This window comes from Vipera berus, assembly GCF_964194415.1.
Source record: "Vipera berus genome assembly, chromosome: 4".
Lineage (NCBI taxonomy): Eukaryota > Metazoa > Chordata > Lepidosauria > Squamata > Viperidae > Vipera > Vipera berus.
Genome location: NC_138206.1, coordinates 100,313,835 through 100,602,192, shown reverse-complemented (window position 1 = coordinate 100,602,192; position 288,358 = coordinate 100,313,835). Strand labels below are relative to the sequence as shown.

The following is a 288,358-nucleotide window of genomic DNA, read 5'->3' as shown; positions in this document are numbered from 1 at the left end:
TTAAATTATTATTGTCATCCTTCCTGTATTTACTCTTCATTTCTGTCTTGTGTTGTTTCTTCTTGTTTTTAAGATTTTAAACAATTTGTAAACTACCCAGAGTTGAATGGCATATAAATAAAGGTATTAGTGTTTCTCTTACAATTGCTATTAGTGTCGGTATTATTTTCAAATGTTTCAAGCATTATTTTTCTTGAAATAAAGTTTATTCCATATAAGTAAAAGAGTAAAGTAAAGTAAAATAGCACAAATTATTTAATTTTTTTACACTTCTTTTTTTTAAAAAAAATCATCCTACAATAGCAGGACTGAAGGCACTGTGCAATAAAAACAGAACTGAAAATACACAGAAGTAATAAAACAATAAAACACATGCTAAAATCATTAGAATCACAGCAAAAGTACAGAAGATTAAAATCTGGGGACAGCAGAATTCTTAAAATTCTTTGGCCACAATATTTGAAGAAATTTATAGATCAGCATTTGCAGTTGGAAGAGATCCTACAAATGAATTAGGAATCAGTAAAGATCACATTATACTCACCTTATATGTTTGTCGTGCCCAGTACCAGCATTATGGGCACAGAGGTTTATACTGATAGAAGCTTTCTGACCCAGCTAGTGCCCTGTACCCAGCTGCTAAGTTTTACTTTACTTTTATTATATTTTATATATTTCCTCACCATCTAGTCAGAGCTGAAGAAGCTTTTTGGATGAGAAGCAAAACACCTTCAAAGAAAAACAAGAAAGTCCAGTTGCCTCCTGAAAAAGCACTTTGGGGGATAAAAGTGAGATGATTGGTTATATAAATCAAATGAATAAATAAATAATTTCTAGAACAGGTTTGTGTTGGCTGAGGAATTCTGGGAGTTGAATTCCATATATCTTAAGGTTGTCAAGTTTGAGAAACACTGTTATAAAGTGTGCAGTGATATGAAAGAGAGATTAGAACATAGAGCATAGAATAATAAGGTGGGAAGGGTCTTGGAGTCTTGGAGTCTAATCCCCTGCTCAAGTAGGGGACCATATACCATTCCAGACAAATGGCTGTCCAGTCTCTTCTTCAAAACCTCTATGATAGAACACTCACAACTTCTGGAGGTAAGCCATTTCACTGATCAATTGTTTTCATTGTCTGGAAATTTCTCTTGAGTTCCAAGTTGGATCTGTCTTGAATGATCTTTCACCCATGACTTCTTGTCCTGCTTTGGAGGATAGGTTGACCCCTTCTTCTCTGTGATAGCCCCTCAAGTACTGGAAAGCTGCTATCATATTACCCAGTAGTCCTTCACTTTGTTAGACTAGATGTGCCTAGTTCCCTTAATGGTTCCTCATATAATTTATTCTGCAGACCCCTTATCTTCTTGGTTGCTCTTCTCTGCACTCTTTCTGGGATCTCAGCATCTTTTTTGTATCTCAGTAACTGGGACTGGACACAGTATTTCAAGTGTGGTCTCACCAGTGCAGTATAAAAAGGTATAGTCACTTCATACGATCTTGACACTATCCTTCTATTAATGCAACTTAAGACTGCAGTCATGCAGGCCACATGACCATGGAAGCATCTTTGGACAATGTTGGCTCTCTTAGCTGGGACATAGAGATGAGCACTGCCCCCTAGAGCTGGACACAATTGGACAGAGGAAACCTTTATCTTTTTTTAAGGACCGCATTAGCTTTTTTGGCAGTGCAGCAGCAAGCACACTGATTGGCTCCTACTATGATTCCATGATGATTAAAGAATTTCACAACAGCACCAGCAGACAGATAAGGCTACCAGAGAATTTGAATATTATTTTGATGTATGATTTATTTATTTATTTATTATTTTATTTAATTTAATTTGTATACCGCCCTTCTCCCAAAGGACTCAGGGCGGTGAACAGGGCAATAAATACTAAAATACAGAAATACAAAAATTAAGAAGAGATTAAACCATAATGCCCAATAAAACAGATAAATTACATAAAAACATGATAAAATCCCAAAACCCATCAGACCAGGCCGGCTTGTTCAAACAAATAGGTCTTTAGATCACGTCAGAATTGATTGATTGATCTATTGTTAAAGTTAGCAAGAAGGACTTTCTAGACAAACTCTGAGCACAGAATTTATTGGAGAATTCAAGGCTACCAAACATACCATAGGAAGAAAAACATTTTTGTTGTTCAGACCTCTGATGGCCTTGGTTTTTTGTTACCTGACAGGGATGGCAGAAAGTAAGCTTTCCATATCTCTTTGTTATCATCTAATGGATTTTCTGAATTTCTGCAGAATAGGTCTATTGAAAGACAACAAATCAGCAATGAATGATTAATCTTGAAAGTTTGTGCGTAGTTTCTTCCAATCAACATCATTGATCTGAACAATTAAATTGTTCTTTCTTCCATTGCTTTTTTTTAAAAAAAAAAACTTGATATCTTGTTCTATTTTGCCATTTTGGAAAGGCTGGGATATTATCAGATTTGCAAGCCAAAAGGAAAGAGCCCGAGTTCAGATTTTCCTCCAATCTTTTAGAAGGGCAGAGAAGACAGCTGTATTCTTAAAAACTTCAGACATTCTAAATAATGGCTAGAATTACAAGATCAGGAAAAGGCATCTTATAATCTTTAAGATGAAATTTAAATGGATCTGAGAACAGCTTCAAATGAAACCAACCACTCCTTGAAAACTGTTCAGATTTCAGTGGCTATTTGTTATAGTAATATTATAAGGTATAATATAGAAGGGACGCGGTGGCTCAGTGGGTTAGGACTTGTCGATCAGAAGGTCGGCAGTTTGGCAGGTCGAATCCCGAGTGCCGTGTAGCAGAGTGAGCGCCTGTTACTCATCCCAGCTTCTGCCAACCTAGCAGTTCGAAAGCACGTAAAAATGCAAGTAGAAAAATAGGGACCACTCCGGTGGGAAGGTAACAGCATTCTGTGCGCCTTTGGCATCTAGTCATGCCAACCACATGACCACGGAGATGTCCTCAGACAAGCGCTGCCTCTTTGGCTTTGAAACGGAGATGAGCACTGGCCCCTAGAGTTGGAAACATGCTATATGTGCTATAATATAATATGGTAATATTATAAGATTTTAAAGAGCAGAGATTTTACATTTGGAAAATAAGGTATATCTACAACAGATTTGCAGAGTTTATTGTAACTGTAGAAAAAACTGAAATAACAGACAGTGATATCCAGAACTTCCTAAATAGGGTTGCCTACCTATGGGATGCATGAAAAAAATGTGTAAGGACACTGACAAATACTGGCTGTTTTAAGGTTAACTCCTTGCCCTATCCTATCCTGCCTGGCAAGTCTGGCTAAGCAGCACCATTTATCATGCCGTTATCACTTTGGACTGCTTTTTATTCTAATGTAATTTCTGCCACCAACCTATTTACAGAGACTAAAAGGTCACCCTGTGTAAGGCATGCTGAACTGGCCCCAAAACAAACATTAAATAAATAAACAAACAAACAACTCTGGAGGAAAAGTTGTAATAACACATAATTCAGTTTTCCTGTTTTTCCAATAATCAAAACAGGAAGAAAGATCAAACAAGTACACTTATCAAGTGTACATGTAGCCATCCTGTTGGTGTAAACTTTTAGCAACCTACTTAGATGGATTTTACCCAGAAACAAATAAGCAAACAAATAAATAAATAATCAAAAGCCATTTTAAAATTGCAAAGGTCAGCTCAGCTCTTCTTGACTGATCAAGCTGCTGGACTGGAGATTTCCACCTGGAGAAGACCTGATTACAAATCCCCTCTTATCCTTTAGGCCATGACTGCAGTAGAATAATAACTTGCGACACATTGTCAGAGTCAGCTCTACAAAACTGAGCCATTTTAGGTACCAACTAAGATTTAATTTTTTAAAAAAATGACAACTTTGTGAACCCCGTGTTGAACTTAGTTTAGAATTCCTTGTCTTCTGAAACTGAAGCCTAAGTCTCGCATCCTGCAATGCAGACCTTATTTTGATCCTTTCTAAGGCTCTCATTAAATAAGTAGATTGCATTCCCTTTTTATGTTGTAAACTCATGGACTCCTAGTAATTGTGAAGAGACTGATTAGGACATTCCAACTCCCTGCTCAGTGCACGAATCCAGGCTAAGGATTTGCTAACAGGTGAATGTACTGGTATTCCTTGGGTTAAGAAGGCAATTGGGACTGGTTTTCCCACTGCTAAGCAATGTGACCAAAAAACATAACATCACAAAGCTGCATTGCTTATCAATGGCAATCCCAGCAGTCCCAATTGCCATTGTAATTCTGGAATCATGTAAAGTCATTAAGTGGTAATGGACCAGAGTCCCAGACAAGGAGGGTAGGAGTACCATTTAAAGTGTGGTGGGAGTTGCTACAAGGGGTTGAATGCCATGGTCTGGCACATGGGTTGGGGAGGGCAGGGGAGGGCAGGGGAGGGGGGGACTGCTATAGGTGTGCATACACTACAAAGAGCAGGTTGATGAGGGCTGCTATGGAGCATACTTCATAATGGAGTCCCCGGGGGGAGGGGGGAAATAGTAGAAACAACTTAATGGAGCAACTTACAACCTTCTTTGCTGGCTTACCGATTGAATTTACTTGTGAGAAGCCAGGAGGGAAGTTCACGAATGGTGATCATATATGACTGCAGCTCACTGCAGCTTCATAATTGTGAGTCCAATACCCAAGAGCCCGGATCACAATTATGTGACCACAGCCCTGTAACTTTGAACAGTCACTGAACAAATGGATATAAGTTGAGGACTACCTATGCTGAAATATATGCAGTAAGTGGGAGTCCATCACTTCTCTCAGTAATTATTTCTCCTGACAAACTGCTGTTATGATTAAAATTCTCCTCCTAACATTCAGTCCTGAAGGTAGATACGTTATTCCTCTGTTTGGAATGACAAGGGACCACAGTTTGATAAATATGTCCAGGTCTTCAACCTTAATCCATAGTTTCTATATCAGACCACTATTTTTCTCTAAACCTCTTCTAGTTTATCTGAATCATTCAGAATAAAATGCAGTACCCAGAACTGGACATATTAGTCAAGGTGGATGTGACTGAAACATCTTGTTCATCTTCATTTTAAAAAAAAGTCATGAGAAAAAGCAACAGTTGTAGAATACTAATATATTTTAGATATGAATCCAAAATTGCTTCAGAAATTGGAGCAATGGAATTTGTGCTGAATGAACCACAAAAATATTCCCTTTCACACTGAAGTAGGTAAACCCAGAAATTATATTAAACATGATTAAAGGCCTGGAGACTACAATATATGAAGAACAGTTGCAAGATTTGGGTGTGGCTAGTCTAGAGAAAAGAAGGACTAGATGGGGGCATGATAGCAGTATTCTAGTATTTGAGGGGCTGCCACAAAGAAGAGGGGGGTCAACTTATTTTCCAAAGCACCAGGGGGCAGGACAACAAACAATGGATGGAAACTAATCAAGGAGAGAATCAACCTGGAATTGAGGAGAAACTTCCTAACAGTGAGGACAATTAACCAGTGGATCAGCTTGCCATCAGAAGTTGTAGGTGCTTCCTCACTGGAGATTTTTAAGAAGAGACTGGACAGTTACTTGTCTGAAATGGTATAAGCTCTCCTGCTTGAGCAGGGGGGGTTGGACAGAAGACCTCCAAGGTCCCTTCCAGTTCTATTCTGATTCTGATATCTCTGATATTAACAAAATGTCTACTTTAGATAATAGCACCCTTATTTTAGTACTGTACTGCACAGGTACTTCTTCCTCATATTCAGGGATTACCCAAATGGGTACTAACCAGAAGCTTTTCTAACATTTGTGATAAACGCAGACGGTTACATGTGCCCACAGCTGTAATGACTCCCTTTTCTTCTTTGTCTTATCTACTGTGCTTTAGTGCCATCACTACCATTCTCTCTTTCATCGTGACAACCTCGCCATACAATTAACTTCAATCCCATAAGATAAAAATAGGCTGGAAACCAGTGTTTGAGCAAATCCCACTAAGTTCCTTTGTTTGTGAAATATCCATGCCATCTCCCTTCTAAAACCTTGGATTCCCTAAGGCTATCAATGCTTTGCTTTGTCTGTCTTTTTTAAGACTCACACCCGGCAGTTGGTTATATTGATGCTTGTGTGCTTTTACATTGATCAAGAGCCATTCGTTTTGCGGCATCCCACTTTGATTTACTGATACCCTTTTGCAGATGTTTATAAGGATAATTCACCTTCACTTGAAATGTTTGCTGGGTGTCTCCAGCTTTCTCTCCTCTCCTCAGCCTCATTACTTTACTTCACTGGGAATTCATGCCTTCCCATGGTTTGCGACCATAGGATAGGAGTATATTTTGAAGAACAGCTTTACTGGGTTTTGTTTTTGTTTTTGGTAGATTCTTTTTTAAGAATTAAGAGCTCTGATGGCCATTTGGTGCCATAGTTGAAAGACATATATTCCGGCCTCCAATTTGCTCCTTTCTCCAACTCTCCCTGCCTCTGCCCGTCTGCTGCTTGACTCCCAGGCAGAAAATGAATTTCAAACATCAGGGCTGGGAGACAGGGAAGCTGCAGCTGCTGAGTTGGTGTCCCTTCTGCAGCCCTGGCCAATAGCTCTGACATCCCTGCACAAAGTAATCACAGATCACAGCATTTAATCACTGAAAACAAGCACTCCAGAGGACAGCAGTGTCAATATCCTACTCTCTCATTATCTGTTTGGATTGCACATCCACACTGTCAGATAAACAGAGTGGAAAATTAAGATTAAAAATATGGTAATTTCATTTCAGGCAGCAGGCACCACTCACTGCCCCTATTATGCTATTGATTACCTCTGAATTCAATTTTTCTTTCAATGCAAACTTTAATCTGTTTGCTACCCAGCAATTCAACTCCCCAAGGGCTATTTGAGAGTAAGTAACCATTTAATCTGATGCTAACTGAAAAATCACCGTCCTTAATGAATTGTGTAAATCATTCAGCTCTGAAGCACCTTTGACTTCCATTTCATTTTTTATTTTCTGCTCGATATAGGAAGGGATCCACGTGTGAATAATTACAAAGTAGCAAGTATTTTTAAATAGAGCAAATATGATAAAAACCCTATTATAGTGGGGCATGTGTAATGAACAGTACTTTTTAATTTCAAAATAGCTATTCATTAAAAAAAGAATGGAAGATTAAAAAGAGAGGCTCAAAGCTCAAGGTAGAAGTTGATAGACATTGTAATTACATGGTTAATTTCAAAGATTTATATGCTGTTATGATTTAAAAGGAATTTTTATGACCTGACATTTTCATTTGAGAGATTTTTTTATTTAAAATTAATCTTCTAGCTCCTATTCTTAATTATTTCTTGGCAAGGGATAAATGGGAATACAAAAAAAATGCCCCATATCGTATTTTAAGCATAAATGAATGTGGATTTGTGAACAGCAGTAAAGTGTCTCTCCTCACTCAGCTGGAATCATTCTGCATCAAAATCTGACTTAAAAATGAAAGAAAGGAAAAGAGGCTGGCACATTTCAGCTGCAGCTCGGCTTGCCAAACCTCATCATATACATTTTATATATCATTTTATAAGATGTGTAGCCTCCCAACTGAACTGGAATTACCTCTCCCATTTTCCTGCCCTTGCTGCTAACAATTAATCTTAGCAGCGTTGGGTCCCATCTTATAATGTTTTTAAAATGCGTGTTACCAAGCTGGCATTTGGGAAGGGCTTAAAAATTTAAGCAAATCTCTGGTGCCTACAGGAAGTTTAAATGTGAATCAAGCCGAAGGAATGCTCAAGTGGTTATTTACAATTAAGATTCTATATGAAGATTCCCGTCATGCGTATGCATTATGTATGCCAGCCAAACAGCAAGGCCTAGAGGCTTGTTAACAAACTCTCACGTGAAGAGAATCTCTTTCTTTTTCAAGCCCAAATACAGGTTATTTAGTTTGCTCTCCAGCGCAGACATTTTGCACTTCAGGCTGATGAAGACATTAACATTTATTATGACTGCACCTGAGCAGAGGGGAAGGCTGTTATTACAGCAGCCCGAGACCTCTCTAATTATCCTGTAATGGGTACCTGGGCAGAGCACGGCAACAGCCAAGGTGGCCCCGCTGCCAGGCCCTCACTGCCATCCAAGATTTGCTGAAGCCCAGGCATTCCTAAGAAACTCCCCGTGGTGCTTATTCAGCAGAGGGAGGGATGAGTAGCTGGTGAAGCTCTTATTAGTGGTGGAGGGAGGGAGGGAGGGAAGGAGGGACAGGGTGGGAAAAACAGGCTGCTGGATTCTTCTTTCATTCGCATCTGGCACCTTGTTTACAAGAACTTGCATTTCTCTTCTCCTGGACCTTCCAGCTGTATTTTATGAACTTAGGGATGAGGATGCCAGGATTTGCCTTTTATGTATGCCAGCCAGGGGAGCCAGTGAGGTGCAGGATTAGGGGATTGGACCTGGTCTGGAGAGACTCAGCCTCGGTCAAAGAGGTTCAACCACGTATTTTCTCACAGCCCAGCTAACCTCAAGGGGTTGATGCTGCGGGGGTAAAAGAAAGAAAGAGCCCCCATGTAAAGTTAACAAATAAACCACAAATTCAGTTCTCCAATTAGAGCTAAATGGGAGGGCTGCTTTAATTAAAACCCCAAACTCTGGCTTGCATTCTAGGGGTAGAGAGTTTGTTTCCCTCTTACATTACCACTGTCTATGGATTGATGGGAATTGGGGTTCCAAACCATTGTGGTGCACCATCTTGTTCACTTCTGCTTTAACCAATCCATGCGGTTAGGCAGCATTAAAAACCAGAAGCTAAGAGGCTATTGTCACAAATTAAACTTGTGACGTTCTATGTTCAAAACTTGATTTTGTCAGATTTTCTTTTACTCTCTTTATTCTCACCACTACAAGCTGATGGTAACCAGGTGGTTTAGAGAGGAAGTGTGGGAAATTGGAGAGGCTGGAAAAAAAATAGAAGAAATATTAGAAACAACTAAGGAATTATCTCATGAACAGGTAACATAGTCCAGGTAACGAGAAACCTGAGAAGAAACTATTCACATCATTCTGAAATCTCCACTTTAATGTACTAGCAAATAGATAAGAGTGGGTAATTCCTTTTGCAGTTTCCAAACATCTATATTTACCTCTAATACTAAAATTACAGACTAAAGTCTTGTAGTCCTTGCTTTCTTAAACTTATCCATCTGGGTATGGCTTGGCAGGTAGTTCTTTAAATTTTAAAAAATTACATTTGTAACTATTTTTTTAAAAGCACAAAGTCACAGCATATACACAACTACATACAGATAGTCCTTAACTTGCAATCATAATTCTTGGAAACGCTTTTGGACTTTGTGCTTGAAGTGGAAAAAAAGTGAAACTTTGATTTTGGGTTTTGCTGATTTAGATAGGCTTGTTGTTATAGAAAGGGCTAGTTTGTATTATTATATAAAAGTAAAAGGTTATGGTTAGAGCCTATTATCTTATTCTACTGCACCAAAAGGAGTTGGAAATAAACACTTTTTCTTTCTTTTTTCCCTTTGCCCTATGCTTTTCCCTTCCTTATTTTCCTATTGTTTTCTTTTGTATTTTTGTATTTTATGTTAATAAAATGTTGATTTTTTTTTAAAAAAAACACTTACAACCATAATTGAGTTCAGTATTACAGTTCTAAGTCATGGCATCACATGGCGGGATTTGAACAACTATTTGTTATGATGGTTGTTAAGCAAACACAGTGGTTTTTAAATGAATCCATTTTCCCCAGTGGGTGTTTTTTGCCAGAAACCAGAGGTAAATGCCAAAAGGCAAAAAAAAATGCACATCATGTTCACATGACTGCTAGATGCTACAAATGGTGGACCGGTTGCCAAACACCCACAATGCAATCACATAACTGCAGGAATGTGTGCTGCTGTCATAACTCTGAAAAGAGGTCTTAAGTAGCTCTGTGGAGAACTGTCATAATTTCAAAGGGTTGTTAAACAACCAGTCATAAATTGAGGACTTCTGCATTTTGCAGATAAAAACACACTCTCTGTGCTATCACATTGTCATTACTAAAGCATCCCTGGGTCCTTTACATGAATGGAGGGACAGTAAAGAAGTTACTCTTACCAGATCCTGCTCATTCTCACTGTATTTATTTGTCGTTGGGATGGTGCATTCAGCCCAATGTGGCAGTGTTCCTCCCCTCTTTTTTGTTGAACAGTGCCAGGCATCTGGCAGTCCTGTGCCCATTGCCACTTAGACTTCTTCCTGGGCTCTGGCTGTACAATACAATACAACACAAGAGGATACTAAAGATGGTGTGCACACTTCTTTTCCAACTATTACATGATTCAATAGGTTTATACTTGAATGCAGATGATGTCATCGGCAATCAAATTAAGAAACCGTCAGGCTTCCCAGGCAGACGAGACAGGAAACCCAACCAGATGAGCTAATTGTACTTGATTGTAAGGCTACGTTAGCAATATCTTGCAAGTCTGACCAGTACCAATCTCCCGCTGTCTCCTTTACATCCGACAACTGGGGAATGGTCCCTTCTGAGCTTTCTTCTTCACCTATTATGCAGCTGCAACCAGGCCCTCTCTTATCTGACGGTTCCCTAGGAAGCATCTTTCATCCCCATCTTCCAATGTTTATGTCTATGGAGCTTCTCAGTCATCCAGGTCATGGATGTCCCAAAGGTGCTTTTTCAAGAGGCAACTGGACTTCTTTGTTTTTCTTTGAAGACGTTTCGCTTCTCATCCAAGAAGCTTCTTCAGCTCTGCAGAAGAAAGTCCAGTTGTCTCTTGAAAAATCACCTTTGGGATCTTCCAAGGTTATTCCTACATGCCATTATAGAAATCAAGCTATATTCCAACTAGCACATATGCACAAGATGTCCTAGATTTCCACACACACACATACACACATATAGAAACACAGTATTGCAGCCATTCTCCATGCACTTTTTGTCCTTGTGGGCTGGTTTGGAGAATTTGCTCCAAGCCACATGTGAAACATTTTGTACACACACCTGGCATATAGAGAGATTCAAAGCAATATTTTTGCTGCAGTGTGTCTGCTATGCCTTTTTTTTTTGGTAATGCTACTTGTTTGATCAGATAACAGCTCATCAAATCTTTGTCATACTCTGTGTAAAATCTGGAAGTACAGCAGACAACTTATCAGCAGTATCAATTTTTTTCCAAATCATCTACACATTCAATTTTATATTATGAAGTCCTTAGGAGACCAAAATCAAAGTAAGGCTTATCAGGACTGAAGATAGGAACTATTTCTGCTGAACTCACTTTGAAGAAGAGAAGTTGAGTCTGATTTTCCTTTGCTATCTAGGGAGACATATAGCCATAAACCCCTTTCCATCAACAGATACATTTTTCTGAGTGGGCAGTGGACTTTATAGATTGGCAAATCAAATCAAATCAAGCCAAATCCCAGAAGATTGGGTGATGGTCTCAATTGATAAAACTTTTCCCACATTTCAGATATATATTATTCTTGTTTTAGGGAATGCAGTTGAGTGTTTTCAAGATACAAACTCTTTCTGTGGAAAGGAGATAAATATTTATTCCCTGTAAATGTTAGAATTGCTTGAGAATCAGCAATTCTAACATTTTTTACTATCACTTTATTGGGGTTTTATTAATGTATTTATTGTTGGGCATGTATTTAATTACTTTTTAATTTTTGTAGCTTTGTGTTTTATTCTTGCCCTGTACACCGCCCTGAGTCCTTCGGGAGAAGGGCGGTATACAAATATTAATAAAATTAAAAAAAAATTAAAAAATTAAATTGCCTTGAAAAACCCCACCAAAATACATTTCTGGTTTTTTTAAAAGCTAAAAGATATAGTCTTGCGTGTGTGTGTGTGTGTGTGTGTGTACATATGCTAAATATATATCTATATTTATAATATGTGATATATATGTATCACTTATAATCTTTTGAAATTGTAATTCCAACAATTCCACTGATATTTCATATGGATCATCTTTTTTTCTTGCAGGATATTATTGTATTATTGAAGTAAAAAAGATTATGTGGAAAATAAAAGTTACTGAAGTGTGACTGTATTTACTCACGTTGATAACATCAGCCTTATAGAAAGCCATTTATCATTGCATTTACATATTTTAAAAAGTACATAATTGTACAGTATAAAACAATTCATTGCTACTCCAAGTATATTCAAAATACACAAAAATCTATATACAATTGTTGCTTTATATATAAGGTGTCAGAAATAATTTCCTTTGAATTAAGTACTTATATGCAGATAAGTTAGTACATTCTTGGAGCCTTAAAGAATTGATGTTAATGCCTCTATATATTAATAATCATTACAACTTCAAGTACAGTATACTTAGCAATTATAAAATCACTCAGTATTTCAGTTCAGGTACTGTATAATATGGATTTACACAGCACTTTTTTATTATTGAAGAACAAAGTTACTTAAACTGGGATCTAAGTAAATATGATGGCTTATTTTTATATGAACTGGCTAGAGAAATAATTTTCATGTGATTTCAGGGTGTTATTTTGACAATTAACAATATTTTTTTGAATCAATTTAAATGTAAAATAATTACAGGAAACATGTGCACAATTATCCAAAAACTATATATGGGTAGGGATATAACCACCACCCCTACACAGACTTATTCTAGCTAAACACGAATGCCTATAAATATTGTGCTGCCCAAACAGCTTCCTTTGTAGTAGTTTTATGGTTGCATATATCCATTCACAAAATATATATTTACCTATGTAAGCTACATGCATTATGAGTTGTGCTATCAGAAAAAAATAAATTATCTGAGCGGTAAATGAAACTCTTCCCTTTTGTGCATTTAATGCTATCCAATAATACAGAAAGCAGCCTATTCTGTTTGGAGGAAGGTGAGCTTTTTAATCAGGTCTCCCAGCCTGCAAAGAACCTGCTTTGCTGGGTGGAAGGAACAGGTTGCTGACCAATTTCTGCAAACTAATTGTCTTCTGAATTCAGAGTGCGTAGCAAATGCTGCTTAGAAAAATGGGATTTTCCTGCCAGCAATATTTGCTTCTTTGTCACTTTGATTTCATGCTTCTTTCATCAGACTCCCTTCTTACCTATCCTCCTGCTACTTCAGTTTTGAACAGCCCCCAAATAATGTTTGATTTGTGCTTTCTGTACGTATTTGCCTATTCACCCCTTTGACTCTCCAAAGCTCAGCAGCAAAACCTCTGAGAAAAGCAAATTGGGCTGGATTCACTGCCGCATTCTATGCCTGCACAACAGCAGCAAAGGCTGACCTAGAAGCTATTAGAGGCCACCGGCTCCCTCAACGTGCCTTAGATGTGTAACATCTAACAAGTTGTGTTCAAATGGAATTTTCCATCCCACCATCTTCTCCATTTAAGATCATTTTTTTTAAAAAATGGTTACTTATACAGTACACAAAACATTAAATTCAATAGAATTAAATGTTCCTAAACATAGAATTTGCACAGAGGATTTCATGGGCAGAAAATGGCAGGATTAATGATTTCTATATGCTTGAAAAGGTTCAAATGACTCTGAAAATATAAGTGGCACATAAAAATAAATACAGTAATATATACAGAAGCCCAGAAGCAAGAGGTCTTACTCACTACAGTACTGAAGTTTTTATTGTAAATTGTTAACTATTGTTTGAATTATCTGGGTACAGCAAAACCTCATTTCAACGCACTAATTTTGATTTCTAAAAATCTAAAAGTACATAATTGTGGCAATATTATTTGCATCATTTAAAAATAGGTTTACTTAATGATTATAATTACATTGTTGTACAAATAATATAAGTCACAACCTGACTGGGGCCTTTGCCTGCAAAGCCATGTCTGCATTATGATCTGGAAAATTGAGGTGTCTCTGCATGGCAAAACCACACTATTGAATGTTAGTGTCATATTTCAGTTTTTTTTCTTTTTAATAAATTTACATACATTTCTAAAATTCTATTTTTACTTTGTTATTATGGGGTAGATTAATGAGAGAAAAAAGGAATTTCAACAACTGCAGAATCAGGCTGCAGGATAACGAAATTGACAAAAGTGAAGGGGGTCTGGATACTTTCTGAATGCACTGTATATTGATATGGGTCAATATAAAAGGAAAAAAGAATGACATTGCCATAGGTGTATAACTACAGGCCACCCAATTGAGCAGAAGAAATAGATGAATTTTTTGCTAACCAGTTAACAAATGTACGTAGGAAACACGCCATAGTAGTAATGGGAGAGAAACTCTGCATCAAGTGTGGGATCGAACAGGTTCCTGACCACCCAAGCAGACAACATTGTCATCCCAAAGGTAGAGGAGGGAACTAGAGAGAAAGTTATACTGGATCTAATTTTTAGTAACAGAAGAAGTGATAGAGGGGTTGAAGTTGCCAGAAATTTGGCGGTGAGTGACCATATCATACTGAAATTTAATATAATGCAAACACAAACAATAGAAGATAATCAAACCAGTGTTTTAGACTTTTAAAAAATCTGATTGCAACAAACTTAGAGAAAATTTGGGAAGGATTCCATGGATGAAAATCTTAAAGGGGAAAACAAGTCAAGAACCTTGGGAAACTCTGAAAAATGTGCTTATAAAATCCCAGTCCAGCTCAATGCCACTGAAAGCGAAAAGAAGAAATCCAAGAAACCAGCATGCTTACACAAAGAACTTGCTGATAAACTGAAAGACAAAAATAATAAGTACAAAAAGTGGAAAGAAGGACACATAACTAAGGTAGAATACCAACCGATATCCCAAACTTGCAAAGATGAAGTCAGTAAAACCAAGGCTCCGAATGAAGTAAGACTTGCAACAAATATGAATAATAATAATAATAATAAAGTTTCTTTCAACATATAAAAAAACAAGAAAAAAGTCATATCAACAACTGGTCCACTAATGAGAGAAAATAGTAAGGAAGTAACAGGCAGTAGAGAGAAAGAAGAACTGTTTAACTCATTCTTTGCATCTGTCTTCAAGCAAAAAAGATAATACAGCCCAACTTGCCAAAAACACAGCGGTAAAAGACAGGCTGGAAATGCAAATTAAAATAAGCAAAAATAAGGTAAGAGAACACCTGTCTGCTCTAGATAAGTTCAAATCACTGAGTTTTGAAGTTGCTGGTAGATGTGATCTCGGAATCATTGAACCATATCTTTCAAAGATCCTGGAACACCAGTTAACTGCCAGATGACTGGAAATGAACTGATATGGCTCCCATCTGCAAAAAGAAAAAAAACAGATCCAGAAAACTACAGACCAATTAGCCTGTCATCAATACCAGGGAAGATGCTCAAAAAGATAATCAAGCAACAGATCTACGAACAACTTGAAGCAAGCAAAGTTATAACCAGAAGCCAACATGGCTTTGTCAAAAACAAATCATACCAAACAAACCTTTGTTCATTCTTTGACAAAGTGACTAAATTAGTGGACCAGTGAAATGCTGTGGACATAGTATACTTGGATTTCAATAAGGCATTTGAAAAAGTAGCCTACAACCTACTTCTGGTGAGTTAAAAACTCTCACAACACTTTCCTCTCACCATAGTGGACCCCTTCGCAACCTCCACAACTTGCACAGTGCATCTCTGTGGACCTCACAAACCCTCCCTAACCCACATGGCACCTCTCACATGCCCCCTTGCAAGCCCTTGCAATCCCCAAGACATACATCTCTGATCACAGTGCAACCCTTCTCGTGCATCTCTGTGCACACCTGCATGTTCTCCTTGATGGAGAAAGCACATGCCTGAGAAAGGCTTTGGGGTATGCACCATGCAGTTCAGGGAGGTCATGCAGGGGTGCAGCGTGGGTTAGGAAAGGTGCATGGGGTCCACAAGAGACCAACATAACATGAACACAGAGGTACTAAGGAGGTTGTGTGGTGGTAGAGGGATTTACCAAGATGGCAGGGAGAATGAACAATCATGAAGTTGTCAAAGAGCATTCAAAATTATGATCACGTGAGCAAAAGAGTGGAGAGTTCAAATCACCAGGACCAGATGGATTACACCCCAAGGTTCTCAAGGAACTGGCAGACGTGATCTCAAAACCACTGAAATATATTTTTCAAAGATCCTGGAACACTGGGGAACTACCAGAGGACTGGAAGAGAGCTGATGTAGTTCCCATATTCAAAAAAGGGAAAAAATAGATCCAGAAAACTACAGACCTATCAGCCTGACCTCAATACCTGGGAAGATTCTGGAAAAGATAATCAAACAACAAATCAGCGAACACCTTGATGCGAACAAAGTTATCACTAAAAGCCAACATGGGTTTGTCAAAAACAGATCATGCCAGACAAACCTTATTGCATTCTTTGACCAAGTGACAAAACTAGTGGACCATAGGAATGCTGTAGATATAATTTACTTGGACTTCAGTAAGGCATTTGATAAAGTAGATCACAACCTACTACTTGATAAGATAGGAAAATGTGGGTTAGATAGCATCACCACCAGATGGATTCGTAGCTGGCTGACAGGCCGTACTCAGCGTGTGGTCCTCAATGGAACTGCATCTACATGGAAGGAAGTGTGTAGTGGGGTGCCCCAGGGCTCTGTTCTGGGCCCAGTGCTCTTCAACATCTTCATCAACGATTTGGATGAGGGGATAGATGGGGAACTCATCAAATTTGCAGATGACACCAAGCTGGCAGGAATAGCCAATAGTCCAGAAGATAGGCTTAAGATACAGGAGGATCTGGACAGACTTGAACACTGGGCACTATCTAACAAAATGAAATTCAATGGTGAAAAAAGTAAGGTTCTACATTTAGGCAGGAAAAATCAAATGCACAGGTATAATATAGGTGGTACCTTGCTCGATAGTAGTAACTGTGAGAGAGATCTCGGAGTCCTAGCGGACAATCACTTAAATTTGAGCCAGCAGTGTGCTGCAGCTGTCAAAAAAGCCAACACAGTGCTAGGCTGCATTAACAGAGGGATAGAATCAAGATCACGTGAAGTGTTAATACCACTTTAGAATGTCTTGGTAAGGCTACACTTGGAATACTGCATCCAGTTTTGGTCACCACGATGTAAAAAAGATGTTGAGACTCTAGAAAGAGTACAGAGAAGAGCGACAAAGATGATCAGGGGACTGGAGGCTAAAACATATAAGGAACGGTTGCTGGAATTCGGTATGTGTAGTCTAATGAAGAGAAGGATGAGGGAGGATGTTAAGTCCGGAATGACGAGCGTAGACAGCGAGGTTGAACAAGAGAATGTTTATTGAATGCACATGGGTCAACTGGCTAGCAGCCGTTGAACCCTATCTTATATACTAAGGTGCCTTTAAACATAACCAATCCCCGGCCCAGAATCTCCCGCCGAGAATGCAACAACCAATAACTGCACCAGGTTTTCCCGCCTAGGGGAGACCACTCCCATTAACTATGGACACAACACCCCTTCCCCCCCAGATAAAAGTTATTACTTGACAAAGTCTTTTAGATAACTTGGTGGCTTATGATTCCTGGCTGGGTATCTGCTAGCCGTGCTGACAACTGGGGTGCCTACTGTTTCGCTATTTGTTTCTGCCTCAGGGCCTGTTGTTTGTGGCACTGACTCAGGCAATGCCTCACTTGTGGGTTGTTGGGGTTCAATGGACTGTCCAGGGGACTCTGTTGGGCTGCCTGGGGAAAATAGTTCAATTTCTGCTGTGCTGCTCTGGGGAACTGCTTCTGCTACCCTGGTTTGTATTCCAATCCCCTCACCCCCTGATGCTGCGGCAAACTGGTCATGACTGAATGCATTGTCTGGTGTAGTGATGCTCCTGTCATTGTTGGCCTGTACTATTTCAGGGGACCTTTTCCTTAGCTGATCTATGTGTCTCCTGATCAGCTGATTCCCTTCCCCCTCAATTAAGTAAGATAACGGTCCAGTTTTGTCAATGACTACCCCTTGTGACCATTTGTCCCCCTGTCCGTAGTTCCTTGCCCAGACTGTGTCACCAATATTTAGAGACCGGGTCGGAATGTCCAGTTCAGGTTCCACCGGTAGCCTGTCAGGGTGTAGTCTGTCCAATTTGGTAGTTAAACGTCTGCCCCACCTCATTTCAGCTGGGCTTTTCCCTGTGGCCGTGCAAGGTGTCGTATGTTGGGCCAACAGGAACTGAGCCAGTCTCTGGTGCCAATTGCCATGGATGATCCTTCTTAGGGCGTCTTTGGTTGTCCTGACGTTTCATTCAGCCAATCCGTTGGAGGAGGGGTGAAAGGGTGCCGATGTCACGTGCCTAATCCAGTTGGCCTTGAGGAAGTCCTGAAATTCATTGGATGTGAATTGGGGCCCATTGTCAGAAACAATCACGTCAGGTAACCCATGGGTGGCAAAGAGTCCCCGCAAGACCTGTATGGTTTTGGCTGAAGTCATGGCCTTTACAGGCACGACCTCCAACCACCGGGAGTAGCTATCCACAACAACTAGGAATGTGAGGCCCTGGAATGGGCCTGCAAAATCAATATGGATGCGAGACCACGGGTTCCTAGCCACTTCCCACTTGTGTACTGGTGTGTGTGCTTGTTCTGGCCTAGACCGTTGACACTGATAGCACCCGGCTACTCTGTCCTCGATTGCTGTGTCTAACCCCGGCCACCATAAGTGACTCCTCGCTAGGGCTTTCATACAAACAATCCCAGGGTGCCCCTCATGTAGTTCCCCAATCACTGCGTTCCTATGACCCTCTGGAATGACAACCCTATTTCCCCACAATATGCATCCCAGGTGTGATGACAATTCGTCCTTCCTTCTGAAGTAAGGCGTGAATTTGGGGTCAGGATTTTTGTTAGGCCACCCCCCTTGTACCCACGCTGCTATTCTGCTAAGGATGTGGTCTTTTTTGGTAGCTGCTGCAATGTCCTTGGCTGTCAGTGGGCATTCTGAGAGTTCCTGTAGAGACAGGATTTGGCCCACAGGTGCTGGGTCAATGCCAGTGTCTGCTAGGGGTAATCTGCTAAGGGCATCTGCATGCCCCATCTCTTTGCCAGGTCTGTGTTTGATAAAGAACGTGTATGCTGAAAGGAAAATTGACCATCTCAGCATCCTAGGGGACATGATTTGGGGTGTCTGTTTGTCTGTGGTGAATAACCCCAGCAGGGGTTTATGGTCTGTGTATATAGTAAAGTTCCTACCATACAGATAATCGTGGAACTTTTTTACGCCTGCCACGATTGCCAACGCTTCCCTGTCTATTTGTGCATAATTCCATTCTGCTTTAGTTAAGGTCCTGGAATAATATGCAATAGGCCTCTGTTGACCCTGGTCGTCCATGTGGCTTATGACTGCCCCTACTCCATAAGGAGAGGCGTCGCATGCTAGGAAGATTGGTTTGTTTTCAATGAAGTGGGTGACTGTGGAGGTGCTAGACAAAATGTCCTTTAATGTTTGGAAACTGATTCTGTGCTTTTCCTGCCATTGCCAAGGGGTCTTCCTATCTAACAGCCTGTGTAAAAGTTCAGCAATAGCTGCTTTGTGAGGCAAGAAGGTATGGTAGAAATTTATTAATCCTAGGAAAGCTTGTAGTTCCGCCTTATTTTTGGGTTCAGGTGCTAATTTGATTGCCTTAATTTTCCCTTCAGTAGGGTGTATACCCTGTGCATCAATTCTGAATCCTAAAAATTCAGTTGATTTTACACCTATGCAACACTTGTCCTTCTTTAGTTTAAGCCCTGCATCCCTGAATTTCCCCAGCACCTGTTCCAGCCTGTCTGCTAAGATGTCCTCAGTTTTTCCAGCGATTAGGACATCATCGAAGTAAGGGCATACACCTGGAATGCCCTTCAAGGTCCTCTCCATCACCTCCTGGAAGATGCCTGGAGCTGCTGCTATGCCAAATTGAAGTCTGTGAACGCGGAACGCCCCCTTGTGGGTAACTATTGTTTGAGCCTCGGCGGCTTCCTTAGACACAGTGAGTTGCAAGTACGCCTGCGCCAAGTCGAGCTTGGCGAAAATGGCGCCGTCCTGGATCGTCGCGAGGACCTGCTTCACCGTCGGGACCGGGTAAGCGTGTTTTTTCATCGCTAAATTTAGGGTAGCTTTATAGTCGGCACAAATCCTCACATCCCCGTTCGGTTTAAGGGGTGTGACGATTGGTGTCTCCCAGAGGCCTCCCTCTACGGGTTCTAGGACGCCCTGGTCTACTAGCTTATCTAGTTCGGCCTCGATTTTTTGTTTAAGGGCGAAAGGCACCCTCCGGGCCTTAAGCCTGATGGGCCTAACAGCAGGGTCTAAATTAAAAGTAATGGGGGGTCCTTTGTATCTCCCTAGCGACCCATCGAACACGTCTGCGAAGTTATCGCAGACAGACTTAAGGGTCTTACTATTGATTGTGTTAATTCCCCCTATCCAGATTCCCAGGGCCGGGAACCAATTGAGGCCTACTAGGCTGGTTCTCTGGCCCTCGGTGACTAAGAGGTCTAAAAACCCATTAAACCCCTTATATTTTACCTTAATAGTGGCCTCGCCTTTTAGTTCTATGGGGTTTTTTTGAAAATCGGCTAACTGTAGTTTAGTGGGTTTTAGGGGAATTCTACGGCCGCTTTTATTCTCAATGTACCTAAGGGTGTCACCGGAAATTATAGATACTGAGGCCCCCGAGTCCACTTCCATCTTGCAGGGGATGCCCTGCAGTTGGACTCCAATTTTTAATTTAGGCCTCAGAATGTGATTAATTCTAGGGGTGTGATTAATTCTAGGGGTTCCCACGTGGTTGACCCCCGCCCCACGGTTGGAAGTGCATGCCTTAGGTCTTGGGGTCTCTCCGCCACTCCCTTCGGGGGTTACCTCACCTGAGGCCCATGCGTCGAGCTCGTGGAGACGGTTGTCGCGCGGTCGGCTACGGCAAATGGCCTGGATGTGGCCCGTCTTTCCGCACCCTCAGCATTTCGCGGTTCGGAACCTGCATGTTGCTCGGAGGTGGTTTCCGCCGCAGCTGCCGCACCTCACTTCAGGGTCGCGCGGCCTGGTTTGGTTGTCCCTCTGGGGTCATTGTGGTGCTGGAGGCTGCTGTCTTCTCCCTTGGTCGGGTCCGTCGGAGCGTGAGGGTCTCGCCGCCATCTTCCTGAACCTTCGGGCAATTTCTGCAACGTCGGCTTCCCACTGGTAGTCCATCTCTCCACCGTCCACATGGCTCTCGAGGTTGATTTCAGCCGAGGCAGCCATGCTGTTGTAGGGGGGGTCGCGTCTGCCTGTAGACTCGTACGTGAGTAGCTCGTCTAAAACTTCTTGCAGTGTACCCGTGGGCTTTGCGATTATCCGGTTTTGTAAGTGTTCATCTCGCAGCCCCAAAACTACTCGGTCCCTGATTCGAATTTCGAGGTTATCATATTTGCAACGCAGGGCTGCTTCTCTGACTGCCACCACAAACTGCGTGATTGACTCGCCTGGCTGTTGGTTCCGTTTTTCGAATATTCTCCACCAAAACAGTTCGGACCTCTTTGGAGTAAAGTGGACCTTTAGCTTGGCCAACAGGTCGGCGTACGACACGCTGGAGACCAGCAAGGGCTGGCACAGGCCGACGGCAACCCGGTAAACCGGCGTGCCGCTAATGGTGAGAAGAGCCGCCGCTTTCTTCCGGTCCTCCGTTATTCTGTTGACCAGCATGAACCCCTCGACTTGGCCAACGTACTTCTCCCAGTCTTCGGGGTAGTTCGGGTCGAACTCCTTCAGGGATCCGACTTGTGCCATTCTGTGAGTCAGTTGCGGCAGTAGTTCGGTTGACTGCGATTCAAATTTCCCACTTTTCGCTCAGCTGGCTTCCGTGGCTCCTTCGCTGTTCCGCCGTCGATCCCACCTTCGTCGCCACTGTTATGTCCGGAATGACGAGCGTAGACAGCGACGTTGAACAAGAGAACGTTTATTGAATGCACATGGGTCAACTGGCTAGCAGCCGTTGAACCCTATCTTATATACTAAGGTGCCTTTAAACATAACCAATCCCCGGCCCAGAATCTCCCGCCGAGAATGCAACAACCAATAACTGCACCAGGTTTTCCCGCCTAGGGGAGACCACTCCCATTAACTATGGACACAACAGAGGACATGATAGCAGTGTTCCAATATCTCAGGGGCTGCCACAAAGAAGAGGGAGTCAAGCTATTCTCCAAAGCACCTGAAAGCAGGACAAGAAGCAACGGATGAAAACTAGTCAAGGAGAACTAAGGAGAAACTTCCTGACAGTTAGAACAACTAACCAGTGGAACAACCTGCCTCCAGAAGTGGTGAATGCTCCAACACTGGAAGTTTTTAAGAAGAGACTGGACAGCCATTTGTCTGAAATGGTATAAGGTTTCCTGCCTTAGCAGGGGGTTGGGCTAGATGACCTCCAAGGTCCCTTCCAACTTATTATTATTATTATTATTATTATTATTATTATTATTATTATTATTATTATTATTATTATTATTATTATTATTATTATTATTATTATTATGAGGGTCAGCAAACACCAGGGAAAGGTAGCTACCAGGGACTGCCGAGATGCTAATGCAGCTGCAGCAAGATGCTGCTAAAGTGGCCACTATTTCCCCAAATTTCATTCCCATGGGAGTAATGGGTCCCAGCATTCTGCAAGTTAGCACATTTGAGGTACCACAGTTCAAACCTTTCTTGCCCTCTGATGCACCATTTTAATACTATATAAAACTACTATGTAGTCTTGCCTCTTTTCAAAGTTCCATTCAGGTTTCCAGTGAAATGCAAAAATAACTCCTTACTTTGAAGAAACCTACATGGAATTTCCCAACTAAACAAACTGAATTATTCAGGAATTGGGCCATTGTGTATTTACTCTTGGGCATGCTGAAGATTAAGAACCATGCATTTTAATTCTATTAATATATTCTTCCCTTAAAAAGCAGCCTCACTGTTCAAAACATAGGGAAGAATTTGGAAGGCAGCCATGAATTGTGTTTCCCACTCTTTTTATTGCAATACTTTTTATTGTTTTTCTCTACCCTGTTCAAGGGACGTGGTGGCTCAGTGGGTTAGGATGCTGAGCTTGTCGATCAGAAGGCCGGCAGTTTGGCGGGTCGAATCCCGAGTGCCGCGTAACAGAGTGAGCGCCTGTTACTCGTCCCAGCTTCTGCCAACCTAGCAGTTCGAAAGCACGTAAAAATGCAAGTAGAAAAATAGGGACCACTATGGTGGGAAGGTAACAACGTTCTGTGCGCCTTTGGCGTCTAGACATGCCAGCCACATGACCACAGAGACGTCCTCAGACAAACGCTGGCTCTTCGGCTTTGAAACGGAGATGAGCACCAGCCCCTAGAGTCGGAAACGACTAGCACGCATGTGCGGGGGAACCTTTACCTTTACCCTGTTCAAAACTAACAACAACTTAGCTAAAGCTGATCCACTCTGTAGGAATTTCTCAGCTGGTAGAGGTTATGCTTAGAACGTCTTGTACCGGAGACTTAGCACCCTCATTTTGTAGCCCACAGTACTATTCCTTGGGAATGAAGCGTTTTATGCATCAATAATCAATTTGATGTCATAATCACTGCAGCTACTGACAAGTTTATGGGGATGCCATCTGGTTACAGAATCAGTGTCAGTCATTGCAGCCAGTTCACTTCAAAAGTGAACAAGATGCATATTTTAGATTCTAACCCATTATTGGCTGCTAAAAACTAGCAGAGTAGTCTAAAATCCTGAAATAACTTAGCTTCACATCCTTAAATATCTTCAGTATTTCAGTTTACCCATTAAGATCAGCTTGGCAGGCTCTGCTTGGGGTCCTACAGGTTTCTCTGTGATTGAGCCTCAGTTTTGGCATTCTCTCTGACCAGTGCTGCCTTCTTTTAGAAAACAGCTACTGTATAGGGACGTGCTGCCTCAGTGGGTTAGGACGCTGAGCTTGTTGATCAGAAGGTCAGCAGTTTGGTGGGTCGAATCCCGAGTGCCGCGTAACAGAGTGAGCGCCTGTTACTCGTCCCAGCTTCTGCCAACCTAGCAGTTCGAAAGCACGTAAAAATGCAAGTAGAAAAATAGGGACCACTATGGTGGGAAGGTAACAACGTTCTGTGCGCCTTTGGCGTCTAGACATGCCAGCCACATGACCACAGAGACGTCCTCAGACAAGCGCTGGCTCTTCGGCTTTGAAACGGAGATGAGCACCAGCCCCTAGAGTCGGAAACGACTAGCACGCATGTGCGGGGGAACCTTTACCTTTACCCTGTTCAAAACTAACAACAACTTAGCTAAAGCTGATCCACTCTGTAGGAATTTCTCAGCTGGTAGAGGTTATGCTTAGAACGTCTTGTACCGGAGACTTAGCACCCTCATTTTGTAGCCCACAGTACTATTCCTTGGGAATGAAGCGTTTTATGCATCAATAATCAATTTGATGTCATAATCACTGCAGCTACTGACAAGTTTATGGGGATGCCATCTGGTTACAGAATCAGTGTCAGTCATTGCAGCCAGTTCACTTCAAAAGTGAACAAGATGCATATTTTAGATTCTAACCCATTATTGGCTGCTAAAAACTAGCAGAGTAGTCTAAAATCCTGAAATAACTTAGCTTCACATCCTTAAATATCTTCAGTATTTCAGTTTACCCATTAAGATCAGCTTGGCAGGCTCTGCTTGGGGTCCTACAGGTTTCTCTGTGATTGAGCCTCAGTTTTGGCATTCTCTCTGACCAGTGCTGCCTTCTTTTAGAAAACAGCTACTGTATAGGGACGTGCTGCCTCAGTGGGTTAGGACGCTGAGCTTGTTGATCAGAAGGTCAGCAGTTTGGTGGGTCGAATCCCGAGTGCCGCGTAACAGAGTGAGCGCCTGTTACTCGTCCCAGCTTCTGCCAACCTAGCAGTTCGAAAGCATGTAAAAATGCAAGTAGAAAAATAGGGACCACTACGGTGGGAAGGTAACAGCGTTCTGTGCGCCTTTGGTGTCTAGTCATGCCGGCCACATGACCACAGAGACGTCCTCGGACAAGCACTGGGTCCTCAGCTTTGAAACGGAGATGAGCACCGGCCCCTAGAGTTGGAAACGACTAGCATGCATGTGCGGGGGAACCTTTACCTTTACCTTTACTGTATAGGGTTACCTCTTCATCCATATACTTACAGGATAATCTCAAGCCCAGGAACTAATCAACTTTTAAACTGTATATCAGATTAGATTTACTAGATTTATTTCTTAAAATGTGCCTTGTTTACATGTTTTTATTTTTTCCCCAGGGCTTTTTCTTTTTTTTATTAAAAAGTTTTATATATATTTTTATTAAAAAGTTTTATATATATTTTTATTAAAAAGTTTTATATATTTTTTTATTAAAAAGTTTTATAAGTCCCAGGGCTTTTTCAAGGCCTTTGTTTTGTTAAGTTTTTCATCAACTCTGTGAATTTTGTAAAGCACTCCATATACTGTTGTATATTATATCCCTACTAAGGACCACCCAGATATTTTACAGAGATTTGAGTCAAGTTTTAGACTCTTTGATAGATTGCAACACTATTCTGATTAATTTTAATGCTCATGTATGGACAAGTGTTACAAGTTCATACATTCGAGTTTAAAGCAGTGCTACAGTATCTATGGTGGGTTTTCATTCCACTACAAGAATATGCTCCCTCTTCCCCACAATTCTATATCAGACTTGATCCTGTGTTTATTATTTGTGAGTACTGTTTTTTAATCTGTTATTCTAGTCTTGTGATAATATTCAATAAATCAATGTTTCTCAGCCATGACATGGCTGGTTGGGGAATTTTGTGAGTTGAAGTCCACACATCCTAAAAGTTGTTAAGGTTGAGAAACACTAACTACATAAATCATGATTCAGACAATGTATCAAATTATTCCTGTATTTTCATATAGTCCAAAATATGTTTAATGTTTTACAGCAAGCACAGGTTAAAGAAAATGGACTCACAGATGCAGTGGAAATGCATGTGAAGTTCTTGTCAATTCAGTGAAGATGGTGGTTGTAGGAAAAGATGAGATAATGGGTAGATTTCAAGAAATGTAAAGGACAAGAAAAGCAAATTTCTACTTTAGTTGCAGCAGAGAGCTGTTCATCCTTGCTACATAATAACAAGTTCCCAAGCTATCTTGTACAAGTAGAACACTGCAGAATCTCTATAGCCAGGACTCCATCCATGTTTGACTAAGTACTGAATTTTAGGATTTTAGCAGCTGCCATGTGGTTTATTACAGCCATTACCATACACGGGAAAATTGTGCCAGGTAGATAGATTAGAAGGTTGGAAGTGACTAGCACTTGGCAAAAAACACTTTAGTCCATTGGATAGATAAATATAATACTGCACAATATAGGTCAATTGTAGTATCCAGTTTTGCTTCACTAATGCAACAAATTATTATAAGAATTATTCATTTTTTTCTCCAAGTTGGTACTTAAGTATTGTTTATTTTTAAATAACTTATTTTTATTATAAAAAAAGAAACAAGAATTGGAAGTTGTTTTTAAAAAATTAACAAACATTTAGAAAATGTTAAACTGCAATACACTCTGGTTTTAATACATATAAGACTTCTCCCCAACGATACAGTGATTAAAGCCACATAGGCAGGATTTCAAGGACACAGACCTTGAGAAGCTAGGCTAATTGCAAGAATTAGAAAATGAATTAATGGAAAACTCAGCCAATAACTAATCAGTGAGGTAGCTGTCAGATCTGATCTATTTTTCCCGTGTGTGGAAACTAGGACCTTCCCACTTTAGAATGGGAGGCATTGTTTTCACTTGAGTCTTACTATTGTCATATAAATAAACCATCCAATCCCAGATTGTTTGCTTTCTGGCCTTGCCCTAGCCACCTCACACATAAAGTAAAGCTAAATTATAATGTAACTCTTTATACTCTTGCTACAAAATACAGGTGGGCCTTGATTTATATCCACAATTGGAAAATTCATCATTAAGCATCATGGTCATTAAGTGGAGCATTGTCCCTTGATTTTATGACCCTTTTTGCAACAATTGCTAAACAAATCCCTGCGGCTGTTAAGCAAGACATCACATGATCACAATTTGCAGCTTTACTTGCCAGCTTCAATATTGACTTTACTTGTCAGAAGCTGGCTGGAAAGGTCACCAATCATCACCATCAAGTAATCTCAGGATGCTGCAGTCAAATGGGAGCTGGTGTCAAAATCACAATCATGTGACTATGGGGTGATGTGATGGTTGTAACTTTATGGATGAGTCATAAATCATTTTTTGAACCATCATACTTTCAAGCCATCATTGAACAAAAAGTCATACATCAAGGCCTACCCTTTGCATAAAACAAAGATATTAGTGACAAGGGAAGAGATTATAAATTATTTGCTTTTCAATAGAAGCAGCAACCATAGAGGAAAGTTAATTGGACTAATCAGGTATATAATTGTTACAATTTAATACATTAACCTTCTTTAATTTGTAATATTCAGCCTTAAAATATTGGGCAAAAAGATATGGAGAAAAAAACAATATAGCTCTTCAGCAATTGCACATAGCTAAGCTTTTTATTTAGCTGCACCATTACTTCAGGAAACTATCAATATTATTTCCTGGTCCTAATAATGTAGTTATGTTATTGAGAGGCAGGGGGCCTTTGTTCTTATGTTATTGGAGAATTATATTGATGTTATTGGAGAATTATATTGATGTTATCTGACATGAGTTTTACAACTTCTTTCAATGTGGCTTATATAACAGATCTTGAAGGAAGATAAAGATTCAAGTAGTTTGCCCAATTCCCCATTAAATGATGATGCTAACATTTTCACGCTGACTTATATTACCTTTGTAAATTCTGTTCATTCTACTTTCATAAAAAGGCAAGAATATTAAATTCCCAAAGGATGCTTTAAATATACAGTCAGGAAAATGGCAATAGTAGCTTCACTAATTCAGAAAAGGCCTTTGATATAGTGAAATTGACATGTTTGACATGTTGGGGGAATTATAGATTTTCTTTACATATTGAAATAATTATCCCAATAAAATATTCTGCTTGTAGATTTAAACATTTCAAACAGTTTATTTCAGCTTAATAATGGTGCAAATTGTTTAATATCTTCATGAGTTTATGGGAAGACATGGAACTTGTAGAAATGAATACTAGTTCAAGATTCATATTTCTACTTAGGGGAATTCCATTTAAGGTATTTCAAATGGATTTAACAATTATTAACAAACTTTATGAAAAGGACAAATCCCTATTTTTTCTCTCTAACTGTAATTTAGTTGTGTAATGACAAGGATTTTAATTTCCTGATTTTCAGTTTTATTACATTTGGTTTTTATTTCTCTATGGAATCCAATTGATCAAAACCAAACACCAGTACAGGCAAAATTTAAAAATGTATATGTCACTTCTGACATTAGGATATAGATTTATCTATCTATCTATCTATCTATCTATCTATCTATCTATCTATCTATCTATCTATTTATCTATCTATCTATCTATCAAAATTCCACTGTATTTCCAACGTTACGTTCTACAAGAAAGATATTAAGGTGACAACATACTCTTGAGCCGTGATTACTTGGCTTGCTTTCAAGATACCTAGACTTCCTTAGCTAATGATTATGACTAATTACATACTGTATTATAGGTAATGTTCTAGCAGTCATTCTGCAGTATCGCTATTTTGAATTCTAGGCTAATCTCACACCAAATACTCTGTACTGTTAAGGCATTTTAGAATTATATTAGGATGCTTTCTTTTTAGAAGAAGGGCAGCTGAGGGCATTTCTCCAGGAACTATGCTCCTGGTGGACTCTGTGGTATGTATGTATGTATGTATGTATGTATGTATGTATGTATTTTGGCAGTTCCGTACTTTGGGGCGTCACAACATCATTTCAGGATGACATTGCTTCCTTCGTTCATCTCTTGAATAAGGAGAATTTGCTCATAACTATAGATCTACAGGGTTAATAAGCTATCTATGGTACTCTATTATTGCTTCTTTCTCCATTTTAAATTTTACGCGTTCATTTACCAATTTTGTATTTTGCAAAAATAGAAAAGACTTTTCTTTAGCCAACAGTTTTTTTAAAAAAAATATCATGCTGAACTACCTTTTTATATTACATTTTTATATTAACCAAGCTCTTCTGCTGCTCCAATGTTGCACTTCTACAACAGTTATGAAAGTCTACCTGTTCTCTCCCCAAGTTATGTATCTGTGAATTGTAACTTCTCTTTTAAATACCCAGGTTTTTGTAAATAACCCAAGCAGTGGCTCCGTTGACCATTGTCAGCCTTCAACCAAGCTGACGGATTTTCGTAGAGTTGCAGCCCAATATTAATGGAAATAACAGATAGAAGAATAGAATAGAATAGAATAGGATAGGATAGGATAGGATAGGATAGGATAGGATAGGATAGGATAGGATAGGATAGGATAGGATAGGATAGGATAGGATAGGATAGGACAGGACAGGACAGGACAGGACAGGACAGGACAGGACAGGATAGGATAGGATAGGATAGGATAGGACAGGACAGGACAGGATAGGATAGGATAGGAACTTTATTGTCACTTTAAATGTACTCTAATCAGCATACATTAAAATGAAAGTCTGTTGCATTCAGCTCTCAAAAAAATACCATTATGCATGTACCAACATACAAACACATATATAACACATAGAGACATCACACTCAAAATTCGAATGTATACATATACATGGCGGGAAAAAAGAATCCTGCAAGTTTACAAGATGAATGGCATAAGGTACAAAGCCCTTACAGAATCTAATAGTTTTGCTATAAATACTTTGAAGGGGAGCAACAGGAACAGACCGTGAAGTGGGTGTGTGGGGTCTCTAACAATCCTTCAAGCTCTAAGCACATAGCACTTATAAGCAGTATCCTGAATAACAGGAAGCTGGCTTACTATGATCTTCTCAGCTGTCTTTACCATTCTCTCTATGGACCTTCTGTCTGAGACACTGCTGCCACCAAACCAAACAGTAATGCAGTTTGTTAAAATGCTCTCAATCATGCCTCCATAAAAAGTGGCCAGGACAGAAGGAGAAAGATGTGCGGGTCCTCATCTGATGGAAGAAATGCAAATGCTGGTTTGCACACTTCACTAAAGATAATGTATGAAGAGACCAAGTCACATTGTTGATTATCTGCATCCCCAGGTACTTAATGCTATTGACCCACCTCCACAGCTGCAGCCTTGATACAAAGTGGAGTATAACTATGCCGGCTCTTTCTAAAAATGAGATGGGGGACATCTGAAAGCTTCAATGTGAACAAAAAAGGAACTGGTAATACAATAAGTAAGGATTTCAACTGTGTTTAATGCATTAGGTGATGTAATGCATTGCTATACCTAATCTATTAAAGGTATTAGATAAAGCTCTTAATCCGTGGTAACAAAGCATTTGCTGTATCCCACAATTTTGAACAGAGAACTTTGAGCAAGAACTTCTAGCTTTTCCAGTTGGGTTTATTGACCAAGTTTTCCCAAAGGAAAAGTGGGTTCAAAAAGCAGTATTTTTTTTCCCTCCTCAACGGACTTCTGTAAGTAGGTACTATGTTTGCACTTGCCAACAACGTCACAGCCTTAGGCATAGGATGGAGGCTACTTCAGAACAGCTGGCAGTCCTTTGTAAGCTTGGCACCTTTTGTGTTGGCTATAAGAAATGAAAAGGTACACAACTTCAGGTGTTTTTCTAAACACTCAAGATGATTTGATGCCTAGTACTTTTTGAATAATAGGTCTGAAACATGTAATTCCCAACAAGTCATCCTTGTGAAGGCTGGCTTCACAAGTGAAATGGTCAGGCTTTATTATGGTTGTAGAATTCAAGTGAACAATGATTTCCATCACCCACATTAGAGATGTCTACTGCTCTCTTCTGCAGCAATTTTGGCAGAAGAACAGACCCTCCTTTAGTCCCATGCTTAATGGCAAGACACCACAGGCATTATCTTTTTCTTTTATGGGAAGAGCTGGTCCTTTTATGATTCTAATTGAGGTTAGCATTTTTAAGTTGAATCAGGACCTCAGGCAGCTTCATCAACTGAATGGGTTTCATAATCTAATAGCTGGAGGCTCATATATGAAATTCCTTTAGGCTTATTTTCATATAGCCCTGTAACACCCATCTTCACTGACCTCTGAAGGTCACATCAAAAGAAGCTTGGATCACTAAGGGTTGGTTGAAAAATGACTTTGAATAATTAGGCTTATTTCAGAAGGTAAGATAAGATAACCTTTATTGTCATTTTTTTTACTGTGGGCACAAGAGCACACATCAAAAATGAAATTTAGTTGCCCGCTCTCAAAGTGGAACACATACATGACGCACAACAAATCATACTATACACACATATGCACTTCTGGGACCAACCTTCCTATTTAGATGACCATGAGTATAAGTTGCTTATAGTGTTAAATTACCAGGAATGTCTGAACTTGGTTTGTGTTCCACTGAACTGTTAACAATAGAGAATAACATAAGTATTCAGTTCATTTTGATAACAGGGTTTAGATATTACATGGGCCTCAAATCATATTTATGATGCTAGTCTTTTTCTACATGCAGGATGTCAACAACAATCTCTCTCAGCTTGGCCTGGACTGTGGCTAGTAAGAGTATGACCTGCTCAGTGGTCCTTCCCCCCAAGGTGGAGAATTATAACCCTAAATAAAGATATCCCATACCATTTAGTTCCAGGTGACAACTCAAATCATATATATTTCCAGACATTTGCTGGGTAAAGTAATTCTAGGACTAAATCGTTATGATCTCAAACTGGTTTTAAAGAAAAAAATATACTGAATTTTTAAACTTCTTTTCCTCTGTATATTTTAATTTAATTAATTTACATTAATGGAACTCACTTATGAAGAGTCTCTATTTTTTTTTTAAAAAAATGATATTTTGCCAACAAACGAGTTCACACACCTCTGACTTTAGGAGTAAAGGTAAAAAAACCTGTATAGCCTAAGGCCCCTTCAAATCAAAACAGATACATATCAACTTTGTCTTCCAAAATTACAGCATATTGAGGTTAAACTAGTTTTCTGAATAGAGGAAATCCCATAGTTTGAGGCTTGATAAAGTAGTGAACAGTCTTCTCATTTCCAGGAGCTGATCAAGAGAAAAGGGTTTTTCCCAAATACTCCCTCATCCAAGATAGAGGGCTTACAGGAATGAAGTCATTCTGGAATTTCCTGCTATTTTAGGAGATGTCCTTTCATAAAATGAGAAGAAATAAATCACTTAACAAAACATGTAAAAACCAAACAAGCTGCCTTCAGTCATGCAAAACTGAGTTAATAACAAACAACTTTGACTCAAGAGTTTAATGTCCTCTCTGACTTTCTCTCTCTCTCATTCCCTCACTCACTCACTCCCCCCCCTCTCCCCCCCTCCCCCCCTCTCTCTCTTGTTTCATAAATACTTTCTCAGCCATGGCTCTAGGGGAATTACAGATAGTCTCTACTCTTATAACAAGTGGCAAGATTATTCCCAGGCAAGTTGGATCATAGGAAAATCCTAACTATGCAGTCGCAAGATTCAACTACTTCATCCAGAGATACTGCACATTCACCATTCATACACATCTATAAGTGGACTTCCTGTAAGAATAGTATTGTAACAAAACACCAGCAAAAGTAGTCAACCACATTATAGCTTACAGAGTTCAAAATATTCTAGGCCATTGTTCTCCAATCTAGCATCTCACAAAGCGAAATGGGACAACTCGTCACAGCCAATTCACTGTGACCAACTCACCATGGGACAACTCGCCATGGGACAATTAACAGTTCAACTTAATTATTTAAAATAAAGTTAAATATTTTAATTTTTATCCTTCACATTTCATTCTGTTCCTCCTTTTGTGTCCTTTCTTGAAATGATTCTGTTCTACCATTTCTTTTATATTAGTGTAACTCTTGTCCTGCAGCAAGTTGGCCATAGCAAGTTGTCCCATGGTGAGTTGGCCACAATGAGTTGGCTGTGGCAAGTTGGCTGTGGCAAGTTGACCGTGGTGAGTTGACCGTGGTGAGTTGACCATGGCAAATTGTCATAAACCACCCACAGGTTTGGGATAGCAACCTGCCATGAAGTTGAAATTCTGTCACGTTTTCAAGACGCTAGATTGGAAATACTATTTTAGGATTAGATCACAAGTGGAATTCATAACTGAAAGGATCCAATAAAGGACTGCATAATTTTTATATGAAGGGCAGCATTATAAGACCTTGGCAGTGCACTGATGAAAACAATCAAAAAACCCCATGAAGGAACTTTATATCTCAGCCACCAACTTATTTGGGCAGATTTAAGTAAATCTTTCTTTTTTACAATGCAATTATATATATTGCCTGTTCATAAATAAGAATCATTAGAATGAATGGGGCTTGATCTTTAAAAAAAAAAGGATGGGTGGAGGATTGCGGTGTTCATCTTGGTTGCTCAACTTCCAATGTAGGAAGCTGACTTATCAGTCTTTAGGTTTATTAGAATAGTTGTATTTAGCAGAAAAGAAGGAATTCTAAGTATACTGTAGGTTTTTAGTAGTTGAGGCATATACAGTAAGTCTTTCAGAAATTGAACATTAGTCAGAAAATAATACATTAATTACCCTTCATTGACCAATAATTAAATATTCATATTTGGCAATTTTTACTTTTTATTAGGAAATACCTAAACTTTATTTTAAATGGTAATGAATGTTGTATGTTGAGGAAGACTTGGTAATGATTTGTATTTCATTTTAATATATTATAAAATATAGCTAATAAAAACAGTTGGGTTTTATTGACAGGTCCTCAAAGGTCCTGCCTCCAACTCTGAATTGTGGGTGCCACAGGGTTTGGTACTTTCTCTACTACACCTACATCAAGCTACTGATGTCATTTGTAGCCATGTTATATAGTGACATAAACAATGCTGTCAATATCCTGTCATGGTATCTGAAAACTGTAGGGTTTTGGATGATGAACAACAGGCTTCAGCTCAATTCTGGCAAGACTGAGTGGCTTTGGGTTTTGGGGTCACCTTGATTTACAAATTGATCTTCCTTGGTTCTGGATGGGATTTCACTTCCCCAGATAGATTCAGTAGACAATCTGAGGGTCCCTCTGGACTCTGCTCAAAGAGCAGGTGGCAGTGTACTAGGCCCTTTGCACAACTTTGAATGTACATAAGTCATGCCCATTCCTGAAGGGTGCGAAGCTTCATTTGTGCATGCATGGGAGCCAGGTTGTGTATGCAAAACCATCCCTTCCCCCTCCCCTGCTATGCTGTCATTGCTGCTGCCGGTCCATAGAGCCAGAAAGGTTGGGGACCACTGCTTTAATGCACTCTACTACATAGGACTGTCCTTGAAGGTATTCCTAAGCTTCAATAGCTGCTAAATACAGTGGTGTGTAGAGTTAGGTGAATACCTAGATATGCGTGCTTTACACCTCTGCTCCGAAAGAGCTGCCTTGATTACCAACTTGCTTCCAGATCCTATTGAAGGTGCTGCTGGTAATGTATGAAGACCTACATGACGTGGTCCCAGCTTATGTGAGGGACTGCCTCTCTCCCGTAACATCTACCTGTCCTATCAGGTTCAGCAGCTTGTTGCAGGTTCCACCCACTAGATACTATTGTCTAATGAACCAGGAGCAAGGCTTTTTCTGCTGCTTCACCAGTTCTATGGAACATCATTCACCTCAAGGTCAGGTTGGCCCCAACCTTGATGGCCTTCTGGAAGGTCCTGAAGACCACGCTTTGCCATCTGATCTGAGGACCACAGAATGGTGTGAAGCAGATAGAATGAATATGTTCTCCTGGTGACTGAAGCGTATGGTTTTTGTTTTTGTTTTAATGTTTATATTGTACAGTTGCTTTATTTTTTGTTTTTTTATATATTGTATCACCAATGTGAAATGTTACATATGGCTCTAATGATCAAAAGACTGCTCATCTCAACCATAAACAATATTTTATCCAAGTATGGGGGAAAAACAGGGTCTCATCTGGATTTTTTTTAATTTTTTTTTAAAAAGAAGCTCAGAGGATTACTGAGACAACTGCTGATAAAGTAATGCAGACAGGTGACATTTCAATTATGTAATGACCAGTTCTCTGATTTTTAATTTCTGAGCAATTTGTTTAAATAAGACTGGCACAACGAAGGCTTCAAAATGCATTCAGAAAGTGCTACTTAAATACACATAGAGAAAACAATAGTTATTAGGTTGCCCAATATTATAGTCAGCCAACACTTTTTAAACTATGGTAGAATGCAAAGAAACAAGCTTAAATGTGTGTGTGTGTTTGTGTTTGTGTGTGTGTGTTTGTGTGTGTGTGTGAAAGAAGCTTTGAAAGAAAACAAAAACAATATATAGCACCATCGCTATATATTTGAAAGGTAGAAATCTAAATCAAATGTGGAAACATAATTTTACTGTATTGGAGATAAACCAGTAACTTCTCAAAGTTGTAAGCAATCCTTTTAAAGCAACCATACTATCTAATTATTGTCTAACAATGTGCCATTACTGATTAATACTGAAAAGTAATGGTGATTCTGACATATGGTATTTTTTATTAAAACCCACTGGATTGGATTCAAACCCTTGCTTGGCAAAAGCAAAATCCACCCTTAAAAGAACTTAACAGAATAGAGAATAATAGAATTGGAAGGTACCTTGGAGATCTTCTAGTACAACCTCCTGTTCAAGCAGGAGATCCTACACCATTTCAGTCAAGTGGCTGTCCAGCCGCTTCATAAAAGCTCCAATGATGAAGAACCCACATCTTCTGAAGGCAAGCTGTTCCACTGGTTAATTGCTCTTATCGTTAGGAAGTTTCTCCTTAATTCTAGGTTGCTTCTCTCCTTGATTAGTTTCCATCCATTGTTTCTTGTCTTGCCTTCTGGTTCTTTGGAAAATAGGTTGACCCCCACTTCTTTGTGGCACCCCGTCATATATTGGAACACTGCTATCATGTCACACCTAGTCCTTCTTTTCTCAAGACTAGCCACATGCAATTTGTTGTGGCGGTTTGGGAATCAGAGAGACTCAGACTTCAGGCGTACAAAGACTTTATTAGGAGGAAGCATGGTCCAGGACTGGGGAACAAAGGTTACCTGCCTTATTTTATACCTGACCAGGTGAATGCCTGGCCAATAGGTTTAAACTCAGGTTTCCTGCCGGCTGGGCAGCCAATCCCTTTAAATCTGGCTTTCCCGCCAAACGCTGTTCCTGCACTGAGCTGTGCAGCTCCGCGCCTTCTATTTCACCTGTCACACGTGTATGCTATGCCAGCATACACTACACCCCTTCCCCCATAAGCAAGGACCATACTTTTTTTCAATTTCCAACTTCCCTCCCCCCAACATAACTATATACACTTAATTCCCACACAGGCTTCCCCTGCCGCCCTCAAGTTCGCACATACTCTGAGAGGTAAGCAGGAGGCCTGTGGGATCAGCCAGAACGTCTCAGGGGTTCCCCCCATTCAGGCCTGGTGTTGCTTTTTGAGTTGTTTGACCTGGGGTTGTGGTGTGCCCCAGGTGCAGGTGATGATGTTTCAGGTGAGGGAAGGTACCTGTCCTCATTGGACCTGGAGTTATGGGGACTCCCTGGGCATGTACAAGATGTTGTAGCCCCGTTACTCTGGTCCAGATGTTGGTGGGGTCTGACTTGTTCCAAAACCCAAGGATTGGGAAATGTTTCTCTGTTTACTAAGTCTCTTTGGTCCCTCTGAGAAGGTTCAGGTCTGGGTACGGCCTCCTGATTATTGCTGGCTGGCACTTTTCCAGGTGGCACTTTTTCAGGTGCTCGACGCCTGAGCTGGTCAACATGTCTCCTCCATTGGAGGCCCCCCTCCACCCTTACGATGTATGACAACGGGCCTGTTCTCTCAACCACTTCCCCCTGCACCCATGCTTCCCCGGAACTCTAGTTCCTTGCCCAAATGGAGTCCCCTTTTGAAAATTCCCTGGGGGCTTTTGGGTGTTCCACGTCTGCTGCCACTCTGTCTGGGTGTAGTCTGTCAAGAGTAGTTATGAGACGCCTTCCCCAACGAAGTTTGGCTGGGCTTTTTCTGGTAGCGGTGCAGGGTGTGGTGTGTTGGTGCAGTAAAAACTTGGCCAAGCGTTGTTTCCAGTCTCCTTGGATGATGCGCTTCAATGCGTCCTTTGTGGTGCGCACCATGCGTTCAGCCAAGCCATTAGTCGAAGGATGGAAGGGAGCAGAGGTGACGTGTCTAATCCCACTGGTCTTCAAATGGACAGGATTATGGGGAGGCTGAGCTCTACCACCTGTTTATTGGACCCATGCCCCTCCTGGCTGGTTTATTCAGCTCGGGAGGAGACACGAGGCTGGTTCCAGGCAGTGATATCCGCTTCTTTGAGTGAGGGTGTCTTTCCTGCCGCCTTGAAGGAGGCGGTGGTGAGACCCCTTCTCAAGAAGCCTGCCCTGGACCCAGCCATTTTGAATAACTATCATCCGGTCTCCAACCTCCGCTTTTTGGCAAAGGTTGTTGAGAGTGTGGTAGCGCATCAGCTTCCTCTGTTCCTGGAGGAAACTGATTATCTGGACCCGTACCAATTGGGTTTCAGGCCCGGGTATAGCACGGAGAAGGCATTGGTCGCGCTGATGAATGATCTCTGGCGGGCTCGGGACAGGGGTTGTTCCTCTGTCCTAGTCCTATTAGATCTCTCAGCGGCTTTTGATACCATTGACCATGGTATCCTGCTGCGACGTCTCAGGAGGTTGGGAGTGGGGGGCACTGTTTTACGGTGGCTCTCCTCCTACCTCCTGGGCCGTTCGCAGTTGGTGTTGACGGGAGGGCAGAGGTCCACCCCAAGGCCTCTCGTTTGTGGAGTTCCTCAGAGGTCGGTCCTCTCTCCCCTCCTGTTCAACATCTATATGAAGCCGCTGGGTGAGATCATTCATGGTTTTGGGGTGGGGTATCATCAGTACGCTGATGATACCCAACTTTTTTTTTCCACCCCGAACCAACTCAGTGATGCCCTTGACATGATGGCCCATTGCCTGGAGGCGGTTTGGGTTTGGATGGGGAGAAACAGGCTCTGACTCAATCCTGCCAAGACTGAGTGGCTGTGCGTATTGGCATCTCGAGTGAACCACTCTTCTCCATCTTTAATGATGGGGGTGAGGTGTTACCCCCCCGTCGATAGGGCTCGTAACTTGGGCGTCCTCCTGGATTCACGGCTCAGTTTGGAAGATCATATAGGAGCCGTGACCAGGGGGGCTTTTGCCCAGGTTTGCCTGGTGTGCCAGTTACTGCCATATCTGGACCAGGATGCCCTACGTACAGTCACTCATGCGCTCGTGACCTCCCGGTTAGACTACTGCAATGCTCTCTACATGGGGCTGCCCTTGAGGACCACTCGGAGGCTTCAGCTGGTGCAGAATGCAGCCGCGCGAGTAGTAATGGGAGTGTCCCGATACTCTCATGTAACACCTCTTCTCCGTGAGCTGCATTGGCTTCCAGTTGCCCTCCGGGTGAGATTCAAGGTGCTGGTGATGATCTATAAAGCCCTAAATGGCATGGGTCCGGATTATCTTAGGGAGCACCTGCTACCAGCATCAGTTTCCAATCGTCCTGTGCGCGCCCACAGGGAGGGCCTCCTTAGGGTTCTGCCGGTTAGAGATTGCTGGCGGGTGATTCCCAGGGGGAGGGCGTTCTCTGTGGGTGCGCCTGCCCTTTGGAATGAACTGCCGATGGAGCTTCGGACTGCCCCCGACCTTCGCTCTTTTCGCCGGGACTTAAAAACCTGGTTGTTCGAACTGTCTGGCCTGGACTGAGGGATTTTAAATTTTAAAGTATTTAATTAAATTATATTAAATTAATTTTAAAATTTTAATTTTATTTTTATTAGGAATTGTGGGCTTTACTAATTTAATTCTATTTTATTGTTTTTGTACTGTTTTAATTGCCCTGTGAACCGCCTTGAGTCCTTTGGGAATAGGGCGGTATATAAATTCAACAAATAAAATAAATAAAAATAAATAAATAAAAACTCCTGGAATTCCGAGGAGGTAAATTGTGGACCGTTATCAGAGACCAATACATCAGGAAGGCCATGAGTGGCAAAGAGTCACATGAGCACTTGGACAGTCCCTGTTGTGGTCATGCAACTCACAGGTACCACCTCCAACCATTTGGAGTGGCTGTCCACCACTACCAAGAATGATTGGTTGTGCAATGGCCCTGCATAGTCAATGTGTATTCTGGACCAGGGTGTGTGTGTTTCTTCCCACTTGTGGACTGGGGCGTGTGGCTGTGGTGGCCGAGATCTTTGGCAGGTGTAGCAACCAGCTACCTGTTCCTCAATGTCCTTGTCAAGGCCCGGCCACCACAGATAACTTCTTGCCAACGCTTTCATCCATACCACCCCTGGGTGACCCTCGTGTAGTGAGTGAATGACCCTGTCTCTCAATGTTTGTGGTATGATGACCCGGCATCCCCACAATAGGCAGCCCTTGTGTGAGGACAACTCGTGCCTCCTGGTGAAGAATGCTGTGAATTCAGGCCCTGGGGATTTCTCTTGCCACCCCGTGTTCACCCACGTCTGTACCCTACTCAAAATCTTGTCTGTAGGTGTTTCAGCTGCAATGTCCCTGGCACTGAGAGGACATTCTGGCAGATCTTGAATGGCCAATATTTGGGCTGCAGGTGCTGGATCTGGTTCAGCATTGTCTAAAGGAAGTCTGCTTAGGCCATCAGCATGGCCCATTTCCTTGCCCGGCTTGTGCACTAATTTACAGGAGTAAGCTGAAAGGAAAATGGACCACCGGAGCATTCTGGGAGACATAATCTGTGGGGTCTGCTTGTCTGTGGTAAACAGACCTAATAAAGGTTTATGATCTGTAAAATAGTGAAATTCCTCCCATACAAATAGTCATGGAATTTCTTTACTCCAGCGACTATTGCCAGGGCCTCCTTGTCTATCTGTGCATAGTTCCTTTCAAGCTGCTGACAATGTCCTGGAGTAATATGCAATAGGGACTTGTCTGCCATCATCCTCTAGGTGGCTCAACACAGCCCCCACCCCATAAGGGGATGCATCACAAGCAATGCAAATTGGCTTGTTCTCTATAAAATGGGTAATTGTGGCATTGCTTGCCAAAAGGTTTTTTAAGGACTGGAAATTGGAGTCATGTGTCTTGGTCCAGTTCCACGTGGAGTGCTTGTCCAATAATCTGTGCAAAGGTTCAGCAATAGATGCTTTGTGGGGTAAAAAAGTGTGATAAAAGTTAAGTAACCCCAGGAAAGCTTGCAGCTCCGACTTATTTTTGGGTGTGGGAGCCTCTTTGATTGTTTGCACCTTAGATGCTGTGGGGTGAACCCCCTGAGCATCAATTCTAAACCCCAAAAATTCTGTCTCTGGCACCACAATGCTGCACTTATCCCTCTTGAGCTTAAGGCCAGCAGCACGGAATCTACCCAAAACTGCCTGCAGGCATTCTGCCAGAACCTCCTCTGAGTCCCCTGCTATAAGAACATCGTCAAAGTACGGGCAGACTCCCGGTATACCCTTTAGCGTACGCTCCATCACCTCTTGAAAGATGCCTGGAGCTACACTACCTCTGAACTGCAACCGGTCTACCCGGAATGCCCCCTTGTGGGTGACTATCGTTTGTGCAGCAGCAGTCTCTGGGTTGACCGGGAGCTTCAAGTAAGCCTGAGCAAGATCCAGTTTGGCGAAGATCGCGCCTCCCTGGAGTGATGCAAGGATGCTGCTGACTGTAGGCACCGGGTATGCGTGTGGGTTTAACACTTTATTGATTGTGCATTTATAATCAGCGCAAATTCTGATGTCACCATTTGCCTTGAGAGGCGTGACAATGGGGGTTTCCCACTCTGCTCCCTCGACTGGATGCAGCACCCCCTGCGCCACGAGCTTGTCGAGTTCCCGCTCTATTTTGTGTTTTAATACGAACGGTACCCTCCGTGGCTTTATTTTGATGGATTGTATGTTGGGGTTCAATTTGAATGCAATTGGTGGACCTGTGTATTTTCCCAGCATTCCATTGAACACGTCTGCAAAAGCCTTGCACACGGATTCAATGCTGTGCACTTGGGACTGTGTCTGGTGAATTCCGATAATGCGAATTCCCAGCGCTTTGAACCAGCTCAACCCCAGCAAGCTAGTCCTTTGTCCCTTGACCACTAGGACGTCCAAGGGCCCCTGGAACTCCCTGTACCTCACAGGAAAGGTAGCCTCCCCCCAGACTTGTATTGGGGAATTCTGAAAATCGGTGAGGGTGATGCTAGATGGTCTTGGGGAACCCGCTGGCCGCTCCGGCTGCAAATTATCTTATAGGTCTCATACAAAATGACTGAAACAGCGGAGCCGTAGTCCAGCGATATTTTACAGGGAACCCCTTGGAGCTGCACCACTAGCTTAATTTTGGGGGTGAGTGGTTGACAAGCCCCCGTATTACACACCGCCCCTCTGCTCTCTGTGTGGCTGATGGACATGATGCGTTTCGGAGCCCCAGTACCTGACGCCAGGTGAGCTTCAGCATCCACCTCGTGCAGTGTGTCCCAGCTCCGGCTCCGGCAAACGGACGTGATGTGTCCCATCTTGCCGCACGCTCGACATTTGGATGTTCTGAACTTGCAGGTGGAACGATGATGGTTTCCCCCACAGCCGGCACATTTCTGCTTGGTCGAGCCGCACTTGCAACCGCAACACTTCCTGTCCTGGCCGTTGGCTGTAGCTGTGGTCCGTTGACCCCTTGGGCTATCGCGCTGTCCCATCAGGTGGGAGGCTATGAGCTGTAGTGCATCCACCTCCGACTCCAGACCGTCCATGCTGCTTCCTCTGGCCCCGTGCGTCTGATGGACAGTGATACCCTGGTTGCCTCGGTTGGTCTCAGTCAGCTCTGGCTTCTCAGCTAACTCCCAGGCCAGTACATCTTCCTGTACTTGCTTGAGGGTCAGCCCTAGTCTGGCCAGTAGCTTCTGCCTCAGTTTTTGGTCCCTGAGGCTGAAGATGATTCTGTCCCGCAACCTCCTTTCTAAGTTGTCGAAGTTGCAGAGGCGAGCCGCCTGTCGGACTGCCACCATGAATGCTGACCCCGACTCACCTGGCAGCTAGTTCCTCTTTACAAACTCAAACGTCCATGCCATTTCCGACATGTGCGGGTTAAAGTGCTGATTCAGTTTGTCAATGAGGTCATCGTATTTCACCTCCCCGATGGCCGTGGGTGAACACAGACCCACTGCCAGTTTATAAATGTCCTTTCCGCATGTGCTGAGTAGGGCTGCCACCTTTATCCTGTCCTCAGTAATGCGGTTTACTATGAAGTAAAACTCTAGCTGCCCCACGAACGCTTCCCAATCTTCGGGCTGGGCGCTATTGAAAATGGGAGCTAACCCGACCGGCGCCAAGGGAGCTTGACCAACCTGAGCTGTGGGAGCCTGACCGTCCTGAGACATCTCGAGCGATCCGATCAATCCTGTTCTGATTCAGACGACGATTCCCCTGCCAGACGGGGTGTCCTACTGCCCTTCAGAACAGGATCCCACCTTCGTCGCCAATTGTTGTGGCGGTTCGGGAATCAGAGAGACTCAGACTTCAGGTGTGCAAAGACTTTATTAGGAGGAAGCGTGGTCCAGGACTGGGGAACAAAGGTTACCTGCCTTATTTTATACCTGACCAGGTGAATGCCTGGCCAATAGGTTTAAACTCAGGTTTCCTGCCGGCTGGCAGCCAATCCCTTTAAATCCGGCTTTCCCGCTGAACGCTGTTCCTGCACAGAGCTGTCCAGCTCTGTGCCTCCTATTTCAGTTGTCACACATGTATGCTATGCCAGCATACACTACACAATTCCTCCAACTGTTCTTCATATGCTTTAGTTTCCAGGCCATTAATCATCTTAGTTGCTCTTCTCTGCACCCTTTCCAAAGTCTCAACACCTTTTTTATAATATGGTGACCAAAACTGGATGCAGTATTCAAGATGTGGTCTTACTAAGATTTTATATACCAGTTCTAATACTTCACATGATCTGGACTCTATCCCTCTATTTATGCAACCAAGCATTTCATTAGCTTTTTTAAGCTGCTAGTTCATATTTAACTGATTGTCCACTAGGATTCCAAGATCCCTCTCACATTTACTGCTTTTGAGGCAGGTTTCATCTAATCTGTATTTGTATATTTGGTTTTTCCTGCCTAAGTATGAAACCTTACTTTTCTCTACATTAAATTTCATTTTGTTGGATAGAGCTCAGTGCTCAAGTCTGTCAAGATCCATTTGGATCCTGAGCCTATCATCTGGACTTTGTCGAATGCCTTACTGCAATCCAAATATACCATGTCCACAGCATTTTGCTGGTCCACTAATTTAGTCACTTTGTCAAAGAATGAAATAAGATTTATTTGGGATGATCTGTTTTTGATAAACTCATGTTGGCTTCTGGTTAAAACTTTGCTTGCTTCTAGGTGTTCACAGATTTGTTGCTTGATAGCTTTTCCAGGATCTTCCCTAATATTGATGTCAGTCTGATTGATCTGTAGTTTCCTGGATCTGTTTTTTCCCTTAAATAGAAAGAAGAAAAAGTAATAAAAATGTACAATTTAAAGCACTAAGAAATGTTGTTAGCACAAATATCATTTGTGGGTAGTCTCCATTTATCTCTCAATGTTTTTCATTTTGGTATGTTACATTGGTATCATTGGTATCTTTTTTTGAAGATGGGAACCACATCAGCTCTTTTCCAGTCCTCAGGTAGTTCCCCAGTACTCCAGGATCTTTGAAAGTTCAATTTTTCTGAAATAACATCTGCCAGCTCCTTTGGGATGTAATCTGTCAAGTCCTGTTGATGTGAACTCATCTAGATCAGACAAGTGTTCCCTTGATTTGTTATCTTGCAAACGTTTCATTTACCCAAAGGAGGTAACATCATCAGTGCTAATTTGGGTAATACAACATCTGCAAGAAAACAACCAAGCTCAGGGACCACGAAGACCCTTAAAATCCATCCTGTTTGATTGTGGACATTTGTGTTACCAATTACTTGCCTGCTCTAGATTCACAACCCTCTTGTGAAGTTTCACAATGTCATGAAATTACTAAGAATATCAGCAACTTCAGTTGTCAGCCAGGAGTTTGGATCTAAGCCATAGCTGTCACATTCCTTAAAAAGAAAGAAGAAAAAGTAATAAAAATGTAAAATTTAAAGCACTAAGAAATGTTGTTAGCACAAATATCATTTGTGGGTAGTCTCCATTTATCTCTCAATGTTTTTAATTTTGGTATGTTACATTGGTATCAGTTGCATAAAGCCACAATTATCCTGTCAAAACATGTTGAAACAGCACATTCAGCATTTTCATAGATACTTTACATATTTGTTAGCATTCTATAGGCTACAATATTAAATTGAGTCAGGTAAGCCAAAAACTCTAATTTTTATAACCTGATATAGTTAAGTTTAACTGTCATGACAGGAGGAAAGGTACTGAAGGCAATCACTCCCATTTTTTCCTTCCCGGAGTAGCAAATTTACCAGTCTGAAGTACAAATGTTTATATTAAATATCAATAAACCACAACATGCAAATGTCCATATTGTTGAAAAATATTTGGGAACAGTCTCAAAGATGGAGTATTATTATTGATCAATGATACACTTTTTAATAAAATATGCAGATGAAATTATTTATAAATTCTTTAATAAATCTGATCTTACGTGAATATTTGCAAAGCAAAACTGAAGTGATCCAAATAAAGTGAGATAAAGACAGCCCCGCCAAAGAATTGACAATTTGCTTCCTATATTTTCTTCCAATTTTATAATCGCAATTAAAATTAATAATTATGAATTTCACATGGATTTTCCCATAAAATAAAATATTAGCCTTTATTGTCTAAAATTAAGAGTTCTATTTTCTCTGTTCAATTAATTTTTTATTTACGGAAACTGATACTTAAATTTATAAGAGGAAGAGTATCAAGCAACCATTATGATTAGATATAATTGTCATCTTCTCTAGACTATAGTAATGTCTTACTATTTCCAATTACAGCAAAATAGTTTACATAACTTAGTGCTCCTTGCTATGTTTAATTCATATCTCCACAACTTGTGATCCACTAACAACTTAAGTTGGAAGACTCAATAGAACATTTGAAATTTCATCTGAGCAAGTGAAAAAAAGAGCAAAAATAAGATGTATAGAAGCACGGAGAAACAAAAGAACATCAAGTAATAACTCTTTCATTTGAAGACCCAGATCAAAATAAATAATTCTTCATTTACTGGAAGATTAATTAATAGATTACATATTTCCCGGCAGATCATAAACTGTGCAGACCTGACACAAGTATCAATCACAGATTAAGCCACACATCCTCTGGGAAACTAAATAAATTTGTTAATCTGATTACAGCTGGGCAATATATATCCTGCCCATGGCATATTCCATTTTGTTGTTAAAAACAGTATCTTATGACTTTGTAAATACACGGTACAAAACCTTTTGACATCTTAAAGACTAATGCATTTATTTTGGTGTTGGGTTTCTATGGACTAGTTCTCTCCAATTCACCAAATCCAGTCAGCCCACATATATAACACGTCAGATCCTGTACAACAACAATAACAACAACGATGACGATGATGATGATGATGATGATGGAAGGGACCTTGGAGTCTTCTAGTCCAACCCCCTGCTCAAGCAGGAAACCCTATGCCATTTCAGACCAATGGTTGTCCAGTCTCTTCTTTAAAACTTCCAGTTTTTAAGTTTTTAAAACTTCCATTTACTAGCCTAATGTGAACACTCAACTATCAGTTAACAGATAAATGCCCTATAGCTCTAGTTGCAAATTGGCTTGTCATTCTAATGGATGTGACCCAAAGAACAGTGCAGTGTAGCAGTACTCCTGTATTACTTTAGTACTATTCTAGGGTACTAGATTATTAGTGTCTGTGCAATTTGTATTTCATTTGTGTAAAGAATATAGAATTCACCCTAAAGAATTCTACATGCTATAAAAGTAGCACAGGGTGGTTTTGTTTGTTGAAAAACTATTTTTTGCTGTACACATTCTCATTGTTTCCATTCTGTGATGTGTCCTCCTTCCATGATTCCCTATCAAAATAGAAGGAAATGCTGGTCCTAGGATAGGGAATATTGGTGTAAATAGTTCATTGGCAATAGCTTGCAGCTGTATATAATACACTTTAAATAAAGCAAACTCACAAGGTGGCTTTAAATTAATGTATTTTCAATACATTTGGCTTGAGATTCAGTAAGGCACAATAAATGTATACAGTGTACTGATGACAGTATATTCAGACTTGAACTTTTAACACATTTCAGTTGGCAAAATATACAAAGAGAAATGCTACTGAAAGGAAATACTTGTGAAGCATTGCCCTGATTTACAGACAGATACTGCCACACTTTCTTTGTTTCTTCACATTTTTCTTCTGCTGGGATTTATTCTCTGGAAGTATTCGTTCAACCAGTAGAAGTGAACTACTGTTGACACCAGTGCTTTGCGTCTGGTAGCATTTTACTGCCTATATTACAACTATTAAAATTTAGAAAACTGAAATTGCCAGATATAAAATAGCTAGTGGTACTGAGATTATTTCCCAATTAAAGGTAAAATATTATTTGTAAAACATTGCCGTGAAGGAAGTAACTCTTTTCCTGTAATAGCCAAGTTGGAAGGCACTAATTTAAGCATAACTGCACACGGAGTTAAGGATTTACATACTGTATACACGTCTTAAGCAGTGGTGTCATGCAAATATGTGAACAACTGGTTCTCTGTGTGGATGCCACTTCCGGAAGTCCATTCTGGGCCTGGGCAACAAAAAATTAGCTACCAGTTCTGCTGAAGTGGTGCGAACCGGCTGAATCCCACCACTGGTCTTAAGGCAGCTGCCTCCAACACTGTGGGCACCAGGAACTGGTTCCGTGGAAGGAGGATTTTCTGCACACCAGAGAGGATGTGGTTTTGCATGCTGCCTGCATCCCACAGATGGGGCTTCAATTGTTTGTGTGGCCCAGTTTCTGGCATGCCACAGCCCGGTGCCAGTCCATGGACCGGGCATTGGGGAACCCTGTCTTAAGGTACCATGATCTTGCTTTTTCCCTACTTGTTTTTATGTGCAAAACTAGAAAACTACATTTCCCCCACCTGAGAATGAGGTGTCCAGCACCAGGGGTTTCAATGTGTCAAGGGGAGCACAGCTGTGAATAAAAATATGTACCTGATTGTGTTATTTCTTTAGAACAGGACTATTCCATGTTTGATCTCTAAATGAAATACAGCTCACTGGCTAACAATGTGCAGTAGAGAGAGGGGATCAAAAACAGGACAGGTATTATATGAGTCTGGGTGGTAGTGTTCAATGTTAAAACATTACAATTTATTCCTTTAAAGAGAGCTTCTAGAATACAGCAGATTTGGCTTTAAGGATTCTCACTCAGGAAGCATATTCTGGTGAAAGGTTGTACTGATGCAAAAACAGAAATTAATTGCACAACTATATGCATACATTTCTCTGCCTCTGCATAACAAAGCCACACTATATAAAGGACATAAATACAAAACAGCCCATGAATGATTTATCAGCAGCACGTTCAGGAATCCTACAGTGGAATGTCTCTCTGCTCTGGCATTATTAAATGAGGAAGTTGCGAGTTCCTGAGCAAATTTATCCTTCGTAGAACAAGGCTTCAGATTTTGTGGGGCGAGCTTCTTTTTGCTAAATCCACAAAATTAGGCACTTTAAGAAATACAATTCTTAAAAAAAATCTGAACTACAGTATATTGTATGTAAATATAAGGAGCAAGGACTATTTTTTAAAAAAATCTATTTTTCTTCAGTATGACAATTAATATTCCAGCCAAAAAACAGTTTGAATGAATTGGAAGACTTCTCTATGTTTTGATAGGGTTACATTCTGTTAAAGGACAAGAAAAGAGAACCTGCCCCCTCCCAATGATTTCATAAGATCATAGCGCAGTCTCAAAAATTATTAGTCCTTGAGATTCAGATATTGATGAATTGGTGACTGCTTGATCACTTGGAGTAACTTCTGGATAATTCTTCTTAAAATAAACCTAAGAAGGAAAATATTGTATGTTAGATTTATGGTAGCTTATTCTGAAGCCTGTCACTTAAGGATATATATCAAAGGTAAAATACACATTTAAAATCCTTTTATTTCTTTTTTTAAAAAAAATATAAACCTGCCTTCATTTTCAGCAAAGCATACATATTTCAACATATATGGTAGTTATCCTACTAAAAGTGCTAATAATTCTGATCAACAGATAACTATCATTTGACATTAAACTGATAAATAAAATCCTTTTACTGGCTCAGAAATGGAGATAAAAACAGGGTGACAAAGCTGCTTCAAAATCTAGTGTCTGTGCAAGGGCTTTTCATTTTCACACATAAAAATAAGCACAATAGATTTGGATGTGAATATCAAGGTTGTAATCCCTGCATTTTACAAACTATGATTGACAAGCATTGAAAGTTCAGGATAGATGTATGAAATATCCCAGCATTTAATTTGCAATGTGGCAGAGTCACAGAGCTTTACAGAAATATGATCTAGGGAAAGGGTGCCACAATAATGAAAGAGAAAGGCAAAACAGGAACAATGGCTCTAGCAAGCAACTTCTCTAAAATGTAAGATGATACCAAATAATAGAATAGTTCTTTGCTGAGCTTTTGAGTTCTTGAATTCTACCAATTTCGTGCTGAACTGCCAGAGATACAGGTTTCCTGATAAATGTATAATCAGAACATAAAGGAAATGAAATCCTGTCAAGTTTCACTGTTCCACAATCATCAGTTTTTAGTAGTTGTATCATATCTCTGCTCCCTGACAGATGTGGGTAACAAAATGAAATAATGTCAAGACTTGTGTGCTCTTATCGGAAAATGTGTTTGGGTGAAAAGGGGCTTCAAAATGTATTTTTCCCAGAAAGGAGAATGTCAAAAAGTTTTATTTAAAACATATAAAATGCACTATCTTCCACATAGCTGACATATGTCATGAGTCATGCCTAATATTTATGCTTTCTGGTAAACAGTGCAGTGTTTGTTTGTAATTTATATCACTGGGTGATGCTCCAGGCAAAGTTATAAATAAATTGTTCTTCTCATATAAAGAGATGGGTGACGGTCTAATAAAAATTTTACATGTATTTGACAGACATGTATGATATGCGGTTTCACTGTTCTTATTAGTCACCTTTCCACATCTTTATGATAAAGACTGCATTTAAATTCAATCTAGCTTGCCAACTTTTAGGGGGGGGGTTCAGGATCTTATACTTGGTAGAATTACGGGAAAGGCAGAACTCTTCTCATCACTAGATTTCTATGGTGCAATAAGATTTATTGCTGAAATGCCATTTCCAGAACAGTTCTTTTAGGCAAGGGCCCTGTTCTATAATAATTGGTAAGTCCAATTGCAAAACCTTCTTAAAAATCTCTAAATCCAGAACCTATTTTGATGTTCTGAGACCTTGACAACTGGTATGTCCCTCAGAAATATTAACACTAGGTTTTTGTATTTCTCATATATTTGATTTATGAGAAAGAGGTTCCTAACTCTTTAAAAGAAATAAGAATGCCGTAAATTGATGACGACAGTAATTAACTGAATGTGAGGGGTTTTTTTTTGAAGAAGTTCTTACTGAATTTGAAATTTAAACCTTTCCTTTACAGAATTGTTTGGAATCTAAGTTGGTGGGAGTGGAAAATTTATTTCAAATATCCAGCACTTGGACCAAACATCTCTTGTTCTACCCAGATGTTTGTATTTCAGATATTATTAATTTCACAGCGTGTCCAGAAGAATTATTATAGTTTATTTTATTTTTATTTTATACTTATATTTATATTTATTCTATTCTTCCTCTTGGAAGAGCCCAATTATTCCATTTTTAAATTATACTCAATTTGCTCTCTGTTCATTGGACTTTTCCTGGAATAGTGATCAAAGTTCTCTTCTTATCAAATTGCTTGAAGGGAATAAATGAATAACTCAGTACTCTTTACTCAGCTAGATTGATGAATACTATTAGAAAGAGATGAAGCAATTGATAAATGCTTCCGGGTTCCTTAATGTGGTAACATCAGATTTTGGAGGGAGAAAAAATCAGACCTTCTCTAGAACTTCTAGTCTAAGGAAAATTCTACAATTGATGGTGATTTAATCCCCAGCTTCATTGGATGAAAGTAATAAATGATTTCTTTACAATCTGAGTTTATGCTGGATTTTTGGATTTGATTTGATTTTCCCTTCCTGATAATTCCAGAAGTGCATATCAGAGGAAGATTAGTTTTGTGGCCCTCATTGTCCCCATTTTTTTCTATCTATGCAGCTCCAGGGAAAAGTCATAAAGAATTTCTGGATTAGAATCAGAAGGATCATCATTATGGTAATAGTAACAGTGCTGAGGCTATTGCTTTTAGTTTCTTTATCAATTAGTACCAACGAGTCTATGGATATCTTAAACTGTTTCCTGAGCTGAAGTGATAGACTAGATATTGAGGCTTAGTTAAGATGGAGGTATGGTCGATTTATTTGGGATTAGGAGTCCAGTTCTATTCTGAATAAGATTACACTTGCTTCTGAAACATATTTTTGCTTCATTATACTCAAGAATCAAGTAGTCTTATTTTCTGTTGGTATGCTGTGTTAGTTTTTTTCAGATGGATTAAAAGGCCAGGAAAGGAAAAAAGTCTAGGAAGCCTAGGTGGGTAGATTATAAAAGGGAGTGGAAAGTGATATTAGAGGGATATTGGTTTTATCTCAAAGGAGTATTTTGTTGGAGTAAAATAGTGTGGCTTCAAAAGAATATGTGTTTTTCTTTTTGCTTCCTAAATTTGTCTTTCTAAGCAACCATCATCATCACCTCCACCCCTGCACTTTCCTTCCCCCCCCCAGGAATAAAGCTGATAATTGCCTATCCCTTGTGTCTGATTTTTTTTTGTTATGATCTCAACCATTCTCTTAAAATCATATGCCCCAATGATTGAAGGTTCATAAAGTTTATTTAGAGCCAGTTCTAGCCTATAAAGGCTAGAAAGCAGGAGACTGTGAATCCTAGTTCTGCCTTGAGCATGAAATCAGCTAGGTGACCTTGGGCCAGTCACTTTCTCTGAGCCCTAGGAAGGAGACAATGGCAAAGCATTTCTAAAGAACCTTGCCAAGAAAACTACAAGGACTTATCCAGGCACTCTCCAAGAATCAGACACAGAGGGCAGGTAGTCCTCAACTTATAACAGTCCATTCAAAGCTACAACTGCACTCAAAAAAGTGACTTAAGACCATTTTTCACACTTACAACCATTGCAGCATCCCCTAATCATGTGATCAAAATTTGGAAGTTTGACATCTCATTCATATTTATGACGGTTGCAGTGTCCCAGGCTCAAGTGACCATCTTTTACCACCGTCTGACAAGTAAAGTCAATGGGGAAGCCAGATTCACTTAACAACCATGTCACTAACTTAAAAACTGCAATGATTTACTTAACAACTGTAGCAAGAAAAGTCGTAAAACGGAGCAAAACTCACTTAACAAATGTTTCACTTAGCAACATAATTTTTTGGCTCAATTGTGATCATGAGTCAAGGACTACCTGTCGTAAGAAACTACTAAAACTAAAATTAGACAATTACACACACACACACACACACAAACACACACACACACACACACAATATAATATTCACAACCAGTAAGAATTTTTCCTCTAGTTTTCTCTGTCCATGTACAAAACTGCAAATTTATTCATCATATTTGATTTTATTCATAAATTTTTCCTCCACTCATGTACAAAACTGCAGTTTTATTTATCAAAAGCAAGGGAATTTGATGCAGCTTCACTATAATCCTGGATTTACTGAGTGGGAAGAGTAAATGAGTCCAGCACCACACTGTATATCATCTTCTACACAAGCACAAAAACAATCCCAATCATAGCTCTTTTCTGCAATGGGAGCATATGATTTTCCACTCTGGGTATATATTATTCCAAATCCCAGTAATAAAGAATGAAAAAAAGGCTTTATAATTGAAAAGCTACAAGAGCTTTAACTATAGTGGAGAAGATGGGATTTTCTGAAGCCCTGAATATGCTACGTTGTGTGGAAAGTCAATCATTGAGACAAACTTAATTACAACATTTTGTAAAGGAAAAATGGGGCAGGGGGGGGGAGTGGAGAAAGAGACATGCCTTACCTGTTTGGCTGTTTCTAGGATGGAGAGAGCTTCAGCCTTACCCAGTTGTTGAACCATCTTGTAAAACAGGCTCTCCTGTTCTTGCAGCAAAATGTATGGCTCATCATATTCTTTCAGGCGTCCCAAATCTAAGACCTGATGAGTTGGCAGAAACAAGTTGCTTAATAAAGGTGAATTTTGGCAGCAGCCAACAGGCGTCTTCATCCCACTTCATATCCTACTCTAGCGCATATTTACATGGACTCTGTGGATGCTTAAGCTACAATTAATAGGGGAAGTAAAGAAATAAAGATTCTCAATTTTTTAATTATATTTGTACAGTGGCCAGCCTGCTTTAAATTCTGTATAAGAGTGAGGTTGCTGGAAAGGAGAATGAAGGCCAAAATCTTAACCAAAAAAGTTTTGACTAGAAAGCGGAGCTTAAGGAAATACCACCAAGGTTTTTTGACAATACACAAAGACTCGTTCCACAGAATGAGACAGGACACCCAGCCAATTTTTGAGGGGACTCAAATGGCAATCACAGGGATGCGGTGGCTCAATGGGTTAGGATGCTGAGCTTGTCGATCATAAGGTCGGCAGTTTGGCGGGTCGAATCCTGAGTGCCGTGCAGCAGAGTGAGCGCCTGTTACTCGTCCCAGCTTCTGCCAACCTAGCAGTTTGAAAGCACGTAAAATGCAAGTAGAAAAATAGGGACCACTACGGTGGGAAGGTAACAGCGTTCCGTGCGCCTTTGGCGTCTAGTCATGCCAGCCACATGACCACGGAGATGTCCTCGGACAAGCGCTGGCTCTTCGGCTTTGAAACGGAGATGAGCACCGGCCCCTAGAGTTGGAAATGACTAGCACGCATGTGTGGGGGAACCTTTACCTTTTTAAATGGCAATCACACAATAGCTTGCAGCAAAAGTTCACTCTTTATTTTTTCAGATGTACCAAACAGTTCTGACTTTCAAGCATACAAACAATGAACAAGGAAGCATTGCATCTCAGATGTGTAGGACTATCCCCATCAGCCACAACTTACACGATTAAATACAAGAGTTTTTGAAACTATCCACAATTATGGTTCTGCTGCACAGATTCTGGGCATCTTCTCAGATAACCTTCCAGCTCTTGGGATACCATCTAAAACTCATTTTCTTTCTTTTTTTTGCTATGGCCTATGGAGTATAACTTCTTTAGTCAAAAATCCTCTACTGTCATTGAATCAAGATAATGCTGATTTGCTTGCCTGCTTTGCATGAAAATCTACAGCATAAAAGTCTGTGAGGAGCAGTGGATCAAACCAAAATTACAGACATTTTAAAAATTAGCCTATTTGTTTAGAGATACCTGGCACAGGTAGTGGTCGACTTACAAGGTACTAGTAATGGTACTAGTATTCAAGGTACTAGTAATGGTGTTTAAAGCCCTACATGGCAGGGGTCCGGAGTACCTTAGGGAACACCTGCTGCCGGCGTCAACTTCCCTCCGCCCTGTGCGTTCCCACAGAGAGGGACTCCTCAGGGTGCCACCAGTCAGAGAATGTAGATTGGTGGCCCCCAGGGGGAGATCTTTCTCTGTGGGCGCCCCGGAGCTATGGAACCAGTTACCGGTTGAGCTCCGGACGGCGCCCGATCTTCGCTCCTTTCGCCGCGATCTGAAAACATACCTGTTCGAACAAGCCGGCCTGGCCTGAGGGGGGATTGGTGGGGTTTTTTACTATCATTTTATTGGGGGTTTTATTAATGTACCAACTGTTTTTATGGGCATGTATTTAATTATCTTTTAATTTTTGTAACTCTGTGTTTTATTCTTGCCCTGTACACCGCCCTGAGTCCTTCGGGAGAAGGGCGGTATAGAAATATTAATAAATTAAATTAAATTAAAATTACAACCATAATTGAGCCCAAAATTTCTGTTGTTAAGTGAGACATTTGTTAAGTGAATTTTGCCCAATTTTACAACCTTTTTTGCCTTAGTTGTTAAGTGAAACACTGCAGTTGATAAGTTAGTAACCTGGTTTTTAAGCGAATATGGCTTCCCCACTGATTTTGCTTGTCACAAAAGGAGATCACATGACCCCGGGACACGGCGACGATCATAAATATAAATCAGTTGCCAAGTGTCTGAATTTTGATCACATGACCATATAGATGCTGCAGTTGTCATAAATGTGAAGAATGGTCATAAGTCACATTTTTCAGTGCCTGTGTACCGTAGTTTCCGGCGTATAAGATGACTTTTTAACCCATGAAAATCTTCTCAAAAGTCAGGGGTCGTCTTATACGCTGGGTGCTGAAACTTTAGGGACAGGGCTGGCTGGAAAACCTGGAGCGGATCTTCCATTTAGTCTGCGCAGGGAAAGCGGGACCAATTGGAGTAGAAGCTGCAGTCTGTGATTTTTTACAGGCTGGGGTCTGGGCGTCTTTCCTTCTAAAGTTGAAGAGCAGCTGTAGGCAGGTGGGGAATGCAAGAGCAACTTGAAAGGCAGGTGGGGAATGCCGTAGCCAGAGCAGCTGCTTAGCTCTAAGGACACATTTGACTCAGGAACTGGGCGGGCTGGCGGATCTCCCATTTGGTCTTTTTTTAAAAAATCGCATTTATATCCCGCCCTTCTCCGAAGACTCAGGGCGGCTTACAATTTAAAGCACAAATCAATGTGCTTAGCCTTCATTCTATGTATATGCCTGCTTATTAGAGCTTTCACCCCCCCCCCACAAGCAGCATTATTACAAAGTCAGCTTATTGCTCCCAACAATCTGAGTCCTCATTTTACCTACCTCGGAAGGATGGAAGGCTGACTCAACCTTGAGCCTGGTGGGATAAGAACCTGCACTAATTGCAGGCAGCTGGTGTTACTTAAGGCTCTGCGCAGGGAAAGCTTTAGAGTGAATTAGGAAAAGTGAAAAAGTGAATTAGGAAAATAGGAAATGGTTGCTGGAATTGGGTATGTGTAGTTTAACGAAGAGAAGGGTGAGGGGTGACATGATAGCAGTGATCCAATATCTCAGGGGCTGCCACAAAGAAGAGGGAGCCAAGCTATTCTCCAAAGCACCTGAAAGCAGGACAAGAAGCAATGGATGGAAACTAGTCAAGGAGAGAAGCAACCTAGAACTAAGGAGAAACTTCCTGACAGTTAGAACAATTAACCAGTGGAACAACCTGCCTCCAGAAGTGGTGAATGCTCTAACACTGGAAGTTTTTAAGAAGAGCCATTTGTCTGAAATGGTATAGGGTTTCCTGCCTTAGCAGGGGGTTGGACTAGATGACCTCCAAGGTCCCTTCCAACTTATTATTATTATTATTATTATTATTATTATTATTATTATTATTATTATTATTATTATTATTATTATTAATCCACTTGCACTGTTTTATGTTTACATGTTTGATGACAGCCTTATGTTTATAAGTGACAGTTTTCCTACTAAGTACCTGCATGTCATAAGCATTTGAATTAAAATTACCATATTAAAATCAAATCTGATGTTTTTTAATTTTTATTTGGTGTGCGTTGGAAGAGGGGTAGTCTTATACGGCGAGTATAGCCCAAACCCTATAATTTAACAGGAAATGTAGGGGGTCGTCTTATACGCCCAGTCGTCTTATACGCCGGAAAATACGGTAAATTTGAATAAGTTGTTGTAAGTCGAGGACTATCTGTATTTGCTCCTTTTGGAGGGTGTCTTCATAGCTAACTTTCCCTATGAAACCTCCCATGGAAAACATTAGTCTCATTCATCAACTGGCAATGTTTCTAGACACCATTGTGAAGGAGTGGAAATGTTAGGAAATTCAAGGTCAGGAAACAAACACTTCAAGATCAGGAAAAAAACAATCTAAAAGTGCTACAAAAATGTTCAGCGGTATAATAACAGAACCTTGAATTCTGTCAAAGTTTCCATCTGCCCCATCTTTTAACCAACAGAATCAAGGCAGTTGTTTCTCATGCTTTTCATTTTCTTAGGACTGAGTTACTGTTTCTCCTTCTTTAACAATTCATCCATTCCTTCCCTAAACTGCACTCTACACTGACAACAGTCAACTTGTTGAAAGGTATATTTAACGACTGCCCTGTTTAGTGACTTAGCAGCTGCTCTGTTAAGCAACTGCTCAAAGTTACAACAGTGCTGAAAAAATATGACCAATCATCATTTGACTCTTGCAGGGTCCCTGCATCCAAGTAGTACAGATTTGGGTGCTTTGAAACCAGCAGGCATCTACCTTCATTGCAGCATCCAATGGTCACATACTGTAATCACCATTTGTGTGTTTCACAACTGGCTTCCGACAAGCAGAGTCAATGAAGAAGCTGGCAGCCAAATCGCAACTTGTGGTCACGTGATGTCTCAAAGAACCATGATGACTTGCTTAATGACTGAATGGAAAGTAATAGCGTAAGGCTGTGTGTTCACGTGATGTTTCATTTACCGACCACATTGCTTAGTGATGGAGTAAGCAATTGTGGTTGGTAAGTGTGGTTGGTAAGTGAAGACTACCTGCTTCAGCCCTATTTTCCCTGCAGCTCCTTCATGGAAAGCTCGCTCACGCTGAACAGAGCTACACTGAGGAAGATTAATTTGCCAGGATAAATGTGTAGCTTTGCCCCTATGATTTAGAAAATACGTTACACAATTTGCTTTTCCCCAACGAAAATAAATTGCTTGCAAATTTTTTTTTTTAAAAGGATGACTTTCTGAAGACATATGAATGGAGTTATGGTCATAAAAATTTAGCAGCTTGACACCTCTTTTTCAAAAAAGTTTTTTTTTAAAAAAAAAAAAGCCACTGAAAGACCAAAAAGTCCATTGGAAATAACAATCCCCACACACCTCACAAGAATACTGTAAAATCCAAACAATCCTATGTACTGTATGCTTATCTGAAGTAATTCCCATTGTTTCACCTGGCAAGTGTGCTTTGAATCACGATCTAATTAAGGTTACTCATTTAGCTTTCCATTTTAATATTATATGACACTGCAAATATTCTTGTAATCTCAGAGCTACTATTCTCGACACAGATTTAAATTCCTTCTCTTTATTCTGTTTTATTTACACATACAAGAACACATTACAAATCTTAAATTCATTGCACCCTCATTGACTATGTTTAATTATAATTAAAATCACCTTTCTGAAGGGTTTAAAGATAACTGAATCTTTCATCTACAGAGCACCAGCATAACAATCAAGATGTCCTATAATTTTGCAAGCCAATTTAGATGCCTTGAATGTGTAATTTAAAAAGCAAAGCCCTTTATTGAATAACCACTCCCTTAGAAATGAAAGGGGGAAAATCCAGGCTGTAAATATAGGCTTCGTCTTCCCAAAAGAGTGAAACGTTTTCACTTTGCATTAAATAGAGCATATCCTGCTTTGTATGAAAATGAGCCTCTGTGTGGCCGTAGTGGCCACCAGTTTCTATCTACATCTTTCTTAAGCTGCACTTCAAAGAAAACCTGTCCAATTATTTTTTGTCTGTTGTGCTTTCAGCAACAAAAGAGCAATGCTATTAATTACTTAGTACATGGCCATATGAAAGCCTCCAAAATTGCAATAAAACAGAAAGGAAAAATATTAAATGCATAGTAATCACAGGATCACCCAAAGCCCAGATCACTTTAGTGACATGGCAAAGGCCATTTATATGGTGTGGAAGAAGGCGATGTTAAACACTCCTGTATTTTTTCCAAGAAAATCACATGGACAGACACTACTAAATGATTGACAATATAGTGCCAGATAATGAGCACCTCAAGTCAGATGCCATTCAACATGATACAGATAATCCTCAGTTCACGACCAGTTGTTCAAAAACTGATCGAAATTATGAGGGGGTGGAATGAGGGGGATTTACAACCAGTCCTTGGGAATTCTGGCCACTACAGCATCCTTGCACTTAATGACTGCAGTCTGGGTGCTCAGCCATACATCTTCCAAGGTTGGGAAACACTATTATAGATGCAAAAGTTGGATTTAAAAAAAAAAGCAGAATGGAAGTAGCATTGATCCTTTTGAGCTTTGGTGTTATAAAAATAGAGAGTACCACAGACAGTCGGGGAAACATGCAAATGAATGATAAAATAAAACCATCATGGTCCTCACACAGGACTCAAAGAACCAGACTCAAATAATTATATTTTGGACACTGTATGCAAATATCCAGCTCCCTTGAGAAGTACATAATACTTGAGAAAGCTGAAGGAAGTAGGTGGACTGACGGCAAACTGGATGGACTGATTACAACAGCAATGAATATACTGCTGAGAGACCTAAAAGACTATTCTAGAAAAGATCTATCTTTGTGGTTGCTAAGAATCGATACTGACTTGATAGTATCTATCAATCAATCATCTACTTCTGTGCATTTGATTTGTCTTGCCCAAGTGTAAGACCTTACTTTTGTCCCGACTTAATTGTATTTTGTTGGATAAGAACCAGTGTTCAAGTCTGTCAAGATTCTTTTGGAACTTGAGTTTATCTTCTAAAGCGTTGGCTATTCTCCTCTGCTTGGAGTCACCTGCAAAGTTGATGAGTTTCCCATCTACAGCAATATACTCTGCCTTGTTTTGAAGATCACTATACAAATCTTAAGCAAACAATGAAATAATTATGCTCCAGAGTAAGGGAATCTGTATTGAACAGTGTACCATATTTCAGTTTGTTCATGGTGCATATTTTACTTTGCTTCAAAAATTTAGACTCAACAGTATACAGGAAAGCTTGCTAAAATTTGAAATAGATAGCAGCAAACATGCAAATCCTAGCAAAGAATATGGCTCCTAGTGAAAACTGCACTGTTCCTTCAAAGTGTTATCAACAGACACAATCCAAAGCACTCTTGGACTTCAGTTCTGAAGAACTGCACAGCCCGACTCAAGCAATTTGTGGTCCACCAAACCTAATGCAGCTCAGAACTACAATTCAGGATGTTTCCAGTGCTCGTGAGACATTCACTTCCCAACCAGCATAAAAAACAGGATTTATCATGTAAAATTCCTGGCTTTTCCAATTTTGCATCATTCATAATTGTGGGTCGGGTTTTATTTTATTTTTTACAGCCATTCCACATGAAACATGAACAAAATAAAATCTACTGTGATGAGACAAAAGCCAAGGAGATCATGGGATTTTCTTCAATGTATCTACATAAACATAAAGTTCAGCAGAAATTTTCATCCTCTGAGAATGTCTGAGGTCCGCATATCTTTGAAAAACAACTTGCTGGAATGAAACGGTTAAAGAGAAGAAGGTGGGAGCAGGCAGGCAGTATGAGCAACCTATGTGAGGTCACATCACAGATGTTGAAGAAGAGCCTTCGGCAAGGGTTAGGTACTTCTATTCCAACAAATGCATATATAAATTATAATCAAAAGCTTAAACATCAGCCAAGTTTCTGACATTCTTGCTTAGTCTGAGAAAAAACTTAGTTTCAGGAACTGAAGCCATGAGAATGAAGGAAACCTACTTATAACAACTGTTGTAAAGTGGAAAAAAAATGGGGCAGAATCCAACCACTAACTATTTGTATTTAATTTTGTCATCAAATTACACCTAGATGGGAGGGCTCATCATACCTTCTCACAACTTATTTTTTTTGTTCTAGTTACTATCACAGAATGCAAAATCTGTTACATTCATCATACAAATCAGACAGTTCCTGAGATATAAGACGAGGCAAAATAATCTGAAATGATAGAAAGGCAGTAATATTCTAGCACAGAAGCTAAACCAGAGAACATGATTTGAATACCGGATTTCACATAAATGAATTGGTGTGACCTTTTCCTGAGATATCGATTAGGTTATTCACCAAATATTAACAAATGAGTCGCAATCATGAAAGCCTCTCTCTTGCTGCTGCTACCTTGGCCCTTATTTTTGGCTTCTTGTTGCACATAGTAAAAGAGCTTAGTCAAACCTTAAAACAGTATCATCAGAAAGGGTGATTTGGGGAGCAAAGATGAGGTAAACAGATGGTGATTCCCCTCCATACCCATTACGTATGAAATGAAATTTGTCTTATAGTTATTGTACATTTGTCAAGAATTATGAACTCAGTGAGGGTGAAAAAAATCTACTACCCTGAACTCATAGAAATTCTTATCCTGGCAAGAATTTTAAATGATCTACCAGACCAAACATATCTATAATTTTATAGATAATATTTACAGAGATGAGAGCTCAGAGCAATGTTTCTTCTTCCCAGACCAGCATAGGCCAATATTCAAGAAATTCTAAACTCCTTCAGCAGCATAAATGGTTAAGCAGTTAAAATCAATTCTTATGACAGAAGTAGCTGGTACAACTTGATAGTCACAAGCTAAGCTGTACCCTGGCAGGAAGGTTTTTCTATAAATCATAGGCAACTTCTTGCTGCATTGAAAAAAAAAAGTAAATATATTTTTTCTTCCGAGATGACTATTTTTTTTTTACCCCAGCAAAGTTTAATGTACCTATTTTAGAGCAATAAACTTCACTACTTCTTTCTAGCTACATAAGAAACAGAATTTTTGAAAGCTGTAATTTTCTTAGGTAGTCAGACATTCAATTTTTGTAAAAAAAAAATGGTGGTACCTCTGGTGTATTACGGTGTGAATGTGATAAATTATGAAATAGAATGAAGAAAAGTACATGTTTTTGTCTATTTTGTGCCAATGAGCTGTTACTCATTACAAAACTATAAGGATGGCTTTCTTTAACAGGCTTGTTATTTATAAATACACAATTGATGAAAGTAATGTAGAGCCTTGATTTCAAACAATCTGAAGTTATTTTGTCATGCAAATAGATCTTTGGAATGTTCACATAAAATTCAGGTGTCTGTTTACTATTCTAGAGTTTTGTGTGTATTATTTTATATTCAATCTTCTATAACACGGGTGTCAAACTCGCCGCATCACGTAACGTGTCGCGATGAATTGTGATATTTTTTTTACATTGCTGGACCTGGGACGGGCGTGGTGTCCATATGATGCAACCAGCCTGTGGGCTGGCAGTTTGACACCCCTGTTCTATAAGTATATCTTTCATATCATTTTTCTACATACTTCCAAACTGTAGGTATGTTGAAATAAATTTAAGGGTAGTATTTTTAATGCAATTATTTGAATGGAATTGGATCTGCTTACACATGGGATGATCTATGATTATTAGAACAGCTTTCTGACTTCAGTCCAAGTAATCTCCAAACTACCCTCACAGGATTCAAAAGAAACTGCTTCGAAAAATAACAACTGAATTAGATTATCAGCCTGTGGACTTTCAACCCAATTTCTAATACTGTATCTCTAAGATATCAGTATAACTGTTTGGTCAGAAGATTTAATCTGGAATTAAAAGAGCAGGTATAGTTGCTCTCACACCAAGGATAGTAAGACCTTAGAGTTGGATTTTTTTTTTAAAAGTATGCATATGCTATGCCTTCAATTTAAAACAAAATGCCTTTCCTATTTTGAAATTCCATTGAAATTTGTTTAATATTAGCAACTGCTGTGGAGACTAAAGCAAGATTGGGATATACCTTGGTGATTGCTACAATTGCTGCAATCCTAGAGGTTTCTTTCTGTTAGGTAAAATGTTGAGGAAGAAATTCTCTGCTGAGATAACCAGCAAAAAACCTAACACAGATTCACCACACAAATTATTTTCTTCTAGCCAGGAGATGTTATCAAAACTAGGGTAACTCCTGGGTACACCCTTCACAGTATCTGTAAACCACTTCTAAGACTTCTAATTCACATTCTGTACTTATTTAGAGATTTCCTTCAAATGTTACAATGTGGTTAAACTCTAGAATTTTCCTCCTTAAAGAAAAAATGAAATGAGATAGGGTGGGGGTTTTTTGTTTTGTTTTTGTCATAGCACAAAGTAACAAACTTATAACAAAATTAGTTCTGATTAAGCAACCTATCAGCCCAGCAAATAAATAATAATGATCCTTGATAATACCACCAAGCTAAAATGGTGAGGGAATCAAAGAGCATCCAACCCACCAAGGCATTCCAAAATTTTGATACAAAAAGATATGGCTCGACTTGGCATCTAAAACTATAATGAAATGATATTTAGTTGGCTTCAGCAAAATACATTCCCAAGTGTAGGCATTTCCCCACAAGGCACCTTGCTTCAGAAACAGGAAATCAAATTTGCCATGTGTGCAAATGAGTCTAAACCTCTGGGCAAAAGAAGAAAATTCAGATCAGAAGAGACACTCTCCAAGTATTTAACAGATATTTACAAGAAACTGAAACCATGAGTCAAGAAATCAGATTGCCAGTGCAACCGGACCAAAACTGGAACAAAACAGCTGCTATGAATGTATAACTGGGCAGTCCTTTTCAACCTGATTCCCATCTACCCCAGACTGTGAAAAAATAAAGATCTTAATGGTCCCATCTGCGTTGATTCCATAACATTTACTATCACTCAGATCAGCCATGTGACCAAAACCTAAACAAGTAATAAGTGTTGTCTGGAAGGTATCCCATTCTTTTACCCAACTGCCTATAAGCCAATGCGGGTAATCAGATACTCCAGTGGCTCTGCCCTCTGAAATCAGTTCCTTTTCCTCTTGCACAACTTGGCATTATATGCATGTACTGGTTCTGGGCTTTGCAGATTGCAATACATAGGCAAGGGGAGGGAGCATTGCTAACAACATCAATGTACAACAACATAAAAACAATAGGGGTTCTGGAGGCTAAATCATATGATGAATGGTTGAGAGAGCTAGATATGTCTAGCCTATTGAAGAGAAGGATTAGGGGTGGCATGATAACTGACTTCCAGCATTTGACAGGCTGTCACAGAGAAAAGGGGATTGATTTATTCTCCAAAACACCAGAGGGCAGGACAAGAAGTAATGTTGTTAAAGACAGATCCAACCTAGAAGTAAGGGAGAAACTTCCTGACTGAGATAAAAATTAATCAATCAAATAGCTTGCCTCTTGGAGTTGTGGGTGCTCCATTGCTGGAAGTTTTCAAAAATAGACTGGACAACCATTTGATTGTAATGGTATAAGATCTCCTGCCTTGAGTAGCGGGTTGGACTAGAAGACCTCCAAGGTCCCAGTTGAATGATTCTATGTATTAGCATGCAAACAATAAATAGTATACCCAGACTCTCAGGAAAGCGCTTGTATCTTGTTGAACAGCCTTGAGCAAAAGTAAAATTACTGCTTATATACCCTTGGCCTAGTATATTATAAAAGTGTAACATTGCATTGTTGTAGATAAATGCATGTGGATGATTTACTTATTTTTCCCTTCCTACTAGGTTGGCATGTTAAGTAGCCTGAGGCTGCATCCCCTATTTAGTTTAGATATTTTAATTGCAAATAGCATGCTAAAATCACGCTGGCATATTCAGGCAGGGAAAAAAATGTGTAGTGGATTTCTCTGGACACTTTAAAAAAAATTGATGTCCTCCATGATCTGAAGAGCAAGCTATAGGATCGACAATGATACAGGAATTTCCTAAGAAAGGACACAGAATATTAAGTTGGAGAGATCTCCTTTTCTCTCAAAACTTATTAAGAATAGTTTAAGATGATGTACTCAAAACAGCAATAAAGAAAAACCAATTAAATGAAAGAAAAATATTCCAGTAATATCAAAAATGTGAATTTATTAGTTGTTTCAAATTAAGTCAATAACAGAGCATGTACTTTGCAGGCATTTCTATGAAGGGCTGGAAAATAATTGTACTGTAAACTTTTGGGAGATGAGTTCCATGTGTCTAAATCCATATATAAAATCAGGGTTTATAAAATAGCTTTATAAAATATAAAATAGCAGCCTAAGCTGTTAAAAACACAGTAGGTAAGGACAACTCCAAAAGTCTGATCATAAATATCTGAATCAAGGAATGACCCATAATAATGGGCTTTTCAAAACAATTGTCTCGCTAGCAAAACAGAACATTTTAACATCTTAATCTGACCACTTGCACATTCTAGCAGTTTGTAAACACTACTTTGAAAAGTGAACAACATACTAACTTAATGAGGTAATGCATCAAATCAGAAAGATACATAATTTGTTCTAGGAACTTTTGGAAGATACTGATTATATAAACCCACATCAGCAAGTGTTCAGATTAAACATCTGTGTCTGAAGTTTTTTAAAACAACAACAAGAAGAAGAAGAAGAACTCTAGACCTCTTATCAAATGTTGAAACAATTGTCTAGCAAGTTCAGTGGAATCACATCATGAAAGAGTGGCTGGGTAGTGGGGCATTGTTTTGCAGTTATGCCATTCTGAATGTTGGTACTGTAGAAAGATACAACGGCTTTGGCTCCACGTTCCTTGAGATCCAACTTTGCCCTCAATATCCTTGAATCAGATAACTGATCCATACACTGACAATGTCTCACTAATGTGACAACTTCTTTTGCGTCAAATTCAATTGAAGAGTGCCCATGTATAAATTAAAAAGACTAATAAACAGAAATTCATTCAGAGAAATCAAACTCTTGAATGCGGCCTTCCAGCTGCCACAGAAGTGATGCTGGAAATGCTCCTCAACTTGATATTAAAATTCAGTGAGCAGCAGCTATTAAAAAATGTTTATATTTTTAGATAGTGAACTAACTGCATTCCTCCTAGAAATCTAGTTACTAACATTTTTTCAGGACATTTTTGGATTAGATTATAGTATGGATTCTCCAGGTCTACCCATGATAACTATTCAGACTTAAATGAAAAAAAATTACATCCTCCACTATGGCAGACTCAAAATACATTTCAGATGAATTGTAGTGGTGCATTAAACACCCTCAAATCAAAGGAAACGAATGTCATTGTTCTCTTCAGTGACCTAATTCTGATATGCATTAGTAAATGACTTCTCTGTTCCTCTATCCATATTTTGTTGCAGTAAAATATGGGAGTAGATCAGGGGTCTTCAAACTTGGCCCTTTTATGACTTGTGGACTTCAACTCCCAGACTTCCTCAGCCAGCATGCCTGGCTGAGGAATTCTGGGAGCTGAAGTCCACAAGTCATAAAAGGGCCAGGTTTGAAGACCCCTGGAGTAGATCTTACAGTAGATGAAATCTACTTGCAAATGAAGATGTCCTCACTTCAAAAGTCCTTTGTCAAATAATTATATAATGTGGTACAGGTTTGTTTTGCTGAGATTACTATTTTGTGACTTAATAATAATTTAACATAAACAAAATTGAAGGGAAAAAGGAAACGGAAAGGAAATGAAAACCAGGTTATAGTTGGATAAATAGGGAATATGTAAGCGGCACATAAAGTTTTTATTTATTTAATTGATTAGATCTAAATGAGTATATATGATATTGCTTTTAAAATCTAACACTTAGAATTAAGCGCAACACAGAATATAAATATCAGAAACAAACAGATGGAATCATACACAACTGAAATATTAAGAAAGAAGCGCAAATGTTGAATGTGGTACAAATCCATATATGAAAGTATAACCTTGAAGTAGTTTCCATTCAAATTAAAATTCTTTGTCAAATTTACTTTTCATATACAAAATTATTCTGGATTTCAAAGCATACCTCCACAACTTTAGCCAATCTTTCAATGGCCATTCTTCTATCTATAGAGTAGACAAAATGTCTTTTCCAATGAGAAACAGATGCAGATCTCATTCAGAAAACTTTGTGGGAATATATGGCTTAGTAAATTTTAATAAAAATAATATTTTCTCTCACAATATGGTATGTTCCATTCATTGTATGCTGCATTTTATTACTATATTCAGGTTTTTTCCTAGATAGACTGTTATAGAGTATTTTACTCTTTTGAAAGACTAATTTAATATTTCTGTTTGGCAAATGTATTCATTAATAAATATTTTTTATCACAAGTACTTTCAGACAGGCAAATAAAATCACAGATGAGATGGGTGGTGTTGAAACATGATGAATAAATAAAAATAAAAACTAAAGCAATGCAATCATGAATTTGTAGAAAATGAGCATTTATTCTGCAACATAAAGCAATAAAAACTTAGGTAGAGGTAAAGGTTCCCCCACACATGCATGCTAGTCATTTCCCACTCTAGGGGCCGGTGCTCATCTCCGTTTCAAAGCCGAAGAGCCAGCGCTTGTCCGAGGACGTCTCCATGGTCATATGGCCGGCATGACTAGATGCCAAAGGCACACGGAACGCTGTTACCTTCCCACCGTAGTGGTCCCTATTTTTCTACTTCCATTTTTACATGCTTTCGAACTGCTAGGTTGGCAGAAGCTGGGACACGTTACAGGCACTCACTCTGTTACGTGGCACTCGGGATGCGACCCGCCAAACTGCCGACCTTCTGATCGACAAGCTCAGTGTTCTAACCCACTGAGCCACCGCGTCCCTTATAATAAAAACTTAGTATATAATAAAAGCACTGTTCTTGAAGCACTAAGTCTTTCTAGAAGTTATGTTATTAAACTGCAGTCAGGCAGGAGTCAGTGGCCAACTTTGACAAAAGCTGTGTGCAGAGTAAGACCTGAATATCCCAAGCTGTATATTAGACTGGGAAGAATGCAGTGGTGAACTACTTCAGAACTACTGCCAAGAAAATTACAAGCTTGTCAAGTTCAACAGAAAAAAAATGTTTGTTTTCCATATTGCCATCTTTACAGGCATAGCCCATTTAATTACTCTGTATTAAACTTTTTCAAGAGATCGGAAAGATTACCCCCAGAGTCTTCTTATTAATCAAGAGTATTACAATCTATCTTGTACAGATGAACATATGAAATAGACAATGCCAAAAAATTATCCAATCTTTGTTGTTAGCCACTAAATATATTCTAGCAAAACAATGAAATAATAAAATACCGTATATACTTGAGTATAAGCCGAATTTTTCAGCCCACTTTTTGGGCTGAAAAAATCCACTTCGGCTTATACTCCAGTGAACAAAAAAAAAGAACTTACCGAGGACTTGCGCGCGGCCGAGGCTTCGGTGCTTCCGGGATCGCGCGCACCTCTCCCAAGCCGCCGCCGTCCGGAGACCTGCCGAAGTTTGGGGAGGTTTGGGGAGGTGCGCGCGCACCTCCCCAAACCTCCCCAAATGTCGGCAGGTCTCCGGACCTCCGCGCCCTGCCTGCCTGTTTCTTTCCGCTGCCTGGCTGCCCTACGATGTAACCCGCTTCATGATAGAGTGCGACGCCTGCAAGGACTGGTTTCACGGCAGGTAACACAAAGCGGTCATTCTCACCTTTCCCTCCCCCCCTCGCCCGCCCACTCGCTTTTTTTTTCCTCTCAAGCATCACTGGACTGGGCCAGGGAAATCAGAGAGAAGCTGGGCGTGCAGCGTCACGGCGACGGCTGGAAGCCTCGCCCAGCTAGAGACAGAGAGGAGGGAGGGAGGGCGCGTGCAGGCAGAGAGGGTTTGGTCAGGGTGGCGGCGGCGGCAGACGCGGGGAGCTGAGGCGCCGTCCGGTAGGTAGAGGCCGTTATGGGAAGGAGGCGGGAGAAGGGACGTGTGGGGGAAGTACGGGGGCCGTGTAAACGGAGTACGTGCAACGCCGCGCGGGTCTGATAGAACTGGGCCGGCAACGGGTGCTTGTGAAGCGGCTGAGGGCTGGCTAGGAAGGGGGCGGCGGCGGACGCGGGGAGCTGAGGTGCCGTCCGGTAGGTAGAGGCCGTTATGGGAAGGAGGCGGGAGAAGGGACGTGTGGGGGAAGTACGGGGGCCGTGTAAACGGAGTACGTGTGGCGCCGCGCGGGTCTGATAGAACTGGGCCGGCAACGGGTGCTTGTGAAGCGGCTGAGGGCTGGCTAGGAAGGGGGCGGCGGCGCTGGCGCTTTGCGGGTGGGACAAGGCTCTCGAGAGAGAACATGGCGGAGGCGGAACCGACCCCGCCGTTCCCTGCAGGGGAGAGAAGCCGGGCAAGCGCTGCTCCAGTCCTCACTCTTCTTCCCTCTCCCGATTTTGCCTTCCTCTCCAAGATAAGTTCGAGCGGTAGGGGAAAGTTAGAGCCCCTTTCCGAGGCCGCCCCTTACTTGGGATTGTTGGGCGAGAAGGCGACGTGGGCACGGAGGAGGAAGTAAGTCGCGCTTTACTCGTCGCTGCGGGGCGGGGAGAAAAAAGTTCTTGCCGGCCGGACTTGGATGGCGGCAGCGGCCTCAGCTGGGAGCCGCAGCCCCGCCTAGTCCGGCTGAGCTGAACCAGCTCAACACAAAGCGATCGGGCCTTTCCTCCCCCCCTTTCCCTCCCCCCTCCCGCTCTAGGGCAGAGATCCCCTTCCTATCGCTCGGGGTCTTTCGTCTCTTTGGCTCGCCAGGGCTGGAGCGGCGAGAGCGAGCGGCAGAGGAGAGATGGTGGGCTCCTGGCTGCCGCTTCTGCTCTGTGCAGTTTTCCAACAGGCCTTTTTGGAGAAGAGGAGGCAGAGGCTTGCGGAGCGCGGATCCAGCCTCCGCCGGCGGCAGAGGCTTGCGGAGCACGGATCCAGCCTCCGCCGGCGGCAGAGGCTTGCGGAGCGCGGATCCAGCCGGCGGCAGAGGCTTGCGGAGCGCGGATCCAGCCGGCGGCAGAGGCTTGCGGAGCGCGGATCCAGCCTCCGCCGGCGGCAGAGGCTTGCGGAGCGCGGATCCAGCCGGCGGCAGAGGCTTGCGGAGCGCGGATCCAGCCTCCGCCAGCGGCAGAGGCTTGCGGAGCGCGGATCCAGCCGGCGGCAGAGGCTTGCGGAGCGCGGATCCAGCCTCCGCCAGCGGCAGAGGCTTGCGGAGCGCGGATCCAGCCGGTGGCAGAGGCTTGCGGAGCGCGGATCCAGCCTCCGCCGGTGGCAGAGGCTTGCGGAGCGCGGATCCAGCCTCCGCCGGCGGCAGAGGCTTGCGGAGCGCGGATCCAGCCTCCGCCGGCGGCAGAGGCTTGCGGAGCGCAGATCCAGCCTCCACCGCCGACAGAGGCTCGATCCGCCGTTCTGCAAGCCTCCGCCGCCGGTTAATACCCTGTATTCAGCTCTGGGAAGTGGGGGGAAGGGGGAGAGAGGGGGAGTTTGGGAGGAGGGGGAGGGGGAGCTCCACGGTGCAAAAATAAAGCCCTGCCGCTCTTCGCGTTGCTTGCCCGACTGGCTGTCACGGGACCGCACGGATCGCCTCGCTCCCACCGGCAGCTGATTCCTTCGAGTTTGGTCTCGAGCGATTTTGCATTTTCTCCAGTGCTGAAAGCCACTCGGGGAACTTGAGTTACCGGCTCCCCGATCGCTCCACCCTCATCTTCTCTTCGTTCCCGCTTCCCCTTCCGAAGGTTCCTCTCGCCGTCCGTGACTAAAGTCCCACTCCCACCCCCCGCAGCAGGTTGGATCCCCCCAACTATCTTGAGTACCTCCTAGAACCCCGCGCTGCCCTCCCCCAGGCCACCGCAGCCGGAGAGGACGGCTCTGAAGTTAGATATTCCGCCCGTAAGTCGCAGAGGGACCCCGGGTGTTCATAATTGATCCATAAAAACCTAATACCGAATAAAAGTACGATACATCAATAAAAAGATCCAATTTGATTTTTTTCCCCCGCCACACACACACACACAGGTTGGAGACCCTCCGACGTGGCTTGGGCACCCAGAGGCTCCCGCTGCCCCCTTTTCTCCACCGGGCGATAGAGGCAAAACGTGCACCGGCCCTGCCCCCATCCACCTCCAGTATGGATGGCTCTGCCAAAAGAAAAGCAGCCGAAGCAAGCCTCCCATTGAGAGAATGGGGCAGTGGAGGCTTGCAGAACGGCGGATCGAGCCGAGGCTTGCAGAACGGCGGATCCCAGCCTCGGCTTATACTTGAGTCAAGAACTTTTTCCAGTTTTGGGGGGTAAAATTAGGGGTCTCGGCTTATACTCGAGTCGGCTTATACTCAAGTATATATGGTACATCTTTCTTAAGATTAAAGGTACTAGAAGTGTAAAAAATTCCTTTGCCTGAAAAATTAATTGAAGAATCATTTAATCCCTAATAGTTGACTATCACAGATGATTAAAATGCTGTATTTATGAACTTTCTCTCACTAGTGAGGGAATACAACCACTGATAGGAGGGGGAAATCTCTTTAGAAGATTTTTAGGCTTTAAGAGTATCCATATTCATTTAGAAGTACTAACAGTGTGCTTATTTATGTTCAGGTACTGGAACGTATTAGCCATCTTGTTGGCCTATACAGTCTGTATAATAAATTATGAATATGGCTTAATTCCACAGTACTGTAAAATTTATTATTTACAATTATTTGCATGTCCCTTCTTTCTCTTGCAGTTCTATAAAATGTGATAGGCAGTAAAAATGACTAAATACTGATTAATAAAAACTATTATAAATACATTATTCCCAAAAGGCTGATCTTCCTCCCCCAAGACCCTTCTGAAAATGGCTGTCTTCACCATTTGATGGAAAGACCTCAGAGTAGTGGCCTATCTGGCCACACAGTGAGGTGGGGAAGGTATTTTTATTTATTTTTTAAATAAATTTATATAGCCACTCAATTTACACATGGTGACTCCAGGCTGCTTCTGGGAATATTATTCTCCACGGTCTCACCAATCATTCATTAATTTAGTCAATCAACCAGACTTTGATGCTGCCCAACTCCAATCAACTCTGAGTCATTTTTCTAGTGGAAAAACGTACGGAGTAATGCTAGAAATTTTAGTCAATACATGTGGAAGATCTTAAGCTAGAGAAGGCAACCATAGCTAAATGCAATTTATTTGATTGAAATTAACATTACTTTTATTGAACAGTATTTATTAACTTTTATGCCTGACAACTGTATGTACAGCACCTCCAATTTCAACATAAATAATCTCAATGAAAATGTTTTTGTGCAAGTATTTTCAGTATTAGAACTCTTTCAGTTATATTTGCTGTCAAAGCAACCTAAGTCAACAAAAACGTCAGGTCTGTACTGTTTATGTGAATCTCGATAATCAAGACTTCATCATTCATTACTGCCAAATTCACTGGATCTACTAAAAGACAAAAGTGGTTTTTTTTTCAAGTTTAGGAATGCTGATGGCTTCTATAAACTATGAAAACCCAATCTTCCATCGGGATTAGGCTGCTATTAACCAAATCATTTGCAGTTCATAAAGACTAAAGTTTGAAGGGCTCTTAGTTAATGGGGACTGAAATAAAACAGTATTCAAGAATTACAGAAGATCCAGGCCAGCATGTGAACAAATACAAATTGCCATCAAACATTAAAACATCAACTCCTTTAATAACCATGGTCTAAAACAATAAGAATTGCAACTTTTTATATGGATTTCTCTGCAGACCTCAATATTTTTCAAAGACACCTAGCCACCTATAGTACCTTAACTTAAGGGGGTGGCCCCAACCACACAGCTTTTAGAAAGCAAGTTAAATCAATATTATTCCAACAGGTTTTAAGACCCATACTTCTTTTTAGGTGTCTTCCATAGTTAATTGAATGTCATTATTTTAATTGTTTTGTTTGTATTGTATTTTTCATGCTGCTCAGAATCCATGTGGATTTGGGCAGTCTAGAAATAGATAAATACAGTAAATAAATCATATATGCTTCAAATTAATTACGTTTCTCTGTTGTAATATTTTCGGGGCAGCCAGTTTGGCCAGATTTTTTCTCCTAGGTATCTTTGAGACTTTTTCTTTTAACTTGTTCCAATAACTTTTTTTTAAAAAAAAATCTCACATAAATAATCATTCTTATATCTGGGTTTTTTACAGTGAATTGCTAGTGCAGTACATTAGGAACCTCTGAGATAAAAATTAGGATAAAATAACATTTTAAATAAACATTTAAGTGCTAACTTGGCATTTTTCTCTAGTCCTGCCTCAGCTTGTATATCCTAAACTGATTCCATGCTGATCCCATAACCATTTTTCTTAAATTAATTAATCTCTTTATGTTACATAACTCCAATTATTTGCAACTTTGATCAATGTTTATTTTTTTTAGATCTTCTAAATTTAAACTGCCACAGACAAACTGCCTTCTTTTTTCTTCTATTTCATCCTACCATCTTCTCTCTTATTTTTGTCTTTTCCTTTAATACTCATGTTGAAACTGAGAGACCACAATGGTAAGACCTGCCTTAGGAATAAGCAGAGCCAATTGTGTATGAGCGTGATCTATCCTTTTAATGTATTGCAAACCTTATTTTGTCTCTTTGAGTAAGTGCTTAGCCATTTCATGCATAGCCTTTCAACATTAGAAGGACAAGGGTGTGGACCTGCCAATTAGGTGCTTTTTCTGGTGAAGTCAGATTCATTTCAGGCGTCCCACTGAAACTCTGAGCCTGACGCTTTCTTTAGGGAAATCTTTTAGTGGTGCCAATTTGTCTACAGTACAAGGTGTGGCTTATACTTGGCAACACAAATAATCAATCCTAATCCATTTCCCAGCTGAGCTGGAATCTTACTGCCTCCTTAGGGAATGGACGCTGTATTTCTCAGTAAGGCTTGACACTTCATGAGAGAGTTTGATAACCAGGAAACAGTTTTCTGTAGCTCCTTTGGCTGACCTCTGCCTCTCTCCAAAGCCTCGGCTGTGCCTTTTCATGGCATTGTGTTGTAGCTGGGTAGAGCAGCTGCACAATGGTAGGTAAAGACAAAGATGCTTTATGGAGTTGCAGAAAGATCTTGCACTCTCCAAAGAATCATTTGCCTTTGAATTGTTATAATGCCATACCATGCAATATGGAAACATTGATACGTCCACCTCAAAAGCCACCCAATGATGCTCCTCATTTTTCCCTTTTTTTCCAACTGCAATAGTGGCCAGAAGAGTTGGGAAGGCCAGTTTTCAATTCATAAACACCAACGAGACTTGAGCATGCCTGTAAGGGTCTATGACAATACACCATGGTCAACTCACCATGGCCAACTCGCTGCGGGACAAGATTTACACTGATATTAAAGACATAATGGAGTAGAACCATTAAAGAAAGGATGCAAAAGGAGGGACAGAATGAAATGTGAATGGCATAAATTAATTTTTTTATTTATTTTAAATAATTAAATAGAATTGCTAAATTGTCCCACAGCAAGTTGTCCCACTGTGAGTTGGCCATAGCAAGTTGTCCTGCAGCGAGCTGGCCATGGTGAGTTAGCCATGGTGTGTTGGCTGTGGCAAGGTGTCCACAGTTTTCAATTAAGGTGGCTTTGAGGGTCCACCTGCTTATAATAAATAGCTACAAATGCTATCTTTGCAGGGTCTCTTGTAGCTACAGATGCCTGCAGAAAAGGCACAAGAGGGGGGCGGCATCAAATGCGAACTCTTCCCTTTGTGTATTTGCATGTGATGGAGCTATCAAAGAGTAAGGCTTGTGCCATAATATCACAATGCATGAATTGTCATTGTAGGAATGAATGCCTGTGCCACTATTGGGATCTAATTAATGAGGGTGGAGAAAGTGAGAGCCTAGAAAGGCCTTTGAGGGCTGATAACTTTCTGAATAATTCACAAGATTACATTAACATTTACATGATTGCATGTCAAAGCCCCAAATATACCAGAGAGGTCTCTATTGAGGGGGGGGGGGGAACTGACAGTTTCACCTACAGAAAATAATGAACAATTCATACTTATGACCACTGCTATGTCCCAAGGTCATGTGATCCCCTTTTGCAACCTTCTGACAAGTCAATGGGGAAACCAGATTCTTAACAACCGTATTAATAACTTAACAGCTGCAGTGGATTTACTTACCAACTGTGGCAAGAAAGGTCAAACAATGGGGCAAAACTCACTTAACAAATGTTTCCCTTAGCAACATAAATTTTGGGCTCAATTGTGGTCATAAATCGAGGACTACCTGTATATAAATTTCCACTATGTCACCCACAGTTCTATATTCTAGAAAAGCACTGGCATTATCAAAGCAACTCTATTTAACTCTATCTTTTCTAATCCTGATTTTGATAGGTCTATAATTCTTTCCCTATCTGGCAGGGATGTCATAGACTTTAATTAATTAAGGTTTGTAACAAGATTTAAGATTCCCAGATGAAAGGCACAGCATGAGAGAAAAGTGTTATTAGTCATTGGTGTGATTGTCTTAGGACAGTATCACCTTACACAATACAGATCCTCTCAATGATTTAAAGCTGTTTGAAGTTTGATATGTATTCATAATTAAAAGAAGGATACTGTGGAGATACTCTCTTCAAGGCGTGACTGGGATTGTGAAAGATGAAGGAGGAGAGAATAAACTAGAATTAAACAGTTCCTTAGGCCAATTCTGTCTGCAGTTGTGTAAAGTGCATTCTTTTCTTTCTTTTGTTCTCAGGAGACTCCTCTCATTTAGGTAAAATAAAACATGATGGAGGAAAAAAAAGGTTCATTGTTGCTCTGATTCATGTTCCCTCACTATACATTTACACACACATTCACACCAGTGCTAATCCCTTTCATACATTTGCTCATAGGTTTCTCATAAGAAAAAATAAAAGGTGAAAGGTTCCTCTTACACCCCTTTCAGCCTAAAGGGGGGGGGGAAAGTAAGTCATTTCATCTGCTTAGCTAGAGGTGTGCCACCGATGCATTTTATTTATCAGTTTCAGTCATTTTATCTTAATGCAAACTTGCTTTCTCTGCAATTTCTTTTTTTAATGTTTTGATAATGTTTCCGGGTTTGTGGATCAGTGGGGGGGGGGAGAGAGAGGATGGTTCTATGTGAGGAGCCAGCAAGCATGCGCACATGCAGCTCCATTTGCGTGAGTGGTGTGCACATGTGCCTGCCACTCACACAAATGGAACATACACACACACACACACATACACACACCTGCTGCTCGCGCAAGTGAGAATGCATGTGGCGCACTTGCCAGCCGTTTCCACGGCCCAGTTGCAATCCCTGCACAGCCCACTAGCAGGCTGCAACCCACAGGTTGGGGACCCAGGCTTTAGTGGGTAATGCTTATTTTTCTCTCCCTGTTAAGTATTTTTTGCTATTAAGTCTCTGGACTTCGTTTTATTTATTTATTTATTTATTTATTTATTTATTTATTTATTTATTTATTTATTTATTTATTTATTTATTTATTTATTTTATTTAATTTAATTTAATTTGTATACTGCCCTTCTCCCGAAGGACTCAGGGCAGTGAACAGGGCCATAAATACCAAAATAACCAAAATACAAAATTAAAAACAAATTAAACCCTAGTGCCCAAATGTAAAAATAAATTATATTAAAACAATAATTAAAACCCAAACCCATCAGACCAGGCCGGCTTGTTCAAAAAATAGGTTTTTAGATCACGTTGGAAGGAGCAAAGGTCGGGAGCCATCCGGAGCTCAACCGGTAAACGGTTCCAAAGGTCAGGCGCACCCACAGAGAACGCCCTCCCCCTGGGAGCCACCAGACGGCATTCTCCGACTGGTGGCACCCTGAGGAGGCCCTCTCTGTGGGAGCGCACTGGGCGGAGGGAAGTTGATGCCGGCCGCAGGTGCTCCCTAAGGTATTCCGGACCCATGCCATGTAGGGCTTTGTAGGTCATTACCAGTATCTTGAATCTCACCTGGAAGGTAACCGGAAGCCAATGCAGTTCACGGAGCAGAGGTGTAATATGGGAGTATCGGGAGACCCCCAACACAACTCGCGTGGCCGCATTCTGCACCAGTTGGAGCCTCCGAGTGGTCTTCAAGGGCAGCCCCATGTAGAGAGCGTTGCAGTAGTCTAACCGAGAGGTCACGAGCGCATGAGTGACTGTACGCAAGGCATCCCGGTCTAGATAGGGCCGCAACTGGCGCACCAGGCGAACCTGGGCGAAGGCCCCCCTAGTCACAGTTACTATATGATCTTCTAAAGAAAGCTGTGAATCTAGGAGAACTCCCAAGTTGCGAGCCTTATCTACGGGGGGTAATAACTCACCCCCCATAGTGAGAGATGGAATGATCTGAATTTCCTGAGATGCTGGCACGTACAGCCACTCAGTCTTGTCAGGGTTGAGATATCAGACTTTCACCATAAAGATGCCTTTCTGTGATTGTTAAGATAGTTACATAGCACATGCAAGCTGGTAGAGCTGCACAAAAACTGTATCGGCGACTGACCCAAAGTAGGGTGACCAAACAGAAATTTGGCTCTTCTTGTTGCAGTGGGGATTAAGACTGCCATCCCTAAATAACATGGTTGTGAATAGCAATAGCGCTTAGACCACAGGTCTGCAACCCGTGGCTCCGGAGCCGCATGCGGCTCTTTCAGACGTCTCCTGCGGCTCCCAGTCCTCTGCCATGTGCAGTCCAAAAAAAAAAGTGGGACTAAAAAAGTTCAACCAATCAATTCAAATATGCAGGGTAGGTGCATATCTCACCTTGGCTCCACTCTTCAGTCAAACCCTGTTCTGCGCATGCGTGCATGTACGCGCATGAGCACACAATTTTTGCGGCTCCCAGTTTTTCCTTTTGTGAGGGAACCAGTTCCGAGTGGCTCTTTCACTGTTTCAGGTTGCTGACCCCTGGCTTAGACGTATATACCACTTCACAGTGCTTTACAGCCCTCTCTAAGCAGTTTACAGAGTCAGCATATTTCCCCTAACAATCTGGGTCCTCATTTTACTCAGAAGGATGGAAGGCTCAGTCAGCCTTGAGCCGGCCAGGATTGAACTCCTGGCTGTGGGCAGAGTTTGCCTGCAATGCTGCATTCTAACCATTGCGCCACCAGGGCTCTTTTAAAGCCATGGGAACCCCAGGACCATGCAGGTCATTAAGTGGGAAGAGGTGGGAGTCACAGCTAAGGAGTGTGAGGGGGTGAAGGTGTTCAATGGGCGAGGCCTGGGAGGCTGTTTGGGAGAAAAAGCAGAGGGAATTTACAGGAGCAATTTGCAACCTTCTCTGCTAGCTTCCCCAATGACTTTGTTTGTGGGAAGCTGGCAGAGAAGGCCACAAATAGTGATCATGTGCCACAGAGATACTGTAATGGCTATAAGGGTCATAACTCTCCCTTTTTTGTCATCATCAGAATTTTGAATGTTCTCTGAACAGGTGTTTATAAATCAAGTACTAGCTGTATTCCAGCAGGATTGCATGTAAATTGTTTTATACTGCTGTATTCATCACCATTATGACTTAAGACTTAAAAGAAAAGCTCCAAATTGAGACCAGCTCTGGGTGATGTCATATACACATTCATATTTTCCTTCATAAAACTATAGAAATAGTTTGTTTTGATTTCTTCCAGAATGCTTTACAATCCCCTAGTGTAGATACCAGCTCTGGAATTTCTATGTAGTCCCACATTCAAGATCAACTAAGGCTAAGTGGTAGATGGTGCAACTTATCTGAGCCCTAGGAAGATTCATTTCACTGAATCAATTTCAGGAGTGGCAATTTCTGCTCTATCTGAAGGCATTTGATAAAGACCGCCTTAAATCATATCATTTCTACCTGTTTGGTTCTGATAGACGAGGACTCAGAGCAGTTTAGTAATAACTGGTTTATTGAATACACATAAGTCAACTGGCAACTGTCAAATGTTGCAACCTTTTATAGTGGAACTGTTTGAACTGTAACCAATCAGCAGCGTTTATTTTCCCGCTTCTTGCTCATTGCAGCCAATGATTGCAGCAGAATCTCCCGCTCTAATCCAGCAAATACTGCAGGCTGCAATTCCCTTGTTAATAACTATGTACATACACAACACCCCTTACCCCCCAGTTGTTGTTATTTGTGAACAAAGTCTTTTAAGTATTTTGGAGGCCTGTGAATCCTAGAAGGGTATCTATTGCCCTGGCAGCTGGGGACACCTTTACCGGGTAGTCTGCTTGGCTGATTGTCTGTGTTGGACCTGGACTCTTGGTTGCCTGACTCTGAAGTTTCCCAATTGCTAATTTGTGAATTTGTGTTTGTTTGTGTTTGAAGATCAGTAGAGGCTGGCCTACTCCTCAAGGGTGTTACCCAATTGAACTGCCTAGCTTGTTGTTGCTGGTTATCAGAGGCTGAGTTATCTTGCAATTCGGCTTCCCCACTACCCGGCGTGTTGTTATCACTGACCCTGAATGTACTGTTCCCCACAAATCTGTTTTGATCCCCTTCTTCTGGTACGCATCCACTGGTTCTCTTTCTTAACTGATCTATGTGTCTCTTGCTACTCCAATTCCCTTCCCCCTCAATAGTGTATGACAGGGGCCCCAGAATTTCAGTAATCACCCCTGGGATCCATTTATCCCCAGATGCATAGTTTCTGGCCCATATCAAATCCCCCACTTTGAATGTTCTATTAGGAATGTCCAATTCAGCACTTGGTGGGAGTCTGTCTGGGTGTAATCTGTCCAATTTGGTGGTTAGTCTTCTACCCCACCTCATTTCAGCTGGACTTTTGCCGGTGGCAGTACATGGGGTCGTGTGTTGGGTCAGCAAGAACTCGGCCAGTCTTTGATGCCAGTCACCTCTGATGATTCTTTTTAATGCGTCCTTCGTGGTCCTCACGTTACGTTCAGCCAAGCCATTGGACGATGGGTGGAAGGGTGCTGATGTCTTGTGCTTAATCGAGTTGGCCTTGAGGAAATCCTGGAATTCAACAGATGTGAATTGTGGCCCGTTGTCAGACACAAGTATATCAGGTAACCCATGAGTGGCAAAGAGGCCCCTTAATACCTGTATGGTCTTACCGGAAGTCATGGAACTGACTGGTACTACCTCTAACCATCTGGAGAAACTGTCCACAACCACCAAAAATATCACCCCTTGGAAGGGTCCAGCGAAATCAATATGAATCCTGGACCACGGATTCCTAGCTAACTCCCATTTATGCGTGCGGATGTGTTGTTGTTCAGGCCTTGAGCGTTGACACTGATGGCAATTGGCAACACATTCCTCAATGTTATTGTCCAGACCTGGCCACCATAAGTGGCTCCTAGCTAACGCCTTCATGCGTACTACACCTGGGTGACCCTCGTGTAATTCTACTAGGATAGCGGGCCTATGGATTTCAGGAATAACCACGCGGTTTCCCCACAGTAAACATCCCAAATGAACTGATAGTTCATTTTTCCTTCTGACATATGGGATGTATTTGGCATCCGGATTGGTATTAGGCCACCCACTTAGAACCCAAGCCAATATCCTCCTTAGAACTGGGTCGGAGTTTGTTGCCACAGCTATATCTTTGGCTGTTAAGGGCCAGTCCGGGATGTCATGTAGGGACATTATTTGCCCCACAGGGGCAGGGTCATCCTCAGTTATGTTTAAGGGCAACCTGCTCAGAGCGTCCGCGTGCCCCATGTCCTTGCCGGGTCTGTATTGGAGAGAGAACGAATATGCTGAGAGGAAGATGGACCATCTCAGCATTCGGGGTGACATGATTTGGGGAGTCTGTTTATCCGTGGTGAATAGGCCCAACAGGGGTTTGTGGTCAGTTAGTATGGTAAAGTTCCTACCATACAGGTAGTCATGGAACTTTTTAACTCCTGCCACAATTGCCAATGCTTCCCTGTCAATCTGCGCATAATTTCTCTCAGCTTTGGTCAGTGTCCGAGAGTAGTATGCAATTGGTCTTTGTATCCCATGGTTGTCTAAATGGCTGATCACGGCCCCCACACCATAAGGTGAAGCATCACATGCTAGGTAAATGGGTTTATTTTCAATGAAATGAGTTACAGTGGATTGGCTGGAAAGAATGTCTTTTAATGTTTGGAAACTCACCCTATGTTTGTTAAGCCATTGCCATGGGGTTTTTTTATCTAAGAGCCTATGGAGAGGTTCTGCAATGGCAGCTTTGTGAGGCACAAATGTGTGGTAAAAATTTACTAAACCAAGGAAGGCTTGTAATTCTGCCTTGTTTTTTGGTTCTGGTGCCAATTTAATTGCCTTGATTTTATCAGGGGTAGGGTGAATTCCATTCTTGTCTATTTTAAACCCTAGAAATTCAGTGGACTTAACCCCAATGCTGCACTTTTCTTTTTTTAGTTTTAGTCCAGCCCTTCTGAACCTTCCCAATACCTGTTCCAGTCGTTCCACTAACATTCCTTCATCTTTTCCAGCTATCAGGACATCATCAAAGTAAGGGCATACACCAGGTATGCCCTTTAAGGTCCTCTCCATCACTTCTTGAAAGATGCCTGGAGCTGCTGCAATACCGAATTGCAGTCTGTGGACCCGGAACGCCCCCTTGTGGGTAACAATCGTCTGTGCTTCTGCAGCCTCTTCAGAAACAGTCAATTGTAAGTACGCATGCGCCAAGTCTAACTTGGCAAACATGGCGCCGTCCTGGATCGTCGCGAGGACCTGCTTCACCGTCGGGACCGGGTAAGCATGTTTTTTCATTCCAATGTTGAGGGTGGCTTTGTAGTCAGCGCAGATTCTCACATCCCCATTGGGTTTGAGGGGTGTGACAATCGGCGTTTCCCACAGGCCTCCCTCAACGGGTTCTAGTACCCCTTGGCCTACAAGCCGGTCGAGCTCGGCCTCGATTTTTTCCTTCAGCGCGAAAGGCACCCTTTGGGCCTTAAGCCTGATGGGTTTCACGGATGGGTCTAGGTTAAATTTAATTGGGGGGCCCTTGTATTTACCAAGAGACCCGTCGAATACGTCTGCAAACTCGTTGCAGACTGATTCGAGGGTCTTATTTTTAATTATTGAATTTATTCCCCCAACCCAAATGCCCAGGGCAGGGAACCAGTTAAGGCCAATTAGACTAGTCCTATGCCCTTCAGTAACTATTAAATCTAAGACCCCCTTAAAATTCTTAAATTGAACTCTAGGACTGATTTTCCCTTTTATTTTTATTGGGCTTTTCTGGAAATCTGTTAATTGGATATTTGTTGAAGTCAGTGGAATTTTTCTTCCACTTAATTGTTCAATTCTCTCCAGGGTTTCACTGGAGATTATTGACACTGAAGCTCCAGAATCTATCTCCATTCTGCAAGGAACCCCTTGCAGATGGACTATGATTTTTAATTTTCCGTCTGGAAAATTACTGTTTTTCCCTGTCCTCCTGTGACTGACACCTGCCACCTCCCCTAGGTTGGGAATTCTAGCCCTGAATCTAGGGAACTCTTTGCCACTTAAGTACGGGGTCACCTTACCTTCGGGCCACACATCCACTTCGTTAAGGCGGTTATCTCGAGCACGGCTCCTGCAGATGGCCTGGATGTGGCCGGTCTTCCCGCAGGCCCTGCACTTTGCGTTCCGGAAACGGCAAGATGCGCGGGGATGGTTGCCTCCACAGCTGCCACACCGGTTTTGGCTGTCGTTGTCTCTTGGTCGGGTTGCGGTGTCCTTCCAAGGTCGTTGTGCCCTGGTCGCTTGTCTCTGCGGCGTTGCGGGTTGTTGCCGGCGGTTAGGCTCGGGCCCCTCGGTTCTGGTCAGTCTTGGCGCCATTTTACCGAATCGCCTTGAGACTTCGGCGATCTCGTCCTCCCACTGCTGATCCACCTCCCCACAGTCCACATAGCCTTCCTGGTTGATTTCTGACGCCGCTGCCATGCTACTGCGGGGGGGGTCGCGATACCCGGTAGACTCATACGTCAAGAGTTCGTCTAGCACTTCCTGCAGATCGCCGGTGGGTTTAGCAATTATTCGGTTTTGTAGCTGTTCATCTCGTAAGCCCAGTACGACTCGGTCCCGAATTCTTATCTCTAAATTATCGTACTTGCATCGTACTGCGGCTTCCCTGACGGCAGCGACAAATTTTTGGATGGATTCACCCGGTCTCTGGTTCCTTTTCTCGAAGATGCGGCGCCAGAACAGCTCCGATCTTCTAGGCGTGAAGTGGACCTTTAATTTGGCTAAAAGGTCGGCGTAAGGCACACTAGAGACTGGTTGCGGTTGACACAGTCCGACAGCGATTCTGTAGACCGGTGTGCCGCAAATCGTTAATAAAGCTGCCGCCTTTTTCCTGTCGTCAGTGATTCCGTTCACTAACAGGAACCCTTCTACTTGTCCGATGTACTCTTCCCAATCCTCGGGGAAGTTTGGGTCGAATTCCTTCAATGACCCTATTTGCGCCATTCGGAGAATTTTTCTTCGCCGCGGCCGCTCGGTTGACTGTGACACGTTTCAAATTTGCCGCCTTCGCGCAACAAATCGACGATTCTCTGGTCTTCTGTCTATCCCACCTTCGTCGCCAATTTGTTTGGTTCTGATAGACGAGGACTCAGAGCAGTTTAGTAATGACTGGTTTATTGAATACACATAAGTCAACTGGCAACTGTCAAATGTTGCAACCTTTTATAGTGGAACTGTTTGAACTGTAACCAATCAGCAGCGTTTATTTTCCCGCTTCTTGCTCATTGCAGCCAATGATTGCAGCAGAATCTCCCGCTCTAATCCAGCAAATACTGCAGGCTGCAATTCCCTTGTTAATAACTATGTACATACACAACACTACCCTTCTACATAAAAAGTATCTACCAATAGTGAAATTCCAGGGGAAAGGGTTCCACCATATATTTTTTTCTTTGATATTCAAATTGACTTTGTAGGGTTTTTCCCACCTCTCCTCTAAGAAGAGATTGCTTCTAAAGTAGCATGTAGAAGGAAGAGGTTGCTATATCATGTGCCTGATAGACTTTGAATAATATACAAGAGGAGATAAATTGCCTTACTGTTGTTGTTCTATGGGTACAGAACCTCCACAAAACTCACTAGCTTGAGGGTTTTCGAATTACATTTTCAGTGGACAGCGTTTTGCCATACTTCCTGTACAGATTTCTCCATAGTGGTAAATGTCTCTGCCATTTCATTTCTCACTGTAAGGAAAGCAGCTGGATTTACATGTGACTGGCATGGCATAGCTGCATTGACAGAATCTTCAAAATAATTTGTTCTGCTCAAAATTGACATTGATGAAGACCAAAGTCCATCCTGCAACAGCCAAGTCTGTCACTTCCTAGGACTGGGCCACTTCATCTTGCTACTCATCCCAGGTTCCTAAAATGATTTTGTTAACTTTGGTTGGCATATTTTACAATTTATGAGCAACCAATTATTGCTTACACAGTATCAGTGAATGGACAGGTTCCTATTTCAGAATGGACTTCAGGAGTTGAGTATGGCAAACTGCCAACATACCATTCTGATTTTGTGCAATTGTGTTGAGCAAGGGAGTTCATATTCTCCATGTACACAAATGTATTTTCAATTCATTTACAGTTTCTACTAAGAGGATGTGTACATATTGCAGTTTACCAGGAGAATGACCTGTGGTTTAATCAGTTTTAATGAATTCTTATCTTGCTCCATTCCATCCATCACTGTAAAGGTTAGCAGGGTGCAGGTCAAAATATGGATACAGTACAGTATGGATAGTGAACTGCAAACCCAACTACATGATATATGCTATGAACATAAGAACTGCTACTTGAAAGAACTCAAATAATGTAATACTTCATCTTAATGGCAATGAATGAAAACTTCACTAATCAAGTTTATCCCTATCATATAGCTATTAAAAATCTTTTGATCTAAAAACAGATCTGCATTAACTTGAAGTGATAAAATGACTTGAGACTTGTATCAGTCTTGCAAATAATCCTACAAAACTGAGGTACTTTTCTTCATGCAGCAATCAGTATAGAAATGCAGGTCTCTCTAATCAGTTGATACAAGAAATACATTTCATCAAAGTGAGAGAGAAGAGAGAGGATCATTAGGACCAACTAACATGTCTTTCCTCTCCCTAATCTTTATTTGAAGTGCAGGGACAACCATTTTAATCAAATTATGGCTGAAAAGAAAGAGTAGAAATTTCCTTTCATTCCTGTATATTAAAATCCAAAGGAACCTCCCACAGCATCTGGGATTAAATTTAAAAAAACAAAACAAATTTATATGACAAAGATGCAAGCCACAAAATTAATCTCTGTGTTGTAATCCTCCGATGGCTGCTCCAAGAACACAGTGCCAACATCTCAAAGAGAGTTCTGCAAACATCTCTCATTCATTTTCACAGAGGAATCTAAGATTAGATCTGCTCACACCAAGTATTTATTACATCTCAAAACAATGGCAGACATTCTGGCTTCTGTGCAACCTACTTTTCTGTTCTGATCATTAGGAAATACATATAAATGTAATACAAGGCTGGAGGAAAAGTTGGCCCGCCCATTGCTAAACATTGCTCAATTTTTGAAGACTGTCTTTTGAAAGTCAAGATGCTGGTACTCCAGGTTTTCAGACTCCATGTTCCTGATTGATTTAAGGTAATGCAGACTGACTGGAGGAGTGCCCCTTTGATTACAAGTGCAGATTCTCCTACTATTTCCCCCATTTAACCCCCCCTCCCAATATGCCATGCTTCTTTTCCAAAATCTTTACAAAAAGTAAATTGCAAGATCTAATCTGGGTCAGTCACTGCGTCCTGAGGAGCTTTTGGACTTGTGATGGAGCCCATCTTCAGGGAATTTCTCTCTACTGGAATATGTGCTTTGGGATATTTTCTATGCTTCGTATTTATGTGGTGCCTTCCTATTAGTTAGTATGTTGATGGCCGGTGATTGGCTGTTGTTTCCTTGGCTGCCAAACCCTCAGCTCCTAAATATCTGATAAGCTGATGGTAAATCAGCACTCCTATTGACTGACAAGAGGCCCATTTCCCAGCTTCAATCCTTTCCCTGGCTATCTTTGTACGTGCACAGCCAATAATCTTAGTAGCTGCAAAATTGAATGTATGTCCTTGTTCATTGCAATGTGAGACTACCAACGAGTTTGGGACTCCTCATCTGACCACTCACTTGTGTTCTTGCAATCTGGTGGTTAGCTTTTTGGTATGTGGCCTCCAGGTGGTATGTGATGCCTACTTGCAGATGTTGGAAGCTGTGTTCTACTGCTTCCGAAATGGTTTTGATGTATAACAGGGTGTGCCATATAGTTGGTCTTGTACCTTCTTTCTTCCTTTCTCTCCTTTATGTGTTACGCAGGCATCTTGTAATAAATGCTTGTGGGTAACCATTCTGCCTGAACTGATCACATAGATACCTTCTCTCCAATTGTTTAGCTTGCTGGGTACTACAGTGGGTTCTTACCCTGCCAAATAGTGTTCTGACACAGCTCTTTTGTGTGACAGTGGATGGTTACTGTTGAAATTAAGAACACATGGAGTGTTGGTGGCCTTGCAATAAACTGTGGTTTCTAGGCTTCCATCTTCCTGCCTGTTGACAAGCACATCTAAAAATGATAATTGTCTGGCTGTTCCTTCCTCCATTGTGAATTGTTTGTCTGGGAAGATGGAATTAATGAAGTTATGAAAGTCATTCAGTGCATTTCTTTTGATGATGACAAATGTGTCATCCATGTAGCGGCACCAAAATTTAGGTGTGGCATTTTCAAATGCATGCTCTTCTAGTTTGCGCAGGAACTAGAACTTTCTTTTACAGTCTGATTAAAATAGTTGTGCCTACATGTGGAAAAGATCTGGAACATCATAAACTGAATTTAATTGGATCATAAACTGAACAAGTGCCAATCATGTAGTGTAGCTGCCAAACAAGCAAATTCAATCTCAGCCTGAAGTAACAGTACTATGGCAGAATCAAGAGACATCATTGTTTCTGGTTGGTTAGAAACCAGACGTAGTCATTGGTCCGATTGAACCAAGAATATTGCATTCATTGACAAAGTCAAAAGGATTATGGCCAGAGAAGATTAACCAACCAACAACTAGAGTATAAAGTTATCAGAGACATTGAGTATGTTTAGTTGTGAGAAAAAAAGTGTCGGTCCTGCCATCTTCAGCATACTTCGCTTCTCTGGCATCCTGCAAGGGAGGGGAGAGGCAATTGAGGAAGTAAGGAATGGGAATGGGAATGGGCAGGAAAAAGCAGGGGGATGACAAGGTGACAGGAATCAGAGGTGTCAATCCAGAATAAACTGGTCAATCAAAGAGGGAGCCTGAGATCCAAATGCAAAACCAGAGAGGCTCCAAACCTCAAAGCCATTCCCAAAACATCAAAAACAAATGCTATTGGACACTGATGGATTGGTCAAGTGGGGAGGACCAGGGAAAGGGAGAAAATGCAAACTTTGTGCATGAATACTCAGATCTAGCTTTGCTTATGCTATAACCTCTTGTCTTTAGCAAAAGAACCTTTTACTTCAAAAAATGGAGTTGAGGATCTTTCTTTCCTAAATGTCCAAGTTGGGACAAGCCTGACAAAAAAGCTTGGGGAGGCACAATATCTGACTTCAAGTAACTGTGAAAGGCCATCATGCAGAAGACAGTACAGAATTGATCAGAACTGTCCAGAAGACAAGAGAAAGAAACAAAAGGTCTATATTTCAAAGAAGTCGATTTCAACTGGACATCAGGAAAACTTTCCAAATGGTACATATTATTTAATAAAGAAACAGAAGGCCTTGGGAGGAGCCAAGTGTTCTTTCATTGGAGGTATTGAAACAGAGACTGAATGACCATCCATTGGGGACATCAAAAAATTGGATTCTTACTCTATGCAGGGGCTTGCAGTAGATGGTTCCCAGGATCCCTTGCAACCCTTAAGTTCCATGGTTTGCCATGATGAAATGAAAGAAAAACTCAGCATAAAAATTCAGTTTACATCTTATAAATAATGATGTGACTTCTTCTGAATCCATTCTGGCTCTTTTTCATAGTTATTCTAGTATAGTGTTAGAAGGTCCAAGGAACTGGATTAAAGAAATAAGGATCACAAGATGAACATCAGTCATGAGGGTAACATGAATTGTTCCCAGAAAAGATGAGATTAGTGTTTAAAATATATTTGATGGGAAAACAAGAGACAAATGACCTTATATATGAAGTATACTATGGTCCAAAAATTTCACCAACAGTTATTATACATATAATTAATACAGATGAAGAAGAGCGTTTTCAAAGTTTAGACTGTAAAACGCTTAATAAAACAGTAATCAGAGAACAAATACTAAGAGATGAATGGAGAGGTTTAATTCGTCACTATTCTGCAGTTACTGAATCAAAGAAACACAAATAATTATGTACCATTAAGACTATGCCATTTTAATGAAACTAAGAAAACACCCTTATTAAGGAAAGCTTTTTTGATCTTGCTTGTTTATTACACAATGAGTCAAAACTTGAGGGAATTTCTCTGGAACCAAAAGATCATTCATATTTCCTGACAAACCTTCAGAAAAAATAAATCTTCTTGTGATTAGAAAACCCTTTTAAGTATATGATGTGATTATGTCTCCTACCTAATCTCTGAAATATGGGTGGCCAAACCATATATACTTGTTTCCTTATAACAAGGCGCCCATTGGGCGCCTTCTTCTTGCCTCCCTCACATAACCTCAATTTCTACACATTTTTTTTAAAATTAAGAACTCCACTGCAAAATTGGAAAATGTAGACATTGCTGTAGAACCTCATTCTATTTCATGAATAATTGGAGATACAGTGTATATTTGAGTAAATTTAGTTTAAGTCACAATCTAAACAAATGTTTCCCCTACCTCTGATCTCAAATACGATCAAAGTAACTACCGTAGTAACATCTTTATACATTACAGAGAAAAGAAGAATCTTCAAGACACTAAGATAAAAAAAATCTATTAGAAAAGTTGAAAGTCAATAGGATGCTAAATAGGATGGCCCATATGGGCTTTTCTACCAAGTCTCTTGTCCCCATTTAATTTTTAAAAAAATAACTTTTAATATTAACAAATTGAAAGCATCAGTCTCCCAAATCATCTTCATTTCCTATACTTGGATGCTACAAAAGCTTCATGGGTCTTTCAAGAAGATAAAGATGGAGAACAGCTCCAGCCATTTGCTCTCTTTGCCCTAGAAAAGGGACAAAAGTTGGACCTGACAGTAACTACTTTCAGGGGCCACATAACATGCATTTTGAGACTGCAGTTAGTCATTTTGTAAATGGTCAAAGTATTTCCCGCCATCATAAACAATTCCCCTGAGTGATCATATCATGGATTTTCCAGGTTCAAATTGACCCACTGACCCAAAAGGGGTGAGGAATCTGCACTGCCAAATAGTGATCGAGACAAATAAGGTAATTAAAGGAGAAAAAAAAAACCAAACAATGTAGAGTTAAAAGGTCGTCTGGATGAACGACGCTAATAAAGGTATAATTGTGACCCTCAAATTAGACATTCTGCAGTTAAACCAAGGTTCATTCATTTCATTTCATTTCATTTTATTAAATTTATATGCCGCCCTTCTCCCTGAGGACTCAGGGTGGCTCACAACAATAAAAATTAAAAAACATAGAGTAAAAAAATTTAAAAGAGAATTAAACAATAAATACGAAATTACAAAACAATTTAACCCAGTAAAAGCCTAATTAAAAATCGTAGTCAGTCCAGGCCTGCTTGTTCGAATTCAAACCAATTTAGTACCAAATTATTATATACTACATGGCACTGTGCTCCATTATAGCACAATATCATTCACAATGACTAATTGTGGCTCTATGGGATGTCAGGCACAACATTCCTCCATCTTTTGTAATCTTTTTAATTAAAGGAGTCAAAATAGAACATAAAAGATTAATTTCTCAGCTATCCCAAAGCTTTTTAGAACACCTCTATGAATAACCAAGTTGGGCTAGAGAGTTTGTATATGGATTCTCATTTGACTAGAGAATCTTCAGGATCAAATCTGGGAGATAAAAACCAATATTTCAGATAAGGTTTGGGAATAAGCAACTACAGCAGACCAGGCTTTCGACTGGAAGTGAGAAGGCTATTGAAAGAGAACTTTAGCTGAGGTTCTCCTTTGCTTTGGGGTTTAATTGTTGTAAACTTCCTAAAGTTGCTGATAAGTAGAACTATAGACAATCGATGAGTAAGAATAATAAATAATAATAAAATAATAATAATAAACCTTTATTGTCAAAGTACAACATGTGTACATTGAGATTAGCTGAGCCTCCCCCTGTTGCTCTCTCCCCCCAACACACAGTGACAACAAACCCTCCATCCCACCACACCATGTGAACCAACTACACCACACACCGGCCTCCCAAGTCAATTCTGCATAAGATTATGTCCCATTTAAAAGCCTAACAGCCCACGGGTAAAAGCTATTTTTCAGCCTGTTGGTACGGCTGGCTATATTCCTATATCTCCTACCCGATGGCAGGAGAGTAAAGAGATACCGTCCAGGGTGTGAGTCATCCCTGAGAATCTTCCTCACTCTTCCAAGGCAACGAGCCCTGGCGATGTCATCCAGTGGTGTCAGGGAACAGCCCACAATGTCTTGTGCTGTGCTCACTACCCTCTGTAATACTTTCCTATCCACGGCTGTCAGACCAGCATACCAAACCACAATACCATACGAGAGGACGCTCTCTATAGTAGACCGGTAAAAGAGGGTCATTAGCTGTTGTTCTACCCTGTTCTTCCGCAAGACCCTAAGAAAGTGAAGCCTCTGTTGGGCCTTTCTAGCCACCTGAGTTGTGTTAACTTTCCAGGTCAGATCTTCACAGAGGTAGACTCCCAGAAATTTAAAGGAGGAAACTCTCTCTACACAGTTCTCTCCGATTTGAAGTGGGGCAGGTTCCTCCTTTTTTCTCCGGAAGTCTAACACCATCTCTTTCATCTTGCCAATGTTTAGGTGCAAGTTGTTGTTACTACACCATATGGATAGTTTTTGTACCTCCGCCCTATATGCTGTCTCATCCCCACCTGTAATAAGACCCACCACAGTTGTATCATCTGCGAACTTGATTATCGCAGTGGATGGGTCAGATGATACACAATCATAAGTGTATAAAGAGTACAGTAGTAAGCCAAAAAAATTAAGGCATGAGGTAAGAATTAAAAAATCCCCTGTAACTAAATTGGCATATATAAATGCCCTTCACGATTGTACTCCGTGTCTTTTTATCTTTTTGGCCTCAAAGCCAATCTTCCTTCTCTTGTTTCCATGTCTGATTGGCATTCTTCTTTCAGCTCTTCCTCTTCATCGTTCCACTAAACATCCTTCTCCATGTCTCCCATCAGCTTAACACTCTTCTATGGCATCCCATAACATCAATTCTTTTCATGCTGCCTTATCCTTTTTCCTTACATCTGCTTTCATTTCATTCTGTTGTGAGATTAGTCAACCTTCTAATATTTTTTCATGCAGGACTCATTTTTTACAGACATTCCACTTTTCCTCTAGTTTCATTACTTCTTTTCTTCTTTTTCTGTGTCCATTTTTTTCTCAAGATCCTTCCTGGATGTTACAAAAATGGCCTGTCCTATGTTCATAACTTCTCATCCTTTGTATCTTTCATTAATGCTGTCAACTTTCAATCACAAAACTGACATTAATTTCATGTCAACTTCCGAAATAACTCTGGGTGGCTTACAAACATTAAAACTAGGAGACGTTAATCTTCAAAACAAACATTTTCTAAGCAGATACTCACCAGTCATCATTCCAATTCACCTTTGGGTCACCAAAATGGTTTATTAACTTTTTCTACTTTTCCAGAATTTTTTCTTACCCATTCACATTGTCTAATCAAAAAATTTTTTTCTTCTGGAGTGAATATAGCACAATTTCTACCCAGACTCCTTCCTAATTTTTCCATGTATACAATCTAATTCATAGGAGTATTACATGTCACTATCTTAAGGATTCCAACCTACATTACACTCATTCATATTTTCTGACATACATTTTGAAAATTAAACCTATACGTCATCTTCCCTACAGGTATTCCTCAACTCCATTCCACAAAATCATTCTCAGAATAGAGTTGGAAGGGACCTTGTAGATCATGTAGTCCAACCCCCTTCTCAAGTAGGAGACCTTATGGCAAGTGGCTGTCCAGTCTCTTCTTGAAAGCCTCCAGCGATGAAGCACCCACAACTTCTGAAGGCAAGCTGCTCCACTGGTTGATTGTTCTCACTGTCAGAAAATTTCTTCTTATTTCTGGATTAAATCTCTCCTTGATCAGTTTCCATCCATTGTTCCTTGTCTGGCCTTCAAGTGCTTTGGAAAATAGGTTGTTTCCCTCTTTTTGGTGACAGCCTCTTAAATATTGGAAAACTGCTATTATGTCACCCCTGGTCCTTCTCTTCACTAAACTAGCCATGCTCTGTTCTTGTAACCATTCATCATATGTTTTAGCTTGCAGCCCCCAAATAGTCTTTGTTGCTCTTCTCTGCCTGCTTTCTAGACTCTCAACATCTTTTTTATTGTGTGGTAACAAAAACTGGATGCAATATTCTTGGTGTGGCCTTACTAAGGCTTTATAAGGTGGTACTAGTACCCCATGCAATTTTGATTCAATCCCTCTGCTAATGCAATTTAAGATTGCATTGGCATTTGGTCAACAAATGGTCAATTCATTCAGATTTACTTTAGCTTTTATTTTTCTCTAACGTCACAAACATGCCTATTTTTTAATTTGTTTCATTTATTAGTTCAAAGGCATCCATTCTTTTGATGTCACAGCCCTGTTCATGTTCATAGATCCAGAATTAGCCAAAAAATCCATGACCACATTACTCCATAGCACACCTGACTTAACCAAATACATGAAGATTAAAATATCCAGGATTATTAATCTCATAAACCTCTGTCTAACCATATACTTCCAATACGATGGGCAAATTTACCAACAAATTAAAGGTACATCTATGGGATCCCCACTTTCAGCACTTATAGCAGAGTCATCATGCAACATCTTAGAAGCCATCAAACTGCCACAAATGCAACCCCAAAAATGGATAAGATATGTAAATGAAACCTTCACCATAATAAAAAAGGCCAATTGGAGAACACCCACAGAACCATCAATAACATTTTTTAAGGAATCCAGTTTACTAGAGAAGAAGAAAAGAATAACTTCTTACTCTTCCTGGACATCCTGATCAGCAGAGACCACAATGGCAAACTAGAAACACAAGTGTATGGAAAAACTATCCATACCAATCAGGCGCCCCACTACCAAAGCAACAACCCAACCTGTCACAAGAGAAGCTGCCTAAGGACTTTATTTAATGAGCCCAAACGCACTGCAGCAACCTAGAACAGCAGAAAAAGGAAATAGAGCACCTATAGCACAACCAACACAAACCCTTAAAAGAATTACAGTGCCATACATCAAGAATATCTCAGAAACTGCAGACTACTACAATCACATGGAATCAGTGTAGCACACAAGTCAACTAAAGTCTTCAAAACATCCTAAGCAAACCAAAAGACCCAGCAACCCCAGAAGAAAAAACAGGAGTCATCTTCAATATACAGTATAAGGACTGCAACAACCACTATGTAGGACAAACAGACAGAAGGACTGGCAAAATGCATCCAACTAGCAGTCAGAAGACATGATGAAAACTCTTTAATTTCACAATGAATAGACAGACTTAACCATAGTTTCAATTGGGAAAATGTGACCATCCTAGACAAAGCCAAGTCCAAAAATGCCAGGGAATTTCTAGGAGCCTGGCACTCTGACAAATTAGCCATCAATAAGACACACAGACATTAACAACCTCTATAGACTATGTAAACAATCAACCACCCAGCAAAGTAACGAAAAGACCAAGAACCTCTCCACCAGCAATCAACACTCAGATCAGCATAGATTAACTCCAGGATTAGCATCAGACCAACAATCAAATATACAATACCCCAAACAAGAAACTGTCAAAGAAGCCAACAGTAAATAGCCCAACCAAAGAATCTCTAAGACCATCCCTATCAACACTAACAGGGCAAGCCACCAGAATATAAACTGACAGCAAACCACACCCCTTACTAGCACTAATGACATTACCTAGTTTGGGTAATGAAACATCTTCAAGAAAACAAGAAAACTCAGAGAACACCAAGGGTCCCTCATTTCAACCCTGAGCTACAAATATTCTCCTTTATTGGTATTTATTAGTTCACACTCTTCACATCCCAAGTTACAGTTTTTCATGTCCAACAGTCATCCCCAATACACACACCCACACACATCTATATATACTTATGTATACCCATATTCACCTGTGTGTGTACGTGTGTGTGTGTGTGTGTGTGTGTGTGTATGTGTGTATATATATATATATATATATATATATATATATATATATATATATATATATATATATATATATATATATATATATATATATATATATATATATATATATATATATATATACACATAAATATCAATCAAACCTTCCACAACAAGCAATTTTATGCAAAACAGAAAAAGAATCAACAGATGAAACAATGTGTGAGGACTTCCACTGCCTGTGGGTTTGGGAATGCTCCATAACATATAGTACTTTTTAAGAAGATAAAGAAAGCAGATTAGATAACCAGATCCAGACTAACTATGCCACATGAAGAATTTTCTGTTCTGGTAAGGGCAGTAAACAGTCTCTTCTGGTACAATTTTGCCAAAACGTCACAAATGCAACCAAAGCCCAGATTTACCCTGTGCGTGCTTATGATATTTTATGCAAGGTCTGATTTTTAATGAACAGACATCTTGTAAACATACATTCCATTGCCTGTGTGCCATTAGTTATGTAGCTGTGGAGAAAACAGGTTGAAGAAGTGACAAATTACAACTTACTAAGCTATTGTTTAGTTTAAGCAGCACTTAAAATCGTAACATTAACTCTCTTGTTCCAATGGCATATTTAGAACAGGTGTGGGAACTTTCTTCCTGGCTCCCAACTTTGAAGGGATGGCAAGGGCCATGGTGGGCCAAACCATGTCATAAACAGGCATGGACAAACTTGGGATATTTTTTTTTGCCTCCATGCCAAATCTATTTTACAGTATATACTGCAATGTTTATGTTTTTTCTACCTCAAAATGGTAAGAAACCATGCTGTGGAATTTTGATAATTAGGTAAAGCAGGAAAGAAGGGGTTCCATGGCTACAAGTGGCCTCAAACTTCCATGTTTGCTTTATGGCAATCGGTGCTGGATAGAAGGATTTGCATTCAGCAAATTTTAAAACAGACATAACAAAACACCTATCTCCAACTTAATATTCAGATGCCCTGGATTTCCATGCCCTGGATTGCCAGCCTGCATATTAGGTTGAAGTTCAACCTAGAGGAGATGAAATTGGGAAAGGTATTTGACTTCATTGTCCATTTGTCTTGATATCTTTTTCTTCAGTCTCTGACTGACTGCCTGTGTCAAGGAAAAATAATTCTAGCATAACTTAAGTTTTCCTTCTTAATTAATAAAGATGATTTATATCAGGGCTTTTCAACCAGTGGTACGGGTACCACCTGTGGTACATTGGCACCTGGCAGGTGGTATGCAGCAATCCTAGAAAAGTGGTAGCGGGGGAGGGGAATGAGCTGAACCAGTGGCAGCACCTCACAAGCCTGAGTGAGAGATGGCTGGAGCTGCAGGGCTGTCAGGGCTCAGCGGAAGCGCCAAGATCAGCGCCAGGCTCTAGCTGGAGCTCGGCACTGATCCTGGTGCTTCTGAGCCCAGAAGAAGTGCCGATCAACTGGAATGTTGCAGCATCTCCAGGGTCTTGTGATTTACATTCAGATGCTTGGCAACTGATTCATATTTATGATGGTCACAGTGTCCCAGGGTCATGTGAAGTGACCAAAACCTGCTGCAACCACCCAGCAGATGGGGGAATAAAAACCAAACACCCCCCCACCCCACCCCCGCTGCCAATCCTCAACAGAAATGCTCACAACAATGAAAACCTCGGACAGGAGAAAGAGTGCCGCCGGGCAGGCAGGCAGGTGTTTTGCTCGGCTGTGTCTTGGGGAGCACTTTTTCAGTGCCATTGTAACTTCAAACAGTCACTAAGCAAACTGTTGTAAGTCGAGGACTACCTGTACTTCATCACTTTTTTCCTTTTTTTTTTTTTTGGTCAAGTTTTTGACATCTTGCGAGGCGATTGGTGGTACTCGAATGTTGCCATATCCTAAAAGTGGTACAATGGGTGAAAAGGTTGAAAAGCCCTGATTTATATCACATGCATTAATACTCATGTGCATAACTGGAAATGCACAATTTGTGTCCAACAACACATATTATACTTATAAGGGTCTTTGACCAAACTTCTCAGTGAAAGGGAATTAGCAGCTGTGTCTGCATAAAATTTTTGCCATTTCAGCTACCCCAGGATCAGACTTTTCCCTTAATGCTCACCATAATCCTGTCACTGTCGATGATGGTGTTCAGTCTGTGTGCAATTGTCAAAACAGTACACTGGGCAAACTTTTCACGGATTGTCTTTTGAATCAGCTCATCTGTTCTGAAATAAATAACACAAGTAATGTGAAGAGATTATGCAACAAGCAAAACAGTTTCTGCTTCTGGGCACTTTGTTTTTCTACATTCTTTGGCATAGCTCTATGTCAACATGTTTTAGTAAACTGTAGCAGCCAAGTGCATGTTTGCCTTTTAGACACATCGAAGTGTTACGTTACACTACAACACAGCATGTTATAGCCCTTTGCAGGCAGTCATTTCCTAAGTGAGAAGGGGGAAGAAAATGAGGGTTGTATTTGACAGAACCCCACATTTCCTTGACTGAATCTAAAAACATGTTTTAGTAAACTGTAGCAGCCAAGTGCATGTTTGCCTTTTAGACACATCGAAGTGTTACGTTACACTACAACACAGCATGTTAGAGCCCTTTGCAGGCAGTCATTTCCTAAGTGAGAAGGGGGAAGAAAATGAGGGTTGTGTTTGACAGAACCCCACATTTCCTTGACTGAATCTAAAAATGTCACTGACATTGGGCTTTCCAGTGCACGTAACCAAATTCTGCAACGTTCAGATCAAATGCTACTTGCTGACACATTTACACATACAGTAATGTTTGTTAGAAAATTTGTGTAGGATTTTTGTCTTACTAAAGAAAGCCTCGGTTCTTTTAATGAATAATACTGATTGCACGAAAAGTTAATTTGGTGGAAAGACAGTTTAGATCAGATCTACCCAATGTTTTGACTTCAAATTTCATTAACCCAACCAGTGGCAAGGAAATGTAAGAATTCTTGCTCCAAACACCCCAAAAGCATCATTGCCTACCATAAGGCTAGCTACTGCAACCTGTACAGTCTCTCAAATAATTCATTTCTCAATGCAATGCTTCTCTTCCTTCTTTCTCTGTGGTGTGTTTGACCTCCTTTAAATGAAACACAGTGTCCACTAAAATGGCTTTAATATGTCCCCAATTATATAAGAGATAAGGCAAATTTCATGGAGAGTCACTATCATAAAGAGTTGCTACAATTGTCATTAAGAATCTACACTATTCTTTATATATTTTATATTCACTATTAAGTGGACATCTAGGAATTGAGCCAGCTCTAGAAATAAGTTTCTTTTCCTTCTCAGCACAGCCATTATTAGTGCTGAATATTTCAATTGAATTTTCTTTCCATAGGTAAGCCTTAAATAATATAAAGTTAGTGCTTTATATAAAATAACAACAGCAATATCTTGAAGCAAGTTTCTGAATATTGAGATGATGTTAAAAATTAATCATAAGTACCAATGACAATTAAAAGGCTTCCAGTGGTCTTAGTTAAATAGAATTCTCCACTAAATTTCCTCTAAAGGAAAATAAGCTTTATTTGTTAACTTCTTTAATCTACTAGAATTTTTCTAGAATTTTACAGAATTTTAACTGTAATTTACTGGAGACCCAGCTTTTAACTATGGTTCATTGAATGACCAATCTATATTTCTTTAAATCACTGGATAGGATTAACTAAAATTTAATACGGACGTCACAAAAATAAAATATCATACATAGAAAAGGCATCCTATTTTTAAAAAATATTTTAATTAATTATTTCTTTTAAATAATTACATTTAAATATATTTTATTCATAGTTAGGGTAATGAAACGTCTGCAAGAAAACAAGCAAGCTCAGAGAGTACCAAGGGCCCCTTATGTTTTATTCACTTAAAAAATCAAATTAAATTATAGAGAATGGAATTTTGCCTTCTTGTTACCTAAACAATTATCAATGTATTCAGTTCTTAATATACATCCATAATTGAGCCCGGAATTGTGCCCGTTAAGTGGGTCATCACATGGCCAATCTGATTTTATGACATTTTTTGTGGCTGTTGTTAAGCAAAACTGCAGTTATTAAGCAAATGCCATGGTGGTTAAGTGAATCTATTTTTCACAATGGGCCTCTTTAGTAGAAACCAGAAGTAAACACCATTTTTTGACAGAAAAAGTCATAAATTGCAATCACGTGACTATGGTAGACTGCAAACGACCATAAATGCAAGCCAATTGCTAAGTGCCCCAAAAGCAATCACGTGAACATGGAAGGGAGAGGTGGCCATCAGAACTTTGAATCTGGGTTGTAAATACCTTTTTTGAGTCGGTTCTCCCTCACTGAATAGTCACTAAGTGACTGGTTTCAGGTTACGAACTGCCTGTATTAGAAATATAATTTTTATGCATTTTCTTAAATCTTAATATTGAATTGTAAGCCACCCAGAGTCATTTGCTGGGATAGATAGATAGATAGATAGATAGATAGATAGATAGATAGATAGATAGATAGATAGATAGATAGATAGATAGATAGATAGATAGATAGATAGATAGATAGATAGATAGATGATAGATAGATAGATAGATAGATAGATAGATAGATAGATAGATAGATAGATAGATAGATAGATAGATAGATAGATAGATAGATAGATAGATAGATAGGCAGGCAGGCAGGCAGGCAGGCAGGCAGGCAGGCAGGCAGGCAGAAAGAGCATTCAAGTAAGGTCTAGAGAAGGCCCATTGATAATGAATGTGATATTTTGCCAGAATGAACATTTAGGTTTCCCAAAGAGTAATCAGCTTTTGGATTTGTGTTCCATCTGTAATTATCTACTTATTATTTTTATAATTATTGACACTGTTGCTTTTATAATGGATTTTTGCCATTACAGTAGGTACTTTTCATATGAGACCTTGAGACCCTGTGTAAGTTATCATGACATATAACTACAATGGATCAATATTATAATAATACTAGAGATAAATTGTACTTCCTGTTTACCTTGGGTCAACATTTGCAGTTGCTTCATCGATGATCAGTATTTTATTCTTCTTCAGAATAGCCCTGGCCAGGCACACCAGTTGTCTCTGGCCAACACTAAAATTAGATCCAGATTCTGCCAGCTGTGTTTCCAGTTTGTCAGGTAGTTCTTCTATTACTTCTTTCAGTTGGACCTATAAGCAATTCATAACAGTAATTCTAACTAAACATTTTCTAAGAGACCACTAAAGTGCTTCACATCTAATTTCAAAATATCCATACTATCTTATCTTTAAAAAGTGCTTCAAAACAAGCAGTTCATAGTTTATTATGGACTTATGACGTTGTGAGGGAGAACACACCAGAACTCACTGACTGAAATGAGTTAACAAACTATGGACATAGTTTATGTGATTTGTTTAATTTGGGCTACATTACCAGATGCCCATTGTATATGCTGAACTCTTCCATTAGCAGCAGTTAACATGCTCATTAATGGCAGAAAGTGAAGAAGAACTAAAGAGCCTCTTGTTGCGGGTGAAGAAGGAGAGTGCAAAACTTGGGTTGAAACTTAACATTAAGAAAACCAAGATCATGGCATCTGGCCCTCTCAATTCCTGGCAAATAGATGGGAAGAAATGGAAGTAGTGACAGATTTTATTTTCCTGGGCTCCAAGATCACTGCAGATGGGGACTGTAGCCAAGAAATTAAAAGACGCTTGCTCCTTGGGAGGAAAGCCATGGCAAATCTAGACAGCACACTAAAAAGCAGAGACATCACCCTGTCAACAAAAGTGCGTATAGTCAAGGCTATGGTCTTCCCAGTTGCAATGTATGGCAGTGAAAGTTGGACCATAAGAAAGGCTGAGCGCCAAAGAATTGAGGCCTTTGAACTATGGTGCTGGAGAAGACTCCTGCGAGTCCCTTGGACTGCAAGGCGATCAAACTGGTCAGTCCTAGAGGAGATCAATCCTGACTGCTCTTTAGAAGGCCAGATCCTGAAGCTAAAACTCAAATACTTTGGCCACCTAATGAGAAGGAAGGACTCACTGGAGAAGAGCCTAATGCTGGGAAAGATCGAGGGCAATAGAAGAAGGGGACGACAGAGAATGAGGTGGCTGGATGGAGTCACTGAAGCAGTAGGCGTGAGCTTAAATGGACTCCAGAAGATGGTAGAGGACAGGAAGGCCTGGAGGAACATTGTCCATAGGGTCGCGATGGGTCGGACACGACTTCGCAGCTAACAACAACAACAAAAACATGCTCATTAATGAGAGACCAGGGCATTTGTAAGCCCCAAAACCTGAAGGACATCAGATTTCCTGCTCATGTTAACAACACTCTTGGCTCAGGTCATTCTAAACTTACCGTGATGTTAGAACAAGGCCACAAAGAACAATTTAACAGAAGTCTTCTGTACATTAGAATACATTGGAAAGCCTTGTTTTTCAGGAAAATTACCTCTTCTAAAGAAGTCCACAGGTCTTCATCACTATACTCATTGAAAGGATCCAAATTTTTCCTCATAGTCCCAGTAAATAAAGCTGGCTCCTGAAATACAAGAAATTTCCAGGCAAAATATTTTAATTCATTAACCCTGATGTTTCTATAACAAAATATTAAAGTCTCTTAGCTTATTTAGGATAACTAAAAATAGTGTATGGCAGGAATACATGTTCAAACAGAAATGTAATAAAGTCCCAACAGCTTTTTTTTCAAGGCCAAATTGTGAGATGGATAGATAGGCAGACGAATATCGTAGAGGTGCTGAGACAAAATAGAAAAAAGTCTTAATTGTTTTTCTTCCCAACAATTTTTCCATAAGCAACTTTCTCTTCCCAAACATTTCCTCTCTAAAGGATTACTAAAATGCATTTGTTCCCTATCTCTATGTGACATCCTTTTGTAGCAAAACAGACATGGAGATACAGAGCTCCTATTTAACAATGTCATTTCACAAAGTTGCTTGGAAGAAATTTTTAAAAGTATAACAAAGTGTGTAATATACAAATTCTTTCCTAATGGAAATGCAAGTTTATTGCTACCTGATTCTAATCTTAGAACACAATAATAAAATTAAGCTTTGTAAGTGAACTGCATCTGTCAGCATTTGCACTCTCTGACTCTCATTCCTTTTAATGTTTGATTTTCAAGGCACAAAAGAAACAGATCAAATTCTAGTAGTGTTATGTTATAAAGAAAAAACTGACTACTATACAGTCTTTTACTATAATACAGGTAGTCCTCAACTTATGATCACAACTCAGCCCAACATTTATGTTGCTGCGAAATTTGTTAAGTGAGTTTTGCCCGATTGTACAACTTTTCTTGCCCTATTTGTTACGCGAATCATTGCAGTTGTTAAATTAGTAACCCAGTTGTTAAGTGAATCTTCTTTCCCCATTGTTTTTGTTTGTCAGAAGGTTGTAAAAGGTGATCACACGACCCAGGGGCACTGCAACTGTCATAAATGTGAGTCAGTTGTCAAGCATCTGACATGTAGATTTCACTTATTGTAGATCCTTTCCTGTTGGGAGGAAAAAATCTTCAGGCTACAAATGATCATCAATTTACTACTTGTGGTGGAGATGTCTGGTTTCATTGAATGGTGAAACTAAAATTAAATTTAGATTGACTAGAATTGGTGGCTCCCCTTCAGCTAAAGTAAGTAAACACTCAATTCTGTTAAAAGTAGAGTGGTTAAATTAGTGAGAACAGGAATACGACAAGTGTGCTACAGTTTAATGCAATACATATGCACTGCAATCCATAAAGTACTCATAGCTTGTCGAAATGCTTAAGATCTCAGCTTTTGTCCAAATTTAAGGTCAGGATCAGTTTGATCAACAACTCAAATGCCAGAACACATTAACACTAGAACTGTGCAAGGCTTCAATCTAAAGGCAAAAGGATGTTTCACAGCACATGGGGAAGTCCACAAGTGTGACTTCTTAAAGCAGATGCATCTTTTTTGGGAAAAAGATTGCGGGTGTCTCCATGCATTCTAAGACAGCTTTTTTTTTCCTGCAAAGAGCTGGGTATTTTGAAAGTTGGGAGCCTCTCATCCAAGAAGTTTCTTCATTTCTGAACTTTCAGCCACTTTCTATATTCACCTTTCCTCTTGCTATGAGAAGCTACATTTACTTCTCTAAATCTCAGAGTTGACACTTAGGTGAGGATATGTGCACCGAAGACATGGCATCTGCAGACTTGTCACATCCCAGTTCAAAATGGTAGTTGGGCATACTAGCTCCAGTGAAGGCGTATTATGACTTGTTCAACCAAAAGATAGATATTTTTGATGTTTGTCACACATTACAATAATATCCCTGTCTTAAAATTCAGTCAAAGTCAATGCCAAAATAAATATAATGGGGCAGGGACGGAAGGGACAGACTGCCTTGAATAAAGGCTTAAAAATCAACCCTAGTCACACTAATCAGCAGTAATAATTATAATAAAATTAAGCCCAAAAGGTTAAACTAGGTACTGCAAAACTGCAATTTGCCCTATAGGTGACCACTATAGTAGTGAAATGACTTCAGTTTCTTCTGACAGGCTCACTTAAGGATACATATTGCAGCTTAGCATAATAGTTCAGCATTGCCTAGAGGTATTCAACTGTCTCAAGTGTCTTTAATCATTTTCATAAGAAGCAAATGCACAGGTAAAGAAAGAGCGTAGTGCAATGATTAACTGCCAATAGATTACAACCCATGAAGCTATTTTTATTTTAATGGTGTAGTAAGCCTGTTACTCGTCCCAGCTTCTGCCAACCTAGCAGTTCGAAAGCACGTAAAAATGCAAGTAGAAAAATAGGGACCACTCCGGTGGGAAGGTAACAGCGTTCCGTGCGCCTTTGGCGTCTAGTCATGCCGGCCACATGACCACGGAGATGTCCTCGGACAAGCGCTGGCTCTTCGGCTTTGAAACGGAGATGAGCACCGGCCCCTAGAGTCGGAAACGACTAGCACGCATGTGCGGGGGAACCTTTACCTTTAACGTATGCCAAGTTGCAAAGCTCTTTGGATAAAATATTTTCAATGCATTTCTGCCAGGTTATAAGGTCTGTAAAATCATCACAGGCAGAAGAAATGTGCAGTATAATGTGGTTTTGTATTCTCCTTTAAAGTGCAAGACAATGTAACAGATTTTTCATTACAAAAACAGCAATTCCTGCAGTATAATTTTAATTACAAAAGCTTTTGATCAAATGGGTTCAATAAAGCATTAAAAATGCTGATTTTTTTAATATAAAAATCTTATTTTAAAAAATCTATTAATGGTATTAGATGTATATTTCAGATATTGTGGAGATGAACTTCCATTTCAATTTTTTAATAGTTTGGCAAAGTGGAAAATTTCAATTCATAAAATCTTTCTAACTGCTATAAAATAGTAGGAGCATACTGCAGAAGAAGATAAGGATAGTTTTAATTTCAGCTCCTGGCAAATAGTTATATAAAAATGGCCTGTTTCATGAGAGGAAGCTCATAAGCTAAACCTATAAAAATGATAAATTACAATCAGAGAAATAGATATTTTTGCCTCAAAGGACTGATGTTAACTAATACAAGTTTCATGAAGTAGCATCTAAAGAACCAATCAGAATCATATTTTTCAACCATGGCAACTTTAAGATGTGTGAACTTCAATTCCCAGAATTCCCTAGCTGACTGGATAATTCGGAAGATTTAAGCCTACACATCTTAAAGTTTCAAAGTTGAATATGTCAGTGAAATTTCTCTGTGATCCAGGTAGAGTTGTCTGGAAGATGAGTCATGAGTTTCTTTTTTGGTGTGAAACATTTCGGTATACTTGGATAAGCAGCAAAACATTTCAAACCAAAGGAAAAAAAATAGTCCAGCTGCCAAGATTCGAGATTCCAAGATTAAAAAACACTAAATTAGAAGTTAGCCAGCATTATAATTTCTGGAACATTATTAGCTCAGTAATCATTTTAAGTATAGATATAAGAAACTACTACAATTTGTGATAGATGGACCTTTAAATGCCACTCAGTTGGTTCAGAATGCAGCAGTTCATGGGTTACCTGTTAGAAATTATCTGGACCACATTACTGTGGAGTTGTGGGTCCTGCACTGGCTTCCAATAGGCTTCCAGGGGCAAGTGATAGTTTTATTTTTAACTGATAAAGCTCTTCCTGGCTTGGCACTACAATACCTGCGTAGTCACTTTCAGTACAATACCTGCATAGTCACTTACAGGTGAAACTCGAAAAATTAGAATATCGTGCAAAAGTTCATTTATTTCAGTAATGCAACTTAAAAGGGGAAACTAATATATGAGATAGACTCATTACATGCAAAGCAAGATAGGTTCAAGCCGTGATTTGTCATAATTGTGATGATTATGGCTTACAACTCATGAAAACCCCAAATCCACAATCTCAGTAAATTAGAATATTGTGAAAAGGTGCAATATTCTAGGCTCAAAGTGTCCCACTCTAATCAGCTAATTAAGCCATAACACCTGCAAAGGGTTCCTGAGCCTTTAAATGGTCTCTCAGTCTGGTTCAGTAGGAATCACAATCATGGGGAAGACTGCTGACCTGACAGTTGTGCATAAAACCATCATTGACACCCTCCATAAGGAGGGAAAGCCTCAAAAGGTAATTGCAAAAGAAGTTGGATGTTCCCAAAGTGCTGTATCAAAGCACATTAATAGAAAGTTATGTGGAAGGGAAAAGTGTGGAAGAAAAAGGTGCACAAGCAGCAGGGATGACCGCTGTTGTGATTCAGGGTCAGCCTGTGGGTTCAGTAGTTGGGTCAGACGACTCAGAGGAGGGGGAGGAGGGGGGTGTTGAAGAGCTTGATGAGAGCCCCCAGCCAGGCCCCTCTCATCTGGTCACGACGCAGACCCAGCTGTGTGAGCCTGACAGCGTGGATGAAGATGACCCACAGCTGGCCCTGTTCAAGGATGCCCGACGCAGGAGGCAGTCAATCAGGAGTAAACAGAGGAAGGCAATGGGGCTCCTCGGAAGGAGGCAGAGAGAAGCCACGCCCTGAACTGTATTTAAGGGGGAATGCGTGGGAGGGCTGGTTTGCTGAAGGCAACCGCTTGAAAAGCTCCTGTTTCTTGGTTTGTGTCTTGTTTTATTTGTTTTTGTAGCAATAAATTTGGCAGGCGTAATTCCAGCCTCTTGCCTTCTTGTAAAAGGGGTTGTCCCTGCCTTTTCTGCAGGGCCAGTAGCAGGCTGGTACAGAACAACCGCAGCCTGGAGACGATTGTCAGGAAAAGGCCATTCAAAAGTGTTGGGGACTTTCACAAGGAGCGGACTGAGGCTGGAGTCAGTGCATCAAGAGCCACCACACACAGACTGATCCTGGACATGGGCTTCAAATGTTGTATTTCTCTTGTCAAGCTGCTCCTGAACAACAAACAACGTCAGAAGCGTCTTACCTGGGCTAAAGAAAAACGGACCTGGTCTGTTGCTCAGTGGTCCAAAGTCCTCTTTTCTGATGAGAGCAACTTTTGCATCTCATTTGGAAACCAAGGACCCAGAGTCTGGAGGAAGAATGGAGAGGCACACACTGCAAGATGCTTGAAGTCCAGTGTGAAGTTTCCACAGTCTGTGTTGATTTGGGGAGCCATGTCATCTGCTGGTGTTGGTCCACTGTGCTTCATTAAGTCCAGGGTCAACACAGCCGTCTTCCAGGAGATTTTGGAGCACTTCATGCTTCCTTCTGCAGATGAGCTTTATGGGGATGCTGACTTCATTTTCCAGCAGGACTTGGCACCTGCCCACACTGTCAAAAGCACCAAAACCTGGTTCAATGACCGTGGGATTACTGTGCTTGATTGGCCAGCAAACTCGCCTGACCTGAACCCCATAGAGAATCTATGGGGCATTGCCAAGAGAAAGATGAGAGACATGAGACCAAACAGTGCAGAAGAGCTGAAGGCCGCTATTGAAGCATCCTGGTCTTCCATAACACCTCAGCAGTGCCCCAGGTTGATAGCTTCCATGCCACGCCACATTGAGGCAGTAATTGCTGCAAAAGGGGCCCAAACCAAGTACTGAGTACATATGCATGCTTATACTTTTCAGAGGTCCGATATTGTTCTATGTACACTCCTTGTTTTATTGATTGCATGTAATATTCTAATTTACTGAGATTGTGGATTTGGGGTTTTCATGAGCTGTACACCATAATCGTCAAAATTATGAGAAATCACGGCTTGAACTATCTTGCTTTGCATGTAATGAGTCTATCTCATATATTAGTTTCCCCTTTTAAGTTGCATTACTGAAATAAATGAACTTTTGCACGATATTCTAATTTTTAGAGTTTCACCTGTACTAACTATGCAGGTACTACAATACCTGAACAGTCAGCAGTGTGTGGCAGCAGTCAGAAAAGCTAATACAGTCCTTGGTTGTATAAACAAAGGCATAGAATCAAAATCATGTAAAGGATTAGTGCCACTTTATCAAGTCACCACATTACAAAAAAGATGTTGAGACTTTGGAAAAAGTGCAAAGAAGAGCAACTAAGATGATTAAAGGCCTGGAGACTAAAACTTATAAACAATGGTTGTAGGATTTGGGTTTGGCTAGTCTAGAGAAAAGAAGGACTAGAATGGACATGATAGCATTATTATAGTATTTGAGAGGCTCCCATAAAGAGGAGGGGGTTAATTTATTTTCCAAAGCACCAGGGGGCAGGACAAGTAACAATGGATAGAAATTACTTAAGGAGAGAAACAACCTGGAATTAAGGAGAACCTAACAGTGAGGACAATTAACTAGTGGAACAGCTTGACTTCAGACATTGTGGGTGCTTCATCACTGGAGGTTTTTAAGAAGAAATTGGACAACCACTTGTCTGAAATGGTATAGGGTCTCCTGCTAGGTTTTGGACTAAAAGGCCCCTTCCTGTTCTATTTTGATTCTGATTGTTTATCCTGAGAAAGACTATTTGTAGTACCCTAATTTCAGAAGGCATCATTAGCAATTAGAAGCACTTCTTCAGAATCTCCTAATTTCTCTTTTTTTCACGATGGATTCCTCCTTGCTGTCTTCTATTGCCTAAAAACATTATTCAAAACTTAGATTTTAGGACAAACTATGATTAGCATAAGCCAGAACCTGGAGGGGGAAGCCACACCTGAGAGACAAGGATGTACAAGCTGGTAGTGGATGCATTTCCATTCCATCTTGTGATTCAGTTTGTTCAAATGAAAAATTGTTTTCAAAATATATTCCATGAAAACTAACCTGACTTCTTAAATATCAGTAAAAGGTGAACTAGCTACTAGGAATACTCAAAGTGACAGATCTATCTGTTTTTCTAAGACATGTTTTCAGTAATTTACAAAATATTTCCTATAAAATCTTCACAAAAATTCACACACCCACAGACATATATACATGTGAGTTATCATCCAGAGAAAAGTCCATGTGTATTTTAATTGTATGTTGTAGCACCTTAGAGTTGCTGAGACTCACGCAGTATTTAAATCTAAATAGTATTTAAATCTAATTAATTACTTAATTTCCATATTGGACATGTATGCTACAACATACAATTAAAATGCTCAAGGAGTTTTCTCTGGATGAAAACTCACATGTCTGTGGGTGTGTGAATTTTTGTGAAGATTTTATAGGAAATATTTTGTAAATTACTCAAAACATGTCTTAGAAAAACAGATTTGAGTTTGGCTATCCATTTTAATTACATAATTGCACTGCAAAATTTGGAGAAATGCAAAAACTAAACAATGTATCTGTTCCAGTTCATGTAATCACTCAGAAGGTCAAATTAGACTGATATATACTAAAATGCAACAAAAGGCATTATTTATCTCACTCTGAACTGAATTGGGTGGTCAGAGGCAGGTTTTATGCAAAATTCTACCAGCGTATTCATACTTAGAGATGCATGAAGGAATGTGATAGCAAAATACATTAGCCTTCCCATTGCATCCACAACAGTAAAGTAGAATGTATGGAATTTTTATTGAACACTATGCATTATTTTCATTTTAAGGTTGCTTGAAATCAGCATAAGCAGCAGCTGGGAGATGGGAGATAGAAAAGACTTTCATAGGTTTGCTATTTGATGGGGGAGTACTGTAAGGTGTCTTACATAGATGAAATCAACCAACTAATCAGAGCCCATCTCTAGAATCGATTTCAAAATATTTTATTTAGATGCAGTAATGAATATTGAGAAATCTTATCCCAAAACCTTAAGTCTCACTTGTCAATCAAATTTAACTTGTCAAACTAATCAAACGTCTTCCAAGCAGCACATACAAACATCAAACCATGGTTAACACTGCAAAAATGGAGGAAGAATTTGTGCAAATCAGAATTAGAAAATATACTGCGTATGGTCATACTATGCAGCTGTTTTCAACACAAAGACAATAATACAATGTAGTTTGTCATTGGTATGATCAGCATCTTACAATTTTGTGGACTTTTATGTTCCACTGACAATATGAAAAAAGCCTCCTTTAATGTAAAAAAAAGTAACTAAATACTTTTAGACAAATGAAGCTCTCCCTCATGAATTTAATTCAATACTGACAAGATGATAGACAAGGCACTTTTTGTTTTATTTTGAAGTGCAATTCCTATATAAGGAACTTAATATATCAACAATGTATGTCACAATAAATAGGATAGAAAATAAAATTAGTGTAGGAAAATACCCTACCTTCTAAAAATGTATATATATTTTTTTTCCTGGGGGAAAAAAAACCTCCAGTATTATACAATACGGTTCCCACCTGAAATAGCTAGGAAAGCTTTCAAAACCTTGCCGCTATTGAATGGACAGTTCATCATCTGTTTTCAGGAGAAAAGAATATTGTACAAAGACAAAGGCAGAAGAATTTAAGTCCATGTAAAGTCCTCTTAGGTACAAAAGGGTCATCAACTTCACTCAGCAGCACTACTGTGCATTTACTGTATGAAGCCTTCAGCATCCAGAAACAAAGAGGGAGCTTGCATTAGGCTACAATCCAATTGTATTTATTTACTAGTAATAGCATACCTACCTCTTTCTGTGCTTTCTATTCTTTGAGCAGAGGGGCAAAAGGAGGACATGGCAAAGAGAGCTTTTAAAGAACCATACTGCTTGCCTAACTTTTATCATGGTAGTTCAAAACAAAAAACAAAAAATAATCAGAGAAAAAGGGGGGGGGAGTCTCAGAGAAAGGCCTACAACCATGCATCGTTCCAGGCTTCATGTCATTTAATACAGGGCCCCCAGTCTCAGTCCAGGTCAGGTGAAACAGTACACAACTCAACAAAGGGCGACTGGCAGAAGCTCCCTGCTTCAGTTTTTGAGGGAGAATGTGGCTCTAGCTACATGTTAGGATGCTGACTTATGTTTTGTGTTTTTGTAATATTTAGCCTTGACAAGGAAGACATTACAGGGAAGAAGGACTAGAGAGCCCTATCTCAAATATATGAGTTCATAGGAATAATCCTGTGAGAATTGTCACATATTACATTGATATACGTAGTGAAATGGACACCCCTGTTTCATTACTCTCCGAATGCAACCTATATTTTAAGCTGAAAACACATGACAACTAGAATATGCAGGAACTGGAGGATCTTTTGACTTCAGAGATAGGAGAGGAAAAAATCAAATTTGGCTTGCCAAAATTTATGACTGACATCTATCCACTTAGCTACTCAGAAGAGTTGGGGGAAAGTATAAAAATTGAGCTTTTTGATGTCAAAAGAGCAAAAGTGAGCAAGGCAATCATGAGTCCAAGAGGCCCCATGCTTCCTTTGCATGCCACTAACTGAAGTTAGTGAAGTTAGCGGTGGCTCAGTGGGTTAAGATGCTGAGCTTGTCGATCAGAAGGTCGGCAGTTTGGCGGGTCGAATCCCGAGTGCCGCGTAACAGAGTGAGCGCCTGTTACTCGTCCCAGCTTCTGCCAACCTAGCAGTTCGAAAGCACGTAAAAAATGCAAGTAGAAAAATAGGGACCACTACGGTGGGAAGGTAACAGCATTCCGTGCGCCTTTGGTGTCTAGTCATGCCGGCCACATGACCACGGAGACGTCCTCGGACAAGTGCTGGCTCTTCGGCTTTGAAACGGAGATGAGCACCGGCCCCTAGAGTTGGAAACGACTAGCACGCATGTGCGGGGGAACCTTTACCTTTACCTTTAACTGAAGTTAAATTGCAGTGATTTCTCCATCCCTCTGCCCGTTCACCATTAATTTAGTTTCTTAATTTAAAAAGCAACCTGGATATAAAACCATCTTTGCTCTGATCCCATTCCTGGGTCAGTACCCCACCCCACCCCTGGGTCCTCATAGGGACTGACAGGATTGCTTTTCAATCCAAAAAACATAGTTCAAAGGAAAGATGGCCAGACATACTCTTTCAAAGGAATGCACTGGAGCTTTTGGGGGGCAATGATCAATGTGTTTATATTGTTACACATTTAGAATGGCACAAATGAACCTGAAAGATTGGAGCTGATAGCTGTTCAAAGCAGCGACTGAGTTAATTTACCACATTTCAGGACATGTGAGCAAAAATTTTCTAGCTCCAAATAGCCATTTCAAATCTTCCAAAGCAGCTGAGAATAAAACATTCACATTCTGGAATATCTCGAAAGCCAAATAAAAATTATCAATTTTCTACTAGCTAAATTATGCCAGGAACAGGATCTGAGTGACAGCACCCTAGCCCATAAAATCTTTTTTTATTTTATGGTGTATATTTGAGAGGACAAAGATGCTGTGTGTGGGTGTGCGCGAGTGCATGTGCGCGTGCACAAACATAGCCTCTTCTATTTGTCAGAATAATTTCCACTCTAAAATATTTTATGTCCCCAACACAGAATGCATCATTACAGTCTTTAAACTAAATTCAATCTGTAGTCATAACTAATGGCTGAAAGAAAGCTGTTTGGGCATGACAGAAACATAGATAATGAACCTCTTAAAATAGTCATAATAATTTCAGTTCGTTTTCAGTCATCATTCAAGAAGAGAGGATTAACATACACAGAGACATCACGCTACTCTATAAGATTCCTGGCATATAACCAGCAGAGTGCAGAAGAAAGATAAAGAAAAATTTACAACCCTAAGGTTTCTGGAGAGCACTGGATGGACTTCTAAAAGAGGCTGATACGCAAAGCAGACCAATACCTGAGGTATGATTGAAATTTTCTTCCTCAAGTCATGAAGTCCTAGTTCTGATGTCAAATATTTATCAATCCAAATTCTTCCTTGAGGTTCAGCCAACCGGAAAAGAGCAGCTATTAAAGAGCTTTTGCCAGCTCCTGTTCTTCCCACAATTCCAACCTGAAAGACAAATACAAAAAAAAAAACACCATATACTAGGGGAAGAAGGCATTTCTAAAGCACTGCTTCTAATTATCTTGTTTATTTTACTTCTTGTAAGGCAAGATGTACAAAGTAGATACTAAGCAACAAAAGATGCATGAACATTGTCTTCAAAAGAAAGATTTCTACAGCATTTGAATGATCTAAACCTATTGTTGGATAATATAGTGATTTTAGTTCATTTTCCTCATGTGAAGTAGGAATCAAACAAATGTTTTCCCTTAGCACATGTGAAAGAGATGGCTGGTATTTATTTATTAGGACTTTTACTCTCTCCCTTAAATCATACCTATCTTATTCCAGCTGTTTAAACTGAACTTAAATTTTAATGCAATTTTATATATGTTTCTGAAACTATCATTGTCTAGCTTCAGGGCTTATAAAATATTAACATTTGCTTTTGGATAGGAATAACAGTGTTTTTGTTTCACAATTCTCGGAGTAAATATTATGGGTGGTCTTTTTATAGACCTTCTGTCTTAACATCAGAAGTACAGGAATAAACATATATAGAGAGACAATAATTAATTGTATCAAATATATTAATAAGCAAAAAGAGAAAGAACAAGTGACTGATTAAGTGCTGTTGAGTTGGTGTCAACTTTTATTTGAACTATCTTTTTCAAAGATCCTGGAGCACTGGGGAACTACCAGAGGACTGGAAAAGAGCTGATGTAGTCCCCATCTTCAAAAAAGGGAAAAAAATAAATCCAGGAAACTACAGACCTATCATTACCAAAAGCCAACATGGGTTTGTCAAAAACAGATCATGCCAGACAAATCTTATTGCATTCTTTGACCAAGTGACAAAATTAGTGGACCAGACAAATGCTGTGGATATAATTTACCTGGACTTCAGTAAGGCAGTTGATAAAGTAGATCACAACCTACTACTTGATAAGATAGAAAAAATGTGGGTTAGACAGCATCACCACCAGATGGATTCGTAGCTGGCTGACAGGCGGTACTCAGCATGTGGTCCTCAATAGAACTGCATCTACATGGAAGGAAGTGTGCAGTCCAGGGCTCTATTCTGGGCCCAGTGCTCTTCAACATCTTCATCAACTATTTGGACAGGGGGATAAATGGGGAACTCATCAAATTTGCAGATGACACCAAGCTGGCAGGAATAGCCAATAGTCCAGAAGATAGGCTTAAGATGCAGGAAGATCTGGACAGACTTGAACACTGGGCGCTATCTAACAAAATGAAATTCAATGGTGAAAAAAGTAAGGTTCTACATTTAGGCAGGAAAAACCAAATGCACCAAATGCACAGGTAACTACCTTGCTCAATAGTAGTGACTGTGAGAGGGATCTTGGAGTCCTAGTGGACAATCACTTAAATATCAGCCAGCAGTGTGCTGCAGCTGCCAAAAAAGCCAACACAGTGCTGATAGAATCAAGATCACGTGAAGTATTAATACCACTTTATAATGCCTTGGTAAGGCCACACTTGGAATACTGTATCCAGTTTTGGTCACCACGATGTAAAAAAGATGTTGAAACTTTAGAAAGAGTACAAAGAAGAGCAAAAAAGTTGGTTAGGGGACTGGAGGCTAAAACATATAAGGAACGGTTTCTGGAATTGGGTATGTCTAGTTTAATGAAGAGAAGGACTAGGGGTGACATGATAGCAGTGTTCCAATATCTCAGGGGTTGCCACAAAGAAGAAGGAGGCAAGGTATTCTCCAAAGCACCTGAAGGCAGGACAAGAAGCAACAGATGGAAACTAGTCAAGGAGAGAAGCAAGCTAGAACTAAGGAGAAACTTCCTGACAGTTAGAACAATTAACCAGTGGAACAACCTGCCTCCAGAAGTGGTGAAAGCTCCAACATTGGAAGGAACGGTTTCTGGAATTGGGTATGTGTAGTCTAATGAAGAGAAGGGTGAGGGGTGACATGATAGCAGTGTTCCAATATCTCAGGGGTTGCCACAAAGAAGAAGGAGGCAAGCTATTCTCCAAAGCACCTGAAGGCAGGACAAGAAGCAACAGATGGAAACTAGTCAAGGAGAGAAGCAAGCTAGAACTAAGGAGAAACTTCCTGACAGTTAGAACAATTAACCAGTGGAACAACCTGCCTCCAGAAGTGGTGAAAGCTCCAACATTGGAAGGAACGGTTTCTGGAATTGGGTATGTCTAGTTTAATGAAGAGAAGGACTAGGGGTGACATGATAGCAGTGTTCCAATATCTCAGGGGTTGCCACAAAGAAGAAGGAGGCAAGCTATTCTCCAAAGCACCTGAAGGCAGGACAAGAAGCAACAGATGGAAACTAGTCAAGGAGAGAAGCAAGCTAGAACTAAGGAGAAACTTCCTGACAGTTAGAACAATTAACCAGTGGAACAACCTGCCTCCAGAAGTGGTGAAAGCTCCAACATTGGAAGTTTTTAAGAGGAGACTGGACAGCCATTTGTCTGAAATAGTATAGTTTCCTGCCTGAGCAGGGGGTTGGACTAGATGACCTCCAAGGTTCCTTCCAACATCATCATCATCATCATCATCATCATCATCATCATCATCATCATCATCATTATTATTATTATTATTATTATTATTATTATTATTATTATTATTATTATTATTAAACTTCCCTTTCAGTCCCCAAGTCCCACCAGCTGTTTTTCTTCTTTACCCTCCTCTTGGCATCAATACAATAATTGGAGAATTAGTTGAGATAAACTCTCAACAATATCAATTTCAGTTGTCTTCATCGCTGCAGTTGGAAGCTCCTGAGGGAACCTTAGCTAATCACAAAAACATTAAATAAAGTCGGATCTATCATTTCTTAGAAGCGAAACCACAAGAAGATCCCAGAAGAAGCAGTGGCAAACCACTTCCTAATTCCTGCTAAGAAAACAGTCCAGGTACATTAATTCAGCAACATGTTCCCTCTCTTCCTAGTCATGTTTGTTTGGTTCGTTACTTTCCATGACATCTAAATCCTTATCCGCTATTAGAAGAGCATATGACTACTGAAACAGTAGGCCCAAGGCAAACAAAAGTATGAAAGTGATAAAGAGATATCTTGCATAAACTCTTAAAGGCTTCCGCTTCCCCATGAAGTCATCTCTGCAAAATAAAAGCCAGCATCTTTATAGTAGATTTACATAAATAGTAGTTTGAATGGTGGAATTATTCTTTCTGAGATTAAGTGGGAATTAGGGGGATCAAGCAGCATTTTACAAAATGGGAGGTATAGCTGAGAAGAGAACCTAACCAGAAACCTAACCCTCCCTCTCTAATTGCTTGTACAAGTTGTTTTGCAGTATTTCTAGAACCATCCTTACAAATCCTTCAGTACTGTGGGTATTGCAAGCAATCCTGGGCTGAATCAATCCAAGGTTTCAGATTTATTATATTCCTGTCCAGAACCAGCCTAGTATAATATTTAAAACTAGAAAATCATGAATCTTTCCAAACCTAATGTCTACTAAATAATACAAACTATAAAAAAATAATTTTAAAAAGTTATCCCCTAGAACAAGAAAATCCATTTTATCTTAAATCTACAAAGTACAACATGATTCATATTAAACCTGCATATAATAACATATCAAAATAAATGTATAACCTAATAGTTGTAAACCATTACAAAATTAATAAAGTATGATACAATATTAGTCTATACTATCTATAAAAATAAAAATATGATAGTAAAATATTCATAATAATGGGCTGTAACAGTTTAGTACTGTTAACCAAGATGAATAGAAAAAAGACAGAAATACACTAATACAATTATGTAAGGATTTTATAGTTTCTATTAATAATTAATAAGGGACGCGGTGGCTCAGTGGGTTAGGACGCTGAGCTTGTCGATCAGAAGGTCGGCAGTTTGGCGGGTCGAATCCTGAGTGCTGCGTAACAGAGTGAGCGCCTGTTACTTGTCCCAGTTTCTGCCAACCTAGCAGTTCGAAAGCACGTAAAAATGCAAGTAGAAAAATAGGGACCACTATGGTGGGAAGGTAACAGCGTTCCGTGTGCCTTTGGTGTCTAGTCATGCCGGCCACATGACCACGGAGACGTCCTCGGACAAGCGCTGGCTCTTCGGCTTTGAAACGGAGATGAGCACCGGCCCCTAGAGTCGGAAACGACTAGCACGCATGTGCGGGGGAACCTTTACCTTTACCTTTTTATTAATAATTAGCTCCTACAAGATTTCACAAGCTGCTGCACAAAGCATAGCAATGCTGTATCTTAGAATTATAAGCAGAAAAAAAGTAGAAAGACCTAAATTGATCATTATGAAGAGCCTTCTAAATACTGAGGAAATAAGAGATTGTCAAATGTCTCTATAAAATGAGTGCTAAAGAAAGCCACTTCCAATTGTTTCAATATGCTAAGATACAAAAGGACATAAGGGGTTACTCTTAGCATTTAAAATCAATCAGTGAGAATGAATTTGAATGTATTCCCAGTCCTAATCTAACATCGTAAGTATTATATTAGACTATCATATTAATATATTATTAGTTAATCATTAATAGAATACAAATCATTTAACAACAGAATCTAACTGATTATTCTTCAGTGAAAAATTAGATGAAGGAAAACAAAGATAAACATTTTTCCAACTTCCCAGATCAACCAAAGTTGATTTGAGTAATTGCAGCACCAATAAACATTATATTTCATTTCCTCCTTAGACCCTAAAACAGCTAAAACAAGAAACCAAGAATGAGAAATTTGATCTCTGCCTAAATGACGAAGAATTGTGCATGTACAGAAGAGATGGGGAATGGCAGAAGAGAGGTTCCATGAGACTAACATTACTAGTCCTCCTAAAAACAAAATACAGGTAATCCTCAACTTACAACAGTTTGTTTAGTGATCATTCAAAGTTACAACAGTACTGAAAAAAAAGTTACAACCTTTGCACCATCCCCATGATCTGATCAAAATTCAGACCGTTGCTGTGTCCCAGGGTCATGTGACCACCTTTTGTGACCTTCTGACAAGCAAAATCAATGGGAAAGCCAGATTCACTTGACAACCAGGTTACTAACTTATCAAGTGCAGTGATTCACTTAACAGCTGTGGCAAGAAAGGTTGTAAAATGGGGCAAAACTCACTTAACAAATGTCCCGCTTAACAACTGGGCTAAATTAGGGTTGTAAGGATTACCTGTATGCAATGTGTGAAAAAATCAAGCCCATGAAACCCAACCACTGTTAAGGCTCTTTTTAACATTCTGACTCAAAAATAAAATTAACACATACGTACTTTTTCTTTTGATTTAATTAAAGCAGATAAATGTTTCAACACTAAAGGACCATCTGCACTGTAAGCAAAGTTCACATCATCAAATGCTATAACTCCTTCAGTTGGCCACTCCACTGGTGGATGTTTGTGTGTATGCCATGGGGCTTCCTGTTCCAACTCTGTGTATTCCATTACTCGTTCCACTGATATCATCTGAAAAAGAGAAACAAAAATTGATTCCTAGGTATTTACTGATTTACAATACAGTAATCACTTGAGGATTAATTTTCAGGTTTTAAGTAGACTCAGATTCAATGCTTGCTGCATTTATTTCTACCTGAATAGATGTGCTTTTAAGAAAAAGGGAAGGAGCATAAATCAAATAAATAAGTGGAAAAAAATATTCTGAAGCAATTTTGCTTTCATATATCTGGAAGAAATCTACAGTACATCTTGGTGTTAATCTATATCTCCTATGTCTGAAAACAACACTCCACAATGGTGAGACTTATAAACTTTAATTATATCCTTCTTCAATGTGCACTGGATTAAACTACAGCAATTAAACATATACCAGTGTGCTACCCTGCATATCTTTACCAGTGTGCTACCCTGCATATCTTAAATAATCCTTGTGTTAGCCATGGACAACTGGAAGCTTGCTTTGTAGAGCTGTTCACAGTGTATTAGTTTACAAACATGAAATAGAATAGAGAACATAGAGCATATAATAATAGTGTTGGAAGGGACTTTGGAGGCCCTCTAGTCCAACTCTCTGCTCAAGCAGGAGACCTTGTTCTAGAGATCTCCAGTCTCTGCTTGAAAAGCTTGATAAGCCATTCCATTGATTACTTATTCTCACTGTCAGGAAATTTATCCATACTTCTAGGTTGGAGGTCTCTTTAATGATCTTCCACCCATTACTTCTTGTCCTGCCTTCAGGCCTTTGAAGAATAGGTTGCCCACCTCTTCTTTGTGACCAACCATCAAGTAATGGAAGACTACTATCATATCATCAATACTCCTTCTTTCCATTAGACTGGACATGCCTGGTTTAGCCTCCAGGTCCCCTATCATGTTTGTTGCTCTTCTCTGCACTCTTTCTAGGTCCTCAATATCTTTTTTTGTATCAAGATGAATAGAACTGGATGGAGTAATCCAAGTGTGGTCTCACTAGAGCAGTATAAAATGGTCCTATCGTTTCATGTGATTTTGAATCTCTCTGTCTTGATGCAGCCTAGGACTGCATTAGCTTTTCTGGCAACTGCAGCACACAGCTGGCTCATACCTAAGTGATGGTCTACTAGGATACCTAGATCCCTCTCATAGTTGCTATTACTGAGCCCTGTGCCATCTACACTATAGCTACACATTTGGTTTTTCTTGCCTATGTGTAGGACCTTACTTTCTTATCACTGAATTGCATTTTGTTAGGTAGGGCCCAGTGTTCAAGTCTGCCAAGATTCTTCTGGATCTTGAAATTATCTTCCAAAATGTCAGCTCTTCCCCCGAGCTTGATGTCATCTGCAAATTTGATGAGTTCCCTTTCTATCCCCTCATCTGGATCATTTGCGAAGATGTTGAGGAGCATTGGCCTAACAGAATCTTGAGGTACCCCACTTCATGTACATGTTGTTCCATTGAGGACCATCTGCTGAGTATGGTTGGTTCACCAGTTGCAAATCCATCTGATAATGGTACTGTCTATCCCACATTATTCTATCTTACTAAGAAGTTAGGGGGTGGTCTACTTTGTCAAATGCCTTACTGAAGTCAAAGTAAACCATGTCCACAGTATTTCCCCTATCCATAATGTAATAAGTATATATTGATTGTATTTAAAAAATCTCCCTTTTTCAACCCTGTAGTCCCTGTTCAGGGTAGAATTGGGGCAAATGGATGGAGCTGAACATTTACTGTCCAGATGTCCTTCTTGACATCTATGCAGAGTTCACAGCAGATATTTTTCCTTTGCACCCTAGGAGAGAACCATCTGCTGCTACCTAGGGTTGAACTCTCAACCTTCCTAGTGGGAAGTGTTTACACCAATAGGCCACCATGCTGCTCATATTAAGTATATAATAATACATTATATATTATGTATATATTAATTATATAATACTGTATAATACAATTAAACTTAAGTATATAATGATAATAAAATTATATATATAACACTAATTTAATATGTATTGTAATATAACACTAATTTAATATATGTACACACTTATCTCTTTCTTTTCTCATCCCACCATGTTGGGGTTACATTATGCTGTCTGAATGAAAGATTAACATGAATGAAATTCTTCCCACTTCCTACTTCCTCTAAGAAGGGATTGCCATCTTTGTTTTCCTTCACAGAAAGTTATTTCATAATTCTCAACTGACTTTTTTGTTACGAATGAAGCAAAGATACATGTCTCAGGATAATGTTGCAAGACCCAATATGGGTCAATCACGGGGACCAACATAAAATTGGATCTTGACTTTTTTGCATTCAGAGTAATTCACTTCCCCACAACACAGAAGGATGGAAGCAAAATCAGATGTATTTGAGCAAGGGAACCAACAGGGCAAAATGTCTTTGGGCTTTCAGTGCAACAGGGTTTTTTCACATACTTTAAAGAAACAACTGGTTATTACCAGATTTTCAACTTCTGCACTTTGCCGAACACTCCACTGGAACATTCCGGTAAGAGTGATTGCGTAGGATAAAGCAAGTCCCACCTTTCCGGCATCAAGAGCTATGAGACAAGAAAGAAGGCAGGTATAAAGAATTTTGAATGAACAATTTTCTTCAATTTTAATAATCTAGCTTATGGAAATTGAAAATATAAAACTTAAATTACACAAACTAAATAGATATGCCTATGCACTGGGTATGTGCATAGGGAACAAGTTCTCCAGGAAAAAATATATTCTTAAATAAAGGATTGTGACAAAGAGGAATCAATTACCTATATATTAAAAAATTAAGAACACTAAGAAGAGTTATAAGTATTTTCATTTGTAGCATCACAATGTTAACAGAATTTAACTTACTGATTGATTTAATTTATTAAAATTTTACATTGCCGGTCTTCCAACGACTGGGCGGTTCACCGATAAAAACAAAGAAGAAGAAGAGAGGGCAAAAGATGGCACAAATTGGACAACAATCAAAACAAACCATATTACCCAGAAATTATCTGGAGGGAGTACTATCTCATTACCAGTAATTGGCTTGTGAAAAGAACGCAATTTATTCACTTGATGTTGGTAGCATAGCTAGAAAAATATGAGAAGGCCAACCAGAGTAGATAATAGTATAATGTTTTCCAGCAAGTAAACTTACTCTGTGCAAGCAGCAAAGAGCCAAAGACCACCACTATCACAAAGATGGCACAGATGGCATCCAAGCGTACTGCAAACCAGCGAGACGTAGTCAGAAATAGGAACCAAGATTCTGAAAGCAAAAAGAAGAAAGGGAGATTGTTCAGATGCAACAGATACAACATTAGCAGGGCTGAAACAATTGGGTTATATAAATTCGGTCTTATCCTTGAAACTGATTTTGGAAATTCAGGAAGGAAAAGGATTTTTTTCAGAGGCAGTTCCATTTTACCTCTAAAGACATACAGTGATACAGGTGGTCCTCATCTTATGACCATAATGGGGACCAGAATTTATGTTGCTAACCAAGGCAGTCGTTAAGTGAATGGCACCCAATTTTATGACCTCTTTTGCCACAGTTGTTAAGCAAATCACTGCTGCTGTTAAGTGAATCAGGCAGTCATTAAGCGAATCAAACCTCTTTGCTTGTTGGAAGTCAACTGGGAAAGTCGCAAATGGTGATCACATGATCCTGGGAGGCTGCAACTGTCATAAATACATGCCAGTTGCCAAGTGCTCAAATTTTGATCATTTGTCATGACGATGCTACAATAGTCATAAGAACAAGGAATGATTGTAAGTCACTTTTTCCAGTGGCGTTGTAACTTTGAACAGTCATTAAACAAATTGTTATAAGTCAATGACTGCCTGTATTGTCCTTGACTTACAATTCATTTAGTGACCATTCAATTTATAACGGCACTGAAAAAAGTGACTTATGATAGAGTTTCAGAGTTACAATCTTTGCAGCATCCCCCTGATCATGGGATCAAAATTCAGATGCTTGGCAACTGCTTCATATTTATGACCATTGTTGTGTCCCAAGGTCCTATGATCCCCTTTTGTGACCTTCTGACAAGCAAAGTCAATGGGGAAGCCAGATTCACTTAGCGACCGGGTTATTAACTTACTAACTGCAGTGATTCACTTAACACTGCGGCAAGAAATGTCATAAAATGGGGCAAAACTCACTTAACAATTTCTAGATAGAAATTGGGCTCAGTTGTGGTTGTAAGTTGAAAACTACCTGTACTGAGTCCTTCTGCCTCGTATTAATCCTTAGGTCTGATCTGTCAACCTGGAGTTGAGGACTGGACGAAGAGTAGAAAGAACCAGTTTATCCTATGGGGGGGGAGGGAGCTGGGGGGAATAGGGAAACTGGAAGTAAAGTTAGTACCATCCTGAGACATCGGCTCATCATCCCAAGGTCCCCAGCTTGGGAAATGGAATGTAACGGCTCAAGATCTAGCCCACCTTTGCAGGGACAGTTACCAAAACAACTTCTTTGAATGTGACTGGACAAACAGGAGATAGCAGAGGGATGGAATGAGAAAGAGAAAGTAAACTGGGAAGCTTCCATATGCAAAACTTCAGTTCTGGCTTTGTTTTACTGCAACCACTTGGCTTTTAGTAAAAGTATTCTTTTCACTATAAATGGAGTTGAGAGTCTTGCTTTCCTGAAAGACCAAGATGGGGCAGGGCAGACACTCAATAACTTATTCTAATGAGTTACCACTAAGCATCACTATAAACTGTTGACCACATCCATATGTTGCCTTGAGTAACTTTTGCGTAGATATTCCAGTTCATATAAACATTTAGTATGGCTTAACATTTAAACATTTAAACATTAAACATTTAGTATGTTTAATTTAGTAAAGTAAACATTTAGTATGGGACTTCCGGTGGCTCCGCGGACGACGAAGGGAGCCTTCCCGGGCTGCCCGCGGCTCAGCTGTTGTTTTTTCGCCCGAAACAGCGCCGATCAGCTGTTCGGGCGAATCTGAAGCCCCCTCCTCGGGAGAAGAGGAGGGGGCGAGCTCCCAGGTAGGGGTAGAGTTCTCCAGGGCCGCCTGAGCTTATGGCTTGGGCGGCTGAAGGATTGAACTCCCCCGTAGCCTGGGCTGCTCCCAGCTGGCCGTCGCCTCTGCTCCTGTTCTTGGAGCAGAGCCAGCCGTCTGCGACCACCCCTGCCTGAAGGAATGACTATGATTTAAAGGAGCAGGCAGAGCGATACAAGAGGAAATGGTAAAGAGGATTATTATGTTTTACTCTCCAGCTTGATGGACTTTTTTGGATTACAAATTTGAAGTGAAAGTGCGTCATATTTGGTAAAAGATGGCGGCTAAACCACCCCCTAAAACTCTTCGGAGTGCTGGAACTTCTCCCGTGCAACAATCATTATTGCAGGCGCTGCATCCTCCTGATGTATTGACATCAAAGGACTTACAAGATGCTCTTGAAAAACATACCCAGGTAATTTTGGAATCAATTAATATTAGATTTGCACAGATGGAGGAGAAATTGGAGAAATTGGAGGAGAGAATGGAGGAGAGGATGGAACAGAAGCTCAAAGCAATGAGGGTAGACATCTTGACTTCAGTGTGTAAAGTGGCTCAGTGTGTGGAAGAATTGGAGGAAAAGCTAGAAGACTTGACTCAAAAGAATGCTATATTAGAAACAAAAGTATTGGAGAATGAAAATAAAATGGAAAAGGAACTGTGTCTTGCTCAATATTTTCAGATGCAGTTTGCCATTAGAATTAGAGGCTTAAAGGAGAATACTAAGGAAGATCTAAAGCAGCTGGTTTCTGAGGCTTTTGAAATAGTGTTGAAACAGCCAGCATCTGAAATAAAAGGAGGCATGGACAAAGTGTTTCGTGTGAATTCATGGATTGCCAGACAGAGGAAGTTGCCTAGAGATGTGGTGGTATACTTTGCAAAAAGGGAAACTAGAGATGAAGTTATACAAGCTGCTTATGATACTAAAGTTATGATTGCTAATCAAGAAGTTTTGGTCTTAAAAGAAATTCCTCCAAAGATTCTAAGGAGAAGGAAGGATTTTACATTTCTTGTGCAAGAGCTCAAGCAGCGAGATATAAGGTTCAGATGGGAGATTCCAGTGGGGTTGATGGTGACGCACGAAGGTAAAAAGTACCGTTTGGTTACTGTGATGCAAGCGCGTGATTTCTACAATAATGTTTTAAATGCAACGCCATTAACACTTTTGGAAGCTGGAAAGGGATCTGGAGAAGGAGTGCATCAAGAGGCCGAAGATGGTCAGATAGAAGACAACGGTGTTGGAGGAGATCAAGATATAACCTCGTCGGATGAATCTATAAAACAGAGGGTGACGCGTGCTGCTGCAAAACGATCTAAGAAGAGAAAGTAGCAGGAATTGCAGAAGTCTTTGGAACTTTTACGATATAGTCAAGTAGTCAAGTAGGGGAGGGGGGAAAAGATTTGGGTGTAGACGCAATATATTTCTATATTTGGTGGTTTTGTGGAAAGGGTGAGCTTTTTTGGATTAAAGTTCAAGTTTTGTTTGCAATGGAGTTTACTTAGGATAAGTATAGGGTTGAGAAGGGTTTGTTTTTTTTTCTTTTCTTCTTTTTCCTTATGTTTAATACTATTAATACTATATATGTTTAATACTATTAAGGTTTGTTTCATTCTATATAAGCTAGAGAGTGTCCTTTTCTTATTCTAGTTTTTTTTTTTATATATATATATTTAATATTGTTAAGGTCTGTTTTATCCTATATAAGCTAGAGAGTGATGGATTTTAGAATTTATAGTTGTTAGTATATGGTTGCTTAGGTTTGCTTTTTTTTTATATATATATATACCTTGTATTCAGCTCTGGGAAGTAGGGGGGGGGAGGGGGGAGGTAGGGGGGGGAGGGAGGGGGGAGGAGGGGAGGTAGGGGGGGAGGAGGGAGGGGGAAGGGGGGTTTTTTAAAGGAAAATTGTATTTTAAAACTTTTCAATAAAAAAAAAAAAAAAAAAAAACATTTAGTATGGCATAGCAGAGTGAGCGCCTGTTACTTCTCCCAGCTTCTGCTAACCTAGCAGTTCAAAAGCACGTAAAAATGCAAGTAGAAAAATAGGGACCACTACGGTGGGAAGGTAACAGCGTTCCATGTGCCTTTGGTGTCTAGTCATGCCGGCCACATGACTATGGAGACGTCCTCGGACAAATGCTGGCTCTTCGGCTTTGAAACGGAGATGAGCACCGGCCCCTAGAGTTGGAAACGACTAGCACGCATGTGCAGGGGAACCTTTACCTTTACCTATGCCTGGACTAGGAGCCTACACATATTTCAAGAAGTAAATGTGGGAACCAAATGTAAACAGATATGTACTGTATATTTATTTCTATATTTATTTATTTATATCCCACCTTTATTATTTTTACAAATAACACAAGATGGCGAACCCAAAGATGCTTTTGCCAAAAGACAACTGGCCTTTCTTGTTTTTTGTTTTTCTTGGATGAAGCTTTTTAGGTGAGAAGTGAAACACTTTCAAAGGAACAAAAAACAAGAAAGTCCAGTTGCCTTTTAGCAAAAGCACATTTGAGTTCGCCACCTTGAATTCTCAGCAAACTTCTTGGAGGAGAAGTGAAACAATTTCAAGGAGGGGAAAAAAACACAAGAAAGCCATAGATTCATAGAATAACAGAGTTGGAAAGGACCTTGAAGGACATCTAATTCAACCCCATGCTCAAGCAGGAGACCCTAAACCATTTCAAACAAATGGCTGTCCAGTCTCTTCTTGAAAGCCTTCAATGATGGGACACCCACAACTTCTGAAGGCAAGCCATTCCACTAGTTGATTGTTCTCACCATGAGGAAATTTCTCCTTAGTTCTAGATTGTTTCTCTCCTTGATTATTTTACATCCATTGTTCTTCTCTTGCCTTCTGGTACTGTGAAAAATAGGTTGACCCCCCTCTTCTTTGTGGCAACCCTTCAAATATAGGCTGCTATTATGTCACTTCAGTCCTTCTTTTCACTAGACTAGGGGTAGGGAACCTTGGCTCTTTTATGACTTGTGGACTTCAACTCCCAGAATTTCTGAGTCAGCATGGCTGGTTCAGGAATTCTGGGTATTGAAGTCCACAGGTCATAAAAGAGCCAAGGTTCCCTACCCCTGCACTAGACATACCCAATTCCTGCAACTGTTTTTCATATGTTTTAACCCCCAGCCACCTAATCATTGTTGTTCTTCTCTGCACTCTTTCTCAACACCTTTTTATATTGTGATGGCCAAAACTGGATGTGGTACTCCAGGTGTGGTTATACTAAGGCTTTCTAAAGTGGAAGTAATGCTTCACATGATCGTGATTTTATCCCTCTATTAATGCAGCCTAGGATTGCATTGGCTCTTTTGGCTGCCGCCACACACTGCTGGCTCATATTTAAATGATTGTGTATTTGGACTCCAAGATCCCTCTCACATTTCAAACAAATGGCTGTCCAGTCTCTTCTTGAAAGCCTTCAATGATGGGACACCCACAACTTCTGAAGGCAAGCCATTCCACTAGTTGATTGTTCTCACCATGAGGAAATTTCTCCTTAGTTCTAGATTGTTTCTCTCCTTGATTATTTTACATCCATTGTTCTTCTCTTGCCTTCTGGTACTGTGAAAAATAGGTTGACCCCCCTCTTCTTTGTGGCAACCCTTCAAATATAGGCTGCTATATGTCACTTCAGTCCTTCTTTTCACTAGACTAGGGGTAGGGAACCTTGGCTCTTTTATGACTTGTGGACTTCAACTCCCAGAATTTCTGAGTCAGCATGGCTGGTTCAGGAATTCTGGGTATTGAAGTCCACAGGTCATAAAAGAGCCAAGGTTCCCTACCCCTGCACTAGACATACCCAATTCCTGCAACTGTTTTTCATATGTTTTAACCTCCAGCCACCTAATCATTGTTGTTCTTCTCTGCACTCTTTCTCAACACCTTTTTATATTGTGATGGCCAAAACTGGATGTGGTACTCCAGGTGTGGTTATACTAAGGCTTTCTAAAGTGGAAGCAATGCTTCACATGATTGTGATTTTATCCCTCTATTAATGCAGCCTAGGATTGCATTGGCTCTTTTGGCTGCCGCCACACACTGCTGGCTCATATTTAAATGATTGTGTATTTGGACTCCAAGATCCCTCTCACATTTACTGGCATTAAGCAAGATTTTACCTAGTATGAAGTCCAGATGCCTTTTAGTAAAAGCACCTTTGCAACAACCATAACCAGGATGATTGAGAATCTCCATTAACATCAAGATGGCAAACATTTCCAACACATTTTCCTCCTTCTATTTTCCCAAGGACAATCTAGTAAGGTGAACTGGGCTGAGAGAGAGGGACTGGGCTAAAGTCAGCCAGCTGGCTTTCATAACTAAAGTGGGACTTGAACTCACTATCTCCCACTTTGTAGCCTATGCCTTAACCACTAGACCAAACTGGCTCTCATATATATCATACCTTCTGATTTTATTTGTTTATCTAATATATATGACTGCCCATCTCAGAAATTACTCTGGGTGATAAAACAGAATTAAAATTAAATTAAATTAAATTAAATTAAAAAGGTAAAGGTTCCCCTGCACATGCGTGCTAGTCGTTTCCAACTCTAGGGGCCGGTGCTCATCTCTGTTTCAAGCCGAAGAGCCAGTGCTTGTCCGAGGACGTCTCCGTGGTAAGTTAAATAAAAGGCAGCTGAGAAACAACAAACCCAAATAACTATCAGGACCAAGATGTGGGTTCCTTCACATGCTTAGAGCCCCAGGCATACGCACAGAAACGTATCTTTAGAGCCTATGAAAGGCCAGGAGGGTCAGGGCAATCCTGATCTTCACAGAGAGAGAATGTGCCACAGCAGAAAAAATTCATCTTATTGGCCTTGCCATCTGGCATTCTTTGGTTGAGGGACTCAAAGCATGTCCATCCTACCTGAACAGATCAGATGGTTAAAACAACTGGAGAGAAATGGTTCTTTAAGTAACCCAGAATCATATGCGGGAAGGAACCTTGGAGTCTTCTAGTCCAGCCCTCCCTGCCCAAGGCAGGAGAACTTTCATTAAGGAGACTTTGACATGGAAGGGCTTTAAAGGTGACAACCAGCAGTTTGAATTGCACCTGGAAGCACACTGGCAACCAATGCAGTTCACAGAATCGACATCTGACATGCACTAAATAACTGATGACATTTACTAGCCATGCTGTCACATTCTGCACTAGTTGAAGCTTCCAAATACACTTCAAGGATAGCTCCATGTCGAGCGAATTGCAGTAATCCATATGAGAGAGCATGAGTGATAGTGAGCAGGGCCTCCCTGTCCAGGAACAGGCCTACCTGGTGCAGAACTGAAGTTATGCAAAGGCCCCCCCAAGCTACAGCTGCAACCTGTTCTTTGAGCAAGAGACATGAATCCAGGAAGAACCCCAGATTATATACACTGGGTCTATCTTAGGTAATGCCATATCATGCAAGACCAGCAACAGAAGGTTCCTGACATTAGAAGTTCCTGATACACCCGCAGCTTTCCAGAAGACTTTTACAAGTAGACAGTACATTTTCAAATGTATTTGAAGAAATTTGCCCTAGTTTAATTTCCTATCATTTGAAAAGAAAAAACAACCCACTCCCACTAACCAATATTAGGTTTTATGTTCTTTTTTGGCTACTTGAAACAGAGAAGATTTTTTGAGAAGACATATAACAAATGCTTGAAACTCAACATTAAGAAAACCAAGATCATGGCATCCAGCCCTCTCAATTCCTGGCAAATAGATGGGGAAGAAATTGAGGTAGTGACAGATTTTATTTTCCTGGGCTCCAAGATCACCGCAGATGGGGACTGTAGCCAAGAAATTAAAAGACGCTTGCTCCTGGGGAGGAAAGCCATGGCAAAACTAGACAGCACACTAAAAAGCAGAGACATCACCCTACCAACAAAAGTGCGTATAGTCAAGGCTATGGTCTTCCCAGTTGCAGTGTATGGCTGTGAAAGTTGGACCATAAAAAAGGCTGAGCACCAAAGAATTGAGGCCTTTGAACTATGGTGCTGGAGAAGACTCCTGCGAGTCCCTTGGACTGCAAGGCGATCAAACCTGTCAGTCCTAGAGGAGATCAACCCTGGCTGCTCTTTAGAAGGCCAGATCCTGAAGTTGAAACTCAAATACTTTGGCCACCTTATGAGAAGGAAGGACTCACTGGAGAAGAGCCTAATGCTGGGAAAGGTTGAGGGCAAGAGAAGAAGGGGACGACAGAGAATGAGGTGGCTGGATAGAGTCACTGAAGCAGTAGGCATGAGCCTAAATGGACTCCAGAAGATGGTAGAGGACAGGAAGGCATGGAGGAACGTTGTCCATGGGGTCACAATGGGTCGGACACGACTTCGCAACTAACAACAACAACATAACAAATGCCTCAGATGAAATAATGTTTAATTCTCCTGCCTCATTCCATTTCTCAATGAATACAGTAGTTTATGAAATAGCATACTGCAGGAAGAATGTTCCTGCTTGGTTCTGCTGAACTGGAAATTAATTACCTTGGTCTTTTTACAAACCTGTGTGTAGGTCTTGGTGTGCATCAAATAATTCTTGGAATCTCTGCTGTGCTTGAAAAGCGCGAATAGTCCAAAGTCCTTGAAGAGATGATGACAAATGAGAAAAAACTGGGCTTCGAGCTGCAACATAAAGATTAAAAGATGTCAGATTTCAAGAGAACTCTTTCATTATACTGACCTTTAATACTATTAACAGATATTAACTGAATAAATGTGTAATATTTATCACTGATATTACAAAAAACAGTAAGTTTCTCTAAAATTATCTCAATGTTTATTTAAAAATTATTATAAAATTATTGCTGCTCAGAGTCACCTGAACTGCGAGATGGAAGGCAAATAATTTTGATAAACAAACAAATAATGCAGAAGTTGCAGGAAGTGATACTCCACTGATGTACATACAGCCATGATTAGGTTATCTCTCTCCTGAATTGTTATGTTGTTTGATAATCAGTTACAGAATTCATTCAGAAATATCTGTGTGACTTAGAATGTGTTCCTCTGACATCTTTCAGTGAAGAACACAAAGCAAAGTTAGAATAAGGTGGAATAATGTTGTTCATACCTACTCAGCACCAGAAGGTCTGGCACAAAGGCTGAGCAGGCAATATTCTGAGACAGGTAGATAGAAATGCTAACTAGCAATGGAAAGGCAGACTTGTGGGAGGAAAATGGATAATGAAGAAAATGTAGTCTTTATGCTACAGTTGTTCTGTAGAATTGAGGTCATTTAGCAATCTATTATATACAGTATTTAAGTAGGCTGCAACTTCCTAGCTTGTCCTCTGTTTCTATTGCAACTCCAAATTTTCATTTATTTTCATTCTGAAGAATAAGAGAAGTGTCAATTATAATCCATAGCTGAATTGTTGAAATCAAGAGAAAACAGAAAGCAGGACAATTTTTTTAATTAAAAAAAAATCAGAGACAGGCAACCTTTTGAAGTCCAAAAGTCACATTCCTTTTTCCCCCCAGCCTCTAATGGTCACAGGGTGCATCCATCTCTTTTGGGGGTTATTCATTTAAAATAAAATTGGTGCATTAAGTACTGTGGGGCTGAAAGCACCTCCTTCACTTTTTATTTCAACATATTTCTCAAGCATTCCTAATGTCAAATGTAGGCAAAGCACATGGGAGGTGTGCTCAGCTAGTGAGAGAAGAAGGGGCATATGTTGTGTCTATTGCTGAGAGCAAGAAATTAAGAGTTTTGGGGATGCTGAAAATGGAAAAATGTTTATGTGCTGGAAATGGATTTTTATACGTGCCATTTAAGTGCTACAAGAAGGAATGGGCCAAAAGAATGTTCAAAATCACTACCAAAATACACATATATGTACAGGAGGAAAACCAAATCTGCATGTGAGCAATTTGCAGCATGGAATGCAACGATAAAATTTGAAAAAACATACTGGTAGATTCCAAACGTTTGATATCTCTTGATGTATCCAAAAAGTATCGTCGAAGAAATATGAACAGAATAAGAAGTGGAACCAATGGGATGAGAATCCAGGGTATCACGGCAATCGCTACTCCGACCACCCCACACACCTGAAGAAAAGTCTGCCAGAAGAAAAGGTGGACAGGAATCACATCTTAGTTTTCAAAGGTTCTTCTGAGTGCCTTGTACACAACCATGTAGAAGAGATAGTGACGTCCAGAGTAGACCATCCCAACGTCCATACAATCATACAAATGAACTTAGTATTTAGGAAATATTTCCTAATTATTTCTACTAACAGCCATAAGCTGACTTTTTTGCCCATTGTTCTACTTTCACAATAAAGTCAAAGGGACAAGATGTTTGGCAAATCGCCAAGTCCCACTTGCTGTATCATTTCTGCCCACCCCGATTTGCAAGGTAATGACGTTAATGAACTAACTCAAGGGCAATGGTAAAGATGGCTGAAAGATACTTCCGGTGCTTAAAAAAACAGCAACTAATTTTCAGAAGGCCACAGCTGAACTCCATATGTGGAATTGCCACCATTTTTTTAACTGTCTTGCTTGTCTCCAAATAAGACAGGGGTCTTCAAACTTGGTCCTTTTATGACTTGTGGACTTCAACTCCCAGAATTTCTCAGCCAGGCATGTTGGCTGAGGAATTCTGGGAGTTGAAGTCTACAAGTCATAAAAGGGCCAAGTTTGAAGACCCCTGAAATAAGATAATAGAAATCAAGCAGAGTCAAAAACACCAAAATTATTTTCTCCTAAATTAGGTTCCAAATTTTTCCAACCCTCTGTCCTCCGGTCTTAGTTCCATAAAGGTCCTAGGGTTTTTTTTTGTTCCCTTTCAGCCAAGCCCTTTGTGATTCTGGGGCTTATCTCAACTTTATGCACTGTGCTATTTTTTTTCCTAGCTCCTGGCTTTAACATTGTCTCTACTACTGTTGCCTTTTGAGGGAATTCTACCTTTTTAGGGCACTGCTTAATTAATTTTTTTTATTTTACCCTGCTTTTACGTGTCCCTAGATCTATAAAATGGCCTCATCAAAGCTTCATTTATACACAGGCCAAATTTGCCATTATGCACCTGCTTGAAGTATGCTTGAAGTAAATAAACTGGAGAACAATTTTTCTCTTTAGTTTCAGGATCAGCTTGGTTACAACATTAAGAAACAAAATCTCTCAGATGGGAATATTCCTGCCGAAGTGCAGAGAACAAAACCTTCTCATTGAAGGAAAATAAAAGAGAGGGGATATTGTTAGATGATGTTCTGACACACCATTGTCTGACACACATCCTATCTTTGGAAGGAATTTTACAGAAGTCTCATTAACATTAAACTTATGAAAGGGTGGGTCATTCTAATATCATGCATATGAAAAACTCAACTTGCATGCAAATAAACTTAATGAAATAGTTTCAAAAGGCAGACACATTATTGCACAGGCAACAACCAAGCCCTACACAGAAGGAGAAGGCATCTGATTTCCCAACTTATGCAAATTGAACATTATTCTTGGAAAACACATGACCATTTCATAATGAATTAAACTTTACCTCTCCCTTTTCTTTTAGTGCTACCTTTCTTTAAACTATCATCATGAGGGCTGCAGTTTCTACACAGAGCGGGGAGGAGGTGAATCAAGCTGATCTAAAATATTTGGCTTGATATTCAGGGGAAAAAAGAGCTAAAAGAGGAGGAGGTAGAGGGTTTAATGGACTGGTGGAATAAGAACAGCTTGATTCTAAATGTAGAAAAACAAAAAAGATTTCAGAAAAGACAGGCATAGCCATACACCTCTGTGCATTAATGATTCAACTATGGAGGTAATAATAATAATAATAATAATAATAATAATAATAATAATAATAATAATAATAATAATAATAATAATAATAATAATAATAATAATAAGTTGGAAGGGACCTTGGAGGTCATCTAGTCCAACCCCCTGCTCAGGCAGGAAACACTATACCATTTCGGACAAATGGCTGTCCGGTCTCTTCTTAAAAACTTCCAGTGTTGGAGCATTCACAGATTCTGGAGGCAGGTTGTTCCACTGGTTAATTGGTCTAACTGTCAGGAAGTTTCTCCTTAGTTCTAGGTTGCTTCTCTCCTTGATTAGTTTCCATCCATTGCTTCTTGTCCTGCTTTCAGGTACTTTGGAAAATAGCTTGACTCCCTCCTCTTTGTGGCAACCCACGAGATATTGGAACACTGCTATCATGTCACCCTTAGTCCTTCTTTTCATTGAACTAGACATACCCAATTCCAGCAGCCGTTCCTTATATGTTTTAGTCTACAGTCCCCTAATCATCTTTGATTAGTGGTTAGTAGTATTGAGTTTCTGGGTGTGCAGCTAATGAGCAGGTTAGCTTGGTCACTCAGCAGTGTGACACTGATGAAGTGAGTACAGCAGCACCTGCATTTTCTGCACTGTATGAGAAGAGCACGTTTTTCTTCCCCTGTCCTTACCACTTTCTATAGGGACAATTGAAAGCAACTGTCATATTGTATTACTGTTTGATTTGGAGCAGGCATGTCAAACTGCCAGACCACAGGCCAGATGTGTCACGCCGAAACCATGCCCACCCCATTGCCGGCAATGGGGGGAAAGTCCCGATATGTTGCACGATGTCACGTGATGTCATGAGTTTGACATGCCTGGTTTGGAAGTATTATTGTTTCAGACAGGAAGGCTGTGCAGAGAGTCGTGAGGACAGCAGAAAAGATTATTAGATATTCACTTCCTTCTATTCAGGAATAGGCATATAAGTGTTGCTCGACCAGAGTCCTCAGTATTGTTAGGGATGTTACGTGTCCTCTCCATGATCAGTTTTCTTTGTAACCTTCTGGAAGGAGGCGTTGTGGTATCCGAAGCAGACACAACACACACATACACACATTCATTTGAGAGCGGTCATCAGAATTTCATTTTTAATGTGTGCCAGTGTTTAAACGGAAAAAGGGACAGTAAAGATTATTTTATCTTAAACGTATTGCCCAGTTTTTAAAATGAACTCTCCTCCAGTTGACAAGGACTGACCAGCTGAAAGAAAGGTCATTCCACAGGCCCCCTCAGCCCATCTCTCTCTACGTAATTTCTCTTCTGTCAAGAATCAGGGCGCACTATCTTTACAACCAGCAAGAAAAATATTTTCATACATTAATAGGTTTGATTTATACGTTGGCTTTCACTAGTAAATATTTAAGAGTAAAAACACCTTTATACTTTTAACAGTATAAAATATTAAAAGAAAAACAAACCATGTAACAAGATGTTATCTCAAATATTTTCCCTGCAGATCTTAATGGCTAAGCAGGTTAGCACTGCAAAGGGAATCAAATTCCTTGGACTATCAGCCTTCCGACTCTTCAGGGCTTTAAAGGCTGGTATAGCAAGATCTATTTGTTGGTGAATTGCACAGACACATCCATGGGGGATCTAGGCACAATATGGATATACGTAATTTGCTATTACTGCCAACTTCCAGAACTTTTATTAATGTTCTAGTTTAGCCTACAGCAGGGCACTTTGTTTAGCTTCCTACATCAATCAAGGTTGATTAGTGCTGCCACCTAGCTGGACCACACTGAAACTTTACATTGTGCTCAGTAAGCAATGTTCAGCATAACAAGTACACCTCTCTTAACACAGGAATCTATAATCCTTAGACTTTACATATTAGCAGCCTGAATGTGACATTTCATACCAATACATGGATATTTCTCAGAATGTCCTGAAGAAATAGATAGATAAACTACTTCTTATACTAGAAAAGCAAAGCAAATAGACAAAAAAGAAAAATCTTTAAATCTCACAGAAAGCACGTATTTAAATCTATACAAATATTTTACAAGTCTTACTCTGAGATTCATTTAGCTTACTTATATTTATCCCTTGAGAGCCAATATTGGTAATTTGCACTGGTAATTTTACTTCAAAAAAAACCCTCCCTTTTGAATCAGAAAGTAAAATCTGAGATCTACTTTTGCCAAACAGGGGAAAAAATCCCTATTTTGTTTATAAATACATCCATAGTATATCAGTAGTTTAAGGCAATGTAAAAGATTTGTACTTATCACCATTTAAAACAGGATTGTTATACTCTATGAGTGACAGAGGAATTAAAAGATTTGTAGTAGCTAAGAAGTTGTTAGAAATGTTAATGGAATCACTTGATCTTTTCTTCCTTCTGCTATGGCAACTTTTCCTGCCAGGAAATTGTGTTACAGCGTTCATAGAAATGTTTTGAAGGGATAAAATCCATAGTCCTTTGTAAAAAACAAAGTAGAAATGTAGACAAGGAAAGATGGAGCAATTTAGAAAAACAGGAAAATGCTTGACAAGCCTATGGGAACCCTGAGTTAAAGGCAACTCTGCATTCATTGTTGGCATGAAAAGCTCAGGAGACCAATAAATGCTGAAGGCCATAGGTTCTTAAACATCACTGATGCAAGCCGGGTTCCAGAATATGGATATGGGAACCAAATCTCTATAATTCAAGGCTGTCTGAACGATGCTTCATTTAACAATCGTAAAAGAGCAAAAGTGGGAGACTAAGATATTTCCCTGATGTGGAAGACCTTCATATCAAGAGAAAATAAGATCTGCTGTATCTTCTTGGTCAATAGCGGTACTACCCTCATCCTAGGGCTGGTCTACAGAACTGTATTTTGGGAAGTGGCTATGATACCACCCAGCTCCTAGCTTCAGGAATTGTTCTTTGATTGTAAGCACCTAATTAATTAATGCTTGTGATGTGTGGTCATGGTGGACACTGTACAATAAAACAGCCTCTTCTGAGGCTGTAGATGGAGATGAAACCCAATTTTTTCCCTATCCTGGTTTCCCATTCATTTTGTTTACTGATAGCTGCTCCTAGGCTTTGAGGTTGTCTATCAGTAATTAATATCATTATGACATAATGTACATTTCTGAAATGCAGGGGTGATTATGTCAACCCCCCAAGTTACAATTAAAATAATCTAAATGTGATTGATATTCAAAGGTGTTCACCAACTAAAATACAGGCATGCAAGCATTTAATTTAGCACATAACCAAATCCTAATTATGGTATTATGTAAATCAGTATTTGTTTGTTTTAGTATTGCATTACCTCAACTGTGATAAATGCTACCAGGAAAGTAGTATCACGCAGCTTTAAAATGCAGTGGTGAAATTTAAAGCAAAGAGAGAACTGAGAGAACATGAAACCCTTTAACTAACTTGGTGTTTCGCCATCAGCCAAAACCCAAGGAAAGAATGGCTGGTTGCATTACAAACAATGCAAACAACAATTGAAAAATGCAAAATGCAGGAGTGTGAGGGGAAGAAAAGAATGACTGCAATCTTTCTTCCAGATCCAAATACAGGTGAAACTCAAAAAATTAGAATATCGTGCAAAAGTTCATTTATTTCAGTAATGCAACTTAAAAGGGGAAACTAATATATGAGATAGACCCATTACTTGCAAAGCAGAATATTGTGAAAAGGTGCAATATTCTAGGCTCAAAGTGTCCCACTCTAATCAGCTAATTAAGCCATAACACCTGCAAAGGGTTCCTGAGCCTTTAAATGGTCTCTCAGTCTGGTTCAGTAGGAATCACAATCATGGGGAAGACTGCTGACCTGACAGTTGTGCAGAAAACCATCATTGACACCCTCCATAAGGAGGGAAAGCCTCAAAAGGTAATTGCAAAAGAAGTTGGATGTTCCCAAAGTGCTGTATCAAAGCACATTAATAGAAAGTTATGTGAAAGGGAAAAGTGTGGAAGAAAAAGGTGCACAAGCAGCAGGGATGACCGCAGCCTGGAGAGGATTGTCAGGAAAAGGCCATTCAAAAGTGTTGGGGACTTTCACAAGGAGTGGACTGAGGCTGGAGTCAAGAGCCACCACACACAGACTGATCCTGGACATGGGCTTCAAATGTCGTATTCCTCTTGTCAAGCCGCTCCTGAACAACAAACAACATCAGAAGCGTCTTACCTGGGCTAAAGAAAAACAGACCTGGTCTGTTGCTCAGTGGTCCAAAGTCCTCTTTTCTGATGAGAGCAACTTTTGCATCTCATTTGGAAACCAAGGACCCAGAGTCTGGAGGAAGAATGGAGAGGCACACACTGCAAGATGCTTGAAGTCCAGTGTGAAGTTTCCACAGTCTGTGTTGATTTGGGGAGCCATGTCATCTGCTGGTGTTGGTCCACTGTGCTTCATTAAGTCCAGGGTCAACACAGCCATCTACCAGGAGATTTTGGAGCACTTCATGCTTCCTTCCGCAGACGAGCTTTATGGGGATGCTGACTTCATTTTCCAGCAGGACTTGGCACCTGCCCACACTGCCAAAAGCACCAAAACCTGGTTCAATGACTGTGGGATTACTGTGCTTGATTGGCCAGCAAACCTGCCTGACCTGAACCCCATAGAGAATCTATGGGGCATTGCCAAGAGAAAGATGAGAGACATGAGACCGAACAATGCAGAAGAGCTGAAGGCCGCTATTGAAGCATCCTGATCTTCCATAACACCTCAGCAGTGCCACAGGCTGATAGCTTCCATGCCACGCCACATTGAGGCAGTAATTGCTGCAAAAGGGGCCCAAACCAAGTACTGAGAATATATGCATGCTTATACTTTTCAGAGGTCCGATATTGTTCTATGTAGACTCCTTGTTTTATTGATTGCATGTAATATTCTAATTTTCTGAGATTGTGGATTTGGGCTTTTCATGAGCTGTAAGCCATAATCATCACAATTATGACAAATCACAGCTTGAACTATCTTGCTTTGCATGTAATGCGTCTATCTCATATATTAGTTTTCCCTTTTAAGTTGCATTACTGAAATAAATGAACTTTTGCACGATATTCTAATTTTTTGAGTTTCACATGTAGCTTATCTAGAGTAAAAAAAACAACTTTTAGGAAAAGTCAACATTCACTACCTTCAGTGAACATCAAACCTGGGGTAGAATTTTGAATATTTTTAAACATCTTGGAATGTTGTTTTTCTGCAATTTGGAAAATCCTTCTTCTGCATATTTGCATTAAAGTGCATAAACTCAATGTAAAGAAATTATATGGTCCACATTATGAATTCCAGATGCTTATAAAGGAATGACAGAACCCTTTTCATGCTCAAAATTACTGCAATTGGTTTTTTAAATGGTATAACTTTTAGCATATTCTTTAACAAAGAATATATAAAGTTGAATATGTGTAATAGTGTTCAAGGAGGCCTGGCTGGAGACAATACAATAGCAGTCAGGAAGAGGTACTTAACATGATTTTCAGAAGCCAGAATAATTTGATGAGCTTAGCTTTAACAGGGACGCGGTGGCTCAGTGGGTTAGGACGCTGAGCCTGTCGATCAGAAGGTCGGCAGTTTGGCGGGTCGAATCCCGAGTGCCGCGTAACAGAGTGAGCGCCTGTTACTTGTCCCAGCTTCTGCCAACCTAGCAGTTCGAAAGCACGTAAAAATGCAAGTAGAAAAATAGGGACCACTAAGGTGTTCTGTGTGCCTTTGGCATCTAGTCATGCCGGCCACATGACCACGGAGACGTCCTCGGACAAGCGCTGGCTCTTCGGCTTTGAAACGGAGATGAGCACCGGCCCCTAGAGTTGGAAACGACTAGCATGCATGTGCGGGGGAACCTTTACCTTTACCTTTACCTAGCTTTAACAAGGAGTATCATCTGCATTTTTTTTTTTAGGCAGCAAAATGTTTTGAATCAGTCATACTTTGCCAGACTGGCAAGGCAAAGAAACCTAAAGGGCTTCTTCTCTACCACCAACTTTTCCTTCTTTCTTATCCAAGTTGTCCAAATTTTCCCCTTCCAAAGGCTGAGAAGCTAGAGGGCAGCAAAAATGCACAAAAATGGAAGGACATTTTGATTCCCACAATAGATGAATGGCTGCAAAAGTTGACGGAGTTAGGAAAAAAACAACTACTTTTGTTTCTACTTGGAAACCGCTTCTGGACTTTGTGCTTGAGGTTGAAAAAAAATGAAACTTTTGATTCTGAGTTTTACCAGTTAGATAAATTTGTTGTTATAAAAATGGTTAGTTTAACTATTACATAGAAGTAAAAGGTTGAGGTTTGATGTTGTTACCTTATGCTACTGCACCAAAAGGAGTCGGAAGTCAATGCCTTTTCTTTACTTTTCCCTTCTTTTCTACACTTTTCCCTTCCCTTTCCCTCCCCTATTTTTCCTATTATTTGCTTTTGTATTTTTGTATTTTATATTATAAACTAATTTTAAAAAATACAAATGCTGAAAAGCTACTGTAGATCTTTGAACAGCACTGCCACCAATCTCTCTTCTTCTTTCAAGCTCTGCCCTGAACTGCCCTTGAGTTGTTATGGGGACATTAACCTAAACAGGTATTTCTTCCATCGGCTGGACCATCTCACATAATCATCAGAGTAGCCCATAAAAGACAAAATATGGGTAACCCATCATAAGTTGAAACAAGGCTGTTCCTGTTGCTTTTGGAAAAAATAATACTAAGGTTATACTGGATTCTGATTTAGTTTTTAAATTAGAAACAAAACAGAGAAGTGGCAGTTAATTATTGCTGAAGATAAAGAAAATCTGGAAGTCTACTTTGCCAATGAATTGTGTTAAAGGAAGGAGACAGATGGGAGAGGCCCTTGAGAATCTCAAAATGACAACCACATTGAAAACTAAAAGATGCTGAAATGTCTTCGAACACACTTTCCCTGACATTTCCACACAATGAAATGTAAGGGTCAACGGTATTGAAACAAATAAGCAGTTTCACTCATTTGCACTTATGAAAGCAAGTGACCTGAGCCATTGTTGTCATTTTAGGCACTTTTTTGTTCTTAATATCCAAACACAGCAGCCTTTTTTATTTTATTTTGAAAAAATTACTACAGCCACCTCACTTGCATTTTTCCTTTTCTTTGGCATTTTCACTTCATAAAAGCTGCAGTCAATGTGTTTTTGTGTGTGGTGAGAAGGGATGACATTTCCAGTGGTGGTCTTGTCCACAGTCTACATTGGTGGCTCAAGTAGTCTCAGGATTAGGTCTTTGTGTGCAATGAAAGGATATGAAAAGTCACTTATTTAAACTCAGTCAAGCTGTTGATTTTGGGGAGGGGAAAAGGGGTTTTTCAATTCACCAGCTTCAATAAATCACTGGCCTTTTCTTTCTCATTCAAGGGCAGCTGCAGATAGCACACAATGTTCCCCCAGAATCAAAACAAAATCTTAAGATTTTTTTTAATGCAACATTTAGAAGGGGCAGGAACATAAATTAAACTTAACAGATGTATATTTCCAAACATTCTACAAAACCCTCCAGTCAGTATGCTGCATTAAAGAGAATCTGAAAATGCTTTGCAAGATAATGTTAACACTTTTAGAAAGAAAGAAACATACCCATGCAATGTTTAAAACAGGAAGTAAAAGAGGGAGGAAAATATGGGTATATAAAAAGCAAATGGGGAAAAAAGATTTTGATTAGCACATTTGGCATAATTTATTAGTGAATAATTTTTAGAAATAGCAGTATAGAGTCAAAGGATTCTGTACTCTTAAATTTCTACAGCTCCAGTTCTTTTAAAATATTTAAGCTTGCAGTCCTAAACAAGATTAAACACTGCAGGATTTATCTCTGGATAAGGATACATAGAACTGCATTGTGCGTGTGGAAATTTTAATAGTATTTTGTAAAGCATAACAAAATAATTAAAAAGTAGAACCATCAACTACAAGGAAACTTACTCTTTGGTAATCATTTTCAGTAACATACATTATCATGTAAATAAATCCCATTGAAAACAAATTAGCACCTTTTCAAAGATACTGCTAAAGGTCACAGCAACATTCTAGCATTTACTGCACAATTGGGTGATAGGAAAAAATTTCCTCTAGTCTACATATAGATTTATTTCTGCAAAACTAAAATATTCAACTGCTAGAAAAGCAAAAACAACAACAACCCTGGAATGATTCTAAATGACCCTACCAGAACTTGGAAAATGAACTACTTCTTCAATGCAAATCGTCTCAAGAAAAGCTTCTGGTTACAGCATTGTTTATTGAGTTTTACTTGATTCCTCCTGACAACCATTTGAACAATGACTATTGGGAAATGTCTCTCAAATTGTCAACAACAATAGCAAAGGCTCAGTGCTTTTATTCTCAGTTAATACTGATTTTTTCCCCTTTTTTTAAAGAAAGAGAAAATATTTCTTCCTGAAGAGATTAGAGGTTCTCTTATAAAAGACACCTGCAAACAAAACAAATGACAAAAGATCTTTATCATATTCAATAATAGGGATTTATTGTACAAACCTGGGCTTCTCCAGATACAAATAAACCAGAAGCCCTTCACAATTCAACTAAAATACTTCAACTAAATCAATGCTGCCCACAATTAAGAGGGAAATTTTTAAGGAGGGAGTGAGTATATAAACTGAAAGCTGGTAACATGCCATTTACTTTCTTATGCATCTGAAATCATTTCAGAAGCATGGTTACAAAGGAGATGATTTAAGAATTATTATATTTTTCACTGACAAAAATATCAGGGACAAAACTGTGAAGAAATTCAGCCTTGTCAGAGCCCTCTTTAGATGGGTGGGCGAGACATGTAAAACAGTTACTGATCAGTCTACCTTTCTTTAAAAGCTACCTGAAAGGGGCTCCTCACTAGCATTAAATCTGGAGGGTTTTTAGTTACCTTACTTCAGATAAATAAAAAATAAGGATTTTGTGCTAGAAAAAGGAACACAGAATCCATTCTTGATCTCGTAAACTAGGAGAGTCACTTGGTCCTTAGGCTGATGTAGTAAACTGTTTAAAATTAACAGGATTAAAATTAGTCTGACTCTAACTGTTCAAGCATGCACTGGATCATTAAATCAAGAAGACATCAGGAAAAGTCCATTCATCTGAAAACAAAACAAATCCTTGCATTGTATCTTAGAGTATAAAATGCAGAAGGGCTAACAGTAGGAACGAGTGACATAAAAATTCAGGGCTTTGTACTATGCTCCTTTGCTAAGCATAATGTTTTTTGGAATTGTTGCATCTTTTTCCTAGATTGTAAATTTTGGAGGAGATACCAATAGGAAATAAAGTAAACAAGCATTCATATGATTAAAGAAATCAATTTGCCTACAGATCAAGGCCTGTGCTTTCATGTCTGAAGAAGCCTCATATCTGAAATGAAATAAAATGGTCAAGATCCCATCTGGTTGTTTGCTACAAAGGACTGATTTTCTTGTATGTTTCAATATGTGAGTTTTAGAGTTCAACATACTGTGTTATGACCATTCAAAAAGAAAAGAACTTATAAAGCAGATTTCCACAAAGGAATACTTTTCTAAAATCTGTTGGACTGCAGCTTTAAAGATCAAAGCTAAAACCCGCAGAAAATGTTGGGCTTTCCCCTCTCTTCTATTACGGTAGACACAAGACTAATTTTCTTCAAAAGCAAGGAAAAGAACAGAAGTCGAGTCTCAACAGATTGCTGGTAATGGCCAAGAATAATATATAACTATTCAATGCCTAGACAATTTAATCTGTCTTCTGAATCTATTGCTAAATTAGATAAGCACCAACTAACTTTGGAAATTAATGTGGTAATGGAATAAATGTTAATCTTGCCAATGCAGCTCTGCAACTATGTTCACTATCAATATGGCCCACCATTCAGATAAATATAAACATATAGGTAACACATAGTCTGGCTACATGGTAATATCTAGATGTCACTAGTAAACTCTTCATTGAGTTCACTTAATTCCTGATAAGAGTAGGTCCATGTTTGTGTTGTTATCTTAGCAGCAATATGAAAATGGCTGGCCATTGCAGCTTTCAGGATTGATTTTCCATTTCAAGTCTACTTAGATTTTTGAGCTCAAGCACTAGGCTACTATCACCAGCTGAGGGCTTAAGAACTACAAGGGTCTCCCAAACAAGACCATATTATAAGTGGGAAAGTAAATTCCTGTGTTGGACTTCCTACATAGTTTCCAGAAAAGACATTTGAGACTCTCCTGAAACCCAAATATTTTGCCGCAAATTAATCCATTACTACTTCCCTGATTTATACTTAAGACAACCTTTTTGTATGTATAATACTTCTTTCTTTTGTTTCCATTGAAGCTATTATTTTCAGCCCTATTATTACTAATCTCTTTTTTGTAAATAACCACACCTATTTCAATTCCAAACAGCTATAGTAAACATTGCCTTCTTTGAGGAAGTACATGCATAATTAGGTTAATCAGTGCTATCTTTTCATGTGAGCTGATTGTTCCTTTACTGTGGATATGTTTCATAACACTGCAGAAAGTTTGCCAAATGTCTCAAAGGCAAACTAGGCACAACTTACCAAGCATTAAACTACTACATACTGAAACCCTGATATAATGGTAAACTGTTAAGAGCCACTCCTACCAGCCACTTATTACTCATTTCTTCTCCCCAGTCACTACCACTTGTTCTACAGTTTTGGACTACACCCTTCTCAAACAAGTACTTTCACTAAACTCATTATACACACACACACAAACACACACACAAACACAAGTGTCATCAAGACCTAGAATACCTCAAGCCCAGTTTTGTAAAAGTCCGTTCTTCGATTACCTGTACAAAGTCCAAGAATGTTAATGGCAATAAGTCATCCAAATGGCCAATATCTTTGGAGAAACGATTTAGGATTCTTCCTATAAGAAAACAACAAAACTGAGGGTTATTTGATTAAAAAATAAAAAGGTGTCTTTCAACATTTAAAAAATGAGAATAGAGAAAATAAATGTGAACCTCGGCCTGAATGTGTTTGCTTGGAAATACATCTATAACTGCATTTCTTCCTCTGAGAAAGATGTCTTCAAGACTAAAGACTTAATAGAAGTTCAAGTCAAATAACAATTGTTATATTAGCCAATTCCAACTGCTTCAAAATAAGCAGGATACACATGCAATAAATACAATTCAAGCTCAAACTAATTTAAATCTGTGCAGAATAATACATTTTGTTCAATGGTCTAAATTATTCTTTAACACTGCAATAATTATTTTTTATAGAAACCAAAATTTTAGGATGATCATGAAGTAAGAAAACAAATTATATACCTACTTTCTTTTTTAGCAGTGATAGACCTTTTAGTAAGTCTGAAGATACTTATATTTGAACATCGTATAGGAGGCTAAACTGTAAGGTATGCCGCTCTAACAGCTACAGGTATTTTTGAAATCATTTTTAATAGTCTGATTACCGTAATAAAAATAAGTTCCATACAAGTCTAGCTCAAGTAAACTAATGGACTTGGACTAACCTACTATCAGTGAATGAAACACAGATTTCTTCTTTACTACATGAATAACATTTCTGATGAAATTATAAGCCCTTATTCGTTAAAGCTACAGTCCTATTTTTAATTGCTTAGAAATATTCCTTTAAAAAAATTATGACAAAGTGGAACTTTGAAGAAGCATGTTAACATTTTGCAGTTAACATTTTGCAAAGCTGTGCAGGTCTCTCAAAAAACTGACTAGTTAATACCAAACTTCATCTACATGGGTGGCAAGCTCCCCCTCATGTGATATGATCAAGCAGAGGTTAGGCAACCATCTGGTCTAGGATGCTTTAATCTGGATTCCTGCATGAGTAGGAATTCCCAGTTCAATCCCCGAGCATGGGGTTGAATTCAATGACCTAGATGGCCCTTTCCAACGGTACCTATACCAGGGAAATGCTCAGAAAACATACTACATCAAAATTATTACAACATAGTAAGAAGACATCAAAGGAGCACCTGTGTCTGTGTTGACAGTTTCCCCCATCAGTGACATTTGCTGTGCACATTTGAAATGATTTTTTCAAGTAGGAGAGATTTGTGTTGTCAGAAAACTCCAACATTTCAAATGTTTGACTGAACTGGTGGTGCCTCAAAGCCACAGGAAGATCTTCATATTTTTTTTCTTCAATGATGAATGATATAACTCACTCTGATGGAGCTAATCAACCTCTGTGAGATTTATACAAGGACAGGACTGGTCCAAAACAGTGTTAATGTTTAATTAAATATTTACACAACTGATTGTTATTATCACTCTGAATTGAATGAAAGGAAGTCATCATGCTGACTTGTAGCATATTAGATGACAGTGAGAACAATTAATCAGTGGAACAACTTGCCTCCAGAAGTTGTGAATGCTCCAACACTGGAAGTTTTTAAGAAGAGACAGGACAACCATTTGTCTGAAATGGTATAGGGACTTTGCACTGCCTGAGCAGGGGGTTGGACTAGAAGACCTCAAAGATCCCTTCCAACCCTATTATTATTGTTATTGTTACTTTGTTTGTGAAATGTTGGTTGCTTGTTCCTTCAGATTCCGTTTACGTATCAGTAGAACATTCAAAAAATCTGAAAGGTGACACAATATTGTTTATCTGAATAAATAATAATTATGAATGGACACAATATTGTGGAAAGGTTGGGAGAAGAGGTTATGTTCAGAACATTTTTCAGAGAAAGTACCTACAGCAGTCTTGCAATGTCTGGTAACTGATTGCAATGGAATATGTACACTTGCCACAAAAACATCCCAAAAAGACACTAAAAAAATTTAGAACAGCTATTCTAATTACCGGTAATTCCAGGTCTGATGAATTATTTAAATTGCAAAACTTAAATGGAGAATAGGAATTCCATGCCTTGAATTTCTTGACAAGGAATTCAAATTCAAATGTGAAAATCAATCAGTTGAAAACAATTTAGACATCAAACTGAGACAACTAATTTAATGACTCTTTAAGTTGCATGATAAAGAGTACACTCCAAAAGGCAAAACTGGAGAAAGAATATAGTACTACCATTTAAATTTCATTGAATTAGATTTATATTTAAATTTAATCAAATTAAGGATATATAACTAAATGAATGCATTATTTGTATCTTGCATTTACAGCCTTCCTTTTCTGATACAGTTAATATAATTAGAATCTATGTTTAATTCTTCTATTTTCATTTTTTTGTGTGTTTTGTTAAAAATGACAATTCCTCATCTTTTGCAAAGGTTGTAGGGCCATACAGATAGTGGGAAGATTTTTCCCTGTGACTCAAATGTTGTACCCTCTAGATCAAGGGTCCCCAACCCCAGGTCCGTGGACCAGTACTGGGCTACGGCATGCCACCAACCAGGCCACACAAAGAAGCAAAGCTCCATCCGCGGGATGCAGGCAGCACACAAAACCATGCACCCTCTGGTCCGTGGAAAAATGTCTCTCCATGTAGGACCTCTGCTCTAGATGTAGGGTTTACAACAAGAAGAATTCCTAGCCATCCTATTTGGAAATTCCAATTCTGTAATTTTTGTTTGTATGGTAAATATATGCCAACATTTCTACTACTTAGAAGAAGCTATTATCATCTAATAGCTAATAGTATAGTATGGCAAGTTATAAGCTGATTAGTCTTCATATTAGCCTGAGGTTTTTATTTCTCATAATTTTTTTTTAAAAAAATTCAAATATATGAACTTGTTAACTTCTGCTAATGTTTGCTGGCATGCATAAAACTTAAACTGAATCATTCTAGGCATAAGCTCTACATCAGATAATAGTAATGATGATCATCATAATCTTGAATTGATCCATTCCAACAAAAGGCCTCTGTTGAAAGTTATAGGCTATCATATACAACCTGGGAGGGACGCGGTGGCTCAGTGGGTTAGGACGCTGAGCCTGTCGATCAGAAGGTTGGCAGTTTGGCGGGTCGAATCCCGAGTGCCGCGTAACAGAGTGAGTGCCTGTTAGTCATCCCAGCTTCTGCCAACCTATCAGTTTGAAAGCACGTAAAAATGCAAGTAGAAAAATAGGGACCACTACGGTCGGAAGGTAACAGCGTCCCGTGCACCTTTGGTGTCTAGTCATGCCGGCCACATGACAGGACGCCCTGCCAATGCATAAAAACAGGATGCCAATGCACCTCAGAGCATGAAAATGGGACGTCGCCATGCCGTGCAAAAATGGGCACTGCTGCATTGCAGAGTGCAAAAACAGGATGACAACATGCTGCAAGGCACAAAAATGGATGATGACGCACCGTGGGGCATGGAAATGGGCCACTGCCACACTGCGGGGTGCAAAAATGGGGCACCACCGCACCACGGGGCACAAAAACGGGGCGCTGCCATGCTGCAAGGCACAAAAATGGTCACTGCACCATGGGGCACAAACAAGTTGCTGTGCCATGCAAAAACAGGGCAGGGCTAGTATCATGTGGGCACTAGTATCATTTGTGGTACATGTGTGCTCACAGCCCCATGCACACACGCACACATGTAAAATACTTTCCCCTCCCTTTTCCTTTGGTCTGCCAACCGACAAAGGTTGGTGGCCTCTGGAATATGGGATAAATGTTCATAATGCAAAGCATGTCAGGACCTATTTCATTCTCTTTCGAAGAGGATGGGATTTTTTCCTTTACAAATTTATTGGTCCCTCCATAAATGTTTCTCTTTTTTTAACAATATTTTATTATTTTTTTATAATCACAAATCCTTAATATTTTATCAGCAACATGTTGTCTGGGTTCCAATATTTAGCTTACTAATACATGTTAAACTCCTTTCTCTCTACCTCGTTTTTCTAGCCATTGATAAAATGTATCCCATGTTCTAAAGTATTCTGAATCTTCTTTCTCTTTCATTTTCAGTGTAGTCTGTCCATTTCTGCACAGTCCAAGATTTTTTTAATTATCTCTTCATCTTTCCAAAGCTGAGCAAATACAATTTTCACTGCAGTTAGTAGTTCCTCTTCCATCTTTAAACTTAACGTATATTTTATACAGTTTCTTAATCAATTTTTCATCTGATGTCAATAGTATCTGGTCAAATTGTGTTTGTTCTTTATAAATTCCAGATGTTTTAGCATCTTTTTCATATCTCGTTTGAATTTGCAGGTGTGGCCACCATGATAGATCAATGCCCTGTTCTTCCAATTCTTGTCTAGATTTTAGTTTCCCTTCAATATTCAGAATGTCTTTATAAGTCACAATTTTCTCATAGTTAATGAAGTTTGGGTGAACAAACGCTTCCATTGTTGAAAGCCATCCAGGTATTTTCATGTAAATTTTCGCTTTTACCTTTTCACATTTTAGAAGAAGTGTGTTTCTTACATAGTGGTTTTGAAAGTATCTATGTATTTTATTTTTTCCATACCATAGGAAGACATGCCATCTGAGTTGTAGGTCATGTCCCCCTAGGTATAGTAATCTTTTATGTGTAAGAGTTATCCATTCTTTTAACCATGTTAATACAGATGCTTGATAGTATAAAGCCCAATCTGGCAACCCGAATCCTCTATTTTCTTTTGCTTCTTGTAGCATTTTCAATCTAATTCTGGCTTTTTTTCTTTGCCAAATAAATTTCAAGATAAATATATTTAATTCATCAAAGAATTTTTCCCCAGTTTTATAGGTATTGTTTGAAATAAAAAAGAGTAATTTTTCCATTTTTCCAAGTCTAATTTTATTTGTTTTAATAATTTTACATAGTTGTCTTCTTTTATTGTTGCACATCTTGCTGTTAAGTATATCCCCAAGTATTTAACTTTCTTAACTATTTGAAGATCTGTTTTTTCTGACAATTGTTTTTTGTTGTTGTTGTTTCTTTATCTGTAAGGTTTTTTGTTATCACTTTGGTCTTTTCTCTATTTATTTTCAGTCCTGCCACTACTCCAAATTCTATCTTTTTCAAAGGTTGAGGCTTGTCTCAAGCAGCTCTTGTAATATAAAAACCAAGTCATCCACAAATGCTTGTAGTTTATATTTTTTATCTTTTATCTCCATTCCTTTAATTTCTGGGTCTTGCCTAATATTTCTATTCAATACTTCCAGTGTTAATATGAATAATAATGGGGATAATGGACATCCTTGTCTTGTGCATTTTTTAATATTAAAATTTTCTGTAAAAATCTCCATTTATGATTAATTTAGCTATTTCTCTATGATAAATTGTTTTAATTATATTTATAAAGTTTTCTCCAAAGTCCATTTCGTTTAGTTGTTGAATCATAAACTGCCAATTTACATTATCAAAAGCCTTCTGTGCATCTAGAAATATTAGCGCCATCTGCTTCCCTGGGTGCATTTCATAGTATTCCAAAGTATCTAAAATCATTCTTAAATTATTTTTTATTTGTCTCTTAGGTAAAAATCAATTTTGGTCTGTATGTATAAATTCAGTCAAAAATATCTTTAATCTTTCTGCTATTATTGAAGCAAAAATTTTATACCCCACTTTTAATAGAGATATTGGTCTATAATTCTTTATCTGTGTCAAGACTGAATCTTCTTTGGGTATTAAAGTACTGTTGGCTTCTATCCAAGTATTTGGTATTTTAGCTTCTAAAAGTACCTCATTACATAGTTCTTTCATTAATGGGCTTAATGTATCTTGTAGGCATTTATAAAACTCTGCAGGTAGCCCATCTGGACCTGGGTCTTATCAATTTCTTTGCCTTTTTATAGCCTCTGTTACCTCTATCTTTTTTTTCATTTAGCATGTTTTGGCTGTTCTCTGAAATTTTTGGTAAATCAGCTTTTTTATGTATTGCTTTGTTTTTCTTGAGAAGTTTCTTCTGTTGTAAAGTGTCTCATAAGATTCTTTGATTATTATTTTTTAATTATGTCATTTTGAAATTGTAAATTGCCTTTTGAATCTTGCAATTTATTTATCAGTTTTTTCTCTCTTTCTTTTTCAGTTTGTATGCTAACCACCTACCTGGTTTATTAGCATTTTCAAAAAGGTTTTGTTTTGCCCTTTTAATTTGTTGCGCCATTTTTTCATCCTCTGCTAAGTTTAATTTGTGTTTTATTATTTCCATTTGCTTTTTAAGAGTTTTCTTTTGTGTATATCTTTGTAGTTCTAGTTCCAATTTTATAAATTCCTCCTTTAACTTGGTTTGTTGTTGCTTTCTTTCTTTATTCTTTTTCACCATGTAAGTTATAGCCAAACCTCTAAAGTATGCTTTAGCAGGATTTTTTTCCTTTACAAATTTATTAGTCCCTCCATAAACTTTTCAAAGCTTGCAATAAATACAGGTTATGAGATAAACACTGAAAAACCTCTGTCTTGGCTCTCTAACCGAAACTAGGATGGTGTAAAGTAACATCTAAAGTTATGAGAACTGTTAATGAGTGCCAGAATAATATAATTTTGCTTCAGAGCCAAGTGAGTATCAAGCCTAGCCAATAGCTGTACTAATCATTCCAAAAGGAAGATTATTTATATGCAATATTCCCATTTTAAAATGACTACTTAGTTCTCATGGGTAATCAAGTTGCTAATCAACTCCAACAAACTGTAGCTTTGATGTCGGGCTTGCATTACTTTTGTTAAGTAATGCAGTATTTTGAAAACAATGTTTGCCAGAAATTCTAGTAGGGAAAAAGTAGTTTTGCTTAAAAAATCAAGGGAATGGGAATTATTCAGGCTAGAAAAATGATCCATAAAAAAATGAACAGCCCTTTTAATCTGACTAATTCACGTGTTAATTTTTGGAACAATGAGTAGAGGCATACGATTTGGAAAGAACTGGTACATGAACACAATTATAAATACAAATGTAGCAGGGATTCAGTGATACATCATTTGGAAAGCTTCGCTCTAGAGCAAGATAACAATTTTGAAACTATTTTGCTTAACAAAACAAGCCTCTCTTTTGTAAACTTGAAGCAAATAATGAAAACTATACCAAGTTCTAAAGAAGTCCATATGCAGGCCAATGGCCTTTCTGGAATTACACCCTTAGCAGAGATGGGTGTCCAAGGAGATACATTTATTCATTTCTTAAACATACTTGAATGTTGTTGCAATTAAAAACGAGTATTGGTGGCTCACATAAAATATGTAATACAAATCCAGTATAATTTTTTTAAAAAAAATACCACAATCTACAGTGAAAAATATTGGAACAGCACGTCAAATCAGAGGAGGGCTCTCAAAAAGTTCCACTTTTGGAAGCTTGCAAAAAAAACAACAACAAAGAGCCTTATCTTTACAGGGAACAAATTCCATAACAATCACACTGCAACAAAAAGGCATAATACAACCATTCGTTTAGGGACCATTTGAAGTTACAATGGCTTTGAAAAAAGCAATTTATGACCAGTTTTCACACTTACGAGCATTAGAGCATCTTCGTGGTCACGTGAACAAAATTTGGTTGCTTGGCAACTGACAGGTATTTATGACAGTTGCACTATCCCAGGGTCATGTGATCACCATTTGTAACCTTCCCAGCTGGCTTCCGACAAGTAAAGTCAATAGGGGAAGCCAGATTCACTTAACAAACGCATGATTCATTGAACAGCGGCAGTGATTAGCTGAAGAGCCGAGGCAAAAATGATCATAGAATGGGGCACAATTTATTTAACAACTGTCTTGCTTACCAACAGAAATTCTGGGCTCCATTGTGGTCTAACACAAGGACTACCTGTAGCAGCTTCTTAACTCAGGTGTTACCCATACAAATGTGAGACTTGCAGCAATTTCTAGAACTAATCAGAGGAGCCAAAATAGCTGGAAAAGGTGGTCCTGAAGGTGTCTAGTTGACAAGCCATGCAACCAATGTAGTCCTTTGCGAGAACAATGTTATGTGCTCCCAGCGACAGGAGCTCAAAAGTATGTGGGTTGTGGCATTTTGAAACTGTGGTTTCTGAATATTCTTTAAAGGCAGCTCCCAAGGAGATTAGTTTATAGTAGTAGCTGCCCAGATGGACTATAGCAGTGCTACACAATCTTGACAAGATGTAAGGATTTCAATTCCCAGAATTCCCCAGCCAGCAAGGTTGAGGAATATTGATCTACAGGACACCACAAAGAGACTGTTTAAATATGTTACAATTTTGAGAAGTGTAATGCATGAAGAGAATGTTTATAATTCAATGGATTAAAATACAGTATACAGTATGAAATGGCCATCAACTTCTCCATCTTGCTGTATCATTTCATCCAAAGATACATTTCACCTGTACTCCCCTACCTTATTAATATAATGTGACATGTTAAAGAAAGTCAAAATCCTTTTGTTCAACCCAATCTACTCTACTGGTCCATGAAAAATGAAAAAGGGAAATCACATTCATCACTATGAGTTTACTGTAAAGGATAAACAACACACAGTTTAATTATCAGAAGAAGCCCTATCAAGATCAAAAGTTTTCACATCTCACATTAGTAGAGTTAACAATTATGTATATGTAAGGAAAACATGCATTTCAAGGAGGGTGGATTGAGAAAACCTTTCCATTTTTATAATGGAAAAATTATCATTAAAATACACATTTGCTATTGACAAAACAGGAGATGCATATTATTCTTTAAACTATAACATTTGACACAATTTGTGAACATTACAAAAAGAGCTCTAAAGTCAGGAGAACTATATCCCATTACATTTCAGTGTGATTAAACCCAGAATATATACCTTCCTAATACTTTTAGGGTATTTTCAAACTCTTGCTTCCCTTGTACAAAGAATGTTAGCTTTTACAAGGAATGTATTAATTCCAGAAATCTTAATACTATCACAGTAAATAATATGGCTGGAACACACACACACACACACACACACACACACACAGAGAGAGAGAGAGAGAGAGAGAGAGAGAGAGGGAGGGATTTAAGATTTCTACCTAAGTAATTAAATACCTTTCCAATGTCCATTAATCATAGTTAAATAAAGGTCTGTCAGCAAAGTTCTATGTACATATTTGGGACTATGCTACAGTCAAACACTTTGCCGTATCTAAGTTAAACAATGATTCATTAAACCTCCCTCTCTATATAATAGTTAGGACAAACTTGAAGTGAAAGGATCAAAACACTTTTGTTCTTCATAAAAGAGACACTATGTGATATCCTTTTCTTACAAGCTCTGTAAATTGCTTTAATTGCTTGAATCAGAATGTGCTCAGGTGGTTCCACCACATCCATGCCTGGCTTTTGCAGCTGTCTGTTGACACTCAAAAGTGGATGTTCAAATCTTTCCTTCCAAATAGGAAGCACCCCTCACAATTGAATCACCTACTTCAAAAAGTTCATTCATGCGTTCTCATCAAAGGATCCAATAAAAAGTACAGTACCATTCAACTCTTAAATACTAAAGTTTAGAAGCTGGGCAAAAGACCAATCAAATTATCAGTCTGATGGGCTCATATGTGGTGTTCACACTACACACATTTTTACCATCTTCTTCTTCCCTATGTGCAGTTTGTCACATCAGCATTTTCTGTAACATTAGAACCTTTTGGGAAACACCCAGCCAGGCAAGGGAGAAGCCTCAAGCAAAACAAGTGTCACAATATATAACTAAACTGGTCCTTTTTTTAATTTCTAAAAATAAAATAGAGCCCCAAAATTAATAAGCATCTCTTCTGAGTCTCTTGCTCTGCCCACAATCGAGCTGTGGGCTAATTTGCCTTTAATCTGATCCCTTGGTTGGTCTCTCAAGGTATATCCACATACCATACCACATACTTACAATAGTAAGTGTTGTATTTCCTTATTCTGGTGCTCCTGCCAAACTGGAATTCAAGTTCCCAGAATTCCCCCAGCCAAGTCAGCTACATGTAGATCAGGGGTCCTCAACTTGTGGGCTGCAACTGAGGTTTGCAACTGGGCAGTGGAAACAGCTGGCGAATGTTTGCACACATGCATCACTTGCATGAGCAGGGGGCAAGCACCTGCGCGCCTGTTCCATTTGCTTGAGCAGCAGTTATGTGTGCATGCTGCGCAAACCATCTCCTCACTCCCCCCCCCCCCCGGTCCACAAAGCTGGAAACTTTGGGGAACTCTGATCTAGATGATTCCAGATTAGGGGAGGTTGGTTGCAGAGGAAAATTTAAACAGCCTTTTATCCTGTATATCCCTTCTTCTCTAAGAGAAACTGGTGTGGGGAAGGGTACATCATTAAAATGTTTTTATTGCTACTTTAAGCATTTTCCAGTTTCAAGGCAATGACAAATAATTGAATTTGTCCATATCAATTGCTGACAGAAAACACACCCCACAGCAATGCTAGTGAAGTTCAACGCAGTACAATCATAAAATCATCAAAACCATTAAAATTGGGTTTCAAGCAATAAAAGGAACCAAGTTTCATTTCTGGAAAAAAATAATAAAGAAACTAAAAATATGTATGTATGTATCTTGAATGGCTGACAATTACTGATCTATTCTAGTTTCCATTCCATGTTCTTATAAATAAATGCTTATAGAGGCATCTTATCTTTTAAAAAATATGTTACTAACATTGCCTGTCCATATACACTACTATGCAGTTATTACTGGCTACGCTACAGGGTTCCTCAAAGTACAAATAAGAAAAATACATGCAAATTTTCTCTGCCCTCCTCAATATGTGCCAGAAGACAGAAAGTAACAAGAACATAATCACTCTCCTGGCTTCTGTAAATGGGCACCATGGTACTGAGCAGTTTCAGGACACAACAAACCCATGAGTAGTGTTTTTATATCCTCAATTAATTTACTATTTGAACAAGACTCTGTCAAACAAGAAGCTAGTCACAGGCTGGGAAAAGAAATGTTTCATTATGAGGGGAAAGTTTGTCCATGAAAATTTACTCCAGTTTTTGCCCAATAGTTGGCTGTAACAATAGTACTCCTGTTTTTTTAGACAGTAATTTATTAATAATAAATATTAATATTTATCAATACTGATAACTACACTAGAAAGTTACTACAAACTAAAAAAATAAAAGGTACAGAAAAGAAAATAATAGAAAAATATGAATACAGTAAAGAAATAGAAAAGAAATAAATGACTTTCCCTTCCTCACAACTATAATTTTAGTAATTTATCACTTTCTCTTAAAATATCATAAATAATCTCTTCTTCCCATGTCTCATTTTTTTATCTATAAACAAAGCTATAAAACCTTGCCTTTTCAGTTTTGATATCCAAAATACATCCCTTCACCCCAGAGAGTAAAATTATAGTTTTCTTTCAATCTCCTTTGTTCTCACTGTGCTTACAATGGGTTGGCCTCCTAGCAATTACTCCTCCTAATCAATTTCTCTATTGGTACTCAGTGATCTTTTGCCCAAACCATTCCTCCTTTATTATGGGAAATACACACTAAAAATGGAGTACAACCAATACAGCTCATTGGGCTTTGAGTCCTTTTGAATTTTAGCCAGTTGGTACTATCTTCAAGCAATTATTCAAAATCAACCTTGTCAATAGCAATGAAACACTGGTTAAAAAGGAACAGAAATATTTTGTTAAAATTATTAATAGCTGAGGAAATTCCTCAGGGGGACTATCCACTATTCCATTGTATAGGTAGTCCTTGACTTACAGCTATTTGTTTAGTGGCTGTTGAAAGTGACAACAGCACCAAAAAAGGGGACTTATAACTATTTTTCACACTTATGACTGTTGCAGCATCCTTATAGTCAGGTGATCAAAATTTGGACACTTGGCAACTGGCATGTATTTATGACAATTGCAGTGTCCGGGGTCCTTTGATCACCTTTTGCAATCTTCTGAAAAGCAAAGTCAATGGGAAGCCAGATTCACTTAACTATCATGTTACTAACTTACTGCAGTGATTCACTTAACAATTGTGGCAAGAAAGGTCATAAAAATGAGACAAAACTCATGTAACAACGGTTTTGCTTAGCAACAGAAATTTTGGGCTCAATTGTGGTTGTAAATTGAGGACTAGTCTTTTTCTTTTATTGGATTAGCAATCTCCAGAAGAAAGCAGAAGGTTATCATTGAGATTGCAGATTATATCTCAGTCAAAAACACAAAAAAGGAATGAAACTTAAACAAAATAATTATGTGTTTGTAGGTTAGAATAATGTCATTGACTCTTTTATGTGATTGAGGGACTTTCCCTCTTTTCTAGTACCAGTAGTAAAGTACCATACAAGAATTAGATACTAATAACGGAAGCACCCATTTTTATTTTGCTTTATTTTGTAGGCTGCTTAGACAATTGCAGTTGACAAAGTAATTATTAGTATAATAAATAAACAAGTCAGAATTGTTATACCTGATATCAGACAGGCATGCACACTTAAAATGAGGCATAATGAACATCTGACAAGAAGGTTATTAAAACAGGAAGCCACTGAGGAAGTGATTCTGCTGAACAAGCTGACCCAGGACAGACCAAGAAGCTCAGGCAGAAAGGTACTCATTTGCCTTAAAAATAATAGTTGCCTGAGAAGAAAATGGGCTGAAGGTAGCACATAGCTGAGACCTGTTGTATCTCATGAAAAGAGATCTTACCTTTCTTAGCTCAGCCAGTTCTCCCAATGTACCCCAAAAACAGCTATCAAATTGCCAATGTACACAGAGGTGATATCCAGATGCATCATGCCGAAACCACGCCCACCCCATTGCCTATTGACTCTCCAGATGCATGCACTGTGTTTAATGAACATAGGTTTAATGGAATGATGCTCTGGTTCCTCTATTATGAAACCAATAAGATCTTCAACCTAGAACATCAAAGTCCTGGTAAATTCTGTTTGCTTAAGCTCCTTAATTGCTAGTATAGAATCAGAAATGTCAATTTGCCAAATGAGAGGGTTTTTTTCTATAATGTTGTCAAAATTATAAACATGTTACCAGAAACTTCATGTTGTTGTCCTAATCCCAGATGAATGCTGTTAAAGGCATTAAAAAGGAACCAGAGAAGAAGGGGTAAGACATAGGAAACAGCAAGCATGTCACACTGCCGGCCTGTGGGCCAGATGCATCATGCTGAAACCACGCCCACCCCATTGCCAGCAATGGGGGAAAAGTCACAATACGTCGCACGACGTTACATGACATCGCGAGTTTGACATGCCTGGGATACAGAATTACAGAGTTAGAAGGGATCTTGGTGGTCTTCTAGTCCAACCCCCTGCGCAAGCAGGATACCCTATACCATTCTGGACAAAGGGCTATCCAATCTCCTCGTAAAAACCTCCAGTGATTCTTAACACTATAAACCTGCCTGTAAAGTCAAAATGCTTTTGTTCCTTTTAAACATCTGGAAATTATTTACAATTCATGAATCCGCTCAGGATCAATTAAAGCAGTCCAAAACCTATTTTAGTATTATAGAGTTGAAACAGATCTTGGAGGACTCCTAGGTAAACCCAATATTCACAGCAGGAATCCCAAGACTATCCCAGCAAATGATTGCCCAACCTTCAATGATGGAGCACCCATGTCTCCAGAAGGCAGGCTGTTTCACTGCTTCAGGTGAACTCACAACCCTTGAGTTTACATCTGTAAAGGTTCCACCCACTGGGTCTTGTTTTATCCTTGGACACTATGACTAAATCCTCACTTTCTTCCTTGTGCAGCCCTTCAAACATTAGAAGACTACTCTCATGTCTTCCTTCCTTTTGGCTAAACATATCTATTTCCTTTAACTGTTCTTTAAGAGGAATTAACCTCTAATAATAGGATTTAGATTCCACCCACTGATTCTTGACTTATGCTCAGGCACATGGAAAATAAATCCATGCACTTTCCCTTGTGACAGTCCTTCTGTCTGTACTGGAAGACTGCTATGGTTCTCCCTTCAGCCTTCTCTTCTTTAGCCACTATCCAATTTTTAAAAATATTCTTCCTGGATTTAGCCTCCTTTTACGTTTAAATTTGGGACAAAACATCCCTTATGGATTTTTTTGCGTAAAACAGAATGAAATGAATTTATGATTCATGGATTTGCCAATAAACAGGAGAGATTATAGAAATAGGATACTCATGATGTAACTTTATAGAAAGAGGTACATTTATAACTGTATAATTGCTGTAAAGAAGATTGGAAGTCACTTCTTTAGTAGCTTCTTTCTCTTCTATTTTTCTTTTTATTTCTTGCACTTTAAAGCTTTTTCTTTGATTTTTCTTTTTTCTTCCTTCCATTATATTAATTTGCATGAGTTTTTACCTTTTTTAAAAAAAACTTTTAATATAATTGATAGATTTTAAAAATTGGGACAGGAAGCAAATGTTTGACATCAGAGAGTTTAGAACTGGATTCAAAACCCTGTGAAGGATTACATCTTACTTGTATACGTATTTGGTTATCTGTTCCAAGTAGAAAAAAGTCAGTATTTAGGAAAATTAAAAATCAATAGTGATATAAAGCCTACATCCTTTGTCCCAATTTCCTCCCCCCATGGCAACCAAAAATCAACCAAATTACACCTGTCTCTCAAAACTCCAGTACTGTTTCACTATGCCGTGTGAAACATATCCTATGAATTTAAGATCAGATAATCTTAAATAAGGATCACAAACATTCAAGAAACAAGATTTATTTTCTGACAAGCTCCATCAAAACTTCTTGGCCAACCACATTTAGCAAATGGAAAGGAGAGGTACATTATTAAATCAAATTGCTACACTGACCATTTTTGACAGAGAAAGACCATAATCCAGCTATTAACCTTTTCTGTATTTGTTTTCTGTTCACTATGAAGACAGATTTTTTTCTGAAACACAACAAAATGAACAAATTATGCAAATATAAGCCTTTATGTACAGCACATATCTGACAGCACCCAAAACTGATGTAATGTAATCACTCATGTGTTTGTAGTCTATTGAAGAACAAGTACTTACATGTTTATCCTTTTTTTTAAAGAAAGTTTCTGTTTTACTACAGTTTGATGCCATAAATACTTTTGCATGTAGCTCATCAACCCGTAAATAAGGAAACATGAGCTAGACCAGCATGTAATAGCTTTACTTCATTTTACATAACATGACCTCTCTGACTCTAGTTAAGTCTGATTTAATGCACATACTTAGAGATTTATTTAAGTGTACAGGTCCCAATCAGCCACACTACCACTATTACCTGATGGTGCAACTGAGTCTGGCACGGCCAATGATTCTGATTCTGTTTCAAAAGCTCGAATTTGGATTTGTGCATTAAGAGAGGGATTGACTCGATAACTGGTCTACAAATTTTGGGAAATTATTGACCTCCGAGATAAAATGTGTTAATTCTTACATTTTCATTAGATGAATTAGAAACGGGTGATAAAGGTGCTGGTTGGCTAAAGTTTTCAAGATTTCACAATAAAGATTTACACATAGGCGAGTATATTTGCCTACAAAGGAGGGAAGTGTCTAGTGATCATGATGCCTCGTAATGTCTCGACAAAGTACAGTACTACAATGAAAGTGGTACCACATGGAAGTACATAAATTTATCTTCTCTTTGAGACTAAAGATTATTATCTAACTGTAACTTATTGTTCTTTTATTGCAAGGTACATTTGTCTTGGTCAGATATCCGCATCATATAATTACATCTGGTGGCTTGTGAAAGTGTCATTGCCTAACATTTCCAAGGAAGAGTTGTGTGGTGTTTTTCCCTCAGAAGCCAAGATGTCTCGAAACTGTGTAAACAACGCAGATATCTTCTGCTACATTTGTGGCAAGGTTACATTTGCATCTCAAAAGTGCAGGTAAAAAGGGCATACCACCTATATTTTGGATGCAAAATAGGGGATCAGGACAAGAGTTGGGCCCCTTATTATTGTTGCATTACATGTGCAAATTTATCTGCATCAGTGACTAAACAAGAAGAAAAAGTCCATGCCTTTCGCAGTCCCAATGGTGTGGAGGAAACCCACCAATCATAGTAGCGATGTTAGAGCTTGTCAGTTTTTCATGCAAAAAGCATGAAAATGTTACATGAAAACCAATAAATGAATTGAAAGTTATGTTATTGGTATCAATAAAAAGATAAATTTATAATGACTGCTGTGGCACTATTCTCATTGCTATATCACATTTTGCAGAAAAGTTATGGAGCATAATCGCACATCCCCCTCGTAATTATGAAATATTTTGATGCAATATTAACCTGAAGTTGGATCTTGGAAACTGGAGCCAATTAATACTCAGGGCTTAATTTCCCTTTATTAGTGATCCAATTCTGGTAAAATTAAGCTTCTTTCATTTTTGAGGCTTTCTCCTTGTAGACCAATTGTAGACAATTGTTGGACAGCCCCTCATTGATAGGTATCCACTTCTATTAAATGCACAACAATTTCTCAGACCATGGATGTGAAAAAGAAAGAGCAATGGAAACATATTAAGCTAGTTAATGGTTATGCAAATTTTTTGTTGCTGGTTCTATTTTTTTTGTATCTCAGCTTCTGAATGTGTGTGTTGTTTTCATAGTTATGTCTTTTAATCATTTTTCCTACTGTTGTTTGCCGCAGAGTCAGATTTGAGATAGTCAGATGTATAAATTGAATAACTCAATTGAAATGAATATACCAGCCCTACATTAAAGCCATTTTTGCACTCCACCTCATTTCCTAGGAAGGATATTGCTTATAGTGTCATATGTATATCTTGCTTATTGGGCTATTAAAATTACTGTCTTATTTTTATGCTCATTCCTTTTCTGTAGGAATCCAGAATCTTAAAGTATCTGATATCTAACAAAACAAGAAACATAAAAAAAAGTTCTCTTTGGTCCTGCAAGAAATCCTTAGATGACGAGATATCCTTTTGATTTTCATTTACCAGAAAGTAGGTTTCTATGGGGGAGAATTCTGTAATATGAAAGCAGTCACTGTGAAGTTTCTCCACCAGGCCAGGGCACAGAACGATGATGTCATTGCCCAATGGATGCAAATTGTATCATTTGCATCATTTGTGGGATCAGGGTATTTGCAATGCAAATAAAAAACAAGCTTTGATAGCTGTATTGTGGCTGCCAACTTTAATTTTTTAACTATACTCTTCAGATATCCACACAAAATGATGTCATAATATGCATCATGTCATTGTACATTCTACAGAACACCTGTGGCTGTATATGTTTGGGAAGCAATCATTTTAAATTACCCGGGCTCTGTAAACTGTTGGAACATGAAATTAACAACTATGTAGCAATTTGAAGATTCAGAGAGTTGTGGGTATTTAACAAGTCTAAAACTTGATGCCTCTACTCTCAGCCCAAACCACCTCACAGGACTGTTGTAGTGGAGAAAATAGAAGAAGGAAGATGTTTTGGATATTTTAGCCACCGTAAGTCATTATAAAAACAATAAAGGCAGGATACAAACAAATAACAATCTAATAGTAATCAAAGATACTATACAACAAATCCCTGTATTTTACAGTGTATAGACTCAGAATATGCCCCAATTTGAGAAAATAAGAGTAAACTTTGTGAGCTAAAAAAAACATTTTACACAGATTTCTAATTTTCTAATTGCGTTTTTATCAGAATCTTTACGATGAATGAAACTTCTCACATCTATCCCTCCAATGTCACAATTTATATCTTCCCATCCTATATAGTCACAGTTGTTCACTCTTCACCTTTACTGAATATCTAAGAAGTGCTTTGGGGAGGAAAAAAATCAAGAGTCGTTCAAAGATACTCCGGAGCACAAAAACACTCCACAACTGTTACATAATCTCCCAGGTGCATGCAATCTGACAGAAGCCTAATTAATTCATCCAGATGCTGCAGCATAAATTACCCAGGATCATCTGGAAGAACGTCTTCTCTGCATCACAAAAACAACTAGCAGCTATTAATGAAGTAAGTTTTAATTGTAAGAGGCTTCAGTGTATTCCAATTCACAGTTGCCCAAGTTTCAGAACTGAAGACACTGCTTTCGTAAGTAGTATTGTATTTCTCTCAATGCAGGGCTAATGAAAAACCTCACACAGCCCAGTATTGCTTCCTCAGGATTTTGTTTACCCTAGTACAGGGGTAGGCAACCTTGGCTCTTTTATGACTCATGGACTTTAACTCCCAGAATTGCTGAGGCAGCAATGCTGGCTCAGGAATTCTGGGAGTTTATTTATTTATTTATTTAATTAAATTTTTATACTGCCCTATTCCCGAAGGAGGGCGGTTTACAGGGCAACATAAAATACAATATAAAAATAGTATAAAATTAAAATAGATTAAATTAATTAAGCCCAACAATTAAAACAATATTAAAAGCTAAAACCCCTTCAGTCCAGGCCTGATAAATCAAAAAAGCAGGTTTTCAGGTCCCGGCGAAATGAACGCAGATCGGGGGCGGTCCGAAGTTCTACCGGTAATTCATTCCAAAGGGCAGGCGCGCCCACAGAGAATGCCCTCCCCCTGGGGATCACCCGCCGGCACTCCTTAACCGCCGGCACCCTGAGAAGGCCCTCCCTGTGGGAGCGCACAGGACAATGGGAAGTTGATGCCGGCAGCAGGTGTTCCCTTAGATAATAGTTGAAGTCCATGAGTCATAAAAGAGCCAAGGTTGCCTACCCCTGCCCTAGTAATTGGCTAATTAGAAAATTAAATCTCAATATGCCCCACCTTTAATATAAACCATATCCAGTTCTAAACTTCAAACCTCTGACTACAAATTCAATCAGAATCAAGCTGGAAGGGACCTTGGAGGTCTCCTAGTCCAACCGCTTGCTCAAACAGGAGACTCTATACCAGGGGTGTCAAACTGCCGGCCTGCAGGCCAGAGGCATCATGGCGAAACCGCACCCACCTCATTGCTGGCAATGGGGAAAAAGTTGCGATATGTCATGACATGTCATGTGACGTTGCGAGTTTGACACCCATGCTCTATACCATTTCAGACAGGTGGCAGTCCAGTCTTTTCTTCAAAATCTCCAGTGATGAAGCACCCACAACTTCTGAAGGCAAGCTGTTCCACTGGTTAATTGTCCTCACTCTTAGAAAGTTTCTCCTCAATTCCAGGTTGCTTCTCTCCTTGATTAGTTTCCATCCACTGTTTCTTGTCTTGCCTTCTGATGCTTTGGAAAATAAGTTGACTTCCTCTTCTTTGTGGCAGCCCCTCAAATACTGGAATACTGCTATCAGGTCACCCTTAGTCCTTATTTTCTCTAGACTGGCCATACCTAATTCCTGCAACTGTTTTTCATATGTTTTTGTCTCCAGGCCCTTAAATCATCCTAGCTGCTCTTCTTTGCAAATTCTCGACAGACACAATTCAGACACTTGTCACCTGGGAGATCAATTCTGTGCCTGTCTCCCTGCAGAAGTAACATTAAGCTTTCAAGACAAATAATTCTTGGTAGACATCTTTCACACAACATTTGTAGCATGTGATCAAAATTCAGGCGCTTGGCAATTGACTCATACTTATGACTGTTGCTGTGTTCTATGGTCATGTGATTACCTTTTGCAACCTTCTGACAAGCAAAATCAATGGGGAAGCCAGATTCACATAACAACGTTGCTAACTTATCAACCATGGTGATTAACTTAAGAAGTGCGGCAAGAATGTTCATAACATGGGGCAAAACTCATTTAACAAATGTCTCACTTAACAACAGACTTTTGGGCTCAATTGTGACCGTACGTCAAGGACTACCTGTATTTTGAAAGAGGAAGGAAAAACCTCTCCTATCTACTTTCTCTGTGTTAGACATTATTTTATATACCTCAGTCAACTTTTTTTTCTAAGATAAAGAGTCCCAAACACAAACTACCCTGTTCTCTCAGGAAAATTGTATCAGCCTGTGGATTATTTCGCTTGCCTTCCTTTGCATTTCCTCCAACTCTATTACATTATTTTTCAAGCATGGCCAACAGAACTATCCATAGTACTCCAAATGCAGAAGCCCCATAGATTTGTACAAAGACATTATCAGTTAGTATTTTTATGTTCAGTTCCTTTTCTAATGATCCCTAGCATTGCATTTGTTTTTTTCTTAGCTGTTGCATACCTAGTATCTTCACTCTGCTATCAACCATACTGCCATGATCTTTTTCTTGGTTAGTTCCTACTTCCTCACAACTCAGACCTCATCAAGGTTTATGTGAAATTAGGGTTTTCTGCCCCCAACATGCATCACTTTACATTTAAGTAAATTTAACAGTTGGTCATCTTAGTGGTTACCCTAAATCAGGGGTGTCAAACTTGCAACATCACGTGAAATGTCACAACGTATCGCTACTTTTTTTCCATTGTGGGCAATGAGGTGGGCACAGTTTCGGCATGACGCATCCAGCCAGCAGGCCGGCAGTATGACACCCCTGCCCTAAATCAAGACTATTTTAATTTAATTTTGAATAAATAAGGGGGGAAAAGCAAAATACAAAAATAATAATGAACAAACATACAATATCAGAAAAGAGAAAGGCACATTAAAAGGATAGTTGCATGAATGTATTAGAAATATATCCTGTATGTACTTGAACATTTGCAGTAGATAAGTATATATAGAATTGTGTGTACTATTATGAAATATTACACTGTAGCTTTTTTCTTTGTTTTATTTCTTTCACTTTTAATAAACAAGTTAAAACATACAGTAGTTGCCATTCAGACCCTTGAAAGACTTCACTGCCTCCCACTGAGAAGATGCTGAGAGTCACTCCATAGTAACCCTTTTCAATCAGGCCATGGGCAAGTCATTCAACAAAGGATGTGCCTTCATACAGTAATATTACTGTCCTTTACTGCATTGGCGAAGTCCAATGCCAAAACCCATCATTAAAAAAAAACCTTTTACAAATAATTCAATCAATTGTCATTAGACATACTGTGTCCCAAGTATCTTTACTGGTAAGGTAAAGGTAAAGGTAAAGGTAAAGGTAAAGGTAAAGGTAAAGGTAAAGGTAAAGGTAAAGGTTCCCCCACACATGCGTGCTAGTCGTTTCAAACTCTGTTTCAAAGCCGAAGAGCCAGCGTTTGTCCAAGGATGTCTCCGTGGTCATGTGGCCGGCATGACTAGACGCCAAAGGCGAACGGAACGCTGTTACCTTCCCACCGTAGTCCCTATTTTTCTACTTGCATTTTTACGTGCTTTCGAACTGCTAGGTTGGCAGAAGCTGGGACGAGTAACAGGCGCTCACTCTGTTATGCGGCATTCGGGATTCAACCCGCCAAATTGCCGACCTTCTGATCGACAAGCTCAGCGTCCTAACCCACTGAGCCAACGCGTCCCTCTATCTTTACTGGAGACAGGTCTAAATCCTCTGTGCCTTTCTTACTAGGTTACGTACCTCATTTTAAGATGGCACAGGGCTGTATCAAATCCTGGGAGATGGGAAGTGACAAAAAGTCACGGAAAGAGGAAAGTAAATCTTAAAGAAGGAAAGGTCAGTTGATCTATTGCTTTTGTTCACCAGATTTCTTTCCAACAGTCTAAGCTACCGTAACTGCAAATCTCCAGAAGGTTCTTACCTGCAACATTGGAAAACTGCCATTGCTCCAAAAACAATACAGAGAGGAATGCCAGGAACATGGAAGAACGTATTCTTCTTTCCCCCCTTTTTTTTTTGGGGGGGAGAGCTTAGATTCACAGGACCTAGAGCTCCTCTAATCTTGCTACCTCTCCTAAAAGCCAGGAAAAATAAAGCCAGCTACACAGCTGGTAGCCTTATTTTTTCTTCTAGTTCTCTACTTCAAACTTTTATCCTGACTAGTGTGAATCATCTGAAATAGACAACTATTCTCCTTCAGACTTTTCTTCCTCCACAAGCAGGGGGAGAATCTTCACTGGGTCACCTGGATCTGCAGGCCCAAATACTTTTCTCTTTAATTGAGACCACAGGAAAAGGGTCTCCTCAACCTAGTTCTCTGTCTGCTTTGCTAGTCTTTCTCTGGCATGGAGAGTTGGTCTGGGCACACCAGAGACACACTTAGCCATATTTCAGTCTCCTTCCTGAACATCTGACATGGCTTTTGAGAAACGTTCAGAAAGAACACAGATTTTAATGTTTGCCGGTCTTGGGAAGGTTCCAAGGTTCCAGCAATAGGCACACAGAGCAAAGGGTCTCAAGTCTCTCATGTGTGGGTTTGACACATCCTGTGTTGTGTTGGTGCAGATGGAAAGGAAATGCACTGCTCCACACAGTAATTCTGTATCAGATGCACACAGCATTGCATCTGATACAATCTGTAGTTCACGTCTTGGGAAACAAGGGTTTTGGCAGAAAAAGAGTCCGACCCGACAGTTAATACACAAAAACCCTGAATGCAGTATTTGCCTTATTTTAGCCAACTCCTAGAGCAATCAGCTTCATAAAGGATTGCTAATAGAATCACAAGAGTTATAATCAAACAGATGCATGTGTAAGTAAGACTATTTAAACTTGTAACAAAAGCTATTATGATACAAATAGCTGTAACAGAGCAACTCCCACAAAAATCATTCAATATCACACCCTGATAAGGTTAAGGTACACAAAACCATTGTTATATGGGGGAAAAACATTTAAGGTATTCTTTTTGCTTTAAACATGTGGCAGCCAAACAGGTTTAATTACCACACCTTATACTTCAGCCTACTAACTGTTTCAAGAAAACACCCAGGAATAATATTTAGAATACTGGAACACAGAACATAGAATAAAAGAGTTGGAAGGGACCTTGAGGTCATGTAGTCCAGCCCCATGCTTGAGCAGGAGAGTCTATTCCATTTCAGACAAATGGCTGTCCAGCCTCTTCTTAAAAGTGATGGGGCACCCACAACGTCTGAAGACAAGCCATTCCACTGGGTCTAACTTTGTAAAGTGTCACTTCTATTAGATTTTTTTCTGTCTATTAATGGGAAGAGTAAACTTTTCCTAGGCAATGAATATTAATATACAGTAAAAAGATTTTCCTACAATAAAGATACTCAGTCAAATGAAATGGAAATAAAACTAAAGCTATCAGTAATTTTAAATGATCTAAATGAGAAACATGCAAATCATCTAAACCTCCAGATGTGCATTTTTCATTAAGATATAGATATAGATACATACTAAAATACATCTTGTTTCCAAAAAACAGGGGGAAAAAGACCAGTTTGGTAATTCATTCTGGACCGACATAACACAGTGATCTTTTGGCAATATGCCCAAGAGCTTATATGACTGATGAATGATATTGCCAATGGAATATTTTAATATGAAGCTACCCTTTGTAACCTGTTCATATGATCCATCAAAAATACTAGCTGCTTTTAAAATTACATGCCTTCCAACCAGTATTTCTTGTTTAAACATGCTATCTACCTGAGAAGAATTACTTGGGTGAACAAACAATGATTGCTAAAAACTATCATGAGTTGTCTCACCATTCAATCTGGCCAAATTGTAACTCAAACTTTCTTCTGATACTGTGGGTCAATTAGTCTGCTCCTGCTTTTTTGTTTTGTTTTGTTTTGTTCTTTGAGAGGGAGAAAATAAGTCCCTGTGCCTTGCTTCTTGATGTGCACTCACTTTTAGATACTTTTGGAATAATCCCATAGAAATTTCTTCACAAGAGTCCCTAAAAGGAATTCATTCCACACGATTTACATGACAAATCTTTAGGCCTTTAGGTTTGATGAACACTGGAAAGAACCAAGAAACAAACGAGGCACCTTGCAATGATCTTAAGTCAAAGGAGAATTGTCAACATTTCATTCTAAGCATTAAGAATTCAGACAGTTGCCTGTCCTTTAAGATATTGGATATAAATATGAAGTTGCTTTTTCATTGGTCTATTTAACTCAGCATTGCTTACACTAATTGGTAGTGTGTCTATAGTCCTTCAGGGCCCCATTACATTCCAAATAATGGAAGTCAGGCTTTAGAAATTTTATCTATATCCACACATTTAAGTCCTCAAAACATGACACTAAGAATAGTCAAGACTTATTTTCCTCTTTTAAAAGTGCATTCATAGTAAAGCTAGGATAGAATAAAACAGTTCACGCTGCCCTCTTGTGCTAAAAGAACAGAAGACATAATTATTCGAGGTACAGCTTATGCAGCTGTTGTAATAGTCTTTTCTTACTGTACCATTTTTCAAAGACTAGATCAGCTTGGTAAATTTTACTACCAGTTTGCCAAGAGGCACTTTGTCAAGATTAAGAATGGGTGGTGCACACTAAGCTTGCTTTGCTGCACCAGCACTTGGCAGTAGTACCTTAGTTACAAGAGGTTCATCAAAAAGGTCTGTTTAATGCTGTTGCTGCTACCATGACTGTGACCAATAAAAAAAATGTTAATTATTCACCCATTAAGTCACTCCATCTCTCTTTCAGACATTTTAGGTGGAGAGCCATGTTAGGTTATGGTGACAAAAAAAATCAGCAACTGCCTAGGAGCATTTTTTTCCCTCCTGAAGCTTGCAACAACTTATACCTTTAATAAAACATATTAGCCAGAAAAGGAGCTACCAGGATCCTCTTACCCCACCCCCACCTGTTCCTGGTCACACTTTCTCATTTTTACATTTGTTTTGCTTTATGCTGTATACCACTAAGATACTAACTGTGATGGATGCTCCAAAAGTGTAACTAGAATACTGTAATTGGAAATCTGGCATATGTCAGACACATGCTTAAGCATGCCCAGCCAGGTTTGGCCTATAGAAAACACAGGGAGATACTAGCATGATACTTTTGTAAAAGCAAAAAGACCAGAAAAACGACTTTCACTTTGCACTGAATAAAACATTAACCAATAGTCTTGGTTACAGTCAGAAATACATTTTGGCTTGGTAATGTGTTCATTAGTAAGCTTCCCTTTTTCTCTTAATACTTGTCTTCTCTTCCAAGTTCTTTGTGAGTCACAGAACCCAATGGAGGAAGGATACAACTGTTGACAGAGAAAGAAGCTTTTAAGGAAGTGGAAGTTACCTGAATATATTACTTATTCTCAAAAAAGGTGAGCTAAGATCTCAAATTATTAAGAGCTTCCTGCTGCTAGGCGTCACCCCTCAATGGCAATCAGATGAGTTATCCCTGCTATGTTCATTCTAGTTCGTGTAGTCTAAGATTTATAAGCCTCCTTCATGCCATGTTTTCATGTGCTGATTTGAAATCAGTAATTAACTAGACTTAACTAGAATTATAATTTAGGGAAAACCTATGTGACTTAAGACATATTGTACATATCTAGATTTCCCCTTCATGGATTACTGCCTTGTCGTGGCGAAGGGGCTTGCGTAATTCAATGAAGCTATGAGCTATGCCATGCAGGGCCACCTAAGACAGACAGGTCATAGCAGAGAGTTCTGACAAAACATGATCCACTGGAGAAGGAAATGGCAACCCATTCCAGTATCTTTGCCATGAAAGCCCCATGGACAGTACCAAAAGGAAAAAAGATATTGCGCTGGAAGATGAGCCCCTCAGGTCGGAATATACTACTGGGGAAGAGCAGAAGGCTAGTACTAGTAGCGCCAGAAAGAATGAAGTGACTGGGCCAAAGCTGAAAGGACGCTCAGCTGTGGATGTATCTGGTGGTGAAAAGAAAGACCAATGCTGTAAAGATTTTTTCTCATAGGAACCTGGAATGCAAGATCCATGAATCAAGGCAAGCTGGACGTGGTCAAACAAGAGATGACAAGACTAAACATTGACATCTTAGGAATCAGTGAACTAAAATGGACAGGAATGGGTGAATTTAATTCAGATGACCATCAGGTATACTACTGTGGGCAAGAATACCTCAGAAGAAATGGAGTAGCCTTCATAGTCAATAAAAGAGTAGGAAAAGCAATACTGAGATACAATTCCCAAAATGACAGAATGATCTCAGTTCGAATCCAAGACAAACCATTCAATATCACAGTAGTCCAAGTCTATGCCCCAACCACTGGTGCTGAAGAGGATGAAATTGACCGGTTCTATGAAGCCCTATAGCATCTTATAGAACTAACACCAAAAAATGATATTCTTATCATCATGGGGGATTGGAATGCTAAAGTAGGAAGCCAAATGATAACCGGAATAGGTTTGGCCTTGGAGTACAAAATGAAGCAGGGCACAGGCTGATAGAATTTTGTCAAGAGAATACGATGGTCATAACAAACACTCTTTTCCAACAACCCAAGAGATGGCTCTACACATGGACATCACCAGAAGGTCAACACAGAAATCAGATTGACCGTGTGCTCTGCAGCCAAAGATGGAGAAGCTCTATACAGTCAGTAAAAACAAGACCAGGAGCTAACTGTGGTTCAGACCATGAGCTTCTCGTTGCAAAATTTAGGCTTAAACTGAAGAAAGTAGGGAAAAGCACTAGGCCACTCAGGTATGAACTAAATCATATCCCTGACGAATATACAGTAGAGGTGACAAATAGATTTAAGGAATTAGATTTGATAGACAGAGTGCCTGAAGAACTATGGACGGAGGTTCGCAACGTTGTACAAGAAGTAGCAACTAAAACCATCCCAAAGAAAAAGAAATGCAAGAAAGCAAAATGGCTGTCTGAGGAAGCTTTGCAAATAGCTGAGGAAAGAAGGGAAGCGAAAGGCAAGGGAGAAAAAGAAAGATACACCCAATTGAATGCAGAATTCCAGGGAATAGCTAGAAGAGATAAGAATGCCTTCTTAAATGAACAATGCAAAGAAATAGAAGAAAACAATAGAATAGGGAGGACCAGAGATCTCTTCCAGAAAATTGGAGAGATGAAGGGAACGTTTCATGTAAAAATGGGCATGGTAAAGGACCAAAATGGCAGGGACCTAACAGAGGCAGAAGAGATTAAGAAGAGGTGGCAAAATTACACAGAAGAACTATACAAGAACGAGCTTAACATCCCTTTAAATCCATGATGAGGTAGTCACTGACCTCGAGCCAGACATCCTAGAATGTGAAGTAAAGTGGGCCTTAGGAAAGCTGAGCAACAACAAAGCTAATGGAGGTGACAGTATTCTAGCTGAGCTATTCAAAATCTTAAAAGACGATGCAGTAAAAGTGCTACACTCACTTTGCCAGCAAATTTGGAAAACTCAACAGTGGCCACAGGATTGGAAAAGATCAGTTTACATTCCAATTCCAAAGAAAGGCAGTGCCAAAGAATGTTCAAACTATCACACCATTGCACTCATTTCACATGCTAGTAAAATTATGCTTAAAATCCTACAACCTAGACTCCAGCAGTATGTGGATTGAGAACTACCAGAAGTACAGGCAGGATTTCGAAGAGGCAGAGGAACTAGAGATCAAATTGCCAACATACGCTGGATCATGGAGAAAGCTAGGGAGTTCCAGAAAAACATCTACTTCTGCTTCATTGACAATGCTAAAGCATTTGATTGTCTGGATCATAACAAACTGTGGCAAGTTCTTAAAGAGATGGGAGTACCAGACCATCTTATTTGTCTCTTGAGAAACCTATATGGGGGTCAAGAAGCAACAGTGAGAACTGGACATGGAACCATTGATTGGTTCAAAATTGGGAAAGGAGTCCGGCAAGGCTGTATACTGTCACCCTGCCTGTTTAACTTACATGCAGAGCACATCATGAGAAAAGCAGGGCTAGATGAATCAAAAGTTGGAATTAAAATTGCTGGGAGAAATATCAACAACCTAAGATATGCAGATGATACCACTCTAATGGCAGAAAGTGAAGAGGAACTAAAGAGCCTCTTGTTACGAGTAAAGAAGGAGAGTGCAAAAGTTGGGTTGAAACTTAACATTAAGAAAACCAAGATCATGGCATCTGGCCCTCTCAATTCCTGGCAAATAGATGGGGAAGAAATGGAGGTAGTGACAGATTTTATTTTCTTGGGCTCCAAGATCACTGCAGATGGGGACTGTAGCCAAGAAATTAAAAGATGCTTGCTCCTGGGGAGGAAAGCCATGGCAAATCTAGACAGCACACTAAAAAGCAGAGACATCACCCTGCCAACAAAAGTGCATACAGTCAAGGCTATGGTCTTCCTAGTTGCAATGTATGGCTGTGAAAGTTGGACCATAAGAAAGGCTGAGCACCAAAGAATTGAAGCCTTCGAACTATGGTGCTGGAGAAGACTCCTGCGAGTCCCTTGGACTGCAAGGCGATCAAACCGGTCAGTCCTAGAGGAGATCAACCCTCACTGCTCAGGCCAGATCCTGAAGTTGAAACTCAAATACTTTGGCCACCTAATGAGAAGGAAGGACTCACTGGAGAAGAGCCTAATGCTGGGAAAGGTTGAGGGCAAGAGAAGAAGGGGACGACAGAGAATGAGGTGGCTGGATGGAGTCACTGAAGCAGTAGGCGTGAGCTTAAATGGACTCCAGAAGATGGTAGAGGACAGGAAGGCCTGGAGGAAAGTTGTCCATGGGGTCGTGATGGGTCGGACATGACTTTGCAACTAACAACAACAACACAGCATGTCTAGATTTAGTGCATACAAGAGCTGAAATACATTGTTTTTTATATTTATGATACCAAACTGCTAGTTGCATTTAAGTTTTGATTTTCCAATATAACCACCTTGAGACCATTTTCTCTAAAAATGTTAGGTGGTAATATTGCCAGATAAATAAGTGAGAAAAATGCAACTTGGTCACCATTATTCAAAATGATGTCACAATTTAAGAAAAACAGATATGTTAAATCGTAAGTGTGCTCCCTCTCTGGCAATTTGGATAATGTGATTTCTAGTCCTGCCTTATGCACAAAGCCAGCTGGGTAACCCTGGGCCAGTCCCTCTCCCTCAGTTCTAAGGAGAAGGCAATGGCAAATCACTAACAAAATCTTGCCCAGAAAACTGCAGGGATTTGTCCAAGCTGTCAAGACTCATAAACACATATAGAAGTTAAAGTAAAAGAATAAGACAACAAAAAAGCTCATTGGAATACAACAACTTCACTTTAAGGAACAAAGCATGACTACATCTGGGCCTTTTTGCTTTAAAACAAAGGTGGTTAAAGAAAGACATAATTAATATTTATAAAATTATTAATGGCCTAAAATCACAGGACTCTTGTTATGTTATGATGTTTTCTGGCTAGCAGTTTAAAGGCTCCTGTCTGTTTTTAGAAAATTCCAATAGAATCACTATGCACAATGATGAATCTAGTATAGAGCTTAATTGCATAATTTTTTTTCTGCCATTTTATGACTCTCTGCAAACTTCTATTTGTTCAGATCTCTTTTACATTACTGTAGTCAGTAAATCAAAACCAATTCAGTTCATATTTACTTTTTTGGTTGATGGACCTAAAAAAGTAATATTAAATATTATATCCACAAAACAGGTAAAACTATATGTACATATACCTTTGTGTGTGTGTGTGTGTGTGTGTGTGTGTGTGTGTGTGTGTGTGTGTGTGTGTGAGAGAGAGAGAGAGACAGAGACAGAGACAGAGACAGAGACAGAGACAGAGACAGAGACAGAGACAGAGATAGAGACAGAGACAGAAACAGAGACAGAGACAGAGAGACAGAGAGAGACAGAGACAGAGACAGAGACAGAGACAGAGACAGAGAGAGAGAGAGAGAGAGAGAGAGACAGACAGAGAGAGAGAGAGAGAGACAGAAAGTTGACAGTAATCATTCCTGAGAACATGCATTGGATTTTAATGCCCATAATCCTCATGCAGCCTTTGATCATGCTGGTGTTGGATGAGGGGAATTAAAACCCAAAACCTATGGTGAGTATAAGGGACGCGGTGGCTCAGTGGGTTAGGACGCTGAGCTTGTCGATCGGAAGGTCGGCAGTTTGGCGGGTCGAATCCCGAGTTCCGCGTAACAGAGTGAGCGCCTGTTACTCGTCCCAGCTTCTGCCAACCTAGCAGTTCGAAAGCACGTAAAAATGCAAGTAGAAAAATAGGGACCACTACGGTGGGAAGGTAACAGCGTTCCATGCGCCTCTGGCGTCTAGTCATGCCGGCCACATGACCACGGAGACGTCCTCGGACAAGCGCTGGCTCTTCGGCTTTGAAACGGAGATGAGCACCGGCCCCTAGAGTCGGAAACAACTAGCACGCATGTGCGGGGGAACCTTTACCTTTTTACCTATGGTGAGTACCAGGTTAAAAAAGAAAAGATTCTGAATAATACCCACAGAGTTATGCAAAGTAGATTTTATAATCTACTATATTGCTTACATAAACTTACTACAATCAATATATGAAAAAACAATAGCGACAATTTGCATTAATGATCTTAAAGTAGAAATCAACATAGAACAAGATGTATGACGAGGTGATACAATATTACCTATCCTTTTCTCAGCTTGCTTTGAAGAAGTATTTCACAAACTAGACTAGGCAAAAGATGGAATAAAAATCAATGTTGCCTATTTAAACCACTTAAGATTTGCAGATGATGCAAAACTTACCAATAGGGTTTCTGTCAAAAAACAGCACTGGAGTTCTCAGAACTGACTGAAACATGTTGTTATGTAAAGTCCGAGCTGCGTTAACCAAAATGTGAAACGTAAGTAGACTCCTCAGTATACTGAAAAATATTGTAGCCACAGTTAAACCTGTATTTAAAGGAAGGACAGCGTTACATAATGTAATCTATCAACTTCAAGAATCTATTGACATTTTTTTTTTAAAAAAATCATGTGTCACAATGATAGCAGTTCGACAGTAATTTGTTTAACATCGAATACTAGTAATTTAACAAATCTTCTACGACAAGAAAATTAGTAATTCTGCCCAAATTATTTGCCTCTATCTAGGTAACTGAGGTGCATGCTGACAAAACAAATAGCTTTTTGAATAAACCTGTGATCTGACTTAAGTTCATTCATTAAAATAAGTAAACATATCTCCTAAATTATTTATTTATTGGATTTATGTGGTGCCCATCTTGTCTGGAGACAAGATACTTGTCTCTGGGAGACTCATACTTTTTCCCAAAGAAATTCCTCTGGCCCAGAGCTGCTATTGATTCCTGTTCGGTGGAAAGCACACATAAAGAAATAACTGACAGACCTTCATGTAGTTAACAAAGGATCCAGCCAAACAATTTTGGCTTGTACGTTGTTCTTTATTTTTAAAATATTTTTAAAATGTTTTTTAAAAATATTTTAACAATGTAAATATTTTAACATTTGTAAGCTGCCCGGAGTCACTAGGAATTGGGCATCATATACATTTGATAAGTTATTATTATATTCATTTAATAATAACAACCAGTGATGGCAGTGTTACAATATCTCAGGGGCTGCCACAAAGAAGAGGGAGTCAAACTATTCTCCAAAGCACCAAAGGCAGGACAAGAAGCAATGGATGGAAACTCATCAAGGAGAGAAGCAACCCAGAACTAAGGAGAAATTTCCTAACAGGACAATTAATCAGTGCCTCCAGAAGCTGTGAATGCTCCAACACTGGAAGTTTTTAAGAAGAGACTGGATAGCCATTTGAAATGGTATAGGGTTTCCTCTAATGGCAGAAAGTGAAGAGGAACTAAAGAGCCTCTTGTTGCGAGTGAAGAAGGAGAGTGCAAAACTTGGGTTGAAACTAAACATTAAGAAAACCAAGATCATGGCATCTGGCCCTCTCAATTCCTGGCAAATAGATGGGGAAGAAATGGAGGTAGTGACAGATTTTATTTTCCTGGGCTCCAAGATCACTGCAGATGGCGACTGTAGCCAAGAAATTAAAAGACGCTTGCTCCTTGGGAGGAAAGCCATGGCAAATCTAGACAGCACACTAAAAAGCAGAGACATCACCCTGTCAACAAAAGTGCGTATAGTCAAGGCTATGGTCTTCCCAGTTGCAATGTATGGCAGTGAAAGCTGGACCATAAGAAAGGCTGAGCGCCAAAGAATTGAAGCCTTTGAACTCTGGTGCTGGAGAAGACTCCTGCGAGTCCCTTGGACTGCAAGGCGATCAAACCGGTCAGTCCTAGAGGAGATCAACCCTAACTGCTCTTTAGAAGGCCAGATCCTGAAGCTAAAACTCAAATACTTTGGCCACCTAATGAGAAGGAAGGACTCACTGGAGAAGAGCCTAATGCTGGGAAAGATTGAGGGCAATAGAAGAAGGGGACGACAGAGAATGAGGTGGCTGGATGGAGTCACTGAAGCAGTAGGCGTGAGCTTAAATGGACTCCAGAAGATGGTAGAGGACAGAAAGGCCTGGAGGAACGTTGTCCATAGGGTCGCGATGGGTCGGACACGACTTCGCAACTAACAACAACAACAGGGTTTCCTGCCTGAGCAGGGAGTTGGACTAGATGACCTCCAAGGTCCCTTCCAACATCACCACCACCACCACCATCATCATCATCATCATCATCATCATCATCATCATTATTATTATTATTATTATTATTATTATTATTATTAGGTAAAGGTAAAGGTTCCCCCGCACATGCGTGCTAGTTGTTTCCGACTCTAGGGGCCGGTGCTCATCTCCGTTTCAAAGCCGAAGAGCCAGCGCTTGTCCGAGGACGTCTCCGTGGTCATGTGGCCGGCATGACTAGACGCCAAAGGCGCACGGAACGCTGTTACCTTCCCACCGTAGTGGTCCCTATTTTTCTACTTGCATTTTTACGTGCTTTCGAACTGCTAGGTTGGCAGAAGCTGGGACGAGTAACAGGCGCTCACTCTGCTACGCGGCACTCGGGATTCGATCCGCCAAACTGCCGACCTTCTGATCGACAAGCTCAGCATCCTAACCCACTGAGCCACCGCGTCCCTTTATTATTATTATTATTATTATTATTATTATTATTATTATTATTATTATTATTATTATTATTATTATTATTATTATTATTACAACCATGTGAATTCACAGCCACCAGTTCTTTAGCTAGCATTGGGCTTCATGTGCATTGAATATTATAATAATTACTAATATTAGTATTCTATGAGAACTGACCACAGTCCTGTAGTACAACAGGTGAATGACCTTTCTGTAGGGCCGTCTTTTCATGTTATTTTCCTCTCTCTTGCATGTGGCAGAGATAACAAGGCTGCTGATACTCTGAGAGATTAGACCTATTTTCTCAGTCTGCTGTCAGGCACACTTTGGGGATGGAATTGTAAAGGAGTTAAATGAGTCTATTAAAATACAATTTCACACAATAAATGTCTTGTATCAGGAAAAAACTGTACAGTTAAAAATGACAACTTGTCCCAGATTTCAACAAAGATGGTCTGGAAGTACAAAATGACTACGGGGTCACCTGTACTCTGTAGGATGCTTATCCCTGGGATACACAGGGGTTCCTTAACCATCCAATGAAAGCAAACACAGATATTCTTTATTACAGACACTGATCAATCAACATATAAACAGCAAAACACAGAGAAAAAGACAACACATATTTTAACAATAACTCCTTAACCCTGATTGGATTTTACAAACTATACCTCTATTTAAATAAAAAAAGGTGCTTGAACACACACAAAAATTGAAAGTCTGTGTTCTGGATAATTTAATATGCATTTAAAATTGCTGAATGTTATTTTATGCATTAACAATAGGCTGATGACAGACACACAGATCCTGCTGATCATTATTTACTGTAGTGTGTTTAGGGCAGATTAGAATTAGTAGCGGGAGGAGGATGAGAATATTTGAATATAAGTAACCAATTTCTTAGTATGGGTGAAGCGATTATTCTCAATTTTATAGCGTGTGATTTCTTAATTTGTTATAATATGGAAAGAAAATATATCCACTTTTTAAGGGTTGGAGCCTCTTATAAATTTTAAAAGCAAAAAGGAATCAAGGATACCAAAATTTCAAATTTCCTGTGTAACAGGTACATTGTTATAGTCAGAGATAATAATAATAATAATAATAATAATAATAATAATAATAATAATAATAATAATAATAATAATAATAATGATGATGATGATGATGATGATGATGATGATGAAGCTGGAATAATAATAAAAATGTAGCTGGAATAATCCATTTGGAGAGGTAAAGCTACATCCTTATGATGAATTTTTAAATGTTCAAATTTTATTTATCTTCCAGTTCAGATATTCCTAAACTGACAGTCACTATATGGTATAGTTTTTAATTGTTTTAATCTTCTAAAGTTTGAGAGGTCCTTAGTGCTCTCTGAGCTTGGTTGTTTTCTTGCATACATTTCATTACCCAAACAAGGTAATATCATCAGTGCTAATGTTTATACATTCCTAATGTTTGTATGATCATTTTATGATATTGTTTGTATTTTAACCATGTAAACTGCCAGGAGTCACATATTGACGGCTATATAAATTCAATCAATAAATCAATTGCTTTCAAAATTCAGAATATAAATTAAGTCTCTACCCATCTTATGACTATTTTAAAAGGGTAATCTAATTAATACAGTCAGAGAAGAAAACAGCATCTTCTTAATCTCTAATTATCTATATACTACTAAAACCCTTAAGTCTATTTTTTTGTAATCTTCAAATGGTACATCATAGGGCAGCCATTTTTGTACCAAGGCACCTCAATAAGGTAACTTACAGAATTCCAAGAGCCATTACACCCATGGGAATGAAATTTGGGGAAGGTATGGCTATTTCAGTGTTGCTGTGCTGTCACTACTTCAGCACAGGTACACTGTTACAGTAAGAGTCATGTGATCATCACTTACGTTCCCTGATAGCTTCCCACAAGTCAATGGGGAAGCCGACAGATAATGTAGACTTGATTGTGGATTGGCAGTGCTCCCTGCCAGCTTCTCACAAGGAAAATCTTTGCTTATGGAAAGCTGGCAGGGAGATCAGTAATAGGGAAGTTGGTAGGAAAGGTTTCGAGTCTCCCCTACCCTGTAGTTCTCCAGCCTCTCTTGGGCATGCCGCACACCCTTTCTGACCAGCATCACACTCCCATAGACCCAACATTCAAGGTATGTCTTGCACATACTTGTGTACCTCCCCAACCCACAATGCACTCCCAATGACCTCCCAAACCCAGGCAGCACCACTTCCACACCCAACACCCTTCCTGATCGGCACCACACTCCTGCATACCATTCCTGTCAGTGCCACACCAGTTGGAGGATGCAAGATGCATTGTACAGATCAGGGAGTGTACACAGGGTGCTTGAGACGTGCCACACGGGTCAGGGAGGATGCATGCAATTTATGAAGTTGCATACTAGGGTTTGGGGAGAATATGTAGGGGTATACCAGAACCGTTTACATGATAAGGAAATATTACTGGAACAATGACCCAATGGGACACAGGTTGTCTAGTAGCATTTAAAAGTTATAGGAAAACTGCATATTTTGGGATCATGGCCTAGTTTTTTGCAAATTACAGTGACATTTTAAAAGTTTTTACCTGCGTACATTCCTAAATACCAGGGAAGATTCAGACTTTCTGTGATATTTTGCCCACCATATTCCATTTTAGTGATATTTAGCATTACTTGCTGGTTTGCCCTGCGGACACATGGAAAGAACATATTTCAAACAAGTTTGCAAGCACATGAGAACATATTGGTTGGACTAAATTTCTGGTCTCTCTAAGTTTCAAAAAAGTTTAGCTTACTGGTATTTGTCATCAACAATTTCATTTACTGAATTTTCTCTTACATATTCTGTATGCTTTGTTTTGTTGTTTCAAAGGCACTTTTTAAACTTGGAATGTGTACTTTATTTCATTATTTCATGCATAATTTCAAATATTTTTCTATTGTATATAATACAAAAGTCCTCATTTCTTTATTTGCTGCTTTCTTAAAAGTAATCATCTACATGATTTATATAGAAACAGTCACTCACCAGTAAGAAAGCCACCAATCCTGAAGCACATATGTAACCTAAAACAGTTAAAACAATTATTTTAGAATTTATTTTGGATTATTTCATGCCTTGTGGTTTAAACTCAAAACATGTTTTAAATATTATAAGCTATCCTTGAGCCTTTTCTTTTTAGATGTACATACTATTCAAAAAGTAAATACATGCATGCACATACTTGTATTCAAAAAATTTAGATTCTTCTAGTCAAATTGTATTGTTTTAATAAGTGGACAGAAGCAACTGTTCATGGTGTGAAGTTAAACACAACACCCAAAGATGCTTTTTCAAAAGGCAACTGCATTTTCTTTATTTTTGCTTGAAGACATTTCGCTTCTCATCCAAGAACCTTCTTCAGTTCTGAAGTGAAGAGAACTGAAGAAGCTTCTTGGATGAGAAGTGAACCATCTTCAAGCAAAAACAAAGAATATCCAGTTGCCTTCTGAAAAAGCACCTTTGGGACAACCACAACCCGGATGACTGAGAATCTCCATAGACATACATATTTTTATAGCCTTCAAAGCCCTTCCCGATTTTAGGTTATTAGACTTAGTATTAAGAATTTTGTAAAGAGATTTTAATGTTTCAATATTATAGTCCAGTGATGGCAAACCTTTTAGAGACCGAGTGCCCAAGCCGCAACCCAAAACCCACATATTTATCGCAAAGTGCCAGGGGTGCATCAGCATTGTGGTACCGTCAGGGGGGCAGGGAGGTGCCTCTGAGTGCCGCCTCTGACACGCAAAAACCAGGGGCGCAAAAAAGGGCCACCGTGCTGCACGGCACAAATACAGCCACCACGGTGCCGCGAGGTACAGATACAAAGCGCTGCACCACACAAGAATGAGGCAGGGCTAGTGAGTATCACGCAGGCACTAACCCCGCCCCATTTACAGCATGTGCATGCTCGCGGCCCTGTGCGCACATGCACGCATATAAAATGCTTCCCCCTCCCTTCCAGTCTGCCAATCGACAATGGTTGGTGACCTCTGCTCTACTCGAGCTTGCTAATCGGCCACTTCGCCTCCTTTGTGCTGGGCAGGGCTGCTGCTCTGGGCGGCGGTGGTGGCCTGATAGACCTGCTGCGCATGCCAACAGAGAGGGCTCTGAGTGCCTCCTCTGGCACGCGTGCCATAGGTTCGCCACCACTGTTATAGTCCAATACTGTGATATCAATGCTAGTTTTTGCTATTTTTATCTTTCATAAGATTCAATGTTATTATTAAAGCACCTTATGCTAATCTATGACTCAAATAAAGATTTGATGGACTGATACCTCCAAATCAATCTTGAAGAAAAGTAAAGTTTATGGAATACCTTTCACAGACCTCAGCACTTGAATATTATTGAGGATATTCAGAGAAGTCTCAGGCATCCAGTAAAACAGCAGAATCTCCTGAAGGGCTACCAAACTTCTGCCCTTGGCACATTCACTGTTGTTACTCTCAATCTGTGCACAACTGCACATAAGGAGTAACTTGCATTCAAATTTGCAGAAAAATGTTGTATTTAACTTTGTGCAATGCTGTATCAGCTTCCATTCATTAGGGATTAATTTAAACATAGAATTTCACCTGGATAGCCTAATTTTTTAGTATACTTTAGTATACTTTAACTGCAAATGCTAGAAATGCACCAGAAAGCATTCTGGATTCTCAGACATCCCAGACTTCATTTTATTTTCAGTTCAGCTCCCCTCAGAATGTCCTGAACAGTCTTTTTTTCAAGCGGACAAGCCATCTTCTCCTTTATGAATTGAGAATTAGCAGGATCCCGCTATCTTTCTCTCAATATAGGTCAGCAGCCAAGGGACCTCTCTACCCATAGCAGCCCTGAAAAGAAAATGATTATCTGCTTCTATTTTAATCTCATACAATAATGTAATGCCTTAAAAGACTGCTCTTTGCCATGTGTCTTACTCAAGAAGAAAAGATTAGTTGATACTCCTCACAATTCTCAGAATCCAGGCACAGCATTTTGTTAGCAATATGACCTCACTCACTGTGGTTGGGACTATTCCTTTCTCAACACAGTATTAAGCTTTTCCAAGCTTCCTCTTTCAGGTAGTGGTAGGAGTAGTACAAACAGAAAATATAAGCTAAGTAACAGTAAGCCAAGCTAAGCATCTTATCTGCAATCTTACACCACAATAACTGAAAGTTACCTCATCAACTATGACTACATGGTAGACTGGACACATCAGTTACATATTGTAGGAGTTGTGACATCCAAATAAAGAAAACTCAAGAATGCCTAGTAACAATTTCTCTGTTTGCCATCAAGCAGTTATCAGCACTATCTAAAAACTAAAATGGAATGAATTGTAAAGCAGAGGTTCTCAATAGTATTACATATATTATAGAGGGGAATCAGAAGTAACCATGGTGGGATTCAGAATAAGGCTTTAATTGAGTCTTCAATTTCCAAGTTGGCACCCTGAGAGTGGAGCATGGTAATACAATTCCTTGAATTTAGTTACATATGACTAAGTTTATGCATTCTGATTATTATTCTTAATTCAACTGTATTATTTCCAGGTCAGTGTCAACTGAGCTAGAGTTGTGGAAGAGACAGATTGAAGTTTTGGAATGATTGAATCAACAGTTTTAGCCTCTCAATATTACAAAGTTATCAAGACCCAGAGTGGAATGGAAAGCCACTAAGTCAAATCTCATACCCCTAACATCCTACTACTGTCCAGAAGTAAATAACTCATAATGTTTAAACATTAATTTATGCTAACTACTTATATTTTTATATGTATATAAAAATATACTTTATATATTTTAAAAAATATTTAAAATTTTACTGCAATGTCTGGAAGTCTAATTTCAATAAACTATTTTTCTTTTTATAATTAAATTGTATAGAATGTTTTCTTTTGAAATTCCATGTGAAAAGGAACAGATAGATCACTGCTCCATCTTTACAGTAAATGAATCTCAAGCTCATTTACAATCTGACCCCTTTATTTCAAAGACAAAAATATATCTTATATGCATTAAATCTTACTAATTCACTTCATACATACAGAATAGGAAAGTGTATGTGCTAGACTATTAAAAACAATTATCAGTTACATTTGCCTTAAAAACATTACATTTCCCTAAAAAAAACTTACCTGTGCCAAAATATTGAGAACTAAAATTATAAAAATTACAAAATAATTTGCACCAGCAGAAAAGTACTTCTTATAAATAGTAAAGCCAATTTTTCCTTCTGATCGACTTTCTTCAGGCAGTGCAGTTAGGACTGACCCCATCTGCAATACAATGGGAGTAAAAAGGGATTTTGTTAAGACTAATTTCTATTTAAAAAAAAGTTTCAAAAACAGATTTTCTAATCACCTTCCCCAGTCTGGGGAAATAATGCATCTAGTTTAATTTAAAAGATCAACCTTAAATAACACCAGCTGCCTGCAATTAGTGCAGGTTCGCATCCCACCAGGCTCAAGGTTGACTCAGCCTTCCATCCTTCCGAGGTAGGTAAAATGAGGACCCAGATTTTTGGGGGCAATTAAGCTGACTTTGTAATAATGCCACTTGGGGGTGTGTGAAAGCCCTAATAAGCAGGCATATACATAGAATGAAGGCTACTGCTAAGCTTCTAAGCCGCCCTGAGTCTTCGGAGAAGGGCGGGATATAAATGGAATTTTAAAAAAAACCTTTAATGTGAACTAACAATTACATAATTTAAGCTGATTCTTTTACATTATTTTTTGATTACGTTAAGAAACTAACACATATTTATGCATATTACAAATTCTGTGCCAGAATGTTAAATCTGGTATGGTTCAGAAGAAGTTCTGCTTATTATGAAAAGAAAGGACAACTCGTTTAAATTTTCCATTTGTTCTTCTCAATCTTTAATGTGAAGTTTAGTGTTAGGTAATTAAATGCCTGAAATTAAAATGTATACTTTTAAGAGTATAAATGTTCTTTGCTATGAGAATTTCTACAAAGCAAAAATGTTTATGCCAATGGAAAATGTTTCACAAGACCATAGAATATGATGCGTTAAACTTGCACATTTTGGCATAAATAAGCGACAGTTTCTTATCCTACAAATAAAAACACCATTCAACTTTCAGATTGTTTTATACTTGTGTCATTTACTCACAGCTGGTGATCCAGCAGTTCCATCTTTCTGTGACTGAACTGAAGAGTCCAGTGACCACAAGGAAGACTGAGAAAATGTACGAATCCTAGTCAGCTGGTGGCTGGGTGTTCCTGGAGACAATGGTTGATCATCCTCCTCATCTTTTTTCAAAAGGGAAGCAAAATCTACTCCAGATTTAAGAAAGTCTGAGAAAGTACCTTTCCCTACCTCCTTACCCTAAAAAGAAAATACATAGGGACTATAATGTACAGTATGGTTGTAAAACAGACAACTATAGTAGTAATTTTTGGGATAACTATCAGCTGCCATTCAGGCTGCACTCCCACCAAAAAGAAGGAAGAATCTTTAGTAAATGGCCTCCTTTCTCTGCAACCATTTTACAACCTGTTTTAAATAATCAAGATACATTTCAAGAAAGTGTGGGATCACTCTGGCAAAAAAAGGTCATAAAATGGGGCAAAATTCACTTAACCAATTTCTCATTTACCAATATAAATTTTGGGCTCAGTTGTGATTGTAAGTTGAGGACTACCTGTATACTGTTCTCTCTTTTTCTCCCCTCATAGCATTATTTCTGTCAACTAGGTGGGCATAAGAGAGAGTGACTCACCCAAGTAGCTTCTGTAGTTAAGAAGAACCTGGATCTCTAACTGCTACACTACTGGCTCTCTCAATTAAGTGAGCAATTGTCTAAGTAATACACCAAACTGAAAATCAGAAACATGATTTCTCATGCTAGAAATGAGAAATACAGAAATAACTCATACATTCCCTTGATATTTTTCTCCTTCTCCAGAACACTGATGACAAGATGGAAATGTACCCTTCTGGTTTTGATTAACCAACATACAATACCTCTGTGTTGTTTCCTTAGCAGTACTATAGAAATGGCTGACTGTTGCTTTGTTCCAGAACATTTCTTCAACTTCCTAGTCTAGTCTAGGGGTACTCAACCTTGGCAACTTTAAGACTTGTGGACTTCAACTCCCAGAATTCCACAAGTCTTAAAGTTGCCAAGGTTGAGGACCTCTGGTCTAGTCTACAGCCTTTGCCTAGCTCTTTCAGGATCAACCCTGTTTGGCAAGACATTGTAAATCTGGTTTGCTTCCCAACCATAAGTTATTTGTATCATCTTAAGTTTAGAACGTCTTAGTTATATATTTCATAACTATGATTTTGAAGCTAACATTTCAACAAATCGTAGCTAACATTTATCACATTTAAGAGTTTGGATGTAACTATAACTGGCAATTACAGAAATAAAACATGAAATAAAACTTTCAGGACCTTCTCTGCTTATGCCGTAAGCAGAAAGAAGAAAACGAGTATTCTCTTTGTAATAAACAAGGGTTTATCTTAATGTCTGAAGCAACTGACTAAATTATTCTGATTAAGACAGAAGTAAAAATAGATGTCCTATCAGTACCTATTAATTTCTTGGCTTTCTTCCTCTAATTCCAAATGACATATAGTACAAGCCAGTTGGAAAATGCTAATAATATCATAGAAGGTCACTATCCTACTTGTCAATCCTCCAAACTTACAAATTTATTCTCCACAATTTTTTTCTGGATAATAGTTGAAGATATATATAACAATCTATTTTTAATTTTTTTAAAAAAGAAAAAAGTCTATGTTCAGTAAGCCAGAACCAAAGCTAGGATTCAAAATTGGGTGAATCTAGAGTTAATTTGGGCTGCTTCAGACTGAGTTTGTGATTTAAAACATATATGACATGTAATGGGGCCATCAGGACCTTGGTTATCCATTGTTTTCCATTTTCTCCAAAAAGATAGTACATTCAACATTTGTTTATCAGTGCAATGTAGCAATGTAGAAAAATAAACGCAGGTGATAAGCCTGCCATGGAAATTTGGGGGGGACTTCTCCAAAATAAATATTTACTTATGCAATAATGTAATTTAATTTAATTTAATAGATAATATATTCTATTTTATTAAAAGCTAGATTTCTAAATGTGTCAACTTTTGATAGCAAATTTTATGTGTGACTTGGGAACTATATCATTTTGGAAACTGGTATATCTAAAAGCTTAATGCCATCGTAACCACATATCATATTTTTCCGTCTATAAGACGCACCCTTGTATAAGACGTTCTGGCAAGCAAGTTTCTCTGTGCCGATCAGCTGTTCACCAGAGTGCTGAAAAGCTGAGCCAGCAAATCCGGAAGTTCGGCCAGCTGACAATCTTGCCCCCTCCCCCCTCCCGTTAGTGGCAAGCCCACAAGGGCTTGACAACTGCACCAGGCGGCATGGCAACCCACACAGGCAAGCCCTGGGCTGCGGAGGTTATCATTATTTTTCCGTGTATAAGACGCTGCACCTGATTTTTGAACAGGGTGTTTGCAGAAAAAAATAGCATCTTATACACAGAAAAATACAGTAAGTCATTTTTTCAATGGATGTCCACTTCAGAGATGGGATACCACCATAAATAATTTTATAATAGAAATAAATCTCTTATGTGGTAAAGGTGGTAAAAGTCATGGCTCAACAATGTAAATGTGGTAGCCCAATTTTAGAATGACGTTGTTTTTAGGAAATTACCATAGTTATAATATTGTCCTCATTAATTACCAAATTTATTTATAGATCAGAACACCTCAATGAAAAATGAAATGTCAATAGGGCAATGGTAGCAAAGCTGATAGTTATTAAATATTGGTAGCAGATGAATAATCTGTTGGGTTTTTTGGAAAGATGGCAAAGTTTTGATTAGCAAAAATAATTTCTGTATAAAATTATAAAAAGATAATTATAAGTCTTGTAAGTAAATTAGGAATACATAATATCCTTTCTTATACCTGTCTTGTATAAGGATATATGGAACAATTAAAATTTGTTAATTGGCATTTATTCTAAGATAATTGTAGAGAACAGAACATTTTTCCTAGATAATTTATTTACTTTATTTCGTTCACAGGTTTTTGTACTGCTTCAGTCAATACGAATATAAATGGTACACTGCAAAGCAACATAACAATATTTTATTTATTAGTGACATTAGAAGAACAGAGAAGATATTAGATTATGTCTGATTTTTATTTACTTTATTTGCATTTTTATTTGTAATTCATTTAATTTTCAATAAAAGAGCAAATAATACTGTAGTCATGGAACATAAACAGTCTAAATTCAAGGTGCCTACATCTCGCTGACTCTGAAGAAATTTCAGCATTCAATGTCTTACATATTTACAAATTTCAGCTTTACAGTTTTTATTTGTAGCTGTAAAGTCAAAATAAAGTCCATTTGAAACATGGTTCCTGCTTCTTTTCTAATCTAAACAAGTGCACAGTATTATATGTATGGCATACAAGCAAAAGAATCAGTAGGAAACTAAAGCCTCAAGAATACTGAAGTAACTAATTTGAAATTTGTACCCGAACACCTTTAACAAATATATTTTATACTATCTTCTTTTATTTTTCAGCTAGGGGTTTAAAAAAAATCCTGACCTATCATTCAAAACTGGCATCTTAATTTATTTAGTTCAGTAAAATAAATGTATAGTTTTGCATGCCATGTAGACAAATTACATACAACGCTGCAAGACTGACCACGCTATTCTGCATATTTATAATTCCTCAACTTTAAATATTAAGAATACAGAACACAAACTAAACACTGCCAACCCTCCGAAGATTATTTTTATTTTCACTAACCTCTTTTAAAATTAAGATCTGGCTTGCAGCTCGTAAATATTGCAACTGGTGAGTCGCTAAAATGCATACTTTTTTATGCAAAGTCTGGCAAATACACCTGCAAAAGAAATGAAACAATGAAATGCTGACTTCTTACAAACACTCGAACAAGTTGCTTAAAAATAATTGTTAAAGGCTCCTCTTTATACGATAATTACAAAAGAACTATTTAGCACTATTCATCAGTATCTTATCTGAAACTAAATTCTGGCTCTTGTTCTACTTACTGATATTCAGTGTCAGGAAAACAAGATGGAATGTAAACAGCCTTAAATAATATCTGGTCACAAGAAAAATTCCAATCTAAGACAACCATTACAATGTTGAACAGGAGAAGAAACTAAAAGAAGGAGGAGGGGAGTCCTATATTCTAAATTATTGATATAGTTTTAGTAAAGCATTTTACTGAACACTTTATGGGATGTTCCTGCTCTACCCTGTTCCTAAAACCATAGAGAAAAAGAGTGCATGAATATTAGCCCCAGATACCAGATCTGTCTAGAAAGTTCTCTTGAGGTCATGCATGAGTCTGAAGCTCTGTTCCAGTATAATCACATTGATTTTTGGTGGAGTGGTATAAGGAATTCAAAAGAAGTGCTTCCCAAAGCACATGAGCAAAGCACCTCGTTCTAAGACGTTAAAACAGCAATGTCCTTTGCAAAGCTTACTTTAGAGTTCCCAAACGTTTCCGGCTTTGTGGACTGGTAGGGGGAGGAAGGGGATGGTTTGCGGAAGGGGCTGCCAAGTGTGCACGCGCATAGCTCCATTTCCACAAGCAACATGCACACACACCTGGCGCTCGTGCAAATGGAGCATGCGCACACGCACTCACCTGCAAGTGATGCATGTGCAAACCCCTCACCGCCCACTAGTGGGCCGCAGCCTACAGGATGGGAACCCCTGGCTTACAAGACTGCCAAACAACTCTTCATGCTTCCACTGAGACTCAGCAAAGCAAAAAAGCTGTGTGGGGAGACACATTCAGAGACAGTTGGCAACAGCTTCTGAAGCAACCCCACAAGCCTCCCGTAGACACAATTAGTTGCTTTCTGTGAAGAGAACTGCTTCATTCACATTGTCACAGTTGTAGTGGTCTCACAGCTCTAATTTTCTATTTTACGTTTTTTAGATTTCAGCAATATTTACATATACTCCAATGTACATTTGCAATGCAAACTTATACAATGTAAGTGTGAAGTCCATGAGAGAGTTTAACTGTACCAATTTGCCTGGAAAATTACATCTGCATACTAGATATAAGTAGAAACTTCTTATGGCTTCAGGAACATCTCAAAATATATTATTGATGGTGTTACTCTGAGATACAATATTATACAAATCTAATTTTTGTGTCTCTCAACACAAGGTAACACTTAGACCCTGAATAAAAATTAATAGCTGGATATTTACAGGCATTACATTAAATTTTACTATAAAAATTGCTTTAAAATGTAATAAAATAAGAAATAATTGTCACATTCAACCTTAGAAAATGAACACACATACTTTACATACCAAATTAAAGTCTGAGTTTTCAATGTTAGATGATAATGTGTATTTTAAAAATGAGAAAGTCACAAGTATGATACAATAATGTATCATATTCTTTTACACCAAATTCTAAACATGGGGACATTTATGCACGAAGGCTTCTCTTCAATCATTACCAACTTACTTTGCTCCTTAAAAAAATCATGAACGTGATCCTAAACACAGCAACCATAACATGTTTTGCAAATGATATTACTCAGTTTACAAAGAGCTAAATAAAAATAATTGATTTCATAATTGCTTCCCTTCCCTGGCACTGATACGATACATTTTTATTGTAAATGGTCTTGAATCTACAATAGTTGGCAATCTTCTTTCTAGCATTATTCCCACACTACGGCAGGGTCTGCTTGCTGACAAAGCCATTTCCATTTGGCTCGATCCAGGGAGTCTTCAGAGCTGATGCCTTTAGAATAGAATTCTTTGTTGGCCAAGTGTGATTGGACACACAAGGTATTTGTCTTTGGTGCATAAGCTCTCAGTGTACATAAAAGTTATAAGTGATAACTCATGATCATTCATCATAAATCGTAAGATACAACATTTAGTGATAATCATAGGATACTAGATAAGCAACATAAGTCATACTAGGAAACTAAACAAAGCAATATAAATTGCAAGATACAAGCAACAAAGTTATAGTCATAAGGAGATAAGGAGATAGGTAATAGGAAAAATGGGAAGAATAATAGTAATACAGCCTTACTAACTAGTTTGACAGTGTTGTGGGAATTAGTTGTTTAGCAGAGTGATGGCATGGGAGGGGGGAACTGTCCTTGTGTCTAGTTGTTCTGGTGTGGAATGCCCTATAGCAGGGTGTCAAACTCTCAACGTCACGTGACCGATCGCAATGTATCGTGACTTTTTTGCCATTGCTGGCAATGGGGTGGGCACAGTTTTGCCATGATGCATCCAGCCTGTGGGCTGGCAGTTTGATACCTCTGCCCTATAGCGTCGTTTTGAGGGTAGAAGTTGTTTCATGTCCACTTGATGCGATCTAACAATAGCTGCCAATATAAAATTTAATAATAACGTGTGTGGTGCAAGAGATGAAGAGACAATAAAACCAGGAGTTTGGGATTATTCTAAAGATATTATAATTTTGCCTAACTTATCTAACAATTAATATTCAATCATGTTCCAGAATTGGATGATTTCAACAGAAGAAATCTAATTAAAAAATAATCACTTCTCACAAAGTACCGTACTCTGAATCATGCCAGTGGAACAACTATTGCTGCAACTGTTCATTCAAAGCACTGCTTCTCAATGAGAATTTTCAGTCCTATATTAAAAAAAATTAATTTATAAACCCTCTGTCTCAAACATGGAATGACCACAGAGCTACGGTATATATTATTTCTACAAAATCCATGCACACAAATCTTGTTTGGGCAGAGAGAGTATAGAAAAGAAACTATATGCAAGGTAATGTTGGGAGATCTCTTTCTAGCACAACCTGGTGCACCTTTTCAATCTATTGGCCACTAGAGTCAACATATTTAATCAACAATGCTGTAGGGCAGTGGTTCTCAACCTGTGGTCCATGGACCCCTTGGGGGGCTGTGATGTCGTCACAGGAAGTCCACAAAGGCTTGAAGAAATGTTATGATTTAAATCTTGAATTAAGTCTTGGGGGGCCCATGGCCATGGTCTGTGGCCACAAAAGCTATTTAAAGGGGGTCTGTGGTAAAGAAAAGGTTGAAAACCTGTAGAGGTCTCCTTACTTGAGCTCCTTTACATGCCCTCTTGGACAATTCCTCTATTACTTTCCTTTCTCTCAGCATTCATATTCTGCTGCATAAACCTGCTGAACTCCAAAGTTACTTCTTCTGTCAAACTACAGCATAGCAAAACTGATATCAAAATGGCAGATGGAAAATTATGTATTGTTGGTATATGACACCAGGGAAATTGTCCAGAATATATAAAGACACCTCAAATATCTGCAGCATGCTCGCTGCACACATAAAAAAGGTGTTCTGTGAGATGGGTAGTTCCTAAGCTGGATAAATAACTATGCTAAAAATTTTGGATTCAAATATATACATTGAAACAGAGGATTTTAAAGATTAATATACAATTGAAGGCACAACTTCTATTTTTAGGATTGATGGACAAACATTTAGGAAAGAGCCATAGAGGATTATTTTGAACTATGATAACTTCAGTGAGACTATTATACACATAAAAATGGAAAGATTTGGCATTACCCACCATGAAGAAATGTTTGGTGAAATTGACAGAACTTTTGGAGATGGACAAATTGACTTCTTTAATTAGAGAAAGGTAATTAAACTTAAATTAAATTAAATTAAATTAAAGGTAATTCAACTTCCTGAAGTTGAAACTCAAATACTTTGGCCACCTTATGAGAAGGAAGGACTCACTGGAGAAGAGCCTAATGCTGGGAAAGGTTGTGGGCAAGAGAAGAAGGGGTCGACAGAGAATGAGGTGGCTGGATGGAGTCACTGAAGCAGTAGGCATGAGCCTAAATGGACTCTAGAAGATGGTAGAGGACAGGAAGGCCTGGAGGAACGTTGTCAATGGGGTCGCGATGGGTCGGACATCACTTTGCAACTAACAACAACAACAACAATTAAACTTGTGAAACTTATGGACATTTTACATGAGAAAGAAAATGATTTTCTGATTTGTGCTTTTGATGATTAGAAAGAATAAACTGTAAATAGAAGATAAATATGCAGTGGTGGGATTCAAATATGTGAACAACCGGTTCTCTGTGTAGATGCTGCTTCCGGAAGTGCATTCTGGGCCTGGGCAACAAAAAATTAGCTACTGGTTCTGCCAAAGTGGTGCGAACTGGCTGAATCCCACCACTGGAAATACGATGAAATTGGGACAGTAGTTTGATTAGAACAGTGGTGGGATTCAGCCAGAATGGACCTCCGGAAGCGGCATCCACACAGAAAACCGGTTGTTCACATACTTGAATCCCACCACTGGATTAGAATTGTATTTATGTCTTCTTTTATCTGTTTTTCCTCTTTGCTTCTTTTTTTTTCTTTTACACAATTACCGTATATACTTGAGTATAAGCCGAATTTTTCAGCCCACTTTTTGGGCTGAAAAATTCCACTTCGGCTTATACTCCAGTCAACAAAAAAACTTACCGAGGACTTGTGCGCGGCCGAGGCTTTGGTGCTTCCGGGATCGCCCGCACCTCTCCCAAGCCACCGCCGTCCGAGACCTGCCGAAGTTTGGGGAGGTTTGGGGAGGTGCGCGCGCACCTCCCCAAACTCCGCGCCTTGCCTGCCTGCTTCTTTCCGCAGCGGAAAGAAGCAGGCAGGCAGGGCGCGGAGGAACGGAGACTTGCCGACGTTTGGGGAGGTTTGGGCGCCTCCCCAAACCTCGGCAGGTCTCCGTTCCTCCGCACAGACCTGCCGACGTTTGGGGAGGTTTGGGCGCCTCCCCAAACCTCCCCAAACCTCGGCAGGTCTCCGTTCCTCCTGCCGACCTTTGGGGAGGTTTGGGCGCCTCCCCAAACCTCCCCAAACCTCGGCAGGTCTCCGTTCCTCCTGCCGACCTTTGGGGAGGTTTGGGCGCCTCCCCAAACCTCCCCAAACCTCGGCAGGTCTCCGTTCCTCCTGCCGACCTTTGGGGAGGTTTGGGCGCCTCCCCAAACCTCGGCAGGTCTCCGTTCCTCCGCGCAGACCTGCCGACGTTTGGGAAGGTTTGGGCGCCTCCCCAAACCTCCCCAGGTCTCCGTTCCTGTTTGGGGAGGTTTGGGCGCCTCCCCAAACCTCCCCAAACCTCGGCAGGTCTCCGTTCTTCCTGCCGACCTTTGGGGAGGTTTGGGCGCCTCCCCAAACCTCCCCAAACCTCGGCAGCTCTCCGTTCCTGTTTGGGGAGGTTTGGGCGCCTCCCCAAACCTCCCCAAACCTCGGCAGGTCTCCGTTCCTCCGCGCAGACCTGCCAACGTTTGGGGAGGTTTGGGCGCCTCCCCAAACCTCCCCAAACCTCGGCAGGTCTCCGTTCCTGTTTGGGGAGGTTTGGGCGCCTCCCCAAACCTCGGCAGGTCTCCGTTCCTCCGCGCAGACCTGCCGACCTTTGGGGAGGTTTGGGCGCCTCCCCAAACGTCCCCAAACCTCGGCAGGTCTCCGTTCCTGTTTGGGGAGGTTTGGGCGCCTCCCCAAACCTCCCCAAACCTCGGCAGGTCTCCGTTCCTCCGCGCAGACCTGCCGACGTTTGGGGAGGTTTGGGCGCCTCCCCAAACGTCCCCAAACCTCGGCAGGTCTCCGTTCCTGTTTGGGGAGGTTTGGGCGCCTCCCCAAACCTCCCCAAACCTCGGCAGGTCTCCGTTCCTCCGCGCAGACCTGCCGACGTTTGGGGAGGTTTGGGCGCCTCCCCAAACCTCCCCAAACCTCGGCAGGTCTCCGTTCCTGTTTGGGGAGGTTTGGGCGCCTCCCCAAACCTCCCCAAACCTCGGCAGGTCTCCGTTCCTCCGCGCAGACCTGCCGACCTTTGGGGAGGTTTGGGCGCCTCCCCAAACCTCCCCAAACCTCGGCAGGTCTCCGTTCTTCCTGCCGACCTTTGGGGAGGTTTGGGCGCCTCCCCAAACCTCCCCAAACGTCGGCAGGTCTGCGCGGAGGAACGGAGACCTGCCGAGGTTTGGGGAGGTTTGGGGAGGCGCCCAAACCTCCCCAAACAGGAACGGAGACCTGCCGAGGTTTGGGGAGGTTTGGGGAGGCGCCCAAACCTCCCCAAAGGTCGGCAGGTCTGCGCGGAGGAACGGAGACCTGCCGAGGTTTGGGGAGGCGCCCAAACCTCCCCAAAGGTCGGCAGGAGGAACGGAGACCTGCCGAGGTTTGGGGAGGTTTGGGGAGGCGCCCAAACCTCCCCAAAGGTCGGCAGGAGGAACGGAGACCTGCCGAGGTTTGGGGAGGTTTGGGGAGGCGCCCAAACCTCCCCAAACAGGAACGGAGACCTGGGGAGGTTTGGGGAGGCGCCCAAACCTCCCCAAAGGTCGGCAGGAGGAACGGAGACCTGCCGAGGTTTGGGGAGGCGCCCAAACCTCCCCAAAGGTCGGCAGGAGGAACGGAGACCTGCCGAGGTTTGGGGAGGTTTGGGGAGGCGCCCAAACCTCCCCAAAGGTCGGCAGGAGGAACGGAGACCTGCCGAGGTTTGGGGAGGTTTGGGGAGGCGCCCAAACCTCCCCAAACGTCGGCAGGTCTGCGCGGAGGAACGGAGACCTGCCGAGGTTTGGGGAGGTTTGGGGAGGCGCCCAAACCTCCCCAAAGGTCGGCAGGAGGAACGGAGACCTGCCGAGGTTTGGGGAGGTTTGGGGAGGCGCCCAAACCTCCCCAAAGGTCGGCAGGAGGAACGGAGACCTGCCGAGGTTTGGGGAGGCGCCCAAACCTCCCCAAAGGTCGGCAGGTCTGCGCGGAGGAACGGAGACCTGCCGAGGTTTGGGGAGGTTTGGGGAGGCGCCCAAACCTCCCCAAAGGTCGGCAGGAGGAACGGAGACCTGCCGAGGTTTGGGGAGGTTTGGGGAGGCGCCCAAACCTCCCCAAAGGTCGGCAGGAGGAACGGAGACCTGCCGAGGTTTGGGGAGGTTTGGGGAGGCGCCCAAACCTCCCCAAAGGTCGGCAGGAGGAACGGAGACCTGCCGAGGTTTGGGGAGGCGCCCAAACCTCCCCAAAGGTCGGCAGGTCTGCGCGGAGGAACGGAGACCTGCCGAGGTTTGGGGAGGTTTGGGGAGGCGCCCAAACCTCCCCAAAGGTCGGCAGGAGGAACGGAGACCTGCCGAGGTTTGGGGAGGTTTGGGGAGGCGCCCAAACCTCCCCAAAGGTCGGCAGGAGGAACGGAGACCTGCCGACGAGCCTTGGCCACACAGGGTATTCCTGTGTATTCAGGCTTGCAAAATGGCGGATCGAGCCTCTGCTGGCGGCAGAGGCTTGCAGAACGGCGGATCGGCTTATACTCGAGTCAATAACTTTTTCCAGTTTTTGGGGGTGAAATTGGGGGTCTCGGCTTATACTCGAGTCGGCTTATACTCAAGTATATACGGTACTTTGTTATATTTTTCTCCCTTTGGATGTATTAAAATATTTTAATAAAAATTCTTTTTTAAAAAATTCCAAAGGAAAAAAACCCCCTGCAACATAATCAAATCAATGGGCAAATAAAGAATTAAGCAGCCTCTTCTACCTCATCACTGTTTTTGGCAAATGCTCACCTAGATTTCCTCTATAGTGAACTATAATGACATCAAAAGAAGACAATTAACTAGTGCTTGTGGCTAAACCTGGAACTAAGCAAATAAGCGGCCTTTATTTTTATTTTATGTATTATTACATTTGTTTGTCACCCATCTCGCATTCCTTGCATCATGCAGGCTGCAAATACAGCAAAAACAAAGAAAGTTGTATCACCTAAAATTACAAGCTATGAATGTCTGCAATATGCAAGCATAGCCTTAAAGTCTTTCAAGAGCCTTTTTAAATTGAATAGCACAATAAAGAATATCTGGGATTGTTTATTTTGGTTATTTTGGCATAGGGTACACAAAAGCTAGATTGCTCACAAGATTGAGAAATGGATTCTGGAAACAAACAAGAGACCAACAGAATTTAATTGCCATGGCAAATTGAAAAAGCAAACACTGCAGCAGTCAAATCCATCCTTCCTCATACTGTACCTATTATGGCCCGCCTAGCAGCATTTTTAGCTGCTAATATAGCACTAGAATAAATTTATTTTTAAGCTAAGGCCAGCGGCAGTTTGACATCATTAGACTGGAAAAGTTAAATTTAATTTTAAGTTTATGCTGCCCAGAAAACTCACAGTTTGCCTCTGGTTTACTTTATTAATAAGCATATACCACTGATCTCCAGGTTGATGTAGAAAAGTAAAAAAGGAATTACCGTAACTTGTAAATACAGGTTGACCTTGACTTGCAACAGCTCATTTAGTGACTCTTCAAAATTACAATGGCACTGAAGAAAGAGACTTATTACTGTTTTTCACACTTATGACCATTGCAGCATCCCCATGGTCATGTGATCAAAATTCAGATGCTTGGCAACTGTCTCATATTTATGACAGTTGCAGTGTCCCGGGGTCACGTGATCACCTTTTGTGACCTTCTGACAAGCAAAGTCAATGGGAAAGCCAGCTTCACTTAACAACTATGTTGCTAATTTAACACCTGCAGAGATTCACTTAACAACTATGGCGAAAACAGGTTATAAAATAGGGCAAAACTTAACAAATGTCTCACTAAGCAACCAAAATGTTGGGCTCAATTGTGGTCATAAGTCGAGGACCACCTGTAGCTTGCTTATGCCGTCATACATACTGTTTGCCACACGTAGGCTTTGAAATCTGGAAAGCTAGATCAGTATTAAGAAAAACCTTCCAGATTCTTATAAATGAAATATAACACCAGTTATCTTTATCAGATTCTACATGAGGTCATGGCAAGAAAAACTGTGCCTCATAATGATTAACCTGTCCAAATGAATGGAAATCATTTCAGATCCAAATATGTCTTTTAGGATGTTTCACAAAGGCCATCACTATGTACTTGTGGTTGAATTCCAGAGCTTAAGAAACAATTGACCAAAGTTTGCTGTGCTTTTCTTAACAAATGAGAAAAACTAACACTGGAAAACTAGCACTCCCTCATCCACACATATAAGACTGGATACTGATAAATCAATTCCAGCTTTTATCATATGCAAGAATAACCATTATCTTACACTTAAGGAGTGCAAGCAGTATATGGGAAGAGGATGGAGTACTGTAAAGGAACATTAAGAAATGCTACAATGTCAAGAAGAAATCGCCATTAATCAATATCACAAAACATCATCAAAAAAGCCCCATGATTTTTCAAGGTACATGGAAAGCAACAATAATCTACAATCATAGTTATCAACTGTGATTTTAGGAATGTTTCTTTCCTCTAACTCAAAAACCAAAAGACTAGAAGCCCACAGTGCGCAAATGTATGTAAGTATAAATTCTTGATTAGCTAATTGCTTTAGCTACCATTTATGGTTCAAAATAACAGAGTTGGAAGGGACCTTGGAGGTCTTCTAGTCCAACCTCCTCCTCAAGCAGGAGACCCTATATCATTTAATCAATGAATTAATTAATAAAGGATGCAGCTAACATAGGATAAGATTTTACTGAATTCAATGGCATTTCCAAATAAACGTAGGATTGTACTCTTTAATTGGGAAATATAATTCTTCACTCAAAAATACTGTTATTCAACAAAAACACCCCTTTATAATAACATCAGCTGTTGCTCTTATGGCAGAAATATCGAATCCCCTTCTCCCAATATTTTTGACATTTTTACATGAATTATTCTAATTTTCCATCATTAGAATAAGATAGAAGCAATGGTTTATTCACTAGGCCACAAAACCCACTGAAGGTCTTTAACTGTTTCAAGTTAACTTTGTTTGCATGTTCAGTTTAAGAAAGGAGGATCATTGAAGAGAAATGTAAATGTTTAAAAGGGCACCGGGGAGGTTACATACTTTTCAAACAAATGCCTGCTAACTTCTGCATCCACTGCACTTAATGGATCATCCAACAGATAGATGTCGGCATCCTGGTACACAGCTCTAAAAATAGACAAGTAAGGACAAATTAGGTTGCTTCTAAAATAAGTGTGTATTTTTTAGCAGCAAGGCTTCACCTATATAGCGAAAGGCAGGATCTCTCATCTGACATCGTTTCCTCTTTCCTGCCCTGGTGCAGCTATTGGGTCACTACTGCTGCCCCCATATATATATATATATATATATATATATATTAATTCCATTTATATCCCGCCCTTCTCTGAAGACTCAGGGCGGCTTACAAGCTTAGCAGTAGCCTTCATTCTATGTATATGCCTGCTTATTAGGGCTTTCACACACACCCCAAGCGGCATTATTACAAAGTCAGCTTAATTGCCCCCAACAATCTGGGTCCTCATTTTACCTACCTCGGAAGGATGAAAGGCTGAGTCAACCTTGAGCCTGGTGGGATGCGAACCTGCACTAATTGCAGGCAGCTGGTGTTACTTAAGGAGGCATTAGCTTCTCAAATAAGTCAGTTAGAGCAGGGGTCCCCAACCCCTGGGCCATGGCCTGTTCAAAACTGGGCTGCGGGACAAATGGATAAGTGGCAGGGAAGCACAGGCACACATGCGAAGCTCCAATCGCGTGAGGAGTTTCATGCACAAGCACAAGTGCTTGCTGCTCACACAAGTGCCTAACATTTGCACAAGTGGAAGGCGTGGGCACATGCACACCGCTTGCACAAATGGAGCTGTGTACGTGTACATGTACCTGCTACACGAACACATCCCCCCCCAACCAGGCCAGACCACCAAGCTGAAAACATTGGGGAGTTAGAGAATCCTACAACCAATGGCCTTATGTATGAGTAAGTAAAAGCTTATAAATCAGAAATAAATCTGATAATGCCATTTCCCGGTTCTTATAGCTTTGAGAAGATGTTAAAATTTAAAATTAACCCTATTTTTTTTAAAAAAAGACAGAAAATGCCAATCTTTCATTTTAACTTTAAACAGTCACATCCAAAAACAAGTAAGAAATATAATATTGATCAAATCCTGAAACACATCGGAATTGTTGTTAAGGGGAGTGATCACGTGATGATTGTTAAACAAGGTTTATTTGTACTAAGCACTTGGATGTTCAGAAGCTGAATCCAGAAAAAATATGCCTTCTAGTTAAAAGGGTGGAATAGCACTGCCATTCATTACCCACTATGAAACCTCTCCATTAACTATCAATTTCTAATTCGAAGTCCTATAAACATCCAACATCTGATCAACCAAGAGAGCATCTCTTTCACAAAAGCCATCCTAGGGTTTGTATTGAGTGGAGAATAAGGGAGAATGGAACTCTATGCTAGTCACCATGATGGCTTTTATAAAGGCATATTAAAATTCTCTTTTTGTGAACGACTAACTCATGTCAGGTAATCCTTGAGTTATAACCACAACTGAGCACAAAATTTCTGTTCTTAAGCGAGACATTTGTTGTTTGCCCCTATTTTATGACCTTTCTTGCCACAGATGTTAAGTGAATCACTGCAGTTAATCAATTAGTAACCCAGTTGTTAAGTGAATCTGGTTTCCCCATTGACTTTGCTTGCCAAAAGGTCGCAAATGGGGATCACAGGACCTTGGGGACACAGCAACGGTCCTAAGTATGAACCATTTGCCAAGCATCTGACTTTTGATCATGTGATCAAGGGGATGCTGGAAAAGTTTTAACTGTGAAAAATGGTCATAAGTCGCTTTTTTCAGTGCCACTGTAACTTTGAATGGTCAATTTACGAACTGTTGTAAGTCAAGGACTACGTGTAATATGTAGCATTGTTTGCTGTTAGGACTTCGATTTCAACAGCTTGATTTCTTTCATTAGCTTGTTATCACTAATTGACACAATTTTAAGTTTTTATAGGAGACCTTGAAATGTACATAATTTAGATTTTAGTTTAACCAAATACATTTGGTATTTAACTGATACCCCTGCAGGTTCAAGATGGTCTCATAAAATTAAAGTTCACTTTACCTAGCCAGATTAATCCTGGCTTTTTGTCCACCACTCAAAGTAGCTCCTCTGTCTCCAACTATTGTTAGGTCTCCATCTTCCAGTTGGTCAATATCCTATCAAACAGAGAGAATTATTCAAATAAAAACATTTGCATTTGTCCTTTTACTGATTTGAGAACCATTGTAAATATTATTCATATGTTCTGTTCAAAAGGAGAAGTTATTAATCAGAATTGCTTTGTAAGATTCTTCACTCTGCAAAAAAGTGTGTTTGTGCAATTTATAAACCACTACAAATTAAATATGAATTTTAGGAAATAATGGGCAGTTTTCGTAATGCCATACAAAATTATAAAAAAGAGACCAACTGCATTTTTAGAAAATGTGTTTTGCAAAAGGTTTTAAACTGTCTGCTTTTCATCCATCTTCAGCCTGACAGCAGCAGCATCAAATGTCATGTACTGGATTTGGTGTATAATATTTTTCAAGTTGCCAAATGAAATGATCTGTCTCTTGGCAATCTATTTTAATGTCCTAGATCACACCTGCCAAATCAAAGGTAAAGTTGAACTGTTCTGAAGAACATTCTGTGAAATACAATGTCAGCTTAAAAAGCCAATGGCATTTTTAGGAACAATACATCCACTGCAATTTCTATCTTTACTCTCGCAAGTAGGGAATGTGAAAAATCTTCTAACCTGAATTGTTTCCTCCTAAGATTTATTTCATACCTTTTAAATGGGAAATAGATAAATCTTGAAGTATTACAACAGGGTGGCCAACCCACAAAATTATCACTGAAGTGAAAATTTTAATATGGCAATAGGGAAAAACCTAGTAACTCACATATATTATATGTCATTACATTTCATTAAATTTAATTAAAATTAGATAAAATCTAATTTCATGATGTTCTCTGTTCAGCTCCTTAAAGAGTGCTGCCCTGACCTCTCATTTAAAATTAAGTGGGCCCTCATACCACAAAGGCCCTGCCTACATAATTATTTATGGATCCAGCCAACTTAAATTACAGTTAACCAGGGAGCTATTTTGAACAATGTATGATGTCCTATATTTCACAGGCATTTTATCAATTCTTAAACATTGTTTTATTTTGGATGTTAGGCTGGATTCTGGGAATCCAAGGGCAATGAGGCTTCCATGAGGGCCCTGTAATTTTCCATGCATAATGCTTTGCCCAGGGCTTTTTTTCTCATAGAACGCTCAAAACGGAGTTCCGGCACCTTTTTTGGATGGAACCTTGTAGGGTAGGCAAGGCGGGTTGTATGACATGTGTGAGTTCCGGCACCTTTTTCTTTTACAAAAAAAAGCACTGGCTTTGACAATTTTCATTGGCAAAAAGTGAAAAACAAGATGTTCAGCTCAAAATGTATTTAAAGATGAAGAACTTACTTTTTTAAGAGCACAGACTCTTAACACCTTCTCATATTTTTCTTTTCGATATGCTTTTCCAAAGAGTATGTTATTTCTTACTGTGCCAGAAAATACCCAGGGTTGCTGAGAAACATAAGCTATTTTTCCTTGAACATCTATAAAGCCTTTGATTGTAGACAGCTCACCCAGGACAGCACTCAAGAGTGAAGACTAGAAGAATGGAAAAAACCAGATCGAAATTATAAATACTGATGTGCACAACACACCTAAGACCTTCCATTCTTTTTAGACATAAGCACAACTTATTTATATAACCACCACTAAAGGTTCCCTTGCTTTTCTTGCTTTGTCATATTATAGATCTTTGTCCTTCTCCATGTATATCTACAACAGCTACAATGTGGTATCAATCACAGCTAATATTAATTTCTATGTGAACCTAATTGGAGTTGGCTAATTGTTTGTAGTCAAGAGATACGTCACCTAACTAATCTGGTTATCTAACCCATTCTAGTATTTTATGCCAAAATGGACTTTAGGATAAAATAAAAAGGGATATTGATTCATTTGATAACACAAAAGCCCTAATACAGACAAATATTTGTTGCAGCAAAAGTTACAAGGAATTGTAACTTAAGAAACTGCCTTACAGCTGCTTTTAACTACTCTGATAAGGCTCATTTATTGGATGCCACTCTTGAATTAACTAGCAAATATAGTGGAAATTTTCAAAAATTTGAGAGAAGGAAATGGAACTGAATCTAGTCTATATCAAACAATTCATTACTCTATACCAGGGGTTCCCATCTAGGGGTGGAAGATGATATTCCAGTGGGTGCAAAAACTTGGGTTTTCAAAATTATAGTGTATATGGATAATTTGTTGCTATGATTTCAAACTTTCGTAAGGGGTGCGAGAATATATCAGAAGCGTTCTAGGGGCGCGGGGTATAGAAAAAGTTGGGAGCCGCTGCTCTATACCTTTTTATTCCTGTAAAACATCCTTAGTTCTCCTATGTCCTTCAAGAATATTTTATCCTTTAAATCAGAGTTCCCAAACTTTTCTGGCAGACAGGGGGTGGTGGTGAGGGGATGGTTCCGCATGAGTGGCCAACAAAAGCATGCATGCAGCTTTATTTGCATGAGCGGTGTGCACATGCACCTGCCACTCACTTAAATAGAGCCTGTGCATGCTCACCCGCTGCTTGCGCGTGTGGATGTGCATGTGTGCTTGCCAGCCTGCTTGCAAACTCCCAATGGCCCACTGGGGCCATTGGGGACCACTGCTTTACATTGTTCAACTCCTTTTTTTGACTCCCTTCAACCACCGTTTGGTTGTTCTTTCCTTTCTTCTCAGTCCATGCACTCACCCTTCATATATTCAGTCTGCTTCCATTTGATAGGACCAATCCATTTCAACATAGATAAATTGATCCTTCACTTTTGTATTCAATCACACCATTCTTTCATCACCCATTCATTTGGGTTCTCATGTGTTTATTGCTTAATTTATAAGCAAACCAACTTCCAGCTGACTCTGCGCAACTTACAACTATTTTTTTTAAAAAAATGCAAGAGTCCAGAAGAGCAAAATACAAAACAAAAACCAAAGTAAAACAAATCAAAACAAAACAAATTAAAGGACTCCAAAGTCACTCTATACCCAAGACCCAGGAAAACAGGCAGGTCTTGAATAATTCCCAGAAGAAAATAACGCGATGCCACATGGTTCTCGATCCTACTTTTGATCCTCTTTTTTCTTACATTACCACACATAGGTAGCCCTCGATCATAACTGAGCTGAACATTTCTGTTGTTAAGTGAGACATTTGTTAAATGAGCTTTTCCCCATTTTACAACTTTGCTTGCCATAGTTGTTCAGAGAATCACTGCAGCTGTTAAGTTAGTAACAAGATTGTTAAGTGAATCTGGCTTCCCCCGTTGCGTTTGCTTGTCAGAAGGTTGCAAAAGGTGTTCACATGACCCCAGGACACAGCAACAGTCATAAACATGAGTCAGTTGCCAAGTGTCCTGAATGGTCTTAAGTGTGAAAAATGTTGGTAAGTCATTTTTTTCAGTGCCGTTGTAATTTTGAATGGTCACTAACGGAACTGTTGTAAGTTGAGGACTACCTGTAAATACATTTCACAGCACTGAATTTACCTTTATGTTTCTTCTGCCATTCACCTCTCACTTTCTTATAACTAAGAGGGCAGAAGCACAGACTATTTTTATTTCTTTAAAAAAACATTCATTCCTTGCAACGGATCATGCATTATTATCTTTCTGAGGACCACTCACTTCCATATGTTTGTATCTTACCATCCATCCTTTAAAGAATCATAGAATAACAGAGATGGAAGGGAGCTTGGAGGTCTTCTAGCCCAACTCCCAGCTCAAGAAGGGGACCCATATCAGAGGTCTCCAACCTTTCTCGGTTGGTGGATCAGAGGGAAAGGGAGGGGGAAGCATTTTACATGTGCATGCGTGCTCGCACACAAACAGGGCCGCAAGCACGAGCGGCGCAAACACGGCGGTGCTAGTGCCCATGTGACCGAACATCAGAGCACCACACAAAAGTGGATGGAAGCAAGGAATAGCTATACCTCCCAAGATATTTTCGAGCATATTAATCCTAATGATATACTTCCAGGGTTGAATTTACCCCAACACATATGGGTGACATACAATAGAATTAGAACGACTCATGGGGTGTGTGCTTGTATAAATGGGGAAAGACATCTTCAGCGCAATGTGATTGCGGGGCTCCCCGACAGACTATCCAACATATAGTGAGGGAATGCACTAATAGAAAATACCCAGGAGATTTTAAGGACTTCCTCTGCGTAACAACGGTAGCTACTGACTGGATTTCCAAACTCGACATCAAACTCTGAAATGTTATTTCTGTTTTCCTCTTAGGTTTTATTACTGCTTCTTTTTAATTGTTTTAACTGTTTTAACTTGTAAGTATGAAATGTTTTTAATATTGTGTGTGACCAGCCATACGCTAAATAAATAATAATACAACGTGGTGCCCCATTTTCTCCATGGGGTGCCCCATTTGCATAGAGGCAGCAGTGCTAGTGCGAGCGGAAGTGAGCACACACACACATGTGCATGCACTGGCCAGCCTGGTAGTGGGCTGCGGCCCACAAGTTGGGGATCCCTGCCCTGTACCATTCTGGACAAATGGTTTCCAATCTAGTTTCCAATGTATAGTAAATATTCTATCAAAGTTCTAAAAATGTATCTGTTTGCTCTATTTGCATATTCCCTGACTCTAGGCAAAGAATCAGACCTCTATCATTACCATGAACATTCCTTATACATTTATTCATAAATTCTTTAAACAATCTAAGGGACATCTTTGTCTTATTTCTTGCACTTTATTTGAATTCACTAACAATGGGCTTCATTTGTATGATACACTGCTGTTACCACATTCAGCAACCAGCCACATCCAATAATGCTCCATATTCACACAAAATATTCTATTGATCAAGCCTCTATCATATGCTTTCTCTAAATCAATATACATTTTTCTCAGATTCATACATTAATGATTTGCAGGCTAGAAAAAAAATCTGCTTGGTACATTCACTCACTGGCACGAAACAGGACTTCACTTCCCAAGTTTTGTTCACATAAAACCTTCAAACAAAACTCTGCCAAACTAGGTAATCTAAATGAAGTTAAAGCCTCAGTAACTTTGCACCCATTCTTGCTACAAGTCTCTTTGTATAAGGAAACAAAACCATTCATCTTCTGATCATGTTATTTCCACTTTAGTTTCTTTCTCTTCTTTCCTTTTTTTCCACACCCATATTTTCCCCAAATCTACTCCACACTACAAAAAATAACAAAATGTCTCATCACCATGTATTTTTCACCAATTCTTTCATATTTTCATCATAAACAATGAGAACCATAATGCCTTTTGATTCAAAATTAATAATAGTCATAATTTATTAAGGTTACTGTACAGTATGTGCTGCCCAACTCTGAGTGACTCTGGGCAATTCGCTAATTGTCAAAAACATTTAGAAATTAAAAAAAAACCCACAAAACAATAAGAAAAAAAAGTGACAGAGAAAACAATCCAGATAGGAACAAAGAAAAAAAGAAAAAGGTGGCTTCAATCAAGCTTGCCAAAAAGCCTGAATGAAGATTCATATCTGTTCATTGCAAATTTATAAATAAACTGATGCTTAAATCTTATTCATTCTTCTGAATTCATTCCTTGACTCAGCTCAATTTCACAAGACAAGGCTAGTTTCAGTAAGATCTATTACATTCTTTCCTTTTCTATTTGTTGCACAGACATAGATACACATACCTGTTTTTCCTTCTCCTATTTCTTTTACTAATTCAAGTCCTTTACTATTTATTTTCCTTCATTCCAAGTTGCTATCTTACCTCACTAGATGTGCCCATTGATTTTGAGTTCCACAACTCATTCTGGATATGTACCTCTGCCCCATATTATTTTTAGCAAGATGCAGACTAGCCTTAATCACACCCATATTACCTGATAATGGGAAGACCAGTATTGGTCAGTTCTGACAAAGCCCACTGTTACCTCATCTTACTCACTCTACATTATACAAGCTTGGATCTCAACAGATTGAAACCCAGAGAATGAACAGGGTGCAAAATATCTGTTTTCAAATGCTTCAGAATTAACTTCCAAAGGACAACTGAAGAGTAAAAAAAATAAAAATCAAGACTTGCCTTTCCCGCTCCCACGGGGCCAATCACAATGAGCAATTCTCCTGCTCTGACAGTCAGTGAAATGTCTTGAAGTGTTGTCATTTCCGTGGTCTATTCATTTGGGAAGAAATCAATATGGTTTTATTATTTATGCATTTATTTATTTGCTTTCACTAACTGAATACAAATAAACAAAACAGGATTTCCTGCGCTCAGTTGTTCAGTCCCTAGTCATCTCACAAGTAGACTACTGTAATGTGCTCTGCATGGGGCTACTCTTGAAGGGCATTCGGATGCTATAGGTGGTTCAGAGTGTGGCAGCACAGGTAGCTTAGAGGCCCCAATGAAGGGCCTTGTGACACCATCGCTCTGCGAGCTGCACTGGTTACCGGTCTGCTTCTGGGTGCAATTCAAGGTGTTGGTGATCACCTTTAAACCCCATCATGGCATGGGTCCAGGTTATTTGAGGGACTGTCTCAGCTCACTGGGATTGGCCCGTATCCCTCATGCCGGCAGAGGAGGCATGCTGTGGGTCCCATCAACCCAAGTATTCCAGCTGCAGGGGTCCAGGAGAAGGGTCTTCTCTGCTGTCAGTCCTGCCCTCTGGAACCTCCTATCTCTTTGTAAGGGCCTGAAGACGTGGCTGTGCCAGTTGGCTTCAGGTTCCACTGGGGGATCAGTACAATGGAGGTGATTGATTAATAACAGATCCCACCTCCCGCATTTCACCCACATCCCCCTCCATGTGTATTTTGTTTTAATGTTGGTTTTTAACTTTTTATATTTTAGATTTTATGTAACTGTAAGCCGCCCATAGTTAACCCAGGGTATGACAGGCGGCTAATAATTTTTTATTTTTTTTTTATTGAAAAGTTTAAAATACAGTTTTCCTTTAAAAAAACCCCCTTCCCCCTCCCTGCTCCCCCCCTACCTCCCCCCAACCTCCCTCCCTCCCCCCCTCCCTCCACCCCCCCTCCCCCCCCGACTTCCCAGAGCTAAATACAAGGTATATATATATAAAAAGGCAATCATAAACAACCATATACTAACAACTATAAATTCTAAAATCCATCACTCTCTAGCTTATATAGGATAAGACACACCTTAACAATATTAAATATATATAAAAAACTAGAATAAAAAAGAGAAAGAGAAAAAAACACGAAAGAAGACTTATTCGAATGCTACATAAAACTTCTTAACCCTATACTTGTTCTGGATAAACTCAATCCATTTTCTCCATTCCATAATATAACGTTCTTGCGAATGATCTTTCAAATAGGCCGAAATCTTCGCCATCTCTGCCAGGTCGGAAACCTTTAAAGTCCACTCTTCTATGGTCGGCAGTTCCTCTTTCTTCCAATATTGGCCTATCAAAAGTCTTGCCGCCGTAATTAAGTTCAACATCAGCTTGGTGTCCACAACTGTAGCGTCTGCAATTATTCCCAACAAAAAAAGTTGCGGACAAAACTTTATCCTCTGTTTAAAAATCTTCTGCATATTCCACCAGACTTTTATCCAAAAAGCCTTAACCTTCTTGCATGTCCACCATATGTGAAAATATGTTGCATCTTCATCACCACACCTCCAACATTTAGGCTGATAATTCGGATACATACTTGCAAGCTTTTTAGGATCTAGATGCCATCTATAAAACATTTTGTAAAAGTTCTCTCTTAGATTTTGAGCTTGAGTAAATTTTACGTTTCTCACCCAAATCTTTTCCCACGTGTCCATTGTAATAACTTCCTGGATATTTTGGGCCCATTTTATCATACAATCCTTAACAAGCTCTGTTTCCGAGTCAATCTCTATCAATGCAAGATATATCCGTTTAATATGTGCTGATCCCTGATTTCTAATCTGCTTTATCAAATTTTCATCAGTCATTGTAAATCCATTTTTCTGGTCTTCTTTCCACCTGGCCCGTAATTGGATATATTGAAACCAAGTTTGAACAACCTTCTCTTCTCGCAAGAGGCTATATGATTTCAAACACCAAACATTCCTTTCCAGGCTTAAAATTTCCTTGTACGTAGTCACATCATGTTTGAAACCAGCATGTATATTTTCTATTGCGTGTTTTGGAATTGCCCACAATGGTATCTTGCTGCTTAGCTTATGTCTATACTTCTTCCAAACTCTCAGCAATGCCTGTCTTAAAATATGCATCCTAAACACAGTATCTACCTTCTTATCATACAACAAATATGCATGCCAGCCAAACAACAAATCATGGCCCTCAAGATTTAATAACCTCAATTGCGTCAAATTAATCCAATCGCTTATTCCTACTAATGCAGCAGCTTCATAATATAATTTAAAATTAGGCAATTTAAGGCCACCTCTCTCACGAGTATCCTGCATAATCTTAAGTTTAACTCGTGGCTTTTTCCCTGCCCACACAAATTTATTGATACCACGCTGCCATTCCTCCAAGTTAGAATCTTTCTTAAGAATCGGTATCATTTGAAACAAAAATAAAAATTTGGGCAGGACATTCATTTTCACTGCTGCAATCCGTCCCAACAAAGACAATTGCAATTTTTGCCAACTCTCCAATTCTTTTTGAATTTTCCCCCATAGTTTTTCATAATTATTTTTATATAGCTTTGTATTAGAGGGCGACAAAATCACCCCCAGATATTTAACCCTTTTAACAATCTCAAATCCAGTTAATCCTTCTAAGAGAGCCTTCTGTGAAACTGTCATATTTCTAGCCAAAATTTTAGTTTTCTGTGTATTTACTTTAAATCCAGAAACCTTCCCATATTGTGTTATTATCTCCATCAGGTCCACAACAGAGTTCTCTGGCTGGGTCACTGTAACAACCAGATCATCTGCAAATGCTCTCAATCTATAATCCTGATCTCCAACTTGTATCCCCTTAATTTTTTCCGAGTTCCGAATCTTAACCAATAGTATCTCTAATGTTAACACAAATAACAAGGGCGATAACGGACACCCTTGCCTTGTGCCCTTCTCAATATTACATACTGCTGTCAGGCTATTGTTAACTATGATTCGGGCAGTTTGTTTTTGATATAATGCCCTAATCGGCTGTAAAAAAATTTTCCCAAAATCCATTTTATCTAAAACTTTCAACAAAAATTGCCAATTCAATTGATCAAAGGCCTTTTCAGCATCTAAAAAGATTAGCGCTGCAGAGATCTGGTTGTGCCTTTCCAAAAACTCTAACACATCAACTATATGTCTCACATTATTTTTCATTTGCCTACCACTAATAAACCCCGTTTGATCCCCATGAATCACCTGTTGCAGAACCCTCATCAGTCTATTAGCCAAAACCTTAGCAAATATCTTATAATCTGTATTTAAAAGCGATATCGGTCTGTAATTTTTAACTTGAGTAGCATCCTGGTCTTCCTTCGGAATCAAAGAGATAAAAGCTGTTCTCCAAGACGGTGGCACCGTTCCCCCCCTCTGAATTGTCTGAAACAGTTCCTTTAACGGCTTTATCATCTCAAATTGTAAATTTTTATAATAGGCCGCAGTCAAGCCATCCGTGCCTGGCGCTTTATCCACCTTCAGGTCCTTAATTGCTGTAAGAATTTCTTCTTCTGTAATCAGTTGATTAATCCCCTCTTTTTGTACTTGCGTAAGAACCGGGATGCTAGCATTCTCCAAGTATATATCAATATCTTTTACATTAATTTCCTCTTTAGTATATAATTTCGAATAAAAATCCACAAAAGCATCCTTAATAAGATTCTGTTGAAACACAACCCTTCCTTTATACTCAATCTTATCTATATTAGAGGCCCTTTGTTTTTTCCTCAGTCTATAAGCTAACCATCTGCCTGGTTTATTAGCGTTGCAAAAAGTATTGTGCCTAGCAAACCGCAGATTGGTTGCCACTTGATCTGCCATTAATTTATCAAATTGTCCTCTTAGCAGTCTAATAGCCTCCTTGATCTTCACATCCTCTGGATTCAAAATCAAAGCCTTTTCTTTTTCCTTTATTTCATTCTCCAGTTCTTTCCTTCTAGTTTCCACTGCACGTCTATGTCTATTATTCATATATATCAACACCCCTCTCATATAGGCCTTGCTAGCATCCCAAACCATGTCCATAGAGGTACCCTTATTCATATTAATCTCAAAAAAATCCTTCATCCGCTGTTTGCATTCTTCCACATTTCTCTGATTTCTAAACAAATTCTCATTTACGGGCCACGAGCGCCTGTCTCTTTTCTCCTTATCAATCTCCAACCAAACTGGACTGTGGTCAGAAATAGTTCTTGCACAAATCTTCACCTTTTTAGTTCTCAAAAAAAAATCATTAGTCAACAAAATAAAATCAATCCTCGAAAAAGATTGGTGTCTGTCAGAATAAAAAGTATAATCCTTCTCCTGCAAGTGTCTCTCACGCCAAATATCTCGCAATTCCAGGTCATCCTTCATTTCAAAAAAAGATTTAGGCAGTCTAGCATGACTTGGAATGCGCTTAAAAGCTCCAGCCTTGTCCAACTGTACATCCAAAACACCATTCCAGTCTCCCATAAAAATAAAAGATTTATAATCCAACTGGGTAAGCTTTGTGTGGAGTAAGCTAAAAAAATCAGCTTGTTGTTGGTTAGGTGCATATAATCCAACTAGAAGCGTCTTTTTACCTTCTAACAACAGCTCAATCATAACATATCTTCCATGCTTATCTGCTTCAATTAAGTCTGCTGTTAAGGCACTTTTAACATAAACAACCACTCCATTTTTCTTATTCTCTGCAGAGGCAACAAATTGCGTACCCAGTCTCGAGTTCAATAAATGCTTTTGATCCAAAACTCTAATATGCGTTTCTTGCAAACATATAACATCTATCTTAAATTGTTTTAAATATTGAAAAACTTTCTTCCTCTTCTGCGGTGAATTTAGTCCATTAACATTCCAGGTTAGAAATTTAGTTGCCATGCATATCCTCCAAAAGCTCTTGGACCACAGCCTTGATAGGACTAATTTCTTTAGGCTGTGCTCCTCCCACAGCTTGACTATATGTACGTTGTGAAGAATCTGAAGACTTTTGCTGATCTTGTTCTTTTATTTTCTTTGCTCGTTTTAAAGCAGCACGCGTTACTCTTTGCTCTCTAGGATCATCCAAAAAAGTTGTAGCTTGATCTCCTCCAGCACCACTTTCCTCTGTTTCATCCTCTTGATGTTCTCCTTCTCCAGATCCCTTTCCAGCTTCCAGAAGTGTTAATGGGGTTGCTTTTAAGACATTATTGTAGAAATCACGCGCTTGCTTCACAGTAATCAGCCGATACCTTTTACCTTCATGCATCACCATCAGCCCATCTGGAATCTCCCATCTGAACCTTATATCTCTTTGCTTAAGCTCATGCACGAGAAATGTATAGTCCTTCCTTCCCCTTAAAATCCTTGGAGGAATTTCTTTTAAAACCAAGACTTCTTGTTCAGCAATCACCACTTTAGCATCATAGGCAGCTTGTATAACTTGATCTCTAATCTCTCTTTTTGCAAAATAAACCACCACATCTCTAGGCAACTTTCTCTGTCTGGCAATCCATGAATTCACCCGAAACACTTTATCCATAGCTGCTCTTATTTCAGATGCTGGCTGGTTTAATACCACTTCAAGAGCCTCAGAAATCAGCTGCTTTAAATCTTCTTTAATATTCTCTTTTAAACCTCTGATTCTGACAGCAAACTGCATCTGGTAATATTGGGCTAGGCTTAACTCCCTTTCCACTTTGTCTCTTGCATTTTCATTCTCCCGTGCTTTTACTTCTAATATAGCATTCCTTTGAGCCAGATCATCCATTTTTTCATCTAATTCTTCCACACATTCCGCCACTTTATGCACTGAAGACAAAATGTCTACCTTCATCACGCTGAACTTCTGTTCCATCCTCTCTTCCATTCTCTCCTCCAATTTCTCCAATTTCTCCTCCATCTGTGCAAATTTATCACCCATTGATTGATTGATTGATTCCAAAAGTTTATCCAGAGCATCTCGTAAGTCCTTCGATGTCAGCGCTTCAGGAGGGTGCAACGCCTGTAGTGATGATTGTTGCACCGGCGAGGATCCACCGCTCCGAAGAGTTTTAGGGGGAGGTTTCGCCGCCATCTTTTAGTCCTCAATTATGACGCACTTTCACTTAAAGTTTAAAAAGTCCAACAAGCTAGAGAGTATAGTAAAATAATCCTCTTCACCTTTGCCTCTTGTACCGCTCTGCCTGCTCCTTTAAATCATAGTCCTTTCTTCAGGCAGGGATGGTTCGCAGACGCCTGGCTCTGCTCCAAGAAGTTCGGAGCAGAGACGCCGGCCAGCTGGGAGCAACCCAGGCTTCGGGGGAGTTCAATCCTTCAGCCGCCCAAGCTCCAAGCTCAGGCGGCCCCGGAGAACTCTACCCCTACCTGGGGCCTCACCCCCTCCTCTTCTCCCGAGGAGGGGGCTTCAATTTCGCCCGAACAGCTGATCGGCGCTGTTTCGGGCGAAAAAACAAACAGCTGAGCCGCGGGCAGCCCGGGAAGGCTGTCTTCGGCGCCGCGCCGCCACCGGAAGTCCAAATAAATTTTATAAATAAACAAACAAACATATTTATGAATAAAAATAAAACTGAAGAAAACTAAACAAAAGTATATTCATTGACTCTATTCATTGTTTTATGCATTCAGTCAATCCTGGCTCCTGTTGACTACCTGGACTAGTCCTTGCAATTTTCCTGGCAAGGTTTTCCGGAAATAGTTTGCCATTGTCTGCTTCCTAGAAAGAGTATGATTGACCCAGAATTATTCTGTGACTTCATGTCCAAGACAGGACTGGAACTCACAGTCTCCCAGTTTCTACCCTGATTCTTTGACAACAAACAATAAACTGGCTCTCACAGTGTCAATTTAGTAGGAGAAACAGATTCAAAATGCTACTTCTTAAAATCAATATGATAGTTATAGAAATTATTTGAAATCTATTGCATTTTGATTCTAAGACATTTAATTTAAATGACAACTATTTAAATGTATACTACCGTATTTTCCGGCGTATAAGACGACCCCCTACATTTCCTGTTAAATTATAGGGTTTGGGCTATACTCACTGTATAAGACTACCCCTCTTCCAACGCACACCAAATAAAAATTAAAAAACATCAGATTTGATTTTAATATGGTAATTTTAATTCAAATTACCAACAAAGATGATTGGGGGACTGGAGGCTAAAACATATAGGGAACGGTTGCTGGAATTGGGTATGTGTAGTTTAATGAAGAGAAGGGTGAGGGGTGACATGATAGCAGTGTTCCAATATCTCAGGGGCTGCCACAAAGAAGAGGGAGCCAAGCTATTCTCCAAAGCACCTGAAAGCAGGACAAGAAGCAATGGATGGAAACTAGTCAAGGAGAGAAGCAACCTAGAACTAACGAGAAATTTCCTGACAGTTAGAACAATTAATCAGTGGAACAAACTGCCTCCAGAAGTGGTGAATGCTCCAACACTGGAAGTTTTTAAGAAGAGACTGGACAGCCATTTGTCTGAAATGGTATAGGGTTTCCTGCCTTAGCAGGGGGTTGGACTAGATGACCTCCAAGGTCCCTTCCAACTTATTATTATTATTATTATTATTATTATTATTATTATTATTATTATTATTATTATTATTATTATTATTATTATATTATTATACATGCAGGTACTTAGTAGGAAAACTGTCACTTATAAACATAAGGCTGTTTGTCATCAAACATGTAAACATAAAACAGTGCAAGTGGATTAAACCTTTCCTAATTCACTCTAAAGCTTTCCCTGCGCAGAGCTTTAAGTAACACCAGCTGCCTGCAATTAGTGCAGGTTCGCAACCCACCAGGCTCAAGGTTGACTCAGCCTTCCATCCTTCCGAGGTAGGTAAAATGAGGACCCAGATTGTTGGGGGCAATAAGCTGACTTTGAAATAATGCTGCTGGGGGGGGAAGCCCTTATAAGCAGGCATATACATAGAATGAAGGCTATTGCTAAGCACATTGATTTGTGCTTTAAATTGTAAGCCGCCCTGAGTCTTCGGAGAAGGGCGGGATATAAATGGGATTTTTTTTAAAAAAAAAAAGACCAAATGGGAGATGCGCTCCATGTTTTCCAGCCAGCCCGCCCAGTTCCTGAGTCAAATGTGTCCTTAGAGCTAAGCAGCTGCTCTGGCTGCGGCATTCCCCACCTGCCTTTCAAGTTGGGATAGACTACAGCTGCTTTTCAACTTTAGAAGGAAAGACACCCAGACCCCAGCCTGTAAAAAATCACAGACTGCAGCTTCTACTCCAATTGGTCCCGCTTTCCCTGTGCAGACTAAATGGGAGATCCACTCCAGGTTTTCCAGCCAGCCCTGTCCCTAAAGTTTCAGCACCCGGCGTATAAGACGACCCCTGACTTTTGAGAAGATTTTCATGGGTTAAAAAGTCGTCTTATACGCCGGAAAATACGGTATCCTAAAAGGACCTAGAGAATTTCTGTGGCAGAAAATCATCCACAATTGATACTTGCCAAAAGATGTTCAAAATGATACAACTCAAAATTTAGAAAAGTGAATCCTTTTGAATAGGTAGCTGCTCCTTTTAAAAATATGTATTTAAAATTAAAGATCCCCACAAAAATTTATAAAATGTATTAAATTTTTGAAAATGTTTTGCAGATACACTTATAGCAATTCCGCACAAAAATTCATAACATTTTAGAAAGTAATCTAATTTAAGAGTATTACTCTTAAATGTAAAGTTTAATCACTCGCATCTATCGAGACCAAAAACTAATTATCTGTGAAATATCACATGGGATAAAAAAATGGAAGATAGCATATACGTTCCTCATAGATATGAAACTGATAATGATTTATAAAATTAATGGTTTTTTTCTATTTATACTTAATTCATACCTAATTCTCTTATAAATAGGAAAACCACAAAGAAAAATTAGAAATAGTATTAATTTTAATCGGACCATAAATTAGTATAAACAGCAAGAAATCAGCACGAGAAAATGTTATTCATGTTCAGAAATTAAAAAACGATTGCCATTATGCTTTACTGATTTTCTCATCCTCTTTTATTTGATCCAGGTACCTTCAATAATCCTAAACAGGAAACTTGACTGGATTTAAGGCAATAATCAGGTTTCCAATAAAGGTTGGTATAAACACAATCCATTGTTTCTAATCCTAAAATATTGTTCCACCATGACAGCAGGCAGAAATCAGGGGCCATTGGCTTTCTTAAACATTATGCTTTAATCTCCACAAGGTGGCGAAAATAGCTCATCTTATTCCTTTTTACTTCTTCTAAGGACTTAAACTTTCTGGTCATACAGTCAAGGTTTTCCCTCACTTTGACCTTGCATTGACTTCAACAGAAGCATTCCACTTTCAGCCAGCTGCAATGTAACTTACATTTGTTATACAATTTGGAACATGGTTGTCAGAAAAAGAAAAAAAAAGAAAAACCTAGCAATATAATATGTGCTTTGTAAAGAGATATCCACTGAAAAAGGTAACCCTGCAGCACAGGGATCATAAAAGGAACATCTGACTGAACCTCAGTATACAAGGTACTGTATCTACCAAACCTCTGTTCCTCATAAAAAAAATGTTTTGGAAAAAAGGAGGCCTGCAAAGTCCCCCAAAATTAACCAGCTGAAGTAAACATACCAGTTACCATATCTGGCTCTTATAAAGGCATGTTAAAATATCTCATTTTCTGAATATCTAAATCAGGACAGGTAGTCCTTAGATTACAACCACAACTGAGCCCAAAATTACTGTTGTTAAGTGAGACATTTGTTAAGTGAATTCTGTCCCATTTTATGACCTTTCTTGCCACAGTTGTTAAGTGAATCACTGCAGTTGATAAGTTAGTCACCTGGTTGTTAAGTGAATCTGGCTTCTCCATTGACTTTGCTTGCCAAAAGGTCACAAAAGGGGATCACATGAGTGGAAAGGAACTAAACAAGTGGTTTATGAACAGCCAGCGTGACGGTTTGTGGCAAAGATTTCAAACTGAGGTCCTACCTGATGCCACCATTAAGTTCCTATAGGTCATATTGCTTACTGAAACCAACATTCTTCATTGCATTACTGAATGTATTTTATTTGGAAGGAGGGAGAAAAGCATTTTTAGTTTAACAACAACCTGAAAAGGGGAAAAAAACATTACTTGTTCAGAGATAGCCATTACTATTTCCAAATTTTGCATCATTTAGTTGAAGCTGCAAAAGTGGACCGATTCTGTATTGCCATTCAGAATAAAAGTGATTTACCTTGTCCCAGGAGCAAGTTAAATCGTGTACATTAAGGATAGGATTTTCACTGTTACTTTTGAGTTGTGGTCTAAACTGAGAAATTTCATCAAGGATTAGAAAGTTCTGCATCAGAAAAAAAAGATCGTATAAACACAAAACAAAAAAGATTAATTTATTTTTCGCTGAAATACGTTCACATAATCAAAGGCTTTCCATATATTCAAAGAGCATATCCATAGGGAAACTGAGTTCATTTTAAAAAAAGTAATAATTTTCTGACCAAGTCAATGTTTCTTTTTAAATACATACTGATCTAGAGTTATTATTTTATTATTACTTTAACATGGTTAACTAATAGTTTAGTTTATAATTTACAATATTCCATGTATAGCAAATAAAGATCTGATTATCAACAGGAATGAAAGGTGGTATTCTAACTTTTTTTCTGTGCCTTCTTATATCTAAGTAGCAGTTCTGAGTTTGCCTCACACAGCCTTCTGCAATGATAGGCACTGAATCCTACCTACTACATCCCACGCTCAACTGTGCACAAGAAAAAAGATTTTAAAAACCGCACTAGAATATATAACAGAATAACAGAGTTGAAAGGGACTTTGGAGGTCTTCTAGTCCAACCCCCTGCTCAAGCAGGAGACTCTAGTCCAGTGTTTTTCAACCACTGTTCCGCGGCACACTAGTGTGCCGCGAGATGTTGCCTGGTGTGCCGTGGGAAAAATTGAAAAAACACTGACCTAGGAGACAGCGGTGAGAGGAGGAGGAGGAGGAGGAGGAACAGCCGCGGGCGGAGCGGCGCTGCAAGACTCTCTGGCGGGGAGCGCTGGGCACCGGAGCCTTGACTAAGCTGACGGCCCTACTTCGCTGGAAGCAAAAGCCCGGGAAAAGAAGTGGGCTCGACCTCTCTAGGCACCAGGGCTCCACAGCAGCGTAGCTCCGCCCCCTTCTCTGGCTTCGGAGGGTCTCTTGCTGAAGAGAGAGAAGCTGGGGAGAGGCGACCGGCTCGCTTATCGGAAGAGGACGGACGGGCGGCTAGCCCGGCTCGCCTGAGCTGTCGCGTGGTTGGTTGCCTGCAACGTTCGAAAAAGCTCTTCTTCCCCAGCACGCGCCGCTTACTCCTTACTCCCCGCGCGGCTGAGGATGCGAGACTCCCGCCTGGTCGGCTGCCTGGCTCCGCTTTCTTTGCTCGCCGCGACCCCTTACCCCAGCCCGAAATAGAGGGATCTGACCGCTTCGCTCTTGGAGGCTTTGCTTGCGTCTGAAAAATTACATGGCTGATATTTTTTTTAACCTGTCCTTTTGATACGTTGCATAATAAAATGTCCTTTGGACCAAAGCAATTAAAAACCTTTGGGGTTCCCCCCCCCTGGAGTGAAGTGCTTTTGATGGTAAAGGTGAGAAAGAAAGAAAAAAGGAAGGGAAAAAAGGAGAAAGGGGGAAGGGGAAAAGGGAGGGAGAAAGAAAAAAAAGGAGAATAGAAAAGAAAGAGAGAGAGAGGAAGGGAGGAAGGAAGGAAGGAAGGAAAAAAAGCAGGAAGAAAAATTAAAAAGAAATGCAAGTAGCTTCCAGTTTCCACAACAAGTAGAAAGCAAGAAATTGAGAGAGGGAGGGAAAGAAAGTGGGAGAGAGAAAGGAAGGAAGGAAGATAAAGAAAGAAAAGAGAGGGAGGGAAGAGAGGGAAGGAAGGAAGGAAGAAAAGAAGAGAAAAAAGAAAATACAGAAAGATAAATTAAAAAGAAATGCAAGCTTTCCTTTTCCTTCACAGCAAAAACAAACAAACAAAAGCCCCAAAATAAAATAAAATAAAATAAAGAGGCTAATAATAATAATAATAATAAGAAGAAGAAGAAGAAGAAGAAGAAGAAGAAGTAGTAGTAGTAGTAGTTGGAAGGGACCTTGGAGGTCATCTAGTCCAACCCCTTGAGAACACAGGCCATCCTCGACTTACGACCGTTCGTGTAGCGACCGTGGGGAGGTCCAACGGTGCGGAAAACGGTGGAGTGCCTCGTGATTTTTTTCATGAAACAAGTGTGCCTTTGCCCAATAAAGGTTGAAAAACACTGCTCTAGTCTATACCATTCTGGACAAGTGACTGTTCAATCTCTTAAAAATCTCTAGTGATGGAGCACCCGCAACTTCTGAAGGCAACCCGTAACTGTCAGGAAATTTCTCCTTAGTTCTAGGTTGCTTCTCTCCTTGATTAGTTTCCATCCATTTCTTCCTGTCCTGTCTTGTGCTGCTTTGGAAAATGGATTGACCCCCGTCTGGATGCAATATTCCAAATATGGTCTTACCAAGCACATTATAAAGCAGTAGTAACACTTCACGGGATCTTGATTCTATCCCTCTGTTAATGCAGCCTAGGATTGCATTGGCTTTTTTGGCAGCTGCAGCACACTGCTGGCTCACATTTAGATGATTGTCCACTAGGAATCCAAGATCCTTCTCACAGTTACTGCTGTTGAGCCATGTTTCACCTAATCTGTACCTGTGCATTTGGTTTTTCTTACCTAAATGTAAAATCTTACTTTTCTCACCACTCAATTTCATTTTGTTAGACAGGGTCCAGTGTTCAAGTCTGTTGAGATCCTGCTGGATTTTGAGTCTATCTTCTGGGATGTTGGCTATCCCTGCCAGCTTATTATCATCTGCAAATTTGATGAGTGTACCTTCTATTCCCTTATCTAAATTATTTATGAAGATATTGAAGAATACTGGGCCTAAGACAGAACCTTGGAGTTGCCCATTGCTTACGTCCATCCATGTAGATATGTATAGTTCCATTCGGGACTACATGTTGAATATGGTTGACCTATTCTCCAAAGCACCTGAGGGCAGGACAAGAAGTAATGGGTGGAAACTGTCAAACAGACATCCAAACTAGAACTCAGGAGAAATTTCCTGACAGTGAGATCAATTAATCAATGAAACGACTTGCCACCAGAAGTTGTGAGTGCTCCATCACTGGAGGTTTTCAAGAAGACATTGGACAGCCATTTATCTAGAATGATGTAGGGTCTCTTGCTCAAGCAAGGGGTTGGGACTAGAAGACCTTCAAAGTCCCTTTGACTTCTGTTAATCTATGACTTCTATTCTAAGCCATTAAGGGTCAGACTATTATAATGGCCTCATAATGCCTGATACAGTGAAATTCTCATATGCAAGACCCTTTCTTCCTCTGGTAGCCCTGGCATTGATTTTCCAACCTCCTTGTCAAAGGCCTGGTTCTTCTTGTTAACTTTGCAGAGGTGCTGAATGTGCAGTTCATGGGTTGGACAAAGCCTGTCATCATTTTTAGCAGGTTTCTAAAGCCTTATTACAATGTCTAGGTGAAGATATTTAGTAGAATTGTTCCTACATTCTATTACAGATCCAAATAATGTGAATGAAGGAGACCCTTGCAATAGAATCTATTTGCTGTTTATTGATCAAGGGTGATTTAAAAAGTGTTGCACTATAATTCTGTATTTCCAAAGGGGTTTTTTTCTGTATTTTTCCCTGTATTTCAAATTATCTGATAAAACTGTGCCTCTATTCTTGTCCCTAATCCATAATCATTCCCATTACCTTGAAAATCATTTATGCTCATTCAGTTAAACATCCTTAATCAATAAAAAGCACCATAAATTCAACTTCTAAGCACTTAATCATCCATAACAATTAAGAATTACCCTTAGGGAATTACATAAGGCAAATATTTATTCATTCTCTTTCTCTAGCTATAAAAGATGGAGGCCTGCCTAGAAGAAAAGCATGAGCTACCAACTTGTTAATTATTTCTAATGCTGCCATTAAATTCAACTGAATGCCCCCTTTTGGTAATACCTTGATTCGTGTAATGCTGACCAATGCTTCAGATACTTTCTCAATCGCCGCTGGGAAAAATAGAGTGACTGTCAGCCTCACTGCACCATACAGAGAGACAGCGACAAACACCCGACTCGCTGAAATCGGATTGCCCAGCAACACGTAGGTCATGAATGTCATAAACACTGTGATTTTGCTGGCAACGTAGAAGGATGCCAAGTTCATTCCCCGGAGGTAAGAAGTCTTAAGAACCACTGAAATCTCCTTTCTGAAATCGAATTTTAATAATTTTGATAAAACACGTTATGTATTTATGTATTGCAAGTATTTTTAAGACACTTCAACCAAGCACATCTAAAAGGTTTAGAAAAGCTAAGTAAGAAGAAAGCCCACATTATTAAAAAAAACTAATTCAGCATCAGTAATAACATCAAAACAACAGCAGCATATACCGCATCATCGACTCCACAATGCCTTAAGCAGCCAGGTTCAACTCAAGTTTCAGCTATGGAAGCACAGAAACTTCTTGTTTGGATTATTTCAGTGCACTCCACATAGGGCTGCCCTTGAAGACCATCCAAAAGTTGCAACTGGCCCAGAATGTCACAGTATACACAGCTATGCTGGCTCAGGAATTCTGGGAGTTGAAGTCCATGTGTCATAAAAGAGCCAAGGTTGCCTACCCCTGGCCTATGTAAAGCCCCTATTATGTGAGTGCCACTGGCTTGAATTTTCCTTCTGGATGCAACTCAAGATGGCAGTTATCATTTTTAAAGCCCCACATGGCATAGGCCCATGTTACTCAGGACCATCTCTTCATGAGACTACCTCCCACTAGGTCATATAAAATGGTATCAGGTCCTTTCCCTGATACAGTGACATCTAATGGGACCTAGCAATCGTGCCTTTTCCATGGTTGCTTCTGCCTTATGAAAAACCATCTCCATGGTAATCAGGCAGGCCTTCATTCATCCTCTTAGCTTTCCAGAACGCCATTAAAGTCCTGGCTCTTTACCCAGGCACTGGGCTAGAGTGGTGGAGGCTGGGGGCGGGAGAGGGGTTGGGACACCCTGGGAGATTGATAGAAGTACCAGATATTTAGTTTTGGGTTTAAAAAAAAATACAATTCTTACTGATTTTACAGTTATACTGTTGTTGTAAGCTGCCCAGAGTTGTTTCATGATGGGTGGAGATAGAAATCTGTTAAATAAATAAGTGAGTTGAGGCCATTCACTCTCTCTTAGACCAACCTACCTCACAGAAAACGGGAAGAATGAATGGATATATTTACCTTTGAGCTTCAAGAATAGGGAATCCCAAACTGGAGGGTGTGATTGGCTCAAGGGCATGAACAAATCCCAAATGGGATGGCAGGATATGCATTTTTAAAACCATTATTAGCATTAACATTTGTAATTTTAAACTTTGAAGAATGGTGGAGGGAGAGAAGCCCTGCAAATATTTGTTTGTTTGTTTTAATCTCACTGTTATTATTTTTATAAATAACTCAAAGCAATGAACATACCTAATACTCCTCTCTCCTCCTATTTTCCCCATAACAAAAACCCAGTGAGGTAAGTTGAGCTGAGACAGAGTCACTGGCCCAAAGTCACTTAGCTGGCTTTCACACCTAAGGCAGGACTGTAAGTCATTCTTGTCTGATTTCTAGCCTATTGCCATAAGCACACTAGACCAAACTGACATAAACATCTGCAGATATGTGGTGGAAAAATCCACAGGTGTGTGCAGGAAGATCAGGGTTGGATGAGCTGATTGGTACATTACAAGCCAATGGCTGGTAAGATATTTTTTTTAAATTCCATTTATATCCCGCCCTTCTCCGAAGACTCAGGGCGGCTTACAAGCTTAGCAGTAGCCTTCATTCTATGTATATGCCTGCTTATTAGGGCTTTCACACACACCCCAAGCGGCATTATTACAAAGTCAGCTTAATTGCCCCCAACAATCTGGGTCCTCATTTTACCTACCTCGGAAGGATGGAAGGCTGAGTCAACCTTGAGCCTGGTGGGACTCGAACCTGCACTAATTGCAGGCAGCTGGTGTTACTTAAGGAGGCATTAGCCCACTGCTCCACCAAGGCTCATCAATGAATGCCCAATGTATATTTTTTTCTTAATTTAATGCACACTTGGATGAGGAGAACACGGGGTTTCTAAAATATCAGAATGGGCCATGCCAAGGCCTAGGAATTCCTGTCCTAAGGCAAAGGAGGGATAGGAATCTAAGAAAAAATAAAAAAAATTGAGATGTATTTTCAAATTTTCAGAGAATTAGACATGAAAGCAACATAGCATTTTAGTTTATGTTTTAGATTTTGAAAAATGGTGATATATATCAGTTTACTGCTACGCTAAATCATAAACCTTACTTATTACAGGAAGGGACACTGTATGATGAAGGAGAAAACGGGTTTTCTTTTCCACACAACATTCTCAGATTCTTTTGCTGTTACTCAAAAAAATCCTGCATTGCATACCACCCTGTAGCTAAAAATCAAGTAAAAAAAACAACATAGGAATAGAATCTCTGTGAGATATAAAATCACCTTCTCATATTGTTCACAAGTTCAGCAAATGACTTTTCCCAGGCATACATCTTTATTATCCGCATTCCAGTTATAACCTCATTCATAGTCCTGATCCTTGCATCTGTAAAAGCTGCAGTCCTGCTCCTGAAATAAGAAATAGGAAGCTATAAACTTTTTTTGGGGGGGGAAAAACCACCTCTAATTCTAAATTCATATTGGACCAATAAAGGCTTTTATTCGGACATTTTCATTTATCTAATGTGAGCATTTCCGTGCTATTTCAATAATTAAAAAACATTCTCCTTTCCCCCCCGAAGTAAAAGTTAGGGAATACATGAACAGATATAATGATGTGGTGAACAAAACTTAAAATACATATGTGAATGAACTTAAGATGCTTATGAAAAAAAGCTTATCTAGATTTAGTGGATTCTTTTACATAGCATCAATTAATTAGCCATACTGTTTTGAAGAACTGAAGATATACATAAGCAAGGATTGGGACTGGCCTAGTCAGACATCCTAGTAGAAGGCATATAGGTACAGAATAAGTAGTAACAGTGAGTAGAATCTATTACCTCTTGCTCATTCTCAGAAGTAAAGCCATAAGAAGGTAAGCAAGCAGGAGACAAAGATGACCACTTATTCACTATCTATGTTCCTTCAAATTAATGAGAGACTAATAATAGCAAAAGGAACTACAGTCAGGTAAAGGACTGCAATGACAACTAGAAACCATTAGTGGAATCAGAATTTGGAATTTGTGGAATTTGTATATAGACGGATAGATAATGTAAGATCATAGATAAGTCCACAGATGGAGTTTAAAATAGATATACCTTCAAGGATGCCTTTACACCAAAGTGCAAACTTATGAACTCTGGTCTAAAGTAAAGACTGGACATCCATTTGTCCAGGATGGTGTAAGGATTCCTGCTTTGGGCAGGGGGTTGGACTAGAAGACCTCCAAGGTCCCTTCCAGCCTGATAATTCTATGTTTTCTCTCCTGGTGTCTAACAACAACAAAGCAATCAACTAGCTGCAGTGTGGAAGGTCATGGATTATTGAGAAATGTCCTTTAATAGATAAACAGAAGACCAAGTTTAATATTTCACAGTGCTGGAATTCTCCTCATGAATATTTGCCAGATCTTAGGCTTAGTCCCAAATATTTTTATGCAGGCATCTAGCTGAACATGTAAATGAATATATTGATTTTCTTGTTTGTTTTTTTTAATATTTACTATGATTACCAATAAAGAAGATTACTGCAAAATAGTAAAGAGTGCAAAGTTGAAAAATCTTATCTTCCATCTTAAAATGCTAGGATTTATGCAGGATAACATCCATAAGACAGCAAACATACTTGTAAATATTAATAAAATTATCTAATAATCATAATAATTTGAAACTACTGAAATGAAAACATGCTATACATTTTAAAATCACATAACTAAATGAAGTAGCAAATTATAAAGAATATCCCCTAAAAGGATGGAAATTCAACCAGCTCATGTACTATCTGTTAATTTTTAAAAACATGAAGAAAGTCTCCACCTTCTCAAAACTTTCTTGTTTTGCTACAAAACCGAAACATTCCACAGCTCAGCTGCCCTGGGAGTCACACAGGATTCAACCTTGAAATACTTGGAAAAGTAACAGCTAGTTCCAGGACTACATTTCTAATCTGCAGATTTGCGATTATGAATTATAACTGTATATTATATACAATTACAAGTATAAAGTAGCTCAGAAAGACCTGAGAACAAGTTTTGCAGAAAGAAAATTGAGAAATATTTTCTACCTTCAGTTCAAAATCAGGTAATCCTTGACTGATGACAACAATGGAGCTCAAAATTTCTGTTGCTAACTGAGACAATTGTTAAGTGAGTTTTGCCCTGTTTTACAACCTTTCTTGCCAGTTGTTAAATGAAGCACTGCATGTTATTAAATTAGTAACATAGCTGTTAATCTGACTTCCCAATAGACTTTGCTTGTCAGGTCTCAAAAGATGATCACATGAACTTGGAACCCTCATAAATACATGCCAGATGATGATGATGATGATGCAAGGGAACTTGGAGGTCATCTAGTCCAACCCCTGCTCAGGCAAGAAACCCTATACCATTTCAGACAAATGGCTGTCCAGTCTCTTCTTAAAAACTTCCAATGTTGGAGCATTCACAGCTTCTAGAGGCAGGTTGTTCCACTGATTAATTGTTCTAACTGTCAGGAAATTTCTTCTTAGTTCTAGGTTGCTTCTCTCTTTGGTTCGTTTCCATCCGTTGCTTCTTGTCCTGCCTTCAAGTGCTTTGGAGAACAGCTTAACTCCCTCTTCTTTGTGGTAACCGCTGAGATATTGGAACACAGCTATCATGTCCTCCCTCATCCTTCTCTTCATTAGACTACACATACCGAATTCCAGCAACCGTTCCTTATATGTTTTAGCCTCCAGTCCCCTGATCATCTTTGTTGCTCTTCTCTGTACTCTTTCTAGAGTCTCAACATCTTTTTTACATCGTGGTGACCAAAACTGGATGCAGTATTCCAAGTGTAGCCTTACCAAGACATTCTAAAGTGGTATTAACACTTCACGTGATCTTGATTCTATCCCTCTGTTAATGCAGCCTAGCACTGTGTTGGCTTTTTTGACAGCTGCAGCACACTGCTGGCTCATATTTAAGTGATTGTCCACTAGGATCTGAGATCCCTCTCACAGTTATTACTATTGAGCAAAGGTACCAACTATACCAGTGATGGCGAACCTTTTAGAGACCGAGTGCCCAAACTGCAACCCAAAACCCACTTATTTATCACTGGGTGCCAGGTAGGCATGGCCCACTGGGTGGGGGTGGCTGTGGTGGTCATGGAAGATTGGGTGGGTGTGGTCACCTCAATGTCGCTCGTGGGGAGGGACACCTGTGGGGAGTGGGCAGGGATGGAAAAGATCCAGGGGGTCTCTGGCAGGTGGGGTGGTAGGCAGGAGACTCATCCTGTGGGGTGAGGCGAGGCAGGGTGGGGGTGTCATTGCCATGGGGCAAGGCAAGGGCTGGGGCAGCTTCTGCCTGACACCATTGGCTCTCGCACACAGAAGCCAGCGAGCACATGGGGGTCGACGGTGTCTGTCAGTAGCCACAGCCTACCAGCCCCTCAACAGGCGCACTCTGGGGCTCCGCAGCCTGTCACCAGCAGTTCAAAGAAGCCGCCTCCGAGATGTATGGTCAGCTGACAGCTGAAGAGGTGATGCAGTGGGTCATGCCTGGGAAAAGGAGAGCATACGAGGCCAGGAGGGACAGGATGGGGGGGAGGGAAACCAGCCATGCCAGGATGCATTCAGCCATGTGGGACCTCGACAAATTAGCAGGCAGCTGGTTGAAGAGAGACAGTTGCCACCGCCGGGCATGGTGTGGGTGCCCACAGAGAGGGCTCTGAGTGCCACCTCTGGCACCTGTGCCATAGGTTCGCCCACTGACCTATACTTTAACTGTGTATTTGGTTTTTCTTGCCTAAATGTAGAACCTTACTTTTTTCACCATTGAATTTCATTTTGTTAGATAGCGCCCAATGTTCAAATCTGTCAAGATACTTCTGTATCTTAAGCCTGTCTTCTGGAGTGTTGGCTGTTCCTGCCATCTTGGTATCATCTGCAAATTTGATAAGTTCCCCATCTGTCCCTTCATCCAAATCATTGATGAAGATGTTGAAGAGTACTGTGTCTAAAACAAAGCCATGGGGTACCCCACTGCATACTTCTCTCCATGTAGATGCAATTCCATTGAGGACTACACGTTGAGTGCAGTTGGTCAGCCTGTTATGAATCCATCTGGTGGTGATGCTGTCTAACCCACATTTTTCTATCTTATCAAGTAGTAGGTTGTGGTCTATGTTATCAAATGCCTTACTGAAGTCCAAGTAAATTATATCCACAGCATTCGTCTGGTCCACTAATTTTGTCACTTGGTCAAAGAATGCAATAACATTTGTCTCGCATGATCTGTTTGTGACAAACTCATGTTGGCTTTTGGTAATGATTTTGTTTGCCTCTAGGTGTTCGTTGATTTGTTGCTTGATTATCTTTTCCAGAATCTTCCCAGGTATTGAGGTCAGGCTGATCTTTTTTGAAGATGGGAACTACTTCTGCTCTTTTCCAGTCCTCTGGTAGTTCCCCAGTGCTCCAGGATCTTTGAAAGATATAGTTCAGTGGTTCTGAGATCACATCTGCCAGTTCCTTCAGAACCTTGAGGTGTAATCCATCTGGTCCTGGTGATTTGAACTTGTCTAGGGTGGACAGGTGCTCACCTACCATTTTCTTGCCTATCTTAACTTGTGTTTCTAATCTGTTTTTTACAGTATGTTTTTGATAGGTTGGACTGTTATTTCCCTTTGTGTAAAGATGGATGCAAAAAATGAGTTAAATAGTTCTGCTTTCTCCCTGTTGCTTGTAACCTTCTTGCCACTTTCTCCCACTAATAGACCAATCATTTCCTTAACCTTTTTCTTGTTTTTTACATGTTGAAGAAAGCTTTTTTTTTGTTATTTTTGACTTTTGTCAGAAGCCTTAGTTCATTTTGAGCCTTAGCTTTCTCAATTCATCTTTGCAGGCTCAGGCTATTTGCTAATATTCTGCCCCTCTTTCCATTTTTTATACTTGTCCTCTTTGTCTTTCAATTTATCAGAGAGTTCTTTATGCAGCCATGCTGGTTTCTTTTCTGTTATTTTTCTTCTTCATTGATAATGTGCTAGAATGGGCTTTTATAATCTCACTTTTCAAAATTTCCCCAGCTTCTTGAGTTGTTTTCCCCTTGAGGATTCTCATCCATGGAATCCTTCCCAGCTCTCTCTAAGTCAGACATGTCAAACTTGTGATGTCACGTGACATTGCACGACGTATTGAAACTTTTTCCCCATTGCGGCAATGGGGTAGGTGCGGTTTCCTCGTGATGCACCGGCCCATGGGCCAGCAGTTTGACACCCCTGCTCTAAGTTTATTGAAATTAGTTGTCTTAAAGTCCAAGACTCTAGTTTGACTGTATTCTATTGCTTGTGCTTGCATAATGTTCAATTCCAATATTACATGATCACTCCCACACAAGGTTTCTGTGGCTTCAACACCTTCTATCATTTCTATCAACACCTTCTATCATTTCATCTCTGTTAGTGAGAATTAGGTCCAATATGGTCCTAATTCCCTTCTCTGGTCCTCTAGTTCCCACCTCTACTTTTTGGCAGACAAAATTGTCTGCTAGGTTTGTCAGGAATCTGTTTGATCTTCCACTTGGTGCAGAGTATGTCTCCCAGTTGATGACAGGGTAATTAAAGTCCCCCATTACTATTGTGATGTACTTCCTACATACCTTAGTTAGCTGACTAGCAAAAAATTCATCTATTCCCTCTATTTGTTTGGGTGGCCTATAGTATACACCTATGGCAATGTCATTTTCCCCTTTTTATATTGACTCAAAAGCATTTGAGGCAGCTTTCATCATTGTTGTGCTCTATTTCTGTAGAGATGTAGTTATTTCTTATAGAGAGAGCAACTCTACCTCCTCTTTTATTTGATCTGTTTTTTTTAAAATAATTTAAATCCCTCTAGCTGTGTGTTCCATTTGTGGGTTTCATTCCACCAAGTTTCCGTAATGGCAACAATATCATATCTGCCCTCATTTACTGAATTTCTAGCCCACCCTGTTTATTGCTCATACTCTCTACATTGGTGTATGGACATTTGAGTCCTTTATGACTGACCCTGTGTTTACTTTCTACATAACGTGTGTGGTGCCTGAGTTCCCCTATTTTCTTACCACCTGTTTGATTAGTGCACTTGGTGTGACATTCACTATTAAAAGCTTGATTTTGCTTGACAGCTAGGTTGATATTCTTGTCCACACACCCCTCTGTTACATGCACTGATAACCCTATAATTTTTAGATTGCCATGGACAGGAAAGTTTTGTACCAATTAACTCACTGTCCCCGTTGTTCAGTTTAAATATTTCTCCAGAAAATCTATGAATTTATTGCCAAGTAACTCAGTCCCTTTCTTTGATGGATCCAAGCCGTCTCTTTCGTACACTTTTTCATTGGACCAGATGCAGACATCGTGACTAATATAACCAAAGCCTTCCCCTTTACACCACTCCTTTAGCCACATATTGAATTCTGCTATTTGCTGGCCTTTTCCATTTTATTCCTTATACATTGGTAAAACCTCTGAAAAAGTAAGACTACAGCCTGCCCTGCTAAGTTCCTGCCCCAAGCTCTGGAAATCATTCTGCACAGAGAGTACATCTTTTTGGGATAGATTGTTAGTGCCAAAATGTACAATAACAGCCACATCACAGTCCTTGCTGGCATTCTTGACTACCTTAAAAATACACTTCTTTTTCCTACTGGCAGTAGCACCTGGAAGACACCTGACCTCTTTTGAAACCTCTGTATACTTTCCTAAATTTACATCCCTTATAATTGAACCATCAACCAGAAGGTGGCTTCTCTTTTTGGATGCCTTGCTCTTCGTGCATGACTGATGTGTAATACCTGATTCACACTTTCCCCTGTCCAAAACAAGTTCTTCATCTCGGATCATGATCCCCTGCTTATTTGAGTTATCATCATCACAACTACCTTGATCTGTCTCCTTAGTGTCCTTATTAAGGTCAGCAAGGGCACTGTATCTGTTATGCAGGGACACAGTGTTTATGGTTCACAGCTCTCACCCTGCCAGATCCCACGGTTTTCCACACTGCCCTCATGCAAGATATTTGTGGTAGAGGGGGCTGATAGCGCGGAAGCTCAATAAGAGCAGAAGGGCTGAACTGGACACCTAATTTCTGCCTGAAGAGCACAGATTATAGATCCTAGATAAGCAATCTGTCCTTGTAAACTAGTGATTTGTTTACAGATAGGACAGTTTCCAAGTTTGAAAAGAGTACTGCAAAAGACAGCTGTCATGAATTCTGCCCCTCTCTATGCTCATTTTTCCAAGTTCTGTAACTTTTTAAAAAAATGCCTTGGGGAGAAAAGCATACTTTGGGTCTTGTGTATGTCTTTGAACATATAATAAAGATGAAATTAAAAGAACATCTTTATTCCACTGGTGCCAGATTTAGCAAACACATGTTTTTGAACCTTTTTGTTCAAAGTATATAATCTTTGAAAAACACAAACTACAACAACTATCCATGCTGAGTCGAAAGAGTTTTTTTAAATCACTCTGAAGGAACAAGATTCCAATCACTCTTACCTCAGAGCTGAGAAGAGCCTGCCAATGCAGGTTTGCAAGGGAAGAAGAATAATCAGCACCGCCATCCCTGCAAGGCAGGATGGGCCAATCTCAAGCCACAAAAGGACAGTCACAGCTATTGCCTGAAGGGGTCCAGCCCATAAGAAATGCAAGAAAATAGTCACCTAGGCAAAAAAGAAATACACATGACTCACAAAATAACTGAAAATAGAAAAATCATGACAGCAACCAGTCTATTGTGCACATGGGGGAAAGTCCTGTGGGACCCATATATATATAAATGTTGTTGTTCCCTAAATGCCTTGGGAATTCTGCATGTCACTCTAGTCCTGGAATTGTTCCTTACTATGATGGGAAATCCAGGCCTCAGCAACTGCCCACCCCATTGCCGCAATGGGGAAAAAGTTTCAATACATCTGAGGCCACATGAGCCAAAATGCCTCCTACATATTGCTGTCTATATAATGCTATAAAATTTACCCTGGACATTTAAGGAACACTTCAAATGACACAGTTTAATGCTGTCTGGTTTGTGAGAGTCTGACCCACATCTCGTGAAACCAGCATATTTACTTTTAATCTACACAAAATCATCTACAGGCAGAGTTAAGGCAAATGAGCTGCCCAAGGTTAAAATAATGAACTTTGCGTTTAGCTGAATGATCTCAAAAAATTAAGCACAGTCATGTCTGATTCATACTTTCTTGGCTACCATGAAATATCAGAACTATAGCTGAGACTAGGATGCTTAAAAACTACCCTAAAAGAAGAGAGTGGCAAATCAACTTTTTAATATTGCTTAGAAATCTTGCATAGATATATCTCTTAGCTCAGAAGGAGGGAAGCCCAGTTTGAAGGGGACTTATTGTTCTGCCACTGCACGACTGGCCCTGTTCGAATGTCAAGGACAACCCCTTTTTATAATCAACAGGCTGGAAAAACCCCAACCCAATTCATTTACAAAGAGTTCAAACAAAAGTTAAACAAAAAGTTCAAACAAGACTTAAACCAAAAGGTTAAACAAGAGTTAAACAAGAATAACAGACCAGGACTCTAGCAGAAGATCTTCAAACGGTTGCCTTCAGCAACCAGCACCTCCCACACCTTCCCCTTTTATCAGCAGTCCCAAGGCGTGGCTTCTCATTGCCTTCTCCCAAGTTGCCTCATTGCCTTCCTCTGTTCTGCTCTGCTAGATTGCCTCCTGCTCCTAGCAGCCCTGAACAGAGCCAGCTGTGGATCGTCTTCTTCCAATCCCTTGTACTCACACGGCTAAGTCTGAACAAGATGGGAGGGGCCAGGCTGAGAGTCCTGCAGTGCATCAGAACCTCCCTCTGACACCAAAGGCTCTCCAAACCCTTCTTCCTCCTCCTCTTCAGAATCATCCGACTCAGCTTCTGGAATCACAGGCTGATGCTGAATCACAACAACCCGTGGCAGTTTTTAAAAGCCAACATGAGCCAGTTTAGTCTAGTGGTTAAGGCACCAGGCTGGAAAGTGGGAGACCACAGATTCCAGTCCCACCTTAGTGGGACTTGAAAGCCAGCTGAGTGACCTTGGGCCAGTCACTCTCTCTTGGCCTAACCCACCTCACAGGGTTGTTGTTGTGGGAGAAATAGGAGAAGGAAAGTGTGTTGGATATGTTTGGTGCCTTGAGTTATTTGTAAAAATAATAAAGGTGGGATATAAATAAATAAAAATAAAATTAATAAAAATAAACTCTCCACCTCTACTGCAGCCCCCACCCCCAAAAGAGAGAGAAGGGAAAGAACAAAGTCCTCTTTAAGATTAGAGACTACAGATAGTCCTTGACTTACAACCACAACTGAGCCCCAAGATTCATGTTGCTAAGTGAAACATTTGTTAAGTGGGTTTTGCCCCATTTTACGATCTTTCTTGCCACAATTAAGTGAACCACTGCAGCTGTTAATTTAGTAACTTGGTTGTTAAGTGAAGCTGGTTACCCCATTGGCTTTGCTTGTCAGAAGGTTGCTAAAGGGGATCACGTGACCCCCGGAGGCTGTGACCATTATAAATATGAACCAGTTGCCAAGCGTCTGAATTTTGATCATGTGACTACAAAAACACTGCAATGTTGTAAGTGTGAAAAAGCGTCAGAAATTTTTTTTTCAGCACTGTTGTAACTTCGAACAGTCACTAGGTGAACTGTTGTAAGTCGAGGACTACCTGTATGAGTTATTCTTCTTATCACAATCCTCCATTCTAAAAAAACATCTGCTTGGGAATCACCGCAATATAAGATACACCCCGCAAAGGATTTAATATAGCCTTTAAAAACATTTTTATCCACTGCATACACATACAAGCAAACCCAAGGACTTTCATTCTATCTTGCTGTGAATAAAAAGGAAAGGCCACTACCTAAGATCGCTCTTAAGCTAAATCATTCAAAATGTGTGTCTCCCTTAGGGCTTACCTGATCAAATTTATTCACGTCGTTTGATAAAAGATTTACAATCTGACCGGTTGTTGTTTTTGACATGGCTGCATTACTCAGACGAAGTGCCTAAAAGCAGAAACAAACTAATTCAAATGTCAGATTCATACACTGAATAGCATTTAGTCACAGCATTTTCCCAACTTAGCTATCTTTTGTCTTTTTTCAATATTTCCTTTAAAACAAAAATTAAATATACTACTCAAACATTTTTCCAAGTTTCAATAATCACCTTACAGGAACAATGTAAAGTGAAAGAAACTCCCAAAAGCAGGATCAAAACTAAGGTTTAGGTTTAAGTTAACAGACAGTGAAAAAGAAGACCATGACATGTCATCCTGAGTTATAGTATGTGAACCTGCCATTTTAGTCCATAATCATGGTTTATGCTTAGACTGTTGTGTGAATCTAGATAACTATGATCTACTGAATTTACTTTTGTGTTCCATATGAACCCAACTTCTCCAGAGCTAGTAAGTGATTGTATCATTTGCACTTGCTAACTATATGGATCAGAACAGCACTGTAATTTCTCTTTTTCCAATGTATATAATCCTACATTAAGTAGAATAATATAGAGTACTATACTTAATGGTAAAGATTTCTTTCTACAATTTGATTCTCCTTTTTAATAGCATTTAATTTGGTCTACCTTGCAAGATTGATTTACCTCAAAGAAGAAAGGTTTAATAAGTCTACTTCCACACCTCAATGTTTTATGGTCAAGAGATAAGCTTAGGGCAATATATTCCTTTTACATTGTTTTTCACTTTTCTCTAGTAACTGCCAGAAAATAAACCAAGGTGTTACTCTCATTCAAATGCCAGGATTAAGAGGAAGCGACTCCACAGAACACTCTTCCATCTGCAAAAAAAAGTGATGTTTCTTTTTTTTACCAAAGAAGAACTCTGGGATAGATTCTTCCTTTTGCAATGCCATACTCTGCAAAGCCCCAGCGCCACAACTTTTCCTGTTCTAAGGGTTTGTTTAGAAATACAGGTAGTCCCTGACTTATGATCACAATTGAGCCCAAAATTTCTCTTGGGAAGCGAGACATTTGTTAAGTGAGTTTTGCCCCATTTTACGATCTTTCTCGCCACAGTTGTTAAGCGAACCACTGCAGTTTATAAATTAGCAACCCGGTTGTCAAGTGAATCTGGCTTCCCCATTGGCTTTGTTTGTCAGAAGGTTGCAAAAGGTGGGTCACATGACCCTGGGATACAACAATAGTTATAAATATGAACCAGTTGCCAAGCGTCTGAATTTTGATCACATGATCATGGGGATGCTCCAAAGGTCGTATCTTTGAAAGACGGTCATAACTCACATTTTTCAGTGCTGTTGCAACTTTGCACAGTCACTCAGCGAACTGTTGTAAGACAAGGACTACCTGCTCTAGGGAAAAAGGCTATGTCAAAAACTGAGGAAAGTATTTTGGGGAAATCTACTTCAGATAAAGGAAAGGAGTCAATTTCTCTCTGTGCACTTCTCATACAATAATGCTGGCAACATTTTAAGGGCAGAACTCCTGTTTGTGTTTCTCCAAGCTACAGTATAGTGCATTGTCTGAGAATTACAAGCATAGCCAGATCTTTAAACAGTGGAACAACCTGTACTCATTCCCACACCTTATTCTTCATGCTAACCATGAGAACCAATTCACAGAGTCAAATTGCTCTCCAGGATCTTGCTTTTCTTAAAGATTTAACAAAAGTGTCACCCAATTAGTGATATTCTGTAGGAAACCAGTTTTTCTTGTCTTGATAGAACTTTAACCCAGAAGTATGATAAATACCCACCAAGCTCAGATGCATTAGACCTGATATAAGAAGACTTATCCTGTTTTAAAACGTACAAAGCATTTAAGTATTTCAAAGAATTAAGTTTCTCATCAACTAAATGGCAAGAAGGCGATGGGCAGCAGGGAGAAAGTAGAACTGCTTAATTCCATCTTTGCATCTGTTTTGAAACAAAAGGAAGAAGCAGCCCAACCTATCTAAAGCAGAAACAAGGGAGACAGAACAGGTATACAAGTCAAAATAGGCAACGAATTAGTAAGGGAATGCCTATCCACCTTGGATGAGTACAAATCAGCTAGGCCAGATGGTTTATGCATCACTGTTTTGAAGGAGCTGGCAGATGTAATTTCGGAACCAGCTGGATGTAATCTTAGGCAGGACAAGAAGTAATGGGTGGAAGCTTATTAAAGAGAGATCCAACCAAGAAGTAAGGAGAAATTTTCTGACAGTAAGAACAATTAATCAATAGAATAGCTTCCCTCCTAGGGATGTGGAGACTCCATCACAGGAGGTTTTCAAAACTGAACTGGACAACCATTTGACTAGGATGATATAAGATCTCCTGGTCTGAGCAGAGAGTTGGACTAGAAGACTTCCAAGGTCCCTTCCAGCCCTATGATTCGATGATTCTAAAGAAGTTTTCCTATAGTGCACTCCCACACCCTTGTGAATAATGTGAACAAACATGTGGAGGCTAATCACAGTATAATAAATGTGTAGAAAATGATGAACTCCCTTCTGTTTCCCACAGTGTGATTTCCATGGCACTACAGACAGGGCATAAAATCCTGGAATACCAACATCTATTGTAATCAGAATAAGACGTCAAAGTAACAAGTGCTTCATTTTCAACACACTGAATGGTGAGTCCTTAAGGATAAAGCTACACAGTAAATTAATTTTCTTTAAACCAAAAATTAAACTTAACATAAAGAGAAGCATAATACTTGGTCATTGTTTCACAGAAATATTATTGCATACAAAATTTAGCAGTAAGACTATCCTGTGGATTTAACAGTGAACAGATAAACATTGCATCATTTTATCAATAATATACAAATCTTTTGCTTAAGCAAAGAAGAAAAACCTTAAACCTAAAGGTGAGCTATCTCAATGTCCTCTAAAATTTCTAATGCAGGATAATACATGCAGAGAAATGCCTCTCAGATTCTTCCTATGGGTTGAAAAAACTCTGGAAATCCTATTCTCCTTGCATTTGTCTACTATCAGAAAAAACAATTCAGGAGCAGCCTACTTATTTTTGAATTAAAACTTTAAGGCTAACACATTATTTTGATAGATCATGTTGTTGGTTACTAGTTACTGCTAAGAAATCCCTATATCCTGATGCTTATTGTTCTGTATGGCTAAAAGAGTGGGTGACTTTCCAAAATAAGAAGTAATTCGAGTTAACAGGTCAGAGTTAAGATTTGGATGACATGGCTATTTATGGTATGATAAGGTTAAAGTAAATGTTGATTTTAGTAATCACTTTGCTAGATGTGCCATCCTAAGAGTTTGGAATAAATATAAAGTAATATAAAATTTGGCTGTCTCTCCAGAAAGCTTTTTTTTTAGTAAAGAAATGCTGGTGAGGCCAGACAGGTAGACTTATGGTCAAATAATATATTTTAATTATGGTGACCCTATCCTCAAATCTAAAGAGGAGTTGGAAACAGAAGGACGTGTTTTCGATTGGTTTACAATTGAAAGAAAGACTTAAACTAGACAAATAGGGTTGGAGGATTGTTCTTGACTACTATTTAATTATATCCTCTGCAAGCAACGTTATGCAAATGCAAATTACAGAATCTACATCATGGTAACATAAAGAGAATGAGAACACCATCTATTTCATGCAAAATTAATTGCACTAGGATTCACTAAATTGTGGGTCCAATATAATTTTTAAAAACTGGAAAAAAAAGTTAGTGATTTCAATGAGTTCTGGAATATTAAGAGGTTAAATGGAAAAGTAGTTAGAACCCTAAAATAAGGAGACAGGAACCCAACGTGAACCAATAAGCTTTTTTCCATTCCTTGTTTTTAGATGCAGTATTGGTTGAAAGGCTTTTTTCATGATTCCCAAAACACACCACAGTATATTATTCAGAACAGCAAATTAGTTCCTCAGAGATTAGTTTATGCACAAGAAAGCATCATACCTAATGACAGCAGAGTTCCTAAGAGGTATCAGGTGGAAGAGTGCAGGCTGAAATGCAAACTTAGCTTTTCTACAAGTGCATCATAACAACTACAGTGCTGTGCAAAAGTCTTAGGCTGCCACCCGCTTTGTTGTTTTAGCAAACTTTTAATGACAGTCCATTGTTATTTTTCAGTCTTGAATACAACATCTTGAATATCCATTTTTGTTTGACCTTGCTGATGCAAAAGTACTCGTGTTTCCCTGAAAATTAAACTCAGTCTTATAAAAAAAATTTGCCTCCAAAAGAGCATTAAGTCTTATTTTTAGGGGGATGTTTTCTTTTTTCTACTGTTTCGCCTCACCGCAGCGGCACCAACAGCCCTATACAGCAGGAGCCTGCATGCCCGCAGCTGGCCCACTTCTTCTGCGGCCGCTCACCACCGCTCGTGCACATCACCCCCCTGGCTTCTGTTTCATCGAGAACAGAGCCCTGGGCTGACACATAACTCTGCCGGCAAAACGTAGGCCGGGGGGGTGACACGGACCAGAGGTTGAGGACCCCTGGCCTACATGATGTATAATATAGAAAAATATTAAAATTTTCACAGTGTAATTAAAAATACTACTAAAACAACAATCATAAAAGCTCAAGCCAGAAGATAAAAGTGTAGTTAAATATTCTAAAATAAAACATAATTAAAAAAGAGTAACAGATGAAGAAATGTCTGAGATAGGTTAAAAGTAAATAGTAAATACTGTCATTCCATTATTAATATCTTCCAGAAAGCCAAGAAGGATGGAGTTGGCCTGATCCAAGTAACATATACCAATGAGCACACTGGCCACTCTGTTCTCGGCCCATTGCATTTTCCATGTAGTCTTCAAAGGTTGCTCGCTTAGCATGCAGTGCAGTAGTCTAACTGAGTGGTAATGAAGGTGTGAGTTACTGTAAGCAAGTCCTCCTGCACTAGGTAAATATATATCCAAGCTATAAGCTACAAAGCAGCTCATATAAGTTACCACAAAATGCAACAGTTCCATTACAAACAGAACAGCTACTTTAAAATAGAGTATGAGGTACTTCTAAAATGCATAAGTAAATAAAAATAGATTTAGATAAAGTACTCCCTTCTAGATGCATACAGTACTGATGCTTTTTAAAGTAAAACTGATGGGCCAATTTCCCATGGAAGAAAAATCTACAGGAAAGGGCCCTCAGTGTAAAAATACTGCAATCTTTAAAAGTACCCCAGTATTATTAACCTAGGAAGACATATTAGACAGAACACATAAGACAGAAAGCTTAGTTGCATGATGGCTGAATTAAATCACACCCTTCCTTACTGTAAATGTAGCATACCTTGAAACATTTTGAGATAATTCTTGACTACAACAAAAATGAAAGTAGGAGGAAGCCTAAAACTGGACAACACGGTTAGAAAGAAATCTACCTAGCCCCCTTCATTTCTCCTAATTTTTCACCAGTATGATAAATTTTCGCATTAAAAGTCATAGGAAGAGCTAGCAGTTCATAACGGCAGCCACCTTTTTCTAGCCTGCTGCTTTTTCCGGAGATTTCAGCCCATGGCCTGTCCACTTAGAACGGAATTTACATATGACACATTGATGTAATCTTAACATTATTTTCATGAAGAACCACGTATTTCATCACCTTGCTAAGCTAATGATTCCAGCAACACTTGTTTGCTTCCCTCACAATGCAGGACAAGCACTCACCTATGTTAAGGGTCCTGTTTATTGAGATAAAGAAAATCTATTACTTACCTTGTGATAAATCATATGGCACATGGCTACCCTCAGCTTCATGCCAGCACGTTGTACATGATAAAAATACAGATGATGAGTGATGGCCAGAATCAAAGTGCACACAGATAAGGCTGCAGCAGAGCCATAGACATAGGCCAAAGCATTTTCGTCAACATGTGAAGAACCAATCTTTTCAAAATACCCAATAATCATGCCCAGAAATATTGGCTGAATTATTATCAGAGTTTCCTTAAGAAAAGAAAAGAAAAGAAAATTTCAATTAAAGTGGAACAATTGAAACAAAATGTTCCTCTTCTTATTTTTAATTATCCTGTGTATGGTACTAAAGCAAGGCTGTGCAAAGTGTTACAAATACAAAACACATTACAGGAAGGATTCCAAAGCTGCAGCCACAACAAAATTATCCTGAACTCAAAATATTTTGAGCTTGGAACTCTTCTGGTATGTATGCACTTATTACATTTCTATAATAGCCTGTATAAAATTGGTACAGTGGGAAGAGTATGTTGTGATTCAGTGTCAGCCTGAGCTCCCAGCATCTGAGTTTGAGGAATCTGAGGGGTGTGTGTGGAGAGCCTTCGGTGTTGGAGGGAGGCTCTGATGCACTGCAGGACTCTCAGACTGGCCCCTCCAGTCGTGTTCCTCATGAGGCTCAGCTGTGTGAGGAGGAGGTGTCGGACTCAGAGGAATCACAGCTGAATCTGTTCAGAGATGCTAGAAGCAGAAGGCAATCCAGTAGAGCAGAACAGAGAAAATCAATGAGGCAACTCAGTGAAAGGAGGAGAAGGCACTGAGAAGCCACGTCTTGGGACAGATAATAAAAGGGGAAGGTGTGGGCAGTGCTGGTTGCTGAAGGCAACCGTTCGTAGACATTCAAAGAGAATCCTGGTCTGTTCTTGCTAATCTGTTTGACTCTTGTTTGTTCACTCTAGTTTGATGTTTTGAATCATTTATTGAAGAAAATATTCTGCTGCTTTTTTGTTTAAAAGACTCTATCATTTTGGAACTGTAAATAAATTTGGGTTGGGTTTTTTCCAGCCTATTAATTTGTCAAAAGGAAAAAGGGGTTGTCCCTGTCACACAAACAGAGCCGGTCGTAGGCTGGAACAGAACAGAGTATTAGAGAGAGGTAAGGAGCACTTTTGAAGTTGAAACACTGGGCACACGAATACACTCCGGCCTATCTTAACTCAAAAGCAAAAAGTAATGTAATTCATCATTCTGCAAAATGATGTCATGTCCCCATAATATCATTGGGGCTTCTGATGGACATCTTCAATTTCTTCATCTACCAATTATGTACATGTCTTTGAGTCTAAAGTAGAGTAAGAGCAGAAAAGTACTCTACGTCTTAGAGCAGAGAATAGTGATATAGACAAGAATAAAATCAGAGAAGCACCTTGATCAAATCTATTAAAAGCCAGGATTTCACAGCACAGTGGTGGTTCTTCTTACAAAAGTTTTTAAGTTGGATTGGTACTGATGATTCTATTGCAGATCTGGAGTTAAAGTGAGAATCTGGTTTGTACTGGAATAACACAAGGAAAGTAAAATCTGAACCTGGCATTGTTCATTTGTTAGTTAGTCTCATTGTTAGTGTTATTGATGACTCTTTCTCACTGCTAAATTAACTTGGTTCCTAAAAACGTTATGCCTTCTACATATGTCAGACTGTATCAACCAGGAGGAAAAAAAACCCAGAACATTTCAGGATGGATGGATGGATGGATAGGCGGATAGACAGGTAGATAAACAGATGAGTGGGTAGACACAGCAGACAGGCATTTATCTTATTTCTTAATATTTTCTCTTTTAATGATAAATATAATGGTTTAGACCAGGGGTATGCAGCCAGCAGCCCATCAGCTATGTGTGGCTTCTGGGGTCTTCCTTTGCAGCCTATGAGGCTATTACAAAAATATAATTAATTTTATTAAAATTAATACTTAGTCAAGAAATTATGAGTTTTAGTTTTATGTGGAAAAGAAATCATTCCCTGAACTATTAATTCCCCTTTACCTCATAATTGTGACCTTTTTCATTTTTATGTAATTTGGCAAAAACTGGTAGGTTTAGATTGGCCCCAATGATTTGTGGATACAATTGTGCCCTGGGCCCTTTGAAGTTGGACACCCCTGGTTTAGATGATAAGAACATCTATATTCAGACAATCTTTCATAGACCATGGTCCTTCCCTTTATTATTTTCTTTAAAACTAGCACTGTGATAAAATGAAATATAAGAACCAGTATCAATGACTTGTTATTGGGTTTGATTATAGAATCAATTTTTTTGCTTGTTTGTTTCTTCAATCTGGGAAATGAGAGATTTTACAATCCTTACTATTAAAATGGTTTATAAGTCCGTTTGTAACAAAAAAATAAAAAGTAATCAATAAATTTATAAATATTGTCTGCAAAATTGTATTTTTCCACTGAACACACCAATCATATTTCTATGAGAAAACCAATTTAATGTAGATATAAATGTGTTATGCATCATTTTATATCTGTAAAGGGTGCTAAAAGGAAATATTGAATACATTTTCATTTTCTCCATTTTTTTTCATTTTTTTTCCTGTTGCTTAAAATTTTCTAGAAAAGTTATAACATTAGGCAGGGAGTAGGCATATTAATATAACCACCTCAAAATTTTTGCTTGCAGATTTGTTTTAATAGTACATCTCAGAATATGTTACCTCAACCAATGTAAAACAACCCAGCACTAAATAAGATTTCCAATAACAAAGTATAATTGCTTTTGTTAAATGTGGGGTTCTTGCTTCTTTTTCAGCCTTTTGTACTTCTTTATCCCAGTACCTATAAATACAAGAATTAAAATTAGATGAGAGAAGTCAGAAAGAATTCAATATATCTTAGCTGCAGGCATTTTTTATAGCTAAGCCAGGTCATAAAATAGTAACTTTACAGTGAGATACCGCCCAACGTCAATCTCCCTAAAAACCTCTTTCCAACTTTGTATTCTTAGATATGTTGGCTACGTGTCCCATAATTCAAAAAAAAAGCCCTATCTGAAGCATGTGAAGGTAAAGAAGTATAGCGTGTACAAAGTTTGTACAAAGATTTCAAGGCAAGTCCATGGTGCTTATTCATACTGATAGTAGTCATAGGAAGTGATAGCTCCTAACTAACCTTGACTGACCTTGATAAAATTTAACAGATTGCAAAAGATTATAGAGCTTACTTTGGGATATGGAAGCAATGAACAAACTGTTAAGGGAGGACTTTGTGAGAAAATTATAGGAGAGTATGAGGTAAAAAGTTCAAAGTAACCCTGCCTTGGTTTTGTCACTATAAAACAGGACAAAAAGAAATCTGGACAGGCTTCCAGCACTCCTGGAATCCCTGTCATGGTCATTTCTTGACTTTGCCTACCTGAAGAGCTGAAATAGACTCATATTTGCTTAATATTTGGAAGGATGGCCAAGGGCTGTAGATTATACTGGAAAATCTGAGGGGGGGGGGAATCAATAAACAGGTGGTGGCTCTCTACTGTTGCCACTGGAAAGAATCCAGAAGCCACACTTTGCAGGCTTTCCTTGTTATACTTTCCAGCCCAACAGAAGTCACCATGAGCCAAGTTCAACTCAAGAAGATTCTACTTTACCCAGAAATAGATAAGGCAAAGTATTTGCACCTCAATATTTTTCCTGGCATCATGTTTGGATCTAGAAAGGGCAACCCTTGCAAAGGCACAAAATTCAAGTTGTAAAATGATAATAACTTAAGGGGAAAAAAGAGGGATACAGCGTTAAGGGCACCATGATGGGTCATGTGATCACAAAGTCAATAACAGTCCATGTGGTCACCTAACAGACTTACAGGGTTAGGAGTGCATTGATATCAGCCCTTCAAGGTTGTCCAGATCAGACAGCAGATTCCACAAGAAGACTAAAACTTTACTTTATTGAGAAAGGCTACAGTAACAGAAATGCACAAGTCTTTGTTTTCCCTTCTGTCTCTCTTATACACCAGGAAGTCGAGGGTAACCAGTCTGAGTCTGCCTGCTTCTTCCTTCACATGGAATTTGGTTCTGATTACCTTTATTGACATTGGAGTATAAGGAACAAAAAGGCTGAATTATCTGTACCGAGACACTGGGGTTTACATACCATTGCAGCCTTTCCCCGAGCACCTTAGAGGAATCTTCAGTGAGTACTTTGTACATATCATCTTCTTCTAGTTTCCGTTTATGACCAATCACAAATAAAGGGTTTAGCCAGCTGTCAAAAGAAACATTAATCTCCATGTAATTATTGTAGAAAACAGCGATGCACTTTCTTTTCTTTTTCTTTCTTTCTCTTTCTTTCTTTCTCTTTCTTTCTTTCTCTTTCTTTCTTTTCCTCTCCCTCTCCCTCTCCCTCTCTCCCTCTCTCCCTTTCCTTCTCATAACCCACACCTACGTCTCTTTAAAAAGATTTAAGGTTACCGGTAATTCACCCAGTCAGAAAAATAAAAAAACACTTTTAGAGAGGATGCCCACAATAAAGCTACAATCAAATGCTTGGAGAGGGGGGATTTTAGAAGTTACAAATAAATTGGGAGGAGAAAGTTTTTTGGGAAGCTACTCTACAAATATCAGAAACGTTCATCAGAACATGAATCGTTAAGAATACATTAATAACAGTGGATGACAAACATAATATGTTGGATTTTACTGCCATGATTCCTAATACTGTAACCTTAGGAGAGCTAGTATTTTTAGATTAGCCACAGATCATTAATAATGCTACTTGTTTTGTAAACGTTTTTTTAAATATCTGCCAGGAACATCTAGCTATATATAGTTACAACAAATTAAGAGTGTCTGGGACCTGCTTGCTCTTTTTGTTCTGTTATGTTTGTGCAAAACTTTGAGAGTATGTAATGAAAATGGCTGCATCCGTGACGGGTTTGCTTGTTGCAAAAACAGCTTAATGAAGGTGCTCCACATGATTTTCAGCCTCCCAAACAGACCAGTCAGGAAACAAAACCAGCTACAGTAATTCTACTTTATTGTAAAGCCACATTATTGGAATCTTGTAAGTCTGAAAGTATAAGTCACCCACTGTCCCACCAGCCCACCGCTCACACAGCCTGGTTCCAAACAGGAACCAGGGGTTGGGGAAGCCTGCTATATTGGGTTGTGTGGTCAGGGACTTTTTGATAAAGTTGCACGGATATCCGTTTTGTCGGAATATGTTGTATAGATGCTCCATTTCCTTTTTCTGCTGTTCCGGGTTGCTGCAGTGTGTTTGGGCTTGTCTGAAGGCAGTCCTTATGCAGCTTTTCTTGTGGAAGGTTATGTTGTTGTTTTGGTAGTGGAGCACCTGCTTGGTATGGATAGTTTTTTCTGTACACTTGTGTTTCTAGTTTGCCTTTGTGGTCTCTGCTGATCAACTTACAATCAGCTCCTCAAATTGCGACTTTAATTGGGCCCGAAATTTCCATTGCTAAGTGAGACATTTACAGTAAGTGAATTTTGCCTCATTCTACGACTTGCCAGGGTTGTTAAGTGAATCACTGCAGTTGTTAAGTTAGTAAAAATGGTTGTTAAGTGAATCTGGCTACCCCATTGACTATGCTTGTCAGCAGGTTGCAAAAGGTGATCCCATGGCCCAGGGATATTGCAACCGTCATAAATATGAGTCAGTTACCAAGCATCTGAATTCTGATCCCGTGACCATGGGGCTGCTGGAGCAGTCCTAAGTGTGAAAAATAGTCAGAAGTCACTTTTTTCAGTGTCGCTGTAACTTTGAATGGTCACTAAATGAACTATTGTAAGTTGAGGACCACCTGTATTGTGTACCTGCTTCCATTATAATAAAAGTATAATCATAAATTGGATGATATGAACTACTGTGTTTCCCCGAAAGTAAGACACTGTCTTATATTATTTTTGCCTCCAAAAGAGGCATTAGGTCTTAATTTTGGAGGTGCCTTATATTTTTCGTGCTACCTGCCTCGCCTCGCAGTGGCGGCATCAACAGCCCCGTCCAGCAACCCACGTGGCTGCCAGCCCACTTCTGCTGCGGCCGCTCACGGCAGGAGGCCGCACAGCACATCATGCTGCTGCCGCCACAACGAGGCAAGGCAGGTGGGGGAGGGGGTAGAGCTGCCCCACACGCCCTGCACCCGCTTACTGGTACTTACCAGTAGTTTAGTCAGGCCTTCCAACTTCTCACGGGGAAAAAAAAACATTTTGTGAGAAGTTGAAAGATCTGACTGAACTTTTGTTAGTTCCAAAAACTCCATTTCCCTGCAGAAGAAGACATACACGCCAGAGCTGGAAAGCAGGTTAGCAAAGAAATGCTTTCAAGATGAGGGAGAAGCTGCATCGGGAGGAGTTGGCAGAGGACAAGGAGGAGGCGGCTGATCTATGGACGAAGCTTAAAGAAAGCCTCTCCAGTGACGCATAGAGGCAGCAGAGCCGGTCGCCATCACTCCCCCCTGGCTCTGAAACGACGGAGAGGGACCAGGCCTGCCCCACCCATCCCATCTACTGTAGCATGGCAGTCCGGCTTGGAAGGGGAATGAAAGGTCAAGGAATGGGCTGGTGGGGGGCCCTGAAGTACCGGTAAGCGGGTGTGGGGTGCGTGGGGTAGCTCCACCCACTCCCTCACCTGCCTCGCCTCGTTGTGGCGGCAGTGGCGCGATGTGCCACACAGCCTCCTGCCCCATTGCAGCAGCAAGGTGGGACGGAGTGGGCAGGGTCCTAACTAGGGCTCATGTTTGGGTAGTGCTTATTTTAGCCCCTCCCCCCAAAAAATCAGGGTAGGTCTTAATTTAGGGCAGGGGCTTATTTTCGGGGAAACACAGAATTATCATCAGATTCAATGCACAGACTGGTAAACAGCATTAGGCATTGAATCCTGTACCTGAACTGCTCATACCCAAACTAAGACATTTTTCAATTTTCTATCGCATTTTCATCTAGCATCTCTCAACAACCCGGAAATCATTTTAAAAAAAGAAAAAAGAGTATGCAGACCAAAATGAACTTTAGTGTCCTGATAAGTACACATTGCTTTAACCTGACATTTCTTCTCTCTACTCTTATATTTGTTCTGTTTGCTGAACCAATCTTTGCTGACCCAAGGTCAAGAAGAATGGACAATCATTACTCAAACTGCATAGTTTTTCAGTTCTCTTCCTGAATTCAAAAGCCTTTCTGAGGGCATGCCCTTTAGACTTTCAATCGCTCCTTCAAATATTACAGGCAATGAACTATGTTTGTTAGCTCATTAGTTAGCAATGTTTTAGTGCCTTCTCCTGAGCAACCCTGAAAAGAATGACATTTTAAGCATTTACCACCCCCTTCCTCCCCTTCTACTAGGTCAGGGGTCCTCAACCTTGGCAACTTTAAGACTTGTGGACTTCAACTCCCAGAATTCCTTAGCCAGCAAAGCTGGCTGAGGAATTTTGGGAGTTGAAGTCCACAAGTCTTAAAGTTGCCAAGGTTGGAGACCCCTGTACTAGGCCATTGCCTTGGGCTATGCTTCCCTAACCTGGCTGGTGCTTTTTCTTATTTCCAAGAAATAGGAGTAGAGGAAAAATAACAACACACAAAACACCTTTGAGTCTAATTCTTTTGCTTCTTCCAAGAAAAGGGTCACCACATGTACATGGCCACAAGTTTTCTGTCTTCCTTCAGCCCTACACCCAGGGCTTTTTTTCTCATAGAACGCTCAGAACGGAGTTCCGGCACCTTTTTTGGATGGAACCTTGTAGGATAGGCAAGGCGGGTTGTATGACATGTGTGAGTTCCGGCACCTTTTTCTTTTACAAAAAAAGCACTGCCTACACCAAGCATTCATGTATCTTTGTATATGGCTGAATACAATAATTACAAAAAAGAATAGGAATCCCACAGACCCAAAGAAGTCGGAGAATTAGATGCTGAAAGTACTCCCTTAGCAAGATGGGTATGTAGCTGACTGTCTAAAGTCAGGAAAAAGGTGATCCTGCATGTTTTTTTCTATACCAGCACCTTCATCCTTCTGTATATTTTCTATAATAAAAAGTACCGTATATACTTGAGTATAAGCCGAATTTTTCAGCCCACTTTTTGGGCTGAAAAATCCACTTCGGCTTATACTCCAGTGAACAAAAAAAAAAGAACTTCCACCCCCCAGTTTGGAGAGCTGCTGCTTTCGTCAAACATGGACGAAGGCAGCAGCTCTCCAAACGGGCGGCGGCAGTTTGGAGAGCTGCGCGCGCAGCTCCGCCGCCACCTCTGCAAGCCTCCGCTGAGAGAATGGGGCGCTGGAAGCTTGCCACCCATTTTCTCGGCGAAGACTTCTTTCGGGGGATCCAGCCTCTGCCGCCCCCTTCTCTCAGCTGCCCAGCTGAGAGAAGGGGGTGACAGAGGCTGGATCCCCCAAAAGAATTCTCCAGCGAGATGAGAGAACAGGGTGGCAAGCCGCCGAGAGAATGGGGCAGTGGAGCACTCCGCCGAGAGAATGGGGCGGCTTGCTGTTTTCTCGGTGCAGCACGGCAGAGGCTGGATCTCCCGAAAGACGTCTCTGCTGAGATGAGAGAACGGGGTGGCAAGCTGCCGAGAGAATGGGGCAGTGGAGCGCTCCGCCGAGAGAATGGGGCGGCTTGCTGTTTTCTCGGTGCAGCACGGCAGAGGCTGGATCTCCCGAAAGACGTCTCTGCTGAGATGAGAGAACGGGGTGGCAAGCTGCCGAGAGAATGGGGCAGTGGAGCACTCTGCTGAGAGAATGGGGTGGTGGAGGCTTGCCGCCCATTCTCTCGGCAGAGACTTCTTTCGCGAGATCCAGCCTCTGCCGTGCTGCACCGAGAGAACAGCAGGCCACCCCATTCTCTCGGCGGCTTGCCACCCCGTTCTCTCATCTCAACAGAGACGTCTTTCGGGGGATCCAGCCTCCAGCTGCTGCATTTCCCAGCCTCGGCTTATACTCGAGTCAATAACTTTTTTCAGTTTTTTGGGGTAAAATTAGGGGTCTCGGCTTATACTCGAGTCGGCTTATACTCAAGTATATACGGGTATGCTTTGGAATGCAGTGTGTAAAAATAATAATAAAAGTCTTTGTGTTTTCTGTACAGTGCACTGGAGTTATCCATTCCAACTGGGTTATCAAACATAACTTGTTTTTTAGCAACAGATCATTCACAGAACAAAATTTGTTCAAAGAACAGGTCAGATGCAAGCAAAAGATGGAAGAGATTTTAGATGCTGAAAACCTGGATAATTCAAAGAGCTAACTTCAAGCTCCTCTGCCTCCAAAATAAATTGCTTATAGTGCTGAACATTATTTATAGAGAAACATGAGAAAGAAACTTGGATCCTCTCTGAGCAACTCACTTATGGTAACTAGATCATAGGAAAGAGACTTGTTCGGTGCTACTTCCAGTCAAAGGATATTAATCACTGGCACTCCAGAATGTGATTAAGTGGGAATTAAGATTTCATTGGACTCTTGATTTGGGGGTTTTTGATTGTTTGTTTTGATAGTATTGTGCTTTTATTTCACTCACTGGACAGTTTCCTGCTAAATGGGCAGCTGTACGAATTGAACTGAACTGAACTGAGTTGAGTTGAGTTCAATTGAATAACTTTGTGTGTGGTGAAAACAAGTTACACAGCTGTTAATGAACTCTTCTAAATTTCAAGCCTGATATCAGACGGGCCTCACCAAAAAAAAAAAGATCCACAAGTGCAGAGTGTCAAACAGAGACAAGAAGAGATCAGGTTTAAAAACTTATTTTGCTGAGTCTGTCCATAATGATTCTTTCTCTGATTGTGTCACTGTGGATCGCAACCCCTTGTGAGGAAGGAAGGAGGGAGGACCAGAACAAAAGGCAGAAAGTAGGGAGAGGAATGGCAGCCTGCAGTCTCCTTTTGGAGATATAAAAATAGCCACAACTCATCAGCCACAGCCATCCTGAGGCAGAAAAATTTGGGGAAAGGGAGGAAGTAATGGGCTATTTGCATCATTCAAAAACAGCCTGTAATGTAGTGGGTCTGATGCAAGGAAGAGACGCCAGCCGGGGTACGTGTTCAGCTCTTTATTGGGGGGGGAACATGCTGAGGAACGAGGGTTACCTGGCCTCCTTAAATACCTAGCCAGGTAGGCATCCAGCCAATGGGGTTGGCCCTAGGTTTCCCGCCGAAACTAGGTTTCCCGCCAAACCCGTCCAGGCCAACACCCCCTAGTGGCTGTTGCTATGCAGATGCCTGCACTGGATACATAACACAGCCAACTTGTCATTGTTTTATTTTCAAGTACTGTATACCTCTGTGTGTGTGTTTGTGTGTGAGTGATTGTATACTATTTTTATTTTATACTGCTATTCAAAGTATATATTGTCAAGATTGCTTATTTTAATTTCTTCTTGTTGTATTGGTGTAGCACTGTAGCCTGAGCAAGCCTTTTAACATATTTTGATGTAATGCTGTCTTTCAGCCATTTTTTTTCTGTATATTCTTTTCTTAACTGTCCTAGTGTCTATTTAGATTTGGATATTTTGGATATTTGAATACCAATTCTCTCATGCTGGTTAATGAGCGCAATAAAGTTAAGTACATAAATACAGCTAGTAAATTTTATCCTGCATTACCAGAATGCGCTTAGGCTAAGATTGAGATAATATTTATCTCTGCCTGCAAACTGAAACTAGGCTGTCTCTGGCCTTGTACCAAGCTACATTTTGGGAAGCCATCCAAAGCAATTGTATTATAAGCAGAGTGAGATGGATCAGGATAATTTTCTAGAAGCAGCAGCTTCCCTAGCTCCACTCCTAAATCTTAAATCCTAAAGTAGTAAAATAAAATACATAAACTTGTTAAGGACAATATATAACTACCGGTAATTATACCAAAAGTAAAATCACAGGAGATTTTGCTTCTAAGAAAGCAAGTTTAGGATCAGTCAGTTATGAACTTCCAGATTCAGCCTGCATGACTCTATAGCCTGTGAGTCATATAAAGCAACCAATTCCTCATTTTCTTTCTGCAAGGAAATAAAAATACAGCAGGGCTGAATGTATTGATGCCAGGCATCTAGTAGGAAAGAAATTTGCATTTTGGTGGGTCATAAATTTTATCAGTCTAGAGCAGGAGTCCCCAATCCCCAGTCCGTGGACCAGTACTGGGCCATGGCATGCCAGCAACCGGGCTGCACAAACAAGCAAAGCCCAATCCGCAGGATGCAGGCAGCACACAAAACCACACCCACTCCGGTCGGCAGAAAAACCTCTTGTCATGTAACCGGTCCCTGGTGCCCAAAAGGTTGGGGACCTCTGGTCTAGAGAATATGGTCTATTTTCCTGGGGTTTGCTCAAACTGTTCTGAACCAGCCCTCTTCTCGCACCCCTAATCAAAAGAAGAGTCTGGAAAGCGTCCAAGGCTAAAAGGCTTCTGCCAAGATTTAATTACGCAGTTAACAAAAACACAAGAGCTTGTCTTCTCAAGCGGAAAAGGTTGCTTTCAGCAACCAGCCCCTCCCCAAACACTTCTTTTATAGAGAGCTCAGGGCGTGGTCTCCCTGTGCCTCCTCCCGAGGAGTCCCATAGTCTTTCTTTGTTTGTCCCTGCTCGTCTGCCTCCTGCGTCGGGCGTCCTTGAACAGGGCCAGCTGTGGGTCATCATCCTCCGCACTCTCGGGCTCACACAGCTGAGAAGAGGTCCCCGGCTGAGGGCTCTGCAAAGCCTCCAAATCATCATCATCAGCCGGTTCGTTTCCCTCCTCCCCCACATCTGAGTCCTCCGATACATCGGAGCCGGCTGTCGGACCCACAGGCTGGCCCTGAGTCACAACACTATCCCGCACCGCAGGGCCCTTCCCCCGGGTCTGCCGATCCGGATGCGGTCGGGATGGGAACTGTTCGTGAAAAGCAGTCACCAACGCAGGGGCATGAACGGCGGTCGCGTCTTCCCATGTGAAGTCCTCCGGCCCGTACCCTTTCCACTCGATCAGGTACTGGAAGCGACCTTTCAGCCAGCGGGAATCCCTGATGCTGGCGACCTCGTACTCGGGGGTGCTGCCTCCATCACGAGTTCCTGATGGTGGAGGTTCCGCCTGGCGAAGTGGACAGGCCGGTCGTTCGGGGACCAGCAAGGACCGATGGAAGACGGGGTGCACGCGCAGGGAACGTGGCAGAGTTAAACGATAGGCGACCGGGTTGATGACGGCCTCGACTGGGAACGGTCCAAGGTAACGGTGGTCCAGCTTCCTCGCCGGCCGAGTGGATGGCAGGTTCCTGGTGGACAGCCAGACCCGATCCCCCACCGATAGTGGAGGCGTATCCCTTCTCGACCGATCGGCGAACCTCTTGTAGTCGGCCTTGGCCTTCTCCAGCTGCCGTCGCACCAACCGATGGATTGCCTGTAACTCCGCCATGAATTCGTTCGCTGCCGGCTCCGGTGAGTCCACGGGAGAAAGGGGGAAAAACCGGGGGTGATAACCCACGTTGGCCAAGAACGGTGTCATCTGCGTGGAGGTGTGCTGCGAGTTGTTAAAGGCAAACTCGGCTATGGCCAAGTAGTCCACCCAATTGTCCTGCTGCAGGTTAACGTAGCAGCGCAGATACTGCTCTAAAATGCCGATGACCTTCTCGGTACCCCCGTCGGTCTGAGGATGATGCGCGGACGAGAGGCAAACCTTAATGTCCAACGCCCGCATCAACTCCTGCCAGAAGCGGGCTGTAAACTGGGCCCCCCTATCGGAGACGACTCTATCGGGAAGGCCGTGCAGCCGGAACACCTGTTGGATGAACATGCGACTAGTGGCGCGAGCTGACGGTAAGCCGCGACAGGGGATGAAGTGCGCCATCTTGGTCAACATGTCCACCACCACAAACACTGTCGTGAAGCCGGAGGATGGGGGTAGATCCGTCAGAAAGTCCATGGACACAGCCCCCCAGGGTCTCTTGGGCGTTGGCAAAGGCTGCAGTAAACCAGGCGGGGCCCCTGTCGCTGACTTGGCCTGCCTGCATGGGACGCAGGAGGTGACATAAGACTGGACATCGTGTCGGACTCGGGGCCACCAGAAGGTACGGGAGACCAGGTTCAGAGTCTTGAACAGGCCAAAATGCCCCGCAGCCGGGTTATCATGACATTGGCTGAGGACGAGTCCCCTGAGTGGCCCTCCTGGAACATAGAGCCGGTCACGATAATACAGGAGTCCATCCGTGACCGACCAAGGCGAATCTGGCCCCACCTCTTCCTTCCGCTGAGCCACCCACGCCTCCTGCTGCTGCGCCTCCCGGATCCGAGCCCGTATATCCACCGGCTCCCGCACCGCAGCAAAAGACTCGACGGGGATCACTGTCCTGGGCGGAAGCTTGTCTTCCACTCGGGTGTACTCGGGCTTCCTGGACAGAGCGTCCGCTCTCTGGTTGTGCCCGCTTGGTATGTACCGCACCCGGAAGTCAAACCTCGCAAAGAAGAGGGACCACCGGATCTGGCGTTGGTTCAAATTCCGAGCGGTCTGCAGGCTTTCCAGATTCTTGTGGTCCGTCCGGACCTCGATTTGATGCCGCGCCCCCTCCAGATGATGCCTCCAAGCCTCGAACGCCGCCTTAATGGCCAGCAGCTCCTTCTCCCAGATGGTATAGTTGCGCTCCGAGGGGTTCAATTTCCGAGAGTGATACGCGCAAGGGAAAAGGGTACCGCTGGGCGTCGTTGCCTGGAGTAACACGGCCCCAATGGCAATGTCGGAGGCGTCCGCCTCCACGACAAACGGCCGTTGCGGGTCAGGATGCTTCAAGATGGGCTCCTTCATGAAGGCGTCCTTCAAAGCTTGGAACGCCTGTTGTTCTGGGGCGTTCCACTGGAACCGAGTCTTCTTCTGCAGGAGCCGGGTGAGGGGGGCTGTCAAGGCAGCAAAGCCAGGGATGAATGTCCGATAGTAGTTGGCAAATCCAAGAAGTCGCTGAACATCCTTCACGCGACGCGGGGGTTGCCAACTCTGCAACGACTCAACTTTACTTGGATCCATGGCGATGCCCTCAGGAGAAATGCGGTGGCCCAAGAAATCAATGGTCACCTGGTAGAACTGGCACTTCTCCAACTTGGCAAACAGCCGATGTTTCCGGAGGCGCTGCAGGACCTGACGGAGATGCTGATGATGCACTTCACGCGACGGGGAGTAAATCAGGATGTCGTCCAGGTAAATCACAACAAACTGGTCCAACAGATCCCGAAAGATGTCGTTCATAAAATGCTGAAACACAGCGGGGGCGTTGGTCAGGCCAAACGGCATCACCGTGTACTCGAAATGTCCATAGCGAGTACCAAACGCCGTCTTCCACTCATCACCCGGCCGAACCCTGACGAGGTTGTAAGCTCCACGCAGGTCCAGTTTCGTGAAGATCTTAGCCTCCCGGAGTCGGTCCAAGAGCTCGGGGATGAGGGGCAGCGGGTAGCGGTTACGCACCGTGATGGCATTGAGTTTCCGGTAGTCACAGCAAAGCCGTAACTCGCCCGACTTCTTTTTGACGAAGAGCACGGGCGCAGACACTGGCGAGGACGAGGGCCGGATGAATCCACGAGCCAAGTTCTTTGTCAGGAAGTCCCGCAATGCAGCCAACTCGGGCTCCGACATGGAGTACAAATGCCCCACTGGGAGAGGCGCATCAGGGACTAGGTCAATGGAGCAGTCGTAGGGCCTGTGCGGGGGTAATTGGTCCGCCTCTGACTCGCTGAACACGTCAGCAAAGTCGGACAGTTCGGGAGGCAAGGAAACCCCTGGGGAACCCTCCACCTGGCCGGCACAGATATGGCGGGTGTGGTCCACGCACTGCAAACTTGGGAAGGTGACCAAGTTCTGAGACCAATAGATCTGTGGATCATGCGCCCGGAGCCACGCCAGTCCCAAGACCACGGGGAAGTGCAGATCCGAAGTGACGTAAAACTGAATGGCCTCCACATGGGTACTGATGGCCATACACACGGGTTGCGTGGCGGCCGTGATAGGCCCGGACAGGAGCACTCGACCATCGATGGTCTCCACAAGCATGGGCGGATCCACCGGACACTGGGGAACAGCCCATTTGGCCACGAAGGCCGAGTCCATAAAGTTAGTGGTAGCCCCAGAGTCAATTAAGGCATGGACCGGAATCCCCTCTGGCTTGCCAGGAAGGATCAGTCGTGCCTCCAAAATCAAATGCCGTGGAGGTTCACAGGCACCGTCGGAACGGCGTCGCTCGGCGTGATCGTTGTGGGTCGCCCGATCTTTCACACCGTCTAGATCGGGCTCGGGCCGTTTCCCGATAGCAAAGCAGGGGACTTTCTCGGGGCAGGCTTGGTCACTGACGCCCGCTGACGCTTCTTCGGGCAAGAAGCAGCCAAATGTCCAGGGTCCCCACAGTAAAAACACAACCCCTCCGATCGTCGTCTGTCCATTTCCGTCACCGATAGACGGGACCTGGCGGCACCCAGCTCCATTGGCTCCTCCCTCTGGACTGGGGGCTCACGCACAACAGGGGCGGCAGGGGTCTGTGGGGTGGCATGGCGACTCTTACGCTGCTGCAGCCGGGCATCGATCCGCAGACAAAGATGGATCAGCCCATTCAGGTCTGAGGGAATGTCCACGCGGGCCAGCTCATCCAACATCTCCTCTGACAAGCCATCCTGAAAGGCATCCACGAGCGCAGCCTCATTCCAGGCGGAATCCTGGCTAAGCAGCCGGAAATCGCTGATATAGGCCTGTAGGGGGCGCTGACCCTGCCTCAAAGCTTTCAGACGTCGGGTGGCGGTCTGCGCCTTAATCGGGTCCTCGTACATGAGGCGCATATGGTCACAAAACCCCCCAAAGTTATCCAACAAAGGGCTAGGCTGTGCCAACAGAGGCGTGCCCCAACGAGCTGCATCTCCCGACAGAAGGCTCAACACGAATCCCACCTTATCTCGGTCAGTGGGGAAATCAGCTGCTCTCACGCTGATATAAAGCTGGCATTGTCCCAGGAAGGCAGGAAACAGTTCTGGTTTACCAGCAAATTTATCCGGCATAGCTATCTGACATTTCCTCCTGGGTGGGGGGGCAGCATGTACCTGAGCCTGCAGTTGTGCCACCTGAGTGGCCAGCAAGGTGAGTTGCTGGTTGAGCTGGGCATTCTTGGCAAGAAGCTGCTCCATCGTAGTATTAAGGGGTGGGTGCTGAAAGCAAACTGTTCTGAACCAGCCCTCTTCTCGCACCCCTAATCAAAAGAAGAGTCTGGAAAGCGTCCAAGGCTAAAAGGCTTCTGCCAAGATTTAATTACGCAGTTAACAAAAACACAAGAGCTTGTCTTCTCAAGCGGAAAAGGTTGCTTTCAGCAACCAGCCCCTCCCCAAACACTTCTTTTATAGAGAGCTCAGGGCGTGGTCTCCCTGTGCCTCCTCCCGAGGAGTCCCATAGTCTTTCTTTGTTTGTCCCTGCTCGTCTGCCTCCTGCGTCGGGCGTCCTTGAACAGGGCCAGCTGTGGGTCATCATCCTCCGCACTCTCGGGCTCACACAGCTGAGAAGAGGTCCCCGGCTGAGGGCTCTGCAAAGCCTCCAAATCATCATCATCAGCCGGTTCGTTTCCCTCCTCCCCCACATCTGAGTCCTCCGATACATCGGAGCCGGCTGTCGGACCCACAGGCTGGCCCTGAGTCACAACACAAACTCTGTCAATCCCAGGATAGAATATTTCCATTCCCAGATCGCCCCACCCCCCCAAAAAAAGATCCTAAAGTTGTAAGATATGAGAATATCTGTACAAAGAATTTTCTGCCTCCCCCCCCCCTTGAAGAATTTTTTATTTTCTCCAAGAGGACAAAATTGGAACTACCTGTAGAAAAGCAAAGGATATAATAAACAATACTGTTTCCACCTGCCCCCGCATCACTTTGGGGTACTGTATACATTACTTGATAAAATAGAGAAAATAGTTAATAAAAAGGAATTAGTATAAAATGCCAATGGCTGCACCCAACACGTCCTCTTTAATGCCTGGATGTCTCTGAAGATTATCCATTCTTCAGCTGAACAATTTAACCATTTTCCCAACATGCTTTCTTGCCTCATACTGTATATAAGAGTGTTAAGCAAGGTTTTAAGTCCCTATCCTCTAAAGCCGTGGTGGCGAACCTATGGCACGCATACCACAGGTGGCACACAGAGCCCCCTCTGTGGGCACGCGCGCCTTCGCCCCCGTCCTAGGCTTTCAGCCGGGTTTTATAAAACCTTTTCGCTTTAGGCCTCCGCCGCTGTGTGCAAAAAAAAACACGTTCAATCAATCAATCAATTTCAACTTCTCTTGGGGAAAAAAAGATCTCACAAAGTTGGAATTGATTGAACTTTTTAGTCCCACCCGGTCTGCTGTTACCACCGCATCCACACCCACCCAATGGGCCACGCCCACTCAATTGGGCACATCCACCCAATTGGGCACACCCACCCAATGGACCATGCCCACCCGGTACCCTATGATACAGAAGTGAGTTTTGGGTTGCAGTTTGGGCACTCGGTCTCTAAAAGATTCACCTTCACTAGATGCAAACAACCAGCACCACTCATAAATAGCTAAAGCATACAACTCCATAGTTCTCACAAGAATCTCCCCAGATGTTTGTGTTCCTCTGGGAACAAGCAGGTAAGATGTTGTGGAGGGGGAGAGGGGCTTAGGACGGTGCAAGGACCTGGCTAGCATTTTCCCAACAAAAATTCAAGGATCCCCCCCCCTTAATCTGGGTGTCCCTGTTCATAATTGGACAAAGCCATTAGTCTTTTTTTTACATGTTTTGCTGTGCTGTTTCTTGTACTATGTCACATTTGGTGCTCTGAATTAATATTCCTCCGTTATGTTACCACATGATGGCCCAAAATGGAGATTATGCAGATCAATTTATCAAAGTTTCTACTGAAGTTGCTAATTTCTGCTCAATTGCAAATATTGTTAAAAAGAGCTAGGTCTAGACTCTCATAATTGCAATTTGAGCAGCCCATAGGGTTTGTAATTAATTAGTGCTTGGTTACCTGTAATGGACCTAGAAAGTTGATGTTAGTTTCTCATTTGTTTTTGTTTGTTTGTTTTGTTTTAAGTTTTATCATGTTTTGTTTTGGCCTGACTACAAATTTAATAAATAGTAATAAATAAAGTTGATCATTGAAATTGTTCCCGCCGCACGAAAGGAGAAGCAATCTGAAGAATAGAGAGTGATCTTCTGATGGGCCCAGACACACTAAAGCCAATCAAATGCCCATGCTCCAGAGTTTCCCAATGTTTCCGGCTTTGTGGACTAACCGGGGTGGGGGGAGAGCGGGGAGGAAAGAAGGAGAGAAAATAGTTTACCCAAGCGACAAGCGTGAATGCACACACACAGCTCTAGTTACACAAGTGGCCTGCATGCAAATGGAGCACACTTTCACACGCTCGCCCACTGCTTACACAAGTGAGGATGCATGCACAGGTTGGGGACCTTTGTCATAGTCAGCCTGTCACTGCTTCCACTATTCTCTAATGATTCATTAAGGATCTATGGACTAGGGAACTCCCTATTTCAGTGACAAGATCTCAGCTGCATTGTTGACTACTGTACGTTATTTCATAATGTTCTATGGTTCCATATGGATCCTCTTCCCAATTTCAGGCACACAACCATTATTTGAATTTGCAATGACTAAATAAAGTAAAATCTGAATGATCTGTCCTTGTCTGAAAGTATTTAGGGTTTCACTTAGCCAGAGTTAATAAAATGGTTGCATGCCTCAAGGTATTGTGCAACACTTCAAACATTTTAAAGTGTTATATAAACTCTTCAGGAAAAAAGCTATTATTTGGAGTGTATTCAATCTCCAGAATTATTCCAATTCAGACTATGTGACTTATTTACATTTTCAGGCTAAGCCTAAGAACAATTCAGTCAGAGATCAGTTCTTGATTTGCTTTCACATAGCAGACAGAATTTTGCCAGATTAAACCCTTACTACTCCCTGCTTGATGGATATACTAGGGAGTGGCTATCCTTACTCTCTGTCTGGAATGGGACAATTCACCGCAGCTGTTATGTATTAGGCTTTTTAGGAACACCTAAAGCACTTGTATAAGAGTCACCACCAGGAGGCGTTGAACTGTAACTGTTTTGACGGGAAGCAGTTTCGGCGGAAAACAGAGGTTCAATCCGATTGTTTGGCTGCGTACCTGGCCAGGTACTGGCCAGGTATATAAGGAGTGCAGGTAGCCCCTATTCCCTAGTACAGTCACTTCCACCAAATAAAGAGCTGTTATGTTGTACTCATCGGCCTGGCATCCTTCCTGCTCTCCAGAACCCACTACACAACAGCAGCCATCTCACTATGGCCATCTTACCACACCCAACTCAATGTGGCCATCTTGATGCAGCCAACTCAACTGCAGGAAAACTCGCCGTAGTCAACTCGCCTTGGGACAACTCGCCACAGAAAATTCAATGCGGATTAACTCAATAAATGTTATCTGCCATTGTTTCTATGACATAATTTCTACCTTTGACAATGGAAATACTGTCAAAGAAACAGTAGCAGATAACATTTATCACATTGAGTTATCCCACATGGAATTTTCTGTGGTAAGTTGTCCCATGGCAAGTTGGCCACAGAGAATTGCCCCAGGGTAAGTTGGCCGTGGTGAGATGGCCCCTACACCCATGCTGCTACTTTTCCCCTTCTCCTTTCTGGAATGTGCTTCCTTATTTCTGGGAAACTGCCATTTCACTACTGTCCATCACCCCAGCACCCCCTCCAGGGACACCATCTCTGACACTCGGCAAATACAGATCTCAAAAAAGAATAAATTCTGCAAATAAAAAGGTATAAAAGTGTATGTGTATGGCAGAAATCAGTATTTTAAATGATGTGTATACAAAAGGTTTTCTCATTCGACACATGGCTATTCTTGAAAATACAGTATATCGTGTTCAGTTCTTAGAGGCAGTGAGCCAAACAGAGACTGCAATATATTCTTGTGACTTTCATTAAAAAGCTTCAAAAATGAGGGATGGGTGGAAATTAAGCTACTTATTATTTTCAAAAGTGACATAAATGAAGGCTACTGCTAAGCTTGTAAGCCGCCCTGAGTCTTCGGAGAAGGGCGGGATATAAATGGAATTAAAATAAAATAAAATAAAATAAATAAAAAAATAAATTAAGTATGAAAATTTCAGTTTGCATCATTTCTAAACCAGTGTCAGTTGATAGGTCACAACTACATTGTTCTACAATCTACAATCATTTCAAGGGGATTTTTCCTTTAATCATCTCTCTCATATATTACGCATGTTAACTTGATTTATTGCTCAGAGAGCTTTCCCCAATGAATTACCCAAGAATTATTCCAGCAGCCATTTCCAGAAATGTATGCATGACCACACACACATTAAAATCCACCTCTCTCACCCAAGCAGACGATCTGTGTTCTTAGCATTTTTTCTAAGACAGGTAAAGAAGAAGAACAAAATGGAGGTCAATGTAGATGACACCAATATTGCAAGCTGCACCATCAGCCTTTAGTTAAAATTTAAGGGGGAAGATCTGTGATGGCTTCTGAGATAGAACACATTTTCCATTGGCTCAAGGGCTATTCAAAGACTATATTCAAAAGTGGGTTGATTTAAGGTACTTCCAGTCAAAATCCTAACTTTCCCCAAACGCTTTAAGGCAGGGCTGAATATTTGAGGACCTGCCCATTCTGAGGACCAAGTATGGCTCTCGGCTCATGCCTTGGCATGCTGAAGAGCTTTGGAAACTGAAAAAAAAATGCATATGCCTGGGGGGGGACACTTTTGGCACTCTGATTTATGAGCCATTCCACTCTGTGATCTTCCCTTACCCTCAACACATCACCCAAATTAACTTACGCATTGTTTTCTCTGTTTTCTCTACCTATTCTAAGATATGCCAGCGAAACAGGGACACTAACCTCACAATCGATACAAAAGTCTCGAATGGCGCAAAGAGCCATGGAAAGATGCATGCTGAGCACCACATGACAAGACAGAAAGACCTGCACATGGATTAGAGAACAAACGAAAGCATACAAAATCATCAAGAGAGTAAAAGAACTGAAATGGAAATGGGCTGGTCACCTAGCAAGAAGAACTGATGGCAGGTGGACCAAGGCAGTCCTAGAATGGGTCCCACTTGATAAAAAGCATCCACAAAAGAGACCTAAAACAAGATGATGACATCAGCAAGTATTGCAGGCCCAACCGGCAAAGGAAAGCTCAAGACAGTATTGGTTGGAAACACGTGGAAGAGGCCTCATCCTGCTGTGGATAGACGATGGCTAGGATGATGATGATGATGATGATGATGATAACAATGTTATTGTTGATGATGATGGTGGTGGTGGTTTTTTCTAAACCATAGAGTCTGCCATTCCAGTTCCGCTCCAGCCCAATTCCCATGGTCCCCTTCCAGCCAAGGCCTTGCTCTGAAAGACTCCATAGAGCCGTGGTGACGAACCTATGGCACGTGTGCCACAGGTGGCATTCAGAGCCCTCTCTGTGGGCACGCGCGCTGTCGCCCCAGTCCTAGGCCTTCAGCTGGATTTTATAAAACCTTTTCGCTTTAGGCCTTTGCCGCCTGTGCAAAAAAGGTTCAATCACTCAATCAATTTCAACTTATCTTGGGGGGAAAAAAGATCTCACAAAGTTGGAATTGATTGATTGAACTTTTTAGTCCCACCCAGTCTGCCATTACCACTGCAGCCACGCCCATCCAAATGGCCACGCCCACCAGGCACCCAAAGATACATAAGTGAGTTTTGGGTTGCAGTTTGGGCACTTGGTCTCTAAAAGGTTCGCCATCACTGCCACCGAGGAAGCAATGTTGCCCTGAGATTCTTTTCATAATGAAATAGTGGGAATTCCCTTTTTTTTTTTTTTTGCAACAAGGTTGGCAGGAAAGCAGCCTGAAGGACATGCTGGAACATTTAACAGCCTCGGTGCCTCTTTCTGGAGGATCCCTTTGGAGTGGGGGGGGGTCATCAAAGCTGCCACTTTTTGTACATCTGGCCACCACCACGTTCTGAGGAGCATTGCATATTGACAGGGAAAGAACACATAAGGTTCTATGCTCCACCCAAGAATATTCTGTATATTCTGCCTCCCCTCTGTCCCATTCTAGGTCACTCACAGCACCAACTAAAAAGCCACAAATAGAAAAAACAAACAACCAAGAACAACTGCCATCTTTTTGCATCAATGTCCTAGATTCTTAACAGTTGGACATTTATTACCAGTAGTACAGGTAGTCCTCGACTTGCAACAGTTCATTTAATGACTATTCAACGTTACAATGGCACTGAAAAAAGCGAATTATGACCGCTTTTCACAGTTACGACTTTTGCAGCATCCCCCTAATCATGGGATCAAAATTTAGATGCTTGGCAACTGGTTCATATTTATGACCGTTGCTGTCTCCCAAGGCCATGTGGTCCCCTTTCGCGACCTTCTGACAAGCAAAGCCAATAAGGGAAGCCAGATTCACTTAATAACCGGGTTACTAACTGGACAGTCCCTTGCCTGAAAGGGTATAGGGTCTCCTGACTGAGCAGGGGGTTGGACTAGAAGACCTCCACGGTCTCTTCCAGCTCTATTCTGATTGATAATTGCAGCTGTTAATCACTTAACAGCTATAGCAAGAAAGGTCGTAAAATGGGGCGAAATCACTTAAGAAATGTCTCACTTAACAACAGAAATTTTGGGCTCCATTGTGCTCGTACGTCAAGGACTACCTGTACTTGTTTGATATGATATGGCAATTTCTGTAAGCTGGACAAACAGAACATCTGGAATTTGCAATGGTAGTAAATAGTGGCAAATGTCTGGATTTATTATTTTCTTTACCAAGCTTGTCCCTAGACTCACGCACAAGAAGGGCAAGAGGGGCATCAGCAATCCTGGCCTATGCATATTTGATGTTACTACAGTTCTCCCTCCTCGCCTGCCAGTAGGGGAAAGCAGTGTTGGAAACCTACATTGAAGAATCAAATAAAATATTTTTAGACTAGCAGAAATACATAAATTGCACTTCTTTAAAACAGAACAGAAATGTGAAGAGATAGTTTTACTCGTTTCTTGGGGCTGAACTACAATGCATCTGTCCAGGGAGTATTAAAGTCTGCTCTAAAGCCCAAATTGATGCATGGAAGATAAGAACACAAGGAAAATGTTTGCTTCTTTTAAATACCGGTATGTAAACATTTACTTTGCCTTTAAAGACTTCAGTTCAGCTTACAATGTAACACTTACAACTGAATGCCAAAATAAAACTCATAACATCATAAATTAGCTCAACCAAGTTTTAGGATAAAGAGTTGCTTGTTTAAGAATAAATCCGTTAAAATTGAATAAAGCTTGCAAAAACAAAAATGCCCAGCAAATCCATTTGTTCGGTTTACTGAAGTTATCATATTATATCAAACAAATATTACTCAGTGGTGCGATTCAAATATGTGAATAACCGATTCTCTGTGTGGATGCCGCTTCCAGAAGTCTATTCTGGGCCTGGGCAACAAAAAATTAGCTACCAGTTCTACCGATCTGGTGCGAACTGGCTGAATCCCACCACTGGTATTACAAACACAAGAGTTCAGTGACACTTACAGAAGATACAAGCATATATAAGAGTCAAACAGTTCGAGGAGGCCAAGATAAACTTAGCCTATTATACATTGTACAAGGTTTTCATGGTGGAGCACTCTCAGCAAATCCTTCTTAAAATCTTTGCATTCACTAAACCAGCTCTTTAGATACTACTGCTAAAATTTAACTATAAATAAGGACTAAATATTATAGATACTCATTTCTATTAAAATAAGCCATAAAATATTAATGACTGTATGCTATGTAGTTTGCCCTTCTAAACAATTCATATATTTGGGGACAAGTGAACTTTTCTACTAGTTGTTGTTATTTCCTGGAGTAAATTCAGTGAGACCCATAGATACAGTATATAGAATGTTTGCCCTGTAAGAAAGATTTGGTTGGCAATAATTTTTACCTGCATTTGAATTAGTTGTTTAGCTCGGCAATTTTCTTTCTGGTGCAATACCATTTATAAATTTCCTTTATAAAATTCTATTCACTTAACAGTGAAATAAACAGTATGTTTTTGTTGTTGTTGTTGTTAGCTGCGAAGTCGTGTCCGACCCATCGCAACCCCATGGACAATATTCCTCCAGACCTTCCTGTCCTCTACCATCTTCTGGAGTCCGTTTAAGCTCATGCCTACTGCTTCAGTGACTCCATCCAGCCACCTCATTCTCTGTCATCCCCTTCTTCTCTTGCCCTCAATCTTTCCCAGCATTAGGCTCTTCTCCAGTGAGTCCTTCCTTCTCATTATGTGGCCAAAGTATTTGAGTTTCAAGTTCAGGATCTGGCCTTCTAAAGAGCAGTCAGGGTTGATCTCCTCTAGGACTGACCGGTTTGATTGCCTTGCTGTCCAAAGGACTCGCAGGAGTCTTCTCCAGCACCATAGTTCAAAGGCCTTGATTCTTTGGCGCTCAGCCTTTCTTACGGTCCAACTTTCACTGCCATACATTGAAACTGGGAAGACCATAGCCTTGACTATACGCACTTTTGTTGACAGGGTGATGTCTCTGCTTTTTAGTGTGAAACAGTATGTTTAAAGCCTTCTAATAAGCTATAAAGAGAGCCAGCTGTATAGTTCTTGGATGAGAATTTCACAGCACAGGAGCTAGTTCTGACATGATTCTTCATACTACGATCGGCCAGCCTCACAGATCTGAATGACAGTGTTTATTTATCTGTTGACTTTGTACTTGACCTTAATCCATATGCAGATTGTTAAAGGTCTGTTGGTATTCTTCAAAACTGAAAAAGGGCCTAGAGTTGGAGTCAATGTTGCAAGTGGCAGGATGTTGAGCAGATCAATAAATATGGCCTTCCAAGCTACCCCACTAAGATGTCCCTTACCTTTGTTTACATTTCCAACATACATTTGAAGTCCCTCACTTGTGGGGTTCTTTAGGTTTTGATGTTCGTGCTCTTCCTGTTTAACTTCTGTGAGAAACCTCTGAGTTAGGTCATTCATCAAGGTTCAGTATCATCAATATGCAAATGATCTCCAATGATGTCATTTGGACAGTGATACTAATTGGTATCAATATACATATGGGTACGCCCAACAATAGGTCAACATCCAATGAGAGAACAAAGGATTTTAAAAATGAACTACTGGCTCAAGGGTTAGTGCCGCCAAGAGAACTTTGGATTCTTAGACCAGGGTCTGCATTACCAACCTACATGGAGGGCTTTTGGCAAGGGATGGGCTGCACCTCACAAGAACTAGGAATATGTTTTCAGAATACAACTGGCTCAACTTATTAGGAGAACTTTAAAGTAAAAATGAGGGGGGAGGGTTGCCAAACTTTAGGATCTCTAGAACAATCTTTAGGATCTTTGGGACCTAATTGCAAGCACAAACCCCCAACCCAACCAACTAAACAATGAGGTTGAAAGTGATGGGAAGGATGAAGACCCCAGTGACAAAATAGGCAATATAGGAAACATACCCAAGATCAGTCATAAAGGAACACAGAATATAGAATAATAGAGTTGGAAGGGACCTTCGAGGTCTTCTAATCCAACCCCCTGCTCAAGCAGGAGACCCTATACCATTTCAGATAAATGGTTGTCCAGCCTCTTTTTGAAAGCCTCCAGTGATGGAGCACCCACAACTTCTGAAGGCAAGCTATTCCATTGGTTGATTGCTCTCACCGGTAGGAAATTTCTCCTCAGCTCTAGATTGTTTCTCTCTTTGTTTAATTTCTATCCATTGTTTCTCGTCTTGCTTTTTAGTCATTTAGAAAATAGTTTGACCCCCTCAAATATTGGAACAATGCTGTCCTGTCGCCCCTAGTCCTTCTTTTCATTAGACTAGTCTAGGGGTAGGCAACCTTGGCTCTTTTATGACTCGTGGACTTCAACTCCCAGAATTCCTGAGCCAGCTGGACTAGACACACCCAATTCCTGTAACCTTTCTTCAAATATTTTATCCGCCAGCCCCCTAATCATTCTTGTTGCTTGGCCAGAGTGGGGCACTCCGGGTACCATTTATTAAACAATGTCATTCTAGTGGGATCCCTGAAGCATGCATTCTGTTGTAACACCTGCCTTCTGGAACAGCATCCCCCTGCTCCCCCCTGCCCCTCCCAGAAGAGTTCCACTCTACAAAAATTCTGCAAATATTTGAAAATTTAGCTTTGCTCCCAGGTGGGGACTAGATTGTTTTTGAGGCCCTGCATTATTTTGTAGAGCAATGGGTGATTTTGTCTAGGCATACATGCCCTTTTTCTATTCAATTGTCTGGTTTTTTTTTCCTTTTAACTATGTAAGCCACCAAGAGTTATTTGGGGGTCGGGCAACTTTCCAAATCTAAATACATAAATTAACTTATCTGCATACTTAGTACTTACTTACTTTTAGTCTTTTAGCCTCTCCCTAAGTTTTATTTTATTGTTTCCTTTCTTCAATTAAACAAAACAAAGATGGATAATTCCAAGGTTTACGGAGTGGAAGACAATAAACATCTCCAAAGTAAAAAAAATAAATTTAAAAAAAATGAAAAAACAAAACAAAAAGAATTTGGGATTTGAGAGATTTGGAACAACGTGAACTTATTAGACTCCACACAGCTCCACATAAAGTATCTTCTGTAATCAGAAAATGACATAAGTGAACCTGCTCTAGTAATTTCTATTTCCAATAGCAATAGCACTTTAATGATGATGATGATGATGATGATGATGATGATAATAATAATAATAATAATAATAATAATAATAATAATAATAATAATTTGAATGACTATGTAAATGTAAATCAAAGTACAGAAAAATTGCTGCAGGCTGTAAAAACAGAGAGCATTATCAAAATAACAGAAACAAAGGCAGAATATAAGGAAAAACAGCTGGATGACAGATTAAATAGATGGAAAACCAAAGCTTTGCATGGACAGCATTTGAAAAATATTGAAGGAAAATGTGATAACAACTTGACATGGGCATGGCTTAAGATGGGAACCATCAAGAAAGAAATGAAAGGCTTAATACTGGCTGCTCAAGAACAAGCACTACAAACTAATGCCATGAAAGCGAAGATACAAAAATCCACTGACAATCCAAATTGCCGACTTTGCAATGACAAATATTTAATATGTGAGTGCAGCAAAATCGTGCAAACTGATTACAAAGCTAGACATGACCGAGTTGCTAAACTAATCCACTGGGCATTGTGTAAAAAATATGACTTGCCTGTGTCCGAAAAGTCGTGGGAACATAGGGTGGAAAAAGTTGTCAAGAATGAGAGGGTGAAGATCTTGTGGGACTTCTGAATACAGACAGATCGCCATTTGGAACACAACACGCCAGATATCGCAGTCATAGAGAACCGAAGCGTACAGTTGATTGATATCGCTGTACCAGGAGATGCCAGAGTCGAAGAAAAAGAACTGGAAAAAATTACGAAATACTGCGACCTGGCCATCGAAACTGCGTGATTATGGATGAAACATGTAACAGTGATACCCATTGTCATCGGGGCACTGGGAACTATGTCCAAAAACTTTGCAAAATACATCAAGAAATTGTAGCTTCCTGCAATAACTCCAGCAAAGCTACAAAAAACTGTGCTACTTGGAACATCTTACATTTTAAGGAGATACCTGGTTGATACCTAGGATGCTGGCAGCAACCTGTGTCAACCATTAGTGCCAGTCAATTTGAATGTTCAGTTGACTGAGTTTCATGTTTTATGAATAAAAGTTGTTTGATGATGATGATGATGATGATGATGATGATGATGATGATGATGATGATGGAAGGGACCTTGGAGGTCATCTAGTCCAATCCCCTGCTCAGGCAGGAAACCCTATACCATTTCGGACAAATGGCTGTCCAGTCTCTTCTTAAAAACTTCCAGTGTTGGAGCATTCACCGCTTCTGGAGGCAGGTTAATTGTTCTAACTGTCAGGAAGTTTCTCCTTAGTTCTAAGTTGCTTCTCTCATTGATTAGTTTCCATCCATTGCTTCTTGTCCTGCCTTCAGGTGCTTTGGAGAGTAGCTTGACTCCCTCCTCTTTGTGGCAGCCCCTGAGATATTGGAACACTGCTATCATGTCCCCCCTCGTCCTTCTCTTCGTCAAACTAGACATACCCAATTCCAGCAACCATTCCTTATACTGTATATACCACTTCACAGTGCTTTACAGCCCTCTCTAAGCAGTTTACAGAGTCAGCATATTGCCCTCAACAATCTGATCCTCATTTTACCAACTTCAGAAAGATGGAAGACTGAGTCAACCTTGAGCCAGTGAGAATTGGAACTGCTGAACTGCTGGCAGCCGGCAGTCAGCATATTCAGCCTGCAGTACTGCATTCTAACCACTGCGCCACCACAGTTCACAGCAATTAATATCCTCCGTTGGACTGGGAATCAGAAGAGCTTCTTTCTTTAGAGATCCCTGTTGAATAGGGAGGTAAAGGAGAGACCTGTCCCAGTCCAGACACAGTTTTGGATCCATGTTACTAAAATTGTCTATAGACAGCTCAAACTCAATTTATTTTAATTCACAATTAGCTAACAACAGTAAAATAGATGCACTCATAATTCTGGTCTGAGAACATAACACTATTATGTCAGACCCTTGGCCCATCTAGCCCAACAATCAGTTCTCTCAGTGGTCAACACAAGGAAGTGTGTGTCCTAGCCTAAGGATCTTCAAGGGCAGTTACACTGCCATCAAAGTTAACAGCTGTCGATTCCCATGACTTTTGCTAGTTGTTCCAGCCTCTTTTTTAAGACAAAAAGAAAAGGAGAGAAAAATAACTTCTCTTTGTTCTCCTTTACCCATGCATAATTCTGTACAGCTCAATTATGCCTCCTCTTATTCATCATCTTTCTAGATTAAGAAAGCAACTTTTCCTCATGGAGAAGAAACTTCAGCCCTTTAATCTGAAGATTTTAGTTGCTCTCCTCTGAACATTCTATATCCTTTCTGAGGTGAGATGCCTAGAAATGCACCTCATATTCCAGATATGGTTGCACCTGTGATTTACCTAAGGGCATTACCCTGTGAGGGAGAGGGGTGGTTTGTAAATCTGATAAATAAATCAAAATAAATAAAATTACCATATTGCATCTCTGTCTCTGTCTGCAGTACTGTTTCTTACTATGCCTAAAAAAATACTGTTGGCGTTTTTTTGACAGCAAATGCAACTGTGTCGATACACATTCATTTATCTTTACTGTAGGTTCTCAGCAGTCACCGCTAGCTCTGATCCATTAGTTTGTATGAGCAGTTAGAATTTTTGGCCACAATGTACATCACTTTACACTTGCTCACATTAAATGATATCTGCCGTTTCAACACCCATTCCCCAACCGGCAGAGATCCCCTGGAGCTCTTTGAAATCTCTTATTGTTTTAAACATCCTGAACAACTTAGTACCTTAACCAAACTTGCCTCTTTCACCAGCTATGTCTGATTCCAGATCATTTATAAATAGTTTAAAATATTCCAGCCCTAGAATAGAGCACAAGGGGCTCCACTAATTTCATCTTTCCCCTGAACATAATTTCCATGTGTTTGTTTTGCTCTTTTATTCCTTAGCTTATCCTCAGGATCTCTTCTTTTATTCCATAGATGTTAAACCAGGGGTCTTCAAACTTGACCCTTTTATGACTTGTGGACTTTAGCTCCCAGAATTCCTTAGCCAGCATGCCTGGCTGAGGAATTCCTGGGAGTTGAAGTCCACAAGTCATAAAAGGGCCAAGTTTGAAGAGCCCTGTGTTAAACTGAGACCTTGTTGATGAGGGACTTTACCACAGCTTTTTATTTAAGTAGATTATGTCTCCTTGCTCACCTGTAACTATATATTTATTAACATCCTCAAATAGTAGATTAGCTAGATAGGGCCTCCCTTAGTGAAGCCATCTTAGGTATCCTTTACCAAAGTCAGTGTCTCCATGTATCCGGTAATTTTATCTTTATAAAAATCTTACAGAACAGCTGTTAGTCTGACAGGCCTATAATTTCCTAGATCTCCCTGGCAACCCTTCTTAAAAACTGAAGTTACATTGGCCACGATTCATTCCTCCCTACAGAAATTGAATGTAGGGACGGGTTGCATATTTAAGTTAGTAGGTCCACAAATCTCAGCTTTAAGATCCTTAATAACCCTTGGATAGATGCCAAGGGTTGTGGTGTGGAATATACTTTAAAAGTATCTGAAGCACTTAAAAACAGAAACAAATCATTGATAAACTCACATTCAATATTAGGATAGAGCAAGCTGACAGTTCCCAAGCAAGAATTAACTCTTCCTGTTCTGAGCAGAATCTGCTATGCCCTCATAACTTGCAGAAGTTCTGCTCTGCTGAAAGTAAAGGCAATGCCCGCATACTGCAGCTGAACAGAGTGATGTTGCAGTCTGCAGGTGTTGCAGACTGCAGGTACAACAAACCAGTAGTTTTGCACTCAACTTACACACCTTCTGACCTTCATTCAGTATATACAGATAAACTTTGTTTAACGACCACTCATTCAGTGATCAAAGTTAAACCAGTCATCCTGTGACCATTGCAATCGTTCCAGTGTCCCTGAAGTCATGTGATTATAATCTGGGTGCTCAGCCACCAGCAAACAATTATAACATCACAGTTATCATCTGCATCAGTTATCATTTGCAAAAGATTGTGTTTAAATTCAATTAATAATTGAATAATTATTCAATTAATAATAATAGGATATCCCCTTACTGTGTTGTATTTTGGCACTGAAATTTTATGCTCTTAGTAGAAATTGCTACAGAAGTCAGTATAATTTTCTTCCAAATAAAAATACGCATAAGTACGGCAGAGTGTGAGATGACACAGTGCTTAATAAGAAGAAATGGCTGATTGTAGACTGACCATAACATTATAGAATTCAAACAGACAAGCATGTGCCAGACAAAACCCCAGACTTAATAATTGTTGATAAGAAAGGCAAAAAAAAAGTCTGGATAGTAGACAATGCTGTAGATACAACAGAATAGAAGAAAAAGAATCACAAAATACAAAAGACCTAGAAACAGAATGACTGTGACTTTGCTGTGTCCCAAGGTCCCGTGATCCCCTTTTACCACCTTCCGACAAGGAAAGTCAACGGGGAAGGCAGATTCACTTAACCACAAGGTTGCTAACTTATCAGCTGCAGTAATTCACTTGCAACTGTGGCAAGAAAAGCCGTAAAACGGAGCAAAACCCGCTCAACACTTAGCAACATACATTTTGGGCTCAATTGCGGTTGTAAGTCAAGGACTACCTGTATGACCTTCCAGGTTTACACACAACGAAGGGACGTGTGACACAAATGCTTTACAAAGGATTGTGCACTTGCTCAGGCAAAGAAGAGATGATCTGACCAATAAGGCTGGTCCAACTTCTTCAAGCTTTACACCCCAGATGGAGCATTCCCAGCCCAGTGGGGCAGTTGGCCATAGCCATGAGATCAAAGCCCTGCCCCCTCTTTACCCCCAGGGTATAGCAAGATGGCATGGGGCTTTGATCACATGGTCATAGCTGCCATTTTCACTTTTTTAACCTCCCCCCCATAGATGCTTTAGCACCCACTTGGCTGAACATGTGAGAACTGTTGGGTTCCGCCTCTCGAAAAATTAAACTGTAAAACTAAATAGCATATTTGGCTACATCAAACCAAAATATTCCAGGGGGGGTTGCCATATGTAACGCTGCACTGTTCCAAGCTTGGAGAAAGTCCTCGACTTACGACCACAATAGAGCCAAAAAAATTCCGTTGTTAAGTGAGTTTTGACCCAATTTACAATCGTTCTTGCCACAGTTGTTAACCGAATCACTGCAGTTGATATGTTCATAACCCGGGTTGTTAAGTGACCCCGGGCTTCCCCACTCAACCCATCGGTCGCAAAAAGGGGATCGCATAACATTGGGACACCGCAATGGTCATAAATACGAAGCAGTTGCCAAGCATCTGAATTTTGATCACATGATCCAAGGGGATGCTGCCAAGGTCCTAACTGCGCAAAATGGTCCTAAGTCGCATTTTTCAATGCCGTTCTAACTTTGAACGGTCACTAAACGAACTGCTGCAAGTCGAGGACTACCTGCATTAAGAAGTCGCCCAAAGTGGTTAAAAAAAAATATGAAGGGGGGGGGAGTCGGGTTTCCCAGCCGCTTCCTCCGGGTCGTTTTGCCCTTCTGCGAGCATTCAGACGCGCTCCGATCGTTTCGATCTGAGAGCTACGCTCCGCTTTCCGAAGCCGAGCGTCGCTTCCTGCACTTGTCTCCGGAGATTCGCATCTTTTTTTCCCGGGCGGCGAATTCCTTGCCCCCCACCCCCACCCCCCACCCCTCGAAGCCGGCTGCCTGCCTCCATTCATTCGCGGGAAGCGGCTGATTCGGGAGCAAAGCGGGGACGGCGCGGCGGGGAGAAGAGCCCGGGAGACGCCGGCGACTCACCAGAAGAAGAGCCGCGAGCAGAAGTTGGCCTCCCACGAAGGGTTCGGTTTCTCGTCCCGGGAGGGAAGCGCCTCCATCGGCAGCCTTCCAGCCGATCCCGCCGAGAGAAAGCCGAGGAGCCTGCGCGGCCTCGGGCGGCCAAGACTTCCCCTCAAGCAGAGAAGGCGGACCGGCGGGCGAGCGAGCGCCGGTAAAGGCTGGAGGCGCTTCCGGGCTACCCGACACACGGCTCACCCGCGGCGGCTGCTGCCTGTAGAGGGAGCCGCGGCCCGGAGCCTGGCAGCTGGCAGCCCGCCGCGGGCGCTTAAAAACCTCCGCCTTCCTGCCTTCCGAGAAGCCCGAGAGAAGGCTCGGCAGCGGCGGCGCACGTGCCCAGACAGGCTGTCTTTTGCGCGGAAGTCGAGTTGGACGGAGGCCGCCTTCTTCTAAAAAAGCCAGCCGAGAGGCAGGTCTTATGACCGAGGGGGGGGAAAAAAAACACCTCCAGATCGGAGGTGATCTTCAGCTGCCGGATCGATTGCAGGCCCCGCCTGCAACGCGCCTCGGGACCAGCAAAATTAGCCGGCGTGGAAAGCTCGAGTGCTGCAGGCGAAGTTTCGCCAGAACTGGCAGGTTGGGTGTCCCTGCCCCTAGTCTTAATCGAGGAGAGAGAAGCAACCTGGAATTAAGGAGAAACTTCCTAACAGTGAGGACAATGAACCAGTGCAAAAGCTTGCCTACAGAGGTTGTGGGCACTTCATCGCTGGTGGTTTTTGGATAAAGTGCAAAGAAGGAACAACTAAGATGATTAAGGACCTGGAGACTGAAAGGTATGAAGAATGGTTGCAGGAATTGGGTATGGCTAGTCTACAGAAGAAAGGGACGCGGTGGCTCAGTGGGTTAGGATGCTGAGTCTGTCGATCGGAAGGTCGGCAGTTTGGCGGGTCGAATCCCAAGTGCCGCGTAACAGAGTGAGCGCCTGTTACTCGTCCCAGCTTCTGCCAACCTAGCAGTTAGAAAGCCCGTAAAAATGCAAGTAGAAAAATAGGGACCACTAGGGTGGGAAGGTAACAGCGTTCTGTGCGCCTTTGGCATCTAGTCATGCCGGCCACATGACCACGGAGACGTCCTCGGACAAGCGCTGGCTCTTTGGCTTTGAAACGGAGATGAGCACCGGCCCCTAGAGTTGGAAACGACTAGCACGTATGTGCGGGGGAACCTTTACCTTTACCTTTTAGTCTACAGAAAAGAAAGACTAGGGGTGACAGGATAGAAGTATTCCAGTATTTGAGGGGCTGCCAGAAAGAAGAGGGGGTCAATTTATTTTCCAAAGCACCAGAAGGCAAGACAAGAAACAATGGATGGAAACTAATCAAGGAGAAATGCAACCCGGAATTGAGGAGAAACTTCCTAACAGTGAGGACAATCAACCAGTGCAAAGGCTTGCCTCCAGAAGTTGTGGGCACTTCATCACTGCAGGTTTTTGGATAAAGTGCAAAGAAGAGCAACTAAGATGATTAAGACCTGGAGACAAAAACATCTGAAGAACAGTTGCAGGAACCAGGCATGGTCAGTATAGAGAAAAGAAGGACTAGGGTTGATATGGTAATAGTGTTCCAATATTTGAGCAGCTGCCACAAAGAAGAGGATGATTTCCAAGGCACTAGAGCACCAGAAGGCAAGACAAGAAACAACGGACAGAAACCAATCAAGGAGAGAAGCAAACTAGAACTAAGGAGAAACTTCCCAACGGTGAAAACAATTAACCAGTGAAACGGCTTGCCATCAGAAGTTGTGGGTGCCCCATCACTGGAGGTGTTTAAGAAGAGACTGGACAGCCACTTGTCTGGAATGGTATAAAACCTCCTGCTTGAGCAGGGGGTTGGACTAGAAGACCTCCAAGGTCCCTTCCAGCTCTATTCTGATTGATTGATTGATTGATTGATTGATTGATTAGCAGCTGAGCCCCCCCCCTCATTTTGGCTTGTTCTCTCCTGCCTGCAAAGGATTCACCCTCCCTTCCAGGGGCAGTTTGGCAGAACAGGAGAAATGGTCCCTCTTGAGCCCTGTCCATAAAGATAAACCAGATCATCCATTTCCTCACAGGTATTTTGAAACTGTTTTCCAATCGCCTGAACGATCTTCCCTAAAAAAAAAGAGATGGTGAGAGATGAAAGTTGTCTCAGAAAGCTGGATTCAGGGAGGGGAGAAAAAGAACAAATGACAGTCCCAGGAAACTGCCCTCCCAAATCCAACCGACCGCCATTCCCCAACTCTGTACAACGGCCAAGAGACACACAAGCAAGCATCCTCTCTCCATCGCAGTCCATCCACAGGACAGAAGCAGTCCTACATAACCTGGCAAGCCATTGCCTCTGTCTCCACCATTGACCTCACGGACCAGAAGTGTCAAAGCTATTGGCAGGGTGCAGCACAGAAAGTCACACCCTCCCCACGAGACAAGTGGTAACCCTAAGCAAGATAGATGCTGACACTCTGCTGATGCAGCAGCAGCACAGAATGGTCCCAGGAAGTTCTAGCTGCCCTTGTTGCGTTTACGTTACACTGACATTTGCCCCCGGACAGCTTTCTGCTATTCTCAAGAAAACAAGTGGTCCAAGAGGGGAAGGAGAGGCTCACAGGTCTCTTTACTTTTGACAGTTCTGGGATTACGTCTTTGAAGACCGATAGACAAAGCTGCTCACCTGCCAGGCACAACCCAAGACTTGTCAGATGAGCCTAGGGCAGGATTAAGTGGCAAATCAGCAGTAAATGAATTGGTGCACAGACCTAATCAGAGAGCTGTTCCCATGTATTCTTGGAGTGTAAGCCTGTGAGTAGAGGTGACTTCCCAAAGGAGAGGCATCCTGTTTGCTCATACTTACCATTCTGTTGATCAGCAAGCAGAATGCTATCCTCCTATAAATGGGGTGGTTTCAAAGCTCTCGACTTTTAGTAGTCCCTCTTGCACTAAATCAGCGTATCTCAACCTTGGCAGCTTGAAGATGTGTGGATTTCAACTCTCAAAATGACTGACAAATTCTGGGAACTGAAGTCCACACATCGTCGAGTTGCCTAAGTTGAGAAACACTATAATGAATGAATGAACCTTTATTATCAAAGTACAATATGTACACAGTGAGATTGGCTGAGCCTCCCTCCGTGTCCCCCCACCACAAGTCCCAGTGACAACAAACCCACCATCTTGTTACACCATGTGAACTAATTGCACAACACACCGGCCTCACAAGTCAATCATACATATGCTACTCTGTCTCCACAATTTAGGTCTCAATATTCTTAATATAGATTCAAGGTTGATTGCCCGGGTCAAACCTTGTTTCAACATTCTTGCATAGCTGGGACCGCTTAAAGTCATGCAAGGCTTGGTAGAATACAGGAAGCAAGGTGCCTATCTAAGCAGCTTACCTTTTTTGATGACAGCACCATTTTCTACATGCCATTCTCTTTCTCTGTAGCCAAACTACTTCTCCTGCTTCTTCTAATGAACGAACAAGCAATATTAGTATCAATCCACAACTCTACTAGGATCAAATACATTTAGGGATGAGGAAGACCTTTCTAGAAGGAAAAGATTGCCAACTATCTGGGCCAAGCATCCTGGTAATTCAGAGAAAATGAAGCTTTGCTGCTCCCAAAGGACGGGGTCACAGTTCTGAGTCCTATCCTCGCCTTGTTCTTATGTTAGCATGTCCTGCTCAGGTTAGTATTTCATCCAAGTTATCGATGAAGGGATGCCACACCTGTCAAGGAGCATCCCGGAAAAACAGACTCTCAGCATCCCAGAAAATCCAGGATTGGGGCAATGAAGCACCTCATCCATGAAGGGAATCTCAGTGGTCACTTTCATGCCAAGCCAAGTATCCCCCCCCCCAAAAAAAATGTAAACATGTTTTGGAAACTTTGCATTGTTAAATTGGAAGAAAGTACTTACTGCAATGGAACAGCTTCTCTAAAGAATTTTTGATAGAAAGTTTAGAGGAAAACCCTTCCTTGCACTCTCTGCTGAAAGAGGCAGAAGGGAGATATTTCAAATCTGGTGGCAGTAAGCTGTAGATGGCATATACTGAAATTTTCTTCTAATAGGTCTACCTCTTATTAGACTAAAAAAATAGTTTCAGACATTATATGGCTCATGAATAAATTTTGAAAAATGAATCTCGAACTAGTTGAAATCCTTAGGTATCCATGAGGAGGTGAGCTGTGATAAAATACAATACATGTTATGATGTCACTTTCCAAACTCTGCCCCCTACATATTTGGACAATAGTCCCATTGTTGGCATCTGTGTAAATAGGAATGTCCACTTATGTTGAAATCAAACCTGAATCAGATCCTGTTCTCTTCAAATATCAAACCCCATTTAATTGTGCCAGTGCTAGTATGCCTAGGCCTACTTCCTAGAAATATTAGAATTCAAATGTGAGGCCTTTTGGACAAAGGAGGAAGTTAAAAAAAATAAAACAGGAAACACTTGTCTATATTAGCAATATTGAGACAGCAGGACAATATTGTTCATAGGATTGTTGAAGAAAAGCAGACAAAAATATGAAGATGTAGCCTAAAGGAGAACAAATGGGAAAAAAATATTTGGAATAAGAGCTTTATGATTCCCTCGCAACAAGCTGACTGAGAATCAAATCACCAGGTTCTCTGTGATAATTATTTTTATATAAACTTTATTTTAATAATATATAAAAAGTAATTCTTGCTGCATCAAATTCAGAGGTGGCCTACTGTGAATTTATGACCTGGCTGTGGCATCCAGGGGCCTTGTCAACACTCTTGATGTTTTCTCCAGATGCAGTTCATGAACTGCCAAACAGGGAAACATAAAAGTTAATGAACATCAAGAAACAACTACACCTTCATGAAAAGTGAGTGTAATATTTCCTGTTAGCAGTTAATAGAATCAGTAGATAATCAGTGCCCTGTGGAGTCGATCCAAGTCTTGACAAATGTTTCCTAGCTCCAAAATATGAATGATTGAGAAGGATCCCAGAAGAAAAACTCATCCACAGTTCCATTGGTTTGGAAAACTGTTTATTGCAGGTGGGAGATATGTTTTCAGCCCTTGTATAGAAATACCAAAAACAACTTTGGCATTTTAAATGATCTAACCCTGTTTAATCCTGCAATGATTGAAAGTGCTGGGTTACTTTAACTTTTTACGTGCTGCTGTTCCTGCAACAGAGAGCAAGTCTCAGACCTTGAGAGCAGTAGAGAAGCCCTGAACTGTACTGTCAATGCAAAACCTGACAAACTGCGAAATGTGCATTAGTCTATAATAAACAGGATCAGAATTAAATGTTTCAGCTTCCTTCCTTTGTAGCTTAAAGGATTAGGTTCTGCCTGGCATTCATCTTTTTTTTTTAATTCAAGAGGTGCTCAGCATCTTGCCAAAAAGCAGCTTGGGAAACCAGTCTCCCATGCTCAGATTTAACACTGATCAGAGTCAATTACAGGCTTAAAGGAAGAACGTTGCAAAGTCAAATGTGGGTTATACAGAATACAGAACAACTGACTTGGAAGGGACCTAGGCGGTCTTCTAAGACAAAACCACTCTGGACAAATGGCTGCCCAATCTCTTCTTAAAATGTTCCAGTGTTGAGCACCCACGACTTCTAAAGCAGGGGTGACAAACTGGCGAGATGCAGGCCCGGTGACTTACACACGGGCCACACCCACTCCGGCTCCGCACAGGCAAAAAATGTCACGATGCATCATGATACTTCACGTGACGCGGTCAAGTTTGACACCGGTGTTCTGAAGGGAAACCATTCTATTGATTAATTGTGCTCACAATCAGGAAATTTCTCCTTAATTCTAGATTGGATCTCTTCTTGATAAGTTTCCACCCGTTACTTCTTGTCCTGCTGTCAGGTGCTTTGGACAATGGGTTGAGTTTCCTCTCTGTGACAGCCCCTCAAATATTGGAAGACTGCCACCATGCCACTCCTGATCCTTCTCTTGGTCAGACTAGATATTCCCAATTCCTGCAACCGTTCATCATGTTTTAATCTCTAGCTCCCTAATGATCATTGTTACCTTTCTCTGCATTCTTTCTAGCCTACACTTCTTGTCTAAGTATAAAGCCTTATTTTTCTCACTACTGGATTGCATTTTGTTGGATAGGACCCAGTGTCCAGGTCTAAGTTCCTTCCAGATCTTGAGCCTATCTTTACTGAGTCACTGGAACTTCCAGGATTTACTAAAGTATTTAACACTTTGGTTTGGTTACAGTTTAGTGAAAATTAAACTTTTCAGGATAAAATTGATACAATCACAAACAATCCCGATTTAGCTTTTTGCACTTATTTTACATTTAGTATCGCTTCTCAAAAAACATACCTTTTCCCCTAGGTCTTACTGTTTTGCAGGATTTGATTTATACTTCATACTTTGGGGGAAAATATTGCTTTGTTATCCTTCATTTATCCATCCATAGTGGGATCAATGGGCATTGGACGTCATAGAGTTAAGCAGAAAAAACACTGCAATGAACTTAAAAATAGCATTCCACAGGATGATCCCTGTAAATATAATTTGTCTGTATTAGGAGTAGGCTGTGGTCTTCCTAATTCCAACAACCCAATGCTGTAGGGCCGGCAGTGAGGAAAGTTGGACGTTAATGCTTTGATAATTTCTGCTTCTGATGTGTCTATTTATTGATACACAGGATATACAATACAAACTTTTTTTATATATCCACTCTCATCAGGGGAGGTCATAGGATGATCAAAAAAGTTGACTGAAACCTCATCTCTTTGTGTATGTATATGCTTGTGATGCACATAAAAAAAGATGGGGCTTCAATCACATGGTTGTGGCCACCATCTTGATTTTTTTCAGACCTACCTGCAGAAGCTCCTGGCCTCCCCCTGTGCATTGCCTTATCCTCAAATCATAGAGTGGGGAGGATATTAGAGGCTAAGTATGTGTCCAGGGCACAACTCACTGGGTCAAGTGTTCCCAGACTTTCTCAGACCATAGAATCTGTTAGTAACCATCATCATTGTCCCAGAAGTCTGCTCAAGAGGCAAAATTCTAAGCATAGAAAATTGGATGAGTTCCAATGAATGTGTTCTTCTTTGTAGTCTCTTATGGAACCCCATCAAGTTCTTATAGAGACTTATGCAAGACACACTCGAAAAACCCTGCAGCAGACATATGACTCACTACTTTGTGTGACCACTTGTTCCATTGACTAACAGCTTGCACAGCCAGCCAGTGCCTCATTTTTTTTGTCCTATTTTAATTATTGCAATAGTTTTCCAAACTTTTATTTCTATATGCCTTCAATGAACCTATGAATGGAATGATTCCACTCCTTTTTTGGTTCCATTGCACCATAGGGACCATCCGCAACTCCTTTAAATGGGGATAAGAGCAAATAGTGGAAGAAAGGTAGAGGGGGGGGAACAAAGCGTACACCGGCTCTCCTGGATTCTCTTCATGATAAGTGAATTGGCCCATCACAGATGTTGAGACATTCCCGAAAGATAGCGCCACTCTCCAACTCTTCTGCAATGGCTAGGAGGACGGAAAAATCACCAGCCCAAGAGCGACCTGGTAATTCTGGATCATACGTTGCTACAGCATAGAGACAAGTGATTCAGCTAGGAGACTGGATGGGTTGCACAAACAGAACCCCAAGTTCTCTACTAATATCTGAGAAGAAAATACGATTCTGGAATGTACTTCAAAGAGAGTTAAAAGTGTCCTTGCTTTTGAGAGAGGTTTAGTAGGAAAAATGAATTAACTACCACCGAAGAATTTATCAATAGAAAAGAGACCTGAAAAAAGAATTGCTATGGAATCATTTAGAGGAGCAGGTTACTTCCTTCCCCTGAAGCCCCTCACTCAATCGGTCAAGCATGCTGAGAGACGCTCCAGAAGAGATGTGGGCTACTTGTGACTTGGGAGGTGGGAAGGAGTGGGGAAAAGGTTTCCTTATGTAATGCAGGCTATAACCAAGGAAGCTGAAAATCAGGTCAATTGAGGAATTTCCTGTGGGCATCATACTGTATATATGATTTATTTATTTTAGAATATTTATGTTGTATTTAATAGTACGATATTCATAGAATGTTGCAGGTAGAATGAAAGGCTCTGTTATGAGGTTCTGGATAAGGTTTTTTTCCTGAAATCATTTAAACCTTACATTGTGGTTGCAATAATTCTGAGAAATCCTAAACTTTAGAACAAAAAGCAACCAATATTGATGCAGGTTGTGTCGCTCATTTTTACTTGTGGAGTACCAACCTAATATTAATGTGAAGAGGTTGCCAAGTGCCTGAAATATAACCATGTGACCGGGGTGCAGGGGCATACAATATTTGATGATGGCTGGAAATGCTTCACAGATGGTTGTTAAACAACCAGTCGTAAGTTGAGGACTACTTTGTGGAATTGGAAAGCATCAAGACTGTGCATCTGCATGGTTTCTACATCAAAAAGCAAAAACAAATATACTGTAGCTTTATCAGTGGGAGCATCAGATTGATTAGAGAATTATACAGCTGGAGAAGACCTGGGAGGTTTTCTAGTCCAAACCTAGTCAAGCAGGATGACAATATATCATTCCGGACAAATGGCTGTCCAATCTCCAATTGCCTCACAATTCTGGAGGCAAGCCATTCCATTGATTAATTGTCCTCATTGACAGGAAATTTCTCTTTGGTTCTAGGATGGATCTCTCTTTGATAAGTTTCCATCTGTTACTTCTTCTCCTGCCTTCTGGTGCTGTGGAGAATAGGTGGACCTTCTTCCCTCTGTGATAGCCTCTCAAATATTGGAAGACTGCTATCATTTCACTCCTACTCTTCTCTTTGTTACCTTCAGAGAACATCTCTGATATGAAGACTCTTTTCTTCATTCTTAGAAGAAAATGAAAATCCTAAATAGCTGCAGAAAAGTGAAACTTCCAGCTCCTATTAGGCAACATTACATTTGCAGCTGTGATGTTTTTATTTAGTGCATCATCTGACTTACGGTCCAACTTCCTTGTTTGATCTCTTATGTATACAGCTAAGGCTCTTTTTAACAAGTGACTGCAATCTAGTTCAGATGTAAGTCCAAATGAGTTTAATCACAAAATCAGGGACTACATTGCTCTTTATTGGCACAAAAACCATAACACAGCAATGAAAAGCAATAAATACATGACATGACAAATGATTTGCTTTCTCTTTAAGTCTCATACCATGTATGTAAACTATGTTAATAAGATAACTGCCCAAATATTTATTAGATCCCAGAATAATGTCATAGCATCATATTAAACAAAGAACAAAGTAATTGTTAGGAAATAATACACACTCACATATATCAATAGCAACAACTGTTCCAGTTTTTAATTAGGATGACATAGACCAATCTTTCTTTGTTTTTCCAGTTGCAAGGATAATTACCACTTTTAAAAGCTAGAAAAGAAAGCAAGGGCAGTGCTTTTGAACTGCAAATCTGAACACTGAGAGAAATTATGAGATCATTTGTCCTGCCAAAGAATTCCTTGACTTCCGGAACCTCATAATGCCTAGCCTTTAAGGTGAAAGTGATTGTTATGTTCCTGCATTAAAATGCGAGATGGAAAACCAATTTTTCCCTCCACTTTATCCCATTATGGATGTCTGCAGGAGATGGAGGGGCTCAGAAAAAGGTCAAAATGGAAGCCAGAGCCATTGGTTGCAATGTACATTAAAAGGAGTAGGATTTGACGACCTGATGGTGGCCACCATCTTGACATTTTGAGACACACCCCTTCCTGAAGACTCCCTTTTCCCAGTCAGCTGCTGCTGAATCAATTCTGTCATCTTTGTTGTTCACTCTCCTCCTTTGCAATACAAGTAGTTCTCAATTCACTACCATTCATTTAGCAACCATTCAAGGTTAAAAGTGCATTGAAAAAAGGAACTTACAACTGGTCCTCATGCTTAACAACCATCATACCCACAGTCACATGTTCAAAAATTTGAGCACTTGGCAACCAGCATGGCTTTATAACAGTTGCAATATCCTGAGGTCAGGTGATTGCCACTTTCAACCTTCCAACAGGTAGAGTAAATGGGGAAAGCTGAATTCGATTAACAATCACATAGTTCTTTTAAACAACTGCAGTGATTGCTTAACAACTCTGGCAAAAAAGGTTGTTACAATCTACCATGACTCATTAACAACCCCTTTGGTTAGCAACAAAAATACTGTTAAGGTCCCAATTTTGTGCCAGTAAGGACAGTAGGGACTACCCATAACTGGAAGTAGAAAACCATGTTCCCTTTACAAAGTTATTACAGTATAACAGAGTTCGAAGGGACCTTGGAGGTCTTCTAGTCTAACCCCCTGCTGAAGCAGGAGACCTAATATGATTATGGATAAATAGCTGTCAAATCTCCTCTTAAACCCTCCAGTTATGGCGCCCAAAATTTCTGGAGGCAAAAGCTGTTCCACTATTTAATTGATCTCACTGTCAGGAAATTTCTCCTTAGTTCTAGGTTGAATCTCTCTTTGTTAAGCTTCCACCCATTGCTTCTTGTCCTATTCCCCCCTCCATTTCCCCCCCCCCATGGTTATAAGTACAAGAACTGGTTACTTTTTTTTTCAGCGCTGCTGTAACTTCAAACAGTTTCCACTATTTGACTGATTTTCCAGATACCTGAGAGAGAAAGTTTTCACTATCAGCTTCCAAAGAGCCCAAGAAACACACAGTGGTGAAACCCTTCAACCTTATTTGACTGAGAAAAATCACAAAAAAAGAAAGGAAATAATAAAGCCAAGCGAGAAAGAGGAAAGGAAGATATTTTTTTAACAAAGAATTTCTCCTGTGGTTCAAACCAGCTACAGCTGTGATATGAGTTTTACTATTTTGTAACAGAGAGAAGATAAAGGGGGGAAAAACACTCATAAACCAGGAGAATAATAAGAAGAAAAAATTCTTTGCTATTGTGCAAATATGTGAATTTTGATGCTTTCACTTTGCATCTATAAATTGAATTTAATTTTGTGTTCATATGTCCAGAGAGAAAGAGAGAGAGAGAGAGAAAGGATGTGTGTGTGTGTGTGTGTGTGTGTGTGTGTGTGTGTGTGAATACAGGTAGCCCGGGTTCAGGGGTAGGCAACCTCGGCTCTTTTATGACTCAGCATAGCTGACTCAGGAATTCTGGGAGTTGAAGTCCATGAGTCATAAAAGAGCCAAGGTTGCCTACCCCTGACCTGGTTTAACAACCAGCCATTCAGCAACTGTTCAAAGTTTTAGTGGCACTGAACAAGTGGTACTTTCCACTGGTCCTTAACCTTTTGGCCATCCCAGTATTCTTGAGGTCATGCGATTGCAATTTGGGTGCTTGGCAACTGGTTGGACTTATTAAAATTGTAGCATCCCATGCAGTGGTGGGTTTCAAATATGTGAACAACTGGTTCTCTGTGTGGATGGCGCTTCCAGAAGTCCATTCTGTGCCTGGGCAACAAAAAATTAGCTACTGGTTCTGCTGAAGTGGTATGAACTGGCTGAGTCCCACCACTGATTCCACGGTTACATGATCGCCGTTTACAACCTTCCCTGCCAGCTTCTCACAAGCAATATGGATGCCGGCAGGGCAGATTGCAAGCTGCTGCAGTAAGTCACTTACAGTCTCCCCGCCCATCAGCAGCTATCCCTGGCCTTGTTGCATTTGCACCACTGCCTGCTTGCAAGCTACCTGGAACTTGTTTAACGACCTGCGATTCTCACTTAACGATGGCAATGTAGAGTGCCAGGATTGCTGCCGCTAAACAGTGCTGTTAGGCATACGTATGATTAAGCCTACCTGGTTGGGCTGGAAATATATAAGCCATGATGTATATCACTTTAAATGTGATGATTGGCCAAGGGTGTGTTTGCTTCCCAAGGCTATAAGAGGGAGCTAGAGATGTAGTTTCTCTGCTCTCCCTGTTTTTTCACTGTTAGTTACTCTGTTACTGCTATTGTTGGTTTGCTATTGTGTTAAACCTGAACAACTATGTTTTGACCTTTGGACCGGTAAGAAGACACTGTATTTGGCATACTCCTTGGACTGTTACTATTGTTTATCTGTTCTTTACACGTGTATGACCTGGACTGTTTATTTTTGACTGTGCTTTGTATTACACCACAAAGTAAAGTATTCTGTTTTTCACACCTCAGTGTATCTGTGTGGTTACTGTGTGAACTTTGCTGCTCTCAGTACCTTTTTTGTCTGTGCAACTTCTTGTTAGCTCAAGATCTCTGCACAATTCCTGACAAGTGTGGTCGTGCAATGTTGTGCTTTATGACTGTTTCACTTAGTGTCCAGACATGTTTTTTCCTCAGCTGCTGTCAACTTCAGCTGCATGAGGAAAAAAGGCCAAGCAGCTTAAACAGTGAACCCAATTCATCCAGGGAGCAAAGAGGTCCAGTTTTTAATTCACACTCATGTAGACGCTCACTGGTGATGTCCTGTTTATTGATTTAAGGGCTTTGTGTATACTAATATGGGCTTGATTGCACCTTCAAGTTGGTAATATGGCAGATCATTACCTAACCTCTGTGCTTCTCCGGTCTCCTTACAATCCAAAGGCCTTTTATCTGCTAGGATAAAGTTCTTTTTGTACACTTCAGATGTATGCCCGAAAAGAAGAGTTAAAAAAATGCAAATAGGTTAACAAATGAGCTTTGAACCCCAAAATAAATGACTGATTAACTCTCTCCACCCACTTCGGAACTTCTAAGTGTTTTGGCTGGATAATGTGTGATCATTAAGAGCTAAACGCATGTGGCAAGGGCTCTGTGTATTGCTCCAAGTGTGTGTGCATCAGGCACAGGAAACTACCGCCCAATTCTCATCTCCTTGGAGTTCTGCTTTGTTGTTTTTGTTTCTTCCACATCCCCTTCCCTTCAGAAGACTTTTCTCGTAATTGTATTTCCACTGCAGGGAGAAAAAAAAATAGTTTGGGATATTTTTCTACAGAAAGAATTACAGAAAAGGACTAGGAAATTCTTTATACAAATTGTGACTGTCACATTGCAATCACAAGGGCTGTGTGTTTTTAACCTCAATATCCAGAGGACTCCTGTATCTTAATGTGATTTGATCCAAAAACTTTTATATTTATGTTAACTCCTGTCTTATCTAATGGGTTCTAAATACATCTGCACTTATCTGCCTTTTAGAATATCAAGACTCCATCAGACATCTTGCAGAAGTCCTTAAGATACTCCATTTCCCACCTAACAAACCTCCAAGTGGCATCAGCGACTCTCTACAAGGATGCAAATGACCAGCTGCCTGCAAGGAATATAAATCTTTCCATTCACCACCATCCAGTCAGAGCTGAAGAAGTTTTTGGATGAGAAGCGAAATGTCTTCAAAGAAAAACAAGAAAGTCCAGTAGCCTCCTGAAAAAGCACCTTTGGGACAACCATGACCTGGATGATTGAAAATGTCCATAGACAACCATTTTTAAAGAAACTGGCCAGTTTGATTTAAGGTGGATCCTATACAAAGACTACATTTAGCCAGAAGGACAAAGCTGATGCAATATTTATAAGCAGCATAATAATATAATATTACATGGGGGGTCATTGACTTTTCAAGACTAGTGCTAATTTAGGCAATTATAATCTCTGTGTCAAATCCTCGTCTTCGCCGGGAAAAACAAGCACACAGGAAAAACCATGACGAAGCACGGATGACTGCAGAGAGTACCTTTAATAGCAGGATCTCCAAGCATTAATAAAGTCAGCGTTGGGAACCACTCGTCCCAACGCTTCTTTTAAATGTTGCTACTAATTGATTAACAGCCCCACCCGTTAGCCCCACCCTTCCCCACGCAGACCAGCATCCGCCTGAACCACGTAAAACCCCTCCCCTCTATCCTGTCGCCCCACGCCCCGCTTCTTCCCCTGACGCCGAGGTCCATACAGCGTGAAGGAAGGTGTAAGCCCAATATCCCCCTCTCTCATACCCTGGAATCCCTATTGTGCTCCCTTCCACCAACCCAGCATTCCGTATCACACCCGCAGCCCTTTGGCAAGCCCCACCACCCGATTGTAGCTGTAGAACGCCCTGCATCCCCGCCGGTATGCCATCACCCGAAACAGCCGTAGGTCCCGTCTCCGACCGCGTAAGACTTGCGCGATGGCCGGGGTTCGCCCCTCGCTGTTGCCGCCCCACAGTTGCTTCCCTTTGCTTGCTGGGACCTGTTTCAAGCCACCACACAGCTGCTAAGGCTGGCGCGGCTTCCCCATGTTCGGTAAGACCCGTTTCCGGCCGCCAAACAGCCGTTTGGGCAGGGGCGGGTCCTTTACTACACGCCCTTGGCCGCCGATCAGCTGTTCGAGCAGGCGCGGCCTCGGCATTGACACCCGAGGTCCTTGTCGGCCGCCGAGCAGCTGTCCGAGATGATATGGCCCCAGCGCGGACGCCCGGGGTCTTCGTCGGCCGCCGATCAGCTGTCAGGCGCGGCTGCGGCTGCGGGACGCCCGGGGTCTTTGACGGCCGCCGAGCAGCTGTTCGAAAAGATCCGGGCCCAGCGTGGGCGCCCGGGGTCTCCATCGACCGCCGATCAGCTGTCGGGCATGGCTGCGGCTGTAGCTGCGGGCTGCGGGCTGCGGCTGGATCCCTCTCCTGGTGAGTATGTCGAGCCCGAGGGGCTCGACAGTCGGCCCCTCCTACCACGGCTCCTCCTGGAAGGCAAGACATAGAAGTCATACAAGCACTAAGGAGAGCAGTAGTTTCCCCTCGACCCCCTCCCGAGGGTTTACCAGGGTGCTTCTGGTGGAACGCCTTAACTAATCTAGGGGCCTGAACATTCGATTCCGCCACCCAGGATGCCTCAGTAATCGGGTATCCTTTCCAAAGCACCAGGTATTGCAATCGCCCTCTCCGCATCCTGGAGTCTAGAACCTCTTGTATCTCATATTGTCCATTACCCACGGGCCCCGGCCCTACTGGCTCCCCCCGGACAGGAACAGGGGCTGGTTTTAGCAAGCTGCCGTGGAACACGGGATGCACCTTGCCCAGAAATTTAGGCAGCCGGAGGTGCACCGTGACCGGGTTGATGATGTGGGTGACCTGGAAGGGGCCTATATACTTAGGGCCCAGCTTCTTGCTAGGTATTTGTAACCTCAAGTATTTTGTAGACAAGTACACCCAGTCCCCAACCCCTGGGGTGTAGAACGGTTGGCACTTCTTGTCTGCTTGGGCCTTTACGACACTGGCTTGCTTGTTCAGGGCCTCCTTGGTTGCTGCCCATGCCTTTCTGATTTGTAGCATCCACTCCTGGGGTTGACAAGGGGAAGCCGATCCCTGGTCGCACTCGGGAACAGGAGGGAAGTCGTAGCCAGACACCACTGTGTACGGTGGGAGACCAGTGCTACTGTGCACAGCGTTGTTGTGGGCGATTTCTGCAAACGCCAGTAGGTCAGCCCAATCTGCCTGCTGGTACGAGACATAACTGCGTAGGTATTGCTCCACTGCCGCGTTGGCCCGTTCAGCAGCACCGTTCGTGCAGGGATGGTACCCCGAGCTTAATCCCTGGGATGACCCGATGAACTGGAGGAATTCACGCCAAAACCTGGCGGTAAACTGTACTCCTCGGTCCGAGATAACATGTCTAGGCGCCCCGTGTAAGCGGTACACGTGGGTAATAAAGAGCCAGGCCAGACGCCGGGCCGAGGGCAAGCCCCTCAACGGGACAAAATGGGCCTGTTTAGAAAACAGGTCAACCACGGTCCAGATAACAGTGTACCCCCGGCTCTCTGGTAGGTCCACGATGAAATCCATCCCGATGTCCTGCCATGGCCGGCTGGGGTCCGCCACTGTCTGTAAAAGCCCCGCTGGTTTCCCGGGCTGGGGTTTGGCCATAGCACACGTGCGGCAACGCTGGACATAATCTTTGACCTGCCGCCTCATCCCGGGCCACCAGAACTGACGTCTAGCAAGGTGCAGGGTTTTCAGGAACCCGAGGTGTCCGGCCTGCTTGGAATCATGACACCTATAAAGCACAGTCTCTCGCAGGGTTTGCGGCACGTACATCTTACTCCCATACCAGGCCAGGTCGTCCCGTCGGGTTAGGAGCCGCGGGTGCTGCTGTAGCCAGTCATCTCCCACCAGAGCCTTTTTCAGCCGCTGTACAAGGTCATCCACAACCCTGTTCTGTACAGCCCGTACCATCTCTGGGCCGAGAGGAGGGATAAGAGCTTGCACCACCTCCTCCCGCTGGTTGTCATACTGCGGAAGCCGCGAGAGGGCATCCGCCAGGAAATTCTTCCCCCCTGGGACGTATTTCAGGGTAAACCTGAACCGCCTGAAATACAAGGCCCACCACACATGCTTAGGGGCCAACTTACGTGGGGATTGTAGGGCTTCTAAGTTCCTATGGTCCGTCCATACTTCGAAGGGCTTCTCTGCCCCCTCTAGGAGATGCCGCCACGTCTCCAATGCCCACCGAACGGCGTAGGCCTCCTTTTCCCAGATAGCCCAGGCACGTTCGGTGGTCGATAGCTTTTTGGACGCATAAGCACAAGGTTGCAATGCGCCTTTACTGTTGTGTTGCAATAGAACAGCTCCGACTGCCACATCGCTAGCATCTGCTTGCACAACATATGGCGCTGCTGGGTCGGGATGCAAAAGTATGGGCTCTCGGGTGAACAAACCTTTCAAGGTCTCGAAGGCCCGTTGACATTCTATGGTCCACGTTACACGCAACCCTGGTCGTGGTTTCACCGCTAATTTCTTGGTTTTTAGCAAGTCTGTTAATGGAAGAGCTACTGCAGCAAAAGATGGTATGAATTGGCGGTAAAAATTGGCAAACCCCAGGAAGCTCTGTAGCTGTCGTCTGGTCCCCGGGGCTTGCCACTGCAATATAGCCTCCACTTTCTTTGGATCCATTGCAATCCCGGCCGCCGAGACCCGATAGCCCAAGTAGTCCAGTCGAGACGCGTGGAATTCACATTTTATTTATTTATTTATTTTATTTATTTAGTTATATTTATATACCGCCCTATTCCCTGAGGACTCAGGGCGGTTTACAGGGAATTAAAAATCCAAAATAAAAAAATTAAGAACCAAATTAAAAAATATTAAATTGACCCTGTAGTCGATTAAAAAGAACCCCAAATTAAAATTTCTCCTCAGTCTGGGCCCGAGAGCTCGAAGAGCCAGGTCTTCAGGCCCCGGCGGAATGATCGGAGGTCGGGAGCAGTCCTCAGCTCCACCGGCAGCTGGTTCCAGAGGGCAGGCGCCCCCACTGAGAAGGCCCTATCCCTGGGTGTCACCCGCCGGCAATCTCTTACCGGCGGGACCCTGAGCAGACCCTCCCTGTGGGAGCGCACTGGGCGAAGGGCGTTTGATGACGGCAGCAGGTGTTCCCTCAAATACCCCGGACCCAGGCCATGTAGGGCTTTATAGGTGATAACCAGCACCTTGAATTTCACCCGGAGGGCAACCGGAAGCCAATGCAGCTCGCGGAGTAGAGGTGTTACATGGGAGTATCGGGAGACCCCCATTACAACTCGCGCGGCCGCATTCTGCACCAGTTGAAGCCTCCGAGTGGTCTTCAAGGGCAGCCCCATGTAGAGAGAGTTACAGTAGTCCAAACGGGAGGTCACAAGCGCATGAGTAACTGTGCGTAGGGCGTCTCGGTCCAGATAGGGACGCAACTGGCGCACCAGGCGAACCTGTGCAAAAGCCCCCCTGGTCACGGCTCCTATGTGATCTTCAAAATTGAGCCGTGAGTCCAGGAGGACGCCCAAGTTGCGAGCCCTATCAACGGGGGGTAACACCTCACCCCCCATCGTTAGAGGTGGAATAACTTGGTTAACCCGAGATGCCGATATGCACAGCCACTCAGTCTTGGCGGGATTGAGACGAAGCCTGTTTCTCCCCATCCAGACCTGAACCGCCTCCAGGCACCGGGACATCACAGAGAGGGCATCGCTGGGTTGGTTCGGGGTGGAAAGAAAAAGTTGGGTATCATCAGCGTACTGGTGATACCCCACCCCGAAGCCACGAATGATCTCGCCCAGCGGCTTCATATAGATGTTGAACAGGAGAGGCGAGAGAACCGACCCCTGAGGAACTCCACAAATGAGAGGCCTCGGGGCGGATCTCTGCCCTCCCGTCAACACCGACTGTGAGCGGCCCTGGAGGTAGGAGGAGAACCACCGTAAAACGGTGCCTCCCACTCCCAACCCCCTGAGACGCCGCAGCAGGATACCATGGTCGATGGTATCGAAAGCCGCTGAGAGATCTAATAGGACCAGGACAGAGGAGCAACCCCTGTCCCTTGCCCTCCAGAGATCATTCACCAGCGCGACCAATGCCATCTCCGTGCTGTGTCCGGGCCTGAAACCCGATTGGTACGGGTCCAGATAATCAGTTTCCTCCAGGAACAGAGGGAGCTGATGCGCCACCACACTCTCAACAACCTTCGCCAGAAAGCGAAGGTTGGAGACTGGACGGTAGTTGTCTAAAGCAGCTGGGTCCAAAGCAGGCTTCTTGAGAAGGGGTCTCACCACCGCCTCCTTCAAGGCGGCAGGGAAGACACCCTCCTTCAGAGAAGCAGTTATTACTGCATGGAACCAGCCTCGTGTTCCCTCCCGAGCCGCATAAGCTAGCCAGGAGGGGCACGGATCCAACAAACAGGTGATGGTGCTCAGTCTCCCCATGATCCTGTCCACATCATCAGGGGAATCAGGGTCGAACTCAGTCCAGATAACGTGCTCAAGACCGCCTGATTCCTCCACATCAGACTCTGCCCAGTCAGAGTCCAGGCCGGTCCGGATCCGAGCGATTTTGTCCGCCAGATGATGACTAAACTCCTCGGCTCGTCCCTGCAAGGGATCCTCTCTCACCTCCTGGTTAAGGAGGGAGCGAGTCACCCTAAACAGGGCGGCCGGGCGATTATCTGCGGACGCGATAAGGGCGGCAAAGTAGTTAGACTTCGCCGTCCTTATCGCCGCAAGATAAGACCTTATAAAGGTTCTTAACTGCAATCGGTCGGATTCGGATCGGCTGGATCTCCAACCGCTCTCTAGACCTCGTCTCCGACGCTTCATCTCCCGGAGCTCCACAGAGAACCATGGGGCCCAACAGGATCTGCACCGGGTCAGAGGTCGCATGGGTACAACGCCGTCAAGTGCCCTGGTGGCAGCCGTTTCCCAGGCCTCCACCAGAGCATCGACTGGGCTGTGGGTAAGGGTGATAGGTATAGGCCCAAGTGCCCTCTGGAATTGATCCGGGTCCATTAGGCGCCTGGGGCGGAACCACCTGGTCGGTTCCACCGCCCAGCGGCGGGGGGTGGCATGACGGAAAACCAGCCTCAGGAGGTGGTGATCTGACCATGACAGAGGGGTGATGGACGGGGAGCCCCCTCCCAGATCATCCAACCACTGTCCAGACAGGAATACCAGGTCGAGAGTATGATCCCCCACATGAGTCGGGCCCTCAATAACCTGGGTCAGGCCCATGGCTGTCATGGAAGCCATGAACTCCCGAGCTAACTCCGACGACCCTCCCAGTGACGGCAGGTTGAAGTCACCCAGGACTATAAGCCTGGGGAACTCCACCGCCAACCCTGAGAGGGTGTCGAGCAGCTCAGGCAGGGCTGTTGCCACACAGCTGGGCGCCAGGTATGTAAGCAACAAACCCAACTGAACCCGAGAACCACATCTCAAGAGGAGGGATTCGCTCCCGGCCATCTGGACAATGGTGGCCTCCCGGGGACACAAAGTCTCCCGAATAACCACTGCCACCCCACCACCCCTGCCCTGAGCCCGTGGCTGGTGCAGCACCCGGAAACCTGGCGGGCATAACTCGGTGAGAGGCACCCCTCCCTCCGAACCCAACCAAGTTTCCGTGATGCACACTAGATCCGCACCTTCCTCCTCGATCAGATCATGGATGAGGGGAGCTTTGTTAACTACGGATCTAGCGTTAAAATAGACCAACCTGAGCTCAGGGGCCTGATCACCCTCATCCCCGGGTAAGAGGGTGCTAACCGGAGGGTCGGAGCGCGCCACCGCTCGGAGATAGCGGGGGCGCGATCCCAGGTGTTGATATGGCCCTCCGCGCAAACACCTGCTGCCATTCCCTATCGCCGTGGGGATTTGAAGCCCCATCCCCACATTCCCAGAACCAGCAGCCACCCCCCCCCCGACCCCGTCCCGTCAGGACCTCTAACAGGTCCAGACTGAGTGCCGGTTAAAGATTCCCTCCCTACCCTCCCCTCCCTCCCCCTCCCTAACCTTTTAAAATAACCGGCTAAAAATTTTATCAGGGGCCTCTTAGCACGTCTCCACTCGAGGCCCCTAGTTAAGCCCAGCCACCTCTCGGAACCCCGGCAATTGGGTCCGTCATCAAGGGGAATGTTAGAAAAGAAGGCTGGTCGTATCCAGGAGGGAGAAACCCCTCTGAGGGCGCACAAGTCCGATCCAGAGTACTGTACGCGAGCCATAAGATGGAACTGTCCATATGAGCCATTGTTCACAAATGGGGTCAAAAGTTATTAAGCTGATGAGATGTTAGT

General features: G+C 40.8%; 1 protein-coding gene across 1 annotated transcript; it reads right to left on the bottom strand.

Annotated features, from left to right (window-relative positions):
* Positions 1-47,356: 47,356 nt before the first annotated feature.
* ABCC4 (ATP binding cassette subfamily C member 4 (PEL blood group)) lies at positions 47,357-268,146 on the bottom strand. Its single transcript, XM_081326452.1, has 31 exons — positions 267,835-268,146; positions 239,494-239,604; positions 238,060-238,180; positions 235,359-235,589; positions 229,608-229,697; positions 227,174-227,337; positions 219,951-220,076; positions 217,403-217,652; positions 213,582-213,686; positions 203,336-203,425; positions 198,621-198,812; positions 197,227-197,321; positions 195,172-195,258; positions 185,066-185,162; positions 181,380-181,595; positions 180,382-180,522; positions 177,243-177,280; positions 176,800-176,900; positions 171,879-172,025; positions 141,432-141,511; positions 128,769-128,919; positions 127,357-127,476; positions 118,963-119,073; positions 118,272-118,372; positions 115,650-115,841; positions 110,228-110,383; positions 99,533-99,622; positions 98,093-98,265; positions 95,208-95,313; positions 52,234-52,368; positions 47,357-48,081 (listed from the first exon to the last, which is right to left on the bottom strand). The coding sequence occupies exons 1-31, from the start codon at positions 267,909-267,911 to the stop codon at positions 47,974-47,976; spliced, it is 4,002 nt and encodes a 1,333-aa protein (XP_081182578.1). The 5' UTR covers positions 267,912-268,146; the 3' UTR covers positions 47,357-47,973.
* Between the last annotated feature and the right edge of the window lie 20,212 nt (positions 268,147-288,358).

What these genes read in the sequence shown, in the direction of transcription:
- ABCC4 (XM_081326452.1), bottom strand. Translation starts at nt 267,911, where the DNA reads ATGGAGGCGCTTCCCTCCCGGGACGAGAAACCGAACCCTTCGTGGGAG. An exon ending in TGCTCGCGGCTCTTCTTCTG is followed by an intron (nt 239,605 to 267,834) that starts GTGAGTCGCCGG and finishes TTCTTTTGACAG; the next exon opens with CTGGCTAAACCCTTTATTTG. An exon ending in ACGTGAATAAATTTGATCAG is followed by an intron (nt 227,338 to 229,607) that starts GTAAGCCCTAAG and finishes TTTTTTGCCTAG; the next exon opens with GTGACTATTTTCTTGCATTT.